The sequence below is a fragment of the Dermacentor andersoni genome, chromosome 4 (genome assembly GCF_023375885.2).
Source record: "Dermacentor andersoni chromosome 4, qqDerAnde1_hic_scaffold, whole genome shotgun sequence".
Taxonomy (NCBI): Eukaryota; Metazoa; Arthropoda; class Arachnida; order Ixodida; family Ixodidae; genus Dermacentor; species Dermacentor andersoni.
This window is the reverse complement of record NC_092817.1, coordinates 185,750,587-185,995,798: the sequence shown is the minus strand read 5'-3', so window position 1 is coordinate 185,995,798 and position 245,212 is coordinate 185,750,587. Positions and strand designations below refer to the sequence as shown.

General features: G+C 46.5%; 4 protein-coding genes and 1 long non-coding RNA gene across 7 annotated transcripts; 2 read left to right on the top strand and 3 right to left on the bottom strand.

Moving 5' to 3' along the window:
* Positions 1–25,404: 25,404 nt before the first annotated feature.
* Positions 25,405–39,682, top strand: LOC126530478 (uncharacterized). Its single transcript, XM_050177749.3, has 2 exons — positions 25,405–26,079; positions 31,764–39,682. Exons 1-2 carry the CDS (start codon positions 25,504–25,506, stop codon positions 32,199–32,201), a joined length of 1,014 nt encoding a protein of 337 aa, XP_050033706.1. The 5' UTR covers positions 25,405–25,503; the 3' UTR covers positions 32,202–39,682.
* Positions 39,683–42,985: 3,303 nt separating this feature from the next.
* LOC129384955 (uncharacterized) lies at positions 42,986–50,316 on the bottom strand. The gene is made up of 2 exons (XR_008612504.2): positions 49,934–50,316; positions 42,986–44,013 (listed from the first exon to the last, which is right to left on the bottom strand). It is a non-coding gene; the product is annotated as an uncharacterized lncRNA (long non-coding RNA).
* A 53-nt stretch (positions 50,317–50,369) lies between these two features.
* Hmgcl (hydroxymethylglutaryl-CoA lyase) lies at positions 50,370–71,020 on the top strand. Of its 2 annotated transcripts, none has more exons than XM_050177750.3 (9): positions 50,370–50,558; positions 53,167–53,238; positions 56,327–56,434; positions 57,680–57,775; positions 60,268–60,326; positions 60,943–61,032; positions 63,487–63,661; positions 64,065–64,268; positions 69,875–71,020. In XM_050177750.3, the coding sequence occupies exons 1-9, from the start codon at positions 50,478–50,480 to the stop codon at positions 69,974–69,976; spliced, it is 987 nt and encodes a 328-aa protein (XP_050033707.2). In that variant the 5' UTR covers positions 50,370–50,477; the 3' UTR covers positions 69,977–71,020. The 2 variants fall into 2 exon arrangements, with proteins under 2 accessions (XP_050033707.2, XP_050033708.2); XM_050177751.3 differs by lacking the exon at positions 50,370–50,558 and adding an exon at positions 50,692–51,806.
* A 4,713-nt stretch (positions 71,021–75,733) lies between these two features.
* On the bottom strand, positions 75,734–163,018 carry LOC126530603 (uncharacterized). 2 transcript variants are annotated; one of them, XM_050177864.3, is made up of 9 exons: positions 162,670–163,018; positions 145,265–145,466; positions 130,961–131,064; positions 128,199–128,401; positions 126,401–126,569; positions 118,809–119,084; positions 97,271–97,415; positions 85,471–85,740; positions 75,734–76,013 (listed from the first exon to the last, which is right to left on the bottom strand). In XM_050177864.3, the coding sequence occupies exons 1-9, from the start codon at positions 162,790–162,792 to the stop codon at positions 75,865–75,867; spliced, it is 1,641 nt and encodes a 546-aa protein (XP_050033821.3). In that variant the 5' UTR covers positions 162,793–163,018; the 3' UTR covers positions 75,734–75,864. The 2 variants fall into 2 exon arrangements, 1 of the variants encoding a protein (XP_050033821.3); XR_011893710.1 differs by lacking the exons at positions 85,471–85,740; positions 97,271–97,415; positions 118,809–119,084; ... (3 more) ...; positions 145,265–145,466; positions 162,670–163,018 and adding an exon at positions 77,078–77,401 and having other exon boundaries at positions 75,932–76,013.
* Positions 113,715–115,127, bottom strand: LOC126530608 (uncharacterized). Its single transcript, XM_050177871.3, has one exon. The coding sequence runs from the start codon at positions 115,038–115,040 to the stop codon at positions 113,802–113,804; it is 1,239 nt and encodes a 412-aa protein (XP_050033828.2). The 5' UTR covers positions 115,041–115,127; the 3' UTR covers positions 113,715–113,801.
* Positions 163,019–245,212: the final 82,194 nt, after the last annotated feature.

Here is a 245,212-nt window from a genome sequence, read left to right as displayed (position 1 = left end):
TCCGTCTGTCCGTCCGTCTGTCCGTCCGTCTGTCTGTCTGTCTGTCTGTCTGTCCGTCTGTCCGTCTGTCCGTCTGTCTGTCTGTCTGTCTGTCTGTCTGTCTGTCTGTCCGTCCGTCCGTCCGTCCGTCTGTCTGTCTGTCTGTCTGTCTGTCTGTCTGTCTGTCTGTCTGTCTGTCTGTCTGTCTGTCTGTCTGTCTGTCTGTCTGTCCGTCCGTCCTCTCACCACCGACTGAATGGTCCAAGCTGTCTACCAGCTAGGGCCCCTAGGTATGTGCTCGTGATGTGATGTGGTAGTGGTCGTTCTTTAATCGTCATTCCACCTTCGTGACATCTTACTCTCATCACGCAGCCGTCGTCACGCCTTCTACGCCGACCCAGTGGCCCAAATTGTCTAACTGCTTAGTCCATTAGGTATGTGCTCGTGGTCGTAATGGTGTCATGGTAGCTCCATCATTGTCATTCCTGCTCTGTCATCCGACTCTCACGATGCCGTCGTCGTCACGGAATAATCGTCACAGAGGCTTCGTGACATAATCGTCATCATATCATTGTGGTCATAGACTCATAGTTATGTCCTCATACCGTTGCTGCGTCATTGTCGTCATTGCATCTTCGTCGTACCGTTGTCAAGCATTCGTTGTTATAGCGTCCGGTGATGGTGTCGTAGTCATTTCATTGTAATCATTCTAACTTCGACATCCAACTCGCGTCACGCCGTCGTCACACTGCCGTTTTATGATCATATTCGCCATGGCTTAAATAACGTCATCCCGTTGTCATTCTGTCGTCGTCATATCGCGTTCACCTATTAATCGACGTCATTCCTTCTTTGTCATTCTAGCATAATCGTGCTGGCGCAATGCAGTCGTGTATATGCTGTGATTATGCTGACATGCTTTTTCATCATTGCGTCCTAGTCAGACAATCGCTATCATGCATCCGTTATCATACCATTGTCGTCATTCGAGCTTACTCATCCGATTGTCTTCATGCCGTCATCTTCACGCCATCGTCATCATACACTCGTCGTCATCCTGTTTTCCTCAATCATCATCGTCATGCTGTCGTCGTCATGTTGTTGTCCTCAATCGTTATCGTAGCGGTGTCGTTATACCATCGCCATCATTTAGAAATCGTCGTCTCAATGTCGTGATGCCGTCGTCGTCATACCGCCTTTGTCGTTCCATCGACGCCATTTCTTTTCCATCATTCACTAGCCGTCACTACGTCGGCGTCAGTTGCCATCGCGCCGTCATGTTCTTGGGCAACCTTGGCAAGCGAGTCCTACAGCAAAGTGAATGGGAGTATAGTAAATAGGAGTTTGTAGCATATAGTCCAAGGAACGGAAGACTCAGAATGACCACTACAGATGTTAAATAAAAAAAATGGCTCCGGAATATTACATGTCGCTAGTCCACTCGAGTACTAATTGCATTGCCATTCACAGTCATCGTCAGATGAGTTCGGTCATATTTTTTTTATTTCTTGTCTTTCTTTTCCTGAAATACTAGCTTCGTATTCTTTGTGACGTCCTAACGCTGCCTTAGCGACCACCACCAAGTCTACACTTATATATGCGAACACAACTACTAACAGACTAGCATCGGCATTTTTCAGTCCCTGTCATAAAAAACGCCGAAATGTTCTTCCTTTCAAGGGAGGTGCTTCTTGACGACAGCAGAGCTTGGCGCCGTACTTATAGTTATTTCGCGTGCCGAGTGATCCATCAACCCAACAAACTCAAAATTGGCTCTAACTCGTTTGCACTGACAAGCTCCACGTGAGGCTGCAATGAAAACAGAACGGACAACGAGGAGCACTTTTGTCTGTTGTGCGTTCGTGTCCAGCATAATCTTAGGAGTATTCGCCTCTAAGATTATGCAAAATAATGAGGGTTCATTCAAAAGCGCGCCCCCAATATGGGGCGGATTACAGGTCCCGTCGGAACTGTTGCAGACACTGAAGCAGGCATATGAGCACAAGTCTTCACCTGTTGAATTAACAGCACTCCCGACGGGTGATACTAAACTGCGAGTGAAGAGCTTGAGCGAATTTCTGAGAGCTGCGGTTTGTATGATAAAAGAATATCCCCGCCCATGCACTCCATATAGATGATTGACCAACGAAGCTGAAACGTGCGGCTGCACTGGGTAAATCCCGACGGTTCATAAAGCGACGGCTTGGTAGACTGCCGGATCCCCGGTACGCAGTTGCTGCTAGCGCTCAGCTGCACAAGCCTCTTCTGGTGCCCGGGCTGCAGCATCGGCACGGCGTAGACGAGCTCGTTCCCGCTTCTGCTCGCGGCGTTACTAATCGAAAGCTCCCTGCTCCTAAGGAGTACATATGACGCGTGGCCTACCCATTCCGGAAGCGGAGAGAAACTGCTACGTACACGCTCGGCTGCGATGGAGAGCAACGAGGTCACTACTGGCGCAGCTAATCCAACACCACCACACCACCTGAATAGATCGTTTTATCGGCGAGGAGGAACGGAGCCTCGAACCAGCGCGCCGCGTCACTCTCCTCCTCGCACTGGTACTCGCGGTTCCGTTTTCCCTTAGCGGCAGCTTGGAAAGGTAGCGATTTAACTGCGGGTTAGTGCGATTCTAACTTGTTCTGTCCGGGATTTCTGCGATGTCAGATGACTCAAGGTAGACGGGCTACCACTCTTCTGTATTCGGTTGCAAAAATAACTTTCGGAAGCAACTGTGAAGTGCATCTTCAGCCGCGGCGATTTCATGGACACCGCCGCTGCGATAGCAGAGAAGCGTCCGCTTTGTATTGTCAGCATAAACAGAAAGTACTTGATGCCATCACGTGTACGTTCGGAAGGCATTGTTCTCAGTGAGCGCTCGGCGACGCACCCGGAATTCGGCACCCTTGGTCAAACTGGGATATGAAAGGAAAGCTCGCATTCGAGTCGGTCAACTATTGCGACTGGATGAAGTTAACGATTTCTTCGTGCACGCACGAACATTAAACTTATTCTGTTCAAACGTGTTCTAAGATTATCATGCTTGGCATCCAACGTTCTGGTGGAAGTTGACTGACGTCATATTAGGAAAGCAGTACGCGCCGACTAAGAAATGAAGGTGTGTTCTTTTACATTCTGTAACGAGAACCATGCCTGTCGTGTGCCGGCCCTAGTTACTCAATTACTCAATTGTGATTTTGCAATAGTGAACTGTCCACTTTCTTAGTTTGAGAGGAGGTGTGGAAAGCTAGAGAACATATGCAAGAATGAACTGGTGGAAACACGACAATGTAGCTCCTGCACAATGAGTCCATCACTTTATGGATTTTATGGATTTTAGCACAGCGCCTGTTTACCTGTTTATCGATAAAGAAGGTCTACCTTGCATTCTGCAGGATGCGTAATTTTTCCATCACCAGAACGGCCAAAATCAATAAATATACGTTGAAATTCGCGATGAAACTCTGCGTACTAGGACCGCGTTCTAGCAACAAGAAAGGGCCGCTTGGTGTTACATTTATCCAGTAATAATTAGAGTTTATCTGCTCAAATAATCAAATTAAAGCTTTGTAAGGATATTTTGCCAACCTATCAACTGGTTATTTGCTAGTGTAACCAACCATTTGGTCACCATGTCAAACGTGCAGGTATTGACGGTACCAAGCATTTATGCGTATACTTTTTTCGATTCCTTTATAGCTTTAAAGCACAAAACCGCGGAGACGAACCCTCGTTTTGCCCTATAAACCTAAGAAAATGTAACAATACCTGAATGTCCACATTTATGTTCTGGAGGCTTAATGCATGATATACGGATATGCTTTGAAATATATTCTGACACAAATGTGCACCACCACCATTCAGATGAATGGAAAGAGATGATTGTTCATGGTCATGCTATTCTAGCGTGTATGCAGGAATGCAAATGTATCTCAGGGCAAATCAGACAACGTAACATGCAGATCACATCGAGCGCTATGTGCAATTGAGATAAAAAGAAAATTGATTACTTCAGCGGCCAAAAAGCGGAGATACCAACAGTAATTAAAGGTACTGTCAACCAATTTTCGTAGCACTCATTCTTTTAGAGCAAAGGAAAGCTTACCGGTCAGAGAGCCTGATCATGAAATGCTAATGCGGAAAACGCCGCCGAACATCTTTTATCAGAATTTTTCAATCTTCAGTGAGGATATTGTCGCTCACTGGAAGCATGCTGAAAACGGTGATAGGTGAGCGCGATAGCGATTATACGCCAGCATTAGTGGGAGGCACACCACAAGTGCGGCCCTAGCTGTGAGGAAGTATGATTTTGTTTATCAAGTCGATGTTCCTGCGATTGATCTTTTCCGAATGTTTAAATTATTTCTGTGATAATAGGTTTCCTGTCCAACTGCTTTGGTATTGAAACAGAGAAAGCGAAACCAATAGAATCGAAAGCGACACGACACTTTTACACGTGATGCGGAGTTCAGCGTGTTGCCATAGCCACGCGTGAGTTTTGGTATCCGAAGCGCAGAATAATGCGCGAGTGTCTAATAATATACCAACTGCCATATTAAGCAATCATTATACTGTACTTAATAACAGTCGACTTACGTGCAGTAATCTCATAGAATACATCCAAAGTACTGAGATTTCGCCGCCAGGTCTCGCCACTTCAGGGGTCACGGGACACCTCAGGGGTCACGGGACATGATTCAGTTGAAGCGCAAAATAAAGGGAATAAAAAAGAAGCGGGCTGTTCCTATCTTAACCGAAGATCACAATTGTAAACTTGCACTCGTAGTACACCGGGCAGTGTATTACGATTTCAATACGTCACTATCAAGCTTCATGAAATATGACCTGCTAAGATTCTCGAGCTACATCAGCGAGACATCTCAGTTAGTGTAACTGAGGCCAGGCAGGGAAAGGCCTTTCCCCTAGTGGCGCATATGCAAATAATGTTCCTGTCTGCTGTTCCTGTGATGCCCGTTTTATTGCTAATCCTGTTAAATTCTTTTTATTACATAATTTGGGACCAATAATATCATGCAGCCCTGACGGTATTCCAAATGCTTTCCTTCACCGATATGGGGAGGTTGTTGCAAAGTTTCGTAGATAATGTATTGTTTCTTCACTGTCAGGAAAGTTGCCAAGGGAAAGAAGGGTGGCCCGAGTGCTGCCTATGTTTAAACGAAGATACATTATTGCTACACAATTCCGCCAGTAGTGAGTTAATACAACACAATATGGAAAAAAAATCACGCAATTTCGTAAAACAGCACTGATTAACTTTTAACTCCTTCCAGCATGAGTTAACGAAAGGGCACTCTACCAATACACAACTATAAGAACAATCTACTCTTTTCCATCAGTTATGAATATGAACATTCAGATCCTTATAACAGTCTTAGCTTTCTGAAAAAAAAAAATTGATACGGGGCCACACGATAAACTAATCGTAAAGTACAGATCATTTTTGTGCTGTGGAACTCTTTGTACGCTCTGTAACAACTTACTTGTCCGACCGCGCACAGTTCGCAGGTGTGGAGTGCATTACCCGGGCTACCATTCGTCGCATCTGGGTTGCCTCAAGGAAGCCTACTGGAAGGTTAACTCATTCTGCAGTATGCCACTGACATTGTAAATGTTACCTGTCCCAGAGTCTAAATCCGACTGTTCGCCGAAGAATATACCTTGTACAAGGAGGTTCCTTCCACAAGCCACCAATACGTATTACTGTCTGTAAACATTAATTGATGAATGGTGTGATCAATGGGCTGTCAAATTTAACAGAGAGAAAGTAGGGCTTCTCCGAATTGCTTGAGAAATAGGCATTTTGCAAATACGTAGCTAGGTTCCTCACCACATCAACAAGTTAGTACATAGAAATCTATGGAGTTAGTACCTACAAAGTATAGATTTACCATGTATATTTGTTCTCCGAAAACTATTTCTTAGGGCATAAGAATAATTAAGACCACACTACGATTAAACTTCTCGGATACCACTTACAATTTAGACACAAACTAAAGATCCTTCTATTGCTTGGGACCCTATAACTAAGTGCGCTAACACCTTGCGTTAAACAAAAATACCTTTCTTTTTTGTTTCTTTGAATACCTTAGCATCTTGGGGTACTGCGGCCACTTTTCGGTGGCTAGCTGTCTATGTTTGTATTTATGTACCTTTGCGTCTAACCATTTTACCGCTTATCTAGCTCATTAGGTAGCAGGTGGTCGAATGGTTACCTCAGCACAGCATCAGACTGCTGTGCTGAGGTAACAGGGTTCAAAATCAACCGTTGAACCAACTTGGGTCACTGGACATGTGACAATTACTTAGATTTAGGTGCACGTTAAAGAACCCCAGGTGGTCGAAATTTCCGGAGTCCTCGGGGAAGAAGAAGAGCCGAGCGGCGTAGACGTGCTTCGCATGGGCTCTGTCGACTTTCATTATTCTTTTAAGCAATTCACATCGGAGGACCGCAGTCATTGTCGGACGACCTTCGTGAAGTCATCCGGAACCCCCTTGAGAAGCTTGAAGACCGTGAGTGCATATTATTTTGCGCTCTTGGACTTTGAAGTTCTCCGGGGTGGCGCAGCCGTGTTAAGCCTGACGCCGCCGTACGTAGCAGCGCGGAGGTAGGCGAGGCGCTCCGCCTCGCCTACCTCTGCGCCTACCTACGACGACAGTGATGGAGGAAGACCAAGACGAAGCCGCCTGCGGTGGTTCAACTCGGCATCCTCAGCGAGCCACTCAAGGTCCCGGGCCCAGTCCAGGTCAAGGTCCCGGTCCCGATCCCGGTCCCAGTCCCAGTCTAGGTCCAGGTCCCGATTCCGCTCGGAGTGGCCAAAGCTAGGAGAGAAGCAAGGGCAGCGGCAGCCTTCTACCTCGACATCCACGTCGAAGCAGAAGAACCAATCGGGCAAGAAGAACCAAGCCAACAACAACAAGGTGAGCCGGAATCAGTCTAGTACCTCCTCCGCTCAAAATACGAGTGAAAATAGTAAATGCTCCCCAGTATGTACGCGCATCAGGGAAGAAAATAAAAAACTCAAGGCTCAGGTTAACGACCTAAACCAACGCATGCAACGCTTAGAAGCGTTGCTAAGCAAAACAAGCAACAACACACAGACAGGGCCGCAAAGCGGCACGAAAGGCCACCAGCCCGCCATCTCCATTCCTGCCCCCTCAAGAACCACCACGCCCTCATCGCTTCCCGGTGCGGCCTCGGCAGCGGCAGGCCAGTCAAGTGTAGTCACCCTCGAAGGTATTTATGCTACGATACAACAGATGCTTTACCAGATGGGTGAATTAAACAATAAAGGAGAACACACTAAGCCATGAAGACCTTGGAAGAAGAATACGCAAGGTTGAGTTTGGCTCGCGCAAGCGGGTCGACGACGAGAGCAGCAACCCACGCATCAAGGCGTACAGGCGCATAAACAACACGGGTGACATCAGGGACGCCGACAACTGCGACGGCGGTGCCATGAACGTCAGCAATGGCTAACACCACACGCAGCGCGCCCGAACACCTCGTGATCTGGCAGTGGAATTGTCGCTCTTTCAACAAGAAGGCAAGTTCACTCCAACTTTTCATCCAAAATCACCTATACCCCCCCCCCCCCCCGACGTCATCTGCCTTCAGGAGGTCGGGAACCAGCCGATCAGGCTGCGGGGTTACTACGTAATTAAACACGCGGGATCACCTAAGGTCGCGGTTTTAGTTCACAAAACGGTGACGGCCGTGGGACAACATTATCAACATCACGACATTAATCATATGCTAGTGGAAGTCCTCCCGCAGAAGAGGGGTAGACGTAGCACTTTCATCCTGACTTTGTACAGTCCACCGAGGGCTCAGAAAGACAACTTCCGCAACATCATTTACGAGAGCGTGAGAGCCGCTGGCGGCAACCAGCTGGTAGTGGTGGGAGACATGAACGCTAGACACACGACTTGGGGCTACCAACAAGACACGCAAAAGGGGAGGTCGCTCCTCGATGCGGTTGACCAAATGGGCCTCGAATTGACAACCAACCTCCTCCAACCAACCCGAGTAGGCAATAGTGTAAGTCGAGACACGTTTCCGGACCTGTCATTTGTCAAAAACGTAAGGGAATACTCATGGGCGCACCTGGGCGAAACATTGGGCAGTGATCACTACATCCTCAGCATCTCCGTATCCACGCCGAAACTCAAGAGAACAATTGGTGAAATTAGGCTTACGGACTGGGAGGCATTCAGGCAGTACCCCCCGCCCGAAAACGGTATAACGGACATAGGGGAATGGATGCAGCACCTCCGGGACGCCCACATCCAAACCACTAAAACCATCCAGCGCACGGTCGAGACGCCCGAAGTCGACCGCAGGCTCTTACACCTGTGGGAAGCCCGTGAGGGCCTCCTCAAACGGTGGAAGCGACAGCGGTTAAACCGGAAGCTACGTCTACGAATCGAGAAAATAACAGACGAAGCCAGAAATTACGCAAACGAGCTGACGCAGCAAAATTGGGTACAGTTTTGCACCTCGCTCAAGGGTACCCTGAGTACGGCGCAGACGTGGGCCATCCTACGTTGCCTGATCGAGCCCGACAAGGCGAAATCAACAACCAGTCGGGCGCTCCTAGAAATCGCTCACAAGTTCCCCGGAAACGACCAGGATCTGATTGACACCCTAAAAACCAGATACCTTGGTAGCGACCCCATACAACCCTGCCTCCTAAAATATGAAGGAGAACCAAGACCAGAACTGGATGCTCCCATCACGGAGGAAGAGGTGTATGCCGCGGCACGAGCCTCACAGCGCAACACTGCTCCCGGAGTTGACAAAATCACCAATGCCATGATTAGAAACCTGAGCCCGATGCACACCCAGGACTTCACCGAATACCTAAACGAGGAACTCTGGAGCAAGGGCCACGTACCGAACGAGTGGAAACACGCGGAAATCGTGACCATTCCCAAACCCGGCAAGAAGCCCGCGATCGACGCCCTGCGTCCCATCTCGCTGACTTCGTGCCTCGGCAAGCTGTACGAGAGGGTCATCGAAACCCGCCTCCAACATTACATAGAGGACGGTGACCTCTTTCCGCACACCATGCTTGGGTTCAGGCCGGGACTTTCTGCGCAAGATGCGTTCCTAATCCTAAGGGAAGAAGTTCTTAAAGGCATCCCGAAGGGAGGAGAACATCTCCTGCTCGCACTCGACCTAAAAGGGGCCTTCGATAACATCTCTCACGAGGCCATTCTCAAGGGACTGAACGACATCAGCTGCGGGGAGCGCATCTTTAATTACGTTAAATCGTTCTTGACGGGCCGGACGGCAACCATCGGAATAGGCCAGACTCGATCGGATACGATCGACGTGCCGAACAAAGGAACACCGCAAGAGGCGATAATATCCCCGATTCTATTCAACGTCGCGATGCTAGCGCTGACCAAAGAGCTGCGGAAGATCCCCGACCTAGGTTACGCCCTGTATGCAGACGACATCACGCTCTGGGCCACCAAGGGCTCCCTAGCGCGAAAAGAGGCGACCCTTCAAGAGGCCGCGACGGCCGTGGAGAGATTTGCGGCAGCGAGCGGGATGCGTTGTGCGCCAGAAAAGTCCGAGGTGATCCGGGTGCACGGAGGAGGAATCTACAAGTCCCCCTGCCCTATCGACCTCTATCTTGAGGGCCAGAAGATCACGGAAGGCAATAAGACTAGGATTCTGGGTTTTTGGGTCCAGAGCAACCTGAAAGCCTCCCACACCATCCAAATCCTAAGGTCTGCCACCAACCAGATCTCGCGGATTATAAAACGAATTACAAGAAGCCGCAAGGGCATGCGAGAAGAGGACACGCTTCGCCTCGTCCAGGCTCTGGTGATCAGCAGAATCACGTATAGCATGCCGTATCACTATCACTCGCTAAACAAACGCGACCAAGAACAAGTCGATGCCATCATCAGAGGCGCGTACAAAACGGCCCTGGGTCTCCCTGTCACCACCTCAAACGAGAAGTTAGCTGCCCTCGGGATCCACAAAACCTTCGCTGAGCTGTCGGACGCGGTTATGGCTTCGCAAAAGGCCAGACTACAGAACACGGCGGCGGGCAGAGCCATCCTCCACCGGACCGGAACGGCAACGGAGCTCCGTGCCCTCGATGGGCAACGATCACTCCCGCCTGAGGTCAGAGGCAAGATCAAGGCGAACCCGATACCGAAGCACATGAGCCATGAACTCCATGAAGGACGACGCAAGGCTCGCGTCGACAGACAGCGCCGACAATTCAAGGGTGACCCGTACGTAACGTACGTGGACGTGGCGGCGTACCCTGTAGGGGGCCTCTTCGCGGTAGCCGCCGTGAACGGGAGAGACAACTCCTTGACTCTCGCGGCCTCCGTAAGGGCAGAGACCCCAGCTGCGGCTGAAACCATAGCTGCGGCGCTGGTAATAAAGCAAGAAGACAGGGTAGGCAGGGAAGTCCATGTCGTTACCGACTCGCAACAGGCCTGCCGTAACTTTACCAACGGACGAACACCGCTGCTTGCGGCTCAGATTCTAGGCCCGAGGCTGCAAGAATACCACCAAATCACGTGGACGCCGGGCCACGCGGGTCTGGAGAGGAACGAGAGAGCGAACGCCCTAGCTCGAGCGCTAATCAACCGAGCGGGGCAAGACGAATCGTCTCATCAATCCCCACCATTTACCTTCATGCCCCTGCCGTCCGATTACTGCGACCGACTCGAGATCCAGCGACTCAACCGCAGGATTTATCCTCCGCCTCACAGAAAGCTCAGCACTGAAGATGCCGTAGCTCTCCGACTTATTCAGACAAACATATTTCCTAACCTACACACAATACAGTAAAATGTTCCCACATACATATCGCGGCATCTGCCCCTGGTGCGGCGACACACGCCCTACACTCTTCCACATCTCGTGGGGGTGCGGGGGCAAACCTCAACACTTAAAGACGCCTAGCACGTCATTTGAGCGGTGGGAGGTACAGCTGACTGGCGATACCCTGGCGGTACAAGAAGCTCTCGTCCAGCAAGTACGTCGAGCAGCCATGGCCAGTGGAGTCCTGGAATGAGGACACCACCCACTCGACCTCATAGCAACCACCTCGATGGTTCGAATAAATGTTTTTTTCTCTCGACTTCCTGACAGGAAGAACTGCTTGCATGAAGTTCCAAACGCTGGTATCCCCCACAATTGAGCTAGGGAGTAAGGGTACGCCCCAAGGATCAGTGCTGTCTCCCCTACTCTTCAACGTGGCTATGAGAGAACTCCCCGAGCAATTGGCAAAGCTCGAGGGATTAAAATTTAGTATATATGCGGATGATATCACCCTCTGGGTCAACCGGGGAAGTGGTTCAGCCGTCGAAAGCCTGCTCCAGGCCGCCACCGACATCATAGTCGATTACGCGGCCGAGAGAGGCCTAGCATGCTCGCCGCAGAAATCAGAATTGTTCATATACAATCCGAAACACTTAAGATGCAAGGCACCATCGGAGATCAAAATTAATGTGGCGGGTAAAGAGGTACCAATAGTCGAGCAAATTAGAATCTTGGGCCTGATTCTCCAGTCACACGGCCACAATGGCGAGACCGTCAAGAGGCTGCAGAATCACGCAATACAGACCCTGAGCCTAATTAGGCGGGTGGCCAGCAAAGGCCGAGGGTTAAAGGAGAAAAAATTAATTAAACTAATACACGCGTACATATTCAGCCGGGTGAGCTATGCAACGCCATATCTCGATTTGAAAGTGGTGGAAAGAGAAAAGATTGATTCTCTAATGAGAAAGTGCGTAAAACGAGCGCTGGGACTGCCCATGTGTACATCAACAGAGAGACTGATGGCTCTAGGAGTGCACAACACATGGACAGAACTGGCGGAAGCGGTGCGAACCTCTCAAATTGAGAGACTTAGCACCACGAGGACAGGAAGAGCCATATTGGCCAAAGTTGGAATAAATTCGGACAGAGGCCCCACCCAAAAGGTGGAAGTAGATAGGGAAGTTAGAAAAAATCTGATTATCCCCCCCCCCTGCCAAAAAACATGCACCCGGAACATAGCAAAGACAGGAGGCATAAACGAGCCGATGCATTAAAAATTAAATTCGGTAATATCTCGGAACATGAGGTGGCCTATGTAGACGCGGCGGGAGGTAGCGGCAGTTTTACGGTGGCAACGGCCGTCAGCGGCCGGGGTATTCCCGTGACCGCTGTCACTCTGTGCGGGCGCAACATAGAAGTTGCCGAGGAAATTGCGATCGCATTAGCTTGCGCTGGAACGGACGCGAAATTTGTGATCAGTGACAGCAAAACTGCCATACAAAATTTTAGCAAGGGAAGGATCTCGCCCTTAGCGGCCAGAATCCTAGGCCAGAGAAAGCTAGATAGAAAAATTCAAGTAATTTGGACTCCGGCGCACGAAGCCGTCCCCGGCAACGAGGCGGCCCACGAGCTGGCTCGAGATCTCTACCGCCGAGCCGCTACGGGGCCCCTCGATGACCGAGGGAGCGGAGAGCGCATGCTAAAATATGGGGAGATCACGCAGCATTATAGATTGGCTCGTAGATGGGTATCCCCGCCAGACCCAAAATTAAACAACAGACAAGCAGTCGCGTGGAGACGACTACAAACTTATACATATCCGCACCCGGTTATGGCGAACCACATGTTCCCCGAGGCCAGGAGCGATAAATGTAATCTCTGTGGGGCGAGAGGGACCCTCGACCACATAATATGGGAATGTCCGTACTCTCCCGGGGGAACACACAAAATAGATAGTAGAGACGCCTGGGAGACCCTGCTGCGCAGCTCGGACTCTGAGCTCCAGCTCCGGCTCGTCGAACTGGCTGAAGAGGCTGCTGGGACCCAAGACCTCCCAGCCTGCATCTGAGGCGGCAGCACTCGCCCCCTGCCCCGCGTGTCGGGGGGTGGGTAGATCACCTGATCCGTTGGACATTAAAGTTTATTCTATCTATCTCTCTCTCTCTCCGGAGTCCTCCACTACGGCGTGCCTCGTAATCAGAAAGTGGTTTTGGCACGTAAAACTCATAATTTCAATGAATATGTGACAATGTGTACATATATCTTTCACGCTTATCCGTGGGTACGTAGATGCGGGACTGCGTAACTGCCGCTGTTCAAAGAAACTCTTTGATGCCTACTAGAGTTACTGGCTATGTAGGTGCATACCGCTCTTCAATGAATGCCTTTGGCGCCAACCTGGGTAGCTTGGTATGTGCCACTGAGTGACGGAAGATATCATTTATATTTCTCCAATGCTAAGCGGAATCGAACCCACGTCCAAGGGTTCCTCAAGGACAGCAAGCCGATACATTAGCAGGCTGCACCACAAATGCAATATGTGCGTGCCGCCATTTGATGATCGTCTTTCAATCCAACGCTTCAGCGAGCTGAGATTTGAATGCACTGGATATTTGCCGCTCTTCAAAGAACATCTCGCCAACTTTGGTCACAGAGCATGTGCCCGTTGTGTCACAATATTGATTCAAGGCTAAATGCATTACCATCCACAGTCGTCGTGAGGTGTTTTGCCTGTTTTCTTTTTTCACGCATACAATACAAGACTGGAATTGCTTACTACAAACGTTTCCCTCAAACTTACAATTTGTAGTAAGTGGATAGAAAGTGTTGAAAGAGCCGATCGTATACACGAGGTGTATGAAGAAGAAAAAGAGCTGCTGAATAATGGCGAAGTGTTGCAGCAGGCTCCATTGTCATTGGGCCAAGTGAATGCGTGGAAATTGTCAAGCAATTCTGAGCCTCGGGGTGCCCGTAAGGTGAGGTGTACTGTGAATGTGCCCCGTGTGGGGAGTTTGTGCCCAAAAATGTGTAGTGGTGAGACAGGCGGCCGAAGGAGACAGACGGTTGTCATCAGCCAAGTAGGTCAGGGACCACCGATATCTGTGGCGCCTCCAACGGTCCGGGGCCAGCGACTAAAGCAGCCAACCAGGCACTGCTGAATAGGAGCGAGGTTCAAGGCTGCCTTGCATTTCGGAGCTAAACATAAACCAGCAGCCGAGATTAAGGCGAGTGTACAAGGGACGACTGCGGAGGCCAAACCTGGGAATGTACAATTGAATGGGACAACCGCTGGGTAGCCCTAACCCCCGTTATCGCTCCCCCCCCCCCCTCGTCGTCACCACTCGCTGCTGACGTCACCTCACGCCTTTCCTGCCTCCACCAACAATGTCACACCTGACAGTCTGAGGTTAGGTGAATAAAGATCAACGCGTGAGTGTCGCCCTCCTTTTGCTGACTTATGTGCCGCACTAGCTGTTCATTTTATGTTAACGGCTCACGCTATAAATTTTCTTGGTAGCCGCAAGCTCTCACTTTTCGCTCCAGTTGTATTTTATCACTGTGCCTTGATTGATTACTTTTTTTTGCAAATAGAATTGAGTATTGAAAATTGAGTATGTTGTACTATAACCTGCGTGTACCTTGTGCTCATTACTCGGCGAACCTAAAGTCGGCAAGTGGGATGAACGTCAGTAACAACCAGTGGTGCCAGTCCCGGCAGGTGCTTTTTGCCCTACCTTTGATTTAAATAAATTCCTAGATTTCCAAATGCGAAATGTGGTTCAGGTTGTCACAATACATTCTGTAAGATATGTTTGTTATGCACATAGGCTGTAACATGTATCGTTTAAACTTGTTTCTAGGCACGCTTTAAAACAGTAAAAGAAGTCGCAGTTTAACCCGAAAGACGAAGCACTGATACGGATCGCAAAGTATTACACAACTATACGAAGTATGGTTCGTAGATTTATCCGCCGTGCAACTATCATTAAACGTTCTTTTAAGAAATAAACTAACACGCCCGGTGTTACGAGCGCGCAGGCAAACATGAACATATTTCGGTCGATGACTGCGAAGACTCGTTGTCGTAACGCTGACATAGTGAAGAGCGCAAATAGAGTGTAGCCAACACTTCTGCTGCCTCTCCAGCGTCACCAAAACTTGAGATTACGTGAACTCTAGGCATGCTGAAAGCGGAAGAACGCCGCACGTGCATCCGCCGTCCATCCTCGCTCGCCCATCTTTCCACCCGGGTGCACCCGGCGATGTACGCGCTTAGCCGCCGAGACCCCCATGCGCAGCCACGGCCGGGTTGGCGAGGGAGACGCACGCTCGCCAGCCCAGCAAGCAAGCGCTTGATGCCTGCACCACGCGCTCTGGGCTAGGTACGTGTGTCCGCTTATGCCCAGATTGGCCCGTGCTGCCTTGTTTGGTGTTGCAGCAAACGTTTGTTTGACCGCTTACAGATAACCATGTCATTAGGAGGGCTCGGACATCGACTTGAACAGCTAGATGTACAAGCGACAGCATCGCAGCAGCAGTACTTCGGTAAAGAGCCCAGGACATGCATATCCTGTCGTTTAGTTGACTAGATGCGCTTACTGCGCTGCAGTGCAATAAAAAGTTATAATTCGCAGCAAGAGTAAATTGCGCTGACTGCATCAAAACACGCCATCACGTCAGCAGTACCACTATTTTAATTTCCTAGCACGAATTTTTTTTTTAGATACCTGCGAATTTACATTTTTCCCTGCGCAAATCATGCAAGCCTTAGGTCTAGGGAAATTTTCTTAGAGTTGGCAGCAATGCGTCGGAACGGAACGAAAAAAAAAACGATATTTTTTGACCGGACGAAAACGCAACCGAAACGTTGTTTATTATTTCGGAGTGAAACCGAAATATTTTGATCGGTTTTCGGTTCAAGGGGAAAATTGGCAATCCGAAACAACCGACTTCAGGCAACGTTAGAATTAGCGCGTATCTCAGGGGTCCGCATAAGCACGTATCTCAGGCAGGGATAGTACGAGGATTTAGGCTTACCGCTCGGTGTACTAGCAGATCGGCAGCGTAGCAAAACCTAGGGCTTGCGCGCTGAGTAGATTATCGTTTCGTTTTCTACGGGTACAACGCTTTGCTAGCGGAGTTTTACCGTTCGTTTACGTTCGTTTAAGTTCGTTTTATCGGAACAGTGGTCCCGCTCTTCAATGATTAAACTCAATGGCGTGCTGCTTCTGAGATCATGCTCAGTGCCTTAACTCAAGGCACTGAGCATGACATCATAATTCATAATTCACTTATTGAGAAACATAATTACCGTGTTTTTATCATCACCTTGCTTTGAAAAATTTTTTGCATGCGAAACAAATCCGTTATGTCATGTTACGGAGGGACCGTTACGGATCACTTTTCTCTTCATTCTGGAGCAGAACCGGAATGGATCGCTTTTGAGCGGAGTGGAACGAAACACATCTTGTTCCAAGATCCTGGTTGGAAGCACTGGTAACAACTGTACTACAATAAGTGGCGTCCGCCACAGGACTAAACTACTCGGGCCTATAGTTCATATTAGTTCGTCGTGGAAAAAGAACTTAGTAGGAGGGAGTGGAGGAGAAAAGAACGAGGCGTTAAACTATCATCAGCTGTTTATTCGTAGAACGAAGTAACAAGAATGCAGCACCTGCGCATGCTTGCAGAAGTGATGTTAGGACGAGGTTCAGTTTCCATCAGGTCCTCACCCTGTCGATGTGTTGTAAGGAAAAAATTGACAACGAGAAGCGAGTGTCTTTGAATAAGGACCTCGGTCTTACAACCTATGACTTCCTAGATTGTTTGAAGCGCGAGCTTGGTCAGAGCGTAACTAGAGCTGAAAGCACATGCACTTTGTATGGCTCATAAGCATGGCGTTGCTGTACTAAATGCCGCTCTATGGAGCTAAGAGGACATGAACGCGTTTGCGCAAAGCTAAGAAAGCCGGGGACTCTTCAATTAAGCTTAAATACGAGGGAACCAAGCACGCTTTCTTTTGGAGGCTCAGGTGATGCTAAAGCGGAAGGCGGTAGCGTGTCCTAGTTCTGGGAGTTGAAAAAAAGGAGGAAGAAGCAGCGATTGCTCGGTGCGGTGGAAAATTAGATAAGGCCTTGTCAATCCGGCAAGGCTGAAGAGGCCGAGTGTTGAAGTGGACCAAACAGAGGCTGCTCCTTGTAGAATAGACACCCGTAGAAAGCGAAAAAATAAACACAGTCCGGAAAAGTTAGAAATGGAGGAATCATAAAGGTGATTTATATCGACATGGGGTCAGGCACCGAGTTGCAGCCAAGTGGAGGCTTTGGAATTCGAGCAGTGGATCTCAATCTTTCACGACAGAGGTGAATGTTTCAAAAATTACAGATACATTATTTTTATCCGTTTCCACGTGACACTTTAGCCAGTTTTTGTACCACCAAAATCTTCCTAATACCATCCAAATCTTGGCCGATCCCCCGCAGTGGGTACACGCCATCGAAGAAAGAAATCCAATCCCATCCAAAGCAGAAACTAAATGCAAGCTCGCTCGTGCAGTGTCAGCTCAGGAAGATGCCGAAGCTGCGGAGTAGGGTGTGGAACAAGTCCGCAAGAATAGTGTGTGTTAGTTTCAGTGGCGTAGCTAGGTCGTCTGGTACCCGGGGCTCATATATCTTCTGTCACCCCCCCCCCCCCCCCGAATGCAGCCGGCGGAAACAGGGGTGTCTTCAGACGTATATGACCCCCCCCCCCCCCCCAGTGGCCCCTTGCACCCGGGGCCCACAGCCCCCCGGCCCCCCCCTTTCGCTACACCACTGGTTAGTTTTGTTGGCGGCATTGAAAGTACTTATATAGCGATAGGCGCCCCATATATGGCGGTGAGACAGCGAGCCACATTTTCTGACTGTTGGGGCGCAACAGGAATTGTGCGAAACGAGCAGTTCAATTGCAATAATGGTCCTGACGTTGGAACGTCACCTTGGTGAACCAGTAATGAAGATTTAACTCAGTGCAGGGCCCTCAGACTAGCAGCTGAAGGCGCAAGTGAGTCTGGTAGAACACAAACGCGGTAGCAAACAGAATAAAGTGGTGCGATCGCGCGAGCGGAATGCAGAAGGCGGTGAGGACTTCGTCAATTCGTCACGAAGATGTTGGGGAGTACTGCCGAACAAACGTGATTTTCTTCGATGACCAAGGAAATGTCTAGAAACTGAATTACGCGTGGTTGAGGAAATTCCTTGGTAAACTTTAATCCTCCGCCATAAAGCTTAAATTCAATCTTCGAAGCCGTTGTTAAACTTTCAATCCAAGCATTCCAAAGTAGTAAAAAACGGAATTGCCATGTCGTGTCTTAAGTCTGCTCTCACCAGATCCTGCATGCACAAAATGAGCGCCAGCTTTAATGCGCAGGTCCGGCGCCTATTAGAAGCAGGTTATCCTAGTGTAGAAGTGTCCACTGTGGCTGAACGCCTAAAGAAGTCGGTTTCGAGGGGGACGGACGTGATTACAGAAAGTAGTAATAGCAAAAAAAGAGTAGTGGCTATTCCGTACATTCACTCAGTGTCGCACAGGCTTAAAACAGTTGCAAGTAGATATGATGTTAATTTCGCTTTCACTGCTCCCAATAGGCTAGGTAAGATATGCGCTGCCGTGCAAAGGAAAAAAGAGCAGGTAAAAGGCAAAAGAAAGAACAGATATTTGTCCTGTGAAGCACAATAAGAACAACAGTTTTACTGACAGTCGTATGCGTGTGGTTTATAATATTCCCCTTAGCTGTGGGGCAAACGGGGCGGTGTATTAATCAGAGGCTAATGGAACATAAAAGGTGGATCGCCTGCTAATCTTTCCCTACATTGTCAAGATTGTAACTGCACGCCAGAGTTAGATGAATGCGTGATATTGTACAGACATAAGAATGAAGATACCCGTCTTATGGTAGAGGCATGCCATATCTAAAATGGTGGAAGTGCGTGTGTGAGTCAGCCTTCGATTACATTACATAAGGAAAAGATTAAGTGCCTTAACAGTTATCTCTCAAGTAGACCGGCACATGTACCCGACTGACACGTGGTGATTACCATTCCAGAGCTAGCGCAGATGAGTTTTGTGTCTTCTTTCTTTTTTCGCCTCAGTGCTCCCTTCAGTTGATAGTCGGCGTTCGTGTTGTCCACTTCTCTACTCTTGTGTCCTGTCTGCACACCTCACCTCTTTTTTGCATAATGAATCCTTACCAACAAGCTCAGCTGTCTGTAGACAGTTGTAATAAAGGGCCAGGAAATACCTCGGGTAAAAGAATATAAATGACATGATATATCGATAAACGAAGGCAATATATATATGAAAAAGGGAAAAAAACAATAACAGTGAAGGGGAAGAGAAATGGGGCAGCCATAATGAAGCACAGAGCGCTATGGGGATACATTAGGCACGGGGTGCGCCGGTGTATGTGGAAAGGTGTAATGGTTCCAGGACTTACTTTTGGAAATGCGGTTGTTTGCTTTAAATCGGGGGTACAATCAGGATTCGATGAGAACAAAAGGTCAGTGGGACGCCTCGCATTGGGCACTCAGGGGAAGACTACAAATGAAGCTGGGCTGGGTGATATGGGCTGGACTAGTTTTGAAGTGAGGGAAGCTCTCAGTAAAATTGATTATGAAGAATGACTGAGGAATATGGAAGAAAGTGAATGGGTTTGGAGAGTGTTGAGGAATCTGCACAGGAAAAATATTGATTCACAGTGGAGTAATAGAAGTAGGAAGCTTACCAGCAAGTTTGCGGCCTGTAGGGTGGGGAGCACAGCAATAAAGAACGTCAAGCGGAAATTACTTCTCGAAGCGAGATCGGGATGCCTTAGAACACGCACCTAAAACGCGAGATATAAGGAAGAAGAGCATGTGCTTGCTGCGGTAAAGCTAGGGAAACGATGGAGCATGTTTTATTAAAATGTGAAGACGTCTGCCCAGTTGTCAATTTAGGCACCACTGGCTTCCTTGAAGCCCTTGGGTTCAGCGAGAGCAGGGGAAAAGTAAACATGTCCGCAATAGAGATTAGTAAAAGGCCATTGGAAGGTTGGTGGAAGTATGGAAACGACAAAAACGGAGATGTACAAAAGCATAGTTCACAATAGGGAGGGGGACCCTCATAACATCCATCTGTCCAACCGTCAATGGAGTCCGTTTTGTATGAGTGGAAAGAAAAATAGTGGCGCGGTGTCTTGGTTTACACATTGCCGCGCAAGGCGTTCGAATTCAAACCTCACGGTGGCTGGAATGATTTCCATCTCTTCTTAAAATACACTTCGTCAAAATTTGGGACGATACTATATGTGTGGACGAATGTTATAAGTGTCGCAGTTGAAATGGGGTGGTGGCTTGCGCCACCAAGCTGTTGCTATTATTTTAGCTAATGCCCTGTGAGGCATTTTACCTAATGCCTCTGTGAAACACACACACACACACACACACACACACACACACACACGCACACACACACACGCACACGCACACACACGCACACAGAATTCCCAGCGTCAAAGTTTCTGACCCACTATTGGGAATTTTGTTTTTGTACGCCTCTGTTGTATGTGGTCTCCTAACTCTTCTGCCACCAAACCTCTAAACGCCTCTTACTAACCTCTGTTGGTTGTGGACATGTTTACTTCCCTTTAAAACTTCAACTCCGGCGAGAGGCGACGGTGCCACTGAGCTCGACAAAACACGTCGCTTTGCTTTTCTGCCCCTTCCGCCAGCGATCTGCTCTTGCCAGCAGGGGCGTAGCCAGGGGGGGGGCTTATGGGGCTTCAGCCCCCCCCGAAATTTTTTCGTGCTGTCCATGCACCGCCGACTAAAGCAACCCCAGGCGCAGGAAATCATTCTGGATTTGGTCTAGAATGTCTTTTTCACGCTCGAAAAACCATTTCACCGCGAAAATTGCGAACTCGGGTTGGATTTCGCGGCAACGTCCATGCACCGGGAGTCACATAACGCAAGCAGCCCAATCCGAGCACAAAGTTTCAGTGGCGTTTTGATGACAAAGGGGCTCGCCGTGGCCTCTCGCGGAGGCCGCGGAATCTACACTCTATCATGGAATCTACGAAGCGCGTGGATGTCAATTCCGAAACATTATGGGTATAAAGTTCTCATAAACTTTTGATGTGAAAGGTGCATTGACATTTCCAAACGTGTGCTTTAGATTTTCAATTGCGGAACTTTAATGTAAGTTTAATGTTCCCATAAATATTTGATGCCAAAGGTGCATTAACTTTTCCGAAGTCGTACAACGGGCCATACAATGAGACAAGCTACAACACACTATCAGACAGGTTGTCAAAGCCCACAGTGAGGCCCGATGGGACGAAGCGTTGTGGTGGTTTATTCGTGCCACACAAAAAATATCAACATTTTTTTTCACCTGCGCCAAAGCCTCCAGTGAAGACACTAAAGCCAGCCAAGGTAGCTATGTTCTTATTTATTTATTCTACTTCGACTTTTAATCGGGAGGGCACATTGAGCCTCTTCAATTTTTTTTGTTCTCGCTAACCTACCCGGGGGCTGCCAGAGCCAGCCAGAGCGCATGCGTTTTTTCAGTGTTGCCCCGACCACCGCGCGGCGCACTTCGGTGCGCGTTCTCTGGCCGAGTGCATTTTTGCCTGGCAGAGTTTTGGACGCTTTCTAGCTAGCAGTCGAGAAAAATAAACAATGGTCGCTCGCCGCCATCACTGTGGGGACTCGACGGATTGCACCGCGTTCGCTTGAGCACAACCTCTCCAGAAAGTCTTGTCTCGCCGGTGTAGGATACCGAGCAGTATGCGCATTGTTCTTGGTGGACCAAGCGTCTCGTGTTTTCTTCGATATTCCTTTAATAGCCACATTAGTTGCCCAAAGTAGGCATTCGATTGTGACCAACATACTTTGCGTTTTCTTTTTTCATTATGGTTCCCCCGCCCCAAGAATGAAAAAAAAAAAGGAAACGTTGCGGCGCAGCGAATTGTCGCATGGTGTAAGTTCTATTTTGTTACATCTTTTGCGGAAAGTAATAGGCCATGGGACGCTTCAGCTGCTGGACACACTTACTATATTATTGCGATAGCAATTATATGGAGACTCTAGGCGCATTCCTGCCGTCGCCGTCGCCCTCATGTTCCGCATAAAGTCCAAGGGCGATAACATCGTCACCGCGTGCCGCATGCTGTATGTGCGAGTGAAAGCGTGGGGGGGGTGTGGGGGGGGAAATGGGTGTGTCAACGATGGTGGCTTAGTCTTTTGTGCGCAAAGGAGAAAAGCGGGGAGCAAGCGCGCCGCCTTCCGTCGCGCGCAATGCACCGGGGGGAGTGGATGGTATTGGGGCGGGATCTAGGATTCTGTGAACCTGTGATTGCCCGACATGGTTTATTTGCCTTGTTTGACCCATTATAAGCCATGACTTTTTCTTAGATACGTAGATTTATAGGAGACTTATACGTATGTTTGGATATCTTGTTGCGAGGTTTTGTGTATACGTGCAGTGAACTTTGTCTCCAGTGGCACTTTTTTGCCATTTATCAAGCTGTATCTTGGCATTTGTATATTCCATTGTATCTTCGCATTTGTAATGTACGAGGGCGAGTCAAATGACAGTGAGCCTACCCACCCCGCGCAGTTATGGTTCTGTTCATTATCTGCAAGGCCTGCGCGTAGCACGCAGGCAACTCTCATTTACAAAAGTGGCTCGCAGGTATGAGGATAAATGTTCTTTAATGCGCTCGTACACTGGGTTGAACATGGTTGCGTGACGTAATGGACGCTCCAGAAGTTGAGCAGCGTGGTGCCGTGAGGTTTTTGTCAGCTGAAGGTGGGGGGTTTCCCAAAAAGAAATTAGTCACCGTATGGCTGCCGTGTACACTGAACATTGCATTTCATTGGCTACTGTGAAGCGTTTGAACAAACGGTTCAAAGAAGGACGTGAAAGTTGCAAAGACGATCCCAGACCGGGCCAAAGCCATCGTGCAATCACCCCTAACGAAATTGCAGTAGTTGATGAACTGATGACACAAGAACGGAGGATAAGCATCGATGAACTGGCAGAGCGTGTGAACATCTGTCACGGTTTTGTTCACCGTCACCGTTCACGCCATCATTCATGAACATCTCGGTTATCGGCTCTTGTGTGCCCAATGGATGCCCAAGATTTTGAACCACCGCCAGAATACGGATAAGTTCGGTACTGCCTTTACTCATCTGATCCGGTATCACAATAAGGGTGACGATTTCTTGTCTGCAATTGTGATCGGGGACGAACCATGGTGCCACTACTACGAGCCTGAAACACGACGGCAAATCTTACAATGGAAACATTCGAATTCATCACCCCCCAAGAAAGCAAAGGCTATCATTTCCGCCGGAAAGGTGTTGTTCACTTTTATTTTGCGATCGTCAGGGGCCATTGCTGATAGAACTTGCTAAATCTTGAAAGACTATCAATTCTTTCCCATATTGTGAAACGCCGGATCGGCTGCGTGTCTCAATCAAGAACAAACTACGTGAAAAATTGACGAATGGGGTCATCTTGCTCCACGACAATGCCCGTCCCAACGTCGCTGATGTGGTTAGTACAAAACTGGCGAAGTTCAAGTGGGAAACGCTGCAATATGCGCCATACAGCTCAGATCTGTCGCCTTGCGACTTCCACATTTTGGGGCAACCGGAGAAACAGCTCAAGGGAACCAGATTTGTCTCGGACGATGACGTGAAAGTCAGTTGCAGACGTTTTGAAGCAGCAACCCAAGGAGCTTTATGAGTCAATGGGACAAATGTCTAAATGCTCATGGAGGCTACCTTTAAATAAAGTACCCCGTTTGTCACATATTCGCATCGCCTCACTTTCATTTGACTCGCCCTCGTATATTCTGCAGAACTCCTGCTTTTTATACGTGCTCTCTGCTGCGACTATACTTTCGGTGCAATTACTCACGATACAAGACCGGTGACAGCTGCTCCTGCTTAATACAGTGGAACAAATGACAGCGTCATTGAGATTTTTCACTGGCCGTTGCATATGTACAAGAATGTAAACAAGGATCTTGAATGACGAAGTTTCATTAACATATTTGTGCTCAACTTGTTCATTTTATGGTCTTTACATTTTTCATATCGGCGGCATGCACTGCTTTGTTGGTATCTAACTGATGTAGTTCTGAACCTCGTGTGATATTTTATTCACTTATTAAATAGACAAAAACATGGAAGCATTGACTTATGTTGGGCAGAACTTTTGGCACATACGAGTATAATATTTTATGAAAAAATACATATTTTACTTGTATTGACAGTGCGTAGCGTTCAAGAATTCGTTTGCAGCATCTTTTGCAATGGCAATGCAGTTATTATTCATGTATTTGATCCCTAGGCAAATTGTTTAAGAGGAAGCTTTAGCTTGGCCCCACTCCGACGCGGCCTATTCAGATACAAGTAAAACGCAGAAACGCTTTTCTGAGATAACTCCTGAATCGCTCTTAATGAAATTTGTTGCATTTGAGAGAGTAAGTTAAATTCTAGTGTCTGTTGGAAGCGGAATTTCGATTTCGGGTCGGAACTTTGTTTAAAATATTTAGAAAATTTCGAAACTTCAAAAAAAATATAAGGACGAAGTTCACAAACTAATAGCTCTGCATCAAGAACAGAGATCGCGGTTCTGTAAACGGCATCCATTACACCATTCAAAGTGGACAAATTCGATATGTCCTTTTGTATCTTACGTGAATTGGTTATTTTATGTACAAGGGTTCTGTAAGAGCCGTATTTCCATAATACTTCATTTTTTGAGGCTCATGTGTAACATATCAAGTTTGTCCGCTGTAGATGTACTATAATGTGCAATTCACAGAATTGTGATATCAATTTTCATTGCTGATTTCCAGAGTTGTAACCTTCATTGTGTCATTTTCTGAAAATTTTCGATTTCTGCCCCTTTTTAATAAAATATCGACGACCTAAATCGATAATTTAAAACAAGCAGTCACTAGAATATGAGTTTTTCTTTTAAATGCTACAAACCTGATCAAATTTGGCGCAGTGGTTGCCGAGAAAAACGAATTCTCTTTCTACATGTATTTAGATAGGAGCATCCGACGTAATGTTTCCTCTTAGGAGGAGGCCGAGCTTAATATGAGCCCCCCCCGAACGAAATTTCTGGCTACGCCACTGCTTGCCAGCATCGGTGACAGTAGACTTTGCCGCCGCCGTTCACGATCTTATGTGAGTATGTTTCGCTCTCATTGAAAGCAGCTGCTTTTCACCAAAATTGTTTGCTGCCTGCTCGGCGGCATTCAGGTTCATCGACATAACACGGACGTGGCATCCGAGATCCTGAATGAACTATTGTAATCTCAGGGTCCATTATGAACAACACTTTAGCTAATAAAATTGACAGATATATTTTTTTCTTTCTCTTACGGCGAGTACAGTATATAGATTTTGTAAATAGGCGTTTACAATATTAACGCTTTGGTGAGAACGTGGTAAAATTCTAATTCGTGGAAATTGATGGTGGCTTCCTCATAATGCTTCAAGCATGCCAACGTTCTACTTTTATCCAGTGCTCTCTTTCTTTTCTCTCTCTCTCTCTTACTCCCTCTCAAGTTAATTCGACGCGGACGCGGGCGAGGAAGTTTTGTTGACAAACAAAGCTCCTGCTGCCTGCTAAGTTGAACATTGGTCGTACAATGTCAACGGAGCTCTATGCGTTACACGCATCGCATAATCCTGTCAGTAGTCATCGTCGCTACTTTCTTCTTCTTCCGTGCCCTTTACCGACGGACAGACCGCACGGGCCGTCTCTCCGCCTCCGTACGGAACTGGTGGGCCGGGGACATCGTGGACTTCGACAATGCCGACAACGTGACGGGCTTCGACTGGCCAATCGTTCCCAACGTCGTTCACTTCGTACGCCTAGGCAACGCATCACTCACCTTCACTGAGGCTGTTTGCATCCGAGCCGCGTGGATACAACAGCGGCCCACCTCGCTCATCGTGCATTGCGACCGGTGCGAGGAGTCGACGCGCTCGAGTCCTCACTGGCCACTGGTCGCCGGGATTCCCGGCTTGCGGCTCGCGACCGTCAAGAGGCCGCGCAACATATTCGGCAAGCGGCTCAGCTCCATCTACCACGCGTCGGATATCGCCAGGCTCCGGATTCTGCGCAAGTTCGGCGGCATCTTCCTCGATGGTGACTCGTACCTTGTGCGCTCCTTGGAGCCGTTCCGGCGCTTCGAAATGGCACTGGGATGGTACCCGAATCAAGCCCTCGGCACTCAGGTTGGTGGGATGATGCCATAGGCGATGCAGTAGGTAATCAACAGCATTCGAATGGGCGTTGCCACTGGATCCAACGTTTCGACAAAGGAATCTGTCTTCATCAGGGCGAAGACAACGGGCCCACGTACGAAGACAAGTTTCTTTGTCAAAACGTTGGCTTCAGTCTCCACCTTCCTGTGAGCACCTGTGTTGTTCAGATTTACGTGCACGTATCAGTGAGCAAAGGGTACCACACGTTCACTTTCGATCGCGATCAAGTCCGATCCGTATCGAAATACTCGACCGCGATTGGCTCCCTGTCGCAGCTTGCGCTAAGACACCAATCGCGACCGAGAAATCCGATCCGGACCGGGCTTGATCGCGATCAAAGGTGCGCCGTCTGACACACGTATTAGATACGAATACTATACGCAACTGTATTGTTGCAAGAACTTTCTAGTTTGTGCCAAAGCATCAGATTTAAACCGACAGGTCATTGATGGAAGAAATGGATGGAAGAATAGTAAAGGCATTGATTTTAAGACAAGTCGAACGTCATTATAAGGAACAGTCATCCTTGCCAAAAGAAAAAAAAAACAAAAAGTAGTTCGATAACGGGAAAATCAGACATCCACCCTTCGTAGCAATTGCTGCAAAGCAAACCTATACGAGTTCCTCGAAAGAAAAGCCTCAAGTTGAAGAAAAATTTGTCCTGGTCCAGAAGGAATTTCACCGTTCGTGGAATCAGACATCCACGAACAGGTGGATGTCTGATTTTCCCTTTATTAATTACTTCTCTCCACCTTGCAGGTTTCCGCAGTACTATTACGTCAAAAAGCAGTTTGATATATCAGTTAATTCGGCCTTTCGAAACTTGCTTATAACAAACGTAAGTGAAATTTCATGATGCATTGTGACCCGTTGTGGTTGCCTAGTGGCTACGATGTTGGGCTGCTGAGCACGAGGTCGCGGGGTCGAATCCAGGCCACGGCGGCTGCATTTTGATGTGGGCAAAAAGCAAAAACACCCGTGTAATTAGATATAAGTGCCCGTTAAAGAACCCCAGGTGGTCTAAATTTCCGGTGTCCTCCACTATGGCATGCCTCATAACCAGAAAGTGGGTTTGGCATGTTAAACCCCATAATTTAATTTTGAATTAATGATGTGTTTTGTTAGCCACCAGTAGTATGACGAACAACGTAGATGTCGAAAAGAATTAATATATATTAAAGATTAACCTGGATTAAATGATGGTTGCACATGGCTGCTAGGAAGTGTAAAAGCAGTCGGAACCTTTGCCGCCTACCAGGCGTCTTGTCCTCAACTTGAAATTCCCACCCACCCACTCTCCACACACCTGTGCTCCTTGTGCTAGCTCCCATGGTCTATGCTCATTCTCAACTCTGCATGCCTTGCTTCTTCTTCTCTATAACAGATGGCGCTAGCATTTCTTGATAACACTGTAGATGCGCACAATGCCGACATTGAACTGGCAGCAGTTCAGTATATAGAATTTGTTATCTTTCGTGGAGAAGTGCAGTTCACCAAGGCTAAGCTAACCTCGTGTCCGTTTATTGTCAGTTGATCATCCCAGTTGCACAATCACTTCTGGAACAAGAATCCAGGCTTCTATGCCTTGCTGTTGAAACTATAGATCACTGGAAAAATACACACTCCCAAAAACACTTGCGCAAGTATAGATTAGACAACCCCAGTAACAGGAAGTCATATTGCGTTCTCGGAAAACAGCAAAGCGCGCGGCTTCTTTGGCGTCATTTTGAAGATGCTCTGCTTGCCGCACCCAGCCCCACGAAGCTGCATTGTCGAAAAGAACAAACTCTGCTAGTGCCTTTACGCACCCCAGCCATGTGGCAAATGTGTAAGCAATCGATAGGATCTCTCTTTAATATTCTCCAAGTATTCTTGCATGCATGGTCAAGAAAAGCATGACAAAAAGAGCTATAAAAGTAACTCCCCTGATCACTTTGTTTGCTGCATGGAAGTGGCTTTGTGGTTCTGGCAGCAGATGCCTCACGCTTAATGTATCCACTGTCCAGTCCGTTGTGAAGGAGTTAAGTTACATGAGTATTGGTTACTAAGTTTCACATGTCTATGCAAATAAATTGCTTTATCCAGGTTTGTTATATTCAGGTTTCACAGTGTAGTTCAATAGGCTGGCTAAAGAACGAAAATCATTGATTGGTAGCCAGCCTCATGAATATGCGCAAGATTATGTTTATCTAGGCCAATTACTCACAGGGGACCCAGATCATGAGAAATAAATCTACAGAACAATAAAAATGGGTTGTAGTGCTTACGGCAGGCATTACCAATTAAATCGTTACTGGCAGCTTACTGCCATAAACGGTGGAAGCTCAGAGGCTCACAAAAAAAGCTTGAGAAGAAGTTGAGGACTGTGCAACGAGCGACAGAACACAAAATGCTAGGCATAACGAGTACGACAGCGGTATGGATTAGAAAGCAAGCAAGGGTAGCCGATGTTCTGGCAGACATTAAGAGGAAGAAATGGAGTTGGCAGGCCATGCACTGCGTAGAGTAAATAACCAGTAGCCTATGATAGTTACACGATGGGTGCCAAAAGAAGGAAAGCACTGTTGAGGACAACAGAGAATTAGGGACGTGATGAATTGAGGAAATTTGCCCGCATAAGATCGGGTCAGCTGGTACAAGACGGGTAATTCACTGGGAGAGGCTAATTCACAGGGGTAATTCACTGGGAGAGGCCTTTGTCATGCGTTGGACATAAATAGGCTGATGATGAGGAAGATGGAAATTCATTGTAAACAAAGAAAAAGCTCTAAACAAAGTTCAGAGCAGCAAAACCAGAAGTGACAACCGTTTTCAGAAACACTAATGTGAACACGCCGAATAATATTGTTACAGAAAGATAAAAGAAGAGAGAGGAAGAAGATCGGAGATGCTTGCTGCTGCGTGTTGGTAGGGGTTAGCCATCCTGACTACTCTGACTCATCCTGTATATATATAGTAAATATAGTCTTTTTGTGCTCCTACCATCCCCGTAACAATATTAAGTGTTAGTTTTGTTTTTCAACGGACCTATAAAGGCGGCTACGTGAATTTAGATAAGTTACGTTCATTAACAATAATTTCTTGAAATTTGTTCTGTTCTTTTATCGCTTTAGACAAGAATGATTGATTCAAAGAATTTGCTGTAAAAAGTTGAAGTGGTATGTTTGAAAACGGGCACAGTCGGTCAACTTTGCACAGTGGCGAGAATGTGCTAAGTGAGATTCGCACTGACTGAAATTTGTTCCTTCATACAGCTCCAAAAGTGCCTTTTTCATTTGAATTGTGCCAATGCTGTGCCGCAATGTAGTTTCGGGGGTGTGAAAATTCTGAAGCTACCACTCAATACAAAACAAACGCCATTGCATTCATCGGCCACATTCATTCAGGGCATCACAGCCAGCGAGACTGGTGCTGTGACAGGTGATGGAATCGAATTGATTCCCATTTTTATTCGCCAACTGTGAGGCATGCATAAGGCTGCAGTGAATTGGGTGGTCGTGCTAGCTTTGCGATAGCATGATCAACGCAGTAGTTTTACACATCAAGGGCTGATGCACGATGGTGCTTTGTAAACAAAAAGGTGATCAGCGTCCACTGTGCTTATTCGTGTTGCTTGTTTGCAACTTTATTAGTGGCACTGTATTCTACTTTTGAAGATAATTTGAGGTCGTTAAATTTAGCATTCAGCATTACAACCAAACGCATGGCACTGAGGTATTAGACTGCGGTTCATGCTTTTTGTCAACTATGTCTTTGGTAATGCATGTGTTTTGATAAAGTTCGCAGTAAAAAAGTTGAAAGCGAACAAGCAAGTAGTCTAGCCCTATATTCCTGTCTTGCGAGTGTGTATCAGTGGCGGAATAAAGAACATTACGTGCTCACACTGCCCTGGTATGGTACATAAAACAAAACTTAAATGTGCGAAATGGCAAACCTACGAAGTGGTCCTTCCCCAATGGGAAAATAAAAGGAAACTAATTTCAGCTGCACTAGTAAATTACTTATATAAATAACAAAAGAGCCCCTCTTACCGTGAAAACAGGCTTCGCTAAGCCAGAAGAGATGCCAGAACGAAAGACAGTTGGCGACCCCGCCTTGGATTTCCTGCCGCAGATCATGATGATGTCATAGATTTTGATGGCAACTGCTCAGGCCCAGATAACTGTTCTTTGGTTGAGTTGTACTACATTCCATCCTAGAACAACGGACGACTACTTAGCCAATTGCAAGAGATTTTACAGATCCATAACGTCCCAAATACAAGAAAGTACTTTGAAATCTGGGACGCCAAGCTAGTGCTGATATTGCAGCACAAAATTCATTGAGGATTGTGACCTTCATTTGCTGTTCTAATAATCAACAATACCACAAAATTGAAGAGTATTTCTCTTTTTTAGTGTTGCTTTATTGTTCCTTGTGTGGTTTTGCACAGTGCCGCCGGTAGCGTGTCGCTGTTAATGTATGACCACTACTGCATTACAGCTTGCTGTGGTGAATCAATTGTTTTGCACTTTGTTTTTATGAGTAAATGATTATATGAACTAAAAAGGACACTAAACTATTTAATTTTTAGTGGGAGGCTTACACCTGCTCCAAACACAGAAGTAGGTGCTCCAAAATTAGATTTTGCATGCTCCAGTGGCTGCTTCAAAATGCTGAAGGGCATTCCAACCACTGCTAATGATCTAATTTCGCTAATACTGTGATGACAAATGTACTGGAATGTGATGGTTTTGGCTGCACAGTTTTGTAATCTTTCTGTATTCGACAACACTTCGTGAATACAATAGAAACTCCCCACCGGTAAAGTTCGTTGCTGCATGCCTTTCATCTCTGCACAGTTCAATTCATCACCATGGGTGTGTGCCATATTTAGAGAGAGACCAAACCAAACTGCAATTACTACTTGCTTTGTAAATGGCACTGGCACAAGGAAGAAATGACTGCGAGTGTGAGCGAGTGTTGGTGAGTATGAGTGGGCAGGACTAGGAACATGAGTGAGTGCCAACAAGTGAGAGTGAGCACATAGCCTGCGAAAATATTGTTGAGTCATTATGAGCGAGTATTGGATTATTCTGCCAACCTGTGCAGACAGCTGAAATTGCCCTCTGTGGGCACAAGCAGAACAGCTCACAGCACAAGCAACGTGTTTGAATGGAACATTTAGAAATTTATTTTATTGGCCTGCACAAAGTAAAGGATGTGAAAAAAGCAACTGCGGTAGAAAAGATTGTAATTATGATATCCCAGGTAACTGGAAGCAGTCTCACATGACGTAGGAAAAAATACTGATTACGGTAAATATGCCTTCATTACAAATGTGGTAAGCATGTCGGTATGTGCTGGTGATGTCGTGAGAATAACTGTGTGCTTATACCTACTTCTGGGCCAGCATTATGTAAGCATTCTTTTCCTTTGATTATATCCATTTCTTATCACCTGTCGCAGCAAATGGCTAATATTGGCAATAACGAAGGCATGGTGTCATGCCAGCCAGTGACGAAGGGCAAAAGAATGGAAAAAGCAGGAGAATCTTCACATAACGCAGCCCCTAGATTCCTTTTGAAGTGCCTGGCAATGACACCCATAAAAAACAGTTGTTTGGGGCTGTGTGCGAAAATGTGCATATTGTTGTTTGGCCCCTTTATTTTCAGGTTCTTGTTGCCCACAAGAACGCCCGGTTTCTCCGACTTTGGTACAACTCATACCGATACTACCGTCCCGAGCTGTGGTACTGGAATGCAGGACGGCTTCCCACAGAAATGATTCTGGTGCCAAGGCCACACCTTGTTCACCGCGTGCCTTATGACTTTGGCGTGCACAATGTGGCGCACCTCTTGTACGGTGTCTGCAAGCCCGACTGGAGACAGTACTTTGCTATTCACCTCTTGTTTCGACACCGGGACTACTTGGTCACCTCAGATACATTCGGACCATTGACAGTGTTTAACGTGGGCCGCTACAACACGACATTTGGCCAGATGGTCAGGCTGGCTCTGTTTGGAACAACAAGACTCGGAGACCACCACACTTTGAAAGACCCTAAATGGTTTCTCGAAAATGAGCTAGAGTATGTCCTGGATGCTTGCTAACTTAAAGTGTTGGGGCACTCGACTGCCAGCCAGCCTTTGATGCAACTTCTCCCTTGTGACCTTGCCCAGCCGCCCTAGCAGACTTACTGCACCTCTTGTGGAGTTGTCTCAGGCTGTGCTCATCAAGGCATCACTACCTGCTGAAAGTGGGACTACATCCAAGCTGCCCACCGGACAACCATCTGTAAATATAATGTCCAGATCATAGATACCTGCTGGAATTCATTGAACGAACTGAGGTCTCTAGAGGCCTCTTTCTGAAATTTGGGCATTGGTTCTTGGCACAGCGCAGCACCACATGGGGAGCATGCCATGTGACGTCCATGCAGATATAAATGAACAGTTTGCTGCACGACCACCGCATGTTGTAGTGTGTGCTGTGTCGATGTGCACCTCCTGACGAAGGGACATCCTCAGTGTTCTCTCTCCTTTCTCTCCCTCTTTTTGCCCTTTAACCCCCTTCCCCTGTGTAGGGTAGCAAGCTGGACAGGCATTTGGTCGGCCTGCATACCTTTCTTTTTCTCTTCCCTTCCTCTCACCGAGCAGAACAAGCTACTGTATTTGCTCAAATACAGGCCGATACTTTTTTAAAAGACAATGGGTACGAAAGTTGGGAGTCAGTTCAGATTTGAGAATGCAGTTTAACCGCAGCCGCCAGACACTCAGTGCATTTTGGATCCACAGTATTCTAGGCACTATATTGCAACACCGCCTCAGGGACCTGGCAGCGTGCCACAAGATCTGGGAGGTCAAGATTGCAGCTGATGGGTTGATGTGCCTCGTTTTTTTTAAAATGTAGCGTCTCGTCGTTAGCAAGGACAGTGCACTGTAGGAACAGGTTAAAGACATATAGGCTAGGCATATTGACAAAGATGACAACACGTTAATGTTGCACGTGCTTGCAATGGCTGTCGGAGACCTTAATAACATGCATGTTCTTTTTGCAGTCAAATGCCTTCTTTTCATTTAGTTTACATTTTAGTAAAGGTTTTAATTTCCTGGCCTTTTGAGTTTTGGGCATTTGCCTACAATCGAGGCTGGCATAGATTTGAGTAGATACAGTATGTATGTGTACGTATAAGGTACTTCACCTGTTTTATGTCATAGGGCAAACTTTCACATTAAAAGAAAGCGTATTGAAGATTTTTGCGAGAAAGGGGGGAGAGAAGTCTCTCAGTTTGTAGACAAATATGCTTTTTGATTGTCAGCCTGGCTGCTAACCATGTGTTCATTAAGACCATGTTCATAATGCATTTGTTTGTCGTGACTTATATATTGCCAGGCATGTTTTGTAAGGTTGTGCTTGATAAGCATTGTCACATTCAAGTCATTGTGCGAGATGTGCTTGCGATATCATTGTTAGCGAATCTCAGAATCCCACATGTAGAAAGACAAACTCATCTAGAGTGTAAAAATTACTGTAGCATATTCTCAAATTTTTTGTCATTGGATTTGGCATTACCAAATCCATACTGCTAACTTATTACCACTGTTGTTGAAAAGCGTACAATTATTGCATTCTACTGGTGCTAACATATGTGGTAGAAACTTGCAAGTTAACAAACAAGCTCAAAAACAAGTTAAGGGATGCACAAAGAGCAATAGAAGGAAAAATTTTCTGTGTAACGCTAAGAGGCAGTAAGGGAGCAGTGTAAATCAGAGAGCAAATGGGGATAGCCGATGTTCTAGTTGACATTAAGAGAAAGAAATGGAGCTGGGCGGGCCATTTAATGTGTAGGGTGAGGAAGTTAGGAAATTTGCTGGTGCAAGTTGGAACCAGCCAGTGCAAGACAAGGCTATGAACTCAAAGTTCGGGTGGACCTTCTAAGGGAGCCCCGAGCACTCGTCGTTAAAGGCAGTTAACTCCTGAGTCATGGTATGCATGGTGAAGACAAACGTAGAGGTTGATGACAAGCTAATCCATTCAATTCTGGAACTGGAGAGTATTGGTATATCTGATACTGCGAACAAGGAACTTGAGATAAGCTCAACCAGGCAGCACTTTGAGAAAACAATAGAGCTACATGGTGGCAGATACGAAGTGTCGTTGCCTTTGAAAACTAGGTTTGAGCTGTGTGATAACAATGAAGCTGCGATTACCAGGCTCAAGAAACTTTTGAGCCGCTTGTCCAGCAAGGAGGATCTTCTACAGACTTATGATGCCATGATTTGTGACTATATACAGGCCGGTCATGCGGAAGTTGTAAAAGACCCACCTCAAAATCTGGTGAAGGTTTATTACATAAAGAAGTTATCTGACAACAAGCACTGACAACAAAGGTATGAGTTGTCTTCAATGCGTCGTCGAGAACATGGGGATGCAAGTTGCTTAGCGAGTGCTTGGAAAAAAGCGACAACTTATATCAGGACCTTGTCAAAATATTACTGCGCTTAGAACGCACCCCATCACCATAATGGCAGATATCGAGAAAGCCTTCCCTCAGATTTCGATGCAAGAAGAAGACGGAGATGCCTTTCGATTTCGGTGGTTCGAAGGAGATGTTGCTGAGCTTCTGCATAAGGTCGCGCAGGAATGGAGCATGACCAGAGTACCTTTCGGAGCAACGCGCAGCCCATTTCTGCTGACGGCAACCATTTTTCACCACGTAAGAGCACCACCAAGTATGTCTTCGGGTGCCAAGACTTTGGGCGAGTCGTTTTACATCGACGATTTAGTGACAGCAGCCGATTCAGAGGATGAAGCTGCCCTTCCAAGAGCTAACCGAGCCTTCCGCTTGGAAGTATTGCCTTGGTACTGAAAATTCTGCCGACCTGTTGACACGAGGTGTATCTGTTGACCAGATAGCTACAAGCAGCTCTGGCTAGGGCCTCACTGGCTTCAGGATCCTGAACACACCTGGACATCACAACCACTATGACCAGTGCACAACACAGTCGTCCATTGTGAAAAGGTCGCCGTTCAGGTGTCGCTTACCACTGACGTCATGCGTCCACTAATTGTAATGGAGCATTACAGCAGACTTCATAAGCTGCTGAGAGTTACAGCATGGGTGCTGAGGTTCGTCAGTTGCTGCAGATATAATGGCAGCGATAAAGAAACTGGTCCCCTCATGGTAGAGGAGCTATCGAGATCCAAACAATACTGAATTTAACTAGTGCAAGATGAGTTTTTCACACAGAAATCAAAAGCTATCTCAGAATGGCATTTATCGATGTAATGTCACTCATCGCAGGTCTCAACCCATTCCAGGACAAAGATAGGATACTTCGGGTTGGTGGCTGTTTAATGCTAATGGAATTTCTGGAAGGTGTCAAGCATCCGATTATACTGGCCAGTAATCACCACTTTTCAAGGCTAATCGCAATCAAAGCACACTGCGAAGTACTTCACGGAGGTGTGTGAGATACACTGACGCAGTTGAGAGAGCACTTCTGGATGTGCAAAGCACGAAGCCTGGTGAAGAAAGCAACCATGGAATGTTACTTGTTCAAACATTACACCGTTACACCAAGCAGCGCTCCAGTAGCTCTGCTCGCAAAGCATCGGGTAACGCAAGCACATACGTTTGAAGTGGTCGGAGTGAACTTTGTGGGACTTTCCTTCATAAGGACACCATTAAGAGATATGAAGAACTACATTTCTCTATTCATGTGCACAGCTTCGAGTGCGATCCACTTAAAACTTTTATGCGGCGTGACATCTGAAGCATTCTTGGATGTCCTCGCATTGCTTTTGTGCCCGACGAGGCCTTTCCCTAGTCATCTGTTCTGACAATGCGAGAGCTTTCAAGAAAACGTCAGGGGATCTGCAAAAGCTTTGCAGAATGCCACTAGGAGATGATGTCACCAGACAGCTGAGCAGTAAAGGCATCAAATGGAAGTTTATTGTACCAAACGCTGCATGGTGGGGGGGGTGAATGGTGGCTTGTAAGATCGTTCAGGATTTCACTCGGCAAACTTCAGTTCTTGATCTTGTTTTTCTTACTACATCTCTTTTTAATACCGGTTGTGAATGCGATGTTATTGATTGAATATCTGACCACAATGCTGTGTTAATTTCAGTTACAGGCATCGTCCTTGAATCACGCTATATCTACTGCACATTTCCCGACTTTAACTGCGCTGATGATTTGGCAATAACAGATGCCCTATGCGGTTTTTTTAGAGTTTGAACTCATAAGTGCCACTGATGATACTATTACCTTGACAAGTTTCTTCGAAAATCTTGTCAGTAAGTGTGCCAACCTTCTTATTTCTTTAAAAGCAAAGAAAACAAACACTGAAATTCCTTGGATGACTAGGGACCTCTTGCATATATCACGCCGTGTGGCCAGATTACGACAATCGAAACGCTCTAGTGTTTCAACAAACTCATGCAGCTCCATAGCGCTAAATAGGAACTTTGTTCTAAAATGGTTGCTGCAAAAGAATTTTATTACAAGGTAACCTTGCCATAATTAATGATGACTAATCCCCGTAAATTTTGGAAAGCTATCCTACCACCTAGGTCATCCTCGCACACATTAATAACTAACAATGTTGCAGTTTCGATTTGCGACAATAAACTTCATTTAATGCCTACTTCCACTTTGACTTTGCGACTAATAATTCTGTAACCCTTGTTTTTGATTCCGAACCATACCCTCCAATCGACGAAATATCACTGTCTCCTGAGAGTGTATTTAACTTAATCCTAAACATAGACACCAAGAAGTCGTGGTCCTGAAGGTATCCCGACTGCTTTTTTCATTCGATACTCTCTTTGGGGCAGCAGATATCTAACACTTATCCTTAGAAAATTTCTCCCAACCACCATCGTTCCTCCCTCGTGGAAACTAACTTCAATTCTGCCCTTATTTAAGTCGGGTAACATTCAATTGTTATCTAACTATAGGCCAATCTCCTTAACAGCACACTTAATGTAAATTACTCGAACACATTATCTTTAAACATATTATGGAATTTCTTGAAAATAACAAAATTTTATGCACTTTCCAGCATGGCTTTAGACGTGGCCTTAGCACTATAACACAATTGACAGAATTTGTTCACGACATCAGCAGCTCTTTAGACATAGGTGACCAGATTGATGCTATTTTTATAGACTTTGCAAAGGCCTTCGACACTGTTTCACACCCTCAACTTATGCACAAGCTGTTCGCTGTACTAAAAAATGCATCTTTGGTTGGCTGGATATCACTCTTTCCCAGCATTTGCGATATGTATGTTTCAATTCTACTAACTTACCCTTGATGCCTGTTTCATTAGAGGTTCCCCAAGGCTCAGTACTGGGTACTCTTTTATTCCTGCTTTATATTAATGATCTCCCCTACACACCTCAGTTAAAATATGCCTTCTTGCAGATGATTGCATTTTATATCATGCAATTAAGTCTCCTGCTGATCATGTTGTCCTTAACAATTATTTTGCTCACTTCTGTAACTGGTCGAAAGCATGGCAGATGAATACCAACTTTTCCAAAACTACCTCCATATCCTTTACACGATGCTCATGCCCTTCCTTCTTTGCCTATGCCTTTAACAATATTACTTTAAATAGGGTCTTCGAATTCAAATATTTAGGTATCCTACTAACACATGATTTGTCATGGTCAAAACACATTTATGTCACCTATAACGAGGCCCTTAAAAGACTAGGTTACTTACATTGTACACCGTGTCTTGCTTCTCAAGAAACTACACTTCTTACATATAAAACCCTCATTCACCCCATCCTCGAATATGGCTGCGTTGTATGGAATCCATACAAACACTGTGACGTCAAAAAAATTGAATCAGTGCAAAAAAAAGGCAGTGTGTTTTGTTTGTAGGAGATATGATAAGGAATTTTTGCCATCTAACTTTCTTCCCCTACTTGGTCTCATTCCTCTTGCAGAGCGCCGTAAACTTGAATGCCTAAAATTCCTTCACACATTAATCAATTCTCCTTGCCTCTCCTGCCTACTCTTGCAATTGCCTCATTGAGGCTGCAGTATGTATTAATAAATAAATGAATAAATAAATAAATAAACTGTAATGACACCACTTTACAAGGTTCTTCAAAGAGCCTGCCTAAACTCTGAAGAACTCATGACAGTACTAGCAGAAGTTGAAGCCATCATCAATTCTAGACCACTTACTTTCATTGGGTTGGAAGACGGCAAACCATGCACTCTGACTCCGGCCGAGCTGTTGATTGGCTGTAGGTTCACAATGATACCACAAAGCAATAGTGAGGAACCAGAGATACCGACGCGTACGGAGGCTGTCCAGAGACTTCAGTACAGAAGGCGCCTGACGGAAAACTTTTGGAAACGATGGACCAAAGAGTACTTACTCCAGCTTAGATGAGCGCACTTCTGTGACAAATGGGGCAAGAACAAAGTTAAAGGCGATGTAGTACATGTTAAAAGCCCTCCACGTCAAATGTGGTAACTCGTAAAGGGGATGGAAGTCTACGGAAGAGAAGATGGACACGTTCACTCTTGCAAGATAAAGCGACAAGACGGCCTTGTGACAACAAGGGCCATCCAAAGACTGTATCCGCTAGAAATACAGGCGTTGCCGCACTTCTCAGCCAGGAATATGTTGAATTTTCCGCACTCTTCCTACATGAACAAAGATGATCCTGGGGCCGGGGAGCACGTGATCACATTCGAAGAGAAATTGGGGGCCATCTTTTACTTTCTGGGCTCAGATGGACGCTAATAAACACCTTTCTGAGTCTTAAGTCTCTGTCGGCTGTTCTGTGTACCATATAGGTATTCCATAGCCTTTATAAATAGAGAACAGCACGATAGTTATGTCATACACTTCGATGACCACAGACCATGCTTGTTGCTTTCACTGCCACCAAGTTGTACCTTGGTTTATTAAAAGTTGCCCGATGAACAGTTTACTTCCAAGTTGGTCATTTTTTGGCCTCCCTGCTGGCCAGCACCCGTCACTATTGCATGACAATATCATAGGTCACTTTCAGGCTCGTCGCAATCAATATTGTCCACACGTACATTATGGCGCATAAGACCCATATTATATGTAAGGAGAGGTGAGTTTGAATCACGGCAAATGGTTCATAATTGTCAAAAACTAACTATAGTGGGCTGTGTCAGCTTTTTTGCTTTGTTGCTCAGCTTGGCTTCTGTAAGTTGTGAGATGAAAACCTGCTCTCACTATTTTCCCAGCATCTGGCTTTCTGCAGAGATAAACCTTTGAGAAATAAATCTTTTTGAACTCCCATCAGAACCCAAGCATTGTTAATTTCACTGCCTCATTCTGAATGTTGTGTTTGGACTGCTTCAAATTTCTCTGCATTATAAGGCAGTTCCCAGCATCTTATGTCAGAAATGAAAAACACTTTTTCTTTGGTGTTCGTGCGTGCCTGTCTCAAGCACTGCAGTACACTCGACAGCTGCAACATGGGACAGTATTGCCTCTTGGTGCTTGTATTGTGTCTTGATGGGATTGGATTGCCTGTTTTCACAATTATTGGCCTGAAATTAAATATCCTTCAGTTCCTTGTGATTTGTTTATATGTTTGTTTAGATGCCTACCTATTATTGGCACAACATTACAATGGCAATCATGTTACATTGGATGCTCTTCGACATTGTTTCTGCGCATGAATTTGCAGTTGCAAGCAAAAGCTTTCATGCCATAGGCACCGGGAAAAAAACATTTACTCTGCACCCCTGAACACCCAGCCTAAAATAAAGTTGTACAAAGCATTCATGCATGTCCAAGCAGTGCAGTGGATGCCCAAATTCTAGGCTGCGTGGTCGTGTCAGAAGAACATTAAAATTTTTTGCTACAGTCTTAGTTTCCAAATTATTGATTATCATGCTGTGTATGATAAAATCAGGACATCTAACATGTGAATCAAAATTGCAAGTAGTTTAGCATTTTCTGTAGTCAGCATGATTAGTACATTGTATACATACCATGCAGTATACCTAGTTGAAAAACAGGCTTGTCAGGTTGACAATCCTACATGATGTGATTGTTTTAACTATACTGACACAAAGCTTTTGTTTGTCTTCCTTCACTTGCTCTGTTAGGTACTGTATTTGGCAACTCCATAATCACAATACTATAATGTGTCAGTTTCTGGAATGCACAACAGACTACTTATGGATGTTTTGATGTGATCAGTGAAGCATCCCACCAAGAGTAGCGTGGCTTCATGCTGTAGTGTCTGTTGAGAAGGGTTCCTCGTTATACTCTGGTGCGGTCTGGTCACATGGTGTTGCAAACGCCACCAATGTGCAAGTCGTTCAGCCCAATGCAGTAGTCGTAGGTTATGCAAAGACCATGTCGCCAAAAGTGTGACGCCCACACCTTCACATCACCCTTTTCTTTTTTTCAAGCTTCTCCACATTCGACACCATCCAAGCCTACTCCATCACTGTAGCGCTCTTTTGGAACATAGACTGCCCATCTCACCTTTCAAGTATTGTCTCATCAAGTGTCTGGCATGCTCAGCTTTTGGTGAAATGGTTGTACATAGCCTGCTCAGTGAAATTCATGTCGGTAGTTTTGGACACTACATGATCGCCGCCTTCAACTTCTGTGATGTAATGAAATCTGTGCATGCTCAACTTTCTCAATCAACGAAGGCAAAGCTACTATCTTTGTTGCATGTATGTTGAACTGGTCGCATTAAAGATTCTATAATTGATTATTTCTTACATGTTCAAGGAATCCAGAATTAAGTTTCATAACATTGAGGTGTGTTACGATGTAGTATAGCACAGGAGGACCAAAGCCAGATAGTGTAATGGGGACTTGTGTACAAAGCACCGTATTTGCATGATTCTACTGCGCCCCCGATTCTAATATGCAGTTATGTTGCTGCCTAAATATTTAAAGAAAAAATAATTTGGTGCCGATTCTACCACACACATCAAGTAACGAAACCTGAGTCAATGCCTACCATGTTGCAACAATTTTATGCAAAATGTAAAGGCACAGACACGCATACAGCTGAATCTTAGCAGCTAGTTGCTATCAGAGTCTGGCGACACCTCCTTTTTGCTATCTACCTACCGTAGCAAGTCATCTTTCAGCTCCATCTAATTCATTAGAAATGCTACATGTACTGGAAACTGGAAAATGCCGATTGCAAACCATGGCATAAAAAACAACGTACATTATATAACAGTGTGGCTAGCTACCTTGTATTCAGCTTTTTCTTTGTAGTAAGAATTTGTTTCATTCTTTTATTTTGAGTACAATTAGTTACGATTGTAATTCATATGCAAATTTGGATGCACTATTTTATTAAAAGGAGGTGTCCATTAGAATTGTAAAGGGCAGTTGCAATAAGTAATACGAAAAAATAAACAGAGGCCCCATACTGTGATTAGGGAATTTAGGCATAAAAAAGGGAGACACATTTTTTGTCAAGACTTGTTCCTGATTTCTCTAATGAAATGGGAGTAGAATTGAAGTGAAATGGGAAGTCAAATGGGACGTGCTTCAAGCAGACTGAAATGGAAATACCATGGTGCAATATAAAGAGTAACCTGAATCTGCTCTCTTCAGTGCATAGCTGTTTTATAAGTTTTGCATGAAAGGAACCTGCACCATTTGCATAAGTGTGGATGCCTGGAGGCCACTATTTACAAGTAAATATCTTTAAAGGGACACTAAACAGTGACAATATAAGTCTGTCTAGGCTGGCAAAGTGTTCTTTTAAAATTTCATTTTCAGCACAAGGTCGCGGTTTAGATTCCTAACTGCAATGGTCACATTTTGATGTGGGCTGTATATAAAAATGCTTGTGTACTGTGCAATGGGTGCATGTTAAAGAATCCCAGGCAGCTTCAATTAACCCGGGGCATTGTACTGCAGTGTCCTTCATAATCCACATTATAGTTTCAGGGTTTTAAACCCTACCTTTTAATTTTGAAAGATTCTTTTCATTCGTCTGGTGTAAAATGTTAAATAACCAGCGAGAAATAAAAGGCAAACTTCTCATTATTATTTTATTTTATTTCACACCAAAACCATGGCACCAGTATGCCAGCATGACGTTGCAGGTTTTGAAGTATTTGCTTGTGTTGTGTCATTTTGATTCAAAGCATTTGGGAACTTGCCAGGTCACGTCTTTAGTTCATTTAGAATACAACATAGCTCTTTTTCTCAGTGATAAGTTAGACTTCTGTAAAAGACAAGTCCATTTGTCAAAATACTATAGCTGTGGCCTGTCGAACAAGGTTTATCTCACAAGCATGTTGACAAGGGTTAGGCTGTATCACACCTGCACAACATAAATAAATGTAAATGCACTAACTTATTTAATCATGGTAATTGCATATATAGATACAATCAGGCTTTTTTGTAACAACCCATAACTGCTGTAAAGTGTAACCAAGGTGCAGGCCACAGCTGGCATACCTGTGTAACAAGGGTATTAGCTTTAAAATCATTACTGGTTGCTGCCTTCTACTGTTGTCATGTGACAGTTTCCATAAATTTTACATCACGAGTATGTGGCATGTTTTCTTGAAAGCATCTCGCATATTAGTATGGAACATGCTCGTGATGTCATTCAGAATGCCTATGTTCCTCATTGCACGTGACGTATGGCAAATCAGTTCAGCAGAATCCCGCAAAATGGCGAAGTATCGTGAAAGGGAAAAAGTCGCACAGAACTTGACATCTGTGCACTCATTGCAGCTGAGAAGACAATCATGTTCATGTAGAGATCAATGCAGTTTAAAAGGCAAAAAAAAAAGTTCTTTAGCTGCTTCTTACTGCAATGCATATAAATCCTTAATGAATCTGTATCCATGCCGCAAAGGACCCGAGAACAGCAAGATAGCCAGAAGAAGAACGCAGGTTTATTGGGAAGTGTTGCTTTTATAACCGACCAAGTGATAATGGGCCGACCGTAGAACGCATGTCAGAAACAGGGCCACTGTCATGCACGCGCCTGATACATCCTTTTGCATAAACAAACAAAACAGACTGTGTTGACAGATTAGTACGCAATTTGATTAAATGCCTCGTCATAGTGAAGGCGTTGTGGGGGCCTCCTTTTCCGGGACAATCTTCTCGGAGCAGGGGTCTGCAAAGACTCCAGTGTTGACCTTCCGTGTTGGTTGTCCACTGTTACGTCCCATCAGTCATTTGTGACAAGTCCGAGGCCTGCAATGTTGACCCAGCCAAAGAATGCATTGCAGGTACCTGAAGGTTGTCGACAGGCATGCTCGCTTCGATTGTGTCGTCACCGTCTTCGCTGCTCATTTCGGCATATGGCTCGTCCGTTTGTATGAGGTGTCCGTGGTTGTGCCGCAGAACTCACCCGTCTTCAGTTACCAGCTGGTAGGACCTTGGAGCTTGTGTCCCTCTTACAGTCGCTCTCCGATACCACATTCTCATTCCTCGCAGCCTTACTACGTCCCCTCGAGAAAGCCTGGGCAACGGTTTGCTTTGTGCGTGCTGGCAGGGCTTTTTCACCTCGGTGCAGGGTACTTCATGGAAGTTAAAAAGATTGGGTCGAAGGCGCCTCCCTTGCAACAGTTCATTAGGGGATCGCCCGTCCTCCAGTGGAGCTGAGCGATAAGCCAGTAGTCCTTGCCAGAAGTAATTTCCGGACGCCTGGGATTTTTTCAAGATGAATTTGATAATCTGTACACCTTTTCCTGCCAAGCCATTTGACTGCGGGCAATGAGAACGAGAATATACATGTGTAAAATCATAGTTTCATGCAAACATGGCGAAGTCATAAATCGAAAACTGAGGTCCATTATCCGTGCAAACTTCTAACGGGATGCCATATCTTGCGAAGATAATGCTGAGTGCATCAATTGTGGTCCTTGAGGTGGTGTCCTGGAGTTGCTGGACCTCTGGAAAGTTTGAGAATGCATCATAAGCAACAAGGTAGGAGTCTCCAACAAAGAAAAATATGTCCACTCTAACCCTGTAGTACCATGGGCATCTGGGAACCGACCACATCAGTAGAGGTTCTTTTGCTTGCGTCATAGAGTTTCGTGTTATTATAACTAGAGGGAAATCTGGTGTTGCGATCGTTCAACCATAATGGGAACGATGGGAAGTACAGGCTACGGATAGGAATCCTGTTGACTGGGGAACTAGTTTACAAGTATTTTTTGGCAGTTTTGGTTTCGCTCCAAGTGCAGTTGCTATAACCTGCAGTGGGACAGTGCAACGTAAAGCTCTCTGCCTTTGTTCTGTTGCTCGAAGTGGCGATAGCATGCTGGGTCAGCGGCTGGGACGATGTTTGCGTTGCAGTGTGGTGTCGAAGCCCTGACAAGTGATGGCATCGTAAACGTTGAAAGAACATGTTTTGACCGTTCAGACTGTGGTTTGTTAAGTATGTTAGGTTGGTGCTGTAGCATTACATGCTTTATGACACTTCGGAATAGGAAAAAGAAGAAACTACTGATACAAGACATAGACAGTTGCACTTCTAGTGGCTTGAAAATCAAATTTTTCATGTATGTGTTCATTGAAATGCGTGTTTTAGGACTTTGAGAACACCAACTTACTTGTGGTAGGAAAGGTTGCTGCTTCCTGCCTGTAGTCTAGTGTCGCAAAATGGGTAAGTGCAAAGCCACGCCGTAACGCTTTGGAAGCAGTACGTCAACATAAAATAAAATGAAGCATACTCATACGAGGCCTCAAGCATTCCTGCTAGCAGTGCAGCAGATGTGCTTAAAAGTACTTGAAGACGTTCAGCAATCGTGACAGCCGACGCAGCTATTCAAAAGAGCGCGAGAGTTCACAAGTCCCTGTCATCTGCGAGAAAAGTCTCGCGTTCGCACCGAGCAGGTGTCATAGCAGACGACACTTGTAGCGTTCCTCTCAAGGGTGCAACACTCTCACAATACAGAATTTTTATTTCCATAAATACTTGATGAGTATTTTTATATAAGTACATGTACGGTTGTTATTGCTGTTGTGAAAATAAATAAATAATTATTATCTGGCATTAAATCAAGAACAGAATTGCACAAGAATGCATACCGGTGGTGTGTCATGGTGTAAACCATAGTAAACCGTGCTTCAATCTCAAAGTCATACAAAGCTTATGTAACGTGTTGTGCATTATACGAGACACTGCATAAGTAAAATTCTATTTTACGCTATAATATCTGAGTACAGCTTCGTTTACTGCGCCGCAAGCAAATGCTGCTTGTCTAAAGATCGAAGTCAATCCGAAGCCTGTATTTCCCATCATTCCCATTTAGGTTGAGGCAACGCTCAGGAGAACCCCCATAGACACTAGCGCCACATTTCTCTCTAGGGTATTTATTTAGAAACTCTGTGGCTTGCACATAAGCATATTTCTTACAGGTTGAACAGCTTGCATGTAGCGCTACAATTTCACTGTTAAGGCCTGGCCAAAAAAACAAGGTGGCATGCCCTCTTTGCACTTTTAAACCCCCAAGATGTCCCGCATGAATTCTGGACAAAATCTTCTTTCGCATGCTCTGAGGTACGATTACTTTAAAGCCTTTAAAAAGTATCTCATTTACAACCGATAGTTCTTGTGAAAAAGGCTTGAGTTCACCCTCAATGGGTTGGACCCTTGACACACATTCCACCACTACCTGCAGCTAGTTGTTGCACGCAGTTTCTGTCCGCAATTCGCATTCTGTCGTTGGCGTCACCATGTAACCTAGGGACTGCACTGCGTGAATTTTCATGTCGTCCATGTTAGTGTCTTGCCTGCTACAGTCAGAAGCCAAGGATCATGATAACATATAGGCCAGAACCAGGTTCTTTCCCGGAATGTAGTGCAAAACAGTCATACTTAAACAGGCAAAGAAAAAAATCTTTGCAGTTGGGGCAGCATGTCATCAATTGCTTTTTCCGATATCGACAAGAGTGGCTTGTGGTCACTTTCTATGAGTAGCTTTCGCCCCTGGAAGAGTTGATGAAATTTTTCGCATCCGAAGCAAATGCTGAGGGCCTCCTGTTCAATTTGAGCGTATCTTTGTTCTGCCTGTGTTAGAATGCGTGATGCATATGCTACAGGTCGCCATTCATCACTGTGACGTTGCAGACGAGCTGCTCCTACACCGTCCCGTGAAGCATCGCATGAAATCTTGGTTTCCTTTTGAGCATCAAAGATAGCAAGCACAGGAGTTGTGGCCAAACCTTGTATTACGCTCTTCCACTCTCTAGCGTTGTGTTCAGTCCACTGAAAATCTGAGTGACACTTGATAAGATCCCTCAACAAAGCTGTTCATTCAAGCAGACGCAGCACAAATTTTCCGAAGTAGTTTAGCACTCCCAGCATGCATTGAACATCGGGCTTGCTTGTTGGTTCCGGCATTTCAATCATGCTTTTAACGAGCTGTGGGTTTGGTAATATACCATTTGAGGTTAGTATGTCACGCCGAACTTGCACTTTTAAGCATTAAAAGTCAGGCCAGCTTTTCAGCGGCTTTAAGGACAGCTACAAGGTGCTCGTCATGCTCTCACCACGTTGAACCCCACACCAAAATGTCATCCATGTATACTATAGTACGCCCCGTAGCCCGTCTAGAACTTGAGTCATTGTTTGTTGAAACACTTCTGATGCAGACGATATTCCAAATCGTAGACATGAAAACCGGTATCTCCCAAAGGTGACGAGAAAGTACATATCTTCGAGGTTTGCTCATCCAAAGCTATTTGGTGGTAGCCAGCCCGCGTTAGCATCCAGGCAGATGAAGTAAGTGGCTCCCGCTAAGATAGCTTCTAAGTTTTCGCACATCGGGAGGGGGAATTGCCGCCTTTTAATATGCTGATTGATATTCCTAGGATCCAAACAAACTCGTAGACAGCCATTTTTTTTTTTACAAGTACCAGTGGGCTTACCCAGTCAGTAGGCTCCTGTTCTTTCATGATGATTCCAGCACACACCATTCTTTCGAGTTCATTTTTGAGAGGCTCCTCCAGTGCCAGAGGAAAACGACGAGCTGGCTGAACAACTGGTACTGCTCCAGATTTCAGGACCATGTGATACGGCTGCTTCAGGCAACCAAGTCCCTCGAAAATATGTCTGAAATCCTTCAGAGGACCATATGCAGAAGCCGCGTTCACAGCATCCACAGTATGGTGAATCAGTCTCAAGGACTCACTGGTTTCTAGTCCCAGTATGGGGTGGCAACCATTTTTTACAATAAAAAATTTCACCGGAGTCTGGCCATTACAACACGCACAATTTCCGACACTCTACCAAAGCACGTTTGGACACTGTCGTTATACGCCCGCAACACTGTGCTTGTTGGCTGTAGTTCACGTGATGGTAGTTTCCGATAGACTGAAAATGGCAAAAGTTTGCTGGCTTGTGATCCCGTTTCTACCTTGAAGAAAATTCCCTGGCCATTAACTTGAGCTTTTACAGTCCACTCATTCGTTTTTCCACCTTTACTGCAGACATCTAGGATATCAAAGTCGCTCTCTTGTTGACTTCGCTCACTTCTCTCGACTTCCTACAGCATATAACGAAGCTATTGACACCATGGCACACAGCATCTTTTTCCAAATGCTGGGCACTGCTTTGGTCTGTGCTTGCAATTACACCGCCTGCGCTGTAATTGTTCCCCACTGACCTTGCTCTCATTTGTGCGCCTTGAAATGGCATCAATGCAGCTGTCTACTTTGTGCCACACCTCATTCTCTTGTGCAACTGACTGCAGTTTTGCACATTTCTTCCGCTTTCAGTAACATCAGCCCTTTCTCATGAAGCATCTTTTCCCGTAGCTTAGTGTTGTTGGTACCAAAGACAATTTAGTCTCTTACCAGTGAGTCGTGCGATGCTCCATAGTTGCAATGCGAGGTTTGTTTCTTTAAGTCACCTAAAAACTTTTCTTACGGTTCTCCTTCTGCTTGGGTCCTCATGCGAAACAGGTATCTTTCAAGCACTTCGTTGGTCACCTCTGTGCAGTTGGCATCAAACTTTTGTATTAAGGTCTTGTAGTCATCTTTGCTCTCGTTCGGCTCAAACTTGAAATTGTTGAATACACCGAGCACCTCGTGACCCGTGATGCTCAGCAGGAGTGCAGCTTTCGAAGCCTCACTTTTGGCTGGTCCTTCACTTCTGATGCTTGCAGGAAGAGCTCAATTTTTTGCTTGAAATGTTTCCACGATGCTGAGACGTTCCCTGCCAGACGCAGGGGCTCCGGTGCCTGCGGCCGTTCCATGCTCGTACTCCACCACTGCCGAAGCTAGAGCGTCGTAGCCACTTCTGACACCATGTATCTGTGTCGTGAAGGATGTGACAACAGCAAGATAGCCAGAACAAGAAGAACGCAGGTTTATTGGAAAGTGTTGATTTTATAGCAGACGAAGTGATAATGGGCCGACCGCAGCACACGTCAGGAACAGGCACACTGTCATGTATGCGCCTGATACAGAATCAACCATATTACCTCCCGAATGTTCAGAACATTGTGTTTTTTAGGCATATTCAAGACACCTAAGTGGTATCCATAATAATAGACGAACATGCACAGTATGGCACTTGCACTACAAAGTTCACAGCCCTAAACACATGCCAGTGATGCAGCATGGCTGCTTCTCTTAAGACCTTCTTGGACACTTTGTGTACATGAACTTCAAAAGGAAGCAAGCACCATAGTGTTCCTATTGCACGGTTAAGAATTACAGAGGAAATAGAACAGGGGAACCAGCACTGTTGGAGTAGTGCATACTGAGACAAACACCTTGTTTTTCTGGCTGTAACTAACCGGCTACTGATGCTTATAATTCTGCTTACTAACTCAACTTGCGATGGCTGATGCTAAAATTAAAGCGAGAAAGTTCTAGAACTCTTATTACTAAAGTTTCTCCATTTAATACCAATTCTATGAACGGTTTGCTGTCCTAAGTTTGAGCAGCAAAGATGTGCTTTGAGGACAGCAATGAATAGCTCTATTTATTGCCAGAAAATTTTCCACACAGAGGTTATCATCCTTTACCTACGAAGCATTTTTGTTTGTGGAGAAGCCAGGGATGCGGTAGTGGCTAAAATCCCTAATTCCAACCAAACACCTTGTCTTGCTTTATTCAGTATTGGCCGGCTTGAGAAGACAGCAGATGAAAGTATATATTGTTACATGGGAATCCCTAACCTCCACCAGGATTCCGTGTGAGGAGAAAGCAAGCAGCGAGATTTGCAGAATACTGATCACGTGACACTCGGTGACAAATGGGAGGCACGACGTATGCCGGGAAGTATACATCATCTTCAGCGGTGGGCTCAAGCTTTGCTTCCTCAATCTTGTGCTGGGCATGTTGTAAAAATGTTTCTGAATGTGACCAGTCCAGAACATAGTTTCAGTTGTAAAGCAGGCCTGGGGTTACATCACACAAATTGGAGGGTGGCCGTGTACGTGGTACAACGAAGCACTGACGTACATTATGCAAAAAAGAGGTGAGGCGTGCAGACAGGACACAAGAGAAGTGGACAACACGACAACACTGACGTCCGCGGATACCAATCAGCCCAGTGCAGTGGTCACAGGACCACTTGCCATGTAATCAAAATATAGCTGTGCACACAAATGTCACCAGATATAAGTTCATTTTAGTGACATGCGCATATTTGTTTTGGGTGTGCCGATGCCTTAACTATCGTTTTTCGCGTGGAGACAGCTTCTCGAGGAATGCAGTGTGCACGTTTCAAACACAATCACTGTCTCCATCCACAATGCACTACTGTGCATGTCAGCTGCATGGAGAGGAGCACGTGAGGCAACCAATCAATTTACCATCGTAAGTAGTTTGCTCTAATTAGCAGTCCGGACTTACTTTTTTTTCTCCTTTTATCACTTTGTACATATGGCGGCTGCGACTTTAGTGATTGCGTAATCAAAAATGTCAAAGAGCGTGCTTTGTGCACATGTTTTATCTTGCGGTCTACACTTGTCTTTATTGTTTTTGCTTCAAAATTACGGCGGTACGGGCGATCCCAGGGCTACAACGCCGATGGTCAATCTCTGTCAAAGTTTTGGTTTCGGTTTCCAAGTAAATGGGTTGACCATTCATTTGGAATTGATTAAAAATGCGGTACTGGTTTGCAAATGGAGTGACGCTAAAGCTCCTGTAAATTATTTGCATTTTTACGTGGATTACAAAAACATTTTGCAGGAATCGCGCAACCACTCTAGAGACCACGTATTGCGCAAAGCACAGCGTGTCGCTAGTGTAGCCGTTATCCAACTGCTGCTTAGTTGGTGCAGTCGTGTGTAAAATTGCGGTTGATCCGTGCGATACCGGCGCGTTGGCACGTAAACACTACAACGCGTGATTCGACTGTCATAGTGTGGAAATAACGTTAACACATAGTAGCACCATGTTTGTGTCATGTGGCGGATTCTTGAACCTAGGCGTCGGCCTGGCTCGCCGCATGTGTCGGACGTACGTCACTGCCAAGGTGAAGATCGAGCCACTCGATCAGGCTTTCTTTCTTTATTTTTATTTCTTTCTACCTTACGCAGCGCCACTTCAGCGTTTATTTTTGTTTAGATTGCTGTTATTTTGCCGCTTTAGCATAATCTCGTTTGCCGGCTTCCGGCGACCAGACAGAAGAAAGCGGGTTTAAAACAGCACATTCAATTATTGCTTTCTATATCTTTTTCAAGTTCTAGTGCCCGTATGCTGTGTTATTACCTTTCTTAGCAGCATCCGGATAGACTTGGAAAACGTTACAAGCATAAATTGGTCCAAGTGACTGACCTTGACCCGCAGTGAAACATGAGCCGATCGGCGCCGGTCAGCACGCGATGCTACCAGCTGTTTCGTGCTTTGCGTTGTGTGCTGTAGGCTGCTCGTGTGCGCTGCTAGGTGAACATGGATCTCGAGAGAGCGTTTCACGGAACTTCGATTTTCCGAGCATAGCCGGGGTATATTGATCATACACCAGCCGCCTAAGGTCTGTTGCCCGACTGTTGTAACTCTCGCGGAGTATCTGTCAGCAGTTTGTAATTACGGTTATTTTCTCTGACGCTAATTGGGCATTCGTTTAATCACTCGCGGAAATGTTCCGTGTACGAAGCGCGTGTTCGTACATTTCTTTTCCGGCAATCCTATTTTGTTTCTGCCTGCATTAATTCAGTTGGCAGGATGGTACCGATGCTTCTGTAATATCGATCACTGCTTCAACTACCAAGTCACGGGCACGCAGTGGCCTGCCGACATCCGTACGCAGGTGCTCCTCCGGTCGCTTAAACCAGTTCTCCCAGCACATGTGGAATTCCATCAAAACCGAAGAAGGAAAAAAGAAAAAGAAAAAGTAGCCGCACATTTGTTTTTGTTCTTTGCTTGCCGGGAGCCGCAAAGGGAAAAGTCGCGCGACGAGCGCCCGTTGGGCACGTGACTTAATCACCCCAGCGATTGGCTTGACGATTGGGCTTTACGACTGACGTCAGCACGCGTCACAGCGAGGGAGAGGGTGTGGGGTATTTGAGTTCAGTCGCGGTTTCTGTGACCTCTCAGAACACGATTGAACTATTTCCGCGAGGAGGAGCTCCCCCAACCCCTTCCGATCAGAAAGCAAAACGGTTGTGTCGCGATCACTCTCACCTTGGTTCTTCGTTCCGTCGGCGCGGATTGTTGAGCGGAGAAGCGCACTCTTGGATATAACATGGTTGTTGCGGAGTTCCAACAATTCACACATCCAAAGGTTAGTGTTGGTGTCGCTGATTCAGTTTAAAGTTAATTGTCGCCCAGGTTTGAATCTGTAGTGCGTTTGAAAGTTATTCATCGGCATTTGTATAGAAGGAGGTAACTTGGAAACCTGAGCCAATAATACTGCAATTTCTTGTGCGTCCTTTTCTGATGAAGTCTTGGATTAATTAAGAAGGAAAAACCTTCATTATATTCTAAATGACAGTTATTACACTGAACTGAAAGGAATTATAGCAATACATGTGTGCAGATTGGAATGTTTGTACTGCTGCATGTCCTGGTAATAGTGTCAATCCAGGCAGAATTGAAGTGTTAAGCCCACACATAGCGATGCCTGCATCGAATTTTGTGACAGTATAGATTAGCCATTTATAAGCAAGCATCCGGCTGCTTTGGCACATGCAGCTGTGGGTCATGTGATATGTGCAGCTGTTGGGAACTGACTCGTCCAAGTGCAGCTGTTCTTCTACCACACGACATTTTTAGGCAATGTCAGTTTGCCTATTTTTGCACTTCACATTGTAGGTGTAGCATTCTTTTGCAGCCCAGTTGTTGCTATGTGCTACATGCTTCATTGTGTAGTGCTTTGGAAACGTTATTGATAACGTCAAAAAGTGGATGGCAAGCCTAATTTTCAGCTTGAAAGAGTACAGAGATTTGCACTTGATTACACAACATTAAATTTGTGACATAACTTGCTTTTACTGAGACTAGCAGTCTTGCTTGTTCATCATTAGGCAATATGCAGGAAAATTCAGTGCGCTAGAAATTTTCTCTTGCATCCTTTAGAAGGGCCTTCGGCCGTGAGCTTAGGATTCAGTTGTATTAAGGCATACACATTCACATCTTTAGGCATCAGAGAAATCTGCATGTCAATAAGGTAAATATGATATCGATAGAAACTCCTGGACTCATGGTCAAGAAGTCTTATCTTACTTTGGTTGCTTGATATGCGTTTTAGAATATGCAAATCACTGCCTCATGGGGGGGGGGGGGGGGGCATGTCCCCATTGTGCATGTTGTACTGCTGCGAGTTCTCAGAGTTGAGTTTCTGAGTTGCTGTGGATCTCTGAGTTGTAAGCCTTGGAAGTTCTGGGTGGGAGTGTGCTTGAAGTAAGGGCTCATGTGGAAGCTGTAATTGCTGCAGCAATGCTGTGCCAATGAACGTCAGCAGCATAAGCTACACTGCAGTGGCTCTTTAGACACTCTGTCTGCAAGTGCCTCAAGTGTTGTGCCAGAGGCAGTGTAGAATACATTTTACTCTGCAGCCCAGCAGAGAATGTAGTACTTATGCTGCACCAATGCCGAATGTGAATTTGTGACCGTGTGTCCCATTACTGTTTGCATATTTGCAGAACATTGGAAGCTTCCCAGACTATGTTAAAGTGGTTGAAGTGGGCGCCAGGGATGGCCTTCAGAATGAGAAGGTATGTGTAGTCTCATTCCTTTTGTTCTCATCTCTCTTGTTTAGGTGCCGTTGCTTGTTTCATCATCATCTTATTGGGCAACTTTACGAAGGCTAGACTCCTCTCACTACTTGCATTCGTGGCCAAAAATTAGTGACTCATGCATGAAAGAAATATGTAATTATACATCATGTAATTCGGTGTAACATTAAGTCTGATGCTATCACGTTGCAAAATATGACGCATGTAATGTGTGCACGAAAAGTGTCACATCTAGGAACCTACATACAAGCAAACAAGCAAAGTTACCCATTTCTGCGAGCAGCAGCCGGGGCACACCACATGCGCCTGTGACCAAAACACAGTACGTCGCATAGTAGAAATGCAAAGATTCACAAATAATGCGTAATTTGACGAAGTCTCAGGTCCACAAGTCGTAGCTGTAACGTAAAAATTAGTTATTCCGTGAGAGCATCGCGGACTGAAATACAGCTGCACTGTGAAACATAAGACTTCTACAATTGCACCACTTGTGTGGCTGAAATGAAATGGAGTTAAAGGGCTCAACAGGCAATTGAATGGTATCAATAAGCAAATAGATAGTTGAGACACAAGTCATTATTGCAACTTGGATGCCACTTGTTGCATTGCAGCTTTAGTACACTTGTATGTATCTAATGTGTATGCGTCCCATGGAAATGATGAGGTATTCGGTGCAAACACCACCATGGCTGTTGTCAAGCAACTGTCCCATATTCTGTGGTCACATTGACACATCCTCTTTCATTACCGGGCCTTGGCACACTAGGCACAATGTATGCCAAGGGCAGGAAGACAATGGCAGTTACCCATGTGCCGCAGCTTCCTATATTTGTTTTGTGTCCTACTTGTGGCAGCTTACATTGCGCCCTCGGAACGTTCCTTGCTTGTGCACTTGTATTCATAAATACTGCATTTGTGCACACATACTCAGCCTCCTCCCCACCACCGCACACTCTCAGAAAAGAGAAAAGAAAAAAAAAAACATTGTGTGCAACTCGTTCAAGAAGCCAGCTAAACAACCCAGCACAGTTAACAGCACATGTGCTAGGATCATAATTTCATTTGCTATGCTAATTCATTTGAGTATTTTACCATGCACAACGCACGAGCCGTGATGTTCTGCACTAATGTACCTCATTAGTTTGCGGTTGAAGTGTGTTCACAGGTCGGAACTTGCATTCATGGGTCACACTTTGGGAAAACACTGAGTCACCACCCTTACTGCTGTTCTCTGTTCACATGTGGTTCAAGTTGACACCAGAGTAGAGAATAATTACTAAGTTAGATAGCACAATAAATACACTGACTACAATGCATGTCAGTAGCTTGAGTATTATTAGGATCACAAATGAGAACATTTTTGCCCTCATTTATGTGCTAGAAGAGATCACACTGTTGGTTTCCCAAGCAAATGCATGAAAAACATGAAGATATTAGAAAATATGCATTATTTTTCTGCACGAACGCGATGCACCGCTTCACTACTGCAAAAATAATTGCCCTCAGGCAAACCAAACTGCGCAGCAAGAAGATTTGGAACCAACAGGTACGAAATATGGGGGAATTGTGCGTGCAACTGTTTAATGCATTAAATTCTGTACTTTCACTTCAATTTCCCAAAGGGTTATTCGGTTTTGTGGGCGAGAGAAGTTGCAGGCGGACTTGGAAAAAAATAAATAAATATATATATATATATATATATATATATATATTGATAAGGCTACTTATCTTATTCACTTATGGCTACAGCTACAAAGAGATGAACAATGTGACGCGAGTTCTGGTATCGCTCTCTTTCTTTCGTGATTGTGTGTGTATAACGACGGCCTCGCAACTAAAGATTTATTTAGGAAATGGCAACGGAGGGTCCTGACTGCCCACATGTAAGGCAGGATCTATTTCATTAACTTGTCTCCGCCTGTAAGTTATCGAGAGGGGTATTACATAACGATTCAGGTAGTGATGTTAAACGACTCACCGTTATTGCTGTCATCAGTCGCAGCAAATCTGGCTCCAGTTTCAATGCAGACGTGTTCCGCATGGCTCACGACCGAAACTTAGCTTTCGGGCTTACATCTCCCCTTGCAAACCCATCACTGCACCCCAAGTTAAACAATGCATGTTATCGATGCGCAATAAACTGGTTTTAGTACAAGATAAGCAACCAGCTCAAGTGTACGAACCAATGAATCCGTGCCTGCCGTGCACGCGAATGTACTGGTAAAAATTTAAATCCAGGCCAGAGGTCACGTGGGTGGTCGATAATGCTGAACGTTATTTTGTGTTTACAATGGCTGAAAGAAATCGGAGTAAGTACTTAAAGGTGCAGTGCATCATTAGAAATAATAGTTTTGCACTCTTTGTCATGTAACAAGATCGCTTCGATTAGAAAGTTTGTAGGTTAAAATTGCACTTACTACGGCGCTCGCCTCTAGTGGGAGATATCACACTCACCAGGGTACTATTTTAATTGGTGTACTATGCCTATTTTTTAGCATCGCCGTGCAGTCTATTTTTTCGCCCTCTGTGGCCATTTGTTGAACTTGAGAGTTCAGGGCCTGATTGAACCCCGTAAATCAGTCTTCAGAATTGAAAATGTCTGTCACAACTACTTCTCTGCGTGGGTACTTTGACTGCCCATGCGACACCATACGACAAACTTTGTATTTATCCTGGTGATCTGGCAGCTTTATGCTTTGGGATTAGCAGTGTTTACCTAATGTGAGGGCTCTATGATGGGACCAAAGACTGGTTGTTCCATCCCATCGGCATAGGGGAAGTCTGTGCACAGGAGCCAAATTAAAAATGCGCTTTTCTGGCAGCTTCTTTTTCTTTACGCGGGGCATTCTTTTTTCTGCAAGGCCTTTCTTTATAATGGCAATTTGAGAGAGTTATCACCATTGCTCAGCCAGGAAGATTGCACTGTGCAGTGCGAGTTGTCCAAAAGGGCCGTTGTATTGCTCGAGATCTGACAACGTGCTTTTTACTTGTGCTGCAGTTTTGCACTTCCTCTCCTTGTCTGCCTTTTCATCGTTCCTTATGCCTTTGCGCTGCTTTCACGCTGCAGGAGATAGTGCCGACGAATACGAAGATTGAACTTATCAACAGGCTGGCGAGTTCGGGTCTCCCTGTTGTGGAAGCGACAAGCTTCGTTTCACCCAAGTGGGTCCCTCAGGTGAGCAAAGATAACGTCGCCCTTGAGTGTGCTCGGACAATGTCATCTTCGGTTTTTCTCATTTTCACTCTTTTTGCACTTCAAGGTCATATACGAAAGGCCCGTGTCATGAATGTATGTTAAAATGAGTATGCCTCGTGAGCTCACCTTGATACTTTATTAAGAATTTAATGGCCTTGAACTTTTATGTATTTTTTGCCCTTTTTTTGCTATTTATTGCCCCCAAAAGAGTGGTGAAGCACTGATTATAGAAAATCAGTACTACTTTGTAAGTTCACTTGGGAAACGATGTTCCATGAAAGTGGAAATAGTTATCTACTTGTAGGTTGCATAATGCTACCGAAAAAAGAGAGGCAAACATGCAAGTTTTTTATAGGAAACTTCAGAGATTAGAAAAATTTAGTGGAGGTCCAGGGATTGTACCCAAGTCCAACACCTATCCGGAGCCATTGCTCCGTATCTGAGCTAACCAGGAAGTTAGCAGATCACTGAGTGAGACCAAATTAATCAATATCTGAAAGCACAAGAACACTCAAAAAGAGAAATCGGTTCTGTAGCAACACCTTGAGGTGGAAAAAGTTTGCTAAAAGGAAAAGTTATCACCGACCTGGTAGTAGCCCAAATATGCAAAGCAAACACAATAGGGATATTTAAAATAAAAAGCTTTGCACTTGAAGAAAATTTTGGCCTTCATAGCTTCGTGCTACTGTTAGGTGGATGGCAATCTTCCTTTTAATTGAACATTTTGACTGACTTTATCGCTTATTTTTTATTGACGAAAATCGAGCCTGCCTGTTGGATAGTTCGCTGCTTGTTCTTACCATTTTCTTTACGGATGGTCTGTTTTGGTTGGTTTCCCCACAGGGTCTCAGTGTCTGATTATGCCAAAGGTGTCAATGTGAACTTGTTGGCACATCTTGACTAAAGGCAGTTGAGCGCACAGGCCCCTGTGCACCCAATGTGCCCTCGCGTTTTTCTGCGCTCGACCAACTTTAGTCTGGTCTCGCCTCCATTTACTGAGACTTCACTTATAATTCAGTGTGCATGTTCTTCGTGTTTAAAATTTGTGACATAGTTTTACTGTGCTGTTACTCCGCAATCATTTCATTTGAGCATTTTTCTCTGGTGAGGCCCGTAATGTTTGTGTTGTCCTTGTTGCGTAAATTGCTTGCCGATTCCCTGTTCACAGTGCTATTGCCAAGAGAGTATTGAACACAATGAACGGCCACACTTGCCCTGTTCCAGATGGCAGACCACTCGGAGGTGCTGAGGGGCATTGAGAAGCACAAGGGTGTCAGCTATCCGGTTCTTGTGCCCAACATGAAGGGCTTCAAAGAAGCGGTGGGTGCTTATGTTTGTTACATTACGCTGCAATTGTTTGCACTCTTTTTGTTTTGAATATAAAGGCCATAATGAAGTGAACACCCGTCGGCAGTAGTCCAGTGGCTTCTGGTGTTGCACTGCAGAGTTCGAGGTCGTGGGTTTGGTTACCGGCCGTGGCGCCACATTTTGGTGGGGGCAAAATGTAAAACCACTCAGATGCATATTAAAGAACACCACGTGGTCAGAATTAATCCACAGTGCGCATTACCGCGTGCCTCATGCCGTATTTACTCGAATCTAACACGCACTTTCTTTCTCTATAAAACGGATTCAAAAATTGCGTGCGCGTTAGAATGGAGTACGACCCTAAATCTGTTACCATATTGCCATCAGCATTTCAATATGGCCACCTCGTACACGCTTCAAGCTTAGCTGCCGTAGCTTCCTCCGTGTGCTGTATAGTACATGTGCTTAGGTTAGTCCACCATCCATCTTCCCTCTTTTTGTGTTTGCTCTATCAGCACGGAAGTGCCGACTGCGAAGACACGCAGAGTGTTCATCATGATGCCACAATTAAAAGGAAAGTCATCACGTGTGCGGAGTTTGCGCGTAAATCAGGCCGCATCATGGGCGTTCGGAGCTCCTGAAACTTGCGTGTGGGACTGGCGCAAACAGGAGAGGCGTTCTATTCCAGCGGCTGCTGCGTAGGCACGACCGTACGGCCCCTATTTCAAAAACAATCTGCGATGGAGACAGTCGACGTATCCAGGTGCACCGCACTGTGTTGTCATTGCTTAGTTCAGCTTGAAGTGAGAGGTCGCACAAAGGTCAATTGCTACCGCACTTTCTCCACTCCAGCGTTCCGATAAAAAGTTTCCATGGTCATTCAGTGAGACGTGTTCATGTTTGCTTGTGTGCAGGTAACACCTTGCTTGTTAACTAAGTTAATAAGCAAATGTTTAAAGGTTCATACGGCCAATAAAACTACTATCCTTACTTTTCACACAGCTGTCTACTAATTTGCTATCGCAATCAATGCTTCACCTTTCAGGCAAAACTGTGCCTTTCTTTATTTATCGAAATTTTAGTGCATTGGGAGTAAATCTTTGTTTTTCCAAATGAGAGAAAGTTGTATTTTTGTATGAAATAATAAGGTGCGCGGTATTGTGAAGGACTTTTCTTTTTTTAGGTCATGGCAAATAGGTGCACGTTACAATCGAGGGCGTTTTTTTTCCCCCCTTTTTTGGTCATGGAAAACGGGTGCACATTACAATCGAGAGCGTGTTAGAATCGGGTAAATATGGTGATCATATTGTGGTTGTCACACGTAAAGCCCCAGAATTTCATACGTTTGATGGGAACAATAAGAGCAGTAGCTTCCCATTTTAAGGATTGCTTCTGTGTAGCCTTGGTCAATCAGCGCATATCATTGTGTGTCTTTGCAGCTCATACAGTTTTCAGTGGAACGAGAAGTTAACTAAAAAGTTTGGAGCATTAGTAGCATTTTAGTGAGGGCTAACTAAGCTGAAACAGCACAACTAAGCAAGGACACACAAAGAAATGAATACTGCATGCCTGTTCTTTGGCATTTGTTTATCCGTGCATCCTTGTTCTAGTCGCGCTGTTTCAACTTAGTCCTATACCTTTGTATATATAAAAGAACACACATATTAGAAATGACGGTGCAGTTTTTCTAAAGCTTTTGCAACCATTAAGTTATTGTTGTTCCAGCCATCTCCCTCTAGAAAGCCTTCAGGATAACTTGAACAATAAAATTTGTTCTTAATACAGTGGGATTTCATTAATTTGACTCTGATTAAATTGAAATACATTGTTTAAAATACATTGTAGCACGAATAAGCAACTTAGAAAAGCAATTGTACCTATAATAGGGCAGAAGGCTCATACAAACAGTTGAAATCATCATCAAGTGTTGTAGGTTCACGAGTGTGCCTCTATTGTGTTCCAAGGGACCGCACAGTGATTTCCTTGCTTTGTTACATAATCTTGTTCATATATTTGTTGATATAATAGGCCGGAATTCTGTTTTGTTGTGTGTATTTGTTCAGCTGGAGACGTTTAAAACTTGATAAATCATCCATTTGCAGTACCTAGGAGTATAAGTAGGGGTTAGCTGTATTGCCCACTAAGAAGTTCTTATAAGCGCAGACCTGTTTAGAACTGACATGAATGTGATAGTTAATGCAAAATAGACACTTGAGAGCTAACTTTGAGTGATGTAATAATTCAGAGCCAAACTAACGCTGACACAAAACCTGCTAAAGTTCTATTATATTTATTGTCTGAAGTCTATGGGGAATTTGAAGTGCATCGCTAGAAGTTTGAAGCAAGCTTTATAAGGAACATCTTTTATACTGCCTTTCTTGTGAAAAACAAGTATTTTAAGGTATAGCTTCATCTTTGGTAAAGTTATAAATCGTGGTACCCATTACTGAATGCTACAGCGTTACCTATATGCAATGTTCTCATCCTTTCATTCACATCTGCAGCTTGCTGCCGGGGCCAAGGAAATTGCCGTGTTCGGAGCTGCGTCTGAAACATTCACACAGTGAGTGACTTAGGCGTGGTGCTTGCCTTCGCCAACTCTTCATGACTCTCTCAGCCTGTGCAGATGATCTGAATGCTAGTGATAGTAGTGATACAGTTAATAAGACTGAATAATTGTAAGCTAGGTAAAAAAAAATATATACATTGTTAAGCATCTTGAAACCGATAATATTAAGCAGTCTTTCTTATCCTTATTTTAAACTGAGCATGTTGAGTTGCTCAGTGCTTTTTGCAGCGTGTGTAATAGCCAACAAGTGCATTGGGCGTGCAAGCACTCTCTGTACAAATAGAATGAACCTGCTGTTGCATTGGCAAAGACGAGCGTTTTTGTGATTGTAAAGCTAGCTTTAGGATAAGGACTGCAGAGAATCACGTGGTGTGTGTTTATTAGGAAATGACCAGGCATAAGGTCAGCTCGCAGAAGATGGGAGTGATTGCAGTTTCTTGCTCAATCGTGAAGCAGTGATCAGTCATGCTCAGTGTTGTCAGAAGTGGACAAGTTCCCAAAGAACTGCATAAATGGAATTTTATGAAACCTGTCCCTTGGAGAATTGTGTAGCTCACAGTTTCAAAACACTTCCCTCTAATGGTTTCTCTTTTTCTTTATTGACTTGTAGGAAGAACATCAACTGCAGCATAGAAGAGAGCATCAAGAAGTTCTATGATGTCATCGAGGCCGCGAAAGCAAACGACATTAAAGTCAGAGGGTGAGCTTTCATTCTTATCTACTTTTGCGGTTGTATTTCTGGGAGAAATATGACATGATTCTGTTTATTCAATATCTACTGCCAAATTATTGTTGCAGCCACAAATATGAACGGTAAACAGGCAGAGACAGCGCAAGTTGGTACAAGTGCATTCTTGAACTGCGCAGTTGAACATGGGACAAGCTTAAGAAAATTCGCCAAGGACAAGTGCAGCCTCGCAACTGAATTTATTGAAATGAAACACAAAGTATATGTATGCTGGCAGTCTCTCCTACATACACCACCTCATCTACTAATGTAGATGCAACTGTCACAACTACTACTATCAACTACTATCACATAGTATTTGTACACTACATACATAGTATCACACTACTACTATGTGATAGTTGTAGATAGTTGATAGTTGTATCCATAATGTGGCGCGCAGTAGTGTTGCAGAAGTCGCATGGTACCTTTTCATTGCGGGGTGCTGTTCTCGTTGTGACGATTGCATTTATGAGGCTGACGTAATGTGCAGCTGCTGCCACTGTCGGGCCTGCGTCACCCGTGCTGTCGCTTTCCGTGCTATCCTTATCAGATTCGCTAGGCGACACTTCGGCAACAACAGAGGCAACGATGGCGAAAAATCGAACCTCGTAGCCAACATTTCTTTGCAGTCGCAGCAGCGCTGCCGAGCAACTTCTTCGCATTCCAAATGTCACACACCGTAGTCATCAGTAGACCCATGTTGCGTGCCGGCGCCAACTTTTCGCGTCACATTCGATAGCATGAACGATGTCTAATTTTTCTTCTAAGCTAAGCACCCAACGTCTTTTATATGCGAGTTTAGGCATGATGCGAGTTCTCATTTGCACGGCGCCGAAATGATGTTGATGTTGATGTGGCTTAACGCGCAAACACACAGGGTGCTTGGAGGCCGTTCTGCCAGGCTGCCCAATGGAGACGACGTTCCGCTGTGTTTGCGCGACGAAAAGTAGAAACACCATGTGTTAACTGATATGTACGCTATAAGCTGGTACGGTTTATGCCGATACAAAACACATTATGTTCAATGGCTGCTGAATCAGGGATTTGACTTTACTACTTTTAAAACGAAACTACTGTTTAAGTGGGTACAGTTTAACGAGGTTTTACTGTAGTTCGAAAAAGTAAGCCCCACAGGGTAAGGGTGAAAGCTCACACGAGTGTCATAGGGCTCATCCGTGTTTGTTGCATGGGATCTTGTTCTTGTTTTTCATGCCTTGTTCCTTAAACTAGGATATGTCACCAACTTGCACCAGCAAAAGGTCTGCTACATATTCAATAGCTGTTGTTCTAAAAGCAACAGATGATCACAATTCATTCACCCAGTGCCAGAAATTAACCAGAGGCCCTTTATTTACTTAAATGTTTGTTTATTTATTTATTGCACCCTCAGAGCATACATTGCATTAGAGAGAGGAGGGGCTTTAATCACGCAAGCAAAAAAAAAAAGACGATATAAGGCAGGAAAACACAACAAGCAAAAAAACAATGTCATAAAATAGGCTCATTTATTACACATACAAACAAAGCAAAAGGAAACAAAATAATATGCAAACTGAACAGATGTGAGCACGGAAAAAATACTAGAGCAGCTCGGAGAAGAATGCATTCTGCAGTGGTGCTTCATGGGACAGTCTTAAAATACCTGTCACATGCACATACGCCAGGATATGCAAAAAGCAGTATAATATGCCAATCTGGAGCAACGAATACATCAAGCTTAGAGCTTAGTGAAGCTGTTCAAGTGATCTTTAAGTATTATGGATCTTAATGCTGGCTGTCCTTAGTGATGATTCATCACCGATGAACATACAGCCACTTTGGGGCTCCCACACTGGTCGCGTTGCTGAGCGCACTCTCAATTTCCACAACCACAGCCGTACAAATTCCTAGCTGACCTTCAAGGTAGAGCCGGTAAAACTCACGTGACGAAGAGAAATTATGGATTACCGGTCCATAAGATCCCAGCGAAAAATTTCTCTTCTCGAGTGAGGCACACCCAAAGTAACATTTATTTTATAGCCATTGATAATTGCATTTCAAAGCAAAATTCGGGAAGCTGACACAAGTTAGATTGCTGGCCAATACGAAGCACACTGGCTTTCACTGCTGCACAGAGGCAACTGCGTAACGCTCCTTAACAGCTTCGCTGTGATTTCCAGCTTCGATTTAGCACAGTTGCCATTGGCTGTACTTACCTGATTGCCCAAAAATGAGGGATGAACACAGGCAAGACATACACAGCGCCATGTATGTCTCTTCAGTGTTTGTCCCTGGTTTTATGCACTAACTAGTCTGAATTTCCATTTGAGTGTGCTTTCCTGCAACTCCACGCTAAAACATGCTGGCTTTCTTTTTTTTATAAATACATGAAATGCACCATATGCACCGTACTCACTACAACTGATCTTGTGCCTCTTTTTCCAGATACGTGTCGTGTGTGGTGGGCTGCCCGTACGAGGGCGCCACGTCACCCGACGTGGTGGCCAAGGTGGCTGGCATGCTGTACCGGGCAGGCTGCTATGAGATTTCCTTGGGGGATACCATCGGCGTCGGCACGCCGGGAACCATGCGGCCAATGTTGCAGGCGGTGCTCAAGGAGGTAAGCTCGGCCATTTCTGTAAGCTTTTACCGTGGGTTAAGCCTGCAGAGGCTTTTTCATTGCCAAACACACCTTGCACATTTCCAAGTCACAGCAGACCTTCCAAACATCAGATCACATCGGCAAGGTAGCACCCCTACATCTTAGCTACCAAATTGACTGCAAACTGACTCCAGAGTTGGCTTTAAGCCAAAGCTAATTTCAGTTTAATTCAATTGCAGCAGTGTCCAGAGCCGACTGCATATGTCAACCTCTGTAGTTCGGGATGCTAATTTTTCAAAATGCAGGAGTCGGACCTATGCGCAGAATTACTAGTTTTTCTAGCTGCCAGTAGCCACAGCACTGGGAAGATGCAGCGGCCCTTCTTAAATGCCTCGGGGTTCGCATCTGTTGGCGTCTGCAGGTCCCAGCAAGCGCTCTGGCCGTCCACTGTCACGACACTTACGGCCAGGCGCTGGCCAACATCCTGACTGCCTTGGCCATGGGCGTGGCCGTGGTGGACAGCTCTGTGGCGGGCCTCGGTGGCTGCCCCTACGCACGTGGCGCGACGGGAAACGTTGCCACCGAGGATGTCCTGTACATGCTGCACGGAATGGGCATACCCACGGTGAGTGAATGCCCGTCCCACCGAGACTGCAGCTTTCTTATAGATGAAAATCACAGTCCACTTCCATCAATTTGACCCTGACAGAACCTGTGAAATTGATCTGATTACCCGGCAGGTCAAATTAAACGAGATGCAGAAAGAGTGGCAAACTTCATCACTGGTTCATTTGGAACTGTTTGTCAGATTCTAACACTGTCTGGAAGTAATTTTTTTGTTTTTAGCTTATAGTGGCTGGTGCTCGAACCCCAATTTACAGTTACCTTAGGACTCCGAACACTCTCTCTGAAAAATTTACTCTTTAATCACTGCATCAAATTTCTGTAAGAAAAAGTGTGAATATTGTGCGAGCAAATACGGCATATTGAATTTCGAGAGCTTTCAGTTTCAGTTTATTGTTAATTCAAGACACATCGTTCCTTGTTAGTAGCGTACTGGCTAGAGTCCCAAAGTCAAACAACTGCAGCGGGATGCTCGCTTGACAAGAAGATTGGTACAAAAATTCTACATTCATTGATACAGCAGTGTAAAATTATTAAATCTACTAGTAAATAAAAAGTGAACAAACTAGTGAAAATATAGTTGAACCTGGATATAATGAAATTGACAAATAGTTCATAGTACCATCAATAGCACACTATCGATATTAATAGTACATACTACAGAGTGCACTATCTACAGTGAACTATCGAGAGCGTAAAACTGTGAGACTTGCCACACGTGAATACTGCAATGTAAACTTGACGATGTATCTCTGTTTCCAAATGCATGAAGCGGGTGTTACTGATTGTGAGGAATCATTAAATATTGAGTCTTTTTTTTACTCTATCAATACAGTCAACATCCAATTTTTCAGACTCCCTAGAGGCATGCCCCAAAAAATGAATGTATACCTTTTACTGCCCCCAAGGGCTCAGATCACCACAGGCACGTATGAAATAGCTCTGAAGGCCTGCCAGTATACCTACAGTAAAACCTCGTTAATTCGAACTCGGTCATTTCGAAGGTTTTCTGCGGTCCCGTATTTTCCTATGTAAATTTGACCCGATAATTCGAACTGGCGGCCTAGGCCAACCCGGTTAATGTTGAAGATTTGGGGTGCTATGCGGCAATTCTCGATCCCCATTTCACTGCAAACCCGACGAAGCGATGGCTATTCAGAGCCACAAGGTGATGCCACATAGCAATCGCGATTATTTATAGACGAAGCGCCCGACCAGTAGTACTGCTAGCAAAAAAATCAGTCCACGGTACGCCCCGCGCACCGCCGAAACGCGCGCCTGCAGAGGAGAAGACGTGCTTCACTGCAACGCAGCGGGCGTACCGGTTTTTGTCACGTGCTCTTGTCCCCCACTCCGCACGCTCCTCGCAGTCGCAGCGGTCGCAGCATCAGCGCGTGTTCCGTGCCGCTGCCGTTCACCCATCCTCTCTCCGCACCTGCGGCGACGTGTGTGCACACAACCCCAGTCTGCGCCGTTTCTTTGTGTGCGGTGGTTAGGGGTGTTGTAGCTAGCGTGGTGTTCTTTCTTTCTTTTTCTGAACTGTGCAGAGGTGCCAATGAGCGAAGATGCCGAAGTATAAGACTTTAACGCTGCAGGAAAAGTTCTGCTTGATCCAAGAAGTGGGTAAGAACACGTGTTCCAACACCGAGTTGGCTGAAAGGCCCCGCGTGCCCTCTCGACGTAGTCAACAATATTGAAGAACAGGTCAAAGGTATCGGAGGCCTACAGCAAGACATATACTTCGAAGTGGTCGCGAGTACGGGCCCCCATGTGCCAAGATGTGGAATCACCTTTACTTCGCTGGCTGCAGAAAGCAAACGCAGCCCATCCTCCCGTCAGTGGAACGATGCTGTGGGAGACGGCCAACGACTTGGCTCTACAACTTGGGCACGAAGAGTTCAAATGTAGCAATGAATGCTTCAGCCGTTTTAAAGAGCGCAATAATATGGACCTTCGTAGCCGTCTGTGGCGAGAGCGGCAGCGCAAACGAGAGTGTCGTCAACGGCTGGAAGAAACACACGTTGGCTCCATTGCTTAGCGAGTGCCATGCAGAGGATGTGTACAACCTTGACAAGGCAGCCCTATTTTACAAGATGCTGCTCACAAAAATGTTCGCAGCGAAGGACACTGCAGTCAAGGGTCGAAAGCAGGGCAAGAAAAGAATTACCGTTCTGTTCGGTGCGAACATGTGTGGTAAACACAAGCTGCCGCTACTCGTAGTTGGAAAGAGTGGGAAGCCTCACTGCTTTAAAGATGCACGGCTGCCGTCAAGGGATGAGCTTATCTACCGGCACAACAAGAAAGCCTGGGTCACAGGCGCAATATTTGAAGATTAAGTTCGGCAGCTTGACAGCAAGTTTGCGGCCACAGGCAGAAATGTACTCTTCGTTGTAGATAATTGCCCGCCGCATGGTGACATCCCACACCTGAACGCTATCAGGATGGTAGTTCTTCGTCCGAACACCACGTCGATCTCGCAGCCAATGGTCCAAGGCGTCATTCACCACACGAGGAAGATTTATCTGCTCGAGCGCATGCTCCTTTGAGACAACAATGTCAAGAAGTAATCCATCGACTTCCTCGGGGCCATATGTGTTATTGTGTATGCATGGAGGCAAGTGGAACCCACTTTGGTCATGCGGTGTTTTGAACACACTGGCTTCTCGAAGGAAAGCACCGTCGATGCTGATGCTGACTATTCATATGCACTTGATGAAGAAGGAGCCAAATACAGTGGAACCCCGTTCATACGTTTTCACCGGACTGAGGGAAAAAAACGTAACAGCTGGGAAAACGCAACAGTGAGGAAAGCTCCGAAAATGAATGACAAAAGTGCAGCTTCAACTATAAACAATTTATTTCCACAGAGTGCGCTTAGAACTTAAAAAAGTCTAGAATGGTGGCTTGCCATTTCTTTCGCTCACTAGAAATCACCACACGTTTCTCAATAGCCTGGAAGGCCGCATTGCTGTCAGCGTCGCTGTGAGGTGCGACGTACCTGCGTAGAAGGTCCACAGCCGCGAAGGCTTCTCCAAAGCTAGGATTTGGCAACTCCCCGGCATCGTGCTCCTCGTCGTCACCGCGCCACGGCAATGGCAACGGACGAAGGAATATCCGCGGGAAATTTTGCCCTCTGTGGCATAATCATGCTAACGTGCTAATGATTGTTTAGTAGTATTGCTGCAGAGCGCGCGCGCGTCCGAGCAGCCCGGTTGCACGCAGCGTGGCGTAGTTTCGCGAGAAATGTAAAGAAGAGAGGAGAGCCGGCCCCATGGAAGAAAGAAATTGAGGAGAGGCCCTACCCCCTTCGCGCGCTAGGAGAAAAGTGTGGAGGAAGTGACGTAGTTGGTTCTCCTCTTTTTTGCTGATTTTTAATTTCTTTGCCGTAGCAGCCATGCCTTTCGGGCCACAATGGCGGCTCTGTTTTGGTTCTGTGCGCTCACACATGTCGCTCCGTAGGTTTCGTACCCTGGAAAAGGCACCGTGCGGGCAGGTCTGCGTTGGTCTCCGTGTTTTGTTGCGCTGCGTTATCTGGACCGCACTGTCCCGGATGTTGCTGTTGCCAGGTGGGACAGGAGGAACTAAATTTCGTGAAATGAACGCGCACGCAACGCTGTACGCAATGTACCGCACCACGGCAGTGGCAACGGACGAAGGAATATCCGCTGGGAATTTTGCCCTCTTTGGCGGAATCATGCTAACGTGCTAACGATTGTTTAGGATTGCTGCGGAGCGCGCGGGTCCGAGCAGCATGGTTGCGCGCAGCACGGCGTGGTTTCCGTGAGAAATGTAAACAAGAGAGGAGAGCTGGCCCGATAGGCAGAGCAACGCCATGAGCAACGCCAACTTCCGGCTTCACTTTAGCTTCACAAAGAGTGATGTCAGGGCCTCTCCTGAGTTTCCTTCCTCCGTGGCTGGCCCGATAGGCGGAGCAGCACCATGAGCAACGCCAACTTCCGGCTTCCCTTTAGCTATAGCTTCACAAAGAGTGACGTCAGGGCCTCTCCTGAGTTTCTTTCCTCCATGAGTCGACCCGTCCAACAACCATGCGGTGACCGTAATCACAGTGATGATAGCGAGAGTATTTTTCACGAATGGCCACCTAGTGGCGGCCTCTCGAACTGGCGTGTGGCTTCTTGCAGCCAGTTACATAGCCAAGCCCGGTCAAAACTCGTCAAAAGCCAAAATGGCGGTTGGAGCGCGTTGTCTACTTTAGCCCAGGCAGGTTCTGGTTGTGACACATCATGCAGGAACGTTTTCACAGCTACTACGTAACAGCGGGGTTCCTTATACATTGGATCCTATGGAAGCTATGCCGGGACCGGATGAAAACGACGTAGCAGCCGGGAAAATGCAGCAGTGAGGAACGTAACAGCGGGGTTCTACTGTATTAGGACCGCATCAATGCACTCTGCACCAAGGATAACAAATCCGATGCAGCCTGCTTCGCCAAGTATCTGAACTTTGAAAATGATCGACAAACATGCTACTCAGACTTGGAGAGTGAAGCTACTGCTGATGCGACCATGTACGATGACGACGACGACGCTAACGAGCCCTCCCGAGCACCCGCTCTCGGGGAAATTATTGGATCGCTGAACGTTATCCGCAGTTTTGTTGAATGCTACTCAAATGCTCCGCGTAGTTGGCCAACTAGAAAACATGACCCTTGGAACCTCAAACTACAGGACGTGGCATACCAGCGTCTCTGATTACTTTAAGTAATCCGAAGATTGCCGAATAAAGGTAGCGCATTCCTGCGACGAAATTATTTGCCTGGGTTGCATTTTTTTCGTGTGTTAAGTTAATTCTAAAACCCGCTTAATTCGATGATTTTTTGCTGTCCCGACGACTTCGAATTAACGAGGTTTTACTGTATTTGGCATATTGGTACCCATATTGTGACAGGAGGCAGCGTGTGTATAATTAAGGAATACATACTGTGTCTCGTGACAATTGCCCCTTCCCTCTATCGATATGTATCACCGCAATACATCACTTAAGCGTCACTGTGTAAAGCAGCCGCATTGCGGCGAAGCTGACTTTTAGGAAATGGCAAGGTGCAACGTTTCTTGCATTTTCGGAGCTTCGAAGCCACCAAAGAGGATTACAAAGGCGTAGTCGGCGCCATTGCTGACAGCAGTGAATGCTTTCAGTGAGGAACAAGGCACCGGGCAGCAACAAGCTTAGTAGCAAATGTTGAAGAAGCTAGGCTTAGCATTGCCGTGGCAGAGGCTACGGCTGCTAGCAGATCTGCATGCCGTTTCGAACCTGTGGTCAGTGCAAGAAGTCAGGGAAATTCTACAGCAAAGAGTTTCTTCGTCCAAAATTTCTGATGTTCTTATGCATTAACTCTGTGGGGTACTTGGCGGTGCCGTGAAGGCGTCTGAATTGTCGGGCATGTCTGGAAAATCGATTGTTGACTGTAGTTCTAAAATGCTGTTGATATTCAATTTACCGATAGTTTTGCATAACTATTGACGAGATTTCGTTTGTCCTCTTTCCTTGTCATGCATCCCTGCATTGTCCCTCACATTCAGATGTGTACCAACAGGCTCAGATAAAGCACTGTGATAACCCTGTTCCCTTCTGTGCATTCATTTGCAGGGTGTTGACCTTCAAAAGGTGATCAGCGTGGGTGACTTCATCTGCAAGGCGCTCAACAGGCCAAACAATTCCAAGGTGTCGCGAGCCCTGAGCAGGCTCTGAGTCACACGTGTAGCCAGTCTTCACCGCTTCATTCCGGAAGCCAAAGCCCCATCACTCCCATCGTCATCATCACTGCCCAATGTTGGTCACGTTGGCTCCTCCCTGGCTCCTGTCGGCACATTGCTGACTTGGCTTGGAAGGTGGCTCACCACTATAGTCATTGTTTTCATACCGACCTCAGCAATGTTTTTTTTTCTGATGGCCTTGTATTTAAGAACCTCATTATTGAGCAGTTCATGTAGTCACCGCAGATGCTTTGCGCGTATTTATTTTCACGCAGTACCTTATCGCTTAGGTTAATTATATGTACAGTTTCATCGTATACTTCACTTGTGCCATTTCTTTTGACACATCTGTGTTACTGTGCTGTTTTGCATATTCAAAGCAGCTTTTGTGGTCTGGGTCAACACACGGTCACCAGGATAGTTGAAGACCTCTGATCATTACTATTTCTTTGTAACTTATGTAATTAAATTAACTCGAGTTTGGTGCTAGTGAGATGTGTTAGCTTATAGATCTTACGTTGATACATAGGGAAGACAATGAAGCCTGTTACCAGAATGTTGTACACATGAACATTGCACTGGAAATAATTCATTAAAGTTTATTTGATGCAACTTGTTTCTTTCAGTACAGCCTGATGGATTATTTTATATATGTGTTGTAAATCATTGCCTTTGTTCACTGGATGCATGCATTCTGTGGCTTTCTTTGTTGGTGTCAGTGCAAATGTAACGGGAATTGCCTGTGTCTAGCTTCGTGTTGTGAAAGTTTGTCATTTTCCAGTTGAAGGCCAAAAGTTTCTCAGATTGTGCACTGTGATAGTGGCATAAGAAAACACACATTTCCAGCAGGGATATCCTTTACTGTTCCTTAAGAAATGTTTCATGATGTTTTTTTTTTCTTGCACTTTTTTTTTGTGAGCATACACATTCAAGGACAGCATCCATGCTTTGACAATCAAGCTGCCTGTACCTTCTGTATAGAGCTTTATTTTATAAGCTTCAAAATGCAGTTGTTGACAAATAAAATTTGTTGCTACAAGTCTGTTGTCTTGGTCTAGTTACTGGCCAACACAGCCTGCAGTAGTCAACAAGTACGGTGAGGCTTTTCGTCAGTGTCCTGAATACATATCTTAGTGAAATTAGATACAAGAGTCTCAAGCTGCGTGATACTTCGATCTAACAGTATTTAACTGTTTACAACTTCTTGTCCATAGAATTGCATATTTTTTTTCATTACAATATAATAAAATTTCACTGCCGCGCGTAGGAATATTGAAGTAATAAATGGAAACTGGCCGCAGATGCAGATGGTGAAATTGCTGAATTACATAGCTGCTTGGGAACACGTTTCAAATCCCGCAACAGAAAGTGGCCACGGAAGCGGAGCAGTGTCCATTAAATATTAGTAACAGTACAATAGTTGAGCGCAACTTTAGAAGTCAGCGGCATTTGCCCCTCAAAGGCGGGTGTACACGAGCCTCCACAAATGGACAGGCACGCTAGACTGACGTCGTGAGCAAGATGGCCAGTGACCCCGCCGACGGAGGGCATGGCAACTCGCGCTTCGAACTGGACCGAGTCACATCAGCGGGACTATTCCTTTAGTCACGGAGGGTAATCGGCTGCTGCGCTTCAGTCATCTGGGTGAGGCTTCTGCCTTCTTAAGTTGCAGCCAGCTGTAGTAGTTCTAAACACAAGACACCCTCGCTTTCATGCTGTGTATAAAGTCCAATTGCGATTAGGATCGCATTGTGCCCTGCGTCACTTGTGCTTTCTGTGCGAGGGAAAGCATGCCCGAGTGGGCCGAGAGGGACGGTGGCATAATACGCGTCTTCCCTTGAGCAAGAGGGGTGGGAGGTGAGCAAGCACATGGTAACATTATCAGGCATGTGCTAAAAGGGGTGAGGGCACGTCTCCTCTAACCCGACCATCGGTGCGCATGGCGCAGCTGGTCGCACATGCTGCCTGCGCGCCCTATCTTGGAGGTAATGCCCCATTTTATTGCACATTTAGTGCTCGAGGTTGCGTAATCTCCAGTTTCAGAGGTGCATTGAGCGAGGGGCAGATGAAGCGTTCGCTCCCCTCTGCCTGTGCTGTTTGCCACACCAACGCTGCTACAGCAGGTGTTCGTGGTCATTGAGCACAGGGGTGGGACTCTTCCGCCAGTTGCACCATTTGGATAGAACTGCAATTTCCTTCGCCAAACGTAAAAAATCGACCAAAATTTTGCCACACTGCACCAAAACAGTTTCGGAATGTGTGTTCCAGCAGTGGTCGTGAGTGCAACCGCTCACATTCCACACATCGCGTGGCAGCGCCTCCGACAGTTTCTCGTGATTTCCACGCTTGCAACGCCAGATCACATGCGCGCAGATGACTCTGCCGTATGAAGTTTCCTACAATCTCAGTGGCATGCATACAATGAATTAACAGACGTAAAAGAATTCTTGACACGCTTTACAAATATTGTTAAATATTGAGAAAAAAGCTTTATTCCAGATCAATAAACGCATTAATCAAGATTACCCATGCATAACTTGTGAAATAGTAGAATTAAAAATGAGAATAAAATGATGGCGGAGGAAGGGAACTAAGAGCAACACAGATAATCTGAACACTACTCTGAAACTGAAGATTTCAGAAGCAAAAACCTGTTTCTTTAGCACTGCTTTATTTTCATTTATGACGCACAACCACCAGAAATTCTGGTGATCTTTGTGAGATGGTAGGGAAACCATCTCACAAATTAATACTTCAGATAAAGTTATCAGCGATTCCGAGGATATTGCTAATGATATAAATGATGCTTTCCAATCGGTTTTTACAAAATATACTATCAAAGCGGTACTAAAACCTTACGCCTTGAAGGTACCCATGGTAGAACTAACCGTAAGTGAAGAGGGCATACTATCTCTTCCACATAAACTTGATTTAAAGAAATCCACTGGTCCTGAAGTCGTAACTAAATCATTCTTACGTCTACACTCAATTTCGGTATCTAAAAATCTATTTAATATATTCACACTTCTCTTTAAACATCATTGTTACCACTCAATTCGCACTGTGCCAAAGTAATGCCAATATACAAAACAGCTTCAAAAATAGATTTACAGGACTACCGCCCAGTATGACTAACAAGCTCATGCTGAAAAATAATTGGACATATAATATTTATGGCAGTAATAGCTCACCTAGAAGCAAACGAACTAATCTGCCAGCAACAGCATGGCTTTACATCAGGTCTTTCAACTATAATTCAATTTGCTGAATTAAGGAATGACACAGCTAACACAATTAACGAAGATGTCCTATTAGCTTAAAATTTTTAGACTTCTCTAAGGCATTCGACGTGGTTTCGCATCAGGATGGAATCGCAAAACTAATGGTTTTTGGTGTTCGGAACAAAATATCATGGATTTTCAATTTTCTAAAAAATCCGAAACAGTATGCAGCAGTCGAGAATCATTTTCCACAGCAAGCTGATGCTAACTCTGGAGTACTCAGGGGCTAGTTCTTGCACCACTGTTCCTCTTGTATATTAACGACATCCAGTTTACCATTAAGATCCCCGTCTATAGACACGACTGTTCGCTGATGACTGTGTTGTCTAGACAGCCACACATAACTCAGCTGATCAAATAGAACCTAGCAATTCACTGCAGACAATCTACTCTTTGTGCAACACTTGGGGCATGGAATATTAAACACATCAAAGATCCATTGCACCTCATTTGCAAATAAAAAAAATTCCCCTTAACTTTACATATACAGGTGGACGCAGTAAAGTCAATGAAAGTATTCAGGCAAAATACTTGAGTATTGAACTTAACCTTTAACCTTAATTGGGAGCCACATATCTGAGCCCTATGTCAGAAATGTGAGCGAAAGCTATAAATCTTGAGAAGGAAATTACAAACTACAGCGCCACATGTCAAACTGAATGCTTATACACTAACTGGCAGCAGTCAAGTTTCTTCTGTTCCATGCCTTCCAGGCAGACGAATATTCAAGGAGTCAACTTTTCAAGGAGGCGACAGTTTGTACTCAGGGAGGCCAACTTAGAAATACGTAGGTTTATCAAGACAAAGTCGTATACATCGACTAGCGGCGGTCGATCATCGGCTCACTCGCTCCTCCCCCTCTCCTAAATAGCCTTACGAATTGGGGCGGTACCCTTATTTTAGGGCTCTTCGCTCACATTCTGCCAATCAGTTTTATTTTACAGTAGACGGACCATCAACAATGTACGCTGTGACCGCCCCCTTTACTAGTCCGGTTTTCGGAACACACACACCAACATCACTCAAACGAACGCCACACATGGCCCGCTTGCTCGGGGTCCACACGCCCCTGTACAGCCGTCGCGCGAACACATTAATCGCCCCGCGAGCCACTAACCCCGGACATGCCGCAGAAACGCACTCTCGCGGCGACGTGGCCGTTACACACGTATGCTCGACGGCGTAAACACTGTCTCCGGACCCCACCGCCACGGGAACGCCGCCTGGCAAGAACGCCGATATGCGCGCGGCGAGGCTTCGCCATTAGTTTACGTATGTCTTGACATGAGCTTAACATTCGAAACACATCTGGGGACATGCGGCACATCATTGCAACCGACGTGGGCGCACACGGCACTTATACAAGAGTACGTTTATAAGACGTGCGGAAACACCGACGGGGCGACGCGAAAGATGAAAACTTCATTCCTAAGAATTGCCACAGCTTGTTATCGTATATGTTCGCCTACCCATGGGACGCACTTTAAGCGCAATAAACTCAGTCAGTGTAACTTCTAACACGCATCCCATCGCTTGCGTAGGATATACTTGTTTGCTTTTATGTCCCTATAAAGTGGCACTCCTTCAGATGACTTGAACAGATGGAAGATGGACGAAACAGCAAAACGACAGCGTGACGCTCAAGCAGAGGTCTCCTATAAAGACATTGTTACTTCGCGCAGTAAATTATACTTCGTTTTTGGTACTTTTTCGCGTCAATTGCTCATGCCACGGTGAATTTCAGCACTTCCATTATCTCAGAGCTAGTAAAATATACCTAAAGAAAAGAAAAAGAAAAGAAAGATGTAAGGTCGTTGTGTGTGTTCGCCTTGGTTAAGCTCACGTGTGCATTCTTTTTGTTTGGTTGAAGTGCGTGCTTGCTCGACTTCTCTGCGGTCCACTCTGTGTTTGTGTATGTGTTGCAATGCATTGCTGTGCTGTTGGCTTGCAGCTGGGCCGCTTCCAGAGAACGCCGGCTTAGGGAAGGCGGTGGCCGGACGCTGTTCGGCGAAAAATGGAGCGGCAGGGGCTCTCGTGCATGCACTGGTTCGGGCGAGCGCCATAAATCGCGCAGCTAGCCGCTGTAGCGCCACCTGGAGAAGGGAGTCTTTAGGGAGTGTTTGGGTCGGGCCGAGGCGGCGCGGGCGGTCCGAGCGGCGGCCGGACACATGGTCCCGCGGCTGGGGGTGAGAATGTGCGCGGCTGAGCGGGCATGGTGATCTGAGACTTGGGAGACGACGGACCGATCTCGTCAGGTGCCCGATCGGAGAGACGGACGGCTCCGAGGCCTTGCTCAGCCGCATTCGTAAATGTGAAGCCGTTTTGTAACCGCTAATGTCTATCTGTAAATAAATTCAGTTCAAGTTATTGACATCCAGCATCGTTAGTCCCGGAATACCGAAGCAGAGAACAGTTAAGCGGCTTATTGAAAGCCGAGAACGAACGAAAACACCAAGAAAGAAGAACTCGGCGGAGAAAGAAAAACCTTACTAAAGGGAATGGAGGTTACATTTGAATAATACTGAAATGGCTCTTTGGCGCAATTCATAAGTCGGCGTGTGTCCGACGATGGCTTCTGCTGTGGGGAATACGATCTCTGTAGTCACACGCAGTGTGTGGTGCCACACCGAAAAGCTATTCGTGCACCTTCTTCCACCAGAGCTTTACGGCTGACTTTTCCGGTTTCCGTCCTCGGTAGGGACTCCATGAAAAACACGCCGCCGTGGAGGTGCTTGTGCACAGCGAGGTGATCTGCCAGGAAGGAAAGAAAAAAGTGACGCATAAGTTTCAAGGACCGGACGTTTGTTTTCTTCAGCTGAGAGCAGCGACTACCATTCTCTGAGCTCGTGAACGCTGAGGGCTCAGGAAAATATTTTCAATTTGATTGGTTTCAGTTACTAATATCTTCATGATATATGTACCCGATAGCCGAGAAGTCCGCGGTAAAGCTATATCTCGATAGCTTAAGTGACAGGGGCATGGTCACCTAACTAAAACACCTTCAAGTATATGTAGTCACGTGGATAGGTCAAGATTTTTGAAAAGATCAACAAACTAACATTCTTTCTACGCGTGTCTCACAGATGCCGTGATTACACGACCGCATCACGGCTCGCACGAAGGCCGCGTTACTTTTTCATCGACAATTGACACTTCCGACGATGTCAACATTCATGGCCACAGCTGTTCAAACTGTCACTTTACCTCTGACTCAGTAAAAATAGATCTGAGAAACAAAAATTATGGGATTAGTGGTTCAATTCAAAACGAAAAAGAATGCTCAAAGAAGCTCCTATCTATTCAAGCAGAAGTACGGAAGGAAACTTTTCGTTTATAATTTCGTTTGAAGTCATTTCAAAATTCGGGACATTGACACCGATCCCGTTGCTGGTTTTGTTTTGATTGACATTAGATACCGAGCACGCCAGCATTTACTGTCCCACCAAAACGATTGCAAAATTCACCATAATGGATGTGCTGTAAACATTACTACGTGCATGCAGTACTCAACGATTGAAACTCGATACTCAGACAGCATGGTGGCTTGCCTTCTTGCGTTACCGATGAGTGCTGGGTGATTGCTGACTAGCCGAGTGCAGTCAAAATGCATCGCACATACTCTAGCTTTGCATATGACAGCAAAATGCATCCGCTCAGTGTTTCCAGTGCCCGCAGGTGGCGCAAGAAGTGCACGACAGCCACGCGCTTCAAGTGTCGCGTTTCAGTTTCTGAGCACTACACATGCGCCGGCATCATACGTCACCAGGGAAAAGGGAAGTTCATCAGAATGCACCAGGAAATGCATCGACATTTACCCAAACAACGCCAGGTATCCTCGGTAGGAAACACTCCGGTAGAACAAAGGACGTGAATGAAACCTGTGATTCGATGATGGGACTTGTCTTCGTCTGGGCCCTTGTCGAAATAGTAGCTTCAGTGACATTGCTTGTTACCCTACCGTTAATACCCTCGAAGTCTCCACTTTTCTGGGAGCCACGCTCTTGTTTTTTTTTATTTGCAGCAGCATCGACGTCGAGGAAGATGAGGAGAACGGCGGCTAGCTAGGGACAAGCCATTACCTGGGGAACAATGCGGGCGCCTGGCTCAGATTACGAGCGCGGCGCGAGGTGGTGGGGAGATTCGTCAGGGCCACTGCGAAGGGCCCTGACGAATCGTCAAAATCGTCAGGGCCACTGCGCGTGCGCGAGACGCAAGTACGGTTCTTGCGTTTGCGCCGGTGACGCTATTTAATCGAAATCGTGCAGCGATACAAGTGCGACGCAAAAGTTCCACATCAACAAACATGACGGCACCAATCAAAGTGGGGACTCTCGCCGTGTACCACATTCGCCAATACCAGCTAAACTATTCCCCACGTGCAATTCTGATCGAGACGGCTCCCTTGCGAAGTCCCACTATCATCCATACACATCGCAGAAGTTTACGTTCAATCCTACAATGTGACATGCTCCTCCGGAAAACGCCGTGCTACCAAGCGGGTTCGATCAACACTAAAATAAAGCGCCAGCAAGTCGGTACAGCGGCATTACATTGTACGTCTGTCAGTGAACAATGCGCTAGTGACGAGAATCGGATAACTTTGACGGGCTCATAGTTTCTCACGGTAGAGTGAGAAACTCCATGGACGGGCCTCTGCTTCCTTCTATGATAATGATGATGATGGCGTGTTGCTTGGATTTCAGTTTTGCTAGCTGGGAAGCATCGACGGAAGAAAGGTTTCGCTTTTGTGAATGCTCTAGCGGAACCTCGGCGCAATGTTCCGCTAGAACGCCCTTTTCGCACAAAACCGCGGAAAGGGTCGCTCTTCTGCAGTTTGGTGCAACTAACACAGGTGTGTTCTTGCACCGTGCGCAAAAAAGGATCGCTTAGGTCGCGGCAAAATAAAAACCGGTTTATGACCTGTCATATAAAGAGGTGCATCATTCCCAAACCACCGTCTCTGACTAGTCTGAAGAAATTCGTTCTACTGCATCGTTCCCAATTCGAAGCGCACACAAATGCTGTGAAGACGCGGTGTAACTTCTCTATATTTACACTTGAACAATGCAACACCTGCATTACATACAAGAGTTATGCAACAAAAATAGATTGCAAACTGTAGCTCTTGCGAACATTGACAGATGCAACCTTTCCACCTGTTCGCTTTTATCTATGTTTCTTTTGTTTACTCTTGCCAGTACTAATCGTTCTTTTTGTAATATTCCAGCGGGACGCCTAGGTATTTAACGGGTGTTGTCAGCAACTTAACGTCGGCGAAAGTGACCGGGGTCCCCAGTTTAACAGGCTTCCCGTTAACTTGCCGAAACCCTTCACTATTGCGATAGCTGCAGCTATACTTTATCTGTACAACAACTACCTGTATTTACCAAGCCAATCCTCCAAGCTACCGGTTTGAACTTTCCCCAAAAGAACAGAAGTAAAATGAAGTTCTTCCAAACGGCATATATGCACGTTCGTGCAAGGCGAGGGTAGTATGGCTGAAAGCAGTGTGTGTTTCACGCGTCTGGGTAGCCATTACAATGTGTGAGGCTTGCCTCGGTGGTCGAGCCCGTGAACTATACTGTTCAGGTGTTCGACATGAGGACATGGGGATGATGCTATATAGGCCTTGCAACTCATTTCAAAGCGGCTGTCCTTTGCAAGCGAAGCTTGTATTGCCTCACTCGTGTCGGGGTCGTATTGGTGTTGCTGTACACAAATACTGAAGCCTTGCGAGCGAAAATAAAAATTGCTTGTTGGGCCACGTACGGACTCGAACCAATGACCTCCGGGTTGCGAGATCACCGTGCTCATTCAGCCACTCCTGGTTTATCACACGTGCCCTTTAAAGCGGGGTTTTACATGCATGAAGAAGTAGATGCAGTTCGAGGCGCGAGCCTGTCACAGGCGTCCCCTCTCTCCAGAGGAACGAAAGGGAATGATCGCGTGTTTATCTAGCTTCGCACCCGCCGTTTCCCGCCAGTCCTGGCCCGGCAGTCAGATGGGGAGGCCGCATTTGGTTTGTTCTGCCGAAGAGCAGGCTGCGTTGAAGGAACGGCAGCAGGAGCGGCCCGCCCATCGTGCGTTCAGACGAACACGCGGTGTTTGATGAACGCCGCCGGGAACTCGCTCGAGAAAGGGCAGGTCGTCGACGGGCCGACATCGCCGTGATGGAGCGCGAAGTCGATGCCTTACGACCACGAAGAGCCGCGGATCCCGAGCTTCGCTTGCACCCCTCTTCACATTAGTGGAAGGGCTTTCATTTTCTTTCTCTTCATTCCCGCTTAACTTCTGTTAAAGAGCCTTGCCATTCTTTTTTCTGTAATTGTTTGTACAGTATTATATAAGGTTGTGCTCTTCCTTTGTAAGTATTTTTTAATTCCCCCCTCACCTGACACTCCAGCTTTGCAGCCTGTGAGGTCTATAAATGAATAAACAAATCATTACATAAGCACGTCTCATTCATTCCTATGCCTATAACTCTCACCATGCCTCCCTCAACAAACATGATTGCGTTGATGTCTCGCAGTGCGCGTCCACATTAACTGCCGTTTGCATTTTGGGATAGTTTGTGAAGTGTAGTGCATAAAATTACATGGCATTAAGGTACTGATCTATGCTGTGCATAAACAAGCCTTACAACAGATGACACGTTGGGTTGTTGAAAGTAAGGACAAATGTTTATATCGCAGTTAATGTAACAACATTTAACTTACCACTTGACAAAAACTTCATTCGCGTAGGCTCCAACATGTGCACTGAATCCGTATTTTTCGCTCATTAATGTGTTCGCTACTGCGTGGCCGCATCTTGTAGATTTCAAAACAAAGCTGAATGAATTACATCGTTGCAACATATCTAAAGAATACGTACATCACTGCGATTACAACATCAGAACTTGACACAAACACGCACACGATAGAATCGGAAACATGCTCAGGGCAAACTCCACAATGATTGGATCCTCAAGCTTATGAAGATGAACAGTTTCATTCCATCGCTGTTAATGAGAGCGAGAAAAAAATCTTAACTTTGTTCGTGAAAAAAAAATCGCATTGATTAGTTTGGAGATGTAGTCATTGCTTAACACTTTCAAAATAAATGAGTGCAGCTTGCTATTGATATTGAAGCAGTCTTTCGACAACAAGAAAACAGTTTTTACACTTTTAAGCGTTGAATTGCAGGCAATTGAAGCGTGCATAAAATTTCGCAAATAGAATATGTTTGGTAATAGCAGATAGTAATGTACCTTAATTCTTCTTTTTTTACTTTCTTACTTTGGCTGAGTAATCTAGCTTGAGACTACTCCCATTAACATGCAATAACGCTGAACTAATACCATTTAAACACATGCGTAGCTTAGGAAATCTTGATGATTGCTATATAATAGAGTGAAAGAACTATAAGATTCAATAACCTTAATCATAATATACTGATAACATTTACTTGCACCAATCAGCCTAACCATGAGCGGCGTGCGAGGCTGTGCAGATAGGCAAACAACCCTACAGCAAGTACGCCTGCCGTGGGCCTACGTTCCTGAATTATGTGCAGCACGTATTGATATGGCCTTCTTGTTAGAGGTTCACAGTATACTAACAGAGCGAGACACAGGGCAACAAAGTTACATACATGGAGAAATCATTTAGTCACATACAAAGGGAAACCAGTTGCCTTTGAACTCCAAACGGTTTCGTAAGTGTAGTAGCCCAAGCCACAAGGGGTGCGATCTTGTATGCGTTCCAAAATAGAAAGGAGGCGGTCCGTTCCACCGAGCCACACACGATTGGTCAATTTTAACCGTGACGAACGCCGTGACGTCAATTGTGACGTGATATGTGCTGTCAATGAGTCCGTGTCGTCTGCTATCGGACAAACGCAACGGAACGGACTGCCTATTTCGTGACGTAAAGAACGGACCGCCTCCGTTCGATTTTGGAACGCGTACAAGATCGCACCCAAGGATCACTGAATAAACCGCATCGCTGCAAGACGTATTTCTAACAAACGTTGATACCGCGCTTTTGGAGGCTGATACCATCAGTACACATATTAGCGATCATCTTGGAATTGTTATGCTTACTGCGAAAAATAGACACAGTTACCGCAGTAGGGTTCCAGAGGTTCCAGAAAATTACATTCAGAAACTAAGAAATCAATCGAAGGCTTACATCTTTTTGCGATGATATTGGACAGCAAGCATGCAACAGCGTTTCCGAAGCAAGGTCATGTGACACCGCATATATTAGATTCATAAACATTTTTAAAGAAATTTAAGAGATATTTCCTGTTAATCGAGGTAAAAAAAAAACCTCAGAAACTTCGAAACCGTGGCTTAGCCACGAATCGTTAGTCATGAGTAAATACAAGCTCATGCTGTATGCAGGATTTATGAAAACGAGAGATCTCATATTTCTTAAAGAATTTAATTCATATAGGAACAAACAACTGAAAATTCAAATCAACCAGAGACCAATATTACCAAACCATTCTTTTTTTCGGAGGAAAGTAGACAGCATTCAGATGTGGTTTGCAAAAAGCTAAATTCTTTATTGTATCCCACGACCTCGAATACTGTGCCTGATAACATTAAATCCGATGGCAAAGGTCTACACGGTAATGTGCGAGGCATCGACCTTAATAATTATTTGATTAAACAGTTTACCCAAGCTCAAAGCAACTCCAGTTACGAAGTTACCATACAGGGTAAAGCTAAATAGGAGGCCCTCTTTCTTGCGCTTACTACTCCTACTGCAGTATATCTATACTATTATAGCATCGGAAATAGTAAAATAAGGGAGGCAGATGGTACGCAAACTGGAACAGCGAAATTCGTGCTTGCAATAACATGTCCTTTAGTCACACACTCTTAGAACATATTTTAGGTTCTGGCATTTTTTCTGAACATATGCAAGTTGCTTGTGTTATTATGTTTAAGCGCGGCGAGAAGAACGCGTTAACTCTTTCCGTACAGCGCCCATTGGGCATCGTTAGCCCGCTAACGATGGTTTGAAGCGTCGCTTTTGAAACCTTCCGCGCCTCTCACGGACTCACTGCGCCATCGTACGTGAAGGAGAACTATATTTTGTTTTCTAAGCAGTCCGCTTTTCCCCCGCCTGACGTTAATTTTTGAACGCACTGTGAAGTTACGCAATCGTCAAAGCAGAAAGCAAAGATAGCCGCCTCCGGGTGCGGCTCGCGCGCTTCGAGAGGTCGCAGATCTCGCGATACCGCTGCGCCTGCGGCTGATTTTATCGGAAGATCGAGCAGTAGTAGCGAGTCCGAGGGTGCTTGCCTTTTCGTCGCACTCTATGAGCGTCGGCCACGCAAGCCAGTCCGGAACATCGGCACCCGCAGCCGGCACACCCAACTGTAGCGCTTGCACTTAAATTTTTGTAGTGGAATACCTGCTGAATGAAAAAGTTTCATTTTTTTCGGAGATAGTGCCTATCAGAGCGCTATGCGCTTTGAATATCTCATAATTCTTGTTGCATATTTTTCTTAGCAGTTGCAAGCCCGTCTTTACAAACTTTGTTCAGTTAATTTTATCCCACAATCAGGATTCTGGCAATTTGTATATTTTATGACGTATATCTCGTTAATAACATTTTTATGCCCGAAGAGCGCATTCATTCTGCTTTTCGCTCATATATTACACAAAATATTCAGTGCAGTAGTTCCTTCAGAAAAAAAGAACCTACATGAAACACCAGTTTATCCCGTGGTTGGGAAAGAGTTAGACAATCATCGTCCAATTTTAATATCTCGCATCTTTTCCAAAGACATAGACACAGTTTTCCACGTTGAACTCTTATCATACTTAAACAAGCATGACTTACTGCATGATTTTCAGCATGGTTCACGCATAAAGAAGTTATTTTACCAGCGGTCAGTGACAAAGAAGCAATTGTCGGTATTTAGTTCATTCTTGAAAGGCTTTTGACCTTAGCAATTATGAGATTATTCATTTATAAACTAGAAAAATACCTTGTCCTGTGGATTCCGCACAAAGCTTCTGAAATGTTATTCTTCAAATAGAAAACAGTTCGTAAGCGTTGAAAACGATTCATATTTATTGAAAATACGTGCTGGCATTCGACAAGTCAGTATACTGGGACCGCTTCTGTTCGTGCTATCTGCAAATCATTTACCACGCAATGCTCGCGATTTCAGAATGATCTCTTGCGCAGATGATGCCACAGTTTCCTTACGGGTGCATCTAAAAGAGGGATATAATGGAAAGTACATACGGCATCTAGTAACTTAAAAGAATGGGTAGTGTAAACCGTTTAAAAATAAACGCCTCTAAAACTAAAATGGCTATGTTTGCCCCGAAAGGTAAACACCTTAAAGGGTATTTATAGCAGCTTAGGCAATGAATTTATAGAAAATATAAATAGCCTAAATACTTTGGGTTTGGTCTTTTCTAATAATTGGGTGTGGAATTAGCACGTAGAATACAATAAATCGAAAATGACTTCTTCGGTTTCCATCTCGCGTACCAGTCATATGCTTCCGGTTAAAATTAAAATACTTCTGTATAACTGGCTTGTGCTCTTAATTTTACAGCATTGTAGCACCATCTGGTGAGCGACGGCGGTCACCAATCTGTCAAAAGCGCACTTACTTCAGTAAAAAAAAAAGCTCTTCGTTTCACTGCAAATGTGCCGTACTTCTCCCACAGTGCCAGCCTGTTTATAAATTACGATATTTTGCCTGTTTTCATCATACAATCAAACAATGCTCATAATTTTCAAAGATTTATTAAAGAATAATTACAAAGTAAGTATTTCACTGCCTGGATTATAGAAAAATTCGCAAGCAACACCAGCAAGGCACAACGAATTTCTTTTTTTTTTCCACTACCGCAAACGAAATACAATAAGCAATCCACATGCTAGAACTGATGCTAAACGAAGATAGCTCTGACAATGCTTGCCATGCCAGGAACTTCATTAAAATGTGCTGTCAACAGTTTTCTTGTATACGGAAACCTGCCTCTAACTTACGTGTGTTATTATCTATTTTTCTATTTCTCTTTTTAAAATTGTATGCGCTGACATACTGTAAAAATAACCCGCTAAACTTTTACATAAAAAATGTTTTGCGAAATTAACATCATAAGTGCAGATCTTTTTCTCATATGTACGTATTCATTTGTATTACTTTTTGTGCGTGTTTATGTACTGCATACAATCACTGGACTTCTGCTCCTACTGTATTGCTATAGGGGGCAGGATATCCGTCAAGCTGTGTTAACATATTTTTGTCTTATCTCTCCTTGCAAAGGAAAATAAAATTGAATGGCAAATTAAATTGATATTGCTCAAGGGCTAGTGGCTTAGTTGCACGCATTCTCTTAATTCCTCCATGATTATTTTCTCTAAAGGTTACAAGAAGTTAAAGTTAAGTAGATTTCTTCTTCCTCTAGTGTATGTTTTCCTCGTTATCTGTTGAACCTAATGATGAAGTACAGCGATCTTGTGTCCTTTGAGCCACTTCAGAATGGAGGAAACGATGAAACCGAAGTATGTGATCTTGATATAAAGTGGCCCAAAAATCGTATGACTGTGACACGTTTGCAATGCCTCAACGACGCCGCATGAATCTTTTCGTGTGGCCACGTGCCATGATTCTTTCTCCCTGCACGCATCTACAACCTTTAGGAAGCCATGAGACATTTTATAACGCTTTGAATAGCTTACTGACATGGGCAACCACTTAAGGTAGCGATCCTTGCAGGCGGAAGAAACTTATAGTTCAGTGCTCTTTATGATATATTAAAGCTATGCAAGGTGAAGAGCGAGCGCAGAAAAGATAAATATACAATTTCAATTTCCTTAGAGACAATAACTACACATCTTGTGGTGCACCTTGCTCCACGTGATTGTAAGCGTGATGCGATGACAACAGAAAGTATTCCTCAATGATTGCGACACTGTGAACAAGATGACGCTAAAAACGGCTGTGCATGGTATGACGGCAAGCAGAGATCGAGCTTTGACAGAAACAAAGTTAGGGCATTTTACACGTGGCACTAATTTAAGCCCACTAAGTAAATATATTTTAACATCTCTTTTGCGAATAGAAGGGTTTCTGTTGTTATTGAAGCGGAAATAACAATAGCTTTAACGAACGGCCATGCTCAACAGATATTCCAGATTAGCGCAAGCAAGCAAACATTCATATCGCGCCAGCGTGTACCTACCTGAAACGGTGGTCTTTATCTTCTCCGCAAGTTCTTGGTCATATTGCTGCGAACTTCGTTCCCTGAGAACGACGAAAGCAGCTGGCGCTTCTCCGTACTCATCGTGAGTCAGTCCTACGACGACCACTTCTGAGATGTTCTGCCGGTGTTCTTGGAGGACCAGTTCTTCTATCTCAGCAGGCACCACCTGATTGTCCAAGCACTTGATCATCTCCTTCAGCCGCTGGACTATGTGCACCCTTCCATCGTCGTCGTAATATCCAGCGTCTCCTGGATTTGAATGTACATGATTGGTATCATCTTTAGCAAAGTCCTATAATTATGTCCACTGCAGGACTAACGCTTTTCCTAGCGATCTTAAATCACAGCTGTATTGCGCTAGCTGATTCCAAGTTGTGCCCGCAAATTGGCTAATTTAATCACACCATCTGATTCTCTGCTGTCCTCGACTACACTTCTCTTCCATTGGCTGCCATTTTAGAAATCGTATAATAAAGCGGTTGCCTGTTCTACTTATTGCATGGCCTTTTTCTTATAATGTGAACTACAATATATGGCTTTTCCATTCGCTATCAATCTGCACCGCCGTCTACGTGAGTGTTAAGGGTATTTTAACTAAAGGTAATGACTGCGCTAAAACTAACAATAAGGAAATTATTCAGCTATTCTCAAACGGTAAGTTACATTTCCCCGTCATCGAAAATATCTTCAGCACACGCGTACATGGGGTAAGACAAGAAAGGGAAAAAGGAAGGAAGGTGTGGTTGCGATATGTTGTACTTCTCAGACCAGCTGCTCGTTAGTTTAGAGGCCGTTATATCATCATCATCATCAGCCTGGTTATGCCCACTGCAGGGCAAAGGCCTCTCCCATACTTCTCCAACTACCCCGGTCATGTACTAATTGTGGCCATGTTGTCCCTGCAAACTTCTTAATCTCGTCCGCCCATCTAACTTCTGCCGCCCTCTGCTACGCTTTCCTTCCCTTGGAATCCATTCCGTAACTCTTAATGACCATCGGTTATCTTCCCTCCTCATTACGTGTCCTGCCCATGCCCATTTCTTTTTCTTGATTTCAACTAAGATATCATTAACTCGCGTTTGTTCCCTCACTCAATCTGCTCTTCTCTTATCCCTTAATGTTACACCTATCATTCTTCTTTCCATCGCTCGTTGCGTCGTCCTCAATTTAAGTAGAACCTTTTTCGTAAGCCTCCAGGTTTCTGCCCCGTACGTAAGTACTGGTAAGACACAGCTGTTATAAACTTTCCTCTTGAGGGATAATGGCAACCTGCTGTTCATGATCTGAGAATGCCTGCCAAACGCACCCCAGCCCATTCTTATTCTTCTGATTATTTCAGTCTCATGATCCGGATCCGCAGTCACTACCTGTCCTAAGTAGACCCTTACCACTTCTAGTGCCTCACTACCTATTGGAAACTGCTGTTCTCTTCCGAGACTGTTAAACATTACTTTAGTTTTCTGCAGATTAATTTTTATACCCACCCTTCGGCTTTGCCTCTCCAGGTCAGTGAGCATGCATTGCAGTTGGCCCCCTGAGTTACTAAGCAAGGCAATATCATCAGCGAATCGCAAGTTACTAAGGTATTCTCCATTAACTCTTATCCCCAATTCTTCCCAATCCAGGTCTGTGAATACCTCCTGTAAACACGCTGTGAATAGCATTGGAGAGATCGTATCTCCCTGCCTGACGCCTTTCTTTATTGGGATTTTGTTGCTTTCTTTATGGAGGACTACGGTGGCTGTGGAGCCGCTATAGATATCTTTCAGTATTTTTACATACGGCTCGTCTACACCCTGATTCCGCAATGCCTCCATGACTGCTGAGGTTTCGACTGAATCAACCGCTTTCTCGTAATCAATGAAAGCTATATATAAAGGTTGGTTATATTCCGCACATTTTTCTATCACCTGATTGATAGTGTGAATATGGTGTATTGTTGAGTAGCCTTTACGGAATCCTGCCTGGTCCTTTGGTTGACGGAAGTCTAAGGTGTTCCTGATTCTATTTGCAATTACCTTAGTAAATACTTTGTAGGCAACGGACAGTAAACTGATCGGTCTATAATTTTTCAAGTCTTTGGCGTCCCCTTTCTTATGGATTAGGATTATGTTAGCGTTTTTCCAAGATTCGGGTACGCTCGAAGTCATGAGGCATTGCGTGTACAGGGTGGCCAGTTTCTCTAGAACAATCTGCCCACCATCCTTCAACAAATCTGCTGTTACCTGATCCTCCCCAGCTGCCTTCCCCCTTTGCATAGCTCCCAAGGCTTTCTTTACTTCTTCCGGCGTTACCTGTGGGATTTCGAATTCCTCTAGACTATTCTCTCTTCCATTATCTTCGTGGGTGCCATTGGTGCTGTATAAGTCTCTATAGAACTCCTCAGCCACATGAACTATTTCATCCATATTAGTAATGATATCGCCGGCTTTGTCTCTTAACGCATACATCTGATTCTTGCCAATTCCTAGTTTCTTCTTCACTGCTTTTAGGCTTCCTCCGTTCCTGAGAGCATGTTCAATTCTACCCATATTATACTTCCTTATGTCAGCTGTCTGACGCTTGTTGATTAACTTCGAAAGTTCTGCCACTTCTATTCTAGCTGTAGGGTTAGAGGCCTCATCCAATTCTAATCTAATCTAAGGCGTTTCTTGATCAGATCTTTCGTCTCCTGCGATAGCTTACTGGTATCCTGTCTAACGGAGTTACCACCGACTTCTATCGCACACTCCTTAATGATGCCCTCAAAATTGTCGTTCATTGCTTCAACACTAAGGTCCTCTTCCTGAGTTAAAGCCGAATACCTGTTCTGTAGCTAGATCTGGAATTTCTGTATTTTTCCTCTTACCGCTAACTCATTGATCGACTTCTTATGTACCAGCTGCTTCCGTTCCCTCCTCAGGTCTAGGCTAATTAGAGTTCTTACCATCCCATGGTCACTGCAGCGCACCTTGCTGAGCACATCCACATCTTGTATGATGCCAGGGTTAGCGCAGAGTATGAGGTCTATTTCATTTCTAGTCTCGCCGTTCGGGCTCCTTCACGCCCACTTTCGGCTATCTCGCTTGCGGAAGAAGGTATTCATTATCCGCATATTATTCTGTTCCGCAAACTCTACTAATAACTCTCCCCTGCTATTCCTAGTGCCTATGCCATATTCCCCCACTGCCTTGTCTCCAGCCTGCTTCTTGCCTACCTTGTCATTAAAGTCACCCATCAGTATAGTGTATTTTGTTTTGACTTTACCCATCACCGATTCCACGTCTTCATAGAAGCTTTCGACATCCTTGTCATCGTGACTGCATGTAGGGGCGTAAACCTGTATAACCTTCATTTTGTACTTCTTATTAAGTTTGACAACAAGACCTGCCACCTTCTCGCTAATGCTATAGAATTCCTGTATGTTACCAGCTATGTTCTTATTAATCAGGAATGCGACTCCTAGTTCTCGTCTCTCCGCTAAGCCCCGGTAGCACAGGACGTGCCCGCTTTTTAGCACTGTATATGCTTCTTTTGGCCTCCTAACTTCACTGAGCCCCATTATATCCCATTTACTGCCCTCTAATTCCTCCAATAGCACTGCTAGACTCGCCTCACTAGATAGCGTTCTAGCGTTAAACGTTGCCAGGTTCATATTCCAATGGCGGCTTGTCCGGAGCCAGGTATTCTTAGCACCCTCTGCAGCGTCGCAGGTCTGACCGCCGGCGGGGTCAGTTGCTTCGCAGCTGCTGGGGACTGAGGGGCCGGGGTTTGATTGTTGTGTTCATATAGGAGGTTGTGGCCAAGTACTGCACCAGGGTGGCCAATCCTGCTCTGGTGAGGGAGTGCGTTACCGGTTCTGGTCACCGGGATCAGGCCGCACTCCAGGCCTGTTTATGCAATTTTATCAACACGCGGATTTTCCTTTTTTTTTTAATCCGGTGGAAAATTGCGCGGCACCGGGATGCGAACCACGGACCTCTTGCACGCGAGGCGGGTGTTCTACCACTACGCCACCGCTGCAGCGCTATATATGCATATATATGGCCGTTATATGCATACACAGAAAACGAGGGCGCGCGTACGGAAAGTCCGCTTTGCTAAAGTTTCGACGGGTGGGCCAGTGTTCGTGAGAGTGAATGAGCCACGTGGTTCACTCTGGAGAGCAGTGGCCCACAAGCCGAAACGCCAGTGAAACGAGCGTTTTCTACGGGTCTTTCGATCGACTTCGGTATCGTAGAGCCCCTATATACCCTAATAGAAATATATATATATATATATATATATACAGTTGGAAACTAGGTGTTATTTAGTTGTCTTGTTATTTGAAGAAATGCACGTAGCAAAACATAAAAAATTTTCTACGTTTCGGCCGGTAACCGGCCTTTACCGAAAAGGTTTCATGATGAAGACGGAACCCGGCCGAACCGTCGAAAATTAATTACCTTTCTCAACGTAGGTTTCCTTTCTCTTTCTCTCTCTTTATATATTGTTACGGTGAAGGGAAGCAAGAAGTTGAATTAGACTAGAGGAAGACGAAGTCTGGCAGTTTCCTGAACGCCATATACACTAGCTGTAAATACACATTATTTTATACTCGTGGGCCGGCTTGCTTTCTTCCTGCAACATTTTGGTGGAAGGTGCGGGGTACAGTCGCGGAACTTCGCAGCGGACGTCATCTACCTGCCACCACAGTGGCAAATCAACCGACACAAGCGACAATGCCTCAGCAGCCCGTGCCAACGGTCATCCTCATTCATCCGCGGGACACAGGGACATTTTGTGGCACGGACAACGCCAACGTCGAGGACTGACTTACGATGTACGAGCGAGTGTGCGATAACAACAGGTGGGATCTAACAATGATGCTAGCAAACGTGATATTTTATCTAAGAGGAACTGCGAAGCAATGGTACGACACCCAGGAAGCTGACCTAACGAGCTGGGATGTCTGCAAAGAAAAAATGCGAGACCTGTTTGGCAGACCTGTCGGTCGTCAGCTGACAGCAAAAAAAGCACTTGCGTGCCGCGCTCAGACGTCCACAGAATCCTATGTCATGTACATACAGGATGTGCTGGCCCTCTGTCGCAGGGCTGATAACAACATGACCGAGGCAGACAAGATTCGTCACATACTGACAGGTATTGCAGACGATGCCTTCAATTTCTTGATGTGTAAGGATTGTGCCACTCTGGATGCAATTATAAAGGGGTGCCGGTGCTTCGAACAAGCGAAGGGCCACCGCTTCGCCGAAACGTTCGACCGATTGCCCAATATCGCCGCGACATCATCTTGCGAAGACCCGCCACGGTTCGTTCAGCCCACAGGACCGGAAGATATCACGCGCATCGTTCGCCGTGAGCTTGAGGCCACGGCTCCGGCTCCAGTTCGTTCCGGCTGCCGGGAAAGCGTGCCCACTATCTCCCTTATACAAGCGGTCGTTCGGGAGGAAATAGCAAGTTTGGACATTCCATCTCTCTGCTCGGTCCGCCATGCAAACACCTACCAGATTTCTCCGGCCGCTCGCTCCCAGACGCAAAGCTTTCCGCCACTCCGTCGGAACCCAGCTGACTGGCGCACAGCGGATGATAAACCCATTGTTCCGGTTATGAGCACATCGCCCGTCATTGCCGCTACCACTGGTCGCCGCTTTCTTGGTGGTCATCTCCGAGCCATAACCGCCAAGTGCCAGACAATCGTACTTTCTGACCCTGTACGCCGACTAGGAACATCAACGCCGACAGAGCTCCATCAAAATCCAGCCGGGCCCCGTCACCGCAAGGTCGTAGGTCCCCTTTGCCTCTCACTCACCGCTCTTCGTCCCCTTCTGCAACCGGTGGCTTAACTTCGGTAAACTAGGCGGTGCAGCTCCCGGAGGTAAAGCTGCATCTCTGACCCGGCCCACAAATCCTCTGTTGACTCTGCCTACACGTGAAAACCTACTGGACATTGAAGTTGATGGTGTTCCTGTTACATTTCTCGTTGACAGAGGAGCGCAGCTTTCAGTTATGAGCGCTGCTCTCCGCCGAAGGCTCAAAAAGGTTCTGACGCCCGCCGTACCGTGAACTGTGCGAGTGGCGATGAGAGTTCTTCACCTGTCCTTGGAATGTGCACAACACGTGTGACCATTGGGGGCCATTATACCGCTGTTCTATTTATCGTCCTTGAACACTGTCCGCACGACCTAATTCTCGGCCTCGACTTCCTTTCCAGATACTCTACCCAAATTGACTGCTCCGCAGGTGTTGTAGAGTTGGATCTGCCGCTTCCGGCCGATGCAACAACTTGTGCTTCACACCGCTTATATTCTACTGAGTTTACAAGGCTGTCTCCGCAGGTGGCTACAGATGTCTTCCTGACGCCCTGTACTCCCGTACCTGATGGCGAGTACGTCGTGTCGCCACTTACTCACTTGGTTTTGTCGCGCAATGTTGCCCTACCGAGCATCTTAATCCGGATCCGCGAAAACTGTGCTCGCATGCCCATCCTCAATTTTGGATTTGCGTCGCATGTGCTGCCACACGGTATCGCCATAGCGCATATCACTCCCTTGGAAGAATTTGAGATTTCTTCTTTGACTTCTGAATCCTTCCTCAGTACCAACGGACCTCTGTCACCCACTCCTCCGTACTCAACGCCTGCGGACGATGTTTCTAAGATGATCACCCCTGACCTTCCTTCCGAGCAAACAACAGCTCTTCGTCACCTCCTGTCACCTTATCGGGACATGTCTGGCCAAATGGACGACCGTCCATTTGGCCAGACGTCTGTTGTCACGCATCGCATCAACACCGGTGACGCCAGCTCCATTCATAGGCGGCCATATCGTGTCTCCGCAACAGAAAGGGTCATCATACAGAAAGAGGAGGACAGGATGATGGACAAGGACGTCATTGAACCCTCTAGTAGCCCGTGGGCATCACCGGTTGTCTTAGTTAAGAAAAAAGACAACTCATGGCGCTTCTGCGTTGACTACCGTTACGTCAACAGGATAACAAAGAAGGATGTTTATCCCCTGCTTCGCATTGATGACGCTCTTGACTGCCTTCACGGATCCCAATACTTTTCACCAATTGACCTCCGCTCCGGCTATTGGCAGATTAGCGTCGATGAGATGGACCGCGAGAAAAGCGCCTTCGTCACACCGGACGGTCTGTACCAATATAAAGTCATGCCCTTTGGATTATGCGATGCGCCAGCTACATTCGAGCGCATGAAGGACTTTCTCTTGCGCGCCTTGAAGCGGTCTACATGCCTCTGTTACCTCGACGATGTGATTGTGTTTTCGCCGAACTTTGAGAGCCACCTGCGGCGCCTCACAACCATGCTCTCCGTGTTTCGCAGGGCTGGCCTTCATCTAAACTCCTCCAAGTGCCATTTCGGTCGCCGTGAAATTAACATGCTCGGCCATCTCGTAAACGCCGCCGGAATCCAACCTGATCCACAGAAAGTTCACGCCGTGCGAAATTTTCCTGTATCTTGTTCAACAAACGATGTCCGTAGTTTTTGGGCTTATGCTCTTATTTCCGGCGATTTGTGAAAAATGTTGCCGACATCGCTCACCCTCTCACTGACCTTCTTAAGAAAGACGCCTCTTTCTATTGGGGACCACTGCAGGAGAATGCCTTCTGTACACTGATTGAGCGGCTTACAACTTCCCCAATTCCGTCACACTTTGACCCTTCTGCGGTCACTGAAGTACGAACTGACGCGAGGGGTCAGTTCGTCAGTTGGGCGAGGAGCTTAGGCGTTCCATAAGTGTTCTAAGAACAGGATCATTGCGCTGCTCGTCGCTGATATGGAGGAAGCCGGAGAGGGACAGAACACTGATGTCCGAGTCTGCATCGGTATCATCCTGTTGATCCACGGGATTGCGGGACAGGCACTCAGCGTCTTTATGCAGGTGCCCTGACTTATACATAATATAAAATGTATATTCTTGTAGACGCAATGCCCAACGTGCAAGTCGTCCAGTTGGGTCCTTTAGAGAGGAGAGCCAGCAGAGGGCGTGGTGATCGGTTACGACTCAGAAGCTCCGACGGAAAAGGTGCAGCCGAAATTTCGCGACGGCCCAGACGAGCGCGAGACATTCTCTCTCAGTAATGCAGTAATTTCGCTCGGGCGTGGAAAGAAGGCGGCTAGCGTAAGCGATGACATGGTCTTGGCCCTGTTGACGCTGAGCGAGTGGTCATGGCATCGGCGCTGTCCTCGCTCAGCGTCAACAGGGCCAAGACCGTGTCATCGCTTACGCTAGCCGCCTTCTTTCCACGCCCGAGCGAAATTACTGCATTACTGAGAGAGAATGTCTCGCGCTCGTCTGGGCCGTCGCGAAATTTCGGCCGTACCTTTTCGGTCGGAGCTTCTGCGTCGTAACCGATCATCACGCCCTCTGCTGGCTCTCCTCTCTAAAGGACCCAACTGGACGACTTGCATGTTGGGCATTGCTTCTACAAGAATATACATTTTTTATTATGTATAAGTCAGGGCGCCTGCATAAAGACGCTGACTGCCTGTCCCGCAATCCCGTGGATCAACCGGACGATACCGATGCAGACTCGGACATCAATGTTCTGTACCTCTCCAGCTTCCTCCATATTAGCGACGAGCAGCGCAATGATCCTGTTCTTCGAACACTTATGGAACGCCTAAGCTCTTCGCCCAATGATCCGTCCCTCCGGATGTTCACCTTGCGCGATGGAACTTTATACTGTCGTAGCGTTCGTCCTGACGGTCCGGAGCTCCTCCTAGTCATTCCCAAGCACCTTCGACTCGCCGTGCTCCAGCAATTTCACGACGCTCCTACTGCTGAACATCTGGGCATCACTCGTACATACGACCGCCTGCGGCGCCGCTTCTTCTGGCGCGGCATTTATCGCTCTGTGCGCCGTTATGTCGCTTCTTGCGACCTGCGTCAGCGCCGGAGGACGCCTCCTATGCATCCCGCTGGTTTGCTTCAACCAATTGATATCCCTACAGAGCCCTTCTTCCGTGTCGGCCTAGACCTCTTTGGTCCCTTTCCAATTTCTATCAAAGGAAACAAATGGATTGCTGTAGCAACCGATTATGCCACGAGATATGCCATCGCACGAGCGCTATACAACCAGCTGCGCTACAGATGTCGCCGACTTCTTACTATAAGACGTCATCCTGCACCACGGCGCCCCTCGCCAGTTGCTGACGGATCGCGGCCGCTACTTTCTATCGAAGGTCGTCGATGATCTGCTCCGCTCCTGTTCTACAGAACACCAGATTGCTGCCGCGTACCACCCTCAAACGAAGGGCCTCGCCGAGCGACTCAACCGCATGCTAACTGAAATGCTGGCCATGTACGTTTCCGACGATCACCGCGACTGGGAAGTCGCTTTATTATACATCACTTTCGCATACAACTCGTCCCGTCACGACACTGCCGGATTTTCACCATTTTTTCTTTTGTATGGCCGCGACTCCACCTTGCCCTTTGACACGTTACTACCTTCCGCAGTACAATCACCCAGCACTGGTTACGCTCGCGATGCTATTGACTTAGCTACCCAGGCCCGAGATGTCGCCCGTCATCGCCTCACAGCCTCGCAAGCTTCTCAAAAGCGACGCTACGACCTTCGGCACCGAGACTACAATTTTTCACCTGGTTCCCTTGTCCTTCTCTGGACGCCTTCACGTCGCGTCGGCTTGTCGGAAAAACAACTTTCCCGTTATTCTGGTCCGTACCAGATCTTGCGCCAACTGTCCGACGTGACATACTAGATCGCCCCAGTCGGTCAGCCTTCAGTGCCTCCCAACGTCACCAGCGATGTTGTTCACGTCGCCAGGCTCAAGCCCTATGTCCCCCCATTAAGTGAGGCTCTATAACTTGCACCGGGACTGAGCTATTCTGCCGGGAGGGTGATGTTACGGTGAAGGGAAGGAAGAAGTTGAATTAGACTAGAGGAAGAAGAAGTCTGGCAGTCGCTTGAACGCCATATACACCAGTTGTAAATACACATTATTCACACTCGTGGGCCTGCTTTCTTCCTGCAACAATTTTAGCACAACAATTCTAGCACAGTGACTCAATTAACTGAATTTACACATGACATCGCTTTTGCTCTTGATTTAGGTCATCAATTAGATGCACTCTTCATTGATTTCTCGAAAGCATTTGATACTGTACCACATCCTAAACTATTACATAAACTAAACTCTATCCTTAATAACCCGCTTCTCATTGACTGGATCCGTAGTTTTCTTTATGATCGTTCACAGTATGTTTCTTTTAATTCATTCAACTCTCCTGACGCATCAGTATCTTCCGGTGTGCCCCAGGGTTCTATTTTAGGGCCATTGCTTTTTTTGCTTTATATTAACGACATTCCAAGCTCTGTTTCAGTAAAAATTCGGCTTTACGCTGACGACTGCGTTCTCTACAATGTCATTTCTTCACCTAACGATCATAACACTCTGAATCAATCTTTTATAAGTTTTTGTGAATGGTGCGAACTCTGGCAAATGAACATTAACTTCAAGAAAACAGTCGCCATGTCCTTTCACAAGCATGCTAATTGCTCATATTTCAATTATTCCTATAAATCCACTTTTCTGCAGCGCGCATACGAATATAAGTATTTAGGCCTCCTTTTCACTCCAAGATTATCCTGGTCAGAACATATTCTAACAACTTGCAACAAAGGACTAAAAAAACTTGGTTATCTAACCCGAACTCTACGTGCTGCCCCCAAAGAAACTAAACTTATTACATACAAAACACTTGTAAGACCTATTCTTGAATATGCGTCTACCATATGGAACCCTTACAAAATTTCGGACATCCACAAAATTGAATCTGTTCAGAAAAAGGCGGTTCGTTTCATATACCGCCGTTATGATAGAATGTTTTCACCGTCATCTCATCTGAATATGCTTGGTTTAACCCCTCTTTCCCACCGTCGTCACATTAATTCTCTGAAACTTCTACACTCTCTATTTTACTCTCCACATTATGCTTCCCCTAACACATATCTGACCCGTGCAAAGCCCCTAATCACGAGAAGCAGCAATGACTTAAACTTATCCGTCTTTTTTGCTCGCACCAACACTTTTAAATACAGTTTTTTTCCTCGGACAATTGAACTCTGGAATGACCTGCCTGGTTCCATCCGTTCTTTACCACATAGAGAATTTGGGGATGCCATTGAATGCTCCCCTTAGTCATGTTACTCACGCATGCTTCTTTGTATAGTGATTTTCTTTCTCGCATTTGTATTCACCCACTCCTGCAATAGCCCTTCTGGGCTGCAGTATTTGTAAATAAATAAATAAAATAAATAAAATAAATATATATATATATATATATATATATATATATATATATATATATATAGCCTTGCGATCGGGCTATTGGCAAGTCCCGATGAATGAGTCCGATCGCTCGAAGACCAGCTTTCATTACACCGGATGGCCTGTATGAGTTTGCGGTAATGCCATTCGGCCTATGCAATGCGCCCGTGACATTCTAAAGGATGGTGGACAATATTCTGCAAGGTCTCAAATGGAAGACCTGTTTGTGTTATATAGGCGACGTGGTAGTTTTGTCCCCTCATTTCATTACTCACCTCTCTCGTCTACCCGAAGTTCTTGCCTTGCCACCGCCGGCCTTCAACTTAATTTTAAAAAGTCCAAAGTCATCCAAAAATTCGGAGTCTCATAGTTGAACTTGTAGTTCTTAAACAAACCTGGGCTTTCTGCAAAATTTCTTGCCCATATATACAGGACTGTGCACAAAACTGTTAATGCATGCATAGGATGATATTTCCAGCGTACCTGACCTGCACCAGCCATCCTCGTCGAAGAGCTCAGCTGTTTCTTTTGGCCTCTTGTAGTAACCTTTGGTCATAGATGGAATCCGAAAGCGCACTTCACCCGTCTGGTTGGGCCCCAACTTCTTTTGTGTCGATAAGTCGACAATCTGTTTCAGAAAAAGCAAACAATATGCATGCCATATATTTTTATCTTGAGTTTATGATCATTAACTTTGAGTCCTATCGTCAGCCCGTGTCCTAAAGCTAACACGCGCACATTGTTTATATTTTTCCAGTGACCGCTTTTCACCAGCCTACTGTTCTTGCCAATTTATCGTTCTGCGCAAGGTGCACCGTCCTGTACGAGATCTTTGTCGAACATTGTGAATTATTTAATAGCGAAATAACATTCTTTATTCTGATTGCATGCGCGACATGAGTAGCGTTTAACAATATGGAACACACGCGAGAAACGCCGATTTCGCTGGAATATGCAAGGAGTCACGCATAATAATTCGTATAGAACTAAAGAAATTAAGTTAAGTTATGGGGTTTTTTTGCTTGCCGAAACCACTTTTTGATTATGAGGCACATCGCAGTGCCTCGTAATCACTACCACTCCACACACCAGTACCACATAAGCAGTACCTCACTCCGGAAATTAGGACCACCTGGGGTTCTTTAACGTGCACCTAAATTTAAGTACACGGCTGTTTTCGCATTTCGCCGGCATCGAAAGGCGGCTGCCGTGGCCGGGATTCGATCCCGCGACCGCGTGCTTAGCAGCCCAACACCATAGCCACTAAGCAACCATGGCAGGTATCGGATAAAGCTCACCTAAAATGTTTATCCAAGTATCCAATTAGCCACAACGTGCTTTTTTCCGTAAAAACTTGCCGCAAGGCATATTGAATAGACGATAGCAAATAAAGGCTTCCAATTTTGTTTTGTGCAAGAACTTAATGACGAGGTGCCGTGTGTGAGGAGTGCACTGTAGTGGTCCTCCTCTTTCGCGCGTCCCACTGGACACGCTGCGTCGTCTGGAGGCACCGCCGTGAACTGCGCCCATGCAGAGTGGTACATACAGAGTGGCCCAAGATGGCGTCAGAGAAGTTCGTTGACGAGTGTCAGGCACGTACCCAGAGCTACCCACCCAGTGACGCATGGCCAGAGGTATATGGCGAGTTTCACATCACTCGAACAGCGCACAGCTTTAGAGTGCAATACTTTCGGCTTCAGCCCTCATAATAAAGCGAAGCTTGATTTAAACCTTCCTTCAGCTTTTCCGCGGCTGCTTGTGTATTGCAGAATTCGTGCAGCATGCTGAGAGCATAGGGGTAATCAAACTGTCTTGGTCGTACCATTGTCAGTCTGTCTGGCTGCTGGCTACATTCGCGCACAATTGACCAGTAAGGAACACAGACACCAGATATATTGAAAATAGGGGCCCACGGCGGCAGGTGATGTACAAAAGTGCTGACGGATCTCTAGCACCAACGATGCCGTCATAGTCGTTTAATGATCTTCGTGCCATTGCAATAATTTCTTTGTTACGACATCTTCATCATTGCCCCCGTCTTTACTCAGTCGCTGTCACTGTGTTGTCATATCGTTGATTTGAAGCTGTTACCTTCGATCCGTTGTCGTTCTACCGTCATCATCATCGGTCCGTCCCCTTTATTGTATTGTCGTCACGGCATTGTTATTATTCCTTCGTCTTGACAGTGTCGCCGTCATGTCGTGTTCGTTCCATGGTGGTGATTTTACTCCGACAGCACTTAAGTGCTCGAAACTGGAAACCCGTCCCGATGTCCTGCTCGTTCGTCCTTTCCGTCCAGTTTGTCACGCTCACGACGACCATTGTCTTCATCGGCGACATGTTACGACGGTATTTTTTTTTCGTCAGGTCAGCTCGTCTTCCCATTCTTCGCCACTTTCAGGGGGAAAAAGAAAGTAAAGCTTTTCCAGCGCCCCATCCTGTGAAGCAATGCCCACTTGGGAGTCTATCGCGCTAACCAGTGAGCTATCGCACAACAGTGCTGGGAAATTGGTGCTAGGTTTTGAGCTTCAGACAGAGTCTGAGATCTGTGGCATGTGTGCCAGTATTTCGAAGGTCAGTATAAACGATAATGTACTGGAGGACCATAACATTAGGTGCATTGCATAGAAATTGTACTTGACAAGATGGCAGGCCGTCTGCGTTTTCGTAGTCATGTTAGGGAAAATAGGGTCGGCGGCACGAAGCAGGCGTTCATAACAATGAATGGGGTAAGCTTCAAACATGGCACACACCAACATAAAGGGTAAGCCGCGATTAAAATTGTCGAAGCAAAGCGATGAGCTAACTTGTAAAGCATTGACAGCGTCAATGCCAAAAGTAACGTCACAGCGCCATAGCAACGTTGTTTGCTCATGAAGTAGCTGACATTATTTAAAAGCGTCAAGTGCCCTGTATTGTAGTAAGGCAAATGTAAAGCGGAAAGGAAACCTGTAAAATTACATAGGTGGCTTTGCGTCATCTCCCTCATAACATCATTTGCTGTAGATCATGTAACTGCATAGTCTATCTGAAGGAATCAGGTGGGACCTTCAAACCATTCATCGAGCCTTAAAACTCCTTTAAAAGATTTGCAGGACGCTCAAACTTCGACTTTAAGAGTGGAACGTGATAGCATTCAGATATCTCTGACTGCTTCCCAAATTTCCCGGCAACTACAGCTAATGTAACCATAATATGTTTACCGGCAAACGCTGCCGGCGAATGCTATGCACGAAGGAGAGCTTTCTGACAGGAATGCCGACTCTTGCGTTGACCGATCCCGGAGGTAGTAAACAGTAAAATGTAAAAGCACCACGAACGAATAAAATTACTAGCACGAGCCTTCGGCCTAACAACTGCGAATAAATGGTCGGATAAAACTAAATATTTTAACAAATTTTATAGAGTCTACCATAGCTGGGGGACTCTGAGAGTGACGGAGTCTGTCCATGTACGTAGTACAAATTCCACAGAGTGCATTGCTATATCATACAGAAATGAATTCACGTACATCATAAAAAAGAAAGGATAACAACTTATCTAATCAGCATGATCTTTTCTGTAGTATAAGAAAATTGCAAACACTTTACAAACTTTTATCACTAACATTTTTGTGTGCTCTTTTAAATTATATAGGTGATCAGACGACCGCACCCTTCTGCCTTAAATGACCACACTGTAACCGCTGGATTGTTCTTCAGTTCTCACTAGTGGACGAACGAAATTATATAAACAATGCGCAGGGAACCAAAACGAAACTAAAAAACAAAACAAATCAGATGCTGGTCTCAAATGTTGAAGAATGCTATTGTCACCGTAAATGAACTCAAAGCCCGGCCGCTGTCCGTCAACACAACACGCCAATCCGCTAATGTTCGGCATGCAGGTGTCACTTCACATGATCGTCCACCTTCTTTTCCCGGCCCTGGCTAAGGTTTCTCCAGATGTCCCCAAACCGCATACTGAATGGCATGTCGACTACGACAGAACTGGCTTTTACCACCTGATGGATGCCAGCATCTCTGCCAGACCGTTGACACCGTTCTTGTTTCTGGCAGCGTCACTGTACCTAGCAGGATCGCTCGACTTGCGACCTGAATACCTATCACCACCGAGATCAATTCACTCACCAGCTATAAAAGAGTAGGCGCGGACGGAGGCGTTTTGTGGGCCCGGCTGCTGTGCGTCAAGAGAGCATGCTAATTAATGTTGATCATGCAGGTATCACTTCACATGATCTTCCGCCTTCTGTTCCCTGCCCTGGCTGCCGTTTCTCCAGGTGTTCCCCAACCGCATCCTGCATGGCACGTCGACGGCGATAGAACTGGCTTCTACCACCCGATGGATGTCAAGCATCGCTTCTAGACCGTTGACACCATTATTGTGTCTGGCAGTGTCACTGCACCCGACAGCATCACTCGACTTGCGACCGGAATACCTATCGCCACCGACATCAATTCACTCATCAGCTATAAAAGGGCAGGCGTGGACGGAGGCGTTCTGTGGGCCCGATTACTGCGCGTCAACACGCCACGCTGATCAGCTGATGTTCGTCATGTATGTTAGTAAATCATACAGTCTTTTTACAAAGCGTTAAAGTAATTAGTTTCTACTGCAGCAGGCGGGCCCACATTGCCACCTTTCCATTTTTGTTCAGTGTTGTGATATTATTCGTCCTTAATTGTTGCTAGCGGGTGACTAACTCTGTACCTGATAGTCGAGCCGCACTAAAGGAACTTAAAGCCTATCCGCAGGTCAATCGCAACTGATCCCCAAGATTGAAGGTCTCAAGACTCAGTTACTAGCAACTAACGAAGCAATATCCGATCCGAACGCGCGTATGACTAAGCTGGAGACCCCCTACCGCAACCTAGCCCCCTTGCGTTCTGATGTAGAAAGCGTGAAGAGTGATGCTGCCCACGCAGCACATGCAATACAGAGGCTGGAAGAGTGTCCTAATGATGCCTAGAATCATTCTCGGCGCAAAAATCTAATTTTTTCATGGTATTGCTGAGTATTCAAGGTCAGAGTCGTTCGCGCGTTTGGAGGATGTAATCATTGACCACTGTCGCAAACATATGAGCATCACGTTTGACCCGAAAAAAATCGAGCGCGCGCAACGCTTAGGCAATCGTGCAGCTAATCTTAATCTCCCCATAATAGTGAAATTCATCTTTCACAAAACAAAAGATTTTGTTCTTTCTAACGGTCGTAAGTTTAAAGAGCGAACTTCAGCGCTGGCGAGGATTTTCCACGTCTTGTTCAATTTGCCCGCAGACACCTCGTTGCATTCGCAAAAAGCAAATCGGCACCTTATTCCCTGCGCTTTAAAACTCTGTTCATGGGTAATAAGCGCTACGTTTTTGAAGAACGCACACAGAGTTTGAAAGAATTGCAATAGCAGCCAACTCGACGCGGGAAACCCGCTTGCCCTACGGTATCGACAGGAGCTAACCATTGCTTTTCCGTAATATTTGCCAACGCACGCAGCTTCTTTCCTAAACGTGAAATTCTGTCTAACATCATGTTGTTGTCTAACAGTAATTTGCTGATAACAACTGAAACGTGGCTGACTGCCGATATTATAGATACCGAGGTTCTTGCTGATCTGCCGAATTTCTGCCTTTACCGGAAAGACCGCAAAATCTCACGAGCTGATGGTGTGATAATTATCATAATTTATCGTGCTCGCTTGCAACCATTGAGACTGATTTGGAAATAACATTGCTAATCTGCCGTGCTTTACCGCAGACTGTTCTCTTGGGCGTTTGCTACAAACCGCCCCATAAGACTTCTGATTTTTCGCATAAGCTTCATAACATCTGGAGCGAAATAACACTCTAACGCAGATATCCTACTTTTTGATGACGTTAGTTTTCCGCAGATCAACTGGGCTAACAATAGTGCAGAATGATGCTGCTAAATGATTTGTTGTGTGCCTTAATTTCGGCCTAACTCAACTTGTACTAGAGCCTACGCGAGTTACAAGAGACACCTATAGTGTACTCTACCTTATACTAACCAGCCATCCTGACAGTCTATCATCCATAACTTACCTCAGTGAGGTAAGCGATCAGAAAGTTTTCCATGCCACTTTCGCCTTTCAACCCATGCGACAACAAAAATCCCACAAAACTATATGTCTATATAATAAAAGGAACTACGCAGCTATTAATAATGAGTTATCCGACTTCTTTTCGACCTTTGAGGTATTATTCCATATGTAGTCACCTCAAGAAAACTGTACACTATTTCAAAACAAAATTAATGAACTCGTAAACAAACATATACCGAGATTAACTGTGTACACCAATCAAAATAAGCCATGGTTCACCAAAGCACTAAAGACGCTCGAAAACGAAAAGAAACATCACTTCCGGCTAACCACGCGTCTTGGAAGCACCGAGGCATGGTCAGGCACGTGGCAGAGAGCGCCTACCTGAGCGCCGTTCGCAGTGCTGAAAAATATTTTTATAACGTAGACCTACCCCAGCTACTTACTCGAAATCCTTGGCAGTTCTGGCGTATTTTAAATCCTCAAGAAGCTCGTACTATCAGCGTGACGAATGGAGCAGGCGACAGCGCCACGGACGCCGAGTGTGCTGATATTTTCAATACAGCATTCTTTTCCGCGTTTACAAGAGAAACTACCACTCCAGACTTCGTTCCAGTATTCCAAGCAGGTCACTACTGCCCCATTTCATTAACTAGTGTTCCTTGCAAAATCGTGAAACATGTAATATACTCGCATATCATAAACTTTTCATACTCGGTAAACTTCTTTCATGCTTCTCAACAGGGTTTTCGTAAAGGGCTTTCATGTGAAAACAACTAGCTACCTTCCTCGGTGATCTGCACGTTAATCTTGATAACAAATCTCGGACGCCGTGGTAGGTTTACGAATGGTCGAAGCGCTCGAAAAGGCGTTTGTGTTTGAATTTCCGAGTAGCAGAATAATGTTTTCTCCTATATTCTAATGATAATCTGACGCTATCATGTCTGTAGGTTGTATGTAAGTCGTACTCTATGATTATTCTGACGTATTTTACTTTGAGTGAATCAAATAGTTTGCTAACTTCCTTGCTCTAGGCGGAGGGTCTGCGTGCTTAGGTATGGGTGGTTGGTTTTGCACGGTTCGCAATATTTGCCGAAGCGACGGTAGACGCTGGACACGGGATGACGACGCTGGATTTTCTGTGACACGGCACCCTTAAAGGGAAGCTGAAAGGCTTTCCGGAAAAAAATGAGTGAAGAGCTGGACCTCATGGTTTTCAGTCCTGCGAATTCGAATATCGCATAGAAATTGAGCGAAAGAAAGGGCAAACAGATTTTATTTCGACGAAAAATGCAGACCCGGACAGCTCGCGCACCTCGTTTCCGCCTGTGATTGATCGGGCGCCTCGTGACGTCAACCATGGTGTTCGTCCGGACCGACCACTATCGCTACACATGAAGCAGGGTGCAAGGTAGTTTGGTGCTGTTTTGCTGAGACGGCAATGAAAAATTTCGAGAGCTTGCGTTTCTCTGAGGAATTCGGCGTGAAGTCCAAACTACATGAGAGTCATCTTGCGCGCGACGGCGACGGCTTCGAGCGACAAAATGGGCCGTCGCGTGAGCAGATCGCTCGGTGTTGTCGCTCGATCGCTCGTTTTTAGAAGCATAGAACTCGTCGCTCGTCGCCCGGAAGTACTATGAGCGACTAGCCAATAGCGCGAAGCCGGAACTGGATGTACATAACTCAAGTACTACAGATTGTCGCACGGAACTAGCAGACAGACAGACAGACAACGAACTTTATTTAATCTTGAGGAGCTACTGTCAGGACCTCCTAACGGGAGGCCATTGTAGCCGCTGGCCGCGCCCACGTAAAGGACAGAACGCCGTGACGCTCCGCTCTTTCCTGGGCCCTCTGGATAGCCTAGGCTTGGTTTCGGAGTACCGTGCTTCTGATGGCCTCCTCCCATTCGGCCTCGCTGGAGAGGAAGTCGTTAGGCAACGCGGGACATCGCCAGAGCATGTGAGCCATTGAGCAAAAGGTTTCAGTGCAGTCGGAACAACTAGGGTCCACATCCCAGTACATCCTACTGAGGAATCCCCGCGACGGGAAAGACCCCGTCTGCAGCATTCTAAGTGTAGCTGACTGACCTCTACTGAGCTTCGGGTGAGGCAGAGGATAAATTCTCCGACCAAGTTGGTAATGTTTAGTAATTTCATTAAATGTGAGGAGTGGATCGTTCTGCTGAGTCCCTTCCTGCCCCTCCGGAGCCTCCAGACCGTCGCGGCGCGTGAGTTCTCGCGCACGGTCGTGGGCAAGCTCGTTGAGGTTTGGGAATCCCTCGAGAACGTTCGTCCCCATATGTGCGGGGAACCACGTGATATAATGAAAACCGGGGCAAGCCCTTTTTTTCTAAAATAGAGGCCGCTTCTCGTGAGAGGTTACCCGACTCGAAAGCTCTGATTGCGTCTCTCTAGTCGGTGTAAATGCAGGAACGCTCTGGGTCACACAAGGCCAGCGCAACCGCAATTTGCTCTGCTATACTCGCGGTGGCCGCTCTGACCGAGGCCGAGGACCGAAGCACTCCCCGCCCGTCTACAAGCGATAACGCGAACACTCTCCTGCTCCCGTACTGCGCCACATCGACAAAGACCGCGGAGTCTCTGTCATCTCTAACTTTCTTCAATATGGCTCGTGCACGGGCTTTACGTCTTCCCTCATTATGCTGCGGATCTACGTTCCGCGGGAAGGGCCTCATTAGGTAGGTCGCTCTCGTTTCTCGTGTCAATGTTATACGCCGGTCCTCCAATATCCTAGGAGCCATGCCAACCTCGTCGAGAATTCGCCTGCCAGCTTGGGTCGACGATAGCCTAATCACCTGGGCCTATGATCACCGGTGCCTCTATGATCTCGTCTATGCTATTGTGCATACCGAGTTGATCTATAGCCTGTCGGAGCTCGTGGCAATAGGCAAGCCTAGCACTTTCTTGATGCTCTTGCGCATGAGTGTATTTAATTTGGTCTTTTCCGTTTTTGTCCACACTAGAGCTGACGCCACATAGTTAATATGGCTCATGAGGAACGCGTTGTACATCCGAAGGAGGTTGTCTTCCCCTAACCCCTTCTTTCGGTTGGACACCCTAGCAATTAGCCGCAACATATTCTCCGTTTTGGCTGTAACGTGGGTAATTGTTCTGACATTACAGCCCCTCGCGTCTATAAGCAGGCCTAGGATCTTAACTGAGTCGACTCTAGGAATTTTCTGCCCATTATTCGCGTATAATGCCACGGGTAGCTGGTTGAGGGGTGTCAGACCCCGAACCCCTTGCCTTGCGGGTCTGTAAAGCAACAGCTCCGATTTACTTGTAGACAGCTTGAGACCCGTGTCCGCGAGGTAAGCCTCCGTCTCGTCCAAGGCCGATTGTAGGGCTTGCTCCATTTCAGCTAGGGAGCCCCTTGGGCACCAGATCGTGATGTCATCTGCGTAAAGTGCGTGACTTATGCCCTGGAGGCCGCCCAGCCTATCTGATAGACCCTTCATGACTATACTGAAGAGCAGTGGCGAGATGACTGATCCCTGAGGGGTACCCCGAGCTCCCAATCCGTACACGCTCGACCGAATCTGCCCCACCTGAATAGTAGCAGTTCTATTCATGAGAAACGACCTGACAAAGGCCTGGAATTTGACTCCCAGGCCTATCCCGGCCGTGGCTTGCAGAATGTATCTATGAAACACTGTGTCGAACGCCTTAGTGAGATCCAGGGCGAGAATCCCTCTCACGTCTCGGGTGTCGCTATCAAAGATTTGCTTCCTTAGCATTAGCATAACCTCCTGCGTCGATAGGCCGGGCCGAAAACCAACCATATTATGTGGGAAGAGGTTTCTGCGCTCTATGTACCCGGAAACCCTGTTCAAGATCGCGTGCTCCGCTACCTTGCCTATGCACGAGGTTAGTGATATTGGCCTCATGTTGTCCAAATGAAGGGGTTTTCCTGGTTTAGGGATGAGTGTCACTATAGCCGACCTCCATCCGTCAGGCACCTGTCCTGTCTCCCATACCCTGTTGACCTCCTTAGTGAGTAGTTCCACTGCTTTATGGTCCAGGTTTCGTAATAGCCTGTTAGAAACTTTATCCGGACCCAGAGCCGATCTGCTGTTTAAATTGTAGATGACCGCCCTGATCTCTGATTCTGTGAAAGGCGCGTCCAGTTCCTCTACCCTCGCGCACTCGATCTGCGGATAATCATCTTCCTGCGTCGGCCCTAAAGGAAGGTGTCTATCCGCGATCGCATTCAAAAGTGACTCTTCAGTACCTCCCTCCTGTTTGTGCCGGTGTATGACTTTACTAAGTGTTTGCCTTTGATTATGCTTTGTCTGCGCGTCACCCAGGAGGTGGTTGAGGAGGTTCCACTTCCCTCCTGAGCGCATGGACCCGTCTACTGCCGCGCAGACCTCGTCCCATTGTAGCCTATTGAGCTCCGCACAATATCTCTCAATCTCTCTATTAAGCTCCGCAACCTTTTTCCTCAGCCTACTAATTAACCTTTGTGTTTTCCACCTCATCAGAATTGACGATTTCGCCTCCAACAGATGCGCTAGGTGCGGATCCATTCTTAGGACCTCCGCTTCTGTTTGTACTACCTTAGTAGCCCTCTCGACGTCCTCCGTTAGCGATTCGATAGCCTCGTCAAGCGAGGAAAATGTGCTCGTTCGCTCCTTCCTAAGTTTCCTGAACTCCTCCCAGTCCGTGACTCGAAATACCCTCGCCGGTCGGGCTTCCACCGTTAATGTTACCGCTACTATGAAGTGGTCACTGTCCAGGTTCTCCTGCTTATTGGCCCACGTTACGTTACCTACGTTCCTTACACAGGCCAAATCAGGGAACTAGCAAACTATTGAATTTTACTCGTGCAATTAAGAATAAGAACCCAGTGCAAGCCCTTCAGATATATTTTATGCTCATTTTACAATAAAATACATCAGGTTAAATTAATAAAGCACGCATCACGCTAATTTGGGCGCGTTTATTGCTGCCCTCATACTGGGAAGTCGTTGCTCAAAGCCCTTGCTCGCGTGGAGTTCGGCTTGTAGGCGACGAGTGAACGCGACATCCATCTCCATCGCTTCGCTTGTCGCTGTCGCGTGCAAGATCGCTTGTGCGGGGTTTATACTTTACTCCCTACATGTACGAGCCGATTGTGAAGAGCCGGCCTCTCCAAGAAGCAAAAAATGCTGGTGCAAGCAATGCTTTCGACGCGAACGAAGGCGAAGTGTTAGCATCTCCTCGTGTTGGAAATGTTATTTGGCGAGTATTTTTTTTTTTTGTTTTTGCTAAGCTGGCACTCAGCGATCCAGTGAGTTCGCTTCAGGGCAAACAACTGTAGTGTTATGTTCTTGCGTGCGTCCTTGCAGAATGTAAGCGGTGATGCGACCTTTGGCATTTGTGCGCTGCCCCAAAGCTGTCGGCTATTTACACAGACGGTTGAAACGTGGGAAAAGTTTACCGGCTCTTGTAGCGCGTGTAGTGTAGAACCTTCATCAGCGCGCCATCCGCACGCTACTCGTAACCGGCGAATTCCGTTGGCTACGTTAGATGGCCGGTTTCTCTATGTGCGCGAGAGAAGGGGGAGCGCAGCGTGCTGGCGTGAGCCGGCTTTCCGACACATGCAAACTTTACACTTGAACTGCGTTATGGTAGCTGCATGCAGGCTGTTCCACAACACACGTGCGAATAGAAAATTCGCGGCGCTTGGCGACGAAACCTGCGTAAAGGGTGGGAGATAAACATGCACCTTCCGTTCAGCGTGCTAACACGAAGGAGAACCCAAATCACGCATTATTAATAAACTCTGGTAGTAATCGTCAGCACGGAAGTGATTAGAGCACAACAGTGATGTTCTTGAGCGCTTGAAGTTGTTTCGCTTCACAGCAGCCTCCCACTTAGCTGCAAGCTTCTTGTATTGTGGGAAGTAATTGAAGACAACATCGGTCGCGGCCGCTGCTTTTCGTGCAACCGTAGGCTGCACAGAACGCCGGCATTCTCGACCCACCATTGCAATTGATGGTGCGCACGTTAACTACCGCTCTACATAGACACAAAGTAATGCAGGGTCGAGCGAAGCAGCTTATAACGGCTCGCTATCAGAAACAAGCACTGTCAGGCATGGTCGCGGAGACTGCGAAGGGACGGAACATCAGTGCTGACGTCACTAGGCCGCAGTTTCCGGTGTCTGCTCGCATCGTCAGCGTCAGCAGCAGCGCACGGCGTTCGACGGGGGGCGGAGCGACAGCGCAATTGTAACCGACGATTACGTCGCTCCTAAGTGAAAAATCCCCCCCCCCCCCCCCCCCCAAAATTCTACCTGCAAGGTTTATAAGTTTCCCACACCCGTATATAAGCGTCTTATTCAATTCGACAGACTCTTCAGCTTCCCTTTGTGCTGTCGCGTTAAAATCCATATCTGCTACCACTAGAAGGTTGCATCGACGGGCACCTATGCTCGCTCCATGACAGCGCGCAATGTTGGCCCTGGAAAGGTCCTTACTACCAATCATTTGTCAGCTTTCACAATCTCCACAATTGCCTTTGTGAACCTTGCGGCGTTTGAGTCGCCGGCGACAATCACTCTTTCCTTTTGCCTACTCTCGAGGCCTCTCCCTGCTTCCCTTTGCCATGCTTTTCGGCGTGATTTTCATTTGACAAGGGGCATTGACCCCTGCGTTCCTGCTTTTGCTTTGTGGCCGCTTCCAGGTAGGTGAAGCTCTTTCCAGCTACCCCCACTCGCCGTTGCGCGCATTGCACGGGCTTTGTTGACAATCCCTGTCCTGTCAGGTCGGGAGACGGCGTTCATTCGTCAAGACCTTTCTCGTTCATGATGCCGGCCCTTTTGTGCTTTTCCTCGGCTGCTTGAAGTCTTTTGCATCGCCTTCCGCGCATTCCGATCCATCTTTAGCCAATTTTTGAGTTCTTTGACCTGTTTTACAAGCTGTTTCCTGGAACGCCTTCATTTTCTTTAGTCTAGCATCGACATCACAGTATCTGCTGATCGACTCGATTTCCTCTCCAATCTCATCCCTCCCCTCGTCTACCTTGAGTGACCTCCGCACACTGGACGCAATACCGCTTTTGTTACCATGTCTTGCACTTAACGTTTTCTAATGCAAACACAGGAGCTTTCAAAGCACGTACCTACAAGCAAAGGCCGATACGCATAGAGCGTAAATCCTTAAAATTCTACAAATAATTATCAGCAATCTTGTAAAAGCAATAAATGCTGCACATATTTAAGGTATGACATGCGTTCGCACGTGTTCAAAAACGCGGCCGTGCTCTCACTGTCCTACCAAAGCAATATTAATCTTACCAATGCACACACAATAAAACCACCAAAATAACAGACTTTCCTCTTTCATTATAACTATTTTAAGACGCCAAAGAGCAACACAACCCACAAGAGAACAACGGGACAGAGCGCCTCCCGTTCTCTTTTTTGTGCTGTGCGTTGTCTTTGGCGCCTTAAAATAGTTATAATAAATCAATACCAACTTGCCAAACAAGAAGTTCTCTTTTGCCACTTTGAAACTAGCATTTTAAGGTTATAAGGACTTGACGTTCCACACGGTTGCGCGTGTTGAAACATGCGGCGCGAAAAGACACTGACTATACTGCGAAACCCAATATACGTGAAGCACACCCATGCACACGAAAAAAGAAAGAAAAAGAAGAACGAAAAGAAACAACCAGGTTAGTATTTGAAGGCTAAAATTATCAGCAAACAAAAAAAGAGAAGCAAGTTGAAAGAGTGCACAAAAAACATGTTTTCGCCACCGCCACAGAGCCTAGGAAAAAAACGTCCGTCCGCCTTTCTGTTGGCGTTGCTGTTGCAGAACGGTCTTCTATTCTTGCACTGGTTATAACAATGCGTGTATTCCTGTACGATGTAGTTAACGGATCTAGTTACTGTGGCTCTGCTAAACCGTTAGAACGCATACATAAGCACTTGTTACTTTTTTTCTCTTGTCTATCAACTACAACATAGTAACTTATTTTAGTAAAACAAAATGCGGAACTATGAGTGACACAGCAGTGGCAGGATCGCCGTGTGGCTTCACAAGCTTTCTTTTTTTTTTCTCGGTAGCAGCAAAATCAGCAGTTTATCACAACGGTCTCTTGCATGATCACACCGAAGCATAAAAATGGTGGAAGTACACGATTCATCTACTCTCACATTCCTGAGAATGGTACGAATAATTCTGTATCACTTTAAGAGCCAACTATATTGCGTTGTTTAGTTTTTTGATAATAATTGCTGCTACTTCCCGTTAACCTAACAAGATCACCCTGAAGAGCACTTTATAATAGTTGCCAGCTACTAAGTTTTGCGACGTCTTGCGTCTACGACTGCAATGTTGCCCATGACTTCTTGAAATACTTTCTTTCCGATTCTCTTTTGTAGCAGATACTAAAAGTACTAAATCGCGAAAATTGACTTGCAGGTTAAAATTATTTCTGCGTAATTGCATATCCACATAATAAAAGGCCTACACTTTGTCCAAAAAACGTTTACTAAGACAATCACAAATAGAATCAGGAACACCTCAGACTTCTGTCAACGAAAGGACGAGGCAGGATTTCGTAAAGGCTACCCAACAATAGACCATATTCACACTATCAATCAGGTGAAAGAGAAATGTGCAGAATATGACCAACCCTTATATATAGCTTTCATTTATTACAAGAAAGTGTTTGATTCAGTCGTAACCTCTAAAGTCATGCAGGCATTACGGAATCAGGGTGTAGACGAGCCGCATGTAAAAATACTAAAAGATATATATAGCGGCTCCACAGCCACCGTAGTCCTCCATAAAGAAAGCAACAAAATCCCAATAAAGAAGGGCGTCAGGCAGGGAGATACGATATATCCAATGCTATTCACAGCGTGTTTACAGGAGGAATTCAGAGACCTGGATTGGGAAGAAATGGGGATAAGAGTTAATGGAGAATACCTCAGTAACTTGCGATTCGCTGATGATATTGCCTTGCTTAGTAACTCAAGGGACGAATTGCAATGCATGCTCACTGACCGGGACCGGCAAAGCAAAAAGGTGGGTCTAAAAATTAATCTGCAGAAAACTAAAGTAATGTTTAACAGTCTCGGAAAAGAACAGCAATTTACAATAGGTGGCGAGACACTGGAAGTGGTAAGAGAATACATCTACTTAGGGCACCTGGTGACGGCGGATCCGGATCATGAGACTGAAATAATCAGAAGAATAAGAATGGGCAGGGGTGCGTTTGGCAGGCATTCGCAGGACACGAACAGCAGGTTGCCATTATCTCTCAAGAGAAAAGTGTATCACAGCTGTGTCTTACCAGGTCTAACGTACGGGGCAGAAACCTGGAGGCTTACGAAAAGGGTTTTAAAAAGGGTTTAAAAGGGTTCAAAAGGGCTAACGAGCTATGGAAAGAAGAATGATGGGTGTAACGTTAAGGAATAAGAAGAGACCAGTTTGGGTGAGGGAACAAATGCGAGTAAAGGACATCTTAGTTGAAATCAAGCAAAAGAAATGGGTATGGCCAGAGTATGTAATGAGGGGGGAAGATAACCGATGGTCATTAAGGGTTACAGGCAGGATTCCAGGCGAAGGGGGGCGTAGCAGGGGGCGACAGAAAGTTAGGTGGGCGGATGAGATTCAGAAGTTTGGAAGGACAACATGGCTATAATTAGCACATAACCGAGGTAGCTGGAGAAGTATGGGAGAGGCCTTTGCCCTGCAGTGGGCATAGCCAGGCTGCTGCTGATGATGATAATACAAGGACACATCATAAACAACTAAGAATGGTTGCGCAACCGCTAACCACAATCACAATCACAGTAATGCAATTTTACGCCTAAGATCAACTGTGTCGTGCGACATCAAATGAGCCCTTGTGATTTCCTTTCCTACCGCTGAGTGATCGCACGCAATGTGGTTGATATTTTGTGGTGTCACAAGCATTGCGGAATGATCAACGCATTGTTACAAGTAATCGCTCAATCGCTATCGCAGTGACCACTTCGTTTGTTTAACACGACCCCAAACGCCCTTTGTGAAGTGCTTGAATCACAGCGCAAGCATACAATTTTAATGACTGCGACGAACGCAGGGCGCAACGATCAAGGATCGCGCGCTCGACGTGGGCAGTCACTGATATTATTGCAGCGCAAAGAGTACAGCGCAAAGCCAGATGAGCCTCGACATTGTAAAAAAATGCATACCGCCATTTCTGATTGCGCTACAATAACGGGACAAACAGAACTTAAAGGACGTGCGTACCGCACGCGCACATGTAAGCAAGTAGCGGCTAGCAGACGAGGCGATGCGCTATCCACACTGTCGTGGTTCAGCCAATGTCCGCCAAGCATGCTACTCGAAGACACTTTTTCTTCAATTTTTGACTTAGAGCTATGAAACTCCACCTATTAATTTAGTTTTTCATGCTGATTTCAAACCTGCAATTAGTTTCACTGTAAGTTGCATAGTTTTTGTTCTATTCGATGCCAATGTGCTAAATTGCACCTTTTTTAGCCCCCCTTTTTGTCACACTTAACTTCCATAATCACAGATCATTGATGGCTCATTTTGATCCATATAAACTGTACAGTGCCAAAAACTAATTATAAAGTGCATACAAATATGCTAATGGTGTGAAAAATTTGAACCTGGCAAGTCTATATTTTCATGACACCACCATGTGGAAATTTTAATTTTTTTGTAAATATTCGGCCAATACTTATGTTTGAGAGAGATAATGGCACTCCTCACGCTTCAGAGAAAATGTGTGCAAAATTTCATTCAAATCCAAGCATCAGAAGTGCCAAAAACATGAGGGGCAAACTAAAAAAATTGCCCAAAATTTCATTTTGAGAAAAACGCGTTTGAAGTTATAATTGCATGTTTATTTACAAAAGAGGGCTTGAATTCCAATCAAATTTTGATGTAAAAAAAGAAAATTATTCATAAAACAGCGACTGCCACTAGAAACTTCCTGCAGCGTATGTCTCTCCCTCACGGCGCTTGCGAGTGCACTCCTCAACACGTGCTTTTTTTGTCAGTGTGCGGCGATTTGCTCTCGCTTCCGCAGTCAGCTTCAAGGACATTTTTTTCTGCCTTGCTATGTCTTTGGATGTGCCAAGCTCCACCAGACTTTCAGATGGAAGCACGCCTAGTTCTTCGAGGACACGCTCAAAGCTGGTGTGCCCTCTGTTGAACCAGAGGACAGCCAAGGCAGTAGCCATTTCCACTACATACCGTGAGGCAAATCTCGTTTTGGGGCACAGAAGCCATATCTTGCTATTCAATGACTCCGCGGCATTTTGGGTTTTGCCTTGGATGCACCTGGCCAGCAACTTCTCATCGGTGAGCCGCTTGTAGATCGGCAGTATTGCCTTTCCCTGGGCCTTGGTCAGTAGCGGTGTGTGGGTTAGTGCAGGCTCACCCAACGCTTCAGCACGCCGGTGCTTGCACCAGGATGTTGCTCCTTCTGGACAATACTTATGGCTGCTAGCACCATCGGATGAGCATGAATGAAAATATGAGGCCCAAATTGCTCTATACATTCCTTTCACGCTGCCCCTGTTGCTAGTAATAGCAACCTGATAGTAGGTCTGCAGCTTTAGGATAGCAGGCTCCTTCAGTTTCTCTCCTCTTGGCAGGGGTTCTTTTAGCTTCCGGAGAGCGGTTCCGAGGCGCTTTGCCACGTGATTAGTGCAATCTTCTTTTTCAATAAGGACACCACTGTAGACATTGGCCTCTACCACTGCTGCATAGGCTTTTGAGTCCCCGTCGCTAAGAAACTTTCTGAAATACAGTGGTGTGTCGTAAGATCGGCTCCTCTGCCATATACGCACTGCTGCTTCTGTCTCCATAGCATGGGACGAACAGTCTACATTCTTTTCACACACAGGGCCATGAAATGCCTGCCAGACTTCTTCTTCCTCATCTGGCAGGACCCTGTGCCGGCTGCAGGCAAGGCAGTAGTTCGAAAGGACCTCGAAGTCCAGGCAAAGGCCGGTGTCCAGGGAAACAACTGTCCCAATGCCGTTGTGGCTTTTATGGCCGCGTTTATGCCATGTGCCATCATACATCACAGCAATATTATCCCCGCCGGCATCTCTCTTTGTAATCTCCCGCGATTTCCGGAGATTTTCGGAGACTGCACTCATCGCAGCATCGTGTACCTTCCGGCTGATTGCAGCGAAAGATTTGTGATGCATCGGTTTGTGAAGTCCAATCACTGATGAAAACCGCACTAGCTGCTCATACCCAATTCCTATCGAACGGGCCGCCACAGCAGCTTTGACGTTGATGGCGAAGCTTTCACGCGAGCTCCCGCTGTCATAGTCTCGGCGCGCACCTCTGCTGGTGTCCCTGCACGCCGCAACTCGCCGCGATGTATAAGTTGCGGAAAGAACACTTTTTGGGCACGCACAGTTCTCGCACTGCAGCTCCAGGAACGAAGCGAGTCCTTTGCGCTTCGTGGCCGGTTCCCGGACACGAAGTTCTGAGCGCTGGCATGTTGGGCAAGTCGCGCCGCTCACAAGAATGTTGAGCGCTGCCAAATCAGTAATGAATGATGACACCCCATCATGCGCTCTTTCCTCAGCTTGGAAATGTCCAATCTTCTTTTCCGACGCACTCACGTATTCTAAGGCCGCTTCAAACTCGCCGGAGGCATCCGTAACACGGGCGGGATCGGCACCGCTTGCGCTAGGCCTAACCGCCGTGGCGGCCGTGGATCGAGTTGTCGCTGGACGAACCTTTGCCTTAGATTTCCGCCGGCGACCTCGATATTTGTGCACCGAACGGTGTTTCACTCCATGATGACTGCGCTTGCTTGGTCCCGCTTCGTCCATGACGAAGATATAGTTGCCGAACGATCGTCACTCTGAAGCGCACCTCGACGACACATGGAGCCAGCAAGTAGGCTTCGCCACATGTATGCGCATGATGGCCAATGGCGTTTCCCGATTCGTACCACGTGATTTAAAAACCAGTCGCAGCGCTCGGAAAACGCGGCAATAGCATGCTTTTCTTTATTATTTCTAGCGCTGTAGACGCCCAGGCAACCATGGCGATTCAGAGAATGAGGCTTGGCCGATCTCCTCACGCGATCAGCAACAGCGAGGAACCGCGCGATGGCGGCGGCGAGAAGCTCGAAGACAGCGTACTTTCGGTTTTTTAATAGCCACCTTGTGCTCTTTAAATGCATTTTTAATCTATTTCCCATTTAAATTCAGCTTTGATTTTTATTTTCATAAAAGTAGAGGTAGTAAACTTGACAAAACAAGTAAAAAGAAAAAAATGGATAATTTTCGAAAAAAACCGCGATTTTCGACCCGCATCTCCCCTTACGTTCAATTTCGCGACCAATAGCACCTTTGTCGTCCCATCAATATCAATTCTTCATCATTCCGTCGCCGCTGCGTCGACATCATACAGTCGTTATCATGTCTCCACGCTAAGGGGCGACTTGGCAAGCGTATGTCATAGCAAACTGGGAAGAAATCGTAGTATGTGGCATACAGCTGAAGCAACGAAAGCCTCAGAATTAGCACTACATGTGTTAAATGAAGGTCACTGAAGGAATACGATCTCTCGCTACATAGCTCGAACGCTATTCACTTTACCGTCACAGTCATCATGAAATGAGTTCCGCAGTAATTTTTTTGGTAATTGTAGAGCGCAATACCCTAACAAGTTAGTGGATCCTACCCGTCGAACTTGCGACACGGGTGAGCCATCCATTGCACACCATTTGCTATGGAAATGTCCTGGCGTATCCTCACTGCGAAAAATCTGCCTTGCTGGGATACAGAGCCCAGTCGTTGCACTAAACGACTGGATCCTTCCAAGAGGAACCCTTAACACGGCAAAGCTGTATACAACAGCTTGCGGCTCTATCTATTAAGGAGCGAAACAATTAACCTAGTCTAGGCACCTCGCCGGAAAAACTGCTGCGTTTTCCTTTTAATATATGCACATATTCCTTAATTAGCAAATTTCTTCAGATCTTTCTCATTATCGCTACAGGGCTCCCCTCCCCCCCTCCCCCGTGGAACGGAAGCCTGAGGAGCCGTCCAGTGAACGTGCGTAGATGTGACCGCCCGGAGTGATGAAGGAATCGAGGCTAGGTTGAGTGGAGGGATTGCAGGCGCAAGAGCGGCGACATAGACAGGTTTGAGTCGGTCAGCAGCGACGACGTCTTCACGACCGTTAATGCCTAGTGCAAAAGTATTAGGAGTGTGATGGAGCATGCGGAATGGTCCATCGTAGGCCGGGGTGAGGGGTGAACAGAACGGTGGTGCCGGTCAGCAGGAATTACAGAAGCAAAGTCACGAAACGTGGTGCGCAACTCCCGGATGTAGGTGGAAGCATCATGGGTGAAAGATGGCGACGAGTGCGCGAAGAATTCTCGAGGAAGGCGCAAGAAAGCGCCGTAGACGAGTTCAGCCGAATAGCAATCTAGGCCAGCCTTCAGTGCTGATCGGATGCCCAGAAGGACGAAGGGAATGTGGACGAGCCAAGGGAACGTTGGCTGAGAAGTGGTGAGGGCCGCCTTCAGTTTCAGATAAAGTCGTTCCACCATGCCATTCGCGGAAGGATAGTAGGCGGTCGTATGGATGTGTCGAAAGCCCAGGATGTTGGCAACCACGGTAATAGGGCCGATTAAAACTGGTGGCCTCGGTCGGTGGTCACGACAGAAGGGCAACCGAAACGCGACACCCAGCCGCTCATGAAAGGCGTAGCAACTGTTTCTGCCGTAGTGCTTGTAATGGGAAACGCCTCGGGCCATCAGGTGAAGGGGTGCACACATGTGAGCAGGTAAGAGGTCCCACGTGATGGCGGGAGAGGGCCGACAGTGTCGACGTGGACATGGGAAAACCTCGCGTCTGGAGGCCAAAATGGGGAATTAGACGGGACGGTATGGCGGTAAACTTACACACGCTAGCATTGAAGGCAGGTTCGCGCCCAGCGACGAACGTCTGCATTGATACTAAACGAAATGAACTGAGTTGTGACTAGCTTCTGGTTCTTACGAATTCCAGGGTGGCTCATGTTGTGCAGTTGACCAAAGTTGAGCGACGAAGCGCCAAAGGTGCAAAGGGTTGAGGAACAGCCGTGGATGTCTCGGATGTTATCAAAGAGGAAGAAAACGGAAGTGGGCACTCGGTGAAGGACAGGGAGGTGAATGACGAATGAAGGCGATGCAGTTCACGGTAGTTGCACTGGGCGGCTACTAGCTCCTCCATGTCCACTAGTAGTAGGGCCGCCAGGGCATCGACGCGGGAGAGTGCATCAACGGCAGCATTTTCCGGTCCACGCACGTGACGGAGATCCACTGTGAACTCGGAGATAAAGCACACTTGACAGATCTCCGTGCAGTGCAGTAGCCCTCCCCCCCTCCTCGGTAAGTACGCCTATGCCATCCTTTTATCTCACTCAGCGAGCTTCGTCTGCCGCCGGCGAAAATGTCACAGCACTGTGTGACTGAGCCACACGAAGGAGTGGAGTAAGAAGCGTGAGCTCGGCTGTACTCTGCGCCGGCTGGTCCTTTCTTGTGGCTTCCTTTTGGATAATGTTTCACCGCGAAAATAAACATCTTTCGTAACAACATGCAACTGCAATGCAAAGTGCGTACGTATCAATGCTACAGGACGCGTATCTCACATCGCGTGACTGCTCGTGCTAGGACCCCTGCATAGAGCATGTTTTCACAGCAGCCAGCAAGCCTTGGCATGGTACAGGGGTAGAGCAGCTGACTCCCATGCCGTGGGCCCAGGTTCAATCACGGAGGGAACTATGTGTTTTTAATTCTTCCTGGCGACAACAGCGACGGACACCGGCAGCGGCTGCGGTGGACTTCATCGCCAACAGAAACGGCTACTGTATTGAGCCCATAACAGCGTAAGCCGTAAAAATAGGTTGGTAATGATGATGATAGGATTAGAAACAATTCGTGTACGCATCAGTGTCACACCCACCTTAATCTCTGACGAAGGAGCCACAAAGCCAACGTCCACACCTTTGGTCGCGTGGATGGATGGTGAGCACAGGATACCCATTGACTCGGTCATGGCATATCCGTTCACCAGACACTCGAAGTCCACGAATGCCTCTTGAATTTCCCTGAGAAGGGGCTCCGAAAACACCAAGCCTCCGGTTCCGATGCGACGGATGCCTTTAAGCCGGTTTCCTGTGCTTTTCATCTCCGCCACGATCGCCCGCAGATGTGTCGGTGGTAAGGAAAGGGACGTCACCTGTAAAGTGAAGAAATATAATTTTTCACCTAAGGGAGTCTAAAACATATTATTGGGTGAGCTTTGCTTATCTAAATGTCTGCTGCGGATGTATTCTGTGTAAAATAACATCGTTATAAGTACACAGGTCAACACACTTGCGTAGAACGAGGGGAACAGCGTGCTAAGCATTGTGCTGGCGACATCTAAAGATGACCTCTGGTGCCAAATTGGCTGAATCTGAGCTTGAGTAACTACATTTCCAGTTAGTATTGATCCCTCTCAGCCTGGTGGTCGCCTCTAGATTTGGTAGCTGCGTTGGGCCTCAGGAGCGGATTACATACACGTGCGTTGACATCTGTAGGAATTTGAAAATAGTGAGCAAGAGACGCAGAAGCATACCATCAAGCTGTTTTCTGTCCAAATGGGCATACAACTGAGCTCTCGAACCAACTGTGATTTGCTCGCTGCTATTTCGTGTGGGTGCTGTCAGATGGAACTCACTAGATCAACATGTTCAACGTCACTTGCAGCACTGCATGCAGCACAAAGGCGGGAGGAAGCACAGCCCGCCTTGTTCAGCCTTACTAAAACGAAAGGTGATTGTTACGTATACGAGAGAAGTTTTCAGTAGCAATATATTCGTTGAAGCAAATAAATCTAGGAAAGCCTTCGGGGAAGGAAATTCAGGAACATATTTATTTGGGATAGATGGTACAGATCTCTGGTTAACCTCCCTGTCTTTCCTTTGCCTTTCTCTCTCTCTCTCTGGTACAGATTCTTGCATTTCAACAGAGATAGATGTCGTATAAGCATCTCTTGTTATCTGTTTAGCGCACTTAGAGTAATTTAAGGACACCTTAAATACCTCACAATACAAAGTAAAATATTTTTGCAGGGAAGGCCCGGCGACTTCCGTATACGGTAGGGAAGGTGCGAAACAAAGCGTAGTGGTTAAGATACAGCAGTCAGTGACCATTAAAAGATGATGGAGATGCTCGACCGAAGAAAGTACGAGGCAGCTGTATTCCTCAGAAGTTGAAGCTGGACTCATCGAGTATTCATCGTCGTAACAGCTTTAAGAGGGTAAGCAAACAAATCCCATACACGCATGCACACATACACACACCAACACCTATGAAATGAGCCACCTTTTAACACTAGCTCTTTAGTGAAAACGTGGTTCTTTCCTTGGGTGTTTTTGAAAGAGAGTGTGAATGTGAATGTGGTCGGCTGCGCTCTTAAGGTGTTTCCGTCCTTGTCTGAGTGCTGCAGTAATTAACGCCTCATGCTTTACACACCTACGCGATGAGCGCACCACACGCAGAAAGAGCCATTATCGCCTATTGGGGCGATGAAGAGCGCTCCTGGCACCATAGGCTCATTTGAATAGTAGGCTTGAATTAGGTTTCACCGACCTCTTGCACAAACTTGTTTATCGACAACACCTCTAACTCGTTTCTCTCAGGGTGTGCGCCACAATCGATCTTTAGGACGACAAGCCGAGTCACCCTTCAAAGCACTGCAAGTCACTCGTATAACTAAGAGCTACCCCAGTTGGTCACTTCCAACATACAGCGATAGATTGAGTGGAAAGATCGGATTGGAGAGAGAGACAAGGAAAAAAAAAAGCAGTCTTGGAGCAGGTTTTCTTCGATGTCTACTTACCGGTGCAGGCGTGGCTTGGTATAGGTACTTTTTATGTTACTTTTCATACGCTCCGCTTTCGCAATGGCACCGAACAAAAGAGGTATCGGCACAAGCGTAGCGGCCGTAAGAAAAGGAAGGCTGTCGCGGAGGGAGCACATCCCGCTCAAACTTCGTGGACATAATGTCCGCTTTAGCCTAACGCAACACTGACGCATCTGACACCTGTCTTATTGCATTAACAGATAAGTGAATTTATGTCGGGCTAAGCTGTTGAGGCTCATTTCTGCGCCAACGCGAACTGCAGTTGAGCTTGTTGATGCAATAGTAATGAGTCGAGAAGGAGGAGTCGAGAATAGCCGTCAAGGCTGTGTAGTTAGTAAGTTGAAGGGTTCTATTGTGCAAAAGCTACGATAGATAATATTACAGCACAATATTCATGATACGAACCTCAGTATTTCAGTGGAATATTACTCACATTGCCCAAAATTTCGTCCCCAAGCGAATGAGAAACTTGTACATTATGGCAGCAGAGACGCTTTCATTCCAAATTTTTTAGCTGCTGCATGTCAGTGACTGAAAGGTGAGTTGGCGGAAGGCTGCGAAATTTTTCCAAATCGCATGATGTAAACAAGAAAACTTCAAGAAAATGTTTTACTTTTCCCGTTGCAATAACTACGCGTGATTTGATTATCTATTGTGGATATTGCCACCCGCGTTATGCGTGTTCATTTCATAATCATCATCATAATCAGATTGGGCACTCATTTTTCTAACTGGTTGCTGTGAAAAAACAACGTGAAGGACGTTGGTTGTCGTGGCCGCTTCAGTAAAGCTGCCGTTCGCTGCCAGTGGAATTCTCTCTCCTTTCCTCTCGCGACCAACTGGTAGAGGTGCTGCGTAGACCTAGGCGGCACCCTAGGCGATCTGGACCCAGAGCTGCAAACGCCAGTAGCTTTCTCACCCCAAGTCGCCCGAAGAAGCCGTCATCTGCAAGGGCCGCCACCTGAGTTCTATCTGCTGGCATGTCCATCGAGAAAAATGTCCACAGCTACGGCAGACCAGATGCAGGAGACCCAACTGGGTCATTTCTTGTTGATTGCATGTGCGCCACGCACGCCTTGATCTTTCCACGGTGACACATTCGAGTACGTTGAATATTGGATGACTTCGATCGAATCGCCAGCCTCAATGAGTGCGACGACACCAAGAAGATCCGATGCGTCTGCTTTGCACTCGAGGATTCAGCACGCATGTGCTATGTGAACCACGAATTTCCTTTGGCGAGTTGGCAAGAATTTCAGCGACAGCTTCGTGACAAATACAGGAGCGCTGAAAGGAAAAAACAAGCCGAGCAAGCCCTGGTGTCACGAAATCATAGGAGAACCAAGGGCACTGCTATGTTCGTCGAAGAAATGTGTCGGCTGTTTCGGTGAGCGGGTCCCTTCATGTCCGAGAAGAACGTGCGGCTCTTGATACGTGGAGTAAAAGAGCAACTGTTTGTCGGCCTGGTGCGTAATCTTCCTGCCACTGTGCGAAGTCCCTTCTTGAGGCATCAACCATGGAGAGGACGTCTCGGCAGCGGTCGTCGCAATATGAGCGCCTCACCGTCGCCGCCTGCTCCCTCGCGACAGGAAACGAAAATGAAAGCCTCACAGACCTCGTACGGCGTGTGGCGAAGGAATAACTCCAAAGGTGGCAAGCAGTGGGACCCCAGCTGAATGTGACGGCAATTACAGATGTGGTTCGTGACGAGATCCGACAGGTAATGCAACTTTTCGCGCACCCCTTGATCAATTGTGCCGAAGCGATGCGTGTGCCAATGCAAACTACAGTAAGTTTCTTCTCTCCAAAGGGACAGGCGCCATGGCGTCTCCAAGTGCCAATACCCCGCATACGGCTGCATATAGTGACCAACGACTTAACATGAGGAAAGTAAATGTCTGCGCTCGGCCTACAACCGTTGACTGTGCTACCACTGTGGGGAAGCCGGTGACTTTTACCGTACTGTGCGTTCCGGCAAATGGGTCTCCCTTGCTTTCACCCTGAAGCGCGTTGCCCGCACTAGGGCGCGCACCCACAGGAATCGAAACTTGTCAGTCAGGACATCATGACCTTGCGGTGACGCAGCGGCGGCAGTCTCGATCACCGTCTCTTAGGCGCTTTGTGCCCCCTAGCAGCAACACTACCCCCTTCGATTCCGCCGGCCGCAGTTACTCCAGCACATCGAAGAAACTAGCACCAGTGACCTGCGGGGGTCAGGTAGCTATCCGCGAAACCTAAATTTGCTCCCTCGACGTCGGCTGTGATCGACATCAATTTCCAACATCTCACATGATACCAGTTTCCGCTGACATTACCATTTCTGTTGATGGCTGCGAAGTAACTGCTCTCGTCAACACCGATGCCGATTACTCTGTTCTCAGTGGTACATTGGCAGCTGCAATGTGGAATGTTACGACGCCTTGGGAAGGTCCCCAGCAGCGCATAGCCACTTGTCGTCTTGTAACACCAACAGGGCGATGAACGGCCAGAATTCAAATCCGCAATTTTACTTTTATTGGCTCTTTCATCGTAATGCCTCATTGTTCGTGTGAAATAACGTTGGTTATGGATTAACCAAAGAAATATCAAGCCATCATCAATCTGCGGAACCTACTCATTTCATTCTCTAGCCAACTCATTGTACCACCGGATGAATACCCCTCAGAGTGAACAGCTATACGTGTCGTTGATCTCACAGTTGCAGTACCTCCACGTAGTAGCATGTTCGTTGTCGGCTAGTGCGAGTCCGACAAAAATGTTCCCAGAATTGCTGAAGCAACGTTTCAGTCCTACTAGGTCGTCAAATCTGCGTCGCAAGAGCTGTTCTAAACTCCATCGCAAGCAAACGGCGATCATGGTGAGGAATTTCAATGGAGAGTTACAGCATTTCGTACAGCGCAGTCTAACAGCAAACTTCGAGAGCTTCAATGCATCAGAAGACTGTGCATCTTTGACAGAACTATCAGTGAGCAGTTCGCATGAGGCAAAGGCCGCCAGTGAAATTGAGGTGAGCCCGCACCTAGCGCCTGCGCAGATGAAGTCTCGTTCGCCTTCTGCACTCGTTCAATGATTGTTAGCGTTCACTTCCAGAGTAAAACAGACTACGTTTATGAAACACCGCATCATCACTGATCCGACTGTGAGGGCGCGCACGAACATACCCACCGGGTTTCCCAGAAGGAGCTTGATGCCATTCGTAGCGAATTCGAGCTGATACTCGAAGACGACAATGTACAACCTTCCAGTAGTCTGTGTGCGTCACCGCTTATATTGGTGAAAAAGAAAGACGGAAACCTACAGTTATGCGCGGATAACCTTAAACTCAACCACTTCACAATAAAGATGTGTATCCCTTGCCCCGCATTGATGACTTCTTAGATCGCCTCCGGCGTGTCTGATCTTTTCATCCATGGACTTGTGCAGTGGCTACTGGCAGATTGAAGTAGATGAGCGCGACCGTGAAAAGACTGCCTTTATTACACCAGACGGCCTGTATGGGTTTGGTGTTCTTCCATTCGGCTTGTCTTAAGTTGCAACAACTTTTCAGCGAATGATGGACAGTGTCTCAACTGGCCTAAAGTGGCAATCGTGTCTCGTGTATTTAGACGACATCATGCTCTTCTTTGCAACGTTTGAACAACACATCGAGCAATCTAAAACCACCCTTCAGGCCATCCTCGCCGCTGGTCTCTCCCTTCAACCTGAAAAATGCCTCATCGCCTACAACGAACTCGAATTCCTTGGCGACGTAGTCATTAACGCCGGAATTTGGCCTGACCCAGAGAAAACTGTGGCTGTTGCCTATTTACCGACACCTAGAAACAAGCGGGGAGTCCGGCGCTTCCTGGAGCTCTCCGCCTGCTACCACAGCTTCGATGAGAATTTTTTCGCACCATGCTGAACCGCTAACTCCGCTTACGAAGGACGACGTTACTTTTGCTTGGGCACAAACAGCAAGACGCCTTTCGCGAGCTGCAGACACGCCCACAGTGACAGTGACAAGAACTTTATTGGAGTGTCCTGAGGAACTTGATTGATTCGGCTCCCCAATCGAGTTGCTGGCTCCGCCCACGACGGGACCGAGAGGAGGTGACTCTCTGCGACGTCGCGGGCCCTCTGGATGGCCTGTAGTTGGTGCGTCAATTCCGAGCTCTTTAGCAAGGCGTCCCACTTTGAGTTGTATGGAAGGTCGGAGCCCGCGTTGTACAGGAACAGATAGAACATGTGGTCGAAGGAGCAGCATGCGTGACCGCATTTGGAGCCCGGCTGCGGAAGTTCGGGTCTATCCAACTGAGGGCTCTGGGAGCAGGTATGATCTCGTCTGTAAGAGCCTGAAAGTAACGGCTTGAGCCCTGTTCAGTTTCGGGATGGGGGGAGGGAATTTCCTCCTGCTGTGTCTGTAATGCGACGTAATTTCGGGATAGGTTGTTAGCGAATCTTTGAAGGGGCAATTCTGTGGAAGAGCCGGACCGTTATTTCGGACGCGGTTCGTGAATTCACGCGCCAGGCAGTTGGCCTGCTCGTTAGGGTTGCAACCCGCTTGGTTAGTTATATCGTTCACGGGGGCCGGGAACCACGCTACGTTATGACCTCCAGTATCTTCGCCCGTAGCAATACGAAAGGATCCGTTGACCATGCTGGCTGCGTGTTTAGAAATTATAGCGGACGAGAAAGCCCTGGACCGCCATGCGCGTGTCGGAGAAAATGGTCATCGGGCCTTTTGCGGCTTGAAGAGCCGAGTATATCGCGGTTTCCTCCTTCTCGTTCGCGTGTCTGCTCCAATTCTGGGCTACTTTGACGCGGATACCGATACAAAAACACACGGATGCAAGCAACATCGGCATCGGTGCTGTTCTTGTGCAGCTACAACTAGGTATCGCTCTAGTTACTGCGTACGCCAGCTGAACTTTATCATCTGCGGAGAGAAATTATTTCACTACCGAAAACGAATGTTTCGCCGTCACGTGGGTCATCACGAAGTTTGGACTTTACCTGCTAGCTTGCTAGCTAGCTTGCCATTTCAAGTGAACGTATTCACTTCCACCTCAGCTGAGGTGGCGCTTCTGGTATACATATTAGCATGCTAATGCAAATATGCACTTTTACTCTTTCTGAGTGGATTAAATCAACACAGCTTGTGTTATAAAATAAAAAGCTGTGTTACTTCAATATAGCTTCTTATTTCTTGTGGGTGCTGTTATCACCTTTCTCTAAACCATTGCAGTTGCTTTATGCACCATTGTTCTTAAATGAATGTGTGGTTGCTGCTACGATACCTTGTGCACACAAGCACTGTGATACCTCTGGGCGCTTCAGGTGGTGATGAATGAAATAAAATACAAGCCAGCTGAGTGTTCCAGTCATGAGGGGAGAGCTTGTCCATTGTCCGCTACTAATGCTTCTCTAACGCTCCCATTAATTAGTCGTAGAGCGGAGGGTGATTAGTCGCTGGTAATTCAGGAGCCTTTCTCTTGGTCGTGTTTTCCGGTTGGCTGACACGACCAACCGCTTTCGCAGAGATCTACCGAGCCTTAATGTTATTACATGACGCACCATGCTACGAGGCCATTGAGCAAGGCTGCTATAGAAAACAAGATACTTCTATAGTTTAAAGTAAAGCTTTATGTTTGCCAGCCACCGAGTACCTTGTATATTTCGATGAGTTCGCTGATGCATTGTAGACTCGCGCCGGGAGTCACTACCACAAAAGGTGTGCCCAAAAGCACGCCGAAAGTGATGCAGGTGATTCCTGACGCATGCGTGATGGGGGCTGCAATCAACACCACGTCGCTGGCATCCCAGGAAAAGCAAGGCCTGCGGCATATTCACATGACACATGTCTGAGGAAAGGTATTGCGAGAAGGAGATGTGTTATTAGTTCGTCAATCTTACAAACCGATCCTTCAAAAGGCGCTTAGGACAAACTATTTATTGAAGCCGTATTGAATATTTCAAGAGAAACAGGAGGTTGGCAGATGAAACCAGAGGTGCTGTGCAGGAAAGCCCGAGTTCGGCAATATTCCATATCTCTGCTAACTCTGGCGGCACTGTCAGAAGATTTAGCTAATGACATCGAGACATCAATTTGAAGCCGGGGCACGCCTCCGATATTGTAAGGTTATCTAGATCCACGCTTGGGTTATCGCAGCTTGGGCACTGTTTCATGGGTGGCCGAAAAACAAGGAGTCAGCGGGTCGAACCAAGAGTGCCTTCATTCATTTGATTATTGTTCCGCCCAGTGCATTAACTGTCCAAGTCAGCTTTAGGAAAAAGTGTCACCTTTTACCACATTCGAATGGGAGCGAAGGGTTAGCGCCACACTGTCCGCATTGGCAGTGGATAGGCAGAAAATGTCCGAAGAAGGAGACACGCCCCTGACGCGCCCCAGAAATCTGTGGCAACTTGCTTGCACCGGGTGTGTAGATAGATAGCCAGATAATCAAGGTATTACGAATTTCGTTGACAGCAATAAGGAGCGCTGGCGCGTAACATTTCCCATTTTTCTCTGTTTGAAACGACGAAGAGTGCACGCTGGCCGCGCTCGTGTTGACATACGTGCCTTTATCTCGATAATTTGTTGTCTGATGCTCTCGCGCATTTCACGTTATCTTTGGTCACTGACTGCCATCGAAAAAACTCAGGCGAGCGAAAAACTCGGGGCATCCTGCATAGCTCTCTAGACCAAGCTTTTTTGGCATTCGGCAATTGATAATGTCCATGCCCTCGTTTGTACTACGACTAAGAAACCAACGTAGAAGTGTAGAAATCGCCTATAAGTGAGCCATCTTCTTTATGCAATCCTTGAAGTATGTTTCAGCGCCAGTCCAACCAACCGCCCGAATTGGATGAGGTACATGCGTCCTTAGTTCTGACGTAAATTTTAGGAGAGGAAACACTTTTGTAACACGCATGCGTTGCATTGAGAAGAAATCATTTTTCCTAAGGCTTGTTTTGTAGTGTACTTTATTTAACGGTATAAATCCTTTTGCGTTACGACTTTTCGGTTACCGCTTTACATTTAAATATTATCCACACTATCTTGCTCACTCCCACCAATGTCCACTACAATGCGCTTTCCATCCAAGTGATTATTGCAGATTCTAGAGTTATTCCCAACCACCATCTCACACCATGGCCCTCCAACTCAGCTATACGCCATGGTTTCAATTTCAGACTATTCTGTAATTATGGAATTCTGATTTCTGAAACGTTGGCAACGCGCTCAATGAACTCACTTTTCCTCCTCTTCCCAACCGAGAATGTTCATGAGGTGTTCAAAACTCACTTTTCGGATAATGGATCCTAAATTACATTATAGTAGAATAATAGAGCGAGAACACAAAAGGCAATAGAGAGGCACAAAACCACGGATCTAGTTTTCACAAAAACCTTTCCAAACTTTTTGCCCTTTTTTTACTATTCTGCTCATTAGTTTGGGCTTACCCTGCCGTTGCCATGTTTGCCACCAAGCCGTAGTGGGTGACGACCACACCTTTTGCAAGACCAGTGGTTCCTGAGGTGTAGCAAATCCCAAGCACGCAATTTTTAGGATCCTCCACGAGGACTTCTCGGAACAAAGCCTCGTCCATGTTAAGGAACGAGGCCGTTGACTCAAATCCTTCCGTAGGAGCCGTCGCAAAGAGTCCCTGCAGAGTAAATTATATTATCATGGATCAAACAGTCACTGTCGCGCTTGGGGTAAACATAGATCTCTCGCTCCTCTCCACGCGCAGATGAATATACATCCTCTAGCTATCCATTCGGCAGCAAAACAAAACAAAATCAAGAAGAAGAAAATCATGTTTGGAGCGTTTCACAAGTTTCATAGCCTTTGGGGGCTGAGAAGTGTTTGAAATTCGAGAAGAAAAAGGGGGCATGTAGGCGTACGTCTAAAAGCAGTTCTTTCGAAAATGTGCGCACATCTGTTGCCCTCCAGCAGCAGTGTGCTGTGCTATCGTTCAGTGTCCATCTAACCTTTGTCCGTGAAGCTGGGCACTGGTAAGTGCTTATTTCAAGCATTAATTATGGTTTATTAATGAGATCTAGCGTACCTCATTTTAATTAGTTGTTGAAAAGACCACGTCATGTTTAAAGAGCGTTGCCAGACGGGACAAGTGAGGTTTAGGAGCACACAGACAAAGCAGCACGATGTCTATGTGCTCCTTCTTGTCTCCACCCGTGGGGTAGCACTGCTTTTCTTTTCTCATGAGTGAACAAGCCCGAAATTCAACCTGGCTTAACACTATACATCTGGGGAACCGGTCTGTGCTTTAACAATTGTACGTGGCAGGAAAGACAGCGTGTGAAGAACAATTTTGGCAGCCTACAAGGGTCAACTCGTCGGAAGGAATGCGGGGCTATCGTTAGTTTATTCAAACCATATTTCATAGCAGATGTAAAGGTGAAACTAATGGGCAAGCGACAGAGGCCTATTGGATCAAGCGGAGATGTGGAACTTACCGCTTGTGTCCCATGCTCATAACAGCCTGCTCCTTAAGGAAACTCCTCTGCACGCATCTTTTGGATAACACGCTGTGTTGACAGGTCATATCGTTTTAACGTTTCGTTGATTTTTCAGCGAGTGCGTTCACCACCGCGATCATGCGACTTATTGCTGTTTTTAAAGCAATTTTTCGTTTTGAATGAAGCTCATTTAGAGGTCAGTGCCCGTTTTATTTTGTGTACTTCTTCCGCATCTGTTTGGTACCGTTACTTTTCTGGAGTATCGTACGAAGAGAATCTGTGCCCCCCCCCCCCCCCCCCCCTCCCTCGCTGCTACTCACGGCAGAAAGTGGACAGGAAGGGCGCACTTACCACACAAGATAGAAGAACGATGAATAACTTGGACTGGCTGCTTGTGCACATATCAATTATGTGGTTCAAATAAAAATCAGCTTGGCAGACTGCCAAAAGTCTGCCACGCTGCCTCTTCAAAAAAATGTGAACGGGATTCTACTGCAAAGCATTTCAGAGCAGCTTCCGCAGAGAACAGGGCAGAGCAGATTCCGTTTTCGTAACAAATTCCACTTAGGCAAGACAGTAGCATCGACAATAAGGCTCTACCACAAACAAAAAGCAATATCATGCAATGTAAACTACCGAAAAATTACTCACGGCAATGAAAGGTCATTGCAACGCAGTATAGGGCAACAAAGCATCTGAAATCCCTCTCGGATGCTTTGTACTATTCTGGTTCATTTTTGATTACCTATTCAGAACAAGGTTATCCGTTCGTCCTGAAATCGCTCGACCGAGATCTATGCGGCAAGATACAAAGGCTCATTGGCGTTAGTCAGAAAAAGGGTGTATTGATTCATCGATTTCCTGACAACAGAGATCTCGAAAGCAGGAATATTTTAAAATAACAAGTCGTTAGTCGTGATCCCTTGATAAATGCAATAAAGTTTTTGTACATGTTGCGTAAAACATAGTTGTTGTAGCGAAGAACACTCCTCTGCAGCGCTGTTCTCGGGAAACGCTGCTCATCCTGAGGCCCTGCGCTGACGGTCGGCCCAACCGCTGTTGGCTAATAAACACCCTTTCATTATATATAAATGTCAATAAATGTATGAGTCTTTGTTAAAAACGAGTTGCCAACAGTATACTATTAGGAGCAGTTATAATTCGCACGTAGATGATGCGAGGTTCCTACAAAATTGTGCAAATAAAGAAGAACACAAACTTTTTTACAGAACCAGCTACATCGGTAGCTGATTACCGTGTGTGTAATCGAAGACATGTAACAACACTTTTGGGCAGATAATAATAAAACAGTATTTGTATGCGCGACATTATTGAATAAACATTTTTTTCAACTGTAGTTATTCAAGCGTATGATCACGAATGTAAAAGAAACTTAATATATCCCCTCTAAAGAAATGGATGCTGTCCTTGAGTATTACCAACTTTTTCACTCAGTGTTCATATTGATAACAGACCATGTAATAGGCAGAGGCTCCGAGATCCTACCCGGCGAAGCCCCAGTAACTATTGACTGAAGAGAAGACAAAGAAGAGCACGCTGTTACATACTGAGAGATACAGTGAAGTACTCTTCAGGTGTACAAAGCACTAATAATAATGCATACTAGAGCTTTCTTTGTATTTTCATGTCAATAACACTATGCAGTTAGACAAGCCAGGTGTACAGCAGTTGCTGAAACTATTATTTTATTGCAGCAAAAAATGTTCTGTGCATATTCTCACCTTTATTTCTAATGAAGACGCCGCCTTACGAGCCTTTTCCGCAAAGGCGGCATCCGTTAGAATGTGAGTGCTGTCGCTGTCGCTTAGCTGGTAGCGCAGTTCGCCTTGGTTGTGGGAAGGAAAGAAGAAACAAAGAAATTCATGTCAATGTTGGAGTCTAAAGGACGTGAAGCTTCTTTGAGTTGGAAGGCGAGATTTCAGCACCAGCGCGTGACACGACCACCGCTTCATTGCTTGCGCCACTTAGCTGCGCGCCTCGTGAGGCAGAAGGCGATGTACGATGCTCGGAAACGCGTTGTTGAATGAATGAATGGATTCTGGGGTTTTACGTGACAAAATCACGATTTGTTTATTAGGCGCGCGGTAGTTTAATTTTCTGGGTTAATTTCGAGCACCAGGAGACCTTTACCGTGCGCCCAATTCAACAGGCACGGGCGTTTTTGGCATTTCATCGCCATCGGAAGGCGGCCGCCGTGATCGGGATTGGATCCCGCGACTTAGTACTTAGCGCCGTGTTATTCAGATTTATATGCACAGATAATTACGACACATGCACAACTGTACGAAAAAAATTCGCCAGAAGCAATCTCACGATAAATCTCGATCTTAATGCGATTAGCATTGAAACGATGAAGTGGCACACGCTACTGCCAACGTCAAAACTTCTAAGCAGCCGGCCTCCTCTATAATGTCTTACTGCGCACGCTGCGCCATCTAGCGGTGTCACTGTAATGTCTACGTGTGGCACGAGTTTGATACCGTTGATCATAGGATAAACTTAGAGAAACTTAAAGTTAGCGTCAACAGATTCATTGAACAGTGACACACTTCTACTAGCACATACCGGACCTGAATTGATATAAAAGAGGGTCATTCAAGAGCAGCACCGACCGAGCGGCACAAACTCAGTGCTCCAAGTCGGTTTCAACGGGGTTCATTCAAGTTCGGTACATAACCAGTGCAGCATTTCCAGTGTCGCATTTCATGGTCCACATTGGCGTCAAAGATGGCCGTTGAAAAAAGCCAAATAGGTACAGAGTGCCTAATATCAGTTACGTAAGTTGGTCCAGCGGTTAGTTTCGAATCCTGTTCCCGCATCACATAAAAAATAAAATTTGGCGGGAAAACGGTTTGAGATGTACGTAATAGATAGATAGATAGATAGATAGATAGATAGATAGATAGATAGATAGATAGATAGATAGAGTTAATTTGACGATAGAGAGGTGGTCTTGCTGTTGTGGTGTGGCTCAGTTTATGCGACTACAGCGAAGCGCAGGACGATTTCACACGCTGCTGTATCGGTCAATAACCAAAAACGAAGGACGCTGGTGGGTTCCGCGAAGAGGGGATGCGGGAGACACCCACGCGTGGAAAGAAATCGGATTAGTGGTTGCATCGCAGAAGAGGCGCCAGATCTGCACCCTCGCTTGGAACAAAAGGGAAGACGGTCCGAGCTGAAGGCGGGCGTTCAGGGAGACGGGCGTGAGGATAAAAGGTAGGGCGTGCTTGAGCTCGCAGCCACCGCTAATGCCCATGCGCTTCCCACATGTCCCGCTCACCGTCTCGGTCACGAAAACTGGGCGACACGACACTGCCCATCTGGTTTGGCATCCGCGCGCCTTCTGAGAATGCCTTGTGAAAACGGCGGCATCTTATGACCATTTAGCCGGCTACGACAGATGGATTCGTTTGTGTGCGACCGCCATCGGATCCTAATTATGGTGTTTAAATTTCAAGCGAACCGGCCTGCAGCTGCACGGTGGACCGAGCTTTCTTAGTACTGGCAGGACAGCCGCCTTCTTGTCGTTTCCCACGGACCGTCTTCGTCCCGGGACCGGCAGCTGGGTCTTCTTCGCTTCGGCTCCGCACCGTGACAGCGAAAATGGCCAATCGCTTATATCTCCAAGTGCCCACAAACATACCAACGCCTTCATACAAGTGAGCGCTCTCTACTGATCCCCCTTGAGATTTCGGCGAGCCCCAGGGGGCACACCAGGCCCGAAAACCCGCCCTCCTTGCGCCACTGCCGTGCTACGCCTCACGACGCAACCTCCCCTACTGTTGCAAGTATGGAGGTTCAGGTGCAAGGTACGGACATGGACCCGAGCCAGTATGACCCTCGGAACTGTATCCAAGGCCTGAGAACTCAGGTGAACCACCGGGAAACCAGAAAAGCGAGCCAAGGTACAAACGCCGATCCGGCTGGTCGGGAGACGCGGGAGACCGCCACAACTCCCGCGTTCCATAGCTCCTCGACGCAGCTACGCGCGCTCCCTACAGCAGCACAAAAGATCAAGCAACTGCCGGTTTTTCCCCCAGACGAATATAAAGTCGTCTTCCACTCCCAGGGAGGCCTTGACCTTACGACGCTCCAGCCACACTACCTCCTCCCCGCTCTCATGCAGGCCACTGCACTGACCGACCCATCTACGCTGACACATCGGGTTCACCGCGTCCATAACACTTGCATAGTGTCGGTGGCGAATCAAGATGACGCTTTCAGGCTCGTAAAACTCCAGCACATAATCTACGACGAACTTGAGTATGCCATGGCGGCATATATTGCACCCCCTGATGGCTCAGTTAGGGGAGTTATTACGAACGCTTACTGGAAAGAATCGCCACAAGGACTTCTAGCAGACTTGATCGCCCGCAACCCCCACGTTACTGCACTAGATGCTCGATGGCTGGGACTCACACGTTCGATACTCATCACCTTCGGCCAAGCCATCGTCCCCCGAAAAATTGGTTATGGCGGAGGACTGCATCTGTGTACGCCCTATACACCATGAGTCGAGACCTGCAGTAACCGCCGCATCACAGTTCACCACTACGATTTATGCATCCAACCTAGGACACACAAGTGCCCCAGATGCAGCGAGCTACACCCGAAGGAGCCAATTACAACATGAACTCCACTCTGCATCATTTTCTAAGGCCCTGATTTGTCCGGGACCTGGAAATGCAAGCACCGCCACCTCCATAGGACAACCAAGCCAACCTCCGAACGCGAAGTACGATGCCGGCAACGAGTAGACCACCACTTACCGCGCAGTGCAGGATCTGAACGCTCGGAAGCACCTGTCGGCCAACAAACAGGGCGCTCTAGGAGCTCGGAGCGACCGACATGTGCCGACAAGCTGAAGACGCCCAACGTGACCACAAAACTGGCAAGCAACACCCCGCTTACCCTGGAACCCCGTGACCAGTAGGCTTGGGCTCTTCGTGTGTAGGTAAGCCGCCTCACAACACACAAACCTGTTCCCCCCTCCTCCCCACCTTGGAATCCAAATTCTACTTAGAATCCGAATTTGACGCTGAATTGGTAGTTCTGGAGGCGCGCCTCGAAACCAAATTCACAACACTCGGCGAGCAGCTATCTTCTCGCCTTGAGCAACAGATGGACACACTTTTTACACGGTTAAGCCTAACTCTCGGACGTACTTTTGCACAACTTGAGACGCGCCTTGAGAGGCTGGAGGCAAATAAAAGCTCTTCACATGAGAGGTCCCCTACCTCCATCCAACGCCCGCCTACTCCTCTTACTTCTGGCGGGCCGGGATAATTCTACCCACGTATCACTAATTTAATGAAACTGCCACGGGTTTCGGAAAGCGCGCACCACTGTAACTCTTAATACCTACCCTCCCTGCCGTACCTAAGCTCCTTTTGTTACGTGACACACAACATCAAGCCAAACTTCCCAATTACCACGCAGTACACTCAACCAGATACGGAACACATAAAACACATAAGGAAGTATAATATGGATAGCATTGACCGTGCTCTCAGGAACGGAGGAAGCTTAAAAGCAGTGAAGAAGAAAGTAGGAATAGGCAGGAATCACATGTATGCGTTAAGAGACAACGCCGGCAATATTATTACTAATATGGATGAGGAGTTCTATAGAGATTTATGCAGTACCAGTGGCACCCACGACGATAATGGAAGAGAGCATAGCCTAGAGGAAATTGAAATCCCACAAGTAACTACGGAAGAAGCAAAGAAAGCCTTGCGAGCTATGCAAAGGGGGAAGGCTGCTGGGAAGAATCAGGTGACAGCAGATTTGTTGAAGGATGGTGGGCAGCTTGTTCTAGGAAAACTGGCCACGCTGTACACGCAATGCCTCATGACTTCGAGCGTACCGGTATCTTGGAAGAACGCTAACACAATCCTAATCCATAAGAAAGGGGACGCCAAAGACTTGAAAAATTATAGTCCGTTCAGCTTACTGTCCGTTGCCTACAAAGTATTTACTAAGGTAATCGCAAATAGAATCAGGAACACCTTAGACTTCTGTCAACCAAAGGACCAGGGAGGATTCCGTAAAGGCTACTCAACAATAGACCATATTCACACTATCAATCAGGTGATAGAAAAATGTGCGGAATATAACCAACCCTTATACATAGCTTTCATTGATGACGAGAAAGCGTTTGATTCAGTCGAAACCTCAGCAGTCACGGAGGCATTCCGGATCAGGGTGCAGACGAGCTGTATGTAGAAATACTGAAAGATATCTATAGCGACTCCACAGCCACCGTAGTGGTCCATAAAGAAATCAACAAAATCCCAATAAAGATAGGCGTCAGGCAGGGAGATACGATCTCTCCAGTGCTGTTCACAGCATGTTTACAGGAGGTATTCAGAGACCTGGATTGGGAAGAATTGGGGATAAGAGTTAATGGAGAATACCTTAGTAACCTGCGATTCGCTGGTGATATTGCCTTGCTTAGTAACTCAGGGGACCAATTGCAATGCATGCTCAATGACCTGGAGAGGCAAAGCAGAAGAGTGGTTCTAAAAATTAATCTGCAGAAAACTAAAGTAATGTATAACAGCCGCGGAAGAGAACAGCAGTTTACGATAGGTAGTGAGGCACTGGAAGTGGCAAGGGAATACAACTACTTTGGACATGTTGTGACCGCGGATCCGGATCATGAGACCCAAATAATCAGAAGAATAAGAATGGGCTGGGGTGCGTTTCGCAGGCATTCTCAGATCATGAACAGGAGGTTGTCATTATCCCTCAAGAAAAAAGTGCATAACAGCTGTGTCTTACCCGTACCCACGTACGGGGCAGAAGCCTGGAGGCTTACGAAAAGCGTTCTATTTAAATTGAGGACGACGCAACGAGCTATGGAAAGAATGATGATTGTAACGTTCAGACGTTCAGGGATAATAGCAGATTGGGTGAGGGAACAAACACGAGTTAATGACATCTTAGTTGTAATCAAGAAAAAGAAATGGGCATGGGCAGGACATGTAATGAGGAGGGAAGATAACCAATGATGATTAAGGGTTACGGATTGGATTCCAAGGGAAAGGAAGCGTAGCAGGGGGTGGCAGAGAGTTAGGTGGGTGGGTGAGATAAAGAAGTTTGCAGGGACAACATGCACACAATTAGTACGTGACCGTGGTAGTTGGAGAAGTATGGGAGAGGCCTTTGCCCTGCAGTGGGCGTAACCAGGCTGATGATGATGATGATGACACTCAAACACCACCAACAACCTTCGGGTATCCACATTGATACATCGCACTATTACCTCCCAAGAACACACAATCACCTCCACCACCCCGTGTGTTCTCATCGAAATCATTCCCATGAAATGTAATACACCTCCGATCTTTACAGCCAACATATACCACAACCCACGCCAAGCCACGACCAGTCTCGGTGGTCTACTCCGGAAAATTAATCGCATCGCGGGCTGAAATCCCGTGCGCATAGGAGGCGACGTTAACTCTCAGCATACAGACTGGGGTTATCGGTACACCACAGCACGTGGTCGCAGGTGTTGGACTACCATCCAAGACCTGCGCTTTACTACACATAACCTTTTTCACACACCCACCCGAATCGGCCATAGTGTAACCATGTACCCTAGTCAGGCTCTTGCATTCAGCCGTTGCCTCAAAGGTCTCTCGTGGTCACGTACGCAACACACATTCGGAAGCGACCATTACATTAACGCCATCAAAATACCTCACACACAACACAGCCCTCGCCTCCTCACCCACAATCTTATCAAATGGGCCGTAATCCGGTCCGCACGCCAAGAACTCCCAGACACCCCGATATAAGACATTTATCATTGGGTAAAGTCTCTCCCAAACGACATAACCACGCACACATAACATATTACCACGTCACCCGACACCTCAACACTGGACACGCTCCTAGCCCACCTCTGGGAGGCACACCACAGCATCCTGAAGAGACGGAAACAACAGAAAGATAATAGAAAGTTAAAACGAAGACTGGTCACGCTAGAGGCAATTCGCTGCACACGCCGAGGAGCTGTGCCGTTCCATTTGGGGTAAAGTGTGCAACAGTATATCTGGCAACCTCTCTACCAAGAACGCATGGCAACTATTACGGCACCTTGTTGACCCCACACACTCACGCACAGCATCACAAAACTACATTGTGCACCTCATTCGCAACTCCACGCTCTCCCCCGACACCCTTGTGGACCACCTCTGGACAGAACACGCGCCACCGGGTATCTCCTCCCCCCTTTCACCCTACACAAGAGCCCCGAATGAGGCCCTTGACACCAATATTTCGGAACAAGAGGTCCGCATGGCCCTGAAAAACATCCGCACAAGCCCTACACCGGGAAAAGACAGAATAACAAACTCTGTGCTCCCCAACCTGGATCACACAGACTACAGAATATTTTAATCAATGCTGTAGAGAGGGCACCCTGCCACAGTCCTGGCGCCATGCCAAAATTATCTTCATCGCGAAACAGAAGAAACCCCACACCATATCAAACCTCCGCCCCACATTACTAGCATCATGTGTCGGCAAACTGCTCGAGCATGTTGCTTTAAACAGACTCAATCAGCATATGCACGATCACAACCTATATCCGCACAGCATGGTGAGCTTCCGCCCATATCTCTCCGCCCAAGATGCCATGGCTCAATTGACGCACGACAGCTTTGACCCTCTCATCCCCGCTCATACTAAAGCCGTCTTGGTCATGGACTTGTCCGAAGCCTTTGATCGCGTAAAACACCAAGTGATCATGGCGGTTCTCTCCTCCCTCAGTGCAGGCGCCCGCATGTACGCCTACATGCGAGCCTTCCTCTTGGGACGCAGGGCCGAGGTTCATATTGGCTCCCATGCGTACCCTCCATGCACCCTCAGCGGAGTGGGCACTCCGCAAAGTTCTGTCCTTTCCCCTTTTTTTCAATATCCCTCGCCATCACCACACACTCTCTGCAGACGACATTACTGTGTGGGCCATCCACGGCAGTGATGGCGACGTAGAGGAAACTTCACGAACCACCGGAAACATCACACAACAACACGCACAAAGCATTGGTCTCTCCTGTTCCCCGGAAAAATCTCAGATACTTCTCATGTGTCCCTCACCACGTACTATTCCCACGGCCCCCATCACCGTTACTCTGACCGGACACCCTACCCCGGAGGTCGACACATTCCGGATCCTGGGCCTTCACCTCCAGAGCAACGGCCGGAACACTTTCACTATCCGGAAACCCAAGCAGGTGACTGAAGCGCTGTCTCACCTCATTTGCAGAATTTCCAGCAAACCCTATTGCATGAAGAAGCGCGATTTGTGTTGTCTTGTTCATGCCTTCCTACTCAGCCGTTACCTCTACACAGTCCCATATCGTCGACTTCGAGAAGAAGAAGTCGCCACCCTATATGCTATGCTTCGTAAAGCCTGCAAGGTGGCCCTACACTTCCCCCCTTACACGCAAACCACCAAACTTCTCCAGCCTGGGCTCCACAACACCACACACGAACTCATGGAGGCCCACAGACAACTACAATACACTCGCTTAGCCCAACCTTTCAAAGGACGTTACATACTAGACGCTCTTAAAATTCGCAAATCAGCAGCGGACCCCACACTGCCAGTTCCCCACCCCATACACACTCAGCGCATAGTAAAACCCCTCCCTCGGAACACCCACGCCACCTAATATTCGGGCCGCCGCAAAGCCCGTGAAAAAGCTCTCCACAAATGCTACGGTTTCGAAGCTGACGCCGTATGGGTGGACGCAACATGCACGGGCGAAAACACGACAGCTGTAGTCGTTGACAATACACTCCATCCCATCGCAACTCTCCACCTTCCTGATGCATCCACCCCGGAATCCTCCGAAGAAGCGGCGATCGCGCCTGCCCTCACACACACTGATGCTCGGTACGTCCTTACCGACTCAAAAACCGCACTCCTAAATTTTGCACGAGGACGAATCCACGAGACCACTTTCCGCATTCTCAGCTCGCCCTCCGCAAACCCGCCCCGCAAGGTGGAACTGATCTGGGTGCCTGCGCACTCTGGGAACCCCGGCAACGAAGCCACCTGTGACCACGCGCAAGGCCTCATCAAACGGGCGGCGGTGGAATGGGGTCGAGCTCATCCCAGGAGCGGATGCACTTGTTCAGCGAGTTGACCTAGGCATATCGCGCCGAACCTCAGCTATACCTCCCACACCACCAATCCCTCCATCCTCCTCCTCCTCCTCCTCCTCCTCCTCCTCCTCCTCCTCCTCCTCCTCCTCCTCCTCCTCATCATCATCATCATCATCATCATCATCATCAGCAGCAGCAGCAGCAGCAGCAGCAGCAGCAGCAGCAGCAGCAGCAGCAGCAGCAGCAGCCTGGTTACGCCCACTGCAGGGCAAATGCCTTTCCCATACTTCTCCAACTACCCCGGTCATGTACTAATTGTGGCCATGTCGTCCCTGCAAACTTCTTAATCTCATCCGCCCACCTAACTTTCTGCCGCCCCCTGCTACGCTTCCCTTCCCTGGAATCCAGTCCGTAACCTTTGATGTCCATCCGTTATCTTCCCTCCTCATTACGTGTCCTGCCCATGCCCCATTTCTTTTTCTTGATTTCAACTAATATGCCATTAACTCTATAGAGAAATGTGCGGAATATAACCAACACTTATATATAGCTTTCATTGATTACGAGAAAGCGTTTGATTCTGTCGAAACCTCAGCAGTCATGGAGGCATTACGGAATCAGGGTGTAGACGAGCCGTATGTAAAAATACTGAAAGATATTTATAGCGGCTCCACAGCCACCGTAGTCCTCCATAAAGAAAGCAACAAAATCCCAATAAAGAAAGGCGTCAGGCAGGGAGATACGATCTCTCCAATGCTATTCACAGCGTGTTTACAGGAGGTATTCAGAGACGTGGATTGGGAAGAATTGGGGATAAAAATTAATGGAAAATACCTTAGTAACTTGCGATTCGCTGATGATATTGCCTTGCTTAGTAACTCAGGGGACCAATTGCAATGCATGCTCACTGACCTGGAGAGGCAAAGCAGAAGAGTGGGTCTAAAAATTAATCTGCAGAAAACTAAAGTAATGTTTAACAGTCTCGGAAGAGAACAGCAATTTACAATAGGCAGCGAGGCACTGGAAGTTGTTAGGGAATACATCTACTTAGGGCAGGTAGTGACGGCGGATCCGGATCATGAGACGGAAATAATCAGAAGAATAAGAATGGGCTGGGGTGCGTTTGGCAGGCATTCTCAGATCATGAACAGCAGGTTGCCATTATCCCTCAAGAGAAAAGTGTATAATAGCTGTCTTACCAGTACTCACCTACGGGGCAGAAATCTGGAGGCTTATGAAAAGGGTTCTACTCAAATTGAGGACGACGCAACGAGCTATGGAAAGAAGAATGATAGGTGTAACGTTAAGGGATAAGAAAAGAGCAGATTGGGTGAGGGAACAAACGCGAGTTAATGACATCTTAGTTGAAATCAAGAAAAAGAAATGGGCATGGGCAGGACAGGCATAACCGATGGTCATTAAGGGTTACGGACTGGATCCCAAGGGAAGGGAAGCGTAGCAGGGGGCGGCAGAAAGTTAGGTGGGCGGATGAGATGAAGAAGTTTGCAGGGACAGCATGGCCGCAATCGGTACATGACCGGGGTTGTTGGAGAAGTATGGGAGAGGCCTTTGCCCTGCAGTGGGCGTAACCAGGCTGATGATGATGATGATGATGTCATTAACTCGCGTTTGTTCCCTCACCCAATTTGCTCTTTTCTTATCCCTTAATGTTACACCCATCATTCTTCTTTCCATAGCTCGTTGCGTCGTCCTCAATTTAAGTAGAACCTTTTTCGTAAGCCTCCAGGTTTCTGCCCCATACGTGAGTACTGGTAAGACGCAGCTGTTATAGACTTTTCTCTTGAGGGATAATGGCAACCTGCTGTTCATGATCTGAACGCACCCCAAACGCACCCCAAACGCACCCCAGCCCATTCTTATTCTTCTGATTATTTCAGTTTCATCATCCGGATCCGCGGTCACTACCTGCCCTAAGTAGACGTATTCCCTTACCACTTCCAGTGCCTCGCTACCTATCGTAAGCTGCTGTTTTCTACCGAGACTGTTAAACGTTACTTTAGTTTTCTGCAGATTAATTTTTAGACCCACCCTTCTGCTTTGCCTCTCCAGATCAGTGAGCATGCATTGCAATTGGTCCCCTCAGCTAATAAGCAAGGCAATATCATCAGCGAATCGCAAGTTCCTAAGGTATTCTCCATTAACTCTTATCCCCAATTCTTCCCAATCCAGGTCTCTGAATACCTCCTGTAAACACGCTGTGAGTAGCATTGGAGAGATCGTATCTCCCGGCCTGACTCCTTTCTTTATTGGGATTTTGTTGCTTTCTTTATGGAGGACTACGGTGGCTCTGGTGAGGGAGTGCGTTGCCGGGCCTGATCCCGGTGAACAGAACCGGTAACGCACTCCCTCACCATAGCAGGATTGCCACCCTGGTGCAGTACTTCGCCACAAGCTCCTATACGAATACAACAATCAAACCAATCCCTTGGGAATTTTCCCGAAATATGATGGCACCGCCTCGAGACCCACACCCTTCACTCCCCCTGTTTCCTTTCCCGCATCCGCCCGGGAGCATACACCCCCTCGTGTGCTCAATGCACTCACCCCCATGCTACTACGCTTACCCATATTCTCTTTAAATGCCCGACAGGAATGGTAGACCCCTAGGACCACTTGGGAGGAATGGGAGACCGTGCTCCGCTCCACGGACGCGGCCAGGCAGAAGATCGCCACTGATCGGGCCGCCCACGTCATGGAACTCCATGAAATCACAAACGTGTAGTGCAGTGGGATCGTGTGGGGGCTATGGGACCTACGTGCCCGAGCCCCTTGGTCAAATAAAGTTGTTTCTCTCTCTCTCTCTCTCTCTTAAAAAGTCATGTTTTTGTTGTGTGGGGGATAGCGGAGTTTCGGGCTTCGACTCGGACAGACGCGCCGGCGTTGGAATAAAGCGACTCTTTACTGGCCAACGGCTCTTCCGTCGCGCTGCCACCGTGCACTCGAATCGTCGAGGGGCGCCGACTTCGCACCTTAAACACTTGTCCTGCTTAACTATTGTTGAAGCTACCAGAGGATAAAGGGAAAGGAAATTAATAGATAGATAGATAGATAGATAGATAGATAGATAGATAGATAGATAGATAGATAGATAGATAGATAGATAGATAGATAGATAGATAGATAGATAGATAGATAGATAGATAGATAATCAGGCCCCGAAAGGTGCGTGAACTGCACTATGCATGCTAATTGCATTAAGACTTCGAAGATTTCAAACCTCTCGTGTCACAGCGGCAGACCCTTTATGGGGGATCGGCCAAAAATGCACACGTACCCACTGCTCGTGTTTCCAGTTCAGGCATAGATGCTGCGAGCGAAGATGTCTATGTGTATATATCCACAAATTATCCGGCGAGGGAACGACGACCAACACCGAACTCCAGGAAAGAGGCAAAGGAAGCTTCGCTTTAATGAAGTGGAAATCTAATTACCCACATTTCGCTGTTCTTGTTGCTTGGCACAACTTCATTATTACATTATTCATCACTTAGCGCAAGTTAGGAGCAACTGGTATTTAGCTCGTCTTAAAGTGAAAACGTTTGTAGTGGCATTAACATCTGCTTCACTTTGTATCCTGATGAAGAAGTCGACAGTGCCGCCGGTTCTTTCGACAAAGGTGACACGTTGATGATAGTAACTGCTGTAAGTGTATTGGAACGGAGACCTGCGTTAGTTACATCGGATAATTTATAGGAAATAAATCGGAAAAAAACAATTTCAGTGAATCATCGAATTTACGCGGAACGAAAAACGTCCGGTATTGCTCAAACCACACCCGCTGTTGGTGCCGTTCTTTTTAAGTGTAAAATCGGTGCGACATAATTTTCTGCTCTCCGTCACAACCTTATTTCTCGGCAACGATTTCTAAGCTATCTCTTTGGTAAACAAGAGGGCTCAGGTGTAAGGAACGTATAACAAAAGCACTTTCACACGAAACAAGCACAAGGAAGTGTGCCACTGTTAACTAACTTATTCAGCAGCCGCTGCATAAACTATATAAACATAATGCCTGTACGCGCACTTTATAGTTAAACCACGGCAAGCATCTAGGCACTAAGAAGTGAAACGGACGTATTGCTAGACTGTAGTATTGCTAATCTAGTCTTGCCGCCATTCCGTATATAAACATGTCCCAGCAGTTACCGCGCTTCGGCTCTGCTCCTGAAATCTATGCTGATTGACGCTTACAGGTGATGCAACGCACAGGTAAATGCGCGTTCCACTAGGGATTAGTCAAAATTTGGTGCTCATGGGCCCACTCATTTACGCACCCTTTAGTTTGCGTTCCATTGATTTCCCCCGCCACAGCGGGAAGTATTAGGCAGCGATGGCTGCACGCTAAACTATGCTGTACTATACATTCGGCTATACTATGATTCTCTTGGCGTTTGGACTTTATATCAGTGCACAATATTCGCGAGTGCAGGCGTGCCAGCTTGCATGACACTGAAAGGGCACTAAGCTAACATAGATTGTTGCCATATTTTCGAGTTTACGAGAGGTTTCTTGGAAGTATGGTACTACTGATGTTCCATGTTGCTTGTAGGCAAGAATTAATGGCGTTGCTCTGGTGCCTTTGCTAATCGCGACACGGATTGTCAAAGAGCCTCTCTTTAAGCAGACATGTTTGCACGGGTTGATGGAGTGATGTATAAAATATTATCCACAGACGAGTTGAATGCTACAAAGCATGTGGAGAAAACTTTAAGGGGCTTCTATTTTATGATACATGAAGGAGAGGGTAGCGACTCTGTACTTCAGCACCCTGAAGTGCGCGATGTTGTATGACAGTAAATATCCTAAGCTTTAGCCCAAGTAGTACCATACCAAATAATAGGCACTCCAGTTTTATTCGTTTCATTGTTAAGAAGGACAACCAGTGGCTGCAGGCGCCCACAACTATAGAGAAATGTCCGATGAAGTACCATTCTCCTCTCATGTTGTCGTTTCGCTTTGAGGGTGAACTCAGAAGCGGTGACACACTAAGGTCCGTGCATACAAAAAAAAAATGACAGGAACTAGGAGCGAGATCTCGAGACGACATCGATTTATTCCTATAGCACGTTGTGAAGCCCCTAGCTGGTCTAAAGCGGGCACAGTCCAGGGTGAAAGCGTCATTTGATATTCTTTAGTTGTAATTTGTGAGGCCAAATATTTCACTGCAGGTAAATTGATGTTTTTACAACTGTTCAGGCGGCATGATTATTTACGCTAGCGTACCTATATTATTATACATGTTTACTTGATACCTAGGTGTTCTTGTGATCACAAGTTTCATAGGTATCAAAAGATACCTGTGATACCTACTTACTTTCGTTGCTTAACTAATTAATATTTACTGTATCATTACGGTTCCGAAAACAAAGGTAACAATACATGTAGGGCATCAGATTTTTTAATGAGTTTTTTTAGGTTATATTTCTTGTGATATATAGCTATTAGGGTGAGATTGCCATTTCTCGCAATTCATTTCGTAATTATAGACAATTACATTCAAGTAGTTCCCAAACCACAACGTTCGGAAAGTTTATATTGACAATGCATTGCACTAGTAGTGTATACACTCTTTAGTTATCGTAAAGTATGCTTTACTTTGTGCAACAAGGATTTTTATATCTTCCTAGTCTAGCAGAAATGAGCAACCGCTTACTCAAATGAGCGATTGGACATGAAAATCAAACTGGAACATGGCCTGAAATAATTATTCATGTAAATATTATTTTTCACTATATATTTTGTGAAAAATATAAAGTTGCAGAAGGGTGAGTACAAAAGAAGGCGATTGGCCTCTTGACAATGGTCCTGCGCCCGCTCGGCTGGAAATAAAAGAGGTAAATTTTGGTAACTCTATAAATGTAGGCCACGTTAGGCCTGCTTACATTCTGTGAGCGATGTTTTGGCTGGTACGATGCTTGCTCCTGCGAAAACGCAGCCCCACATAGCAGCAACGTTGTGGACGCTGCTGGTAATGTGGACACAGACTCGGTCCCCGGGCTTGACCCCATGCTTCTGGAATCCCACGGCGTAGCGTTGCATCAGCACAAACAATTCTCTCCTTGTCACCGAGACAGAACCGTCGGCCTGCATTTCAATTCGCACGTTCGATCTCCCGGTTAAGGTTTATGTTCTCGCATTTTGTAAGCAAACAATAAAGTTACAAGAAAGCAGAAGCCAATGTGGTTTTCACAAATCATAAAACAGCTTTTCACCCCAGCACGACGTTCTGGGTGTTCTGAATAAATTTCACGGAGAACTGCCGCAGGCCGAAAGAGCTGGCACTGCAACTTCACATTCGTACACACTACAATTGCGGGTGTAATTTTTTCATCATTATTATCATCATCATCATGTGTCTCTCTTTTTTTTACTCCACTGTGTTAAGGTCAAACAGAATATTGGCTATGCCCGTTTGCTATTTGATCAAAACCACTTTTTCTAGTAGTTTGAATATTTCTAAACATGTAGTGAATAGAATTTGAGAGACTGTGTCTCCTTTCCTGAGCCCTTTCTTGGTAGCTGATTTTCTACTTCCCTTGCGTAAAAGCAAGGTAGCTATCGAATCTTCGTTCCATCGCTCTTTCTGTGGTCCTTGACTTGTTCTCAAGCTTCTTCGTTAACCTCCAGGTTTTCGTCCCATATGTTAGCCCTGGTAGAATGCAATCATTGCGCAGTCTTCTTTTCCACGACAGTAGTAAGCACCCAGTCATTATTTGGTAATGCCTCCCGTATGTACTTCAACTCATATTCATTCTGCTGTAAATTTATTTCTAATGATCAGGGTCCTCGTAATTGACCTCGATAAAGGTACCTCTGCACATACTCTGGAGGCTGATGGGCGACCATGAATTCTTGTTCCCTTACCAGCTATTGAGTATTACCTTTGTGTTCAGCGTAACAATCTTCGACTCTACTATTACACTTTCTCGCTTAAGGTGTACATTAATTTGTTGCAGTTCAGTGCCACTCTTCCTGAAAGTGACAATCTCATCTGCAAACCGACGGTTGTTGAGACATTAGCCGTTGATCCTACTCCTAAACTTTCGCAGCCTAATACTATGAATACTTTTAAACAAGCAGAAGATAGAATTGGAGGCTGTGTCTCCATTCTTGACCCCTTTCTTGGTAGGTAATTTTCTACTTTTCTTGTGTAGAAGCGAGATAGCTATCGAATATTTGTACATATTACCCAAGATATTCACGTATGCCTCCTCTCCACCTTGATTCCGCAATGCCTCCATGACTGGTCGTGATCAAGTAACTGTTCATAATCTACGAATGTCATATCGAATGGCTGATTGGGCTCCGTAAAATTAAGAATGCGCATAAAGCAGGCGAATGAACATGTACGCTACATCTCAGATGTAGTGTTGCATGGTTTGTTGCTGCGGACGGTTTGATTGCATTCCTATTGAAACGAAGTGGTGCCAGATATTCACCTAACCTGGTTGAGTTAATCATTATTATGTGCATGCATAGCAGTTACGGTCGTGCTTATCTCTCCTTGATGTTTTTTTTTTGTTTTCAATAAAATCTGTAACTAGATCTTGTACAGTTACCTATGTCTGTAATGATTACGGTTTCATCAGTCGTATGTCTGCTTTTTTTATGACCAATACTATAAACGTCTTTTGCTTATATCGACTGCTGACCAGTTTGTGTATCCGTCAGCTGTGAACCTCAGCGCTTCTGGAAGGGGAGCGGTCACTACGGGTCTTTCTGGGCGAATATTTTGGCAGTCCATTCGCATGTGCTGTGCCGCTTTCGTACGTTTTCTGCCGCAGACATGCGACTCAACCCGTTCCGAATATTTACTACCGTATGTTTTTTTTTCCTCAGGCAGCCAGTGCAGGCAACAAACAGAAGGCACTACATCTTGTGTTATCGCACGGATTTGGCCTTCTGCTTTCTTTTTTCTTGTTTTTGTAAACTTGAATAGACTTTTTTCTTTTCATTCTTTATATCCACGTTAATGTCTCCTTATCTCGCGGTCTTTTTGTGACTGCATGTTTTCTATTTACACTTTAAATCATCGCGTACTTTGTTGCGAACTTTCTCGACCTCTTCCTCCATTCCGTGCCCACGCTTTTTAGGTCCAGATGTTTATGCACTTTAGGCACCTAACAATTTTTATTCGTGTTCCTGAGCCTTTCCTCAAACAAATAAGCTTTCTCCATGCCTCTCTGACTGCAAAAAAGACCCTACCCCTGTCACACTGCCCTGCCTCATTTGTAGTTTTATATTGGGCTCCCAAAGCCGACCAGCCTACGGATATTTGGTATGCTTCCAACCCCGACAAATCTTCGATTATAAGCACAGTCTGGCATTTGCGAACGTTAGTGCTGGCCCCATTACTCCTTTCCAGATGAATCGCACAACGTCATATTTAATGTAGCTCCGAAGTGGTCTCAGTTTGAATGTTTCCGTTTGCATAATTTGCGTACATTGCGTAGCTGGTGGGAAACATGAAGGCGCCCCGGACTCCCGCTTTGAGGATAATTTGCCTTTTAGCATTTCACTAAGAATAATTTGCTATGCTACATATTGCCAGAAATAGGCTGTTTTACGAAAGCCCTTACCGGCTTTACCCTTGAATAGCCCTTGAAAATTTTGGCAGTATCTAAGCTAGCCAGAGCAAGTACTCAGTACGGCAATACAAATTGGGGAAGTCGTAACAGATAAAGTTTTAATCGCGGAGGAATTGACCAACAAACTTCGACTTCATTTTACTAAAGCGGTTGAATATGATTCTCAAAGGGAAACCTCGCCTTTTGATCGCTGTATCTTGATTAGTAAAATTTGCGCCATTTGAGTGCTATTCAATCTAGATATTAAAAGAAGATTCCCATGACCAGATGACATTCCTAATGTGTTTTGCGGCATTGCGGGGACAGATATGCTGGCTTGCTACTGAACTATGGAACGTATCATCATTAGCTACATCCACAACTTATGACTGCCGATATACATGTTTCTTGCCCGTGCATAAAGACGGATATCAATTGTTCATGTCTAGTTATCACCCTGTTTCCATTACGAATAGTTGTGCAAAGCTCCTAAATGACGTTATTGCGTCATTGTTGCACGAGTGTTTTGTGAACGGTGCCTAGCGTAATAATGTCAACGTGGATTCAGAAAAAGCACGTCAAGCACTAGACAACTAGTGTTTGTTGTCTATGATTTATCGCCTGTTTTGGACTCCTTTGTGCAAATAATGTACCATTTTTCGGCTTTAGTAAAATATTCTACAAACTTCCAAACGGTAAACTACTGAAAAAACTGGAACTATTACGGTTACCAGTGAATACAATTCAACGAACTATGGCATCCCTCACCAAGAGAAACAAGTATCTTCAAATATCGGCTACTCAATAAATGCACTGAGTGTAACCTCTGGATCCCTGCAGAGACGTGTCCTTGAGCCTGCTTTATTTCTCCTGTGCGATAACTGTTTGGCAACGTAATTCCAGATGGCGCAACTAAAAGGTTGTTGATGGATGATTGCATGCAACGAAGGGATGTACGCACACAAAAGATGGACACTTCAAATGATGAACAGTAGTCGAACATGCAAGGCCACTTCAAGCCAACGCTTTGACAGTGGGACCTGTCAAGGGGACAAAGGAACGTCAGGGAAGCAAGCCAGTTTCTTGGCAGCGTTTTTATGCACATGTAGTTCAGTCTACCCATCCTCAATGGGTGAGGAAGAGGAGAGTAAGCCGGCGCGTGGTGTGTCGTAGCTAACGTCAAAAACAAGCGGGAGTGGGGAACGTAGTGGACAGACCGTAGATAAAAGGGGGATGACGTAACTAAGGGACATTGTGTGCATTTGTCTGAATTGTACAGCAAATGGATTCAAGCACTTCCTAGCAATCGTCTTTGTTTGTTTATTGGAGTCTATAAACTTGTGAATGACATATGATTCTCTATACTTTCTATCTCTGAAGCACCGGTAGTTTGACTGTAGGAACCAAAGTTTCATTTCCTCTAAATTGTGATTTGAAAGATTAGTGTGCTCTGCCACTACTTTAGGAAATCTTTTGGCGTGTTCGCGCGGTGCCCGTTTAGTCCGAAATTTATTGGCTCTCCTGTTTCTCCGGAGTATTGTTCGTGGCACAGTGGAAATTCCAACATGTAGATAATGTTTGAATTATTGCAGCCAAAGCTGGATTTCATTTCATGCGTAGAAGCGCTTGCAGTTCTCTTAAGTTTTATTTAATTTGTTTGTTGTTTGCACATCTTACACCTGGGACGAGTTAAGGCTTCTTTGCTGGCTGTGCACTGAAGGTTTACTTTTGCGTGTGCTGATGTGCCTTTAAAGTTTGTATTGCGTCGAGGTGTACATCTGTGAACGCTGTTATAGGGCGCTCACTGCTTGGTAAGATTGGAGAGTATTTCTGTAGAACTTTGTTGATGCTTGGGAGTGGATTGGAATAGTTTATTATGCCTGCTAGTGCTTGGTTGGACTGCGATGCGCACTTTTTTATCGCTAGCGCTGAACTTCTTTTTGACTTACACGTGTCACTGTAGTCCATGATTTAGGATGACATGATAATGAAACAGCGCCAGCGATGCAGTCAGCAGAAAGAAACAACAGTACGGTGCGACGTACCGTGAAGAAGCACGAGCTCTACATACAGATAGATCTATGGGGAAGCCAGAGAGGCTGGGTTTGAAAGGTTAACGCATTGAAAAGAGCCAGGTGAAGTAGAAATCCATTGCAAAAGTTGAGACAGCTGGACTAGTTGGTGTGCTAACATGATTGTTTGTTGGACTGTATTAAATTTGCAAATGGTGTATGAGTCTTTATACTTTCTAGACAGGGAAGAACGGTAGTTTGACTATAGGTCACAAAGTTTAATTTCCTCTAAATTGCGACCTCACTGATTAGAGTGCTCTGCCACTATATACTTTAGAAAATGTTTTGGGGTGTCCGCGTGGTGCCCATTTAGTCCGGCATTTATTGGCTCCCCTGTTTCTCCGGAGTATCGTTCGTGGCACAGTGAAAATTCCACCATGTAGATAACATTTGAACTATTGCAGGCAAAGCTGGATTTCATATTTCAAATAAACCAGCCCCAAGGACGTAGACAGCGGAAAGAAACAGCAGGACGGTGCAGCGTACCACGAAGCAACATGAGCTCTACGTACTGATATAGCTATGAGCGAAGCTAGATAGGCTGAGTTTGAAAGGTTACACATCGAACCGTTCTCTTGTTTCTTTCAGCGGTTTTCTTCCCTGGCGCTGTTTTATAATCATGTTGCCACACCAACTCGCTCTGCTGTCTCTACTTTTGCACTGACTTAAGGTGCTTTGCGGGTGATTTCTTTCAGCTAGTGTTGTCCTTAGAATATTTAAGTGCTGAACATATTCGCCATCACCGCTATACATGCGTATTACGCGTTGTGCCTGCCCAACAACTACTCCTCGATTACATTGTCGCACGTAATGACGAGTATATTTTAAATATCTAAACCGGTCACGCCACCTTGCGCGGTGGAGGCTGGTATTGCAAGAGTTCTGGATAACCGCGACCAAAATGACAGAAATACTCTGACATCGACTGTTTGTATTGTGCCCTAATTTACCCGCCATAGCGCGACGATCAAAACGAGGACACCTTCATGGGAACAATAAGCGCAGGCGACTACGCTGAACAGCAACGAAGGTACCCGGCTCTAAAACCTCGTTCAGTGCTTGGAAATACATACAGACATCGTCGCTAGGTTATTTAGGCGCGGATTATCTTCGTCTTCCTCTTAAAACGACGTATTCGTAAAGAACTTCTAACCAGTCTGCGACAAGTGCCTTCTGGTTGCGCCCTCATCACTCAGGTCAGAGATTCCACATGCCCTGCAAGATGACCCTACCGTAGATAACTCCGGATTGTCCCCGTACTCTCGGGACGATGCAAGACAAATATTACTGTTCGAGCCCAATTGCCGACGTTGCTCATTACGTCAAGGCATGCCGAGACTATCAGGGACGGAAGAGACTGCCAACAGGGCCAGCGGGATTGCTGCAGCCCATCAAGCCTCCTCGCCGAGCGTTCCAGTGGATCAGAATGGACATGCTTGGACCTTTCCCGAAGTCAGCATCTGCAAATAAGTGGATCGTCGTGGTGACGGACTACCTTACCCGCTTCGCTGAAACAAAAGCCTTGCTGAAAGGCTGTGCAACTGAAGTGGATAAATTTTTTCTCGAAAACATCGTGCTGTGACGTGGGGTCCCAGAAGTCCTCATCGCCGACTGAGGAACGACCTTTACAGCAGATCTCACCCAAATCATCCTGCAATACAGCCAGAGAAGTCAGCGCCGGACAACCACCTACCATCCCTAGACGAGTGGCGTCACGGAACGTCTGAATGAAGCTCTTGCCGACATGCTAGCGATACAAGTTAACGTTAAACATCATCATCATCATCATCATCATCATCATCAGCCTGGTTACGCCCACTGCAGGGCAAAGGCCTCTCCCATACTTCTCCAACAACCCCGGTCATGTACGAACGTTAAACACAAGACGTGGAATGTCGTCCTTCCGTACGTAACTTTTGCGTTCAACACGGCAATGCAAAAAACAATGCAAATGACGCCGTTCAAGCTTGTGTAGGGAACGAACTTGACGACGGTGCACGACGCCGTGCTGCCGTACGTCACCGACGAAACCAACCTCGACTTCGCCGCCTATCTCCAGCATGCGGAAGAAGTCCGACATCTTGCCCGCCTGCGCATCAAGAACCAGCAAAGGACCGAGAATCGGCACTAGAATCTTCGACGATGCTATGTGGAGTACCAGTCCGGTGACCGAGTTTGGGTTTGGACCTCTATTCGCCAACGAGGACTCATCGGAAATCTTTTACGATGTAATTTTAGACTATACAGGATCCTCTGACCTTTAGGATCATAGGGCTATGCGATCGTGCCGGACGGCATCACACAATCGCAGCCACCCCGCTCATGCCCCATGTTGAGCACCGCAAGACGTATCACCAGCGCTAACGATACTTTAAGATTTTATTTGTTTGTTACTTCATTTTTCTTTGCTGCGTGTGCTTTTCGTTTTTTTTGCTTTCGTGTTCTGTTCGCAGCATCGGGGCGATGCTTTTAAGAGGGGACCATGAACACGCGTATAATTGTTATTATTTTCAGTGATCGTTGGCCACGAGCCAATGTTTTTGTTACAATGCTCTCGCTCAGCGCATGGGCCGCCTTTCTGTGTCGGGAGTTGGTAAAATTTTACCGCTGGTTCTATCAGTTGTCTGCTACCACCAAACCTCGTGTAATCAGACAGTATGCGCGACACGAATTGTGTAGTGTTTCAGGAAGCCAGGCGGGGACCTGCGATTACGCAGGAGCGTCTGATCAGTGATCTATAAAAGCTGAATCACTTGACCCACCAGTCAGATCTCCGACAATCGACGAGTGTGCTCACTGCTACGAGTGCTGAATATTACCTGTCTTGCTGGCCACAGTTTCGCCCAATAAACAGCGAGTTTCGTGACTTGCGTTGTCGCACTGCGGTTGTTACCGTTGCTACAAAATGTCACTATGATTTCATACCTGTGCTTCATGAGATAAATTCGTGAAATGGAACTCGCACTTTCGAGCTTGGTGTTGACATCTTTTGAGTATTGTCCTCTTTCCGTATTTTCTTGCTGTCCCCGCATGTGGCCTGGTGGTGCGGCTCTCACTCGAGAGAATAAAGAAGAGACTGGCTGCCTAAACCTCGTCTCACAAGTGGTGGAGTGTGCTGTCCGGTTCCTTCGCCCTCTCGCTCCCGGTCTCTCTCCAGCTTCACCTACGCTACATCCCTAGAGCTCCGCTCGGGTCGCCGCCTCTACCAACTGCACTCAACCATGTCGCAAGACCAGCAGACCAGTACCACGACATCCACCTTGCCTACTCCTGCGGGAACCCCTTCTTGGACAGTCACCACCCCTCAGAAGGATCCACCGGTATTTGCTGGGTTTCCAGGTGACGACGTTGAAGACTGGTTGGAGCTATACGAGCGCGTGAGTGACTTTAATCACTGGAACGAATCAGCAAAACTTGCTCACGTCGCCTTCTACCTAACCGGAGTTGCGAAAACTTGGTTTTACAATCATGAGCTCGATTTGGTCAACTGGAGCATCTTTAAATACCATCTACGCCAGATTTTCGCGAACTCGTCTCTCCGCTCCGATATCGCTAAGAAGAAGCTTGCTGAGCGTGTTCAGCACTCAGGCGAGTCCTACACTTCCTACATAGAGGACGTCCTCGCCCTCTGCCGCCGCATGAACACCTCGATGGCAGAGAGTGACCGTGTACACCACCTGCTCAAGGGTATTGGGACTGCGGCATTCAATGCTCTTGTAGTGCTGAATCCCACTACCGTCGCCGACATCATCAGTACGTGTCAGCGTCTCGATGAGCTTCATATGCTCAGCTTACACCCTGACACATCTGATTTCAAGGCGTCCAACGACAGCGAGCTACGTGCATTGATTCGCTCCATCATCCATGAGGAGCTGCACGCCCAAGCTTCGTCAAACCCTCCTGAGGTCCATCTGGCGCCTCCTGGTGGCGGCCAACGCCATATCGTGAGGGAAGAGATAGCTGCCGTGACCTGCCCGCAAATCACGAGCCCGCACCCTATCCATACGCCAACGTACTCTCAGGTTGCCTCTATAGTGCCACCCTCCCAACAGCCACCACAACAGGCACCTGCACCGCACATGTCCCTGAATCCCATCACTGCAAGACCATCGCCTGTTCCGTTTTATAACGCATGGAGCCCACCTTGACCGGTTTGTTACTGCGGCATCCGTGGCCACATTTCCAGGTTTTGCCGACGCCGTCAGCAAGACGAAAGACGTGGCTATGACGGCTTTGAAAGGGATCAGTTTTCTGGCCCTGTACCACGACGTCGGCGTTCTGACTACGATTATTATCCACGACGTTCCCCATCTCCACAGGACTTGAACACTGCCGGTTCATTGCGTTTCCCGCATCGTCGCTCTCCATCACCGATGCGGCGCTCTTCTTCCCCTCTACGACCGGCTACTTCGTCCTCCGATCACCGCCCGGAAAACTCAATGGTGCAGCTTCAGGAGGGAAAGCTGCATCTTTTGGACAACGTGAAACTCCTCCGGAGCGCCCGTCAAATGTACTTTTGGTGTGTTTTGAAGGTGTCCGAATCGAAGCCTTGGTTGACACAGGTGCATCGCTTTCCGTTATTAGTGCTGACTTGTGTTCTCGATTGCGAAAAGTGAAGACACCGTATAATGGCCCTCCCTTTCGTTGTGCTAATGCAGTTCTTGTTCAGCCCTCCGGTGTTTGCACTGCGCGCGTTTTCATTGATGACATCCTCCACCACATTCAGTTCGTCGTGCTGTCTTCGTGCACTTACGCGATGATTTTGGGATGGGACTTTCTGTCCTCCGCCTCAGCTTTCATCTCTTGCCGTCAGCGAACTATTCATATGACGGACACTGAATCTTCGTCCGCTGTCAATGCTCATAGCCTGCGTTTCGTCACGTCTACCGACTGTTTCATTCCCGCGGGCAATGAGCATATTCTGACACTGACTTCCGACACTATTATTAATGGTGATGTGTTCCTTGCACCGAGCGGTTACTGCATTTCTGGTGGGCTTAGCTTTACTCCTAGCCTAGTACGGTTGCAGGACGGTAGAGCGTTAGTCGCTGTTCATAACCCTACTTCTTCGCCAGTTGTGCTCTCCCAGGGCTCTACTGTGACATGCTTTACTGACACCGAACCTCTTTCGCTGGTACCGCTTCACACCGAATCACCACCTTTGTCTACCACAACTGATTATCACGCTGCTGCCGCTGCTTTAACGGTCGCGATAAATCCCGATTTGACCACTGCGCAGAAAGAAGACCTTCTGGCACTCCTTCACAAACACAGAGCCTTATTTGACGTCCACTCCAAGCTTCTGGGGCGCACTTCCGTCGCAGTACATCGCATTGAAACCGAAGGCAGTTCGGTTGTACGCCGCCGCCCGTATCTCGTGTCTTCCGCAGAACGGAAAATCATTGCGGATAACGTTTATGACATGCTCAAAAGAGACATCATCCGGCCATCCTACAGTTCTTGGTCGTCTCCTGTCGTGCTGGTTCGCAAGAAAGATGGCTCTGTACGATTCTGCGTCGATTATCGAGCCCTTAATAAGATCACGCGCAAAGACGTATATCCGATGCCAAGAATTGACGATGCCATTGACTCCCTCCAGGGTGCAGAATATTTCTCTAGTCTAGACCTCCGATCCGGATACTGGCAAATCCCCATGCACGAAGCGGACAAGGACAAGACAGCCTTTGCAACACCAGACGGACTTTACGAGTTCAACGCCATGCCATTCGGTTTATGTAATGCCCCTGCAACATTTGAACGCATGATCGACACAGTTTTACGTGGCCTCAAGTGGAAGACCTGTCTGTGCTATTTAGATGACATCGTTATTTTTTCTACAACTTTTCGTCAGCATCTTGAGCGCTTGGACGAAGTTTTCACATGCATTTCCAACGCTGGGCTCCAACTCAACACAAAGAAATGCCATTTTGCTAGCAAGAACATCAAAGTGCTGGGCCATCTTATCAGCAAAGATGGCGTTCGACCAGATCCCGAAAAGGTTGCTGCCGTGCTTCGCTTGCCTCGCGCTGAAAATCAAAAGCAATTAAGAAGTTTCTTGGGCCTGGCATCCTACTTCCGCCGCTTCATCAGTAATTTTGCGGCCGTGGCGTCGCCGCTACACAAGTTGCTCACGTCGGGCACCGCTTTCCTTTGGACAGATGACTGCGAACTTTCGTTTCAAGCCCTCAAGCAGGCATTAACCACCGACCCTGTCCTCTGTCACTTCGATGAGAACGCACCAACTTGCTTGCACACCAACGCTAATGGCCATGGGATCGGTGCTGTACTTTTACAGCGTGATACCACCTCACAAGAGAGAGTTGTTGCCTATGCCAGTCGCGCACTAACAGCTGCCGAAAAGAATTACTCGATCACAGAACAGGAATATCTCGCAGTAGTTTGGGCGAACCAAAAATTTCGACCATATCTTTACGGACGCCATTTCACGGTCATAACCGACCACCACGCCTTATGCTGGTTGTCGTCAATCAAAAATTTGTCCGGACGACTTGGTCGCTGGGTGGTACGCCTACAAGAGTACGATTTTGACGTTGTCTACAAGTCTGGGAAAAAGCATCAACATGCCGACGCTCTCTCTCGCTGCCCGCTGCCACTATTAGCTTCGAGTACATCTATCCATTGCTCGCCACTTGATGATGAGACTAAGTCGTCACTCCCGTTATTACCGTTATTATCTCTATCGGTTACTGACACGTTATCTTCCAATCGCGTCACTCACCTGGCCTCGTGTCAACGTTCTGACCCCTACTGCAACAGCATAATCCAACGCCTGTGCGGAACTACATCTCACCAAATGCCAGATTACGTCGACAACTGCGACTATTTAAGCTTGACAACGATGTGCTGTACCGCTACATATACAACTCCGATGGACACCGCTGGGTATCTATTCTTCCACGTTCGATGCGCACACAAGTTCTTGAAGCCTTGCACGACGACCCGTCTGCTGGCCATTTGGGATTCCACAAAACATACCACCGCGTTAGGAGCCGTTTCTTTTGGCCAGGCATGTCTACCTTTGTGGCCAAGTACGTCGCTTCTTGCGTTCAGTGTCAACGGCGGAAACGACCGACTTCGCCTCCTGCTGGGCTTTTACAGCCCATCCCATGTCCCGAGACACCGTTTGCCATCGTTGGGATAGACCTAGTCGGCCCTCTGCCCATTACGCCAGCGGGTCATCGATGGGTCGTGACAGCTGTTGACCAGCTCACACGTATCGCAGAGACCGCTCCTTTACGCTCTAGTTCGGCCTCCGACGTTGCCACCTTCTTTCTGGAGGCCATTGTGCGGCGTTATGGGGCACTTAGTGTACTGTTACGTTACCGCGGCAAGACTTTCATGTCAACAATGGTTGCAGAAGTACTCGGAGCTTGTGGCACAGTTCATAAGACGACATCCGCATATCACCCACAAACAAATGGCTTCACCGAGCGGTTTCATCGCACACTAATAGATATGATATCAATGTATATCGGGCCAAACCACGACAATTGGGACAAACTTTTACCTTTCGTGACTTTTGCTCACAACACCGCTATCCAACGAACTACGGGTTACTCACCTTTCTACCTAGTTTACGGCCGTTCACCGACATTCATCATCGACGCCGCTTTCTTCAATGCCCCAACTAACACCTCGGCCAGTATACCCGAACTGTTCGTCTCGAGACTTGAGGAATGCTGTCAACGTGCTCCCTTCAACACAGAAGTCAGTCAGCTAGATCGCAAGCAACGTTACGACATCTCTCGTCGCGACGTCTCCTTTCATCCTGGAGAGGAAGTGCTCCTTTGGGCGCCCATTCGTACACCCGGTTTGTGCGAGAAGTTTGAATCCCGCTTCCTTGGACCCTATATTATTAATGAACAAACTTCCCCCGTGAACAATCGCTTTACACCCGTAGACGTTTCTTCCGACCATCGTTGTCGTGGTTCGGAGAACGTTCACGTTTCGCGTCTAAAACGATTCGTTCGGCGTTCCCCTCCTGGCTAAGTCGCGGCCTGGCTGGCCGCTTGCGCGTGCGGGGAAATTAGTGTGAGCATTATTCATACGCTTCATATACTCACCTGTACATACTCATCGTCACCGTTTTGGGGCCTGGTGGGGGGGCTCTCACTCGAGAGAATAAAGAAGAGACTGGCTGTCTAAACCTCGTCTCACAATATATATATATATATATATATATATATATATATATATATATATATATATATATATATATATATATATATATATGAGTAAATAACTCCTCGCTCGCTTACTTACTTGGAAATGTGCTTCAGCGTCCGTCTAACCGCCAGTACTATGTACAGTCAAGCGTCTCTACAGTGAAGCGACCTGTATAAGGAAGGGTTGGCTAGGTTCCCACTGAATTCCTATTGTTCAAGTTTATTGTGAAAGCATCTGCAACCAAGACTAATACAACAAATTTGCGTACACAGCCAAATAAATTAGGCGTTCCTAGTAACCCATTTGTTCCTTGACAACGAAAGCCGTGTAGTGGTACCGCTGCTGCCCTCCGGAGATGCGCTCTGTGCTAGCAGTAACGGCCGCACTATCGGCACACTGGACGGACCAGTTTTGGTTACCAGAAGTGGTCCTGGAGCACTAGTCGATGAAGCTCTCAAATCATGCTCTGTTTATTGTAATACACCAGCGGGTGCGACTGCAGACGAATAGGTCGCAGGTGACTACGACGTGATGTTATAATTATGTGACGACCGACAAAGTCTTAAAAGCCAGCGTCAATGTCAATGAAGGCAACATGGATGGCGGTCCTGTAAACGAGCCAAGAATCCTGACAGCGACGGAATCGGTAGTGGCATTAGAAGGTCTCAGCTTTATGCACCTGCGTTTTCTCGCCGAGCATGCTGTGCAACTCGGTGTACTCAAGTGGTCTTAGTGACACAATCTATTAGATGAAGGGCGTACAAAAATTAGAGATTTATTCGACTGTTTCTCAGTTGAAATAGTGCGAAATAGTTTCTTTTTGTCGCTGAAAGCACTTAGCCTGTTCGATTGTGCGAGTTGTGGTGCGCGGCCGTTACAATGAAGTCATCTGTACACCAAAAGATGTCAGAGGTCCCGAGCACTTCGTTAAAAGCGTTTGACCGTAGCACATTAGCACTTTGCGGTAAATGTCTAAGCGTAACAGTGTTGACGCATGTATATTGGGCGTTCAAGGTGATATGTGAGTGTGACGATTGAAGGAAAAGAAGCGTTGAAGCGACCAAGTGCCCACAGAAGGTGGGGAAGAAATAAGATAACAGAAGAAAAAAATAATACCTGACTTGTTTTATCGCCATTGCACCACGTGAGAGCGCGACATTGTCATTAAATGACACGTGAGAGCGTGACATTAAATTGATGTTGTCCTTTTGGCACTAGTAACAAAGGGTTAGTCGGGCTACTTGGTCTTGAAGAAGAAGAATAAAAAAAAAATTGAAGCTCTCCAGAACAGATGCCTAATGAAAACCGAAAATTAGATTTTAAACTCCGCCCCGTTTACGTTCACATTCACTTTTTCTATGCGTGCTAGTTCACTTAAAGGTGGTAGTAAGATGTGGTGTGATGCCGTAGCGGCCACATGTGGAGAACGTTAGCAAAAAAAAAAATGTGTGGTGGCGAGAAAAGTTGCTGAAAAGGAGGGACGGTGGCCATCAGTGAATAAAGTCACGGGCGGCTGAGGTGCGTGCGACCGTCAATGAACTGCAGCCAGCTACCAAGGCACCAACAGGGCACATCTGAGGAGGAAGTATGTCCGAACCTTTCTGGAATTTCCTGGCTACCAGGAACCAGGAGGGCTATTCTGTAAGTGTACACTTAGTGGACACGTCCTTTTCGTCTGCTGAAAAAGTGCTGATTGGATGGAGGCGCCTGTCTCCGACTGACACGTAGCCTAGACCAAATGGACATGTCCACTTGATGGACACTTGAAAAATAACAACGCCTCCCCCCCCCCCCCCCCGCCCACCTCCACTCCTTCCAGGATCCGGGGTAAACGCGAGGTATGCGGGTGATGGAAAATAAAGAGGATGAAAAAAACAAGATGATTGCAGGAGCTAATGCTGAAGCATTAGCTCCTGCCTATTTCAGCGCCTTGAAAAAGAGAAGTCCACTTGTCAAAACGTTGGCTCCAGCTTTCATCTTCTCGTTTTCTCCACCCCGAAGAGCCGTGACTCACGGTGGTTTTGCGAGCGACGAATTCGAAGCGTTTGGACAGGGCACGTGTGTCGAGCAACAATTCCGTCAAGCAACAGATACTGTTTTCCTGTTATTTTTCTCATTGAAGAGCCGCACACACTGAGGGCCGAAGTTGGTCCGACAGTTTGTGTGGAACTCTGTTCCGTCAGCACACTAGCCTGGAACTGCAGCATTTAGGCCACCTTCTAATCCGTCAAACACGTTGGCGTGAAATAGGTTACGCATGGAAAAATAGACATACCAAAAATTGCATATAGTTCTTAAAGAAAGCTAATCGCAGAAAACGTTCGTGTACGATGCATGTAAATTATCGAAGGTAGTCAAAATTAATCTAGATTCCTTCACTACCGCGTCCCTTATGACCCAATGCGCAGTTCGCAGACGTTTAACCCCACATTTACCTTTCATGTGACCAGTATCCTTAGAACACTTCCCGCACTTGCGTGAAGTTTACGTTTCTAGCTATCTAGCACATTCATTCTAATATAGGTCGAGCATTTTTTTTCTCGGTAATGTTGCTCAAGAGTGAGCTATCGACCTATATTTGTGGCTGTAAAATCTAGGCTTCTATTAGTCAACAAACCTAGCAAAATTTCAAACCTATGGGAGTTGCTTTGTCGAATTCTCCGTAATGGCATTCTGGAGATTATCCAGACGTGCTTTAACAACTACTGCATATCAAATGCACTCGACCGCACCAAGGTCGATGTCCTTTGACGTACCGAGGACGCCTGCGAAGCATTCGATCAGGACGACTTCTCTGTCAGTTCCGTCGAAGATGTACCTTGTGGTATCAACTAGCGAGATTTAGTAAATGAGCTTGGGGTAAGTCAAGGCGTGTCATGTTCAAAGGTCTTCGTTCTTCTCATAGAATATAGGTCGACTTACGCGTACGTTCGAATTGCATTTTTTTATTTCTCAATTTCTCGGCGAGTTCGCTATACAGGGGGCGACTTATATCCGTGCTTGACCTTTCCCGAGTAAAACGGTCTCTGACTGTTTTTCAGCCAACATTGGTAATTGGGTAGTGCATGGTCTAACGGGTAAAAGCATCGGGCTGCTGCGCTGGAGGGAACCTGGTTCGAAATTATCCATTGCACCAAATAAAGTCACGGAGTACGCGACCCGGGCTATGTGCCACTCTTTAGGGAATCTCAATCACGTGAACTTGAATCACGTGGTATGGAACGCTCTTCATGAACCTTTTTGACGCCAAGATGGGTCATTAGGTATGTGATACTTTGCATGTGCCAATCCTAAATGTAAAAGAAGATCCTTTCAAATTTCCGCGGTGCTGAACAGAACGGCGCCCCTGTCAAATACAGTCGAACGCCTTTATAATGAAGTGCTTGGGACGTCCATTATCTGTCCTTACTCAGGTCACTGCATTGTATTTATAATAAATTGAAGACACTGCACACTTAATGAAATAAGTCGCAGTATTTTTTTTCGCACATTTCGCATGAGAGATGGTGCGACCGCAACCAAGGTTATTCCATCGAGGTTCAGCACACGCTTCACGGCGAAACGTGAGAGTTCCACAAGGTAAAGCTGCAGGTCGCCGAGTGCGCCTATTGTCTACCTCGCCGTCCAACTGTTCGGTTTGTTTAAATGCTCTCCGGCACTGTCGCCTTCATTCGCATTCCCGGCCTTTCTGCCCTAAATATTTTTGATGGAGTCATCGTTCGTCAGCCGTCGCACCCGCTGCTCTGCTACGACATGCAGTGTATGAGCTTGGCGATTCATGAAGCAGTGGAGTATGACTGAACACTCGCCGACATAGGCACACCCTTCTAGTGCGTGCCTGGCGTTGGCGTTAGTGATAGCGCAGAGCACAGCTCAATGGGCTCTGCGGAGAGCAGTGGCGGCATTGCCCAACGTGACATTCACTGCAATGCAACTGCTCAGGCGCGAGGGACGCCCAAATTCCTTCGTTGTGCAGGCACACTCGTTGTAATCGTCTTTGAAGTAGAGGCGTTAGCAATGCATATGAAAGGCAGTAATCTGACTGGGACATTGGTAATATTTTGTTATAGGGGACATACTGCGTTATACAGGCCATATACCGAAAATGTTGCGTGAATATATATTAAGACATGTGCGAGGGGCGGATTTCCCGGCGGTGCCGCTAAATGGCGTAGCGTTTCCAAAGGGATTCAGGAGAGGAGGGCTAGGTACACACAGGGGGTTCAGTCATACGGAGTTGCGGCGGTGGCAGTACCTTGCGTCATTACATTGCTTCTATGCTAGTCTCATTAACATCGATATTCATGGTGAAATAGGTTGTGTCTTAGTTTTTTTTCAGGTGTTGAACTGTAGATTGGCAAAACTTTCCGATACAACCATTATATGCATATGGCCTTTTCTGCGTTCATTAAATGCTTAGATATTATCGAATGGGTGTCCAACTATTGCCTATTTACTTACTAGCGCCAGCTTGTCCGGCTTCTCCAGTAACGCCTTCTTCGCTGCAATGTACAAGGAGCAGCAAGGAATATCAACCGCAGGAAACGGCGAGTATACTACACCGTCGTCAATCTTTGCTCGCATCTCGTCAAGCGTCAGTGTTCTAAAACAAACACGCTTGTCTTCAAGCGATGCCTAAACTCCTCAGGTGTTTCCTGCATGAGAAAAAAAAAGAAAGATGGATAGGAGTGCGAACATAAACCCAAGAGTGTATGGCTGGAGTAACGGTAAATAATGCTGCAAAATTAACACCGCAACAACGTATCCACGTTGCTTGTGTTCAAACAAATTCGTCTGCTTTTTGTAGTCCTGAATGGTGGGAGGATACAGGCGTTTGTATTTACGGCGTACGAAGTGTGCGGCCATTTTTTTGTACTATCACTTTTGCTTCCCGGCCAGTCGATTACAAATACATTTCTTTACATCGTTTGGTCTGCTACAGTAAGCATAACTTGAAGTGCACATCTGAACATGCACGTGCACTCATCCATATGGTAATTTACTGCGCGTCAAATTACTCGTAGCCACCCTATGGAAGAACATGTGAAGCGAAAAAATCCAGTCGTTAGGCAAATACAGAGTGTTTTCTTTATTTTTCTCAAAAATAAATACAAAAACATTTGCGAAAGCTGCTGGGCCAATAGCCGAAGCTAGTTTATGCCCATTGTACACATTTGTTAATTTAACAACATACAGGAAACTCAGTTATACATGATCAATTCCCAACGCAATGGTGATCAACACTCACTAGCCGACAGATAAGAAATCAATAAACGTAGCCCTTTGTCTTCAAAAAGTAGAAACGCTTGACAGAGAATAGAATGTTGCTGGTCACATCGACTTCAGGCGGTACAGTATTCCGCATTTTTGCGCCGTAGTATTGAATTAGGCGCAGTCCATATGGGTCACGGGCTACAGAGTAATTAAAATTAATATGGGTTGTATTTCTTTTAATCCTGCTAGGCAACACAAAAGCAATAATTGAAAGCGGATAATTATTTCGTATGATGCTATTCACTACAATTACAATTTTCATTTGGTTTACCAAAGGGAATGGCGAAATATGTAATCTATTGAGCAAAAGGGGCACCGGATCGATGCCTGCTCATGTACGTTATTATATGTAGTACTCTTTTCTGCAAATAAATTATTGGCTCAATGTAGAACCTGTATGCTCCAGCCCACGACTCACAGCAGTATGTCAAGTGACAATGAAAGAGAGAAAAAATAAATGATTTGCAGAACAGATATGCCCAGCAACCTCTTAGTCCTTAGTAGAACGTAACAAGCTGAAGCAAGGCCAGTTAAGGTTGATGTCTCAGGTTACACCGATGTATTTAATGGCATAAACTTTCTCATGCAATACGTCATCAAGACAAAAATGTAATTGAGTATCTATGATACGTTTGTGTCTTGACCTAAACAGACGATATTTCGTTTTAGCAGCAGTTGTTATCAGTTTATTAGCTTTAAACCTTGTAGAGATGTGAGGTCAGTCGCTTATTTTAGCTAAGCATGGACAGCTCGGCTAGTTGGTTGTGATTGGCGTTATGAAACATCGTTCCAGTGCACAATTGAACACGGACGAGAAGGACAACACAAACGCCGGTGCTGGCGTTTGTGTTGTTTGTGTTGGAACGCCGGCGTTTGTGTTGTCCTTCTCTTCTCGTCCGTGTTCAATTGTGCGCTAGAACAATGTTTCATAATGCTTATCTTAGCCTCCATTTCAGTCAATGTGTTGCCTGCAAAATTATTGCAGTGTCATCAGCGTACATGACAATTAGTTAAAGGGACAAGGAAGCAAATAAATCCAAAGGAAAAATAAAACAGGGCCCAGAACTGATCCTTGGGGAACTCCAGCCCATCCAGATTGCTGGGACGATTTTAAGTGTCCCAGGTGCACTAATCGTCTTCTGTTAGTGATGTAACCTGTAAAGAAAAGGGTGGAGTTCCAGGAACCACAGTGCTCTAGCTTTCGCATTAAAATGGCATGACTAACAGTATCAAATAATTTCTTTTAATCTAGGAACAAGACCACAGCTATTTCATTATTATGTAAAGGTGAGCATACTCTTGCGACAATGCCATTACTGTTGTAGATGTAGACATGTCATTCCTAAGGTCATGTTGACAGTGAGATATGATTTCGGTGCTCTCCAAGTAGTCTCTTTGTTTACAGTAAGTTTTAAAAAAAAAGCTATCATTTATATTCAGAACCGAGATTGGGAGGGAACTGCCTGGATCATTACTATTCCCGTATTTGTGAACTGCGACGACTCTAGCGATCTTCAACTTATCTGGATAAGTACCTTCGTAAATAGCGGGATTCAATAATGTTGTGAGGATTGGTGCAAGATGGAAAATGTTCTCTTTCAGTGGTCGCACATTTATGCCAGCAAGTCCTATTGCCTTGTTTGTTAAAATATATTGACAACTGCTGTGATTTGACAATCATCAATGGCCTGAAGCAAACAAGTTTCGTGAACACGTAGGTAATTCAAAGAGCACGCATATAAGGTATTCTCGCCGCAAGCTCAGCGCTCATGTTTGTGAAGTAACTAATAAATCTATCAGCTGTGTTGAAGTCAGGGGATGCAGGGACTACGTGCTGCTTTACTGGTTTTCCGATGACATTATTTACTACTTCCCACATTTTGCGGGGGTTTCATTCTGCATTTTATATTACCGTAGTGTTGTATTCTTAGTTCTTTCTCCGAAATATTGTCAGCACATAATTTCTGGACGATATAAATTGCTTTAAATAATAAACGTTTTCTTTATGAAGTTTTCACTTGTGGTACCAGTTACTTTTCTCTTTTATGGCCTCAAGTAAGTTCTGGTTATTTCGTAGGCACATAGGTAGTACGTCCCAACTGGTAAAGCTCCATCTAAACTTTGATATGACGGATTCAAGAACCTCTACCAAATTATGAAATGCAGTGCGGAGATCTGTGTGATATATATAATTGGGATTTAAATTGCTTATTTCCTCTTGCAAAAGTTAAAAATTAATTTGTTCCTATGGTATACAGCTTAATCTAGTAGAAGTGTTCTGATTCTTATGCAGCCGGGAGAACATTGGCGAGTGATCTGCTATAGTAGCACCATGCACACCCGCCACGATACTGTCCGTACTGTTGCATAATAAATGATCAATTATAGTTGCTGAAGTCGCGGTAATTCTTCAATCAGATATTATATTTTCAAAGTTAGATGATTTAGCAAGAATGTGCAATCGCCGCTCAAACTTGAACGAACATCAACGTTCAGGTCTCTTGTGATCAAAACAGGCCCCATTGCTTTATCCCCATGCTACTCCGCATACTCTCCATGAAGTGTAGAAATAGAGTCATATTTAAGTTCGGAGGTTTATATATGACACCAACCTATGTTCCACATGGCAATGCGATAAATATGAGTCTATATTTTTATCTGTAGTCCAACCTTCAGCTACAGTGGCGAACCGTAGTGCATATTTAATTAGCAATGCCACACCGCCACCAAGCCGGTCTGTTTATCTCGGCATGCATACAAAGTTATACTCAGGAACAGAACAACTACTACTAAGTCATCTTCACAATATATGTTTCCGCATTAGAATCTTCCGTTGCGATACCCAAGTAAACTTCCAGCCCTTGTCCTTTTTCTGCTGTATTACTTTGCCAAGGAGAATCTTGTTCTCTGGGCACAAGCGTTCGCTGACGAAAACTGGCTTATCCTCCTCAAAGCCCAAATCTGAAGTAGAGAGCCCCTTTGTTGTCTTACCTTTTCCACCAGCCGCTCGCGAACTGTTCCTGAGAAACAGTTTACTACAATGCTTGATGTATTGTCGTTTTTAGTGGGAATGTCATGAACGACTTCAATATCTTCAGGATTTAGATCAGTCTTCAGATGTTTGGCTATCTTAACCATCATGTCGGGTAGCGATCCTTCACTAGAATGTGACATGCCTTTCATCCCTGCTTCTGAGACAATACTCCCATCGTATTTCACTGAGTCTTTACGCAGTAGCAAAGTCCCATTTCGGTGTTCAGTCTGCACTTTCGCAACAGCTGTCAAGTCCTGCACGACATTTTGTACGTCTATACAGAGCCCTTCGAAAATCAAGTTCATGTGCGTCATGGCATTCCAAAGTTCTAGTATCTCGCTCAGTGAAACCTTGTTATCGGCCGCGAGCGACCTGATGTCTGCTCTAATGATTGTAGTTGCAGAGTCAAGTTTAAGCCCAAGTTAGACTAGAATCTTCGCAAGCACCTTTGGTTTTACAGTCAGTCCCTCACTTAATACCGCTAGGGGATTCCATTCTACATTCCCTGTAAATCACACAACACTGCACGCCACAAGGAGGATTTATACTCACTGGCGCTTTACTAGCGTAAAGAAAGTTAAATGAAAATCTAATAGAGGAAAGCCTTACAAAGCGCGCAAAACTTTGCCAAGGAGGAGGAGGAGGAGGAGGAGGATGAGGAGGAGGAGGAGCCTTCGTTCCCGGGGCACCAGACGATACCGTGGGTCCATTCTAGTGAGCGACCCAGGATTCCAGTGGCTTGTATAGGCAGTGTTCCATTCATGTTTAAACGACACGCCGCTTGTGAGTCCGTAAGGACGCGGGCGGACCTTCCCTTGCTCTCGGCGTCGCGAAGTGCGAGAGCGATCGCTGCTGCTGCTGCGCTGCATGTGGCGCGGATGGAGGCAGATCAGGTTCTTCTGATTGACAACGGCGAGTGTGTGTTTGGGCCCGCAACGTGGCGACGAGGGATAAAAGTTTGCCAAGGTTCGGTTGTTTCATTGTTAAAGATGGCACGGCAGTTCTTAAGAGTACAGGTGCAACGCTATTACCCAAAACGCAACAAATGCAAGACCGGAAAAAGAAACTCCTCTGGCAGCAGTGGCAACGCAAACCTTCTAGCGCAGTCTCATAGATGTAGTCTATGTGATTGTCAGTTCTGTTTGAAGTATCGGCGAATCAAAACTGGGTACCTAGCAAAAAGTTTATTTGTATCAATTTATGATTTGCGAGCTCATTCAAATTCACAAAAGTCAATCCGAAAGCCATATTGCTAGCAATGCGTAAAACACAAGCCCATAGCACCAAAAGCGTTTTGGTTTAGGCGAATTGGACGAAATACTGTTCTTTGTATTGCTCGAGGAAGCACAGCTACTTTGTCAATGAGCATTTTTCATACCTACGTATGCAATATAGGCATGAACACTATAAAGAATATAGTAAATTTCATGTTTAACTGCACCCGCCGTAGTAGCTTGATAACTATTGTGGTGCGCTGCTGTGCTCAAAGATGCGGGTTCGATCCCGGCTACGATGATCGTGTGTCGATGGGGGCATAATGCCAGAAGTACTCGTGCGCTTAGATTTAGGTTCCATTGACTGAACTTCAGGTGAAGAAAAATATTTCGATGCCTGCGGACACTACGCGCGCGTCTAAATTTTTTCTCGACATTTTTATTCGCTTTAACATTGGGATACATAGCAAGGTATTGAAGTTCCCGATTCTGCTTCAAATTACAGGAATTATTCGAATCGTCAAATATTTCTATTCATATAGAACGCCTAAGCAAGAATTCTGCATGAAGAAGTGGTTGAAAGCAAAGGCTATTGTTGAAATACGACACTAAATACGACATTATTCCAGTTCTGTACACTGCTTTTGCGAAGAAAGCATTCCTGTCTTTCGAATTTATTTGGATAGAAACGACAACAGCTATCACCCTGTTAAGATGAATACTCAAAGTTATACTATTACATTTTGCAATCTCAAATGCTGCTTCGAATAAAGGCACACACTAGACTAAGAAGACATCAAATAAGAAACGATAAATAGCAAGGAAAAACCTGATGAAAAGAGCCTTAATAAATATTTATCCTCCAAGGTAGCAGCACGCGTTGACAGTATAGTGTACGCAATTGAGAGATACCTATGCAATCTGCAGTAATAATTATTATGATACGGTATGGTCTGTCTCCATGCAAAGCTTTCTCAACGTTCGAATTTGTGAATTCGCTGATAACAGTTCTCCACTCCTATTTAATTTCCCTTTCAGGCTATGTTTAAGTGGTAATTATGCGTATAGCAAAACGCACAAGCCAACAGACGCAGTCGTTCGTAATGTGCTGTCGTCCGAGTAGTCTTTTTGGGTGTGTTGAATTGTTGAAAAAAAAAATTCACCGACGCTTAAGATACTTCCTAATGTGAGATTTGTGCGCAGCTCTATATGCGTTTTCATTTCTCAATATATTGGCTGGCACGGACAATGTCTCGTGCGGCATGTTGCAAACAAAGCGAAGTGTGTCGCAACTGCCTCGCTAATCCGGAAATCACGAGAGGCAGCGCGTGGGTGACGCGTGGGCGCGATTGACAGCAGCCGCCGCAGACAGGCCTCCGTTCATGTAGGACTTTCTTTCCATATATGGTGTCGCTGGTGTCGCCAGTGAACAGACGATGCGCGCTACTCTGGCGCCACTTCGTAGGCATCGTCGCTGCAGAGCCAGTCTTGCGCGCACTAGGCTTTCCTTCACACGTTTTCGCCATGCCCTCCTCCTCCGCTTTCCGCCTCATGGTTCCGTTGCACTCTCTTCCTCCACTCTTCCTCCGGTCTTCTCTATCGCCGTCTTTCCTCCTCCGCTGCGCTGCGCATTCGCTCTTTTTTCCTTCTCTGTGCTCGTTCGTTTAGAGACGCCGAGAGATGCCGACGCTAAACGCATGAACGGGTGCGTAAGAACTGAGCTTGAAAAATCGCGATCTAGCCCAACGTAGACGCTATCAGCTTTCGATCCCCGTGCGGCGTCAACTGGTGGCACTGCATTATGTGCTTGCGCAGTCTGTCGTGTCACCTCAACAAACCTCAACAATGGGTACAAATTGGAAATGCTGTTCATATGACCTGCTTTTACCAGCCTGAGACGTAACTCTTTTTTTTTTGGTTACTGAGAAGAGAACTTCTGTCATTTCCTGCACACAAGAAAGCGTTTGCTGTCCGTGTATTTACCACTAAAGAGAAACATTTCGCTTAAAGCAAGTTATGGGCCAATTTGCATAAATGCGACGCATGACAGCCCTACACATCGTTAGCAATGATCAGGTTAGTACGTTCCAAACCTCGCAATTTTACATTAGGCGAAACGACATGTGACGGGGCTCAACACTTCGCCACCCCTAGGCAGTGCCATGATGTGTATGAAAATTAGATTAGGCCGCTTAACCCTTTTCTCATTGATCTGAATCACGCACTGCTTCCTATGTTATAAGCGACAATAGTGGCTCACATAAGCCAAAACCGTGCAACTGAAGCTATCTGGTTCTCACATCTTCAAGCGTAATTGCATGAACGTGATACGAGGTTTGATTGCACAGTGCTGGGTCAATGGATTTATGTATAATGAAATTTCTATGAAGATTGCAGCACTGTTATGCTTAGCGCTTAATCCCATGTGAGCGTGCGAATGAATTGCACTGGAAAGCATCAGCGCAAATAAGAAAGGCGGTGTGGATACGTAAAAAAATACCAGGTGTGCCATTGGCTTTCGTTTGTTCACTAGTTCATAAAGAGAACATACCTGAGTGACTCGAAGAGTCAGCAACTCTACAAAAGTGGATCCTAATACGTGCTTCGCGCGATGAACAACGGGAGCTAAGGAAAGGTGCCCTGTGTCTGGTCATTTACCGTATCTATACTAGTTGCGATTTACGAGATGATACACTTTGGTGGTACTGGCTATTCCTCTTTTTTGAAATGACGAATTTGCTGAAGATAGTGTGTGTTACCAGACAAAGGAAGAACAACGTACATCAGCTTTGATATTTGCAAAATACGAAAAGCGTGTGGAAGTGCAAATAAAACCCTTAAGAAATTTAACGACCGAAGCCCAGCACTAACAAAAGACAGCTACGGGCAGACATACGTAAAAAGAAAGCCACAAGAATAAGTGCGATACCTGACGAAAGGAAGTAAATTTACAAACTTCTGCAGGAATAAAACTTTGACGGCCAAATTCAGCGCTGTTTTGATATTGCTATTTCCTCAACAAATTACATATGCGCGTGTAGCGCTGTAGTGCAGCCTTTTGATGCCCATTCACCCAAACGTTTTTTTTTTTTCAATAATTTTCGGGCCGTATCTCGCGATGCTCTTCTATACGGTATCAACTTTCTCACAAGAACATGCACTGCGGTGATTTCCTGGGATGATGTTCAATTTTTGTGCAGGCTGTGTTATTTCGAAATCAGTGAATAATTGTCTCAACAGAGCATGATTTCTATTGTTGAAATGTCGTGATCTCATGACAAAACACGCGCGTTTGCTAACCATTTACAAAACAGGCTTCCTCGAAGGCGCCCAGTTTTTCGTAAAAACTCGTATCACTTGGCGCTGGAGCTGGTAGAGATAACACGTTGTCCTGGTGTGACGCGCGCCCCCTGGCATCAGCAGCGATACTCACTACTTGGGGTTTAGGGCCATCGCTTAACAGACTGCCACTGCATTCGGCGTGCCGTGCACGAGAGATCATGTTGGCACACCAGCTGTGTCGGCGGCGTCGGAAGTAGGGGAAAGAACGGAACATTTCGGAGTGCCAGAAGTTTCCGAGCCGCACCGTGGTTGGCTGTTGATCTACGATAAGTATTGACACATAAAAAAGAACTCGCACTACAAGAGTAAATATTAGCGAAGGACTATCACATATCCTTGCGGGCGACGAAGTCACTATCTGCATAGCGACAATGCTTTTCAACAGCTCTGCAAGCGTTTGCACAATGTTGTTTCGATTTGTCATGCCGAATGCACGTATGCTGCTACCTCAATGCACATGCGTCGCGCATAGCCACACTGCGTTGGTGACAAAAAAAAAAAAAAAAAGAGAGGCTGCGCGGAAAGCTGTGCAAAAGCAAACAGAATACTGTTGTTTGCTTTCCATACTTTGTTGTCGCAGTTCCCTCATGAAGCAAGTTTGAATGCAACGGCGTTCCTAATACAGAATTCCCTGTTGCATTTTAGTTTTTCAGTCAGTGAAAATCTTTTAGATCACTTTGATAGCGTAATTCGGCCTCTTGAGATATATTATTTAAAGAGGCAGCTGTTACATGCACGGCAAGCCGAAATGTCCAGGTAGCCATTGCGGAAAAGATTACTCAATTGTAGAAGAGAAGAACTCCTTCAGCTACTTCACACGCGTTTGGCGCACATGGGATTTGAGTGTCTGACCTTCTGGCTAAAAAACAGCCATTTTGGGCCTCCAGAGAACAGTAGGGAGTCGCAAAGGGCATCAAAATGTAGGTCCTTAAGAGATTTAGCAGCTACAGGAGATTAGGTAAAAATAGCGGCATGGACGTAAAAAACGTCAATACAGTCGAAACTTAACTGCAGTGCACAATGGATTTCCCTGTCTCTGACGTCGGCCCCCTGACATTCCGGTAAAAAAGAAGGCGTGTCACCCAAAATGTGCCTGAACGAAGACAAAAGACGTAAAGACGTACTGAACGAAGACGTACAGTGGTCACGGAATGAAACGCGTCAATTTAGGGCTAAGTAATGCGCATACTTTCGTTTCAACCGGCTACAGTTCGTGTCACATCGACGCAAGTCCGGCGCGTACACTTACATCAGAGTCCTCATCACCTTTGGTGACCAAATTCCTAGCGACATGACATGGTGCTCTCGCGTACTGTGCAGACATGTAGGGTTCTACTAATGCTCCGTGTCCCATTTCATTCCGTGAGTACGTGAGTACGCGCAAAAACAAAATGGAACGAAAAAAAAGCACCACCTGAAAAAAGAAATATATGGTGCGGAGAAAATGAAAGGTCTGATGAGTGAATGAAGACAATAATGGAAAATTACCGAAATATCATACAATTATGAAAACTCGCATTATATTTATTCTCGCAATGTAAGTACGTATAAACACGTGTACCATGTACGTAGACTTCGGCTTCTTTAGCGCCGACTTTGGTTGCATAATTATTTTTTCAATTACTCATTCCACGTGAACATGCTGAAACTGTGAAATTTATCAGAAGCCTAGTAAAAATTTAGATATGTGCGTCTACGAAATGTGGTACGTATATAATGGCGTTTTTTACCCGTTCCTCAAGAGCGTTCCCTGAAGTGTTCGGAAGGATTACTGCTACGCCAACGTATATTTTAGCGCAGTTTTTCATAGGAATATCTCCGATGTGATGCTAGTCTTCGAATTGTCGCTACGCAGATATGACTTTACTAGCTCTGAGCTTTCATTTCGGAACATAAAAAAAGTGAATAAATGAAAATGTTATTATTGCGTATTTTTTTAATTAGCTACAACGTAATTTCAATATTCGGGCGAGCAATGTCAGCCTCTTCATGTAAGTCACATCAACAGACGAAATTCTGTTGTTCATGAGTGACCTTGAAAAAACCTCGTCTAGTGAAAAGAAAAAAAAAATAGACCACAGGCTGCACCGCAGACAGAAAAATGAAAATACTGCGCGATATCATGTTGCGAAGTATCGCAGTGAGATTGAAATATAGTGGTGATAACGTGGCTGGGCACGTGCTCGTGAAGAATCGCTGCGTTGAAACGACATTGGCGTCTGTTTTATAGACAACGTACTACGTCAACATATTTTGTTGCTTCTATCAAGCGAAACACCGATTCGGCGCTTACCGGACTCCATCACAATGGCCGTAGAAAATGACAGTGCATTGTTTTCTGTCACCATGCGGCATGTGTAAAATGTTCTGTCTTGGCGACCTGGCCAGGACCAGTGCTTGGAAACTTAACATCTTCCCTTGCATTTTGGGACTCCCCGCTAGGGGGGCGTGGAGTACTGACGTACTTCAGTTGACGAAGGAGACAGTCTAGGTTAAGTTTCAGCGCAGCTAAGTCCGGTGGGATGTTCTTCAACGATACAACTGATCAGGAGCTTACAATACAAGGCCATGAAATACCCTGAGTGGCCGAATACAAATATCTCGGGGTATGTATAAACAAAGGGCAGATGTACACGGAAAACCACGAACAGTCTCTTATAGCAAAAGGGCGAAGAGATGCCGGTATAAGGAAACGTAGGGCAGTGTGGGGGTACAACAGGTATGAAGTACTGACAAGTATTTGAAAAGGAATAATGGTGCCGGGGCTTACTTTCGGGAATGCGGTCCTGTGCTCAAGGGTAGAAGTTCAATCGAGACTAGAAGTAAATCAGAGAGCTGTTGAAAGATTAGCACTAGGTGCCCACGGGAAAACCACAAACGAGGTTACGGGAGGATATGGGCTGGGCATCGTTCGAAGTACGGGAAGCTCAGAGTAAAATCCTATACGAAAAACGCCTGATGAAATTGGACGATAACAGGTGGGTAGCTAAGGTATTAGATACCTATACAGAAAGAGCATTGACTCAAAATGGCGGAAAAGAACTAGGAAGCTAACCAGTTAGTATGCCAGACGCGAGGACGGAGAAAGACAAAGCATTAAACGACAGGTTAAAAACACGGAAGGTAAAAATTGGATAATAAGCGTAGTATTGAAAAATATCGATACTGGAAACAGCAGATCAGGAAGGAAACGTTTTATGATAACTCAAGAGGCAGTGCCCTACTCTTTGAGGCTAGGTCAAAATGTCTTAGAACGCGGAGCTATAAAAAGAAACTTAACGAAGAAGAAGGCACATTTACTGTGTGTGGTAAATCTGTAGAAACAATAGAACACCTCATACTAAAATGTGATGGTATCCATCCCAATGTCGATGCGGGCAAGTCACGCTTCCTGAGACCCTAGGGTTTAGAGATAACAATAGTAATGTAAATAAATATGCAGTGGAAATTAGCAAAAAGCGATTGGAATATTGGTGGCTGAAAAGCAGAGAGGTGACATAAGGTGAAAAGTGTAGGAGGAAGTATTTCAAGAAAATGGCGAATTTTAATAACTTCCAACGCAGTTAAAGAAAAATAAAACAAAACTGAACATGGTGGCGACTGCCATCACCCCGTTTCAAAGGGGACGCTCCTACCTTCCATCCATCCATCCACTTCACGTATCCTCCTGCGTCTTGCGCTCATTACTACTGAAAAGCCACTCACCCCTTTCATTTTGCACCGACAGAATCGGCAAGCTACAAGGAACCAGCGGATGCCACCTACTTAAAATGTGAGTGCTTTTTATGCGTTGCATATTGCAATCACTCAGTTCAGCCCTTGGGCGGGGCCGGGCAGCCACCATTGACCTTTAGCGCAACCACGTGACGGGACGTCACGACAGCCGAAGGAAAAGCTGGGCCCCAACTCGCGCGGTCGCGCGCGGCACCTGAACATCGCCCCCGAGTGCTCCGTGATCGCTGCGCATGCGTTAGCTGAGAGAAGGTGAGAAAGGAGGACAACTCTTTTTCGCAGGATGTGACGTCACATTGTTGCTTGTTTTTACTTTTTTGAAAGAGCTACTCTCGAACGTAGATTAGCCATTGCCGTCGTGTCGGCTGCAAGATGTTCTGCGCGCGCTTGGCGCGCTTTTGTGCGTGTCGAAAGCGTATAACGTGCGCGATATTCGTGCGAGCGCAGTTTGACTTGAGCAATCGTGGGTTTGGACTCCGTGACATTTGCTTTCGTCATATGCGAGTTAGGGGCTTGCCGACAGGTAAACCACCGCTGTACTTAGGTGAATACCTTGTTTTTCGTGGTACTGAAATAAATAGCGCTTCGCTGCGATGGTGACTTCAATCGAGTGCGGTAATTGCTGCGCATTACGGGCGATTTAATTGCACAGTACGTGCTGCATTATCGGTGCAGATAGAGAAAACTTATCCTGTGAGCCTTACTTCCGTCAGTCAGTCGGTTAGATGTTTCGCTCTTATCCAGTGCACATTTCTTGATATCCACTAACGATCTGCTTCAAATATCGACGAAGTGTCTATTGATCGTGCAGATGTTCTTTTTTTTTTTTTTCACACAACTGGCGATGGGCAGCAGCGTTACGGCCGTGAGTTTTCCTTTCGAGCAAACTTTTTCAAATTGAAGTTTTCCCTCATGTTCGCGAGATAGCAAATTTAAGTGTTACACCCGCTGCTGTATTTTTCGATTCCATGTGACCTAGATTTAAGCTGCCTCAGGTTGTATTAACGCGCGCAGAGGCTTTCCGAAAAATAGTTGTCACCTGAGAAATCAATGCAGTGTGCCAGTTCTTTTGGAATGGTGCTATTTGTGAAATTGATATTTCCCCTAGTCATGCTCAACTACTTACTGATCAGATGCTTGAACTTCCGAAGAAGTATTTGTAAAGTTTCCCTTCCAACTCAGCATTGTAACTGACGCTTCTCGGAAGTATGAGTGGTATTTGCCCCTGCAACACTGCCATGAGTTCAAGTTCAAATTGTGCCCACCGACTGTCTATGCGTGTGCCACTAGAAAGCAAAGAACTCATTTCTCAATTGTTGCAACATTTCTTTTTCACTCCATCTTCAAGAAATTTGTTTACTTCTTTTCCTGGTCATTGTGGACTTGCACACACTTTTGGATAGTTTGGCAAAAGCATTGCATAGTGGGCCTGTAGGGTTTTTTTTTGTATTTAGCGCATTGCCCTTCTGACTGGACAAATTAAGTAACTGCATTACAAATATTTCACTTCCTTGGAATGTCTGTTCCATGTGCCTCATAACAGTACTCGGTTGAATTTGGCACATGCACCTTCATATGACCAAGTGTAGGTTTGTATTGCAATGGAAATAAGAACATGAGTGCTTCAATTGTCTTCATCACATTGCTGACGCCTTCAATATGTGAAAATGGCTTGTAACAATATTGCTGTGTTTCATGTGAGGATATGGAATAGAATAACTTTCTTCTTTTATGCTGAAGGTATTCACACCTTTTGCCTGTTGGGCTTCAAATCTTGTAGAAGATGGTGTGAGCAGCCTGGTGTGTGCCTGAAGAGCAATGCTAGTTTGTGCATGATCATATTGTTGCTGCTGGGAAGATGACATCTTAGGCACATTTTTTTCATACAATTAACACAAATGTTTCTATCTTTCCCCTTGTGGCTCAATCGTAGTAGACCTGTTCGTTTTTCAGTTACTTTGTTGTTTATTTTTGTTACATATCAGTATTATCTACTATCAAGTTAGTGGGAATATAAAGCTATTTGATGTTGTATTCATGGGGAATCCTAGCCGATCCCTCGTCATGGGTATGTGCCATATGTCACAGGCAACAGTCATTCTAGTCTCTCTTCTTGTGGTAAAAGTATCCCAAAGCCTATTTTGTATGCTTGCAGATGAGTTGAGATTTACACATCAATGCCAGCTCACAAAGCATCTAATACGGCAATCAGCCAGCCACCTCCGCAGATGGAGAATTCTGCAGTTTCCAATCATACTGTTTCTGTTGTCTTTGGCAGAGATTTTGATTGTACACAGTGGGAATAAACTGTAGGACCATAAAAAAACTTGTGATGACAAGGGCTATATATGGTGGAAATTATAGTAGATTATGACCAGCATTAGCTCAAGCCCTGCTAAAGGTCTGTGGTATCTAAAAAAATAATAAAGTGCTGGTTTTCATATCTATAGCTGCTGTGTGCATTAAGCTCAAAACTCCCTTCTTGGCAACATAACCCAGGAATGCCCACTCCAAACACTCTTGCACATGCACTTTGACAGCATCTGCTTTGATCTACCTAATTGCATATCAGTAAAGATGGGTCTAGTTCACTAAAGACTGACAATGCTGCATTCGAATGGAACCAAACCGTTCTCGAAAAGTTCTTGAAACCAGTCAAGCAGGTTTTTGAGAACGTTTAATCTGGCAAAATGACAAAATGAAAGTTATTTGAAATAAGTGATGCAGTGCTGATGAGGTTTGGGCATGCATTTCAAGGTGCTTGGCCTTCATTATCTCTAATCATAGTGAACCTGCCAAATTGGCAAGGATCTTGAATGAATTCTTCACTAGGCCCAACTATTTTGTTGCTGCCCTATATTGTGCACTCTTCCTATATAGGAAGAGTGCACAACAAAAATCTTGTGGCTTCCTGTTATCATAACACCCTATAACTTCCTTAGATGTAGGGCCATTTGATATTCACCAATAAATACTTCCACAGGATTTAGATGATGCCTTTAAAGATGTGTCCCTCATGCTTACATGTAAAGGAGCACTGACATTAAACTTTTGGACTGAATTTTTTTATATTAATCTGGTTCCAAATGGCAGCTTTTATGGCCACACCATGCCACTGAAAGCTGCATGTGCTTTGAGCGATTCTTTATGTGTGCTAAGACTTGCTTCACTAAATAAATTTTCTTATGACTCTTCTCAGACATCTAAATTAAGATTAATTTACTTCTAATGTTCTATAAGTCACAACCACGATACGATTACGAGGCATGCCATAGTTGCGGACTCCGGCTTAACTTTAATCGCCTGAGGTTTTTAACATGCACCCACTCCACAGTGTGCACCAAGACAGAAAGACCAATGTTGTGCTGCATAGTGGTCCTAACATGCTCAGTTTTCAATGACCTAATAATGGCATGGCTTACTCATGAACAACTGCAGCATGCATCATTTGTTTGTGACCTACCATGCAATGTTGTCACCAGATTATGGGGCCACACTGCCTTAGGCACATGTTTAAATGTTGGCGTTAAGGATATATTTGTTGCGCATAGAAGGAATTTGAAGTTTTGTGGTGTAGTTAACTGAATCTACACACGCATAAGAAAAAAATTGTGCCAGGACTACTTAAACTCTGCAGTGTTTGAGTTTGACCAATTCTTGCGATTTTGCACATTTCGGATGACTGCAGGTCATTCATTACAGTTATACCAGCTTTTGTACATTTTAGACATGCTGTTTGCCCCGGTTTTATACAGTGATCATAGATAGCCACACCACACCATGTTGGTAGAAGAATTCAGAATTTTAGTAAAATGGGGTTGCTCCATGTTGAGGTGCACCAGCATGTCATAGTAAGTGGAAGCCAGAAGCAGCAGCATTTTAAGGTATTGTGCCACACCATGTAAAGCCAAATTATTGTGCCCCCCTCCACTCTCGCTGGCAAAACCTGCTGGTGAAGCATTGTGAGCAAGCTTTCGAGGTACGCTGCGCTCTTTCCAAAACAGCGTCCGAGGCAGCCATCTATTTTGCCTACAGGACGAGAAGTCCCTGGCCAGGAGTGCATCGAACATACGGAAATAGCTGTCAATTGTGCTGCTGAACATCTATAGTTTTATAGTTTTGACCTCAGGTTGCAGAACACAGCAATGCTATAGCAAACAGTGTAGTGAAAGCTGTTTCACGGCTCTACCACGGCATAGCCAGCACTGCATGCATATACTATACACAAGCATGAGGTTTTAGCAGCAATACTTAACAGTAAATTGTATTTGTACAACTTCACTCTGTCTTTAACACTGCCAGGCTTTAAAATACATGAGAAGAGGTCACTGTCTTTCATTTGATGTGTTTATACAAAAAAAGTGTGTGCATGGAAGGGGTTAATTAAGGCTCCTTTGTCAAGCCAAAATGCTTCCTGGCATGATAAAGTGAAGCCTTGTGCATTTCAGTCTGCAGTTGCTCACTGCACTTTCAAAAGCGCAATCAGCACAGAAAGCACAGGAAAACACACAAGCAATGGTTCAGCAATTTATTTGAAACAAATGCAACTTTGTTTTACAGAAAGACCACATTCCAAAAAAGCAACCACATGCTATGCAGACAATACAGCCAACTTATGTTAATTGTACAGATGTTAACATGCCCTGCCTTTATATGTGGAAATGTTTCAAGTCTCAAAGTGTGCCCCTACTTTGTAGCTTGTCCTTGGAACAATGGATGATTCAAACAAATGCTAAATTTAGCACCATTGCCACACTGATAGAAGAAAACTACAACTTCTTGGAGAACAGAAAAGGGTGTATAGTAAACTTCCAATAATCTGACTCCGGTTAATTTAATTTTTTCAGTTAATTCGAACCTGGCCGACGCCCATGCATTTCTATGGGATTAAACATTCATCATTTCGATCCTAAAACTGGCATTCGCCGGATAATGCGAACTTGACCAGACCCCAATAATGACCCCTTTTAGTGGCAGCCCATGTCTCAGTAGAGCTTAGGGGACAATGAATGCGTTAAACAAATGCCATCTCTCTGAAATGCCTATTTTTGACCCACCCGAGAAAGATTTTCAAGCAGTAATGGTAGCTGATAATGTCCGATTGTGTTACTTATCTGATTCTAACGAACACTTTTTGTTTTCGAAGGACATTGAGACAAAAATAGCCTAGCTGTGCAATCGAGTGGTTGTAGCATTCATACACTTTACCGCATATCATGGCTGTAATACGGCGAAGCTGGCTTTGGAAAATCAGCTGGCATTCTAAAAAATGAGGTACGCGTAGGTTTCTACTTTGGTTTGGAGTTAAGTCATTTCTACTTTAGTTTTATACTGTGGACAAATATAAATTTGATGCACGTTCGTTTCAGAGGCGTGTTACTCAAGCACATATTGCCAAACAAATCAACGGTGCTTCAGCAGGTTTTTGCATCTTAATTCGACCCGTCAGTCTCGTGAGGGTAGAATTAATGGAAGTTGATTGTATAAATTGCGTGATGAAGCACCAAGAAAGTTACCTTGCTCAGGTAGTGAAAAAGCATGGAGAAAGTGCTTCACACAACATCCACCAATGTTCTGTTGCAGATGCAAAAGCTGCCTCCCTTATCTGGAACAGAACAAATTCCTTTCGAAGGCAAAATAAAAAACAGAAAGAGAAGTCATCAAGGCATTCCACATCCATCTTATTCAGTCTTTACAGTGTTGCTACATCACCATTTGCTTAGCCTCCTATGCCAAAAAAAATTGTCGAAAATAAAATGACCTGATTACCATGTTTTTCACCACCCAAGCAGTGTTTACTGTCAATTATTACTGCTTTCTGTAACCTCACCTGTAAATACTGTATGTTAACACTGAGCTATACGATAAGCTTAGTGAAAGTTAAAAAAGAATACTGTATGTTCATTTTTTGTTTTAGAGATAAGAAGGGGTGCTCAGAAGCGAGCCACATTTGCAAAATGCTTGAATAAACAGCAACTACCCCGGTCATGCGCTAATTGTGGCCACGCTGTCCGTGCAAACTTCTTAATCTCATCCGCCCACCTAACTTTCTGCTGCCCCCTGCTACGCTTCCCCTGTCTTGGAATCCAGTCCATAACTCTTAATGACCATCGGTTATCTTCCCTCCTCATTACATGCCCTGCCCACGCCCATTTTTCTTGATTTCAAGTAAGATATCATTAACTCGCGTTTGTTCCCTCACCCAATCTGCTCTCATCTTATCCCCTTAACGTTACACCCATCATTCTTCTTTCCATAGCTCGATGTGTCGTCCTCAGTTTAAGTAGAACCCTTTTCGTAAGCCTCCAGGTTTCTGTCCCGTAGGTGAGTACTGGTAAGACACACCAGTTATACACTTTTCTCTTGAGGGATACTGTCAACCTGCTGTCCATGATCTGAGAATGCCTGCCAAACGCACCCCAGCCCATTCTTATCCTTCTGATTATTTCGGTCTCATGATCCGGACTCGCGGTCACTGCCTGCCCTAAGTAGATGTATTCCCTTACCACTTCCAGTGCCTCGCTACCTATCGTAAACTGCTGTTCTCTTCCAAGACTGTTAAAAATTACTTTAGTTTTCTGCAGATTAATCTTCAGACCTACCATTCTGCTTTGCCTCTCCGGGTCAGTGAGCATGCATTGCAATTGGTCCTATGAGTTACTAAGCAAGGCAATATCATCAGCGAATCGCAAGTAACTAAGGTATTCTCCATTAACTCTTATCCCCAATTTTTCCCAATCCAGGTCTCTGAATACCTCCTGTAAACATGCTGTGAATAGCATTGGAGAGTTCGTATCTTCCTGCCTGACACCCTTCTTTATTGGGATTTTGTTGCTTTCTTTATGAAGGACTACGGTGGCTGCGGAGCTGCTGTAGATATCTTTCACTATTTTTACATATGGCTCGTCTACATCCCAATTGCATAATGCCTGCATGACTGCTGAGGTTTTGACTGAATCAAACACTTTCTTGTAATCAATGAAAGCTATGTATAAGGGGTGGTATTAAAATTAGATCTTTCGTCTCCTGCGATAGCTTACTGGTATCCTGTCTAACGAAGTTACAACCGACTTCTATTGTATACTCCTTAATGATGCCCATAAGATTTTCGTTCATTGCTTCAACACTAAGGTTCTCTTCCCGAGTTAAAGCCCTATACCTCTTCTGTCACTTTATCCGAAATTCCTCCATTTTCCCTCTTACCGCTAACTCATTGATCGGCTTCTTATGTACCAGTTTTCTCCATTCCCTCCTCAAGTCTAGGCTAATTCGAGATCTTACCATCCTATGGTCACTGCAGCGCACCTTGCCGAGCACATACACATCTTGTATGATGCCAGGGTTAGCACAGGGTATGAGGTCTATTTCATTTCTAGCCTCGCCATTAGGGCTCCTCCACGTCCACTTTCAGTTATCCCGCTTGCGGAAGAAGGTATTCATTGTCCGCAAATTATTCCATTCTGCAAACTCTACTAATAACTCTTCCCTACTATTCCTAGAACCTTTGCCATATTCCCCCATGACTTTTCTCCAGCCTGCTTCTTGCCTACCCTGGCATTGAAGTCGCCCATCAGTATAGTGTATTTTGTTTTGACTTTACCTAGCTCGATTCCACGTCTTCATAGAAGCTTTCAACTTCCTGGTTATCATGACTAGATGTAGGGGCGTAGACCTGTACGACCTTCAATTTGTACGTCTTATTAAGTTTCACAGCAAGACCTGCCACCCTCTCGTTAATGCTATACAATTCCTGTATGTTACCAGCTATATCCTTAGTAAACAGGAATCCGACTCCTAGTTCTCGTCTCTCCGCTAAGCCCTGGTGGCACAGCATGTGCCCGCTTTTTAGCACTGTATATGCTTCATTTGTCCTCCCAACCTCACTGAGCTCTATTATATCCCATTTAATGCCCGCTAATTCCTCCAATAGCACTGTTAGACTCTCCTCACTAGAAAACGTTCTAGCGTTAAACATTGCCAGGTTCAGATTCCAATGGCGGCCTGTCCAGATCCAGAGATTCTTAGCACGCTCTGCTGCATCACAGGTCTGACCGCCGCAATGGTCAGTTGCTTAGTAGCTGCTGGGGACTGAGGGCCGAGGTTTGATTGTTCTATTCATACAGAAGGTCAAGGACTGGCCAAGTACTGCACCAAGGTGGCCAATCCTGCTCTGGTGAGGGAGTGCATTACCGGTTCTGGTCACCGGGGTCAGGCCACCAGGCCTGTTTATACAGCTGTATCAACATGTGGATTTTTTTTTATCCAGTGGAAAATTGCGTGGCACCGGGATTTGAACCACAGTCCTTTTGCACGTGAGGCAGATGCTCTACCTCTACGCTATTGCATCGGGGCGCAAGTAGTAAGTAATTATACAGAAAGCGTTTTATTTACTGTAATTGGAGGATTGGAGCAGATTAGTTCGACCACTCAAGGAGTGGGAACGGTTCAACTGTCAGAACCCCAACAAAAGGACTGGAATCACATAAACCACAACTCTGAAGGAATGAAGTGGGAATAGAATGGAGCGCCCCCACTCTGCAATTCTGCACCATGCTGATATATCCTGTTCTTGGGCAATGCCAGCGCAGCTCTAGAACCACAAAGACGACCGCACTACCAGGGCGAAACACATCGAAGGCCCGTCAGCTGCTGCATGAGCACGTGCTGCCAACGAGCAATCCTGCACAACATATTATATATATATATATATATATATATACACACGCGCAGTGCACAGACTGGTACCCTAGGTAGGGGCTAGGACTCGCATAAACTATAGTGTTCTCCACAAATGTGACGAGTACCAGGCCACCGAACTCTTTGCCCTGTGCACGTTGCTGTCTATCTTCATGAGCCTAGATCCTGATGCAACCACTGGTGCCACACTGCTATTTTCAAAGGCCACCACTAGGTGAAGCGCCAGGGACCGCCCAGGCCAGGGGACATCGGCTTGGTCCGATACACAAACGACAGTAAACTTCGAATTGACAGGACTACGAATTGGATTAGTAAATTCTTAACTAACCGGTACCAATTTGTAACTACTAATTAACTTTCTTCTCCGCGATCGCTAGTAAGATCTGGTGTGCTACAAAGCTCTGTATTGGGACCAATTTTATTCCACCAAAAACATGGCTCCACACAATAATTTTGTTTGAAAACATATGTTAGTGCATATGCTTGTATCGGACAGCGAGAATAATTGAGAGTCAGTAAGCAATGTCCAATACATGCAATCTGGCTTACAAAACAAAAGGAACTGGTCACTATTTAGTAATAGTTTTCCTTTGTGTGAAACAACTTCGCCCTTGAAAAGTTCCTCATTTTCTCTTCAACATGGCGATGTGTCGCCTCGCGCGCGATCTGGATCGGATACCCGACCTAGGTTACATGCTCTACGCAGACGACATCACGCTGTGGACGAGCAGAGGTTCACTAGGGGATAAGGAATATACGCTCCAAAGTGCAGTATTAGCGGTGGAGAAATTTTCTAGATGGAGTGGCCTGAAGTGCGCACCCGAAAAATCTGAGGTTATCCGGATACACGTGAAAGGCTACAAATCCAGAGGATCGATTAACATCGTGGTTGAGGGCCAATCAGTCCGAGAGGTACCCACGATGCGAGTCCTGGGTTTGTGGCTTCAGAGCGACGGGAGAGCAGTACAGACACTCAAGACCCTCAAATCCACAGCCAACAACATAGCCCAAATGATACGTCGCGTGACGTATCGAAAAGCGGGAATGCGAGAAGACGATACCCTAAGGCTCGTACAGGCTTTAGTGGTTAGTCGAATAACGTATGGCTTACCGTACCAAATCCTGAACAGGGAGGAGGAAAAGCAGGCTAACACAATAATCCGAACCGCTTTCAAAGCTGCTCTGGGCCTGCCTAAATGTACTTCAACAATACTTTCGACGAACTGAGGCAAGCCACCCTGATGCGACAGAGGGAGCGCCTCAGCTTCACAAAAACTGGTAGGGCAATATTGGCTAGACTCAATATCCCAGCATACCCCATTTATCTCACAGAGCAGGCCGTACCTCTCCCTCCTTCGATGAGATCCAAAATTACAGTAGCCACAATTCCAAAGATTATGCATCCCGAGTACAACAAAGAAAGGCACAAAGCACACGCACAACACATTCAATCAGCCTACTCTAATAACCATAGGTACAACACGTACTACACAGACGCAGCTCTGTATGCAGAGGCGACCGGGCAGCGCTACCAAAGGAGGTACGCCCTGGCAGTCGTGAACGCTATCAGCCAACAGCATATTACCGCGTCGGCCACGGCGGGATCCCCCACCTCGGCTGAAATATTAGCAGTGGCGATTGCACTCGCTGACGCGGAGCGTTCGCAAAGGGACTCGGTCGTGGTCACGGACTCCCAGGAGACATGTCGCATGTTTCTCAAGGGGCACGTGACTGCGGCTAGCCTCGCGATAATCCCCAAATTTTTCAACCGCCATCATCGCCTACTCTGGTGCCCGGGCCACGCGGGGGTACAGGGGAACGAAAAGGCTAACGCGTTAGCTCGAGGGTTCACTAACCGAGCGACGGCGTCCTCTTCTAACCCCAACCACCCGCACTACCCCTCAAAAAATTCCACCAATTCAAATGCCAAAGACATCCTTGCTGATCAGCGTGGAGTCCGAAGAAAATACCCGCCGCCTCACCCACAACTTAACGGGGAAGAGGCCGCCGATTGGCGTAAAATACAGACTGGGGTGTTCCCCCATTTAAAGTTGCTAAACGCCATGTATCCCACTCGTTATAGGGCCAACTGTCCTTGGTGCGGTGGCATACCTACCCTAATACACATAACCTGGGAGTGCACTAAGCACCCTCATAGGCCAAATACCAGTAGGACAATGGAGCAGTGGGAGGCACAGCTCGCCAGCTCCGACCTGGCAGGACAAAAGTCCTTAATTAGCCAGGTCAAGCAGGCGGCAGAGGCCAGTAGGGCCCTGGACTGAGCGGCTCTGACCACCCCTCCTTCAAATCTTTACAATTTCAATAAAGTTTCTCTCTCTCTCTCCTCATTCTACAAAGGCTTATATAGTGAAATATAGAAATATTTGGATGTATTTGAGTTATCACCTGGCCCAAGGAACTTCTAGTGGCAGCCTGTCTCGATCTTGCAATTCCTGGCACTGCCCAATATACAGCATGCTTGACTGCTTCAGTGGTCAAGTGCTCTGCAGCTGTAGGAAACCGAGGGATAAGGGTTGATCGCACAATTTATGGCATTTCCAAATGTTTAACTTAGTACCATCTCTATACTATGTCGACACTATGCCACTAAACCATTGCTGTGCTGCAGTCATCATAATATTAATTACTCATCGTATACACAAGCTAGACAACTGTTTAGGCAAAATTTTAAACTGCGCGAGGAAGACAGGACGTGAACTGAAACATAGACACACACAAAGCACAGGCTTCCGACTGGTTTTATTTTGTGAAAGCAAAGAATATATAAGGTACTTCAATATAGCAAAAATATAGCAAAACAAGGAGCAATTGCAAATAATTTGTGCACGAGGTATTGACGAAAAATATCAAGGCCATGTATGCATTAAGAGTGCAGGAGAGTCTTAATGTGCCCATCTAAGACTTCAATTCTTTCCTTGAGAACCTCCTCTTGCAGTGCAGGAGCTGCGACAGCAAAAGCTGCCTGCCTTATGAGGAACAGAATAAATTCCTTTCGAAGGCAAACTCAAGAACAGAAAGACAAGTCATCAAGGCACTCCACATCGCTAAAAGGTGTGACAACTAAGCTCACCTTCTTGATCCCTATCAAGGAAAGAAATAGAATTCTTAGATGGGCACATTGGGACTCTACTGCGCTCTTAATGCACAGGTGGCCTTGCTATTTTTTGTCACTTCCTCGTGCACAATTTCTTTGCGAATGTTCTTTGTTTTGCCATTTTGAAGAACCTTATAAACTCTCTGCCTTCACCAAACAAAGCCAGTCGGAAGTCTACACTTTGTGCATGCATCTATGTTTTTGTTCATGTCCTGTCTTCCTCGCAGAGTTTAAAATTTTGCTGAAGCTACGAGCTGACTAGCCCAAAACATGCCTTACTTCAGTGTACAGCTGGGCTTGTTGGTAAAGCTACACAATGCAGCTCGAGTGTGTGTCTGCTCTTCCGTGTTCTCATGATGTGACTCAGCCTTGAGTGCATGTGTAGTTTCAATACTGGCTACTATATTTTAACGACTAATACAATTTCTATCTTCAACTTCCAGCCAGACAGCATACTTCATGCTACATTCTGAACATTGCTGCAGTGTAGCAGGATTTCTGTCTAATGCATTGGCCTCTACCACCAAATGCCTGAGAAATTAAAAAAAGTTATGTAGATTCCAAGCACAGTGGGGATTCATGTTACAGGAGGCATACTGCAGGTAAATGGCTACATAGTGTTGGTTCGGGTTCTTCCAAACATTGCAGTGTTGACCAATGTGTTTGTGTATGGTGAGTGATTGCATATATGACACAAGCTTTGTGAGGAGAGTACGAATGCAAAGGCATGGTTTCTTTGCCTCTTTCCTAACACTTTGTGGCGGCTGCTGTTTTGACGAGTGGAAAACTTGGCTTATGCAGTATGCGCAAATGGGTTTGAGACTTTTAAGACCAATTTCCTTGAGGCAAAGTTTAGCATGGAGTCAGTTTTGTCACAAGGAAGTTATTCCTATTCACACATGCCTGTTTGGTTTTTGTTTTTTCATTTAGTTTAAGGTCCACCTAAATTATTGCCGTCATGACAGCCGTCACATATATGGTAGCATCAATCTTTGTATTAATCATTCGAGTATTGAAATCTAAAAGTTTGCAGCAGTGTAAAAGGACAGGAGGACAAGAGGAGAGAGGAGAAGAGAGGTTGCAGTGTAACAGAAATAGGCAAGCACTAATTGAGCGACAAGACCACTGGACACAGGAAAAGCAGATTTAGCTGAAGCACAGCAGCCTGTAAGGAAGAGACGGAACATAATTCTTTGTGAAGCTTAGTCTGCATCAGTTTTATATACCATCGGAGATCATGAACATGCCAGAGGCAAAGCATACTGTTACGGGGATGTTGGGAGTATAGAAAGACTGTATTTACAATATATATTGTCACGTGGTAGTGACGGTTGAGAAGGCAGCAAAACTATGATTGACGAAACAAGTGTTTTATTGGGCGAACTTGTGCCCTCAAAAGAGGCTACACTCAAAGAAGGATGGTAGCGGTGAACACGATCGGCGGTCGTCGAAAATCTGATGAGCGGGTCAAGCGCATCGGCTTTTATACATCTGTCGTCGAATGTTCCAGAGCAGTCACTGGGACCTGCGTGCCTTCCACAATGTTCCACATTATTCGCGTCGCGCACACATGCAATCAGATAACACAAGTTGCAGTGAAAGACAGTGGACGGAACCATCGATAACATTCCAGAAACTTTTACATGCAGGCGCGTCCTGTGCTGTGCGATAACATTTGTTAGGTGGCGAGAAGTGGTCACCCAATAAAGATAAAGAAGTACACGTGTCAATATACAAGATGAGGCAGAGTAGTTAAGATGGCTGACCACCAACAGCACGCAGCAGCCAGCGTGCTGCGGTCTTCTTCCTCTCTTTTTTCATCCTTCCGTAAGAGGACCCCCGGGTGGTGAAGCGCCGTCTTGGCTCATGGTAGGCAAAGAGTCGCGAGCGAAGTATGGCTTCAGCCGCGAAACATGCACAACATCAACAGGCGTCAGACTTGAGGATGCATCAAACTGAAGTGGTGAAATCTCGTAAGTTACGTTGTTAACTTGACTTAGGACTTCATAAGGCCCTGTGTAGTGAGAGAGAAGCTTCTGGGAGAGGCCAACCCGACGACATGGTGACCAAAGGAGCATCGAAGCACCTGGTGCGAACTTAAAATCGCGATGGCATCAGTCATAACTCTTTTGGTATATGCTGTGGGGCTAATAAACGAGATCGGGCGACTTGACATGCCCTGTGAGCGCGATCGATGACTTCATGAGCATGATCAGTTGCAACACGTGGCACAGAAAGGATTATGATGTCAAAGGGCAAAGTGGGGTTGCAACCATACAAAAGATAAAAGGGTGAATATCCTGCAGTGTCACGTCGGGACAAGTTATACACAAACGGCAGTAAGGCCAGCGTGGTGTCCCAGTCGCGGTGATCGTTGGAGACCTACATCGACAGCATCTCTGTGATTGTTCGGTTGAGACATTCCATAAGACCGTTTGTTTGTGGGTGGTAGGCGGACAGCTTATGCTCAGTGGCACAAGAGCGGACGAGGCCGTCGACAACTAGAGACAAGAATGAGCAGCTGCGGTCTGTAATAACTGTCGAGGTGCACCATGGTGGAGAATGACGTCGTGGAGGAGAATATCGACGACGTCTGTTGCACAGCTAGTCGGCAACGCCTTTGTTATCGCATAGCGTGTCATGTAATCAGTAGCGATGGCAGTCGACTTGTTAGCTCTAGTCGTCGTCGTCGGAAAAGTGCCAGGTAAGTCAAGGCCTAAGCGGGAGAACGGTTCACAGGGAACTTCAACTGGATGGAGTAATCCGACAGGTGGTAGGGGAGGTTTCTTCCGGCACTGACACAATTCGCAAGTTGCGACATAACAGTGCACAAAGCAGTAGAGACCTGGCCAGAAGAACCGGCGTTGTACATGATCGTATGTATGCAAAACTTCAAGGTGTCCCACCGTCGGTGCATCGTGAAGTTGTTCAAGAGCAACAGATTGCAGATGATGAGGACGGCCAAGAAACAACTCAGGGCCATCAGCGTTCATATTGCGGTGGTAGAGGATGCCGTTGCGTGGCAAGAACACGCGGCATGTGCCGTCAGTGCTGTCGGAGTGATTGCACTCCGGCAATGATTGACTGTAAGGACTCGTTGCGTTGTTGTTCGGTGCGCATGTCAGTCTTGTCAGTGAAAGCCATCACGCAGGTCACCGGATCTTGCACAGAAGGATCAAGTGGATCCACGGGGTGACGAGAGGCAGTTAGTGTCCTTGTGGAGGCATCCAGTCTTGTAATTGACAATAAATGAAAATTCCTGGAGCCACAAAGCCCAGCCACCAAGCCGTCCTGTCGGGTCCCGGAGGGAAGACAGCCCAGCCGGCAGAGTGCGTGGTGGTCTGTAACGACCGAAAATGTACGGCCGTACAAATATGGCCGGAACTTGACGACAGCCCAAACTAAAGCGAAGCACTCCCACTCGGTGATGGGGTAATTTCTCTCGGCAGGTGACAGCAGGCGGCTGGCGTAAGCTATCACGCACTCCGTACCATTCTGTTGTTGATCGAGAACAGCGCCGATGCCATGGCCGCTTGCGCCAGTGTAGACTTCGGTCGGTGCAGATGGATCAAAGTGGGCAAGTATGGGAAGGGTGGTCAGAAACCTGATGAGAGCGGCAAACGCATGAGCCTGCTCCGGGCCCCATGAGAATGGTGTGTTCTTCTTTTTGATCTGTCAAAGGCCGAGCAATGTTGGCAAGGTTTTTGATGAAATGATGAAAGTAAGAACACAGGCCAAAGAAGCAGCGCACGTCAGAAGCAGAATGTGGCACAGGGAAACTGCGTATGGCACGAACTTTTTCCGAATCTGGTTGGACACCGGATGCGCGAATGAGGTGCCCCAACACGGTAATCTGACGGTGCCCAAATTGCCACTTCGTGGAGTTGGAGGCCAGCTTTTCAGAAGACCGCAATAATGGCGGTGAGTCAGGTAAGGCAGCTGCCCAACATGGGAGAAAAAACAGCTTCGTCAAGGTAACAAAAACAGGTGGTCCATTTGTAGCATCGCAGAGTCCATCACAAGTTCAAATGTCGCAGGAGCATTGCATAGGCAAAAGGGCATGACTTTGAATTGATATAAGCCATCCGGTGTGATGAAGGCTGTCTTCTCCAACCATTTCATCAACCGAAATCTGCCAGTAGCTGGATCGAAGATCGATGGACGATAAGTATTTAGCTCTGTGCAAGCAGTCCAAGGTGTCATCGATGCATGGTAGTGGGTAGACGTCTTTTCGCGTGATCTCATTTAAGTGGCAATAATCGACGAAAATATGCCAGGCACCATCTTTCTTTTTTCACACGGACGACAGGCGTAGGGCTGGCTGATGGCTCGATGACCCCTTTGCGGAGCGTTTTGCCCGCCTCTGATTGGATGACTCGACGTTCAGCATGCGATGCACGATAGGGACGCTGACAAATAGGATTTGTGTCTCCAGTGTTTATATGGTAGTGAACAACAGATGTTCAGCCTAAAGGCCTGTTGTCGAAATCAAAGATTCCACTGTACGATTCAAGCAGGAGACGTATGTCCCTGGCCTGTGCAGAGGTGAGGTTAAGTGCAGTCATTTTCGCAATGTCGTCCGTTAAGGAACCAGAGCTGGGCGCTGTGATTCAGAAGAGGTAAAACAATGTCATTATTAGTAACCGTGACCGGTTCAAAGCACATCGATGATGGGGCGAAGCACATATTCACCATCAGGAAACTGTGGCTGGGCGGTCAAAGTGACGTAAGTAACTGCTTCGAGTGACAGGCGCACATCACGAAGCGAGCACAAGTGCGGCGGGGCGGTGCTCGGAGCATCGGCGAGTTGAGGCAGTTCTAACTGAAGAACGTCGGCCGCGCAATCGAGGAGAGCAGAATGAGTGGATAAAAAGTCAAATCCTAGAATAATGTTGTGAGGGAAGATGTTGCTCACAGTAAAGAGAACAGAAGTAGGGCGGCCAGCTATACTTGCAGTACACATTCCAAGAACCAGCATTCCACCGTCAGCCATATGAAGCACTCGGGTAGCTGCTGGGGTGAGGACCTTCTTTAAACGACTACGCAGGCTAGCACTCATCACAGGTATGTGGGCGCCACTGTCGATGAGTGCTTGGACAGCTATGCTGTCTATTTTAATGCCAATTACACTTCTCCTTGTGTGCATAGACAGAGGATTTGCTGCAGCATTAGGCAATGCAGCACCACCTCCGAGGGCTGCATTTCTTAGTTTTATGAACGGGTGCGGGCAAAGGCCACAGGGGACAAAAGGCGACGTGGCTGTGGCGAACGCGAAGATGGGCGACGTGTTTGCGGTGAACGAGACTGGTGTCCGTGCGGCGATGGTGAGTGACTGTACCACATGTTCCTAGCAGAGTTGGCGCTGTTAGATTCGGCGGTGGGCGAAACATTGCGGACATTTTCATCACAACGGCTCAGGTTGGTCGGCATGCGAATGTTAAGGGCCACGAGTTGCGACAGTATCAGGCGACATGACCAATGCGGCAGCAGGTGAAACATATCGGCTGGTCGTCCGCAGTTCTCTACTCAGTCGGGTTGCGATAACGCTTAGAGAAGCGTCGAGGTGGAGCAAAAATAGTAGAAGGGCGTTTGTTAGCTCTGGGATTGGCAACAGCACAGACAGAATGTAAGACAATGTTTTCAAGTTCCTGGTGAATGATGGCTTGCAAGAAGGGGACTGAAAATGTTGTAGCATCAGGGATAGGCAAACAGAAATGCAGGCGCCATCGCATCCAGTTCACGTCAACGATTCGCACCACATCCTCCGATGGCGACGCATGCTGCTGTGTGGGTTGATCTTCACACGTTGGCGTTGCAGCAGTAGTGGGCAGTCTGGCGAATGGTTGCAAGACGCATCGGCTTTTGGCGTGCTGGAATTGTTGGCACTCTTTAAAGATAACATCAACTGTAGAGCAGCTTTTGCACATGAGCAGATTAAAGGCGTCGTCAGCAACCCTTAAGCACATGCCCGACCTTCTCAGCTTCTGTCATGTCGTGATCGGGTTTGCTTTACGACAAAGTGCCAGCATGTCTTGGATGTACAAGAGATAGGACTCCGTGGGAGATTGGGTACAGGAGGCCTATTCCTGTTTTGCGTCAATTTTACGGCCGGCTGGTTTGCCAAACAACTCTGTCAACTTCTCTTTGCATTGGTCCCAGCTGGTTAGCTCCTTTTCGTGGTTTTCATACCACACCTTTGCCGTGCCTCTTAGGTAGAACAACAGGTTAACTAGCACACGCGTGGGGTCCCATCTGTTGATTCCACTCACACGTTCGTACGTAGCCACCCACTTTTCAACATCGGTGCCATTGGTCCCACAGAAAGTTCCAGGATCCTTGGGTTGCACAACCACAACCTTGGCTATGCCCGATGACAAGGTACAGCAAGATGCTACTTTACCCCCAGATGTCACCTCTTATGACATTTCAAGGCAGCGAGACTGAGACTGCACTGTATTCAGCGGCACTGACAACCATGATGTAGAGGATTGACTTTCCCCCTATGTACAACACATCAGCAGAATAAAAACGAGGAAATGCCCCACACAGGTGTATGGCACTAAACTGGACGCACTACCTGCTGTATGCAAGAGAGAATGAGGAAGAATGAGCTTCCCGTTACTCCCGAGCACCTACCTACAACTGCTTTTATGGGCACAGCATTGAAGCTGCAATTGAGGTAATGCCTAACACCACATGAAATACAAAGCACACTACGTCAACACAGAGAAACCAAAACAACTGCACACACTTCTCACCGAAATAGACACAACACCTGCTTTGTTGCATCTGAGCTGAAACGGGTGAATCCCAAACTCTGTGTCACATAACATCTGAAAAAATTAGCTGCTACGAGAGAACCAATGAGATTAATCTGGCGCGCTGTGCATGCATCTTTAGCCTAATGGGTAAAGAATTGGGCTGCTGCACTAAGGACCCAGATTAACAACCCACCATCAGGCACGTTACTAACTGTTATTGAGCCTATCTGACTGGATGTACGAAGAAGCCAGGAGACAGCTCATGATAATGCTTTGCATAAGAGACAACGAAGGTGAACCCACGTTTTCTGCCTTGTGCTTGCAATGCTCTACCAAGTGAGCTTCAACGGCAGTTGTCCCAATGTCAATTTTCTTGGATAGCTGCGCATATGTACTAAGCAAAGCCGTGGGAGTGCTAGGCAGCAGCACTCACAGTTATGATGGCAGACGTGTAGTATCCTTTAAAACACCCACATTACAAAGCACATGATCTTAGAAGCTGACAACTGGCTAATAAACACTCGTTTTCTACCATGAGGCCCCAAGGCAGCCGAAATCAAAACATTTGTATCTTATGAGCGAGAAAAATCAGGGGAATCATGCAGCTCAATTTTTTGTTTATAACAAGCATGTGATGGCAACAGACAATGAAGCAACAGTGACTATATAGAAAAATGGGTTAGAGCTGACGACAATCATTGGCAGCTCACACTATAATGCTTTCTCTAGTTTATTGTCGCAAGACATCTGGCAGCAAATCCTCTGGATTCTTCTTCTACTATGTCTTTTGCAATTGAAATTTTAAATGTGTGTAATACTTCATGGCAACTTAGAACACTTAAATGGTTAAGCATCTCCATACCTTAAATTTGTGGACCAGCTTTGTCACCTTTCTAGAACAATAACTCTCTGGTGTCATACATCACTCAAAGCAACTAATTCTCACTCAAACCACTACTTATTAAATCTACCTTTAGATGAGCAGTACCTGCATTAGACGCAGCTGCATACCCTTTTAGCAAATGGATATACATACCACGCTCAGACTGAGCAAACCAAACAAACCAACATCAACCAGTACTTGTGTCCATTTGTCTTCAACGAGGCAGACACAGGCCAGGTCTCGATAAACACAACAAATATAAGGTGCAGGCAGAGGAAATAAGCAGAAGCTGTAAAGACAGCAGCAAAGTGAAACAAATTAGACAAGTTTGCAGACAGTCAGCGATCTGGGCAGAGGACAATTCACAACGTTACTGCCACAATTAGAAGCAAATGCTCCTCATGCAACAAGAAAAAACACGTTTTAGCTGTAAACAGCACGACTGCGCGGGGTTGGTTGATATTCTAAACACAGCACATACAATAATTAAAGCAGACACATTACTTGTGTCATCTGTCTTCTTGTTGTTTTTACAATATCGGTCACGGTTGCAAAGCTACGCACATGATCTATGAACGAAAGCAACGGACGTGCATATAAAGTTTGGTGAGCCGATTCATACTCATATATGTGTTTAATTTTGAAAGTTCCCGTAAAATTTTAGTGATAGTAGTAGCAGCAGTAAAGTGGTTTCGTTTACCAGCTCGCTCACAACGTACGCATTGTATGATTTAACTCCACGGCTCGCAAAGGAGCTACTAAGAAGCTTTAAGTGAAGGAAATACGCTTTCGTTATCTCACTGCAACGAATGAAAGCCTCTGACGCCCATACCGCGGTCAGCAGTGAGAAAGGTAATTAAATGCAGCAATGCGCTGCACGGGTAAATAAGAAGAGCATAGCGTAGTCATCCTATAGAGATGGAGAAAAATAGACTTAAGAACGCGATAAACATCACAGGACGACATCCACGCTAGTTGAGTGCATGCATTTCTGGCGCGTGGAAGATGTCGCTGTTTTTTTGTTCATTTTTTTACATCGGTGCAACGCGTAGGAACTGCAGCGTTGAAGGCACGAACGAATAAATTATACTGCGATCACTGCGGGACCTGCGACAACCGTTTCGTGTTCCTTCGAATTTCGAGATCACATCGACCACAGCTCGAATGCGCAACCGGTTTTTTACGTGTCAGCAAGAGAAAGGGTAATCGCACAGCACTTACCGTTGTTCCAAGTACGTCGCGGTAGCACCAGCAGCTGGGTAACAAATGTCATCAAGCCCTGGCCCACCGCAGTGTCCGCAACTTGAAGCTTCTAAGCATTCGCCAAAACTAAAAGCGGACCACATCCATACGTACGCGCGCGAACGAGACGCGAGCCATGCCGTCTGAGTTCGAGAGTAGTTATTTCATTAAAGCAAAAACAAACAACAATGTGACGTCACATCCGGTAAAGCCAACTTGTCCTCCTTTCTCACCTTCTCTCAGCTAACGCATGCGTAGCGACCACGGAGCCCTCGGGGGCGATGTTCAGGTGCGCGCGGCCGCAGCCACCACCTGACTCCCGCTCCTCCCGCTAGGGGCGCTGCGCCGGCGCGTGACGTCACGGAGAAAAAGCTGGGCCCCAACTCGCGCGGTCGCGCGCGGCCGCAGCCACCACCTGACTCCCGCTCCTCCCGCCGTTGTAGCCGGTGCTACAGCTGCGTTTGTACATTCTGCATTAGCTTCTCCAGCAACCACGTATATAGCCGCTACAGCACTTCTCGCCTCACTACTGGTATTCGCACACAGAATGACCAAAAATTAAAATAGCTAAACCAAGTATTACCGAGTAAATCCAAGTATAGCCAAGTATTGTCGAGAAAATCGAGTGCCGCCAAGCAATACCTCGCTCTCAAAAAAAAAAAAAAGAAGACCGCGCAATATGCAACGCATTCTTGGCTTAACCAAGCTAAGCCTGGCCACTTTTGGTCAAGATTTCGAGCTTGAACTTCACCGACCACCCCGCGCGTTGCTGAGCCTAACGCGGCGCGAGACCACAACGGCCCGCTGGGGAGAACCGCGGTCGCACGTGCGACAGACACACGGTGCGCGTGAGAGGGGGCCGACAGAGCTGGCTGCCGCACGTGCAACAGGCGTCGCACGTGCACTGTGAGCCGAAGAGGAGGTTCGGCGCTCGCAGGAGCTGCGGCTGACAGGCAGACCTTAGGATGAGCCAAGAAACACCCGTGACGGATGCGACATAAAGCGAACGACAAGAAGAAACAAGCGCAATGCATACAGACAGGCCCAGAGAAAGAAGTCAACGTCACGCAATCTTGGACCTACGATAAAAACAGCGGCAGAGCTATAGACCTCAACGACCAATGGTTGACGTGGGAAAAGAAAGGAAAGAGGGAAATCACGCGCATCAAAGCCTCTGCAGCGACCCAATCCACACATGAGCCAGCCATGCCGCCGCCGCCGCCACGCAAATCCAGAATGCCATCGCTAACGCTAACCTTGGGCGACATCAACATTGTCTGCCACCCACACGCTTGCCTTGAACTCGCGAAATGATCACTTGTCGCAGTCACTCGCGCAGTCAGAAGAGCCAGCGCAATATTGCAAAAAGAATTCCACGACAACGTGCGAGTGCAAATGTAAAAAGAAGAAATGCTCATGATTGCAAGTACAGCCAACAAGAACTACGCTCCAAACTTAGCCAAGGTCGCTAACGTACAGCTTGAAGGCAACATTTAAACCGTAAAAGCCAACTCGCGTCTACCAAAAGATGCCAGGAAAGGTGTTATCTGCGGCATAACGCCTGGGACCTGCAGTGCGGAGCTAATGGATGGAATTCGAGTGCCAGCGCGCCATACAGCCCTCAACGCCCGCATGCTCGGACCCCACACATCCCCTACAGCATCATTTATCAGAGGTGCGACTGCCAATGCAAGCCCTACCGCAAGTCATTTCAGTATTGCTGGACCTGTGGCAAGCTCGGACATCGTCAAGACGTGTGCCCAAAACCAACCCCAAATTTCTGCTACAAGTGTGCAAAAACAAACCAAGGGCGCACTAACGTAAAACTATTCCAAACTTTTCTATTCCAATTCTGCAGTCAGCCCTCCGCGATTGGTCACAAACTTTCTTTGACCACCCCCTCTACGGCTGTCTGTAACGTGACGTCACGAAAACCGCGATAACTCCCCATTTGATATGACGTCTATACACTGAATATGCATGATTTGACTGAACAAAAGAAACATAGTTATTTCCCATTCGACGCCTTTTCGCCATTAGCCCTCGGCTATTAGTCAAAAGTTTTCGGGCTGCACCCACTTCACCTGCCTGTCACGCGACGTCACAAAACCGTGAAAACTCACCGCGTCAAAGTGACGTGTACGCGCTAATGATGCAATAATATGCCGAACAAAACTGAATATTATTCTGAATAGCCGCAGGCTGCCCCATTCCGAAAGGAATAAAAGATGTCTGCCACCGATCACTCAGGCACTGGCTACTCGCACCTGCCAGAGAGCATGGGTTTATTTGCGTATAATAAAGCTTCTTGCGGGGCTGTGTAGCGTTTTTGAGAACTTTCGGTACGTTTACGACCTCATTCTGCCAACTCTTCTTGGCTGAGGATCCGTTTTAGCGGCATTCTTAACCTTTCGTTGCATGCCGCCGCGATTTTCGACCCGCCACCGCAAGCTAAGTAAGGAAAAGCAGACCAATCGCAAACACCGGCACCACCTTCTTCATCCGGTTGTCGATATTCAGTGCACTGGCTCATCATCATCATCATCATCAGCCTGGTTACGCCCACTGCAGGGCAAAGGCCTCTCCCATACTTCTCCAATTGCCCCGGTCATGTGCTAATTGTGGCCATGTTGACCCTCCAAACTTCCTAATCTCATCTGCCCACCTAACTTTCTGTCGCCCCCTGCTACGCTTCCCTTCCCTCGGAATCCAGTCCGTAACCCTTAATGACCATCGGTTATCTTCCCTCCTCATTACATGTCCTGCCCATGCCCATTTCTTTTTCTTGATTTCAACTAAGATGTCATTAACGCGCGTTTGTTCCCTCACCCAATCTGCTCTTTTCTTATCCCTTAATGTTACACCTATCATTCTTCTTTCCATAGCCCGTTGCGTCGTCCTCAATTTAAGTAGAACCCTTTTCGTAAGCCTCCAGGTTTCTGCCCCGTACGTGAGTACTGGTAAGACACAGCTGTTATAAACTTTTCTCTTGAGGGATAATGGCAACCTGCTGTTCATGATCTCAGAATGCCTGCCAAACGCACCCCAGCCCATTCTTATTCTTCTGATTATTTCACTCTCATGATCCGGATCAGCAGTCACTACCTGTCCTAAGTAGATGTATTCCCTTACCACTTCCAGTGCCTGGCTACCTATCGTAAACTGCTGTTCCCTTCCGAGACTGTTAAACATTACTTTAGTTTTCTGCAGATTAATTTTTAGTCCCACCCTTCTGCTCTGCCTCTCCAGGTCAGTGAGCATGCATTGCAGTTGGTCCCCTGAGTTACTAAGCAAGGCAATATCATCAGCGAAGCGCAAGTTACTAAGGTATTCTCCATTTACTCTTATCCCCAATTCTTCCCAATCCAGGTCTCTGAATACCTCCTGGCTCGATGGGGCCGGCACTGGCTCGGCCCCATCGAATTCCTTTCCATTTGAGCGTGCTCCTCGCTTCTTGTCAGCCAACTAGATAAGGCGAGCCGCTCAATGCAGGCAATGTTATTCGTTTTTCAAGCAAGCAAAAGTTATCTATGAACCAGAGGCGCTATAACGTAAAACTATTCCAAATTTTCCTATTCCAATTCTGCTATCAGCCCTCCACGATTGGTCAAAAACTTTTTTCGACCACCGCCACTTCACCTGTCTGTCACGCGACGTCACGAAAACCGCAATACCTCCCCATCTGATATGATGTTTACAGACTGGTTATGCATGATTTGACAGAAAAAAGAAAAACAGTTATTTCTGATTCAACCCCTTTTCGCCATTAGCCCTCGGCTATTGGTAAAAAGTTTTCGGGCTGCATCCGCTTCACCTGCCTGTCACGCGACGTCACAAAACCGTGAAAACTCACCGCGTCAAAGTGACGTGTACGCGATAAAGATGCATTAATATGCCGAACAAAACTGAATTTTCTTCGGAATAGCCGCAGGCTGCCCCGTTCCGAAAGGAATGAAAGATGGCTGCCGCCGATCGCTCAGACGCTGGCTACTCGCACCTGCCGTAGAGCATGGGTGTATTTGCGTGTAATAAACCTTCTTTCGTGGCCGTGTAACGTTTTCGAGCACTTTCGGCACGTTTACCACCTCACTCTGCCAACTCTTTTTTGCTGAGGGTCCGTTTTAGCGTCATTCTTCAGCTTCCGTTGCATGCCGCTGCGATTTTCGACCAGCCACCGCAAGTTAAGTAAGGGAAAGCCGACCAATCGCAGACGCCGGCACCACCCTCTTCATCCGGTTATCGATTTTCAGTGCACTGGCTCTGCCCCAGCGAGTCCCTCTCCACTTGAGTGTTCTCCTCGCCTCTTGTCAGCCAATTATATACGACAAGCCGCTCAGTGTGGGCAATGTTATTCGTTTTTCAAGCAAACAAAGGTGACCTCCTATGGAAGAGGAGAGCGTTTGATTGGTATGTTCAGACAACCTTGCGGGTGACCGCCCGGTGCTTGCGTCGGTGGTTACGCAAATTTGACGTCAGGAGATTGGTATAGAAACATATTGGAATAGTTTTACGTTATAGGGCCCCAGGAGCGCGTTTGATTGGTCTGTTCAGACAACCTTGCGGGTCACCGCCCGATGCTTGCGTCGGCGGTTACGCACATTTGACGTCAGGAGATAGGAATAAAAACATAGCGGTATACCTTTACGTTTAAGGACCCCAACCCCCGAACCATGACTGCTGACCCACGTGCAAGATTTACGAAGAAAGCTACCCACGGAGGCAGATTCCGCGATCGAAGCTAGAGTTCAAAAGCACCTTCGGTCACCTTCGAGGATATCTTCGAGGATATCTTCGAAGCGCCTTCGAGGATACCTTCACAAAGAACATCCTCGCCTTGAGTGAAAACATCACCAAGCCTATCGTCGAGAAGATTGCGACCCTTAACACCCAAGTCACCACCCTCGTAAATCAAGTCGCCACTCTGACAAGCCAGGTCACCGGCATGGTCGTCAATTGCCCAGGTCGACAATTCCATAGCACACGAGAACAATCACGTCACCAAGTCCTACCTCAACAGCTTTCTCAATACCACCGAGCAGGGTAGAAAGAAAAGTGCAGGGCCACATTAAATATGCTAGTTACTGCCCAAACAAGTTATAGAAACAATATTGTTTCGGATTTGTTCATAATGTAGGTTCACAATATCACTCAAGCTGTAACTTCTTGAGCGCTCAAGTTTAATTTGTCATTTGTAATAACGACGTTCAAAAGGCATACAGCTCACCATACACTGGACTGTCATCTTTTGGCGCTCAGATAGGGTTGCCGGTGCTCTTTTCGACGCCAGCTGTCCATGAGTTCCGCGGCGCCGGTTTTGCGCCGCCTCCTTCGATGGCGCCACGCTGCGTCCGGCTCACCGCCAATGGTTGTCACGTGGTTGTGAGTAATCGTCGTAATTACTCCAACCAATCTGCTTTGCGGGTAGCTTTTTGCTTACATCTACTCTAGATTACGGGAGAGCCATCGCTCTTGTACAATTTATTTTGCTCTGCGCTTCGCGGACTTCGACAGAAGTCCAGCCCATATAACCTTGTACTGCCTGATTTGTGATTTCACCGCGGGCCCCAAAAGCAAGTCGGCGCCCTGACCTCTTTGTAATTTCCAGCCCCGGCAAGATTCCTGATTTCAAGCACAGCATCGCACTTACGAACATGAGCGCAGGCATCGTTACCCACTTTCCCTAATTTGGTAAGGCGAAAGCCTTAAGTGGCTCGCTGCAATGGCTCATACCCGAAAAAAGCGGCGTCTAGTCCTGTGATGCAAAAAATACGATGCAAAAGATATCATCCTCAGGAATGGCTCGTAAGCAAGCAAAGGTGCAATGGCTGAATAAGAAAGAATGAAGGAAAAAAAAGAGCGAAAGAAGAAACGAAAGCAGAAAGAAAAGAAGGAAAGAAAGAAAGATGGAAAGAAAGAGAGAACGAAAGAATCTTTAGGTAATGCATTAGGTGCTTGAATGTGTCGTTGAGGAGGCTGACCTACAGCGCTATACGTTTACATCACACTGCGGCTCTTTATGTCATGCAAGAAGCCTGACCCCTTCGATCGTGTAACTTAATGCATTACTAGGTGTGCAGCAGGCTTTCCTCTTCATGTGTTACAGATATGTAAGATGCTGCTGAACTTTTGCAGCCCCAAAATACTGTACCGTTTATTATTGCCGCACTCCATTTCCCTTTCATTTTTATATTATTTTGGTGGACGATTGAGTAGGTGTCTTTTTCGTTTATGCATGCGCCCGGATATTTATATTGCTTGACTATGGGCATGGTTTACTCTTAAATTAAGACCAGGTGATTACTCGTCTCTTGAATAAAGCTTACTTTTCCCGGTTTCTTAATGCTAATCTTAAGGCCTATATTCGTCGCGACATGCTCACATATATTATCAGGTCGCTGTTAATTCCTTACATTTTCCGCGACTAACACAATGTATTTCGCATACATCAGCTCAGGAATGTTCGGTTGCACCTCTTGTTTATTACAGATGTAAAATAAATCAAAACCTAATTAACTATTTTCCACTCATCCTTCTAAGTCAATCACGTAAAGCGCGAACAATAGTGGAAATGGAGGTCATAGTTGCTTAAGTCCTCGGTGAATTTGTTTAGCTGGATTGAATTTCTTCCCTTCCCATACGATTTGTACTCACTGTCCCTAAATATTTCCCTCAAGTGCTCCTAGGAAGCGTGGTATAAACCCTCGTGTTTGAGAATATCCCATAGCAGTTCCCCGCATACGTTATCGCATGAGCTTCCCTAATATCTAGAAACGCTATTCATAAATGTCAATTCTGAGCTACTACAATATCCATGCACTACGTTAGTGCAAGGACATTGATCTCTAAGCGTCTGCCTGGTCTAAAACAATTCTGTAGTTGCCCAGTATATTATTTTTTCCCACCAACTTCAACAGCTCTCATTTCATAGTTTGTATTGTTATTTTACGCGTATATATTACCGAAGTTAGTGCAGCTATTGTTGCTGCCTCAGAACATGTAGCTGGCCAGTACGAGGTTGTGTTATCGTTATCACCGTCGGCTAGCGGAAAGCGCCACGACATGGCCATTCTGGCGTTTGTTAGAGCACTGCCTGTGAGATTGGGCGGCGCGCGTTCTCGAAGGTTACGGTTAAGGGAAGGAGAGGACGAATGCGTCGGCAAGTTGAAAATTGCCACGCCAGGTTGGCGCGGTGCACGTTATGGCAACTAACAGCGTGCAAGTGATCATAACTACACAATTCCTAGCATTGCGATACTCCGACGCGCTCTTTTGCGACGCCAACCTCAAGGGAAAGTTCATGTATACAGCAGGCTACATTTACGAAGTCCAGGAGGTGGCGGTTGCAGGCGGTATGCCGATCACCGGGGCATGCGATACTCAAACTATAACGTACGCATGGACCCCCCCCCCCCCCCTCCCCCAAAACAGAAAATTTATTACAAAACTTACCTGCACCAGCTTGCACAACAGGTTATTCTTTTCAGGTTTCCAACAAGCGAATAATTCAAGCCACTGGCGAGTCCTTGCTGCGGGAAAGCGTAATCAGACTGCAAGTCGTACTCTGCGGCCGTTCACGGGATGATGCCAAACTCGACGATGTAATGACATTTAGACTAATGGCAATCTTGGTAAGGTAATAAAGTCAATTAAGTTAGTTATATTTTTAAAGACATATAAGCCCGTGACATCCTCACAGCACTTCATCAAGTAGGTTCATGATAGGCGACCATTCAGATAAAATGAATGAAAAACCTAGAAATAGTTCATTTCCTGCTCGTAGCGGAAATTGTGGAAGCAGCACTAATTGGCATTTAGTTATATCTGCTTGACGAAACATCACGAATGTTTTGAAAGTGTCATTCGTACCTTCATCATGCGGCGACGAGATGATTTGCTCGCAGCACAGTGGAGGCAACGATGTTTATACTGATCAATCTAGTGGACGTCAGCGCCGCCCAAAGCGTCTGGCTTGAGACGAAAGGTCACAAGCTATAGTAATCATTTTTAAAACGTAAGACTATGGTTTATGCCAGCACTTACGGACACCTGCACTCACGCCGACCAAACGAGCACAGAGAAAGACCACGAATGGAAATAAGCAGATGTTCAAACAAGACATGTTCAAAGGAAGATGGAAAGATCAAGTGAGGAGCAGTAGTCGAACAAGTGAGATTTCGACAATGAGATTTGTCTTTCTCAGCGCGGCAAGTGCTTTCCTTAGCATCTTTCTTGCACGTCTAGCTCTCTCTTCGCCCCCATGAATGGGGAAGGAGGAAGACATATAGAATGGAGCGTGGTATCGCGTAGCTAATGTAAAAAAAAAAAAAACAAAGACAAGAAAGACAGAGGGAGAAGACGGACCGAAAAAATTCGTAGGGACGCAACATTCATATGGGGACAGATTACCACGAAGCTGTTTACGCTGCATGCATGGGCTGCGTACGTAGTCTAGATACCTTATGAAATCATAGGCTTTTTAATACGGCAGCACACTACGCTCACACAAGCGCCGCCGCGGTCACCGCTCCTCCCATGCATATGTCGAACCACTGCTGCAGCCGCTCTGGCACCCCCGACACGCGTGAAGTTATAGCCAAAGAAGCCCAGGCAACGTGCAAAGGCATCGTCGCTGCATTCTTTCGCCATCTCATTATTCGTCAAACACGATTTAAAACAAATACAGCGCATGAAAGCCAACTGCGACACCATGTGCACTTTCTAATATAAATACAGTGTATCTCTTACAGCGCCGAATTTATGTAGTTCAAATGGGACCCAGAGCATTAAGCTTATCTTTAAGGTTTGCAAGGTGCTTAAAGCCTGCTTCACGCCCGCCGCGAGTCGGCCCGCTATTTCACTGTCTCCGGGATCGGCCGACGCATTCCTGTCCACGCGCCGTGGTACGGACGTAAGCGGGCCAAGGTATGCCCCTGGGTAAGCACGCCCGGTATTGCACTATCTGCGGGATCGGCGCACACATTCCTGTCACTCATACGGACATAAGTCGATCACAGTAACTGCCATTTCCCCCTTCCATAGGAACGCATGCGGGTGATGCATACAGGGCCTAGAGGTAAACAGCTCCGCTGTAAAATGTCTACGGGAGGGACGAAAGCAAGTTTTGAGTGATGCCAGCAAATGTGAATAAGGTAAGGGGGGGTGCTTGTTTTCGTTTCTTTCGAGGAGTAGATATAGTAAGCAGAACCAAAAAAGAACCAACAGACGTAGGTAGTGCTACCAATCCCGTTTGCATGTTTGTTTAAGAAAGCAGGCGCTATTCGTCTAATGTGAGTGGAATTCTAAAGAGGTGGGGAGAGGGGGATGAGCAGGGAGAGATAGTAACTGGTAGCTAGCTACCTGTGTTCTGTCTAAGTCCTTCGAAAAAGCTTCAATAGAAAGCACCATTACTAATATGATGATTGACCGCAATCTAGCCTTTGCTGACGAACCTCAAGAGGACCAACTCGAAGGCTGGACGATAAGCATTTGAATCGGCTCAGGCAATTATTAGGGGGCAGTGACCAGCCGCGTCAAATGTTTCACCGACAACCTATGTGCAGTAGACACTATATTTGGCTTGGTCATTCAAAGTATGTACGCTAATATCTGCCATCCCCTGTCACCGCGTAACACCAGTACAACTGCTTCATTCCTGACTTGCTCCGACTGCTTGTCCACTGAAGTCCGACCTGGAGACCCATCAGAGCTGTGGCAGTTGGATGCCATTGCCATAACCGACAGACACGAGGGTCACGACATCAACAAGCACCCGGCGCTTATCTACTTTCGCAGCGCAGTACACAAGGGCGCAGGACGCTACGTAGTACCGCTGATGGTCAAGACGTCAGGTGTAGCGTCATCTACGAGCCGCACTTTAGGTGAAGGCTGGCTCAAGCATGAGTTTCAGCGCTTCGAACATCACCCAGCACTACTGCAGAAATACGATGCCGTCATGAGCGAGTACCTCAAGAAGGCCACGCGGAGAGAGTAGTGCCGTCTGAACCCCTCGGATAGACTGTTTATTACCTGCCTGATCATGCAGTAGTCCGACACGAAGCCTTGACTGCAAAAGTTCGCGTTGGGTGTTTGATGCCTCATCGCATGAATACCACCAACCACCTTTAATTGACATGCTCGATAAAGGCATCACGCTTGGTCCCGAACTCCTGCAGCTGCTCCTGCAGTTTAGATGCAGCTAGTTAGTACCCATCTCTGGCTTCTGGAAGCCCTTCCTCTACACATGCATCCGATCAGAAGAAAGAGACAATCGCCGTTTAGTGTGGATCGTCTGACTGCCGACATGTGAGTATCGCGTCCCTTGAATCGTCGAAAGGCCCATGACCTGATCCCTTTCGGAGCGTCTCCTAGCACGTTGTTTCTGTCAGCAACCCTGCAGCACCACCTCGAAACACGAAAGACAACGCACCCAGACATTGCAGCCCTCCAACAGCGGTGCAAGGCACCTTGCCTTGAGTTGCAAGATGCATGACACAGCACGCAGCGTTAGACAACGTGAGCTGGATGGGTGGTTGATTAAAGGTCGCTGTCGAAAATCAGACCAAGACATTTTAAAGTAGACGCGAGTTTCGCAGATTCAAATTTGCGTAGCGAGCAGCGAGATGCATGTAGAATGAACACTGAAAGAGCACGCATACACATACATCTGAAAATTAAAATTCAATAATAATAATAAAGGACGGGCACATATCTGTTACCGAATTAAAAAAAAAGTATAAAGAAGTCGCAATTTCGCCCGAAAAGTGAAACACCGATTGCAATAGCAAACTAGTGGATAGCTATACGAAGTAAGCATAGTAGTTTTATCGGTTGTATAAAATTGTAAAAGATTCGCTTACGAATAAAATTAGCCCTATGATAGCGTCTGTAAGCGCGACTGAACGAGGACAGACACATATACACAGCGCTGTCTGTATGTATGTTTCTTTCTACGTCCTGGTATCTTTCTTTCTGTATCCGTGTGCCTGTTTCTTTCTGCGCCCTCGTTCAGTAGTCCTTACAGATACTTTCATGGATTCTTACCAACTAGCCCACCAACGTTATCTAACTAAATTAACAAGCACGCACAGGTAAACATGAACACATCTCAATCAGCGCGGAAACTCGCTGCCAAAATGCTGGAGTGAGGAATCGTGGCAGCAGCTGCGAGAGGATTGCCTTGGACCGTCTCTCGCTTCAACACGAACGAAACGTCGACACAGCAGCGCATACGAAGCTACGGGCCCTACGCGCACTCTGCAAACATCGAAGATCGCTTTAAGGATGAGGCCCGCGCGGACGCGCACTTGTGCGACGTCGCAGGTCGCTTTCAAGATACGGCGCCCGCACGGCCGCGCCGTAGAGAGCCGCCGGAGAAGAACGCCCCGTCGCTCGACTGAACCCGGTGCGTCAGGCGCGACAGGCAAGTGCGCGCTTCCGACGCGCCTTCCTCGCTCGCACACGCGAGAATGAGCCGTGTTCGCAGGCTCACCTTCGCACTCTTTCACTCACACATACAGCACGCGGCGACGATTTTATCGCCCTCGGATTTTATACGGAAGCCCAGGGCGACGGCATAAATGCGCCTGGTGTGCCCATACAATTGCTATCGCAATAATAAGGGCTACTGCGTGTACTTGTGTGAATAATGTCGATCGAATGCATGCAAAATATCCTTCTTAAACATTTACACTTATTGGTTGGAGTGTATTAAAGGGACACTAAAGTGAAAAATGATTTCTTTTGGGTCAGTAAATTACCGTTCTACAACACCAAAAACACCCATCTTACAACGATAAGAGGTTTGGTAAGCCAGAAAAAGCGCAAGAACGAAATACGGGTGGCGAGGCCTACTTCAGTTCCCTCACCTGGGGGCTGTGTGTGTCTTGGATTTTGATGGCATCTTCTAGGGCCTAAATTATATATAGCGCTACAGATTGACAATATTATGTTCTAAAGGAACCAAATATTAAACATGGCAAGTTTCGGGAACCTTTATTCAGCCAACGCGGCGCAAATGCGAAAACATACTCTGGAATCCCTGATGTCACGCTGACGTAACGGCGCTGGGGTTTCGGCGCGAAATTCAAATACTGATACTTGGACCTTCATTTTCCGATCTAATAATCAAACTATTTTTTTGAGATTACTGCCAGCAGGGTTCTCAAACAATGCTTCGTTAGTCTAAATTGATTGATTGTTTCGCTTTCGTGTCCCTTTAAAGACATGTAAATGGGATACGACTCTATATTTTATACCTGTGGCCGACAGAAAGCGACTAAAATTTCCCCACTTCCACTCTAGCAATAGATTCGCCATGTCACCCCTGTACTACTAAAATTAATCTCATTGACACGAAAGTTTCTATTGAAAAAGGAAAACTAAAAGATGGTTTACAGAAATCCAATGTAGAGTCAGCAGTCTTTAGTTTATACTAGTCATTAACCAGCGACACCATTAACAGGTAATATTTTTTCTCTACTCCAAAGCGTTCGACAAGGAGTGTCATACTAAGCTACTTATGAAACTTGACACAATTTTCAGAGGTGTACGCGGAAATCACTTGCTTGGTTGATAAGCTACAACTTGTATCTTCGCTCCCAGTTTGTTAATTTAATAATGAGCACACATTTTAATTCGGTATTTCCTCCGGTGTCCCACAGGGCTGCGTATTAGGACCACGTTTGATCATAATTTACAATTATGATGTCGTGAACGTTGTTCCTCGAACTTGTGTGAAGCTCCATTAGCATGTAAACGATGACGTTTTGTACTCTAAAATGACCAGTCGATGGCCAGGAGATGCTGAATAATGGGTTCGATACCTTCTGGAACTAGAGTAAGACATAGCAAATGCATATTAGCTTCAATAAAACGGTATCTATGAACTTTTCGAACAAAAAAGAACTGAAATTCACCTACACCAATTATGAGAAGGTTTTGACTTATGTCACGAAGTTCAAGTGTCATGTAGTAACGGTTTCTTCCAACCTAAAATAGCACAAACACGCTAATTTGTTTCAGAGCACTAAATCGACTTGGCTATTTAAAGCGAACACTAAAAACAGTAACCAAGCAATGAGAGCTAGGAGCTTATAAATCGCTTGCGAGGCTCGCTCTAGAATATCCACCTCTTGTCTGGTCACCTCACATACAAACTGGGATACATAGCGCAAGAAAGACACGGACAAGCAGGAACACGGGACGAACGTGCGTGTTCCTGCTTGTCCCTGCGTCTTTCTTGCGCTATGTATCCCAGTTTGTATGTATCCCACCAACACGCCCAAACTTCTTCCCTGCTAATTTGGTCACCTCACGCCGCATATGACGTATCAAAGCTTGGGGTATTGCAGAAGAAAGATGTTAGCTTTATTTGTACTTAATACGATCGCAATTTATCCCCTTCTCTATGCTGACTTGCTATCGCTGGTGCCGTTGGCACATAGATGTACGTGTTAAGGTATCATAATGCTGCACATAATTGTACATGCTTGTTTTCGTCGGCCGATTTGTAGCATTTGTTAGCTCGTCAGCCTGTAGAACACAAAGTGCTCATCCTTCGTATATTGTTTCCTTCCGATCTTACTTAGGTAACTTCAAATTTTCTTACTTACCATTTACCATTAGATTTTCAAACAACCTACGTATCACCAGAAATGACCACATGTGCGTTTTTTGCAACATGTTGACTTCACGTTGTTTTAGTGTAATTTCTGACTCCCGCTATGTCTCAGACCTAAGACATTAATATTCGTATATAAAGAAATAAGCAAAAATAAAATATATTTTGTGCAGCAAAAAGCCTATGGCACACCTGCAGCGATCAGAGTGATTATGTTCACCATTTAAATAATGTGAGGCCAATACTGATTTCAAGTAGTGATCGCGAAAGCCCCCTCAACAAAGCCTACAAAGAGCATATAAATTAAAGAGGAGATTCGCATTTGCTAGAAAGGAGTGTACAACACAGTACAACCAGCTACTAACAATCATAACAAAAGCTAATCAAATATTTCGCAACAACCGACTCAGTGTTAAAGCTCTGTTACTGTTCTCCATCTGCTAAACAAAGTATTTCTAGTTATCAGAATTGAAACAATGACACAATTAGTCGCTGGAATGCGCAAACAAAATGTGTCATTGAAGTATTGTTTTCTATTTCGTGGCGCTAGCTTCGGTCACAAGCTGTGCCTGTATCTTGTCATGTATTGCTTGCGGTAGTCATGTAGGATTTCTTTCTTTTGCGCTACGACCAAACGGGATCTCATATGTGCCTTTGTGAGGCACAAGTCCTTCAGTATTCGGGTTTGATTAACAGCGCAAGAAGACCAGAAGGGAAAGAAGAGAAAACAAAGTGATGAAAGCCCCTCTAGTGTCCTTGCACTGTTAATCAAACTTTGAAGCATGTTTTACCACCAAGCTCAATATTACACCCTCCTTCAGTAGTTTTTTAATGCGATTGGCATTCTTTGCCTACTTCCGGCATTTTAAGGATATCTATAAATAGCCTCAATACGCCTGAAGTAGGCTCATCGACTATCTATCTATCTATCTATCTATCTATCTATCTATCTATCTATCTATCTATCTATCTATCTATCTATCTATCTATCTATCTATCTATCTATCTATCTATCTATCTATCTATCTATCTATCTATCTATCTATCTATCTATCTAATCTTCTTACGCCGACTCAGTGGCCCAAGTTGTCTGGTGGCTTAGGAACATAGGTATGTGTTCGAGGTCGTGATGCCGTAGTGGCCGTTCTATCGTCGTTATTCCAGCTTCACCACCTGACTCGCAACGACGTCATTTGCACGCTTTGGACACTCACCCAGGCAACCAAATTTTCTAACAGCTTGGAACACAATGTCTATATGTGCTCGTCGTTATGATGCGGTCATGAATGTTGCAGTGTCATTCCAGCTTCGTCATCCGACTATTTCCATGCTGTAGTCGTCACGTAAGCGTCGTCATGCAGTCGTCCCGCATTCGCTGTCATGCCATCGTGGCGATGCCGTCGTGGACATTCCATTGTCGTTTTTCCATCTTTGTCATCTGACTTGCGCCACAACCTCATCGTGACACATTTTCCGGCGACTCAGTGAAGCCAGCTATCTAATAGCTTGGGCCACATAGGCCTAGGCCACATAGGCATAGACCACATAGGAGTTCTATAGAGATTTATACAGTACCAGTGGCACCCACGACGATAATGAAAGAGAGAATAGCCTAGAGGAATTCGAAATCCCACAGGTAACACCGGAAGAAGTAAAGAAAGCCTTGGGAGCTATGCAAAGGGGGAAGGCAGCTGGGGAGGATCACGTAACAGCAGATTTGTTGAAGGATGGTGGGCAGATTGTTCTAGAGAAACTGGCCACCCTGTATACGCAATGCCTCAGGACTTCGAGCGTACCGGAATCTCGGAAAACCGCTAACATAATCCTAATCCATAAGAAAGGGGACGCCAAAGACTTGAAAAATTATAGACCGATCAGTTTACTGTCTGTTGCCTACAAAGTATTTACTAAGGTAATTGCAAATAGAATCAGGAACACCTTAGACTTCCGTCAACCAAAGGACCAGGCAGGATTCCGTAAAGGCTACTCAACAATAGACCATATTCACACTATCAATCAGGTGATAGAAAAATGTGCAGAATATAACCAACCTTTATATATAGCTTTCATTGATTACGAGAAAGCGTTTGATTCAGTCGAAACCTCAGCAGTCATGGAGGCATTGCGGAATTAGGGTGTAGACGAGCCGTATGTAAAAATACTGAAATATATCTATAGCGGCTCCACAGCCACCGTAGTCCACCATAAAAAAAGCGACAAAATCCCAATAAAGAAAGGCGTCAGGCAGGGAGATACGATCTCTCCGATGCTATTCACAGCGTGTTTACAGGAGGCATTCAGAGACCTGGATTGGGAAGAATTGGGGATAAAAGTTGATGGAGAATACCTTAGCAACTTGCAATTCGCTGATGATATTGCCTTGCTTAGTAACTCAGGGGACCAACTGCAATGCATCCTATTGACCTGGAGAGGCAAAGCCGAAAGGTGGGTCTAAAAATTAATCTGCAGAAAACTAAAGTAATGTTTAACAGTCTCGGAAGGGAACAGCAGTTTACAATAGGTAGTGAGGCACTGGAACTGGTAAGGGATGACATCTACTTAGGACAGGTAGTGACTGCGGATCCGGATCATGAGACTGAAATAATCAGAAGAATAAGAATGGGCTGGGGTGCGTTGGGCAGGCATTCTCAGATCATGAACAGCAGGTTGCTATTATCCCTCAAGAGAAAAGTTTATAACAGCTGTGTCTTACCAGTACTCCCGTACGGTGCAGAAACCTGGAGGATTACGAAAAGAGTTCTACTTAAATTGAGGACGACGCAACGAGCTATGGAAAGAAGAATGATAGGTGTAACGTTAAGGGATAAGAAAAGAGCAGATTGGGTGAGGGAACAAACGCGAGTTAATGATATCTTAGTTGAAATCAAGAAAAAGAAATGGGCATGGGCAGGACACGTAATGAGGAGGGAAGATAACCGATGGTCATTAAGAGTTACGGAATGGATTCCAAGGGAAGAAAAGCGTAGCAGAGGGCGGCAGAAAGTTAGGTGGGCGGATGAGATTAAGAAGGTTGCAGGGACAACATGGCCACAATTAGTACATGACCGGGGTAGTTGGAGAAGTATGGGAGAGGCGTTTGCCCTGCAGTGGGCATAACCAGGCTGATGAGGATGATGACGATGACATAGGCCTGCGCTCGTAGTTATGATATTGCTGTTTTTGCAACATCGTCATTCCAGATTCGTCATCCGACTGTCGCTAGGCAGTCATCGTTATACATACATTCATTCTCCTGCCATCGTGGTCATTAAATCATTGTCGCTACAGCTTCACCCAATTCTCGTCATGCCGCAGTCATCACCCCATCGTCGTCATGCAGTCGCCGTACCATTGTCACCACCACTGTCCACCTTTGCCATTGTCCATTATTGTCATACAGTCGTCGTGATGCCGTCGTGTTCACTTAATTGTCGTCATTCCAGCTTTGTCAACTGCCTTTTGTCATGCGAACCAAGTTGTCTAATAGCTTAAACCATTAGGTGGGAGCTCGTGGTTGGGGTGCCGTCTTGGTCATTGCATAGTTGTGCCAGCTTCGTCATCCAACTCTCGTCATGCAGTCGTCGCGTACTGGTTGTCATACCGCGATTGTAATGCCATTGTGGTCATTCCATAGTCGTCACTCTAGCTTCACCATTGGATTCTCATCCTGCGATTGTGGTCGCGCCACTTTTGTCATACAGTGGTCATGCTTTCATTGTCATAATATCGTCATGATGTCGTCGTGGTTGTTACGTCGTCGTCACTCCACCTTCGCCATGTGATTCTCGTCACGCCATGATCACCACGTCACTGTCACCATACAATGGTCATCATATTCTCGTCATCATCCCATTGTCCTCATGTCGTTGTCACGCCATCATTGTTACCGCGAAGTCGTCATAAAGCTGTTGTAATGCCATCGTGGTGGTTCTATCGTCTTCATTCTAACTTCGTCGTCCGACTTACTTCATGCGATCATCGTTATGCCATTGCGGTCCCATAGTATTGTCATACCACTCTCGTAATGCTGTCGTCACCACGCCTGTGCTGTCATCTTGTTGTCCTCATGGCGTCATCGTGGTAGCGCCTTCGTGGTTGCCCTGACTTGATTCCGTCTTCATCATTATATCGATACTGCAGAAACGTGATACTAATGGCCTACACCAGCAAGCGAGTGCCAAATCAACGTGGGCGAAAAGCTGAAAATTCTGTATGCAATGGAAGCAATGGAAGTCTCAAAATGACCAATGCAGATTCTAAATTATTGTGCATGGAGTAATACTTCGTGTCGCTACATTGTTTAATGGTAATCTGATTACCGTGCCTTACCCACACGAGAGTACAAGAGTTCATGTGGTATGCTGTATGTTTTCTTCTTTTCCCGGACCATATCTTCACAGGCGTATTCAGGAAAATGCAGGAGTGCGGTATAACCTGTGGGTGAATTGCCTAAACTCCTTCGAGGAGGCCTCCCAGAGCCGTTCGAGACACCCACTGGACGTGTATCTCGATAGTCGTAGTAGCAGCAAGATGGTGCACGAAGTGGCGTAGCAACACGTTGATAGCTTAACTCTTTCTCTACCACGCCCATTGGGCATCATCGTTCGCCCGCTAACGATAGTAGAGAGGTTTAGCTTGTCTGGTATTCCGGTAAAACGCAGGCCGACGGGGCGTTGGGGCTGAGGCGTAAACGTGAGCGGTCTGCAAGGTGCAGCCACTTGGTGGCGCAGTGCTCAAACAGACAGAAACAGCTAATATTGCAGTAACCAAGTGTATTTTACTTTGTTGCGGGTGTAAATTTTTGGCAGCAACACGATTACGCCAGTGCCGAAAATTTGCACCATCAGCGAAGAATACGCTTGGTTAATGCAGTATTAGCTGTTTCTCTCTGTTTGAGCACTGCGCCACCAGGTGGCTGCACCATCAAGACCGCTCACGTTTACGCCTCCGCCCCAACGCCCCGTGCGCTTGCGTTTTACCGGAATACCAGACAGGCTAAACCTCTCTATATTTAAATGCCACTTTCGAGGTTTTCCACGCCGCTCGCCCACACTGCACCGTAGGACGTGAATGACGATAACTATATTTTCGTTTTCTATGTAGTTCGCTTTTTCCCCGCCAGGTGTTAATTTTTGAACGCACTCCGAAGTTTCGCGACCGCCAAAGTAGAAGGCAAATATGGCCGCCTCCGGAAGCGGCGCCCGTGGTTCGAAAGATCACAGATATCTCGGTTCCGCTGCATCTGCGGCTGATATTATCGATGGGTCGAGCAGCAGCGAGTCTGAGGATGCTGCCTTTCCGTCGGAAGTTACACTTAAATTTTTGCAGTGGAAAACCTACTCAATAAAAATGTGGAATTTTTCGAAGATAGTGCCTATTAGACGGCAATACGTTTTGTATATCTCCTACTTTTTCGTACGTTATTTTCTTAACAGGTGCAAGCATGTCTTTAAACACTTTGTTCAATTTTATCACACAATCTTGATTCTGGCTATTTGTATCTTTTCATGACAAGCAACTCGTTAATAAAACTTTTATGCGTGAAAAGTGCATTCATCTTTCTTTTTATTTTTGTATGATATAAAATATTGAGTGCAGTAGTTCCTTCATAAAAAATTCTGGCCTAACTTACAAAAACACCTATTTTTCCGATGCTAGGGAAAAGAGTTAAGGGCGCTCGTACAAAATTATATGTGGTGTCTCGTGGCGCAAGAGCCAAGTATGGCCAGAGAGCACCAGACTATTGTTAAATGAGCTCTAAATGTATTGATGAGCACTAGAATTAGATGTGACGTGGCTGTAAAGAGGCAACAGCCACTGTAAAGTGCGTAAAATGTATTTTCAATAAAGTGCTGGCAATAACTAATGAAGTGAATGAGCACAAAGGCGACATTCTGGAACGAAGGAAGGAAGGAAATCAACTTTATTCGAGGTCCTGCAGGCCACGAGAGTTTTGGGCTCTCATGAAGTGGGCGTCTCCCACGACGGAACCGGGAAGTTGAGTTTCCTGGCGGCGTCGTGGACCTGCTGGATGGCCCACAGTTGGGGAGCGAGTTCTTCGCTCCGGATTGCTTCTTCAAACTTGCGCTTGTCCTGTTCGTAGTTTATTTGAGCTTGCGAGCATGGCCCGAGTAAATGATATACGTTAAGGGATCTATTGCAATTGGTGCAATAAGACTTGTCGTAGAGCTCAGGCATGCAATGGTGTAGTCTGTTTTGCTTGGGGTATGTGTCTGTTTGTAGCATTCTGAGTGTAACCGCTTGAGCTCGAGTAGGCGTGCGGTGAGGCGTGCTATACTCTCTACGTTGTAGGTAGTAGTCTTTAGTGATTTCATTGTATGTAGTGGGGGCGTCCTTGTTCTCCGAGTGGTCGGGTGAAGCAGCGTGGTCTGTAAGCGCGCGCGCAGCCTCATGTGCCGCCTCGTTAAGGTTGGGGACGTCACCGATCTTCGGTCCTAAGTGTGCCGGGAACCAGTATATGACGTGTTTCTTAATCTCTTTCTTTGAAACAATTCTGAGAGCCTGTGCGCAGACCGTGCCCTTTTGAAAAGCTCTGATAGCGGCTATGGAGTTGCAGTAGATATGGCAAAGATGGTCATCGGTGAGCGCAACAGCGATCGCAACCTGTTCGGCCTGTTCAGGCTTCCTTGCGATTACCGTGGCTGCATGTCTCGTGGATCCCCGACCGTCCACAACCGCCACTGTGAAAGCTTTGTTTCCCACGTATGCAGCCGCGTCCACGAAAGCTGAGTGTTCGCGGTTCGCCAAGGCTTGGTTAAGGAGGAATTGTCCTCTCGCTTGTCGTCTGCCCTTGTTGTTTTCGGGGTGTACGTTTCTGGGTATAGGCCGTGCCGTGATCTTGGCACGGATGTCCCGTGGGAGGTCCGCAAAGTCTTTTTCTGTGTTTCCTTGGGCAAAGCCTAGCTTCCCTAGGATCGTGCGCCCCGGAGGCGTCGTCGAAAGCCTAGCAAGCTGGGCGCGCTGCCGGGCTTCGGCAATTTCTTCCACGGTCTTGTTCATACCTATGTGCCCCAGCTTCTCGTTGCTGGTGCTGGTCGGAATGCCGAGGGCTTGCTTGGGGACCTTTCTGATTTGGGCCTTAAGTCTGTCGCTTTCGGATCGTGACCAACTGAGCATTGCTGCAACGTATGTGAAATTACAAGTGACGAACGCGTGTATGAGTTTGATGAGATTATGTTCCTTGAGGCCTCTGTGTCTACTTGCAATTCTTCTGATGAGCCCGATAACGTTGTTCGTCTTGGTGATGAGCTTTTGAACCGTAGAGGCACTGACGTCTTTAGTCTCTACGATCATACCCAGGACTCTGATTTTGTCGACGCACGGTATGGTAACAAGGCTCTTCGTAACTTGGACGAAGACTCCGTCTGAAACGATGTCGTGATCTACTTATGTCCCAGAAGCGCTACCGCCTTTACAGAGCCTTTGAAACGCAAGGGTCAGGAGTAATGTGCTGTACACAGCACTACCGCAGCATTATTCTCTGGGGAGATGATGTGGTATTGAACTTGGACTAATTACATGCAATCACCCGACCACAATCACAAGACCAACTATCATTCATGTATACTAGAACATGCAATGCAGTAAATCCCGGTGATCACTCAGCAGAAAACCCGAGTGAACACGAAGAGATTCACCCTGTGACAACCGGAGATAACGTACGCCTTCCAGAAGCACTTCGGTTTAAAATGCATGGGAGCGTCAACCGGTCAGCAGTCGAGATAAGCAAGAGACGTTTACAGTATTGGTGAAAAAAAACCAGGGAGGAGATCGATACCACCGGACCTATTAGTGATAGCTAATGGTACAAGGTAAATTTTGAAAGGAAAAGAAAAGATTAAGGAGATGTACGCAAAAATTCTAGATAAGAAAACCATGTATAGGATACCTGGTAAATCAAGTAAGTTAGGTGACTATTTGCAACCGACCTATTAAAAAGGGTATGTAATTAAATCATCACCTTCATCACCTTCAATTTGACGTGCCTCTTCGGCAAAGCTGTTATTTGGCAGGTATAATACCCACCTGCGTGCCTCCTGGAAAGGTCTGTTCTCTCTTGAGGGTTTCTATTACTTTTGTCTTTTGCCATGATCGGCCGGAACGCGAGTACGCACCGTGCTGCCGATCGCAGTTCGCAGAGTGGAGATATTTTTCACATTATTCAGAGAGATGTTATTAGCACTGCATTTTGCACAAGTCGGACTGGCTCGGTAATTCTGTAAACTATGACCGAATCAGTGGCACCTAAAGCATCGCCGAGGACTTGGGCCACAAGCTCTGACCCGGATGATGATGATTTGTGGTGTTTTCTGGCGCAAGGGTGGAGTATGGCCAAAGGGAGCCATGCTAGCTTTAAATGAGATCGAAATGTAGCGATGAATTATGAGAGTTGGACGTGACGAAGCTGTAAAGAGGCCTTAAGAAGCAGGCGCTGTAAACTGCGCAAAATTTATTTGTAATCAAATAGTGGCAATGACTAACGAAATGTATGTACGTAAAAGCGACATTATATAAAGATGATATGATCTACTGAAGTATTACTAAAAGCACTAATTCCTTACCAGAACCCTTAGAACGCAATGGTCTGGAGGCATATGCTATAATAACACCATAGAAAGACACACATTGCGGGGTTGATGTGTAAACCATGTTTTGGAGCCGGGAAAACAGCAGGCGCCAATGGTAGCTATGCTGCTCGGGGGAAACACTAGCTACCAGGAGTTCATTGAGCTATGCAAAGACGAAGGGGAGTCCCCAGGTGACCTCGCCGATAAACCTATAGAACGTCTGAGCAGCGTTTCTCAGCCCGTACGGCATATGGACGTACTGAAAAAGCCGCAATGGTGTCGCAGTTGCTGTCTTTGGGATATCCGCCGACTCGCCAGCGATTTGATGGTAGCCCTTTAATAAATGTATCTTGCTGAATATTGCCGTTCCAGGTAGGTTCACCGCGAAGTCATGAATGTAAGCGATAGCGATCAGGGCGGTGCTCGCGTTGAGCGCGCGGTAGTCACCGCAGGATCCCCTGGGTCATGCTTTGGTACCAAGTGGAGCTGGAGACCAACAGCCCGACGATGAACGGATGATAGCTAGTTGCAGTATATGGTAGAATTCGCTCCTTTGGATGGCAAGCCTGTCACTAGTGAGGCGGCTGGGGACCCCTCTGGTGGCAACATGATGGGTGACGTGACTTCCTGGCAGGTCCACATTTCATGGTTTCCTGATCGCTGGGAGGTGTGATAGAACTGAGCCGAACGCAGATGATGACATCTGTGGTACGTTCTAGTGATCCATGTGATGGGCGCGGAGTACCTTGTCTAGACATTTAGTCGTCGTGTCCACGAGGCGACGAGCGTGGTTATCATCTCTAAGGGTGAAGTAGGTCGGAAAATCTGCGTCCAATGTCACCATACGCACATCTGCAACAACGAACACCCAATAAGAGGTGCGTCATACAGCGAATTACATGGTAAGAGAGCGCTAGTCATGTATGTTGATAGAAGAGCTGTTGGCTGCTTTAAGGAGTGCCGTTTTTTTCGCACGATGCTGGTCTAGCCGTGCGGCAGGAACGATGCTAACCTCTGCACCTGTGCCTACGCGAAACAGTCCAGCAATACTGTCAGCGATGTAGAACAGCTGGCTTGTTGTACGGCAAGTGGCACAGGCCGCCTTCAGTGAGTCTGTGGCAGGTTTCCCTGCCAGCTCTAAGGGGAACGCCACTGACGTGCACTGGCAGCGAATTTGTTGTATGACCAGCAGTATGCGCCGCGATGAAGGCCAGAATGGGAGCTGGACCGATAAGGGAATCTGGAACGGTATTCGGGGTCACGCTGATGACAGTAGGGCGATGACCGTACTCCAGTAATGGTCTGGGCAATTGCAAGGTTCTGACTGTTGCTGCAGAAGTTGCTGGGCGCTTTCCTTGTTTCTTTGTGTGCGTCGGCGCTCACGCTGAATCAGGCATGCCGGATAATACCTTCCTCGCGCCTTACGGCGCTCTACCTTAAATATAATAATGTTACGTAAGAAGACGCAGATGAAAAGCTATATACAAGTATACTTACAACGTAATACGCCGCACTTGGCCAAGAGGCAACAGCCCGCGCTAGCCTCCAATCGTCGTCGTCGTCTTCTTACTGCTCGCCTCTTCGTCATCGGTAATACTATACCGTAGCACTACCCCCGGCGGCAAAAGCGCCGTCCCGGAGCGACTAAAGGCCGGACTCGGAAGCAGTGTAGTAGGCCTTGAGCCTACTGACGTGCACGACATCACTAGATGCCAGAGTAGATGACGAGGTTGAGCTCACAGGAGCAATTTCGTACGTCACAGGCGTCACCTGGCGCAGCACGCGGTAGGGCCCTGTGTATCGCGAAAGGAGCTTTTGTGAAAGTCCGTCGTGACCAGAGGGCGACCACAAGAGCACGAGCGCACCAGGCGAAAACTGTACGTCACGGTGGCGGGCGTTGTACTGACGCTGCTGAGTGGCTTGCGAGTCCGTCAGTCGAGCAGGGGCAAGCTGGTGTGCATGGTCGGCGAGGGCGATGGCTTCGCGCGCATACTCGCTTGTTGAGATCGAAGGTCGGTTCGCGACCGTAGAGTAGATAAAAGGGAGAAAATCCGGCGGTGTCGTGCCGGGAAGAATTATAAGCAAATGTGACGTAAGGAAGGGCAATGTCCCAGTCGTGGTGGTCCTTGGAAACGTACTTGGACAGCATATCGGTAAGAGTACGGTTTAACCGCTCTGTCAGGCCATTGGTTTGAGGATGGTATGAGGTAGTCAGCTTGTGTTGAGTGGAGCAGGAGTTGAGTGGAGCAACGTCGGCGATAACTTTCGAGAGGAAGTTACCACTACGGTCAGTGAGCAGCTGTCGCGGGGCGCCATGAAGTAAGATAATGTCACGCAAGAGAAAGTCCGCGACGTCAGTGGCGCAACTTGTAGGGAGAGCCCGCCTGATAGCGTATCGGGTGGCGTAATCAGTTGCGACGGCTACCCATTTGTTCCCAGAGGATGACGTGGGAAAGGGACCGAGGATGATCGGCACGTAGCACCTGAGGTGTTTTCCGACGCTGGCAGGTATCCCAGGCAGCAACATAGCGTCGGACGGAGCGAGCGAGACCAGGCCAATAGAAGCGGCGGCGGACGCGGTCGTACGTGCGGGTTACGCCAAGATGTCCTGCAGTAGGTGTGTCATGCATCTCAAAGAGCACAGTCTGTCGTAGATGTTTTGGCACGACAAGAAGATCAGATCCGTCAGGGAGGAAGTTCCTTCGGTACAGAATGCCGCCCTCGAGAACATAGCGGCGAACGGACGCGTCGGTAGGTGTAGAGCGCAGACGCTCGATGAGTGCTCGCAGCGGTAGGTCTCGGTACTGCTCATCGGCGATGTTAGCGAAGGCAGACACAGAGAAAATGCCGTTGGCGGTACTACTGTCGGCGTCGTCAGGCTTGTCTACCGGGTAACAAAACAGGCAGTCAGCGTCCTTGTGTAGTCGGCCAGATTTGTAGGTGACAGTATATGAATATTCTTGGAGGCGTAATGCCCAGCGACCAAGTCTTCCTGTAGGATCTTTCAGTGAGCATTACCAGCAAAGCGCGTGATGGTCTGTGACAACGGAAAAAGGTCGGCCATATAAGTATGGGCGGAACTTCGCAACCGCCCAAACTAGGGTCAGACACTCACGCTCAGTGATGGAATAGTTGCGCTCCGCGGGTGAGAGGAGCCTGCTGGCGTAAGCGATAACACGGTCGTTGCCACGCTGACGTTGTGCCAGCACTGCGCCAATTCCGTGACCGCTGGCATCAGTACGGACTTTGGTAGGCGCAGAAGGATCGAAATGGGCCAGAACGGGAGGCGTTGTGAGAACGTCGATTAGATGCGAGAATGCAGAGGCCTCGTTATCGCCCCACTGGAAAAGGACGTCTTTTTTCAAAAGCTCGGTTAGTGGTCGTGCTATGACCGCGAAATTTTTCACGAAACGGCGGAAGTAGGAACAAAGGCCGATGAAGCTGCGCACATCCTTGACACACTTCGGAGCAGGGAAGTGCGTAACAGCATGGATCTTGTCTGGGTCCGGTTGCACTCCGTTCGCGTCAACGAGATGCCCAAGGACGGTAATCTGGCGACGGCTGAATTGGCACTTCGATGCGTTCAGTTGCAGACCGGCGCGACGAAAAACGTCCAGGACTGCCGAGAGGCGCTCGAGGTGGGTAGCGAACGTTGGGGAGATTAATATGACGTCGTCCAAGTAGCACAGGCATGTGGACCATTTGAAACCTTGCAGAAGGGAGTCCATCATGCGTTCAAAAGTGGCAGGAGCGTTACATAGACCGAACGGCATCACTTTGAATTGATAAAGACCGTCCGGAGTTGCAAAAGCAGTCTTCTCGCGGTCGAGATCGTCCACGGCAATCTGCCAGTAGCCGGAGCGGAGGTCGATAGAGGAGAAGTAGCGAGCACCATGGAGGCCGTCAAGGGCGTCATCGATCCGAGGTAGGGGATACACGTCCTTTTTGGTAACCCTGTTAAGGTGCCGATAATCCACGCAAAAGCGCCATGAGCCATCCTTCTTTTTTACCAGTACAACAGGTGACGCCCATGGACTATATGACGGTTCTATGATGTTCTTGGCAAGCATTTTGCGAACTTCTGCGTGAATAACTTGACGCTCAGCCGGTGACACTCGATACGGGCTGCGATGAATAGGAGGGGCATCGCCGGTATTAATGCCATGTTTAACAGTTGTAGTTTGGGCCAAAGGACGATCGTTAAAGTCAAAAATATCGCTGTAGGAAAACAGAACGCGGTAGAGCTCACGAGCGTGCTCGGACGGCATGTCGGGCGCAATAATTTTCCGTAAGTCGGCGATGGTAGAAGTTGCCGACTGAGATGGTAGAGGGGGATCGGCTGAATTGTCGTCTACCTCAATAGATGCTATTGAGTGATCCTCGAATGAGCAAAGCTGGGCCAGAGACATCCCGCGTGGCAGCACTTGTGTCGTCAAGCCAAAATTGACCACTGGCATGCAGACGCAATTAGCCGTAATAGATAAAACGGTATGAGGTACCGTGATCCCGTGTGTAAGGAGGACGTCTTGCACAGGAGCCGCGATATAGTGACCGTCGGGCACTGGTGGGGATGACACTAGGTCAACGTAAGTCAGTGCCGTAGGTGTCAAACGAACGAAGTCGACGGAACTGAGGCGACTGGTGTGTGGTTCAGCGGGATCCAGAACAGGTATGTCCAGGCGGAGAGTACTGGCGGAACAAGCAATGAGAGCAGAATGTGGGGAGAGGAAGTCTAAGCCGAGGATGATGTCATGGGGACAGTGGGCGATGACTGTGAATCGCACAATTGTGGAGCGGTCGGCGAAGGAGACACGGGCGGCACACACACCAATTACGGGGGCTGTTCCGCCATCGGCGACACGGATAACATGCGTCGTGGCGGGCGTGAATATTTTTTCCAGGCGGGTACGAAAGTCCGCGCTCATTACCGACAAATGCGCCCCAGTGTCTATAAGAGCAGATACAGGAACACCGTCGACTTGCACGTCAAGAAGGTTCAGATGAGTGGGCAACGTCAGGAGAGGATTTGGCGGCGTAGCGAGCAATGCACCGTCACCTCAAGGCGCTGCATCATCGAGTTTTCCGGCTGGGAGCGGCGTCCGAAGGGAGTCGGCGAAAAGGAGCGACGGGGCTGGGGAGAACGAGATTGTCATCGTTGGGGCGAAGGTGAACGAGAATAGGGGCGGTTCGGCGCGGGAGAGTCAGTGGCGGCATTATCGGAGCGTGCGGCATAGGGACGAGAAGGGCCACTTGAGGGGCGAGAGTAGGCAGTATAAGCAGACCGGGTCGGGGAAGTCCAGCGACTTCGACAGTGCCGAGAAATGTGCCCGATGCGACGGCAGTGAAAACAAATGGGCTTGTTGTCAGCAGTGCGCCATTCAGCTGGGTTGCGGAAACGTGTTGGGTAAGAAGATGTGGGACAGGGCGGAATCGAAGAAGCCGGATGGGTATCAGGGCGATGGGCCGAGCAGATGGTGTGAAGGCCCATGTTTTCGAACTCCTGGCGGACAACTGCCTGGATCAGGGAAACCGTGACTGCAGGTGCGTTGGTGGGGCTCTAGTCGAAGGCAGCCGGCTAGGCGGCCTCAATCTCACGCCGGACGATCTTGGTAATATCGCCAGCGTTGTTGGGACGAGGAGCGTCGGCACAGGAAGATGTCGCTGGGGTGTTGGGCAAACGGGCAAACTGCTGGTCGATACGTCGGCTTTTAGCGAGTTCCAGGCGGCGGCACTCTTTTATAACAGCATCCACCGTCGCGACGTTGTTGAATACGAGCAAGTTGAAGGCGTCATCGGCAATGCCTTTGAGGATGTGGGATACCTTGTCTGACTCAGTCATGTGTGCATCAACTTTACGGCACAGAGCCAAGACGTCCTGAATGTACGTGACATAGGGCTCTGTTGACGTCTGCACACGGCCGGAAAGCGCCTTCTGAGCGGCAAGTTTGTGACCGTAGGGGTTGCCGAACAAGTCTCGGAGCTTTTGCTTGAGCGAATCCCAACTGGTGAGCTCCTCTTCGTGCGTCCGAAACCAAACTTGAGGTGTGCCACCGAGGTAAAAGACTACGTTGGCGAGCATGATAGTAGGGTCCCACCGGTTATTGCGGCTGACGTGTTCGTACAGGCTGATCCAGTCCTCGACGTCTTCCGCATATTTGCCCGAGAATACGCCAGGATCACGAGGAGCAGGGAGAGTGATGTAGGTCGTCGAAGTGGCAGCAGGTGTCGGAGGCGGCTGAGTCGAGTTGTCATCGCCGGGAGCCATGAAGTTAGGCTCGACGTACCGTCCACTGCGAAGCCCCGTGACGAGGTACAGGGAACGTCCACCTCCACCAGATATGTTACGTAAGAAGACGCAGATGAAAAGCTATATACAAGTATATTTACAACGTAATACGCCGCACTTGGCCAAGAGGCAAGAGCCCGCGCTAGCCTCCAATCGTCGTCGTCGTCTTCTTACTGCTCGCCTCTTCGTCATCGGTAATACTATTCCGTAGCAATATCGCTAATTTTCCAGGGGAGCAGTAGGGGGGGGGGTGGGCATAGGAGAGACCGGGAGTGTTCTTCTGGAGCAGAATCTGCGCTCGGGCCAGGCTTATCGTGTGCTGCTTTCCGTGACTCTTCAAAAGCATTTTCATGCCTCACTTTACAACAAATCGTCTGGTAATGTGTGAACGAACGTTGTTCCGTAAAGAACGGTAATTTCCGTAGAACGGACAGCCGTAAAATAGGGACGCTAATAAGATATACGAGTACTTTCGTATATAGAAATCGGAAGACTCTGTATGCATAATGTCTACTATATCCGTTAAAGTACAGGTGCTTCTCGTATTTTGTTTGATACAGCATATTCATTTTGTGAGAATTTACCATGGGAGACTAAATTGCCCAGGAGGGGCGAGCGTCGACCGAATTTCATTGCTGCGCTATCTGCTTGGATAAGCCGCGCTAACATCTGCGTTCGGAATGTGCATGCGTGACCCACCGTTTCCAGCAGTCTTGAATGCAGAGAATCAATTTAGTCTACGCTTGCACTCCAGGGCACTTTTGTCCATGATAGTGCATCTCATTTAATGCAAATGTCATGAAGGCAGCTTATAGCCGAAGCAGCAGGTGACCATTGAGAAAATTGTCTTGCCAACACACTGACATGGCTGCAGAGATAAAACACTTTGCACTTTGTGATACGAATGCATTGCATAGCATATATACAGAAAGGTACAAAATTTTAGTCCTCAAGTAACTTAGGCCACAGAAGCAACTTCATTTTCTTCAATCGCTCGTCTTGCACTTTATGCGGGTGTAAAAGTTGTTCTTGACCCCAAACGCCTTGCAAGGATAAATTTGCTGCTGTTGGGAGAAACAAATAGTATTCCTGAATTCCCATCCTAAAGAAAGCGGAAAAAAGGATAATCACAGAACATAACAAAGCCGTAACTTCTGTGTTAGAAAAACATGTACGTAGACCAACATTGTTGGAACAAAGGATGTTGCTGTAGCCGACATTTCAACAAAGGTGCTTGTCATCAGGGTAGCAAATATTTTCCTTGGTATCGCTTTTTGTGCATAGCTCACTGGCCCCTACCCTCATTGAGGGAGAAGCTGGTGCATATAGTACGTCAAAAGAAGACAAAATGTTAAAATAAAGGCAGGAAGGGGGTGCTTAGGAGTGGTGATTGTGATGAAACAGGTAGGGGCACTGTTGTCACTTCTTGCAAAGAATAGGAGTCACCAAAACAGAGAACGATGTACATATGTAAGCAATCATTATTCCAGTAGACTTAGTCTTCCCGGAAGCCCAATAGGAACTAAGGTAAACTGCTTACAGATTTCGAAAAAAGCCACGAAGAATTAAGGAAAATAAATTTTGTAACAGGATGCATTTGGTTCAGATCAGTGTTAATCGTAAATGAAGGAACATTACGAATACACATTTTGTTGAAAGCCGATGAAGAAAAAGACATATTCACCAAATATTCAAAAGTAAGGACATCAAAATTAAATTGGGTATGACCATAAAACAACAAGAACAGCCTGCGAACAAAATGGGATGGCCAATATGACAACCACGTGCAAGATTGCGAAATGTTGAACGCTGTTTATATTTATGCCACTGTTGATGGCTTCAAGTTTCTGTCTTCCTTTATAACATTTGTCTTACTTGAACAAGGAAATGGGTCATTTGTTAAACAAGTCTAAGTTCATATGCTGTTCAAAGCTTCAGCGTTGTTATAATGGAGGAAAATGTTAGGGGCAGTACTGCTGGGTGGGCATTCATTCAGAAGTAATAGCCACAGCTGTAAGCTCAAAATTTAAATGTTTAAATGGACCTTAGTGCCTGGTAAACTATTAGCTGGTCTTTTTTTCAACTCAGTTGCCTATACATTAGATATATTGCCAGGAGTGCTGGCAAACTACATTTTACTTGTTGCCACAACCAAAGTGAACTTTGGTAACAATGAGTGAAAGGAACAAACAGCATTCCACAATACTGATTCAAGTCATCAGGAAAAGGTGCTAAAATTCTTGTACCTCCCCCACCCCACTATAGACACAATTATACACCACTCTGACTCTCATGGTGTTGAGGAGGAGGAGGAGACAAAGGGGAGGAAAGACAGCGAGGTTAGCCAGTGTAAGTACCGGCTGGCGACACTGTGCTGGTGAAAGGGTAAAGGAAATACAAGGAGAAAGAAAAAGAAGAGGGAAAATATGGAAACCAGGAAACTCACACAGTAACGCGATGCTACGCGCTACAACATTAAAAGGCGGTCGCACGATTCGCATGTTCTTAAAAACTTCAGTAAAGCCCTTAAGGCCTTCAGTGCCGAAGCTCGTCTGGACCAGTGTTCTAGAGCTTTTTCCTCTGTAAAGGGGCGATTGTCCAATTCTTCGAGTGCGGTCACGAGCACTTTTCTTGGCACTTTGTAACGGGGACACTCACAAAGGAGGTGCTCAATCGTCTCCTCGCAGCCGCAGGTGTCATAAGTAGGGCTATCGGCCACTCCTGCGTGGAATGAATAGGAGTTCGTGAATGCCACGCCGAGCCACAGGTGGCACAGAAGTGTTGCTTCCGCTCGTGGTAGCCCTGGTGGTAGACGGAGTTGCAGACGTGGATCCAATCTGTGGAGACGTGCGTTCGTGAATTCACTGGTGCTCCACAGATTGTGCGTAAGCTCGCGGGTGAGGGAGCGAGGACTTGTGGTTGCATCTGTTTGTGACAGTGGTATTGGTATAACATAGGCACCATCGTGGGCCGATCGGGCGGCGTCATCCGCACTGTGATTTCCCGAAATTCCGCAGTGACGCGGTATCTACGGGTAGATGATATTGTGCCCCTTGTTGATTGCGTGATGGTGGAGTAGTCGGATGTCTGCGACTAGTTGAACATTTGGTCCGTGGTCGAAAGGGGACATTAGACACTGGAGAGCTGCCTTTGAATCACATAAGATGGGCAATGAATGTGATGATTTGTGAACAATAAACTCCAGAGCAGCACGGATAGCTGCGAGTTCTGCAGCCGTCGATGATGTAATGTGAGATGCATTGAACTTGAGGGTGAAAGACTCTGCGGAAATCACCACTGTTCCAGCTGAACGTTTAGAGGAGACAGAGCCGTCCGTGTAAACGTGGATGCGTCCTTTGCGCTTGTCATGTACGAATGAAATCACGGTTTGTTTGAGGGCAAAAGTTGACATCCCCATTTTCTTTTTGATACCGGGAACAACAAGAAGAGCCTGGAGTGGATGGAGGCACCACAGCGGTAGATATGGTCGTGCTGCAGGCGTGAAGTTTGACGGTAAAGTTCCATGGTTGGCGGCAATAATCTTGCTAAACGCTCAATGAGGTCGAGCGGCAGGAAGGGAGGCGAGATGATGCGGTGAAATTCGGGTGAAGTGCCTGATATGCATCCTTAAAGCGTCGACTTGAAGTTATGTATTGATTGGGTGGTTATGCGCGATGGCTATTGTTGCTGCCGTGGATGCCCATCTGGGAAGACCAAGGTAAATTCGCAGAGCTTGAGCTTGTACAGACTGGAGGGCACGGAGGTTGATCTTACCGGTCCCACCCAGTACCGGTAAGCTATAGCGCGGGAGACCTAGGAACAGTGCGTTATAGAGTTGGAGCATCGCACTTACAGATGCACCCCATGACTTTCCCACAAGAAATCTGAGCACGTGGGTCATCATGACTAATTTCCTTTTTGGGTAGGAGATATGAGGACTCGAGGAAAGGTCTCGATCTATTATCACTTCTAGAAAGCGGTGCGTCTTCTCGTAGGCAATCGGCTGTCTATAGGCGCCTGAAAGCGACTATAGAGCACTTCTCGGAGGATACCTCCAGACCTCGCGCTCGAAGATAATCTGATGTTAGCGTGGCCGCTTTTTGAAGTCTGGCGCGCACCTGGGGACGCGTCGCTCCTGATGACCAAATGCATATATCGTTTGCATAGATCGACACATGAACGGATTGCGGAAGGGTATGAACCAGGTCGATGAGCACGAGATTAGATAGAGTGAGGCTCAAGACTCCGCTTTGTGGTACGCCAAGGTAGGTGTTGTGTTGTGATGACGCACCATGCTCTGTTTGCACAATGAATGACCTGTCCTTCAAGAAGCTGGATATCCATCGAAAAACATGGCCGCCTAGGCCGACGTTGCCCAAGGCAGCCAGGATGGCTTGATGGGTTACGTTGTCATAAGCGCCTTTAACATACAGGAACACCGCCGCTGACAGCCTCCTGAGGCTTTTTTCGTGCTGAACAGACGAGACAACATCTATGATGTTGTGTACAGAAGAGCGTCCGCGTCGAAAGCCTGCCATGGCGTCAGAGTATAACTTGTAGTGTTTTAGATACCACTCCAGACGCGTCAGCACCATCCTCTCGGTCACCTTTCCTAGACAAGTGGCCAGAGCAATGGGATGATAAAACGCCACGTCTAGGGGTGATTTACCCGGTTTGAGCAGAGGCACAAGGCGGCTGGACTTCCATGCATCAGGAACTACTCCTTCACGCCGTGAATTATTGTACACGTAGAGAAGTGCATGCCGGGCTGTTTGACCGAGGTTTCCAAGAGCTGCGTATGTCACCCCATCAGGTCCAGGCGATGAGGAACGTCTGCACGCTGCCAACGCCGCCTGCAACTCCTCGATGGTAAACAGAATGTCCATACGAGAATCTCGCGAGATTAGAACATCGCGGGGATCACGTGTAGCGAACGATGACTCTAGACCAGCAACCTTTAAGCACAAGTCCTCCGCTACGTCGATCTCTCTGCGACCTTGGTAGAGAGCCAGGCATTTGAAGGGGTGGCATTGTTGTGGTGATGTTCGAAGACCACACCCTGTTCTCCATATGTGTGACAGGGGTTCATGCGGATCAAGGGAATCACAGAAGGTTTTCCATCTTAGAGACTGCAGGGAGTTGATCCGACGCTGGATCTTCTTCTGTATGCGTCTCGCCTTCCTTAGCTCGTAGATGGACTTGGTGCGCCTGTATCTTCATTCCGCGCGACGGCGGATTGCTCGAAGCCGCTCCAATTCTGCTTCGAATTCAGAAAACTTAGGAATAGGCCTAAAAGATATTGTGGCCAGTTGACACTCACTCTTGAGCAGCGGCGTTAATTAACTTCTCGATCTTGCCAGGTAGACAGTTCTGGATCTCTTGGCAATTCTTCTCCATGAGCAACGTGTATTTAGGCCAGTCGATGTGATGAAGTGTAGTAGAGTGTGACTTGCGTATGCCGCCGATTCTTTCGTATGTTGGAACGTGCTCACTACCATGCGTTTCGTTGTCCGTGAACCATTTCACACTGGTACTGAGGCATCTTGAAACAAAAGTTAAGTCCAGGCAGCTGCTGTATGTCAATCCCTGCAAAAAAGTGTGACTACCAGCATTTAGGCTGCAGAGCTCATGGTCCGACGCGAAGGATAGTACACGTCTTCCTCGACAGTCTATCTTGAAGCTTCCCCATAGCGGATGATGCGCATTGAAGTCGCCGGTAATAATCCATGGCCACGTGTCGCTCTTAAATTTGCACTTAGTCTTGAGTTGTCAAATCGACTCGATGGTGAAATGTAGGCATCTACTAGCGTGAGTGCGACGTTCTTGCATTTTATAGTCAAACATACGTACTGATTGTCGTCATCAGGTGCCACTGGGTATCAGGTGAGGGTACACCCCCACTGGGTATACCTTATCACTGGGTATCAAGTATCAGGGCATCAAGTGAGGAGAATTAAGGGATCACAGGGTACAATTCCTTTTGTTCGAACATCAAAGGTGCTTTACATTAATGCTACATTCCAATTAACAAAGGGGCAGCCGGCTTGTGAGATGGTGACCGATGCATACGAGAGCTCATGACATTCTATGCATCAGAACGTTGCCGACGAAGTGTTATGCGCACAAGTGCACTAACATGCAAAATGACATCCTGCAGTCAAACCTTGTGGAGACGTGCCAACCTTAGAGATCGAAAAAACATCACAGTGTAAGGCGGAGTGCTAAATTTGTTGAAAGTTATTAAAGTTATTCGATTATTCATGTTTACTGTTTGTCAAAGATTCACAGACTTGCTTACGGGTGCTGTAGACAGGCACTCTGCTTTTACAGCCTTAGGAATAATCTGTGGCGTAGACAAGGAGGAATGCTTATGAAGCTTATGCAAGAGTATGTCGTACAAATTACATCTTACTTCACATTCTAATCTGGTAAAGGAGGAGGAGGAGGAGGAGGAAAAAGATTTATTTCCTGGTGAAGGATCCATACTCCAGAGTGGAAGCGATTAGAGCAGCCTAACCATTGCTGTTGCCCGATGCCTGTGCAGTAGCAGTTAGATATAATATGGCGGTTACAATTGTTTTTCCACAAGCTGTAGTAACTGCAAGATGCTGCCTGTTTCTCTGTACACAGCTGTAATACATTTAGGGCCAGTTAAAACTCTCTAATGAATTTTTCTCATATGACACAATTGGAATGCAATATTTTGCAAATACGCGAAGCGCTATGTGCCATCCCATACAAAGAAACATGTTTGAAGAACCTGACTCGCCACATGGGCCGCGGCGAGGTGAAGAGTGTGTGCTGTGTAAGCTAGTGCACCTGTATTGCCTAAAGCTGTGGAGAGTGCTTTTAGTGTCACTTGTGAAGGTTTCTAATTTAAACTGCAAACAGCGATAATCTCCATGCAGTTCTGCAAAATTCAACACCCCCCTTTTGGTTGTACATAACATATGCACTACGATCTTCCTTCCCAAACAATCAAAGCGAATAGCACCACCCTAAGTGTTATGTGCCTTCTATTTCACATTTGTTACCAAAATTGTTAGTGGGGGATGCTGCGGTTGGCAGAGAAAGTGATTCATAGGGCAATAAAAAGTATCAACTACTGTGATCGCAGTTCTTTCACTGCTGTTTAAGCATCATCGGGTCTTATAGTAAAGAAACGAGGAATAAATACATGTATATTTCATGTCGCAATCCTCAAGAGGTATATAGTAGTCTGAATTATAAAGGATTCCAGATTTAGATCAGTAGACAGATATTATTCTACTGAAAGAATGACATCATGCCAATGATTGTTGCAGTTGGTGCTATATTTACTTTTATTTATTTAGGTTGGAACGTGTATGCATTGTCAGCGACATCGCTTGAAATGTTTAAAATTACCTGTTTTCCCAATTTAGGCAAATTCGTATTCGCAAATAACCTTGTGGATGAGACCAATAACTTGCTTAGCTGGAGTATATCTTTAACATTTGCCAGACACGAGGCTCCTGAATTCATATCTAAGCCTGGGGTGCATGCCACACTCTAATCTCATCAAGCTTGCGGGAATCATCTTCAAGGTTTCTTATGAGGAATGTAAATTTACTTGTACAGGAGAAATAGGGAATTTAAACAGGTGAATTATGCAGCATAACAATGTTGTCAGTAAGAAGCAAGCATCAAGAAGCTGTGTATCAGGAAGCACTCGCTCGACACGCATAGGCTATCAAACACAAAAATTATTGGGATGATTTAAAATTCTGGCGGTGAAGTGAAATCTGTCTTCCAATCTATATCTAAACTCTGATTATTCAGTCTCTTCTCACTACTTTCACCAGAAACATTCACAATTATTATCCTATCTACGCCAAATCATCATGGCCCGATAATCAAACCTCCGTAAGCTACTTCTTTCAATGCGAATTCTCTGCGGGAAAGAGGTGACCCTATGAAGACCAAACGCTCTACTTATTTCCCGTTTTTTGATAAATCATAAGGGAAGAATTTCATACTTAAACTGCACTGAGCTTGAGCAAGTTCTACGTTTGAAGCTGTTAATTCTTTTTCGCTTTGCCTTCGTTGACCCACCTGGTTAGCTACGAAGGTAGAAAAGATGCAGGAGAAAGGTGGTGGCGCCAAATTAAGCTTGTGCCCCAGCGGAGCTTTTCACGGTCACTGGAAGAACTGCTTGTACTCTTGGCTTCTGCAGACAACTGTTGTGGCCTCGGCATCTTTCTTGAGGGCCATGGCCATGTCTCAGAAACCTTGTGTCTACAGGCTGCATAAAAAGGATGATTTGCTGAACTAAATCTTTTTCCTTAAAGAACCCATTTAAGTTATACTCGTAGCTTTGCGACACAACACTGCCGCCTGACTGGCAACTCAAGGCCGTTAACGTGTATTCGCGGGCTTTATTCTTGGAAAAACATTTTTATGTAGCAAACAATGAGGAACAGAAAGCTGTATCGGTAGTGTTGCGTGTTGCCCTACATGTTTCTCATTAACACTTTTTATCTAATTGTTTGAGAAATCTAATAATTTAGAGTAATTATGTAATTGCGCAGGATGAAAAAAATTATTTGAGTTTCTCCAAGCGACAGCAAACATTACCTTGGTTCTGTCTAGTTACACGGCATTCATATATTTCTAAATCTTAGTGCGTGCTAGTTGGAACACCCTGTAGATCAAAAAACAATATTACAATTTTCATAATCGTGTTGTGTATGTTATTGGTGGTTATGGCTATCTATTATATGATATATTATAATACATTATATATTATTGGCTATATATTATTACTATAATATATTAACTCAGAGAACCTAATTTGGCTTATAAATTAACACCTTCGCATAATAGCCACAGCTGCACCCTATCAGATGTGTTGTGATAATTAAGGGGTGTTTGTCCACCAGTGCCTCCGATGTCACTAACAGTGATCACCTACACAGCAAAGTAGATGGTCATGATTCAGGCAGCAAAAAGCTTACAGGAAAAACAATCCACTCACTTTGAGAGCAACAATATCGCGATAACTTGAGAGAGATGGACCCATTGCAGAGAGCAGACCTCTTCTCAGCTTCAGCAGGACAACAGCAACTAGTCTTTCAGTAAAAGAAAATGAATAATTACTAATGATAAGTTACCTAGTTCCTGCTAAGCATCAATACAATTCGATTTCCATGCATATCTACTTTGTGCTTTAGTAATACAACTTAAACATTCTTAAAATTCAATCCACTATAATTGCATTCGCTTCTATTGTGTGTCCTCATTTTTTTTTTTTGCAACTGATACAACTTTACAGCTTGCTGACTCACGAATGCCTTGACTGCCCAGACGAGAAGAAAGGGGGTTAACCAAGGGGCCCGATTTTTATTAGTTATACCATAATAAGCCAACAAACACTGACCCCAAGGACAATATAGGGGAAATTACTTGTGCCTAATAAATGAAATAAAGAAACGATAAATGAATGGAAATGAAAGAGGATGAACAAACAACTTGCCGCCGGTGGGGAACCACCCGACAACCTGCGAAGGTTGTGGGCATTCTTTCTTTGCTTTTCCCGTTTTTACCATTTGGCAGTACACACAGTACTAGGTCGTTCATCTTCAGTCACTTTCCCGTAGTTTACACACATGTCGGTGCCTGCATGTTCGCTATCTTTCTTCTGCCGCAGAAGGACGTGCGCGCTAGCCGGTCTTCCTTCGAGATGAAGCGCCAAATGTTTGCGATTACATCTTACCACAAGAATCGGCAACGCATGAACAGCGAAGATTATGCGTAATCGTTGTGTATTAATGAATAGACAGGTGTTAACCGAAACGAGATATTATAGGAAATATTATGGGAATGAGTTAAACCAACTACATTATAGTTCAGAAAAGCCCTTTCACTCTTGGGTTAATCACTTCTCGCATTCGAAAATTTCATCCGGCCGTTGTACTCGGAGCTGCAGGCCGCCAGTTACCTTCGAGACCATTTGTTGCTGAATGTAAACGCAGTTGCGGTCATTATACCACTTACTTCGTTTCAGTACTGAAATAGTGCGCACAATTTTCGGCGTACAGCACCAATGTCATGCCCAGTGCACCGGCACCTGAATGCCGCAAGTTTGTTTGCATTGGCACGTATGCCCACGGCAATTTCTTCACTTAAACATATATGCTGTACTATTAATTGCAAAGCGCTTAATTTGAGAACATTTTAAACACACGCATATATTAGCACATAGATCAGCGGTATACAAGTCCCGTATGCACGCCAAAGAGCGACCGGAATAGAGTATGCGTTTATATATGTATATATATATACGATCTGTTATTATAGTTTTTGGTAGAAGGCTAGCTCTCAAATTTTGTGCGTACCTTCGTAATGCGTGCAGTTAGCTTGTTCAATAAAATATTGCTCGATGAATGTTTGTTAGTACAAGCGCTCATTCAGACATGCAGCGTAGTTTTTTTCGCAAGAATGCGCATGTTCGCATAACGAAAATACGAAATTCTGCCTGTTTTGTGCAGAGCAGTGTAACCAATGTGTTATAATAGTCAAATGTCCGTAAAGCTTAAAACAGGGAGGAATTTCCATATATTAACGAAAGCTTCTGCCGTATTTCTGTAAGGCGACATACTTTCCGTATTTTTACCTGCAATTCCTCCGTATACTGACGGGAATCCTCCGTATAGTGACGGAAATTTTTTACAGTGTACGTGTTTCTGCAAAGACATGTGCAAAGAATCGATAGGCGCAAGGCACGGAGCTAGCAAACCGGAAGCAAAGCAGCTGCATCCGAAGCACTCTTAGACAGCGTTATTATAATGTCAGGTGGTCTCCGTGCTCGGTGATCCCTGTTTGCCGTTGACGCGTGCCCTCATGGAGTTGAACTTGTAAAAGATCCGGTCTATCGTGTCGACAAAAAAATCATGCAGTAACGAAAAAAGGACCCCTCAACTTCTGCGACACCAGTCAGAATTTTGCGCTGCTAATTCGTCAATATAAAGGCGAGACGACGGATCTTCGAGGTGCTACAGCGGAACTGTCATTGTTGCCACAATATCTCTTCCTGAACTGTAATTGGTGCAGCCGGCTAGCTCGGCAAGATTATCGAGGAACATTTCTTTTTGCGGGGTAGCCATGGCAACCCGCAAATTCTGCGACAAGTGCTGAAGTAACAGTTCACGCAGCGGAGGGCTGCTTGGTCCAGCCTGCGGTCACTGAGAAGCCGCCGCATATGACGCGGAAGTTCCGACGGCCGTCAGTCGAGGTCCTCTTCATGGAGAAGCTGCTGGAGGCACCAGCGCACAGACACGGACTTGCGTTGCAGAACCGTGGTTTTGAAGTGGGCATATGGGGAGGTGCGGTCGGGTGCGACCGTTACAATGTCCTCGAGCTCCTCAACCACTTCTGTAAGTACTGCCGAGAAAGCGTGCAGGAACCTGGCGTGCTGCGAGGTAATGCGCCGAAGGTCCTAGATGGCTTACACTTTAGTAAACCAGGCTGCAGGACTTCGTGGCCGAAAGGACGGCAATTGAATTTGCACCGTAGTGAGGCCCTCTGCGCTGGTCGTCGGTCTCTCGTTCGCGGCATAGTCTATGACGACGTCCTCGCCGTACGATCACGTCTGGGCAACCACGCTATGGGTACCGAGGTTAGGTCCACTGCAACAATATGTGAGTCAGCGAGCAAAAGGCCTCAGAACCATTGGGACCGATGGCAGCAGCCGAAGAAGCTCTATTGAAGCGACCACGTTAGACGCCTCGCGTCACAGAAAATCTGGTGTCGGCGTCCCGCGTCCAGCATCGACCATCTTCTGAGCGAAACCTCATTCCGGACTACACATGCTGAACCACGGAGGCCCTCCGCGTAGCGCAAGGACGTTACTGAATGAACCGATTATCTCAAATGAATTTGCTTAGAAAATTCTTAAGGTATGACTTACACACAACCTACAGATATGACAGCGTCGCATTGTAATTTGAAAATACGAGGAAACATAATTCTTTTGCACGGAAACTCAGAACACAAACCCCTGTTCCAGGGTTTCTACTATTCATTGAGTGGCACGTCCGATTCCTTGCAACACCACTCATGTGGCACTCGCCTCCGCCGCATCGCTGCCCACGCAAGAGGCAGTGTTTCAACGAGAAAGATCGTCTGCGGGCATAGGGTTCGTTGCCAGCGTTTTTTTCGGTAAGTATTACGGTTACATAAAATGCGTTCACTGGAAAACGCGAGAAGCAGTCAGGGATCATTGAATGCTGTGGCGCTCCGCTCTTAAAGGCAAGAACCGCATCTGGGCTCCAAATCTCTTTTACTCTTTTTTTTTTGCTAACCTTGCAGCTCGAGGCAGGAGACACACGAGCAGCAGCGCGCCAGATATAAAGGGCGGCCGAGGCAGACGGAAATGGCTGCTAGAATAAGCAATTACTTTTTCGTAAAATACTCGTAAGTCCTTCTGCAGCTGTACTAGTGACATATTTGTTGTCAGCATGCGCAGAACTCACCTCATCCTTAAACAGTACTGTTCTTGATACGGGTACCAGGCCACGTCTCTTCTTATTAAATCAAATAGCCGACCCCATTGCGCAAGCATCACTAAATGCGCCAATCATGCATGTTCTGTGGATTTATGCTGATAGCACCGCGGCTAGATTGAGAAATTTATTCCTATCAAAATATTTTGCAGAACAGACATTCCAAATAACATACTTTAATCGTTAGTTTTTTTCTTGTGGAAATCAATGCTGTCCCATGTGCCAATTCGAGATAACCGTCACGAAATGTGAATGACCTATTTCACCACAAAACCTTGATCTACACAGGTCTGGTCTTGCTCTGTACCCTCTTGCGAGTCTGCAAAGAAACTGTAACCACTCATATTTTTTCATTAGCCTGCCGTCGATTTGAAATGCAGATAAAAAATTAGTTCGACATTCCTTTCCAAAAATGAGAGTGCTGAAAATTTCACTTTATATTTCACCTAAAATTGAATAAAATGTATTGCCTGCTAGTTGTTTCTCCTCCCAGAAAGCACCCACATTCCTCTAAAGAGATGCCTAACATTAGTTTGTCTAGTTAAAATCATTGTACAATGTCAACTGTTCCCCAACACGTACTTTTCTCCCCCGTGCCCTCCTTTTAACCGCCGGCTTCTACGCGAATCGCAGGAAGTGAGAACGCGCCTTAATATAGGAAGCAAGCAAGCAAGCGATTGGGCGTGATGTATGGTACCTTCACTATGGGAAATAAGAGACGCGTGTAACGATTTGCGCCCACATGCTGTACAAAACTGATGATACAGCATGTCTAACTGAACATAGATGCACTGGGTTCCATGTGTCTGGTATTGCAGGCAGCCGCGCTCAGCAGGCCATATTGAAAATAAATGCACAATACGTTTTCTGTCCAAAGTATCACAAAAGCCATTGAACACATTTCGAAACGCTGCCTAGAAGTGACATTAATTATTTCTGAAGTATTTTAGGCCCTTCCTAGCGTTCATTTCCGAGAAAACTGGGGATGCCCCTAAGGCACTTGCCTCAATATAATGTGTGTTTTATTTCAATATCTGTTTGCACCTCTTTATTACGTGCCATTTTCATGGTCCTCAAAGTTACACTAAAAGTAATGTTATTTGAAATTTTATGGGTTCACGAAAACGCATAAAATGTCTGTGCAAGCAGATTGTACGAGTCTAGAATGCCATTTTTAACAATATTACTGTTAGTGCAACTATGAGGGTGGTTTATACCAATAATGTGGTGGAGGCCTAGTGCGACGTGTGTTCCTTGCTAACTGAGCACCATGAGCACAAAACAGCTCGAAGCAACCTAAGTAGCCATACAAGGCGCGGACGACAAGCATAGTTTTTTGATCTTTCTCGAGCTCAGACAAATGTCAACGTGCCTGAGTCACTGGAGGCTCACGATGCACTTTCACCTATGTAGCCCGCAGGCGATTAATGACCTTATTAAGCGAAGCTGCCTGGCTGTGTATTTTAATATAGACGGAGAATACTCGCACAGTTAAAAAGAACTCCGGGGCCTAATTGGCGTTTGCTGAGACATAATTGCTGCTAAAAGGTCAAACACTAAAAGCTAGAACTTAAAAGCACTGAGGACATCCAATGCACATTCAAATGGATATCTTAACGAGCATGGAGAAGATGAATCATAAATGTGAAGACGACTAGCCGTAGGAACATTATATTACAACAGAATGACGTATGAGTCGTGCATTCTGCATTTTTTTCGTTCTTATATTGTACTACCATTACCTCTCACAGAGTCTGGTTATTGATCTTTCCAGGAATGCTCCCCTCCTGAAGCGTATTTCGCGCATGAAGACCTTTCAGAGGATGAGCAAATTGCCTAATTCTTTAGCTAAAATTATTACGGGGTCTGCACCTTAAGTAAACTAGGATGGCTCCCACACCGTAGACAATACTCCTACCTTTAAATGAAATGAAATTCTGGAGTCTTATATCCAAAAAGCACAATCTTATAGTAAGACACGCCGTAACAGAGGAATAAATATTAACGTTGACCACGTGGTGTTCAGGACCGTGCACGGTGACCACCGTGCACGGTTGCACGGCCGTTTTTGCATTTCGCCCCCATGGAAATGCGGCCACTGAAGCCGGGACTCGAGCCAGCGTCTTCCGGCTTGGCGACGCCACGCCACGACCCTGAGAGGGCGCGTAGTGTTCCTACCTCTTCTACGTCGGCTTCTAGCAGATAGTATGTCTCACAAACTGCTCATTTTACACCGCCGCGTTTCAAGTCATTACTCATTCGACATGCCCAATCGTTCCGTCAGATGTACTGGCTCAGTTACGAGCCAGTTGCAAGTACTCAACAGCAGCAAACGTTCCATACCTTAATGTTTTTGAATCTTTAGTATTTCTGTATTGCTTCTTTGTTCCTCGTGATCAATTGAACGTCTCTGTCACGTATCTCCTCCGGAGCACACTCTGGCCGAAAGAATGGCCTAGGCGACAGGTGTACCCACACAGATGCACATTTAATACAACCCACGTGACGCAAACACCAGCACACAAACCTAACAAAACTAATATAAAATACAAAGGCTATCAGTGCACACGATCTGTAACACTGCTACTAGCGTTCTACTGTCAGTGGTTAGCGTTCGTGCTCACGTCTCGTTCAGTGTGGATGTGGCGTGGTATGGGTCCCGTAGCCGGCGTCGGAGTGGCATTCCGCGTTCTTGGGCTGGTGGTATAAACTTTATTTAATGAAGGCCAAAAAAGAAAAGAAATTAAGATGCCGCCGTTCCGTGGGTGGCCTTCAGGCTGCCGGTCGTGGCCACCAGATCATGCCTGGCGGCGACTTCCGCTGCCCAGATCGTTAGCCGTAGCTGGACATCCGGCTCCGAGCTGGCCAAAGCAGCCTCCCACAGCTGCGGACTAGATACTTGCCAAGAGGTTGGGGGAGAGTGTTTCGGGCACGAATGGAGAATATGAGCATAGTCTGCTCGTGGGTGTTTGCAGAGCGTGCATTCAGGTGAGAAGGCCCCGGGGTGAATAAGGGCAAGTCGGGCAGGAGAGAGGAAAGTGTGGGCCTGTAAATGGCGCCACGTGCTCTGTTGGAGCTTAGAGAGGGATTTGTGAGGGGGAGGGAGGGCTAGGCGAGAGTTGCGGTAATGAAGGGTGATGTCATGGAAGGTGAGGAGGGAGTCACGCGTGTCCATCCCGGAGTGGAGGGGGCCAGCTCGGTTTGTCATCTCGCGAGCGATGGAATTTGCCGCCTCGTTGCCAGGGTGCCCCGCGTGAGCCGGAACCCAGATGAGTTGGATACGACGAGAGGGGGGAGGGGAGTGCTCAAGGATGCTGAGCGCAGAGGAGGAGATGCGACCCTTCGCAAAGTTGTGGACTGCGGCTTTGGAGTCGCTGAATATGATACGGGCCGGGGTAGTGGCAATGGCGAGCGCAATAGCTGCTTCCTCGGCGGCAGTGGAGGTGGGGGCAGGTATAGTGGCAACGGTCAGGGGAGCAAGTGTATGGGAAGTGGTGGCAAGGGCGTAGGCGGGGTGGGAATTGTATGGCGCAGCATCGACATACACAGCATTAGACTGTGAGCCATACTGGCGCCAGAGGGTGGAGGCGCGGGCAGAGCGGCGGGCGGCGTCATGCTCAGGGTGCATGTTCCTCGGAAGCGGGTTGACAGTGAGCATGGAAGATATAGAGGAGGGTAAGGGGTGGGTTACACAGGCAGGGGACACAGGGGTCAAGCGGAGGGAAGAGAGAAGGGCTCTACCAGAGGGGGTACGAGAAAAGCGGTCGAGTTGTGCCGTGCGATGGGCCTCCACAAGCTCTGAAAGAGTATTGTGGACGCCCATCGCCAGCAGACGAGAAGTGGGGGTGTAGGTGGGGAGCGCAAGGGCCGACTTGTAAGCTTGGCGGATGAGACAGTTCACCTTGTCTTGCTCGGTGCGAGAGAGAAAGAGATAGGGGAGGGAGTAGACAAAGCGGCTGAGAACGAAGGCCTGGACAAGACGACGGAGGTCGTGCTCACGCATGCCGTGGTGCCGATTAGCGACACGTCGAATAAGTCGGACGGTCTGGTGGACAGTGGTAGTTAGGCGGGAAAGGACGGCAGTGTGTTTGCCATTGGATTGGAGAAGGAGACCCAGTATGCGGAAGCAGGAGACAGAAGGGACGGGGTGCGCGTCAATAATGATGCTAAGGGTGGGAGATGAGTTGACGGCCGTGCCTCGAGCTGGGAGGAGCAGAAGCTCCGACTTTGACGGGGAGCAGGTCAGCCCGACTGCGCGAGCATGACCGGCAGCCACGTCCGCGCCCGCCTGGAGGACGGCCTCCATCTCTCCAATATTTCCCGTGGTCACCCAGAGGGTGATATCATCGGCGTAGAAAGCATGGGAGAGGTTAGGAATGGTAGCGAGAGCGCGTGCCATGGGGAAAAGAGTGATGTTGAAGAGAAGGGGGGAGAGGACAGAACCCTGGGGGGTACCCCGATTTCCAAGAGTGAAATTTGGAGAGGAGAGAGGGCCGAATGAGATCTCAGCCGTGCGACAGGCAAGGAAAGCCGTGATATAACCGTGGATACGAGGACCCACGCTAAGGGTGGAAAGAGCATCTAGAATGGCGGAATGGAGGACGTTGTCAAATGCTTTCGTCATGTCCAGTGCCAAGACCGCACGAGTGCGCTTGGCGTGAAGAGGGTGAAGAACCTCTTCGGAGAGCTGGAGCATGACGTCTTGGGTAGAAAGGGAGGGGCGAAAGCCGAACATAGAATCGGGGAAAAGGTGGTTGTCGTCTAGAAAGTTCTGCAAGCGGTCGAGAACAACGGGCTCCAAGAGCTTACCGAGACAAGAGGTGAGGGAAATGGGGCGAAGATTTTGGATGTCTATTGGTTTGCCAGGTTTGGGGATGAAAGTTACCTTAGCGTGGGTCCACTCGGAAGGCAGAGTGCTTTCATGCCAATGTTTATTAAAGAGGTCAGTGATGGCCTCGAGGGACGGGGTATCCAGATTACGGAGGGCCTTGTTAGAGATTTGGTCGGCCCCCGGTGTGGAGGTGGTGCGGAGCTTATGCAGCGCGGCACGAACCTCGCCGAGGGTGATATCTGCGTCGAGCGTAGAATTAGGGTTGCCGGTGTAGGAAGGGAGAGAGGAAGGGGGGTTGGTGCAGAGATAGCGATCACGAAGAGCAAGAAGAAAGTCGGAATCAGAGAGTGGAGACGAGTGAAGGAGGCGCGTCACGTCCCTGCGGTGCGTGGCCTTGGAGTGCGACGGGTCAAGAAGGACACGCAGGAGAGCCCACGTATCCCTCAGCCCGAGGCTACCAGCCATGCGCTCGCAGGTCTGGCCCCACTGCTGTCTGGTGAGAGAAGAGCAGTGCTCCTCCATGTCCATTGCCAGGTGAGCAAGGCGGAGTCGCAGCGAGCGGTTGTGTTTCTGGGAAAGCCAACGGTGGTGCAGGGAGTGATACGCCTCCCAGAGGTGCAGAAGGCGACTATCAGCCGTGTAGGAGTGAGGAGGGGTGGGGACGGTGGAGGTGGCAGAGGAAATATCCTGAAGCAAGGTGGTGGTCCACTGAGAAAGGTCTGAGATGGAGGTGGGGGCCTGTTGCCGCGAGTGGCGGTAGCGATCCCAGTCCACCACCTGCACCAGGCGCTTGCGGGAGGAAGATAGGGTGGGAAAGGAGAAAGAGATGGACAGGATATAGTGGTCGCTACCGAGAGAGACCCGGCTGTTCGCCCACACCGCGTCCGGGATATTTTTGCAGATGGAAAGATCCGGATTAGTGTTCCGTTGTACACTGGAGCCAATGCGGGTGGGTTCCGAGAAATCGTTAAGTACGGTCAACTGTTCGTTCTGCACGAAGGTCCATAGTGCCAGGCCCTTCCTGCAGTTCTTGGGGTAGCCCCAACTTAAGAGTTTTTCCCTGAAAAACTGCTCACGTCGTCCTCCTATTCAAGCCATCCAGCCATGCAACTATCTTCTGTGGCAATTCCGGACCCAGCACACCACTCAACACACCGAAGATGACCAGCACACAAAAAAGCACACCACTAACACATCCCACCAAAGTGCGTTTTCGGAACCCCAACACATCACTGCCGTTGTCCATACAGTGTGCATAATAAAAATGTTAATGTTCACAACCAAACTCCGTTGTCGGAACACTGCTGTTATCCACACGGTGTCCTTAATAAACATGTTAATGTCCACAACACACTCCTTTGTATAATCATGTAACAACCACAACAACACCAACAACACGATACATCCCTGAGATACATAGCATAGCAGCAACAACAAGATACCTCCCTGAGATACCTAGAGCTGTTCAGTTGGCTCTACTTCTGCTCCAACGTTATCTACCTTTAATATATTCCACCTGAAATGAGTATTCTTGTAAGGCCAAACTGGACTTACTGGACTCCTTACTCCGCTTGTTCTTGCTATGCTTTTCTTTGCTTCCGTGCTTATTCTTGTTGTGTTTCTCCTTGCTTTGTTGCTGTTCTTTACTTTGCTTATCCTTGTTGTCTTTCTCCTTGCCGCTCTTTTCCTTGCTTTGCCTCTTGGAGCCCCGCTCCTTGCTCGACTTCTCCTTACTGCCTTTGTCCGCCTTCTCCTTGCTTCCTTTGCCCACCTTCTCCTTGCTGGACTTAGCCTTGCCAGCCTTCTCTTTGCTTCTGGATCTCGAGCTGCCTTCCTTTGAGGAGCCTTTCTTGGCCTTCTTGGACTTGCGCTTGCCTCCCCCTTTCTCTTTGGTGCTCTTGCTGCTCATGCTGCCTTTGCTGCTTAGCCAAGGACAGAAACTCTTCTTTTTCTTCTCTTTACTATCCTTGCCTTTGCTTTTCTTGTCTTTGCTCTTGCTCTTCTTGTCTTTAGACTTGTCCTTGCTCTGGCTCTTCTTGTCTTTGGAGTTGTCTTTGCTCTTCCTCTTCTTGTCTTTGGACTTCTCCTTACCTTCTTTCTTTCTTTCCAAACGCTGCGTTGCACTGGCTGTCGCTTGCACATTATCTCCACTGCCGACGAGAAACTGACTGCCCCATCACTCGCCTGAGCTGTCGTGGCCTTTCCTCCTTTGGGTTTTCTTCAACGTCGATCATCCTCTACTCGGGATAAGGTGTCCTCGACACTTCTTGCACCCGTAATGTTTCCCAAGATGAGATCGTAGATGGGCTGCCCTACGCATTTTGCCACTACCTGTCCAGTATAATATGGCGTGGACACTAGAATCCTGGCTTCAGGAAGGTACCTTACTTTGCTATCTACAAGAGTGACCGTCGACTTTTCCCCTGTAAAATCCTCGTCATTCACCAGGCTTCTCCGAACCAAAACTGTCTTGGCTCCGCTGTCCCTAAGCACCAATACAGGACGGCCCCCTATTTGCCCAACCACCACCGGCATTGCTGCTTTTGACTTGGGTGCTCCATTCACCACCTCATTTCCCAGTGGCGTTTGTTCTCCTTTCGGCTGTGGAACTTCAGGTGGTGTGACAAGTTCTGCCCGAGAGTCGACAACGCATGCAGCTTGGTCTCGCGTTCTATACCGACACTCATCCACAGTGTGTCCTCTCCTCTTACAACTCTAACACACAGCCTGCGTCCCTTGAGCAACGTTACTGGTCCGACAGTCAGCTACACGGTGTCCCAACTTGCCGCAGAGAAAACACCTTACTGGCGCCTTAGATGCACCGCCATATGCTCTTGGTTTTGGCGCATCTGTCTCTGGGACCTTCTGTGTCTCCTCCCTCCCCTTACTCATATTTCTCAACCCCTGAGCCTCGAAGAATTGGTCTGCAGTGTCGGCAAACTCTTTTAACGGACACAACTTCCTTTCTATCAAGAATAGTGCTAGCTTTGAGCTGCAACATGCTAAAAATTGCTCCATGACCAGCTTGTCACGCACCCCTTCAAAACTCTTTCCGTGTTGGACATATCGATCCACCTATCAAAATAGTTGGTCAGCCTGCAGGAAAACTGCTTAGCGGTTTCAGAATCCTCGGGTTTCGCGGTGCGAAATCTCTGCCGAAAACCTTCTGCCGTAAGCCTGAATTTTCGGAGGAGTGCCTTCTTAACCTGCTCGTAGTTCATGGACTCAGCAGCCGGCATCCTACCAAACACATTCAGAGCCTCCCCGACTAAGCAAACACTGAACGCCGTGGCCCATTCCCTATGCTATTCACAGCGCTGGTGACACCGCTGGCCGTAGCAGGTGGTAGCGTCCTCCGTGGACTCCCCGGAACGGGCTCAGGAACGGCAGGAAGTCTACGGTGTGAAGCCATAGAACGCGAGCTCACCGGAGCAGTAGCCGGCGTCGCTCTCTTCCGGTCGAACCGTCCCTGACCCGCCGAGTCTCCGCTGCTTTGTTCTTTCCCCCTGTGTCTCGCCCTTCCTCGCCCTTTTATAGCCTTCATGTTAGTCCACGTAATCCTTCTCTTCGTCTTCTTCTTTTCTCCACCAATCCTCGCTTTCCATCTTACCGGATACTTCTTCTCTTCTCCACCAATCGTCTCTTGTCACCTCACTGAGTACTTCTTTATCTTTCTTCAGTCTTCGGTTAACCAACGTCATCGTTAACGCCCTCCTCGTCGTCTTCTTGAAACTTTTCTTTATTTATAATTTTGTTTTAGCTTCTCTCTTATATGTGACAGTCTCTATAATACTTCACGAAAGGTGAATAAATTATTTATCGCTTGTGCTTGGGTCGGTGCACTTGCTTTCATGAATTTCGGAGCC

What these genes read in the sequence shown, in the direction of transcription:
- LOC126530478 (XM_050177749.3), top strand. Translation starts at nt 25,504, where the DNA reads ATGCGTTACACGCATCGCATAATCCTGTCAGTAGTCATCGTCGCTACT. An exon ending in ATCAAGCCCTCGGCACTCAG is followed by an intron (nt 26,080 to 31,763) that starts GTTGGTGGGATG and finishes CTTTATTTTCAG; the next exon opens with GTTCTTGTTGCCCACAAGAA.
- Hmgcl (XM_050177750.3), top strand. Translation starts at nt 50,478, where the DNA reads ATGTTTGTGTCATGTGGCGGATTCTTGAACCTAGGCGTCGGCCTGGCT. An exon ending in CACCCAAGTGGGTCCCTCAG is followed by an intron (nt 56,435 to 57,679) that starts GTGAGCAAAGAT and finishes GCCCTGTTCCAG; the next exon opens with ATGGCAGACCACTCGGAGGT. An exon ending in ACGGAATGGGCATACCCACG is followed by an intron (nt 64,269 to 69,874) that starts GTGAGTGAATGC and finishes ATTCATTTGCAG; the next exon opens with GGTGTTGACCTTCAAAAGGT.
- LOC126530608 (XM_050177871.3), bottom strand. Translation starts at nt 115,040, where the DNA reads ATGCATCACAAATCTTTCGCTGCAATCAGCCGGAAGGTACACGATGCT.
- LOC126530603 (XM_050177864.3), bottom strand. Translation starts at nt 162,792, where the DNA reads ATGCGAGCAAAGATTGACGACGGTGTAGTATACTCGCCGTTTCCTGCG. An exon ending in CAAAACATCGCTCACAGAAT is followed by an intron (nt 131,065 to 145,264) that starts GTAAGCAGGCCT and finishes CCCACAACCAAG; the next exon opens with GCGAACTGCGCTACCAGCTA. An exon ending in CGTCTTCATTAGAAATAAAG is followed by an intron (nt 128,402 to 130,960) that starts GTGAGAATATGC and finishes TTTACTCTGCAG; the next exon opens with GGACTCTTTGCGACGGCTCC.